The 220,124-nt window shown below is 42.1% G+C and overlaps 10 protein-coding genes across 15 annotated transcripts; 5 read left to right on the forward strand and 5 right to left on the reverse strand.

Annotated features, from left to right (window-relative positions):
• Positions 1-327: 327 nt before the first annotated feature.
• arid5b (AT-rich interaction domain 5B) lies at positions 328-72,920 on the forward strand. Of its 3 annotated transcripts, none has more exons than XM_076075674.1 (10): positions 328-448; positions 775-1,029; positions 11,071-11,305; positions 31,727-31,957; positions 52,474-52,637; positions 54,371-54,650; positions 59,136-59,188; positions 60,270-60,367; positions 68,317-68,527; positions 68,743-72,920. In XM_076075674.1, the coding sequence occupies exons 1-10, from the start codon at positions 428-430 to the stop codon at positions 70,735-70,737; spliced, it is 3,543 nt and encodes a 1,180-aa protein (XP_075931789.1). In that variant the 5' UTR covers positions 328-427; the 3' UTR covers positions 70,738-72,920. The 3 variants fall into 3 exon arrangements, with proteins under 3 accessions (XP_075931789.1, XP_075931790.1, XP_075931791.1); XM_076075675.1 differs by lacking the exon at positions 328-448 and adding an exon at positions 6,294-6,476 and having other exon boundaries at positions 889-1,029; XM_076075676.1 differs by lacking the exon at positions 328-448 and adding an exon at positions 6,299-6,476 and having other exon boundaries at positions 889-1,029.
• Positions 72,921-75,329: 2,409 nt separating this feature from the next.
• rtkn2 (rhotekin 2) lies at positions 75,330-82,110 on the reverse strand. The gene is given in 14 exon segments (XM_076075678.1): positions 75,330-76,404; positions 76,730-76,837; positions 77,074-77,242; positions 77,519-77,650; positions 77,728-77,834; positions 78,365-78,459; positions 79,037-79,237; positions 79,598-79,715; positions 79,805-79,858; positions 80,002-80,054; positions 80,140-80,342; positions 80,849-80,881; positions 80,883-80,939; positions 81,359-82,110. Coding segments are annotated over 14 exon segments (2,166 nt in total). The 5' UTR covers positions 81,497-82,110; the 3' UTR covers positions 75,330-75,706.
• Positions 82,111-83,753: 1,643 nt separating this feature from the next.
• On the forward strand, positions 83,754-122,557 carry cep170aa (centrosomal protein 170Aa). 2 transcript variants are annotated; one of them, XM_076075735.1, is made up of 23 exons: positions 83,754-83,889; positions 92,523-92,582; positions 93,092-93,238; positions 96,807-96,896; positions 98,535-98,613; positions 98,869-98,927; positions 99,076-99,310; positions 100,954-101,091; positions 105,061-105,234; positions 105,693-106,007; positions 110,898-111,245; positions 111,449-111,738; positions 113,438-113,530; positions 114,237-114,354; positions 114,565-116,112; positions 116,380-116,430; positions 117,524-117,797; positions 117,991-118,222; positions 118,629-118,796; positions 118,914-119,002; positions 119,130-119,223; positions 119,324-119,375; positions 119,789-122,557. In XM_076075735.1, the coding sequence occupies exons 3-23, from the start codon at positions 93,134-93,136 to the stop codon at positions 120,118-120,120; spliced, it is 4,884 nt and encodes a 1,627-aa protein (XP_075931850.1). In that variant the 5' UTR covers positions 83,754-83,889; positions 92,523-92,582; positions 93,092-93,133; the 3' UTR covers positions 120,121-122,557. The 2 variants fall into 2 exon arrangements, with proteins under 2 accessions (XP_075931850.1, XP_075931851.1); XM_076075736.1 differs by lacking the exon at positions 116,380-116,430.
• An 891-nt stretch (positions 122,558-123,448) lies between these two features.
• On the reverse strand, positions 123,449-125,472 carry hint1 (histidine triad nucleotide binding protein 1). Its single transcript, XM_076075737.1, has 3 exons — positions 125,324-125,472; positions 123,978-124,082; positions 123,449-123,761 (listed from the first exon to the last, which is right to left on the reverse strand). The coding sequence occupies exons 1-3, from the start codon at positions 125,432-125,434 to the stop codon at positions 123,597-123,599; spliced, it is 381 nt and encodes a 126-aa protein (XP_075931852.1). The 5' UTR covers positions 125,435-125,472; the 3' UTR covers positions 123,449-123,596.
• Positions 125,473-125,557: 85 nt separating this feature from the next.
• lyrm7 (LYR motif containing 7) lies at positions 125,558-127,446 on the forward strand. The gene is made up of 5 exons (XM_076075782.1): positions 125,558-125,601; positions 125,829-125,901; positions 126,048-126,118; positions 126,725-126,806; positions 126,972-127,446. Exons 1-5 carry the CDS (start codon positions 125,584-125,586, stop codon positions 127,040-127,042), a joined length of 315 nt encoding a protein of 104 aa, XP_075931897.1. The 5' UTR covers positions 125,558-125,583; the 3' UTR covers positions 127,043-127,446.
• A 319-nt stretch (positions 127,447-127,765) lies between these two features.
• dync2li1 (dynein, cytoplasmic 2, light intermediate chain 1) lies at positions 127,766-132,867 on the forward strand. 2 transcript variants are annotated; one of them, XM_076075794.1, is made up of 13 exons: positions 127,766-127,892; positions 127,987-128,110; positions 128,229-128,263; positions 128,585-128,654; positions 128,841-128,929; positions 129,020-129,206; positions 129,308-129,376; positions 129,621-129,698; positions 129,896-129,975; positions 130,058-130,128; positions 130,249-130,346; positions 130,767-130,862; positions 132,413-132,867. In XM_076075794.1, exons 1-13 carry the CDS (start codon positions 127,879-127,881, stop codon positions 132,473-132,475), a joined length of 1,074 nt encoding a protein of 357 aa, XP_075931909.1. In that variant the 5' UTR covers positions 127,766-127,878; the 3' UTR covers positions 132,476-132,867. The 2 variants fall into 2 exon arrangements, with proteins under 2 accessions (XP_075931909.1, XP_075931910.1); XM_076075795.1 differs by having other exon boundaries at positions 130,770-130,862.
• Positions 132,868-133,351: 484 nt separating this feature from the next.
• On the reverse strand, positions 133,352-143,192 carry abcg5 (ATP-binding cassette, sub-family G (WHITE), member 5). Its single transcript, XM_076075811.1, has 14 exons — positions 142,230-143,192; positions 141,797-141,918; positions 141,310-141,446; positions 139,984-140,082; positions 139,329-139,461; positions 138,157-138,296; positions 137,388-137,517; positions 137,052-137,265; positions 136,726-136,931; positions 135,029-135,167; positions 134,597-134,670; positions 134,235-134,346; positions 133,967-134,079; positions 133,352-133,536 (listed from the first exon to the last, which is right to left on the reverse strand). Exons 1-14 carry the CDS (start codon positions 142,397-142,399, stop codon positions 133,352-133,354), a joined length of 1,974 nt encoding a protein of 657 aa, XP_075931926.1. The 5' UTR covers positions 142,400-143,192.
• Positions 141,774-149,931, forward strand: abcg8 (ATP-binding cassette, sub-family G (WHITE), member 8). The gene is made up of 14 exons (XM_076075812.1): positions 141,774-141,885; positions 142,242-143,048; positions 144,416-144,517; positions 144,669-144,816; positions 145,149-145,387; positions 145,583-145,715; positions 146,194-146,463; positions 146,710-146,869; positions 147,209-147,310; positions 147,623-147,822; positions 147,957-148,033; positions 148,220-148,487; positions 148,594-148,721; positions 148,935-149,931. The coding sequence occupies exons 2-14, from the start codon at positions 143,004-143,006 to the stop codon at positions 149,070-149,072; spliced, it is 2,010 nt and encodes a 669-aa protein (XP_075931927.1). The 5' UTR covers positions 141,774-141,885; positions 142,242-143,003; the 3' UTR covers positions 149,073-149,931.
• Positions 149,932-152,979: 3,048 nt separating this feature from the next.
• Positions 152,980-199,839, reverse strand: lrpprc (leucine-rich pentatricopeptide repeat containing). 2 transcript variants are annotated; one of them, XM_076075781.1, is made up of 38 exons: positions 199,621-199,839; positions 198,760-198,962; positions 198,448-198,570; positions 197,922-198,043; positions 197,624-197,682; positions 197,380-197,466; positions 197,145-197,271; positions 196,884-197,028; positions 196,602-196,759; positions 196,397-196,502; positions 196,155-196,262; positions 190,285-190,403; positions 189,980-190,070; positions 189,171-189,240; positions 187,232-187,259; positions 186,519-186,576; positions 185,649-185,755; positions 184,828-184,905; positions 184,534-184,605; positions 184,120-184,233; positions 183,872-184,002; positions 183,480-183,565; positions 179,004-179,211; positions 174,694-174,818; positions 172,805-172,911; positions 168,089-168,157; positions 167,907-167,997; positions 167,266-167,408; positions 165,669-165,792; positions 164,888-165,014; positions 162,041-162,129; positions 161,750-161,954; positions 159,931-160,058; positions 159,684-159,799; positions 156,264-156,338; positions 156,059-156,143; positions 154,825-154,967; positions 152,980-153,274 (listed from the first exon to the last, which is right to left on the reverse strand). In XM_076075781.1, exons 1-38 carry the CDS (start codon positions 199,797-199,799, stop codon positions 153,203-153,205), a joined length of 4,278 nt encoding a protein of 1,425 aa, XP_075931896.1. In that variant the 5' UTR covers positions 199,800-199,839; the 3' UTR covers positions 152,980-153,202. The 2 variants fall into 2 exon arrangements, with proteins under 2 accessions (XP_075931896.1, XP_075931895.1); XM_076075780.1 differs by having other exon boundaries at positions 185,649-185,752; positions 199,621-199,832.
• A 905-nt stretch (positions 199,840-200,744) lies between these two features.
• Positions 200,745-202,891, reverse strand: znhit2 (zinc finger, HIT-type containing 2). Its single transcript, XM_076075883.1, has 2 exons — positions 202,828-202,891; positions 200,745-202,573 (listed from the first exon to the last, which is right to left on the reverse strand). The coding sequence occupies exon 2, from the start codon at positions 202,534-202,536 to the stop codon at positions 200,812-200,814; it is 1,725 nt and encodes a 574-aa protein (XP_075931998.1). The 5' UTR covers positions 202,537-202,573; positions 202,828-202,891; the 3' UTR covers positions 200,745-200,811.
• Between the last annotated feature and the right edge of the window lie 17,233 nt (positions 202,892-220,124).

Consider the following 220,124-nt stretch of genomic DNA (forward strand, 5'->3'; position numbering starts at 1 on the left):
TGGAAGACACAAGGTCTCAGAAAAGCCCATAAACGCAGTATATGAGCACAAATTAGGCTTCTATGGGCAGATCATTCCCCCAAAACGGTATTTAGTATTTTAAATACAACTAACATCTACTGATGTTTGAAAATTATTTGTGTGTATGATTATATGTTAATATTTATGTCTGAACACGTGATTACGCGTAATAGAAATTCGCCCCAAATATAATGGCGATATATGTACTTCAATAAATAAATACACATACTTTCACAGTATATCATGCAGTACCTTTACCAGAAAACATATTTTTCTAGCACTCTTAATCGACTTATACACGATGTTTTAAACTCTACAGAAATATGTCCCTTGCAGGACCTTCACGATCCATTCAAGCCAGCAAGTTTGGAGAGCGTGTTGAGTTTAATCAATTCATAACGTCGAGATGGAGCCGAACTCACTGAAGGTAACGTTTGTTATCAACCGTCTATTTATTTTATTTTCGCATTGCGCTAATCACCACTTACTGTAAAATGTACTCACGTGCCTAATCCACAAAAGTTTGCCACATTGCCTTTAGCATGACCACATCTGTGTCATATGTTGAACATTAAAAATAGTTACATGATACTAATTATGTGCAGGAAACTGAGATGTCCTAATGTGATATTTGCCAACCGTGCGTAATTACGCAGGGATGTTTAAAACGTTTGTGTCCACTTAGAAACGATTTGTTTACCAAATGAGTTGATAAGCCATTCATTAATTTCTCTGTTTGTGTTTCCTCTACAGTGGGTGGGCTCGTCTTGCGGTTTACATGGACCATATATATTCTATAAAGCCTTTAAATTTAACCGGGACGGTAAACCGAGGATTCTGTCTCTCGGAGACTTTTTCTTCGTCAGATGTAAACCGGAGGATCCTATTTGCATAGCGGAGCTTCAGCTGCTCTGGGAAGAAAGAACAAGCAAGCAACTTTTATCAAGCTCCAAACTTTATTTTCTACCCGAGGATACTCCCCAGGGACGGACAGGCATTCATGGAGAGGTAGGACTATTAATTCATAATGGATAATTATGAATGATTGGTGTTACAACGTGTTTATTCTCTGTGCGCTCTCTTGTTCGCGAGCATTTTATTAAACATCCTCTTTTCTGCATTAAGAGTTGGCAGTGGATGATTGGTCTCCGGCGGCAGACATTCGCTTAAACGCGTGCATCAATACTGACATTGATGTGCCCGAGCAGCTAAATGATTGACCTACTATTTGTTGTATTTGTTCCATAGTTTTACTTTAACCTATCTGCCTATTGTGGTGTCAACTGCTGAATATGCACTTGTCCAGCTGCGCTCAATAAGGCTGCTGCTGCGCTCTATGGGGTTAATTGTGTTATAAAGGGGAAAATCCGCAAGAATTCTGCGCTTAGGCTCTGTCATTTAATTTCTTGGTAAACCGTGTCAAATACTGACATATGGGCGGAAATTGCGAAACGGTAATGTGCGCATGTGGAGCCGGGTTGCAACCCGGCTCAGATCGTTCGGTAAGATAGTTATTAGATATTTTGTAATGCTGCCTGATGTTGAAAGAGGCAGAGCGAGTCATAAAGCGTGGCGGAGCACACAGCCAGCGCTGACACGTTTTTTAACTACTCCGCGCTTTGCATATTTTTTCCATGTGGACATTTCCATCCTCAACAATGTTGATATTGTCAGCTCACATATGAGGCAGCACTTAAAACGCCTCCGCGTTACATTACGCTGTTGTTGGCACAGAAAGGCAATAGTTATGATTGACTGTGGCCATATGTGGCGCTTGTGATCCGATTACATCGTTGCACTGGATGGCATTACTCAGATATCGAGGGTTCTTCTCATCGGCTGTTAAAACAAATGCTGTGTTGTTTTCCCCTCCGATATTCCTCCAGCAGCGACTACAGCACTTTAATTACTACTCTCTGCTTGTGATCACTTGCGGCTGGATGGAAATTATTCTCTGCTGCTGTTATATTGTTTATAGGGAGGGACAAAGCCGTGTTTGTACTCCACTCTTCCGCTGATGGTTTACTTACATTCTTTCCTCTTGAGTAATAGAGTGGCTATCACATTTCCCTTTCATGAGAAAGGTGGCTATTTATGGGCTGTCGCTTAGACAAGCTATCATCTTTGTGGCAGACTTCTTCTATGAACGGGTATCATCTCCTGAAGCCCCCTCGCTTTAGCCTTTAACACGCTGCAATTATTTAGTAATTACTTTGAGTGCATGCGCCGCCGATTCCAAGGCCACAGTTGCGCAACGACATGTCAGCTCCGCCCCTTACCCAAAGACTTATTTGCATTTCAAAGTGCTTACATTCCAGTCCATTTGGGTTTATCTGGAAAATATTATATGAACTACCAGAAGGGCTGCAGTGCCGATGCGAATCAAATCTCAAAGAGTTCAAGGAAACACAGAAGGATTCAAGAGGAAACGCAGCTGCTGTAGTTTGTGTATTTAATAGCAGAGTACAAGCATAAGAGGAATACAAGCTATCGCCCTGCATGAATTATGCAGCAACTTGCATCACAGCACGCAATCCTGCTTGCACCAGATACACATGCACATGCTTTGAAGTTGCAGTCTTGTAATAGAATAAACCAGACTATGAAATATTATAAATTGAGGATGATATGTTTTGAGTGCAGTGTAGGTGTCTGCCGGCTGATCTCAATTAAAGGGCTTGTCGAGCCTCCTGCTCTCAGCAAATCAGACTACTTACTGTATTACACAGCGGAAATTGCCCTGACAACTTCAAGTCAGTTTATGACCTTCACTGAGCCCATTCAGATTCTCGCTGACTTTGCCCCATAACAGTAATCTGTGCTGTGTGAGTCAGCTAGGAGCGTTTACAGATGCAACCCATAATCCAGAAAACAAACAGGAAGGGTAAACCAGCATCACAGAAAGATGTGACATTAAAACTCATTGGCTGTTAAAATTGCACGCCTGAGTGATGAATGTGTGAAAAGATTATTTGTTTTTTTTTAAACGTAAACACTAGAGAGGAGTTCATGTAGGGAAGTGGAGTTTATAAACCTCACATTAGTCATTTTTCTTCAGGACTCTGGTAGCATATGAAGACAGATTAATGGCTGCGGAGTTACTCTGTGAATCTGTAATTGACTGGCTGAAAACCAAGTTCAAATTATGGCTACTCAGATATGAACTTGATAACATACAGCTCTCAGGAAGTGTGCTATTTTCACAAGGTTTCAGTGCGAAAAGAGCACATCATGAGGTAAAGCCACAACTTGGTGTCATTGAGCCTCATGACATTTATTCTTAGTTTGACTTTTGAATATTTTCACACATAAAAAAGAAGCAGAGTTTAACATTTGACATGCAAACAACCAGGGCAGTGTTTCTCCTTTTCTCTGTGAGCTCAAGTCTCATACGGTATTATCTTAAGCCCGAAGCACAATATCCCACAAATACCCAAAGGCACAACTTTTTCAAAACATCAGAATAGCCTTATATTGAACTAGCTCACTGGAATTGGATTACTGATTCACTTGTGTTCTCAGCGCCGAGGTATGATGTAATTTCCTGGTTGTTTCTCAGGTATTTGTTTGCTCTCAGCCTCTCCTGTGCTGCGTCGCCATGTTTTGCTGTGCTGTGCGGTGACAAGAGGAACCAACCCATGACCTACTGTGCTTGTTTTTCTTCTGTCACAGGGTTGGAGGTCAATTCCTTTTTAAATGTAGCCAGCTTTAAATCCAGTCAGCTTTGGCTGAAAATAGCAATAGTGATTCATTGAATAAACCTGCCACTCCTGGCATGTGTTTGCTGAGTAGTTGGTGAACAGATCCAGAGAAATTGTATAAATCAATCTATTTATTTATTTTATTTGTTATTGTATTTTATTTATTCTGGGTTAATGTGGAGGAAGCTCTATTTTTCATTGCATCTCAGCCTGAGAAGCAGTGTTTACCCCCACCAGTTGAGCTCTGCTTGCTCTTTAAACAGGCTTTGTGTCGAGTTGCTCACCCATTATGACAAACCCTCTTTTGGGGCCTCTGCTCTATTTGTGTGCCTGCAAACTGCCACTGACTAAACAGTCACATGTGTTTTAAAACTCATTGAGTGACACATTACTTCTTCTCACTCCAAGTCGCCTGCCTCTCCTGCTGGTGTGCAATACTTTCTGTTTTTGGACTCCTTATTTCAGGAGAGAGCTGTTGTAGATAACAGCTCGCCGCACACAACACCCACTTATTGTGTTCTCTGCTTCAGGCGGTTAATTACTTATGCTTATCTTTTACTATATATCCCACTTTAGTGCAAATACAGCAAGGCACTCTTAATGGGAATTCACAACTGCTGAGAATATTTCTGGATCATGTTATATTAATGTGCTATTATCATCACCTCTGATTTCATCTGACCTCTCTTCTCCTCTATTCTGTCCCTCTAGCTGACAAGGCTTTGGCACACACACACGCACACACACTCTCACACACACACACACGCACACACACATTCCTACACACACACATACACTGACAGGCTGGGGACTGCAGCACTAGGCCAGTATTGATTGCTGTGGAAAACACTTTGGCATGCGTCCAGAGCCATTTCTTCAGTGCATGGCAGTAGTCCATGCATGTGTTTCAGTGCTTGGAAAGCCAGCTTGTAGGGAAATTAGATTGTATTCATTTGCTGCTTCTTTGATTTTTCCTGAGGGAAAAACCCTGAATGGGTAATTCAGGCATCTGGGATGCTAGTTGAGTTAAGTGTAAGTGGCTTAGATATGCGACCAGCATTTTGATGGATAAGGTCGTTCTGCTGAATGACTCAGGTTTAAATGTGATGTAGTGCACTTTTACAGTGATCTTTTTTAGAACATCCATACTGCCACCATGTCTTGTCCAGTCTGCGCATCATACCAAATCTCCCCATTCACGCAACAATAGCAGGGATTTAGGTGGTTGGGGGGGTCTTTTAGCGTGCATGTGTAGCCTGCGTGCATGTGCCTCCTCCTGCCGCAGAACAAGTCATTAACTCTGAACACTGCCCTCCAGTGAATTCCTCACCATTGCTGAAATAGCATGTAAATTATTGCCAGCTTTTTAGGGTAGTGTAATTTAAAACCTTTAAAACTGAATACCCTGGACTTCAAAGGCTATAAAAAACCCACTAATATTTCCCATTTGGTTAAGGAGTTATCATTCTCATCCTTCACAATCCTTCTGATTCTTCTCACCACACTGTGTTGTGTCTTTGCCGCCTAAGTAATGATATGTTACAGCAGCGGCCAGTTTGTCAAGGGACTTTTGATGCTCTTTAGCCCGGTTTTTTCCACTTTGTCATTGACTAACCACTTGAACAGGCAAACATTTGCCTTGATGCATGACTCCAGTGCCCCCAGCTACAGTGGATCGTTATTATAACCTTTGAGGAGAATACAGCCACAGATGAGAAGCTTTTGCTTAACACTCCAGCCAATATTTCTCTTGTGTGTCTTTCGACAGAAAGACGTGGAAGTATTCAGTCTGTTTTTGTTTTTTTTGTCTTGTGTGTGCATTTGTTAAAATACAAGAGTACAAAGCTGCTGTGATTCAAGGGAGCTGACGCAGCTTTTTCGCGGTGTCACCTTACATGATGGATGCCTCACCCACTTTCGGAAAGCCTTTGAAAACTCCTGTTATCTCTCTCTTTTTCCCTGTCATTAACACCGCGAAAGAATGCTAAGTTCATATATCACCCCAGCTCATGTGAGCGCAATCTCTTAATGGAATCAGTGAATAAAAGATGAGTTCAACACCCCTGCAGATATTACAGCAATGTTTATGCATATGAATAAACTGCATGCATTAAGTGGCAGAACATTATGTACAATGATTCTCACCTTTTTAAGTGTTGTACCTTGAACTCTTTCTAGTCTTGAGGCAGTCTCAAAAAACATATTCTAATTCAATTGTCCCTGGCTCACTCCCCAGAGCTCCCTTTTTAATTCCTAGATAAGTTTGTTTTGGGACACTGAAGCCAAGGTCAGTCACGGGGAGGGGAGATAGATAATGAACTCATATTGTGTTTCATATTCTGGTTCTCTCGCGCTCTCTTTCGTTCCCTCACCTTCTTCTGCTCTGTCTCCTCATTGTCCATGTCACCATGTCCATTACTCAATTACTAATCTCCTTTGGCCTTAGGAATTCCAGTGCTGACCTCTCTGAGGCAGCAGGCTGAAACCTTCCCAGCATGACAGGGGCACTGTGTCTGTGTGTGTGTGTGTGTGTGTGTGTGTGTGTGTGTGTGTGAATGTGTGTACCCACAGTATAGAAAGACACCCACCCACCAGGAGCGTGCACCCCTTGACTCCCGAGCTGAAAGTCCTGTCCGAGCGATGAGACGCTCCGCCGCAGAACGCTGACAGTCAGGAATGTCTCCCTCACTGTTCGCGCACAGTGGCGTGGATTTCTCGCAGGGAATTGTTCAGAGTGATATGGAATATTTAAGGGTGCATTGTTTCTAATTGGATCACCGTATGTACAGAATTGGGAATATCCCTCGCGTGCCGTTTTTCCACCAGTGCACCGCCGCATCCATATAAATTGAATGATATGGATTTTAATTTCAATGAGATTGCTGGAGTCACGGGTTGCTGGAACAGACTTATCTACAGTTTCACAGCAGAAGTCTGTTTTTCTCCACTTTCAGTCCATTATGTGCAGTCATAGCAATAAATTCACTCCGTAATGTTTTTGGAGATATCTTGCTGCTGCGGTAATAACATAAATTATTGATAGAAGGACGGAGACGGAATGTAACATTCAGCTGTTAATGTGTCACCTTGCATTTTAACTCAATCATAAAACAAGCAGTTGGAGAATGTGCACGTTTATTGACGTAGCCGAGGTACAATTCTGGCAACACATTAAGACGTTTAGTGTGTGATTCAATTTCAGAGTGTGTGCGTGTTCTTAATGCATCTGTGTAGGAAGTGCCACTGAAATGACACCAGGCTGTCTGGTATGTTGCTGATGTGGAGTGTCACCTCTTGGCTGGGGGCTTGCAGTCCCGTGACCTATATTATCAAGTGGCCTGCTGGCTGTGTCTGCCGCTTTGCTTAACTATCAGCTTCCTAACTGGAAATGACAGGGCAGTGTGGATGAGCAGCATTTACAGAAGAGCAGGTCTCTAAAGCACGTCTTTGAAACCCCAAAACGGATGAATGCTGCTGGTTTGATTAATCTGTGCAATGTCGTAGTGCTGAAGGAATTAGTCGATTAATTGATTTGACAGAAAATTAATTGACAACAATTATAGTATTAGATGGATCATTTAAGTCATTTGTTGAGCAAAAATGTATGTCTAGAACGATTATTTTGATTATTTACCAGTCTGTCAATAATTAGCTTCCATTTTCTTCAATGTTTGTGCCACAATCATATAGATGAAGCCCAAGTCGATGCCTTTTAAATTTCTTGTTTTGTTACACCAACAGTCCAAAACCCAAAGAAATTCAAATGCTCACACTTGAGAAGTCGCAACCAGAGAATTATTGGCAGTTTTGAGTGAGAAACATACAACTTAAACGATTTATTGACTATCAAAACAGTTGCAGATGAATTGTCTGTCAATTGACTCATTGAATTATAGAATTGTCATTTTATGTGATTGTAAATTGAATAGTTTGAGTTTTGGACTGTTGATTGGACAAAAATAACTAATATGAAGTGTTTTTGGTTAATTTTTCACTGAATCAATAATAGTCATAAGAGATTATACTATAAAGAAAACAATCATTGTTTACAGCCAGTTTGTCTTCTTCTTGTTATTGGTAGAAATTCTTCTGTTTTTTCTTTAATTTTGTAGAGGCAAACCAGGCTGTCGTAATGCTGTTGTTGTGATGGTTTCTCAATAACTGGTTCTGACAAACCCCTTCCATGGAAACACAGCACATTTCCTTATTCAATATCCGCCTTAACATTTCTCAATCACATATCATGACTAACCACAAGCGAGTATGCAGCTTCCTGACTGTACATGCTTCATCACACCCCACAAACTTCAGCCAGTGCAAAGTTTGCGGGTGAAGTAAAAGAAAGCTAATGGACGCGGCCTGTTGCAGCTCCGTTCATAGACTGATTATATTCTGGACTGTGTTGACAGCTGCTGAATTGCTCTCACCTGTTGTGTTTTGCTCTCAAGCTGAACAAGTCCCCAAACAGGATCTGTTGACACTCACACAAGGCAGCATGTCATTCAGCTGATTGATATGGAGGGAATGGCTGTGTGTTTTTACGGTTTGCTGTTGCTGTGTGTATGCTCTGGTGTGCTATTGAATTACTTGGAAGTACTGCTGTTTGACTCATACATCAGCCGCAAAGCATTCAGTACATTATTTTTGTTTCGAATGGACTCAACTGAGATATTTCATGGTTATGTTTCTCTATATGTGCCGTCAGTAGATTGCATCAAACTACAGTGGCACATTCTGTAGAGATACAGTACAATGTGCTTATTGGCTGCGGGCTGAATGCTATTTACTGTTGCTCTACATTATTCAAATGGCCTGCTTCTCTGAAGGTAGAAACAGCAGTCAGTTTTTCATTGCATGGAAAGCCAGTTACAACTACCCGCCACCACTTGACAGCTGAAGACAGCTCATTATAAGAAGACCGAAAACCCATGTTTGATGTTTCTACTTAGTGAGGGAGGCACAGCTATATCAAGCTATCCCTCGCAGGCTTTTCCTTTATAAGGAAATGCTGTCTCCAACTGGTTGGGATTTGATATGCCTGTAGTTGCAGATGATGTGAGAACTGAATATGGGTAATTGTATAGACAGAGCCCTCAGAGAGAATCGGAAACGCTGAAAAGTCATGTGTTCATGTGTTTGTTTTTATAATATGGCGACAAAATGAAAGGAACACTTTGAAATAACTTTTCAAAACACGGGGAACGCAGCTTAAAATGCCAAAAGACCAGAAAAACTTGACATTTTAAGCTTCACATTGGAAGGATTTACTGCCGAGTTGTCCTTTTGGATTTCATTAGATCGTAAAGGTTTAGCTTTTACTGCGTTCCCTCTCTCCTCATTCATGCATACGGTGATTAAACATGTCAATAATGAGTAAATTAATATTATTTTAATGCCAGTAATATACAGGCTCTTTGAGGGGAAATGTGTACAGGCAGACAGATGCGTGGTAAATTGGAGATAACCAAGGTAAACATCAGAGACCTACTCGGAGTGTCTGCATTTCTGCCTGTACACATCTGTCCTCCAGATTTCCCTGTTTCTGTAATAGCCATCTTCCAGCACACTACTCCACTCTGTCGGTAACAAGCACTTCATCCATTAGTCCTTCAAATGGAAACACATTTAAGCATCTCCGCTTCCATGCTTCTCCATCGGACTTGTAGTTCTTCAAGTATGAGAGTTATTAGATGGGGTTGAATCAACCTTAAAAAAAGAAGAAGGTTGAAGCACATACTGAGAGCAAATCTTATTAAGTAAGCCAGCTGAACAGAATAAAGTATGTACACAAACGCACCACAGTTATATTAGGCTTACCTCAGTGTCAGCCATGCACATCACTGCAATAGATTTCCATTTATAGTTTTCTGACAGTGTCATATTCGTTTTATTGTGTGTCAGGGAGACCACTGGCTCACAGCTTTCTCCTGTTCAATCATTACACTCTCACTCTAACAAATTACATTTCCTCTGCTCCTCTACACTGTCAAGGTGTAATCACAGCCGCTGTGTTAAAAGCATAAAAATCTCAACATTCATGGCGAACATCGGCAGCCTGACTTCCTAAATGCTAATCAAAAAGTCTAAAAACATCTACGTCCCCGTTGACATTGATTTAACTGCTGGCATAAATTCAATTCAGCAATCATCCGCATCATCCATATTCATGGCGCAGTAATTTACTTACATTAATGTGCATCCACAGCCGTAATGCTACTCGACTTACGCATCAATTTAGTTGATAAATAAGGACGTCCTGTTCGTCCAGTTACTTCTACTAGCTTCTGATTTTAATCCTGTTATTTTCACCCTGATTGTGTTCATTTTATACTCCCACATTACTTGCCAGTGGTGGAATGTAACAAAGTACATTTACTCAAGAAATGGACTTGTGTATTTTTTCAACTACATACTTGTTCTACTTCTGCATTTTAGAGGGAACTAATGTACTATTTACTACACTGCATTTTTGACACTTATAGTTCCTACTTTGCTGATTAAGATTTTACATGAAACAATATGGTATGATGCAGTAGTATACTATTACTCTAACCAGTAGTATATATAAAGTTAAGTATCAAAAATGTATTCCACATTGACAAACTCTGATTCATTAAAATGTATTCTTTAGTGACAAAAAAAGAACAATATAATATACTAAAATAACACTTGTGAGCCATTCTTCATAATGACTTCTATTTTAAATTCAGAGGAGGTATTTTTAGACACTGGTATTTCTACTTCTAGTTAAGGAAAGGCTCTGCATACTTCTTTCCCCAATGTTACGTACTCAGTGGAAGTATGGAGAAACACACATAAGACAAATACATGTTTTTTACTTCAAAGCAGAGCTATAATTGTAAACAAAACTACTCATTACACATCACCTAACCCACTGTTTATTAAATTAAAGGCTCTAAAATTCAGAGACTTGGTATATTTTAAAATGGCACAAATCAAGACAAGTCAAAAAGAAATACTAAGAAAGTATCCAAAAGTTGTTTATAATGAGAGAAAAGGTACAAATCATTTGAAAGCAATATGTTTAAGTAACAAAGGGTCAAGTCTAATGTAAAAAATCACAGTTTAAATCACAGTTTAATATAGTAGAGAAAGTTCAAAAGTGTATTCTTTTAATCCCAAATTGTTTGTGCAATTATTTACAGAGCGAAATAGATTTCATGCCGATGTGCTGTTTTTGAAATATTTACGTGTCTGTGCAACAAAACTGTTTCAAACAGAGTCGTAAAATTGTGGCAAAATTAAATAATCCATGACCTTGACATAGTTGCATTGAACTCCCTATATGCGCTGATTGTAATTGGGATTCTTCCCCGCTTCCTTTCAGCACGAGGTAATTGCAGTGTCTGAGAAGGTGATTGTGCGGCTGGAGGACTTGGTGAAGTGGACGGTACCAGACTTCTCAGGATGGACCCACTGTCTGAAGGCCGAGCCTCTCAAACCCTCTGTGCTTCGGGAGCTGGGGACCAACGGGAGGCGGGAGGCCCTCCACCGCTACCGGGAGAGCACCCTGACCAGCGGACTCAACTTCAAGGATGTCCAGCGGGAGAGGGCACAGCTTGGTGAGCGTCAGCAGAAACCTCAATTTCTTTTGCCGTTTTTGAGGTTATTTTTTTGTTGTTGCATTTCTTCATTCCAAAAGGTTACTGCAGACTTTTCAATTTCTCTGGGCTGCTGTAATGTTTCTGTATTTGTGTCCCGTTTCCACCATAAATCAGCTTATGTTTATTGTCCTTTGGTTGGTTTAACAAGTGTTGTCTTGACTGCAGTAATTCATCAGTGTGTAGTTGGAATTCCTCCCGATATAATGAGCTGAGAATCACGCTAATAGAGGCAGGATAGAGGTAATGGCAGCGTGTTTGCCAACGCATTATTATCCTACAGCATAACAGCTCTTTTTAGAGTGCGGCAACAACAAAGGCAGCATTGCAAAAATCACATAATTCAGCTGGTAATGTTTTTAAATAATTGAGTCACATCAAACTGCAGTCTACGGCTCCTCCGACGCCGTCTTACACATCAGTTCAGATCGTAATTGGCTGTGTATCTCTGGAGCTTCAAGGATCATTGCTGTTTGTGTCTGAATGGTTGTCTGGCGTATCCATCATGTATACGGTGCCATTAAGTGTTGGTGATTGTTTGATTCCTGCACCGGGCTCTTTGAGTCTCACGTCAGCATTTCCTATGAATCAGGCCCAACATAAAGCTGGATGTCTCTGTGGATGATTCATCCGATGCAAATAGGAAACTCTGGCATTTGAGCCTAATAATCAGAAAGAACATAATGTTCCCCTTGAAGCTGCTTCCCAGTTATTTGCCTCTCTCTCACATGGCTGTGATGTAATGCCTAATACTGATTATAATGGTATAATGTAGCTTAGCAAACATGCTAGAAATATGCTAGAAATCATGTCTTGTCAGATTATATGTATGTATCCTGCTGATTTAAGCCAGAAATGTAGCTTTTTAATCCTCGATTAATTCATTTTTCATAATCATTTTATGCCTAAAGCCTTTGTGGAAGTGAAACTGCTATAGGCTTGAAAACATGAGCCTTTTTTTTTTTTTGCAGAAAAGAGTGGTTTATTGATGAGTCCTGGACTGTTTTCTGCTCCTGATCTTCCAGGAAGAGAAGCTGTGGTGCGTTTCTATGCGATGCTGTAATGCCCTTGATTACTCGATGTTGCTTGAATCTCATACACAAAAAAGGACAAGAGGATCAATAATGGATGCTTTGTTGTTATTCCAGTAATCCATACAGTTTGCTTGTGCTTGCGTGTGTGTGTGTGTGTGTGATTGCTTGCTTTCACAAATAGATGTGTCAGCCTGCTTCTTAAATGATATTATGTTCCATATCAGGGCTTTCTATAAATGTGCTGTTTCGTCCAGCTTTTATAGATTTATCCATTGTCTGTGTAATAACCGGACAATGATGCTATTGCTACTGAGGGGTTGTGTGTGTGTGTGTGTGTGTGTGTGTGTGTGAGTGAATGTGTGCGTGTGTTGCTAATGAGCAGCGCTGCCGTTAATGACTCCATCAGGCTGTTTCTAAATGCACTTGTCACTCCGATGGGACACTCCGCCAGAGAATCTGCCCACTCAGCAGAACGGGCTCAGACTCTGGCAGGGCACCAGAGACACACGCGCGCGCACACACACGTACACACACATGCACACACGCGCACACACACGCAGATGGACACGTGAACACATGCTACACACCGACAATCAGTGGTGTGCACTCACTTATCCATTTGTTTGTTTGTTCACTACCTCTTTGGCGTGGCGGTTGTTGACAGTCTAACAATATGAGCGATGCGGAGAGTTTGGGAGAGAGTGTGAGATATTACTTATTCTTCAAATGCAAATGCACGTTACTCTGAGCAAGGGTTTGCATAGAAATATGAAATATGCCACTGCAATCCTGCTGACTACCGAAATGAAATATTCATGCCCCAGCAGCAGATCAGATATAAAAGTACTCTGAAAGCATCTTGTAGCTGAATGTCTGTAATTCTGTGTAATATTGGCTCATTGACTGAACTGACTTTTTATGATACAGCTATATGCTCTTTTTTTGGATTGTATTTATAAACAGAAGTGGCTGCTCGCTCTTTTTGCTTGAATGATATATTTGCTGATTGTTATTCTCGGGCTGATCTGTAACTATGTCAGAGGAATTGGATTGTTCCCCATAACAGGATACTGCAGCAATACCACAAGCTGCACAGAAAAACATTGTGAGCTAAAGAGCAATAAAGTGTGCCATTGTTATCGAGGGAAACCGTTCTCTTTTTTTTTTTTCAGTGCGTATCCTAACTTTTCCTGGCACGCTGCCAATGTGAATTAAGTTCACTGTTATATATTGTTGTCTCACAGTCAACGTGTGAAAAATACTGAAGACAAATGTGTCTGAAATATCCAAATGACATTTATATTTTCCCTGATCTGCATCGCATACATAGAGCAATATGGTTTGGTAAGTAAACAAAGCTCCATTCTGTCTTCAGAAATGCATAAAGGGTGAAACCAAAGAGGCCCGCACAGAGTAAATTAATTAATTAGAGAAACAAGTGACCTTTGCTGCTGTCCTGCAGCATCGACAGCTGTGACTCTAAAACCTGTGAGGCAGAGAGACGATTGGTATGATAATTCAAATTCCAGCTTTCGCCAGGCTTTGAAATGCAGTGTTTTAAAAGTGCGGCTGACCAGGAATAAGAGGACCTTGAGAATGACGTAATGTTCCCAAACGCCTTTTAAAAACTGAAAGAAAAAAAAAGAATTTGAAAAATTAAAGAAACAAAGCTTCAGTCTGTTCTTGCCGTGATTTAGACAAGAACATTTGGATCACTCTAATGTTTGTACTGCACATATGATGATATTGCCTGCAACCATTTAGCTTAGCTTAGCATGAAGACTGTAAATAGGGGGAAACCGTTAGCTTGGCTCTATCCTATCAAATCTAGAGCTCACAAATTAACATCCTGTTTGTTTAATCTCGAAAAAATGTGGTGGACTATTTCTTGGCAGAGTTCCGTAACGTCTTCCTCTTGTTGTCACTGTGTTGTTGCCACAGAGCCAGGCTAGCTGTTTCCCCCTGTTTCCAGTCTTTGTGCTAGGCTCTTGCTGCAGCCTCATATTTACCTTACAAACATGAGAGTGGTATCATCTAACTCTCGGCAAGATAAAGGATGAAAACGGTTTACAAAATGTTGATTTTAGTATGTATAGTTTTTCAAGGATCTCTATGAGCTAAAAACACACAACAATCTGTCTCCTCGTGGCCTGCATGTAACACAAAGGACATTAATCACATTAAAAACAGTGTAGTTTCCCACATACAGTAAACCAAGCCCAATAATCTTATCACTCGAATAATTCTTCGAGTGCATGAAGAGTGATGTATTGTACTTTGCAGTCTTTACATAATCTGTAATGTGATTCACTTAATCAGGTAAGGCAAACCGTCCACTCAGTTTATCTTGTATTGGACTGAGCATTAGAGCTTCTTTTTACTGTTCAATCCACCAGGGATGACTTGCCAGGGAAGTTTACATTGTGCCCCACTATCTCTCCCCAGAGAACTGGCCTGATTCTTTTTTTTTTTTTTTTTCATTGCTGCCTGCCGAAATTGGTTTCTGCTCGTATACTACGAGGCCGAGCGTCTGCGAGCTGTATCTGCTGATACAGTTTCTTGGCTTTAGCCAGAAGAAACAGAGAGCTGTAGAAGGAAAATAAAAAGGAATAAAATACAAAAAAACAAAAACAAAAGGATTGCTCTTGCTCACAAAATAGCTCAATAGGTTTTCGGTCTTGTCCTTCTTCAATTCAAGCCAGTGAGCAGATAGTGAGTTGAGATGATGTGGAGGATTATACAAGGTCAAAGCTTGTGACTCCTGCATTCAAAGAACATAGATGGTGTTCCTGACTCCTGCCTTCACCTGTAGCATCATCAGTAGCTGGTTCATCCCTCAGCGCTGTGAGGATCAGGGCTGTCTGAGAAAACAACCCGTGTATCCGTGCAGGCGGAGAAAATATACAGTGTATTACCAAAGCAGTCACCCCTCCCCTCGACTTTTAATACTATTTTTGTGCTGCAGCACCTTTTGAAAATTGAAGTAAACGACACCATACAATTACAAACATATTATGATCTGACTTATTACTGTCTGATATTATATGTCTACTGCAGTGCTGCATATTAAAACTGTTAGGGATGGTAGTTAAGGTCAGTTGTTCATTTTTCAAGGAAAGGCATGTTATTCATGCAGCTTCTTTATTCTATGAAATAAGCTGTAAATAGTGAGCTTTGATTGATGATTTCCATCCAATAGGCCCCTTTCACAGCGGCCATTCTGACATGCAGGTTAAACACACAGGTGTAATTGATAAAAGGAATTACGGTCCCATTTTATTCAGTGTGTCACAGCTATTACAGTGAGCCAACAGGCACAGTGGCCCACCTAAATTGAACAGGGACATAATTAATGTTGTTAATAACACCTGTGTTTACCCTGCAATGACAAGTAAAACTGGCTGCTACATCAGTGTCCAGAGTCAAATGTGACGTGATGTATTTGAAGTTGTACTTGAGTTGTATGTATAAAATGAATGACATTATGGCATTTACCTCCTATAATCCTCAATAACTGACCTAACTGACTGTGTCCTAATTCCATACTACATACTGATTCTCTACGGTATATTGTTGAACAATTTTGCAGTTAGCATTTTATGATGGGTGTGATGCGCTACAAGTCAAAGTTCAGCCGGTCTCACCTTTTTTCGGCGCTCCAAAGACGCGTTGAAACGTCAACCAATCACGTGCTTTTGTTTCGCCCCTTACCTTCCACCTAATGAAATTCTGTAAGCCAATTCTCAGTGCTATTTTACGTCATTACTATGTCAACAACCTCTTGAGCTTGGCTGCTTTGTTGCCTTTGACGCTTGTCATGTTAAAATAACATAGCGATGGCTGCTCAGGTGTTTAAAGTTTTGACAGTGAGCGAGCATGCACAATACCAGGAACCTGAAATCAAAGCAGCTAAAAGCAATTCAGCCATCAATTGTATTATTTACACCTTGGCGTTTCCTATTATAACATGTCAAGATGTCTCATGTGAAAAAGGCCTATTTCTTTGTCGAACAATAATGAACATCAACAAAATGAAGCCTCTTTTACGTCCTAATACTTTACTGCCATTTTTTTAGTGTGCACACACTCGGAACGTACTCAGAATAACAGTGTTGTCTGGAATTGGGACGGACTAGTACTTTACTCTATGTGATCTGAGCTAAACGCACATTGATTGAGCTGGAAGGCACAGTAGGCCAGTGAGGCACGGAGGGGATATCACTGCATTTGAAGATTCTACACAGCCTCGCACTGCTCGGGGATAGTACGACTGTATTTCCACCTGATGCCACATCTGATCGGTTTGCCAGGCTTGGCACATATACCTGAGTTGATATCCCGACAATATTTCAGTCGGAACATTTCAATTTGATGTAGAGGGTAGATTCTGTCCCTTTTCAGAGACTGTTGAGAGCGTCACTGAATGTGTTTATGCGGGCAGGAACCCGGCGATAAGGAAACAGACAGATGCTGTCTTCTCATGGTTGATTTGTCTTGGCGACAATACAGAACAATATTTGGCACTTTGAGTCACTATCACACATGAAAATGTTTTATGTTTCGACTGCAACGTGGGAAGGAGTAAAGCGGTTTCTTGGAAAAGATAAAGAAAAAGTGTTGCGGTGTTACAAGAGTAATGGTATGTTGTGACTCCGACAGAGAGAGAGAGAGAGAATGCTTTTGTAAGACACGCCACACTGTGTTCCTCCATTCAGAATATGTGGCAGATTGTATCGTTTGCACTTGTTTGCTTTCCGCCCTTCAAACATATTTGCTTCCCCTTCTGCTTTTTTTCCGCAGAACTAATTCTACAAACTGTCCAAAATCCTTTTTTTAAGTAATTTAATGGAGTGTTTGTATTGATTATGTGCCTCCCTCACCCCTCCCCACTTTCTCTCCTTCTTTGGTATGTTTTTTTTTTTCTCTTCTTTTTGGTGGTGCTGGGAGGGTTTATGGCAGTATCTTCTTCATTATGCTCAGACCTGTAGGAGAGAGAATCACAAGCTGTTTTTCCTCGCTGATGTGCTCATATCATTAATTCACTTCTGACTGGCCGGAAGCCAGAGAATTCTAAATCTGTAAGCAGTAAATTGTGTGCCGGGGTGGAAAAATCTATTAGATGTTTGAGCATGCCTCGAATTTGAATGGGAGAAAGAGAGAGAAAGACACACTGTGAGAAAAAGAGAGAGAGAGAGACCACCCTACATCTCAGCGATATCCTGTTATGGCTCGCACCGTTCTCAAATTCAGCTTCGTCGGATAGCTATATTCATTAATAATTTGTGTTATTTTATTTCTAGAATGTCACATAATGTGTTTTTTTGCTTTGAGCGAGGGAGGGGGCTGAAGGCTGATGTGGATGGTTAAACAATGAGAATGGCCTCAGAGGAAATGAAGAGCTCCGTCTCTCCATTAGCGAGGTCTGAAACAACAGTTGTGTCTCTCTTCTCTCCATCAGTCAGGTCTGGAACAACAGAGATGCTATTGATGTGACCTCTGCCAGGCATCTTAAATAGACAGAAAGGGAGTGAGGTTCTTTCATAACACACTAGCTTATCTCCTTCTAAGACAAATTTTTGTGTGATTATCTTATTAAGAAACGCCATAAAATCACATGAATCAGGAGTTGTTGTTTTTTTATCTCAGGTTGTGTTTTGTTTCTTAAACAAATTGCCTGCTAGTTCCAGTTACACTCTGACTCACACTTAAGTGTTACCCAACCAGCAGGCTTACTGAAGAGATTTCTATATTTGTCTTTGTCGAGATGATGCTCATTTCAAGTATTACTGCAGCATTAATATTTCAGTGCCGAACTGCCTTCTGTACACGTCTCCCTGACATGTTATGTTGACATTCTGCCTTATATGTGGATGATTCTGTGCTGCTCAGTGGGCCTTCTACACATCACAGATTGTACAATTAACAGCTCTGCATATTTTATGAGCATGCCAGTCCATCTGCTTTATGAATGCATGTAAAACTGTCCTGTCCTGTTGTGTGTATTAAAAGGGCTTGAATTTCAAATCCACATTAAGAAAAACACACAAATGGACATAGCATTGTGAAATGAATATGAGCAGTGCTGGAATGTAAATAATTTACTAAATCTCTGTGCAGATTTAAGGTACTTGTACTTTTTATTTTATACATCATACTTCTCCTGCACTACTTTTATTTGTCAGTTTAAGTCACTATACTTTACAGATTCAGATTTTGCAGACACATATGAAACTCCAGAGCTGATGCATCTTTACAGATTAAACTACCCAACCGTGCATAAAATAGTTAAAATTAGCTCCACTCAACAGTGAAATACTACTTATACACTAATGCATCAGTAAGTGTAGAGTATACTCATAGGAACAATGTTGAGGACTGAGTAGGCTCATGCGCACTTTTAATTGTGATACTTATGGTACATTTAGTTAATAACACTTCCATGTTTTTTACTTAACTGACACTTTTACTTAAATACAGGATCTGAATGCTTCTTCCACCGGTGAATATGAACTATTTCAGATTAAGGCACATGAACTCGATTGATATCATTGCATTGTCTCGGATAAGTGAATCTAGAGAGTGTCGGTACATTTCATTTGATACTGGTGTAGGATGATTTTCTATTGTTGTTTCTGTTGGTTCATACAGTTGATCGTGAGTTTCCAATTTAATGTGAGTGTAAAAGATCCGTTGCGAACTTGAATCATGACTCACTTTCAAGCTTTGCGGCTGTATGATTTATAAGACCGATCTGCGCACATTGATAATAATAACTTGTATTCCACAGCATGTGTATGTGTGTGGGAACAAAATACCCATTTAATTCTGCCTTAACATTACAGTGTTAGAAAAACAATTTCAGTCAGACCTGTGCTAAGGTGAAAAATAGCTCTCTCCACTGATTGCAGATCAGCTTTCTCGACATCCACTTAATATCTGTTATAATCTGAAAGGCAGCACTGATGCAAGAGGGTCACATACTGTAATCAGCTGCATGATATATACTGTAGTACACAGTGTGGAAGATAGACTTCTAGCCTTGTAGGAATAACATAGTGTTCATTTCACAGCACAGAGGTAATGCATTTTTCCTGCATTCAAAGGTAATTGCAATGGGGGCTTTGATAGATTCCAGACCTTTGGTCGGAGCTGTGTGTGTGTGTGTGTGTGTGTGTGTGTGTGTGTGTGTGTGTGTATATGCTCACACATACTTGCTTGGATACATAACTGTTCTTAATGCTTTTATTAAGCCAAAGAAAAACAAATGATGTAATTTGTATTTGCAAAATATCTCTGTGCAGATGGTGTAATATATTTTGGTTTCTATTGACTTCCCAGAGGAGTTGGAAGGAGTGCCTGGGCTACAAACAATAGATCATTGATGCCTCTCTGTCCTCTTTTTCAACCTGTCAGTCCATTTCCTTGTTATGTACTAGCCTGAGGAGCACTTGGCAAAATGAGAGGCATTCAGCCAGTCTTGTTTTTCCCCCTGATTTTCCCCTCAGCCATAACTCAGGGAAGCTGTTGTTTCAACCGACGTGTCAGAGGATAATATTTACAGTTAACATTAGCAGAGTCACTGAATCCCTATATACCAATGTAGTATAGGTGTAACCTTTATTGATCTTGCAAATGATGATTATTAAATGGGAGAGAGGACATCTGAGCAAATGGAGCTGACGCTAGATACATAACTATAACCTGATATTTCAGTCTTTGTCAAAAGCAAAAAAAAAGCAGGAAGCAAAAGTGCATTTATCGCTTCATCACTATGACTGGCAAGGTTTTAAACAATAGAAACCGTTGCCAAATAATTGTCATTCTGTGTCTCTTCTCACCGTGTTGTCATACTGTATACAATATACAAAAGACTCACTCATATTGGACCTTTTTTACTTGCGAGGTGTTGCGAAAAACAAACAAACCCCACAGCAATATTACAGAGAGAAATAGAAAAATATGGAGTGACCAGTAAACATAAAGTTGTTATCGGAGCGAGTAGATATTCTCCATTGAAGTTCTTATCTTTCCTGCGAAATATGAGTCAAGCAGCTACAAACACTGTATGTGCTGCATTACACTGATTGCAGCTCTGTTGGTAAAGCGGAGGTTTGCCCCATCAGAAGTCATGTTCTGTAATCTGGAATGAATACGTTTAAAGCCAAGCTGCTCGCAGTTTATCAGAAATTACCTGCTTGTTTAGCCAGATACTGTGTGTTTCACATGAGTAACACGGCAGCCTTGTGAAAACAGTTTGTGCAGGAGCGAGCTGGGGAACTTCAAACTGAGATCATTAGCGGTTGTGGAGAGAAAACAATTGTTAGTGGTTGTTTTCTTTTTTGTGGGGCTGTTAGAGTGTGTAATCACAACTAAGTGCTGGGAGAATTTCCTACAGTTTGCATTTCTGGGATTTGCTTTTGTATCTTCAGTACGCTTTATATCAATGACAGCACATAAACAAGAAATCTGAACAGATGGTGCTGGTTTTTAATGACATATTGCTATCTGTAAAGTCTCTCTCTGAGCCACAGACTAAAACATCTCCCCTTGGGGAGCGCACCGCTCTAGTTGTTATCATCCGATGCTAATGTCACTCTTTTCTTTGTCACATTGTCAAGTCCTCCAGCTAAATAAATGCAATGTAAATTGAGTATTGTGCTGGATGTAATTATTGAAAAGGGTTCCAGTTGGCTTGACTCTACGGGCTCTGTTTATTTAAAGCCCTCCTCCTCTGTACAGATCTGATGATAGAGAGAGAAGGAGAAAGAGAGGTTCTTATATAATGACAGGAATTCACAATAGAGCCATGCTGAATGACAACCCCCCCCCCCCCAAACAAACAACCCCCCTTCTCTTCCTCATTACAGTTTTACTATTGGGAAACCTGCCTGTCTCAAATAGCCACTAGTATTATTCCTTTTCCCCCCTCCTGCTCTTTTTGTTCTTCATTCTTTTACTGAAAACATATTAAATCATGTTTCCTTTTGCACAGTTACACCCTGAGAATAAGCCTGAGTAGATAATGAGAGGCCCTTCTTTGAGGAAATACACACGACAACTTTGATCTAGAATGGCATGTAATTCCTTGCCTGACCCAATTCCCAATCTCCTGATAAGATGCTTTTTTTTGTCTCGCTCTCCCTCCTTTGCGCTAACCTTCCCGCAGAACTCACTCAAATGGGAAGTTGCTGTCCCATTAAAGATACATTTAAAGCCAAACATGTCATCCATTTCATTCTGCAGGAGGAGGATATGTGTGGTTGGAAACGCTGTCCGCTGCAAGCTGAAACTCTCCATGTATCCCTCTTTCTCCCTGTCGGTGACAACCTCCGAGATCTCTGATCACAGCTGCGCAATTGAGTTTGTGTCGGACAGAGCTGCGTGACAAATGAAAGTGGCCGTCATAGTAGATAGAGTATCATCACCTGGGTGTAAAAGCTTTTAAGCTTGCTTGAGGAGAGGGAACGAGACATGGAGAGGGCTTTCAGTTAGTTGTTTGTGTATAAGGCAGCTGTATTGCTGCAACCAAAGATAGTTGATTCAATTTGCTCCCTGTGGTATTTGCACATTTCGGGTTCTTGCAGAGCAGCTTGTTTTTACTCTCAGAATTGACTGCGCCATAAGTGGATTGACCCCCAAAACCCAGCAGTAGTCTTTCATTAGTCAGGATGCAGCCGGGGACCAGACAGCGAACAGTGTTAACGGTCAATCCGTCACTACACAAAAGGGGATCAACATGGCACAAACTTGTCTTCCTCATCTAACCTCGTAGCAATCACGTTTTCAACTTCTCCTCCTCATCACTCGGATAATTCGGAGGGGCCAAAGCTGTACGTATAACTTCATCTACGGCCCAAAAGCAGGCCCTTTAGAGCGTCTGTGATAGCTCATTTGTTACGAGGCCCCCGTTGTTTTTTGATAGTCAAAAGAACCAATTTGGGTTTTTGACAAGGAGCCCCTCTGAATAATTCCTTCATGTATTACAGGACCTATTAAATGCAAACTTTTCAATCTGGCAATCAATAAGGCAGGCAGCTTTTCCTGGCCCCGCGCCAGACACATTAGGGCTGCGAGCGATGGTTGCTAGGGAGCTGAGCCTGCTCAGGGGAAAGAATGTTTAATGTAATAGAATCACATAAATCAACTGGAGGAAAGTGCTTGTGTTGTTTCTTCTCCTCTCTTCTCTTCTCTCTGTTTAACTGAAAACATTTAATATGGGTGTGTGTTTTTTGAAAATCTAGTACAGCCATTTTTTTCTCCCCCCCCTTCTGTCAACCGCAAGAACATCTGGGATGGAATTAAGCTGAGGGAAGTTGAATTTGCTCAGTGTTTACGTGTGTGTACACTTCTTATTATGAGTGTCAGTATGTGTGCACGCGTGTGTGCACACACACTTGATTTTGTACGCATATAGCTGTGTGTCCCCAATCCCTGCGTCTCACACTTGAATAAATTGAGGTGAAAATTATATAAATGTTTCTTCTTCTTTTTTTTCTTTGTCACAGGCCACTGCCCCACCCTGCTGAAACGAATGGGGCACTTTAGTGCTGTACTATAATTAAGAACAGGAGCCAGCATGCATGGAGGGCTCTCTTTCTCTCTCTTTCTATCACTCCCTGTCAGTGTTACTCTCCCTCTCTCTGCCCTCTGTACAGTTTCACTAGAACATTTCCTCTGGGTGTTAGTGCCCTTTTGTGGGAATATGATTATCTTAGAAGAATTAGTGCACAGTCGTGGCTTGTGAATGTAAAAGCCAGATCTCGCTTCAAGTCATACTCCAACCATTGTATCTGATAACGCAGAATCTTTTTAATATCGGATGCAAAAAACTTGTCCAGCAGATGTGATCAGCTTGAATTTGTGACAGGTCCAATTGATTTACCTCCATAGAAACTTCTGAAACCAGTCCTGCAGCATGAACACTAATCCGCTTTCCATTTATTTGTAAGCTCATATTTTCACAGAAATATGACTAAATATAGTGCTAGTGTCCCATGTTTCTGCTCCTGGGTTTACCACTTAAACAGTTACTTTCTCAATAAACACCAGACTCATGACAGCCATGCTTTGCAGAGTTAAAAAGTGTGAAATATTGCTGGTGAAAGTATGAATGTTTGGGCCGGAGTTTACAAATAGACAGCAAAGAAGTGGATTATCCTGCTGGGAAGTCTCTACGGAGAGTTGATTCATCTCCACTCTGAGAGCTCATCAGTGGAATATATTGTAACCATGTGTTGGCAAACAGTTGCATCTTTACACATTCGACAGTCACGTAGCAGCAAAAAAGGGAATAAAACAGTGAAGTTGTGGACTATAAAACCAAAACAATGAGCTGAAAGATGCTGAAACCATCCATAAAGCTGATGGGTAATGCAGTCGGTTGATAATCCATTTAATCCATTGTTAATATACTGTAAAGACATTGGTTAGTGCAGCTGGATCATGATGATATATCAATAAAATAAAAACGCTCAATAATAACAAAGACGTTTCTGTGGGAAATTCACAGAAATGATGATGCTATCATGATATTTATTTCAGCCATATCGCCCCATTTGATCCTCAAAAGATATATTTGAAGTATCCCTCCATAAAGAGCCGTGTGTTGTGTACATTGTGTCTGTTTGTGTGTGAGAGCACAGCTTGCAGCTGATATGATGAGCAGGGGAAAGGCGAGTCAGTGTCTGTGACTGATGTGATGTTGATGACGGACGGCCACCGAGTCATTTGCAAACACAGTATGTTATTCAATACAGATCCATTAAATACATCTGAAATATGATTCCAATTCTTCTCCCTTTGAGCAAAACAGGCTGAGTGTTCGTGACACACTGTGCGATCGCTCTGCTTTGTCTTACACCAATACGGCGATGTATTGATGCCGCATCCTCCGCGTGATTAATGGGATTGTGTTTACAGCACAGACTAGCTTGCAATTATCGAAATGTTCTAGCACATTTTGTTTTATTCAAAATGTAGTAGTCATTCACAGATTGGACAAGCGTTGAATCATGCAAATTCAATGAATTTATTTCATTGTTTCATTTAATTCTCTCTTCGTTGGAACCACAAGTATGTCTCCCTCATCCCCCCCCCTACGCATCCTTTCCATTCGGTGTCACTGACAGATGCTGTTCCCTCTTTATTTGGTCAGGTTTCAATAACATGAAACCAATAGCCAGATCGGGCGCCTGCTGCTGCTTATATGGACCCCTCTCAGTGTCATGTCCCCTCATTGACAAGTGAGAGACAGAGAGAATGCGGATGAATCAGAGATGTGTTATATATTATGAGAATGGGCTAAATGGAAACAGGGCAACCTCAGAGATCAATACAGAGCAGAGAGCCTGCAGAACGGAGTGAGAATACCAAACAAGAACCTCCTCCTCTCACCGTTTCCCTCTTTCTTTTTCTCGTCTCCCTCTTTTCGTCACCAATGTGTTACTTCATGCCTATTTCTTTTAAAGCTTTTAACTTTGCTTTGGTGTTAAAAAAAACAACCCCACATCAGATATGAAAGTGACATTATTGGCTCTGGGTTATACATGCCTTGCCATTTCTCGCCAACCCCACAAAAGCTGCAGGGGGATCCAGTAAATTCCTTGGCCGAGCAGATAATGTGGAAATGTTGACAACAGCACATTTTAGCAGAGTGAGTGATTTAAGAACTACAGCTGGTGACAGCGAGCATGAGAGTAATGGTTTTCAGCTTTTTCCTGCTCCTCTGTGACAAGAGAAATGAGCATACTTGCCTGAAAGATCTTGTCAGAGCTTGTGGGCAGTTTGAATATTTTTAAGCTTGGTTGAATGTAAATGACACAGTTTACGTGAGTCACATTTGGGTTTTAATTAGCCAGCGCGGATCTGCTTTTAACTGGCAGCAGCCCTCATATTACAGCTACTTTCAGTCCCAACTCGCAAAGCCGCTGTAGGAATTCTCCAATAAAAGCAGAGGATCTGAGAGATGCAGCAGTGGATTGCCCTCTTTATTTTTCTGGATTGGAATTCAATGATATAAATGATGTTTCATCTGACATCGCAATGGCTATTCATCCAGCGGAGCAGCTGCTTCAACCACAACTAATGAGTTTCATGTCGTATGCACATTTCTGAAAATCTGATTATGATGAGTAATTTATCATGCTTGTTATGGAAGAGAATCATTTTTTTTCCTTTGGAGTAATTACACAACATATCCTTTAATTCTTTCTGGTATAATGCGACGTCAGAGCTTCTGCTCCTGTCTCTCTCTCGTATACATTGAGGCTGCAGTACTTTACGTTTTTTATCATTTTGTCGTATTTATGAGCAGAATATTGTGCGCATATATTACAGCATGTTACTTTTACTATGTTGGAGTAGATTGAGATCCGTATTTTTCAGTGCAGAGCGCTTCATGACAGCTGTTGTTAATGCCTTTACCAGTCTGCTGTGGACTACAGCACAGCAAGTCAGTTACAGTGTAGTCCAATAGTTGTGTTTTAAAAATTACTATGTTTTCACTTTTGCATGTTTTAGCACATTAATTAACTACGAATGCCCTGGAGTTGACAGCTACACCAACCTGTTTTTAGATGTATTCTCGTCATTATTGTTTCATTCAGGGCTATTCTGTTGATTCATTTTACGATCAATTGAACAATTGTTTTATTTACTCCATGAAATCTTACAAAATAGTATAAAATGCACCTCACAATTTTGACCTCCAGTCAATTCGCCTGCTTTGTCTGGCAAAATGCAACGATATTCAATTGAGGATATTCAATTACGATAAAAGCAGCAAATCCTCCCATTTGAGAAGCTGCAGACAGATGTTTATATTTTGAGTTTCTGCTCAATAAGTCACTTTAAACAAACCTCAAAAATGTCAGTCAGCCTTTTTTTTCAGCACTTGTTTCATTTCATGCCAGCGCAACAAGAAAATCACCTTGCAAAGATCTAAAACCTGGTTTTATTGAAATGCATTTGTGAGTGATTGATTTGTGTGATTTTGAAATACGATGCTGTGTTCAAAGGAAATTCTGTTTCCAAGAAATGAGGACCGTCGGCTGCTGAAAGCATCTAATTCATTAGTAATTTTGAGACTGATGTTGCAAAAAAAAAAAGCATGATTTCGTTTTATCATGTTTTGCTTTAAAAAATTGCCGTCTGGCAGACGGTTCTCAATTTTCCTTGTTTAGCAAATGCATCAAAGAAGAAACATTTATTATAGCATTTATTCTCTGTGATGTATTACTAAATGTATTATTAGCAACATTTAATCCTTTGCAAGTCGATTTGTATTTTGTGAATACAAAACAATGGCTTCCTGGAAGCCAGTAAATCAATACAATCAAATCTAGCAGTATGGTCTTTGACTTTTCTTCTGCTGTACAGTTGTTTTATTTCACGTCTTCAAAGATGTGTAAAAACAAAGTATAAAAACAAAAGCTCTGCAGTGTAACTACTCATTTTGTTCTCTGTTAGTGCTTTGCTCTCAATCTCGGCTTGTAAAGTTTTTGATTAAAAGAGGTGCTGGAAGAAGTATATTGCTGCACCTGAGTGACAGATGTTTGTATGCTTTTGTTTTTTTGTGAAAATCAACAGATATAGATTTCTTTGAGTTCCCTTTCATTTGTGTGGCATCTGTCTTATCCCCTGGGCCGTGATTCATAACAAAGCACAATGCTACAAAGCCACATCAGCAACATACTGTATTGATTCACTGTAGTTTCTTCAATGCCACATTTGGTCAAAAGTGCTAGAATGTTTCTATGAATAAACAAAGAAAATGTTGGTGTGTGTGAAACCTCTATGTAACTATCTGATGGGATCTTCAAGGTCTTGCAGGCCACAAATACGTTTAGCAAACTGTCCCTTTTATATAATTGTCTTTGACATCAGGGGGTGGATGGCTCAAATCTCCAGTAAAAAACATACAATCATTGATCCGGACCCGTTGCACGAGCAGATTTTTTTATTCTCTTTTCAACGGACTCCTGCTTGCATTTTAATTTGCATATTACAAAACTGGTTCAGTCATCTGTCTTTATTTTTGGCAATTTTAGTGAGATCAGCCGCACACCTGTCGTCTCAAGACACTGTGGAACTCATTCATGCCTTTGTCACTTCTTGGTTATGCTGTTGTAATGCGCTTTTCATTTGAGTAACTCAGTCATCCTTGGAGTTTACAGCTTGAACAAAGTTCTGCCACCAGACTCCTAAATATGACTACGCGTATGCAAATATCCCTCCTGCTTTTGTTTCATTCGATCAGTACATTTTAGACTTGATTTTTAAAATTACATTCACGTAAGGCCTTGGTGTGGAAGAGCTGCAACCTACAGTATTTTGCTGTAGCCTGAGAGTAGTAGAAGCTATGAAGACACACTGACAACAGCAACAATAGAAGAAGCAATAACAACAAGACATAACAAAATGGATCAAGGTCTTTCAGCTGTCTGACTAATCAAAAAGAGAGCAAGCTTTCTTTAAACCTCTGGATTTTATGCAGAAAACATTATTAAATTAAGTTAGTGTCCCTTTAATGCTTGTACAGAGCATCAAATGTACAGTATAGTACCACATAATGTACTTAACTTTTAGTATACATTTATCAGTTTACTGTTTGTTGTGTATTGTATTAGAATGTATTGAGTGCTGCGCTGACTGAGGGGTTATAGCTTCAGCTGTCCTGCAGAGCAGTTATGACCCCGACACTATTGTAGTTTATGAGGTCAGGAGCTTTACAGCGTGTTCTGAAAATAATCTGCCACACCACAGCTGTTTGATCAACACGCTGCAGTGAGAGGTCTGACAGACAGACAGACAGACAGACAAAGCAAATAGATCTAGAGAGAGAGAGAGAGCAAACTAATTGCATAATGTTCTCAGTGTCTTCCAGCTCTCCAGTGTTGCAGTCACATCCCCGACCAATTAGAAACCTTACGTAAAGATAAAGACGCCCTTTATTTTGAAAGGTCGGCTGTGAGAACAAAAGGATTTTTTGAAGTGTATATATACTCAATTTACATCACACGCACTAATGCACACGCACTAATGCACACACACACACACGCCGACATGCATACTTTACGTCTTTGTACTGTTATTAATGCCCTGCGGCTCTCTCTCCAAATTGAATCTAATCAAGTGAAATGCTGCGAGGGTCCTCGGGAGAAAGAGCAGGTCTGACGGTGACCGCTTACAATAAAATCCCTGACATTTTGAAACAAGGCTTGCTCTACCTCTGAGCTGTAATTGCATACGACAACAACTGACACAATCTTTGATGAATATGTGTCTGCGGTGTAATATACATGTGCATGTATGCAGGAATATGTGTGTTTATACATCTGTTGGCTTAGCGGCATCTACCTCCGCATGCAGGCTCTCTCTGTGTGTGATTGTGTGCCTGTTGGATGAATGGTTTTAATAATTTCTTTTGAAGTGGTCGTCATATTGGAGTATAGTGGAACAAATTACGCTGATTGTCGGGAATGCAGCTGCTGTTGATATGAATGGTGTCCTTCCTGCCCTGTTTCTGCTGCACATTTGAGCCTCCAGCTTGATACAATAACACCAAAGAGGGAAAATGTATTTCTCCATGCCTGTTTTGTCTTTAGAGTGGCAAGGTGAAAAGCTTGCTAGTTAGCCACCCCTGAAATATTAACTTACCAGCAGAAATTCCCATGAATGTCAAGCCAAGGGCTTTGTAAAAGCAGACAGCACAGTGAATAATTCATGTAGAAACTGTGTTTCAAACTGCCTGACTCTGCTTCATCAACCGTTTGAACCGTGTAGTCGGCTTTGTAAGCTAGAAAAATATTAGCACTCTACTTTCAAACAACACTCTCTGAGAGCAAATGAGTCTACAAAATGTGACATTGACTGGAGCTTTACGGAACAATGCACATGCATAATTTGTCTAAGTATTGTGATTTGGCCAATTTCCCGTCATTGTGCAGTACTGTATTGTGTTGTATCACCTCCGCTGAGGTCACTTTATTATCATATAATCACCATAGTGGAAGATAAGAAACAACACACCGATGAGAGCTTTGGACCAGATGCACCTTATTTTACTATATTGGATTTTGTCATATAAAGACACCTCATATTCATGTATGGTATTATATTAGAGCTCTAACAATTTGTCAATAATCGATTAGCAGATCAACAGAAAATGAATTAGGACATTTTTTTTTAAATAATTCCTTAAACATGTGAGTAATATTAGTAACAACAAATGCCAAAAAGCCAGTGGTTGAAGCTTCTCAAATGTCAATATCTGCAGGTTTTCTTAGTCTTCTATTTTATGGACTGAGCAATTAATCAATTAATCGAGAAAGTATGAAATTATGAAAATAGCCATACATTGCAGACCTATTTTATATTATTTTAAATATCTCTTTGTGTATGATGCTGCATGTCATGTCATTTCCCTTCTGCGTTTATGGTGGGTAATATTTAATCCTGTTTTATGGCAGGAGTGTTAAACATTAAAGGCAGACAAGACTAATGAGACTTAGTTCAACATAGAGCTCCTGAAACGTAACACAAGGGAAACACTGTGTCCAATATCATTTCAAAAAATTGGAAAATGTCTCTTCTAAACGTTCAAATTGGCTCATTAAAGTATTTATTCTCCTAAAGTGTCTTATTCAACCAGTTCCATCTACTGTGGGATACAAAACAATAATTGAGCATGTAGTTATGTATTTATTACTATATTTTTATTACTGCGTGTGGGTGGTAGATGTTCTGTTAAAGTTAATGAATGTCATTTTAATCAGCATCAGTAACATGTGGCCTTCACAGCTAACTCTGTTACTTGTATAACATCCACATCTAGACAACATTGAGAGAGATGTTGAAGAGGCTACATTTATCAACATTTATAGTCTGCTGGTTCTGTATTTGTTATAGAAGTATTATGCCAGGGTAAATGTCATGAACAGATATTGTTAATAAATACAAACGAGACGGTCTTGGTATTTCATGCTATTGTAGATCTCTCCAGAATGCCCTGAAGACACACACAGACTCACAAGGTAAAAATAATACCAGCGTCACTGTCACAGCTGGTAAAAAAACATTCCAGAGCACTTAGTTCTCTGGAACTCATCAATCCTGTAAATGTATTTGGTAGGTGTTACTGGTGGTTTGATATTAACAGTTTGATTTGTCTATCAACATTTCTTCCTGGTTTTTATGAGAGTTCATGACATCAGCTCAGTTTCTACTTCCTGTCCAGAGGTTTCTTTGCCAGTCAGTCAGTCAGTCACAGGTAATAATGCCTCAGTCGATCTTCCATACTTCCATAGGTCAGTGGAATATTAATTACACACACACATCAGAAGCAACACACTCCAATGTGGTGGTAAAGGGAGGTTTCCCTACCACGTAAGTAAAACAGTGAGCCTTGTTATCAACCAATACATTATTACACCAGAGGCCATAGATCTTAAAGCAAGATGGAAAGCTGTAATTATTAATACAAACTTGCCAATCAAAATATCAAGCATCTAGATCTGTTTTTGTATCATTCCTCTTGTCACTCTTATCAGCAACGCATGTCAAGTATTTCAAACATGCAGCCCAACAACATAACTATTTGTACAGTTCACATGTGTCATGTCAGTCTGATGAAATGTGTTATTACCACGAGGAAAGCGTGTGAAACCTTTTAAAGTCACAGCTTTACAGCAAATTCAGGGCATGTTGCGTCCTGAATGTGATGCATTTCCTGAAACACGCAGAGAGATCCTCGTGATGGGATATCAGGTAGCAAGACAAATGAATATATGTTGTATGGGAACTGTTGGAATATCAGGGTAACGCTTGGTACTGGACAAAGCGGCGTTTAGCATAGAGGTATTGCTTCACAACATTTATTGAAAAATCCATGAAAATAAAATAAATGTTTTGGCATCTCTCAAAGCAATATGTACTTGAAAAGTTTCTTTGCTGTTGGATTTTTTAATCACATTCTTTCATACTTACCTTCTTGAGATTTATGTGGTACTTAGCAAACGTGACAGTACAAAAAAACTACTTAGTTTAAGATCTCAAACATTACAGGCAACCTTGAAATTTAAGGCCAATAGTGAGGAGTAAAAAGGATCATTTTTTTAACAGCTCAGTAGATGTGCCAGAGTATAATAGTAGCCAAAGAATGATCTATGAGAGAAAATAAAGTCATAGAATCTGAAGAGAAATAGTAGAGTGAATGTGTCATGTAAAATGAAATGCTGCCATTCTCTACAAATCTTACAGGAGCACTTACATAAATAAAAAAAAGTTCTCTATTTCCCTGCAAATATTTCCTTTATTTAATGTTTCTGTCTGTATTTTGTGTGTTTTTCAGGCCAGGAGGAGGACGGGAGGAAGGTTCTGGTCCTCAGTTACCCACAGTATTGCCGGTTCCGCTCAGTTTTGGCGCGGCTCAGAGAGCAGCCGTCCTCTCTGCTCATAGACCACACGGTGCTAGCGTTGGGCGGCATCGCTGCGTTGGGCGGTAGCACGAGGATCCTGTACTGCCGGGACACCTTCGAACATCCGGCCCTGCTGCAGAACGAGAGCATCTGTGACGAGTTTGGTGAGTTTGGCAGCTGGCGATTTTGATTGTAGCCTTTGGATAGCTATCATATTAGCTCATCTGCAATGCCAACAGCCATTACAGGGGCAGTTTATGGCGTTTGGAGTGTTGCACATTGAGCCCATGAAACATCAAAGTACTCATGTCCTGAGCTCTGGACGTAAGCATGCACTTAAAACTCATTCTCACAGTACGGTTCATCTCAAACTTTCAATTATGTCATTTTGGTTTGCGTGACTATTTGTTGAAGTCTGCTTTTTGTGGAAAATGGAAAGTGTTTGCTTTTCTTGGGCCAAGCAATTTGACAAGAGAAAATGTACTTGATCCCATTTGAAATTCTACTTTGTGTAATGGCTGGCTATCAAAATAAAGACCATCAAAGGGCAAAGAAAACTGCCATTCGAGTTTCAAAGCCAAACACAGCACAGACTGTCCTGTGATAAACATGTAAACAACAAACAGCATTTCATGAACTGGGAGAAACAGCCCTGTTTACAGTTTTCTGTCAATGCAATGAGCACCCGTATCATTTTACACATCACAGTCTGTTCACAGGTCTCGGGGAGTACTCTGTATGGCATGAGCAAAAAGTTGTATGAATCCTTTTTGTGGCTCCAGAAGGAGTTGTGCGAAATCAGATGAATTGCCTTAGGTGAACTTGAGTCAGCATCAGTTATGTGTACGACATGTACTAGAAGTTTGAAAATGAAAACAAAATCTGGAGGGTGTGGAATTAAAAAGAAGTTAGCTCACCAAACTGCAGCTAGCGTATTGAGGCTACATCAGCCGCTACTAGCATTACAAACCTTAATCTCCAACAGAGCTGTTTGTGGTCAACTTGCTTTGTGGGTAATGTAGGCGTAGGCGAATAAAAATACCATATCTGGTTGTGCTGTATCAATTTTTCTACTTTTCTTTGTCTGTTGTGAGTCAGTGTTATAGGAGGGCAAAGCTAAAGCGGCGGTGTATTCTTTTAAATGGTGTATTTAGCTAAAGAAGTACAATGATTTTCCTATTTCATAAAGGAACACGTAATCCTTCAGTTTTCTAAATAAAATCACCAAATTTGTAGATGCGTGTTTTATAGTACTATATGATATCTGTCACTTGGTTTGCCTTGGAATGAAATACATGCAACACAGACAAAAGAGAAATGAACAGAAATTGGTGTTCCTATATTTGTTGTTTATTACTCTCTATGAGGACGTCCATGCTTCATTTTTCATCGCTGTAATTTGGATTTGTGTGTAGATCATACGTTTGTGTGCTGTGGTCTTATTTCACTGGTCAATCCTTTGTTTCTTATAACTTTTCTATATATCCTTTTTGGTCTTTCATTGACCAAATGAATGAAAGCCATTTAACTAAACAAGCTTTTAAATGTTTATTTTAGTTAATTAAGACTCATCATTTGCTCTCAATATGTTCTTCATTTTTCTTTATGTTTACGAACACAAGTGACCGCCATTCTAACACCCTCATAAGTCACACCTAAGAAAAACATTTTGTGGTTCCAGTGAGGAATTTTGAAGTGCTTGAACATGTCTATTGGCCTTTCGCTGTGCTTTCCCTACCGCTCATGAATCCACACATTTTATTAACCCCGAGCTGAGCTAAAACAAAGGAGTAATGTGATTCATCTCTCTTTATATTTCCTCTGCTCGGTAGCACAGTGGAGCTCAGCGGGCTCTTGTGCAGCATCAATTTGACATTCACAGTAACGGCTCCTCTGGTCAAAAGTCATTGTTTTTCTCTTCCTGTAAATTTGCCAGTAGGTAATTGCATTTTAAGAGAGCAGCAGAGGTGAGACCAGAAGGGAAAACGGTTTTAGGCATTGGAAAATAAGTTATGAATAGTAACGCTAACATCCTGTGGCTGCTATTGCTCATTCACTTGGCTGAATAATGCCATTCCTCTGTGAGCCACATTTAAGCTAAAGGTTTATTTTCAGAACCTAAGGGAGTTCTTTTTTCTTTTCTTTTTTTGACTAAGGCAACCAGATTTCATTCAGATTCACATAAAGGTTTACTAGGTTTGGAGCAGGTTTTTATTTCCGCTTGAATTGCTCCTAGGTGATTTGTTTGAAAAACAGCAGAGGTAAGTAATTTCCACCACTCTGCCAAGTGAACTAAGGCCTCAGGGGCGTCTTACTTATTAGGCACAAACACACACATGAATGTTTGCACATATGTGCTTAGAAACATACACAACTGCTGAGCAAAGTTCTCCTGCCATTTACGGGCTGCATATAAAAAGAGCAGCTATAAACGCCATATTAAATCCACCTTTATTACGATAAATACCAGCACTGTGGACGCATAAGAAGCAATACTGTGCAGCTTTGAAATATTAAAAAGTTAAAATCAATCTGGGGAACAATTTTAGCACTTTCTTCTATGCTTCTTTCGATGCTAATTCTGACCTTTTAGATTCAGCCAAATCTGCTGTGGCAGCTCTAATAGCCGTCCGTCTTGTCTAGGCTAATTCATAGAAGTGTGTCAGGGTACCTCAGGGGGTAGAGAAGGCTCAGGGAGAAAAATAAAGTGCTATGGCAGGAATTCACAAAGCCTGTTGGTACAGTATTGTGTGAAATGTAGCCATCAGATGAAAGCCTGCTGGCTTCAGTCTATTTTTGATAGTCTGGTTATGGTTTCAACACAGCACTGCAGTCGGTGTAAATACAGCTTAATCACGTACAGATTATTAAATAAACAGCAGCATATTTTTATTCGAGCATGTGCAGTGTGCGCTTGCTCTGATGTGTTTTTTGGAGGTGAGTAGTGAAACATCAACATGCTCCGGCTCCTGTGTACATAATGACTTTGATATCTTCAGTATTTGTTCTCACTTTACTGGATGATGTAAAGTCGTCCCTGGTATGACAATGACAGTTGAGCTTTATCCAACTCGATCTATATTCATGTGTTTTTTTCGTCCACGCCGTGCTTTTGAACCGGCTGGAGCAAAACTGCGGTTGCGTCAGTTACCAGATCTTAAGTCCTGTGATCCATATTCATGTTCAGCGTCCCCTGTCACCCCTGCAGCTGCTGCCCTCACGGGGAATGACACAGTTTTTGTTTATAATTATCATGCATTCTCTGCCAGCGTGGATTGATTATACCCATGCTACTTCGTGTCCCCAATATAATTTCTTGCCAGCAGGAATTTTACCGCTGCACAATCGCAGAAGAGGAAATGTAAGTTGTACGCAAGACCTCGCTGGCATACAGTGCTTATTGTGTACTGAATGGAAAAACAAGCTCTTATACAAACCGAAGGATAAAGGACTTACATACTGTACTGCACTGTAATAATATTGGCACTACTGAGACTCCTCTGCTGTGAGAAGAAGCCAGAAATAGTTTGAGTGCGCCAGGCCTTTGCCACACTGAATTACAGATGACAAGGTTCAAGGTTTTGTTATTAGCTGTCATGGTTCTGTCGAGTATTTCTCACAGTCATCTGGCATGGATACTAAAAAGCAATAACATAAACATTTGCAAGCTCAACCTAGAGGTGCTGTATATGATATATTTAAACAACAGCTACTCATTTGGGCGTCTGTTAAGGAAAATATTATGACCAACATATTTCCCATTTTCTCTTATTCTAAAGCTATTCTCCGAAACTGCTGACCTTCCTCTCCCCTCCCCCACTCCTCCAGAAACCTAACACTCCTTATGTGCACATTGCTTAAATCAACAGTATTTTGAAAGTTAGTGAGGCAATCAAGTTTGAGGCAAAGCAGTTGAGTGGAGCGCGCCCCCCCCTCTTCCTCTTGCTCTTTTTCATTTGTCCTATATTCCCCAGGTCTCTTACTTGGCACAGAAACTATATATTTCACGCTCAGCTCAGTGTGTTTTGTTTGAAATATCTCTCACTCCGTGCTGGTTTGATTTTTATTAAAAAGAAACATTTCCAGTGCAATCCTTTGGAATCCTTTTTTTTGTACTCCTCCAGGGTAGGAGTACAAAAAAACACAATTCATTGCTTCAGTATATTAACGTTGTCCAGATGTACTAATCATAAACAGAATTATACAGTCTATTTTTGTAATGTGTTGTGCGTGTGTGCTAGTTTGGTACATCTGTGGCTTCTCTGTGTGTATTTACAAGGGTGTTTTCTACATGTCTGAGTTAGTTGCATCTGTGTTTGACAGGAAAATAACGATTTCCTGTTCAGTTACTCGTCCTCAAACTGAAACTGATACTGAAAAATACTTCACTGGCGTAAAAGAGGTGGGGAAAATCTGAAAACCAGTAAACATGCTTAAATTCCAAACCTGTACTTTGAGATACTATCTATAAAAACATGCAGTCCTGCTAGCTTGATTGGGTTGGGTCACCAGATGAACATACAGTATGATGTCATTGTTTCCACAACTTGAACCACTTTCTCACTCGCTCTTTAAACATGAAATCAGATTAGATGTGATATGCATAGGCTAGTATCGTCCCATGACAGCCCCGTCTGTTAATGTAATAGGCAAACTGCTTGCTAAGCTCGTGTTTTCCCATCTCCTCTGCAGATTTGTGTTAACCACCAGCCCATGAATTTTTCATCGGCCATATGTCGATGGTATACAGAGGCCATGGAGGAGAAATTTAGAGGAGAAAAGAGCACACATTGTAGCTGCATAGTCTCATTTCACAATCAGGACGTGGACTCTTTATAACAATAAACTGAAGATCTGGTAAAATTATGGTTTGACACAAAATGAAAGATGCACTATAGGCTGCAGAGCATACAGTTTAACTTAACATGCCATGCTATGTGACGAGCATTAACACACTGTGAGCAGGATGTGTCTTATTTAATGCTCTAATATTCATGGTATGCACCGGCTGAATTGATGCTACAGTGCTATTTTAACTAAAATCATTTTACTTCTATTGCTGCTTATTTATTTTTGGCAAACAGCGCAGAGAGATAAATAAGCATCTGGGTTTTAGGTGAGATTCTTTTTAGAAGTCTGGACCTGTTATTTACAGTGCAAAGGTTTGTCAGTGAAGCAGCGCTGCTTGTCGAGGATAATTGACCAGTAGAGGAAGAAAGAGCATCCAGGTATACTCTTAGTTCAGTTACAGGATCATAACATGTCACCCTATTTCTGTCTACGCCACTTTAACAGTTTCGGTTTTATTTCCTCACTAAAATCGTTCTGAACAGCCTCCCCTGAATGTCCAGCTGTCAAAGTCTAGATGAGAGCAGTGAGGTGTTGATAAACTCAACAAAAACGATTCAATTATATATCGCCACACGCTCACAGCAATAAGCTCAAATGCAGCAGAGAGTAATAATGCGATCTTTAATTGCCCTGGGTTTTGCCTCTCAGGCCACATACATTGTGATATGCAGAGGATGTGCTTGCAGCCTGAGAGGGAGACCGCAGTCACTACTTTAAGCTGAAAATGAAATTCATATTTTTCTAAAAAAAGATGCTGGAATTGAACAATCAAATTTTAAATATTGATAAGACAGAAATGACAGTGTTCTTTATAGTGTGGATTCCCATACAATAGCATGTGATGTTAAGTAGGGATTATGTGTTAATAATACAGTAATTGACACGGCATTTCTATTTTTTTCTTTCATTTTAGACTATATAGTTTTGTGGGAAGCAGGATATTACCAATGCCATGAAAATGTGGTATTTTCTATGTTTATAAAATCATGTCGAGTGCAGGAAATAACATTTACACAAATTTAGTTTAGTCTGAAAACCAAACCTATACGCTCTTGAATATTTATTTATATTGGAGATTTCCTCCTTTTTCAGGCAGACATTTCTTTTCATTTCACTTCAGCATGAAAATCTGTTTTCAGTAACATAAAATCTACTTTATATATAGGTGATCCAGCACAGTGAAACATTTAGTCAGCTTTTTATTGTCACCCTATCATCATATGTTATTGCAGCTGTGAGTGTTTTGAAATCTCTCCCTGTTGCTGCATTTGCAGAAACTCCGACATCCAAGTTTGAGAGTTGTCTGCCAAGTAGGAACCATTTCAAATGAAAGTAACAACTAAATTCACATTATCCTATTTGGTGTGTGGTTTTCTTCAGGGTATAATTTTCTGTCAACACATCGTAGTTAATGAATGCAGTGTTTTGTTTTTGGTGGGAAACTTTTAAACATTGGATGTCGGAGTGTCCTTAAACGCACCACCAAAGAGAGTTTTCAGACTTGTTCCTGCTTGCAACTCTGATACCACAAGATGTTAACATTGACAGAAAATAATAACTGTGTTGAAATGTTGAATGTGAAGGATCATTCATCAAGTACCTTTCATATCGCTGCATGTTGATTTTCGTAGCAAATTAAAATGTCTCAAATGTAGGATATGAATCAAAGAATTTATGTTGTAAAAGTGATTTGGTATGTGAACATAGCTCCCTGAAAATGCACAAAGTGATTAACCACTCTGACTTTGGCATGATGGTTACAAATACTTTGACAGGTCATTATCAGGCTTGGAGATGTATAAAAAAAAGAAAGAGTTGTGTAATTTAAAACTGCAGAGCATGTTACTAATTACTTTACACTTCAGCTGACCAGGCCGGCTTGACCTCATTCATAATGGCTTAGATGATTATTCCATTAATACACTTGTCAAATGTGGAAGAGCCACTGTTGGTGAGCATAGTTTTAAATCAAGCAAGATTATGACTTACATGATAAAAAGATACCGTGGGTTTGTAGCTGGTATAAAGACGACATATTGTGAGTCATATTTTCACAAAATCCCAGATGTGAGTTGTGATACAGCTCCTGAATGTCCCTGATAAAAATGACAGAACAGCATGTTGCAACCTGGAGCGAACACGTCTGACTCATCAGTGTAATTGTAGATGCTGTTTACAAAGTCTGTCTCTGCTTGTGAGGCTGGTGTAGAAACGGCTCACAGGGTTGCTGGGTTAAGTGTCGGGCATCTTTCCCCATGTCTGCAGGTAGAGGCTTGTTGCCGGTTGTTGTTTCGGATTTAGATTTTAAGTGACGTCAAAAATCATTGTTGCACCATTGTGACATGATGACAGCGAGGATTAAACCAGAAGTGATGAATGTGGTTCATGTTTCCAGGTTGTTGTTTTATCCCCAAATATGAAGCAGACATTTCTTGGGTGAAAAGAACGCCTACAGTGTCACTGCTGGCAGCTGCTTTAGAAATGTATTTAATAAAGTTTTCATGAATACTTTCATATTTAAGAACATTTTAAATACCAAGAGCAGGAGAGAGCCTGTGGTGTTGTTTAAATTATTTGTAGATTATTTGAATAAACTGACAAAAATACAATACCAAGAAAAAAAATTAACGAAAGATAAAAGTATCCATTGGCCTATTTTGTTGTGGGAATGATGATTATTTATAATCACCATGGCTTAATGTCGCGTAGCTTTTCAAAAATGATAAAGTCCCCATGATTGGGCTCATTGGCCGACTCAATCCCATCAAGTGTAACTAGAGCGTGATCTATTAGAATACATATGTTTTATTGATGTATGGGCTTCTTGTTTATCCTGGCATTCATTTATTTATAGGTCGATGCTGTGATTTTCCTTTTCCTCCAGTAATGAATAGGATAAGCCTTGAAGCTTATCCACTGCTCCCTTTCATCTCACCCTCTCTCTCTCTCTCTCTCTCTCTCCCCAAAAAGCCAAATTGAAATACTGTATTTTTAAAGCCCCGGTCCCAAAGAGTTGTTGCTGCAGTCTGTCAGTATCAATGATGTGGAAGCGTTTGAAGGTTATCCCGTTTTTAGCAAATCCTCTACATTATGTAACTTTAACTATGTTTTATATTTGGCACTTCCTGAACAACAGGGTGTGTATTATTTGGGACAGTCCCTCTGCGTGCTCTTAACATTTCTGTGCAAAATTAGATTTATTTTTCAATGTCCTCCCCCTGGAACAATAGCCATTAAGAGCTACTTGCCAACACTGAAGTGACATGTTCACTTGTCAGATATTTACAGCCTGTATTCTGTCCTTGTGTATTCGTTTATTTTTGTCCTGACAGCAAAGCTGAGTTGTTACAGATTAAATGCTCACAGAGAGATACTTTGCCTTGGTGGAGTTCAGCCAACACTACCCAGGTTTTTGTCTTGTGTGTGTGTGTGTCTTGAGCTAAATACTGGGTGATGCTCTGAAGTTCTCCAGGGTCAGAGGTCATTGCCTTCCTCAGTGTATGTGTCAGTCAGTGGATCTGGGTTAAGCTTAAACCCAGCCATGTCTCAATGTGATGTGTGTTAATAAGTACTTAACAGGCGGCGCTACCGTCATGAGGCGATCACATGAGGTGGACGGAATGAAAAAAGGAAAGAAATGATTTTCTCCCTATAATTACAGCTTATTTTGACTATAAATTAAGTTAGTAAAAATACTCTTGTAAAACATGTGACACTGTGACTGCGTACCATAATTGTCTATTTACTCTGCAAATGGAAAGTGGGAGTCGACAGCCTTTATGAGTTTGCGCGGTGGTAAAGTACACACATTCACACCCCTGTTGGAACACACATCCCAATGAATCCGATGAGAATGATTTCATAATCCGTCGCAATAATAAACTTCTTTGAACAGTTTAATTGGCTCTTCCTGGAACGGCACGGCTTCGCTTCATTTGATCTGATGAAAGAGTAATGTTGCTTCTCCCCAGGGGGAGAATGCACAACGGCGCACAAATAATGAATTAAGAACACTACCCTTTTTTTTTTCTCTCCTGATGACTGCCATAATAAAGCAGCAAAATTCACACAGCACTTATACCACTTTCCCCCTAAATTGCTTTCATGTTTACTTGCTTATGTATTTAATTTTTAGAGCTTGTTTTAAGTGAAAATAATCCTGATTCCTGGAAGGGTAATGGATTGAGGTCACATGGAAATTGAAAGCGCCATTGTCATCAGACACAATTGGAAACGTTCCAGAAACATTCCCTACATGTGATTCTGTGAAAAGTCATACTCACTGTAAACTGTTCAGGAAACACAACTACTTTGAATAGCCTGTATGGCAAGGAGAGGAATTTGATTTAAGGGCATCTGGTGTATGTAAAAGCGTAACTGAAGTAGTCTATGCAAAGGAGGAAAAGGGGGATATGTAAAATTGAAACTGACAAAGTCATGACAGTTTAGGAGAATGTCCTCTCTCCTCGGCTGAGGAATATTAACAGTGACGGTCTGAATGGAGAGTCTGTGTACAGCAACAGTATGGTCACAGAAATGAGCTCATTACTGGCAAATACATTATGTATGTGCACATACACACATTTAACTTTACTATTGTGGTGAGAGGATGCCATTTACATGCCCATCTGCTAATTGTAAACCCCCGAACATGCTTGAACCTGATGGCATGGAAATCGGTGTAAAACCAAAACCATAACCTCAGCCGAAATTATCCTCAACTCTATCCCTGAAAAATCTCTTTCCCTAGTTGTGCTTGGCAAGAAATCCTTTACACACTCACACACACACACACACACATACACACACACACAGAGAGACATTTTAACAGTGCTCATAGTCGAAGAAACAAGAAGAACGATTAACACAATATTATAATCGCGTGATAAAAATACGGGAGAGTATTTTTAATTTCCTGGTAAACAACACACACTTGCTGAGAAGTGGGCTTGTCTCCATGGCAACGCTAGTCAGAGCGTGCCCGGCCTAGCGTTTTGACAGGTTTCTCCTGATGATGATTGATAATTACTACCTGACTTGTTGTCCCCGTCTCCACAAACATATGGCAGGAGCTGCCCTCCGCCATATATCTGCCAAAATGTCCCCTTTTCTGATAATAGCTTTTTAATGTTGCGTTTTGTTGTGCATGCATAGCAATCACACACACACACACACACACACACACACATGCTCAACCCCACCCCTTTGTAATTACATTTACTGCCGCTCACATAGTTGTTACAGAAAGGAAAGAGAAATAGATAGGAGAAGCAGGCGAGTGGGAGAAAGTCAAAGAAAGAGGCGGAGGAAGGGGGGGTTGAATTGATTTCACTTTGAATTGATGTGTTCCTCCCAGTGCTGCTGGATTTAAATTTGACAAATTGTCAGGATTAACACAAAGAAGCAGCATTTTTTTATTATTTTTTTATTTTTTACAGTATAGTCACATATTAGAATATAAACACCAGATAATAGCGCTGGTGTGGTGGGCTGCAGTTTAAAATGGCAAGCGAGACTGTTTATTCCATATCCATGCGCGCAGTATTATATTATGCGGTGTGTTCGCATGCATAAAGCTCATATTTAGATGCAATTGGAAGCAATCTTGTTATATTCACAGAGGCCATAGAGGAGGACAACAATCTATAAACATGATTTATCTACTGCGCATTATCTACCAAGGCATTAGCATAGTCTCTCTATTGTGGATCTTATTACCTGACTGTATACTGAAACCTCAGACTAAAACTTCAGACCTGACCAGAATTTTAAACATCAACCAAACTCAAATGAAAGATTGAAGTGAATTAGTATTCCTCCTACAGTACAGTACAGTAATACACAGTTAGTATGAGAGTAGATAGTGATTCCTGTGTTTTTTGAGATGCTTCTCAGAATTGGCACGTTTACATTGATTTTATTTACACCCATTCAGTTAATTGGCCTCAATGACCTCCCCTTCCAGGAACAGGAACACTGTCCGCAACCCTCTCACTCATTATGTCTTGGCTTCCGCGAGTTGAATCTAATGAACCAAGTACCTGATTTTACATGTCTGTAGTTCCAGAAGGGCAGGACAACTTGTTCACATACATCCCATTGGTTCATATTAATGCTCGGCGCACCTGCAGCTGCAAAAGCGCGGCGCTCAGTGGAAACCGAAGTCATTTCTAATATTGTGTGATTGAGGTCTGCCACAGGCTACGGCTACAGACAGGCTCTGTGAAGGAGATAATGATGCATGCACACACAGCTGTCAGTCAGCCAGCTAAGGGGAATTGTCTTGAGGAAAATAAAAACAGACTTGCTGATATAATGCAGTATTTGTATAGGAAATGATGGGTTTGGGAAATAGAGGGGAACGGGGTGTCAGAGCTGTTCCAACAAGGAGAGGAGATCTGGTGAGAATCTAACCCACACCAGAAAATCTCACATGGGTTCCTGTCTCTTAGTGTCAAGATATTTATACATTCATACTTAACACATGGGTGCCCATTAGACAAAGGGATTTTAACCAAAGGAGACGGTGTCTTTTTTTCACTTAACACTATTGGTATCGAATCATGCAGATATTCGTGTCTTAATTTGTTCAGAAGTTTTCGTCTCCACCCCCCAAAAATTGAGATAAATGTGATTTAGTTTGTGGTGCTCACAGCCTTGACAATGACATTGAAAGCAACCTTTCTTTCCAGAAACATTGCCCTTGTTTCTCTGAATAATCCACAGATTATTGGGGGGGAGGGGGTCATTTCTTCAGTAGAAAGTAGTTCCAAGGATATGGACACATGTTTGTTGAAAGCTGCTACATACAACTTTACTGTTTCCTTTCAATCTCACCATTCTCATCAACCTTGTTTCAGGCAGCAGCTGTTTTCCTCTTCTTGTTGACCTGTTCAGCACCAAACCGAAGACAGACAAATGTAGCTGGAAGATGGGAGCATTCATCAGATATAGATTCAGATATTTCCCTCAGGAGTTGGTAGAGACCAAAACAGAGTGATAGGGAAGAGTGAATATTGGACTTACCCTGCAACAAATGTGACTCCAAATGAATGCTAATGTTGCTCCACGTCTGCTGTATGTGAAAATTGGCAACTGTTATTTCCTAACAACTGCCCCATAACTATTTTACAAGGTGATAAAAATGCCACTGTTGTGTTTTCAGCTTGTCCCGCTCAAAAATAATCAATTAGTGCAGTTTTAAATATATTTTTTTCAATGCTGCGAGCATCACAAGCGAAATTAAATTAAGCCCCTTTGTAATTGGACATTTCAGACCTCTCAGATATCTCAAAACATGAAAATTCGGTTATGCAAATGAAAAGACTCCAAATGCACTATAATATAGAGGTTGAGAGACAATCAAAGTGCTGTGTGGAGAGACCTGTTTACAAGAAGCTGTTGAGGACTTGCGGATGAGTCGGCTGCACCTCGGGGGACTGTTGTTAGAGCTCTTTTAGTAACAAGCCGGACTAATCCCCGCCTTTCACTCAGGCACATGCTCTAATAGCCATGTGTTACAGTGGGGTTTGTGTCAGTAGTCAGGACGAGAGTTCCTGACACAGGTGCTCTCTCCAAACACAAAACTGATACATTTTTCTCTCGTCTTGGTGGTGTTTGCTGCCTTTTTCCTTCATCTGTCTCTTTCTCTCTCTCTCTCTCTCTCTCTCTGTGTGATTCTGTTACTCCTCTCCCTTCCTCCCTCCCTCCTTCTCTCCGTCTATTTTATTGGAAGGTGAGGTTGTGTTTGTGTAATAGCAGTAACTAGTATCCATTGTCATGCCTAAGATGGAGCCAAATCCTCATTAAATTCAGAATAGCTCTCAGCCACAGCAGTACGAAAATATCTTCTTATGTTGCATTCACGGGCGAAAACAGGCAAGAAAATAACACCAGTGTTGAAAATGTTTCAGTGTTATTGATGGTAAACCCCCTGAGGTTTGCCTAATATGTAACACTGTATTGTTACATTCTGCTGTGAAATGTTGTGCAGTTTATTAACGATGATCTCCCTCTGTATAATTATGAGAAATTAATTAACACTTGTATCATCTATCAACCTACGGAGGTTTTGATGATTAATAAAAAACAGTGTTCTCTGTCCACCCACACACTCTGTCTCACTCTGTGGGCACATTGTGTAATTTTTGATGATTGCAAGGATAGAGATGCTTGAAGTAATACTGTTCATTAAAAGCATTTTGTGCTGTCAGTGTGTCTCCAATGACTGTGTGCGGAAACGTGCCTCGAGCGCAGGAACAGAGGAATAACTCTGCTGTCAGATGTGACAAAGTGAGAATTATGAGCCCGTCAGAAATGCTTGATATTAGTGCGTGAAATGCGACGTTGGCTACAGTCAGTAACAAAATGATCGAGAGGAGGGAGTGCTTGATGCTCACTACTAGTCTGTGGTTGCTCTAGCAGACAAAATTATTTTTTTCAGGTATTTTAAATCCTGCTGTCATTTACATCCATATTTACTAGCTTGTTGTGTTCTTCTTCCCTGCCTTTGTTGACACGTTGATGCATTTCTTGGCACATTGCCGCCACCTGTAGTCACCCGTGTGTATCCGTCTCTGTGTGTGTGTGTGTGTGTGTGTGTGTGTGTGTGTGTGTGTGTGTGTGTGTGTGTGTGTGTGTGTGTGTGTGTGTGTGTGTGTGTGCATGAGATAAACAAAATGGGGAACGACTCATGAAAAAAAAACGTTCCAGAGCACTAATAGAGATCAAAACCTCTCCTTGGAACCTTAACCTGCATTATAACAATAATAATACAACAGCAATAATGTGACCTAAATGTACGTATTATTATTGCAAAAACCTGAAAATCTCTTTCCACCATTTTTGTTGTTGAGATTCGGGAAACTCAACCGGGGGCAAAACAATGTAGATTAGAGCTTGTCTCTGAGTACGACATAAAGTAAATATAAATTAGCCACCTGGCCCAGGGTTCATACGTATGAGGCAAAAACTCTGATTTATGTCAAATTTAGTATTATTTGAAAAGCTTTAAAAGGTTCTGCGGATTGACCCAATATATGTTGTTTCACCTGAATCTCTACAACAGAGGTGGCGAGTGCAACGCTGTTATGACCCATTGTCAGAACCACTAGTGCAGTCTGATAAAATACCATAATTAATATTGCTAGCGCTATGTGGAACTGATTAAAGCCTTGATGAATGAACTCTCCTCTCATATTAGATTTAAATACATGATTATGAATACTCAGCATAATTGACTTATAAACTTCGTTCTGAATTACTACTATATTTTATAGGCAAATCTCCCTAAAAAAATAGTAAGTAAAAATAATTTATATATATATATATATATATATACACACACTAGGAAATGTGCTGTGTACATATGTGCTCAGTTAGAAACTGTTGCTCAGGCATGTTTCTCAATCAAATAGAAACACAGAAACCTAATTTTTCCATCACCTCCTCAAACTGTGGTCAGAAACATGCCGTCCTTGAGCAGAAACACTTGAAATCTCTCCAGCCTTTGAGGTCTTTGATGTAGAGTGAAGACGCGCCGTCGCCTGTCACTGCTGGCTGAGGAATCAGTCATCGCTGCCTTTTTTTATATTCTCTCTGGTACTGTTAACTTGCTGCTTTTGAGCCTCCCTTGTCACATCCCTGTGCCTCCAGTGGAGTTAAAATGTTCCACCAAAGTGTAATATCACTTCACTGATCGCACATTTAATGCTCCGCTGCTCTACAGATTAAAGTCGGTGTCTCAAGAGCTGTATCAGAGGCTGTTTTGTATCATGATTTGTCAGGTTTCATTCATTATTTGTTATGTTTTATTTACTTTGGTTTATTTTTTTTTCACTCTGACAGGTGATGTTATTGTTCCTTATGAATCATATTTTGGAACCCATGACTCATATTCTATTCAATTCTATTTTATTGCAGTCAAGTTTCATTTCAATTACAAAACTCTGCTTCTGTTTTCCATCTAAAAAGTTTTCAGCCGTATTATGGCTTCATTATCAGGATCTTTTTATTTTTACATCCATAAAAATGCATCTGGCCAGTGCTTACAGGGTTTAAGTACTGTCTGTCATGGAGCCTTGTGTTTTATGACTGGCTGTAAATTTCCAAGGAACCACTGTAACCGTGTATGCCAGACCATGAGCAACCTTCTTTGTCTGTGTGTGGGCGTATTCATAGCTACAGTTTCATTTACAAATCCGTCCCAGGAGAGTAATCCTTCTCACCTGCGCAGATTCATATCCGTCCTGAAGCTGTGGTCGTTGTGGTATGCATTCGTCGGATATTTTACCGACGACTTCACGCTGTGTTTGGTTAAAAATGTTTGAAGTCCTCTGCCCCTTCATCATGTGACTCATTAAGGAGTGACTTCAAATTGACTGACTGGATCTCTCTTAGAGAATTCACATCGATAATAACGGAGCTGGAATATAACTCTACTCTATGTCTTTGTGCTGCCTAAATGACTTCAATGGTTAACGTTATATATATTATATATTATTTAATCTAAAGATCTGGTTTGTTTCAACATTTATTAACGGGATGTTTCGTCACTTTACTTGGTATTTATATGCTGCCCTTTTGGTCTTGTCACTCTGATCTCATAAAAGCTTTGTAAACTTAAGACATGACTTGAGACATTACTTGTTCATACAGGAGGTGAATTATGATTAAAAATGGTTCTGTATTGTTTTGTATTCCGTTCTGTCCTGGGGGACACACTGTACTATACAGACAAGGCCGTGTATTGCAACATGAATGTTACCCTTGGCAGAGAGCTATGCTGATAATTGCTGAGTGGGTGTCAGGCCTTTTGTGAATTTGCAACCAAGTGAGATGACAAAATATGCCAAAACATGTTTTTTTTACCTACCACTACTTGCTCTAGTCATGCCTCCCTCGTCCTCCCCCAGCTCCTCCCTCACCTCTGAACTTGGACCTCATTGTTGGGAGAGGAAGTTGAAGTTAAACTGCAGAATTTAAGAGTTCGAGTGAAGACAAGAGTTTAATTTGCAGATTAATAGTTAATTATTCAGTCAGTCACAGTTCATCTGCATGGGGGATGAAAGCTCTTTGATGTAACTATCTCATACTTAATATTCACATAATTATTAAATATTATTTAGTAACCTGATGTTGAGCCAGAGTTGTGTTGTCCATCATTAACTTTTTCACTCTGTACTTTGGTATTTCTCAACGGCTTTTATAAGTGATTTATTTCAACTTGACCTTTATGATCAACATTGATAACAGCCTCATTTCCATTTCCTTAAAATGATTACTGAGAAGATTGCAAAGAAAATCGTTAAATAACGGTTCCTCCACTCCTGGATTCTAGAGTTTAATAAGACTACAAGTCTACAGCCACGCTAGCAGCTCTGGGAGGCTGTAGTTTTTGAGCTAAATGCTAACATCACCATGCTAACATGTAGTGATGTCAACTTTGTATGATGTTTACCATGTTAACTGTCTTTGTTTAGCAAGTTTGCAAGCTAACCTTTGCTAATTAAAGCTAGACACAAATGACAGGAGTTAGTATACCTGCAAAACTATTTTTGTGAAGTTGTGCCAGTCTACCCAATAGTTGCAGAGATAATTCACTTCGGCCCAAAGTCATGTACTGAACAACAGATCAAATTTGCCATCCTTTGACCCCCTAATAAAAGAGGTAACCACTGCACCATTTGTAGTTGTAACAGATTATTTCACTGATTAGTGTTATCCCAAACTGCTAAATGAAGACGTGATTCGGCCGCTAATCTACTTAAATAAATCAAAGTATGTTTTTAATTTCAGTTTGCCAATCAAATACAAAGTAATGTGCCCCATCAGAGTGATAATTTGTCCGTCTGATTTAAAGAGGACTTTTGAAACCACCCTCCTTTAAAGAGGCGATCATTAAGTTAGCACACGTAGATATTGAGCTTTTTTTCTCAGTCAATTTCGTGAGTGTTATCAACCGAGGCCTCCGTCAGTTGAATTCTCCAGCCGGCTTGAAATGTCTCTCCATTCCCAGCAGCCTCTCAATCAATCAGTCCATTTTGTTGTGGTTCCCTGTGGCTCTACTCTGTTGATGCATAGAACTGTCAGAACCCTTCCTGAGCTGTCTCTAATGACTTTTTCATTATCATCGACACCAACTGAATGGCAGTGAAACAGAGGTATTAGGGCTTGTATTTAATTGAATCTGAGGGGGGAGAAATTATCAGAAGAAGACGCGTCGTTGTAAAGCTATGAAGAGCTGAGAGCGTTCGACTGCACCCAGGGGTCAAGTTGTCAGGCTGTGCATCTCACCGCTATAGTCGCTGTGACTTCCATAGCTCAGGGGCTGTGCTCTGTGACAAGACATGATGGATTCACACCCCTGGGAATACCCTTTACCTGTGTGTGTGTATATATGTGTATGTGTGTGTGTGTGTGTGTGTGTGTGTGTGTGTGGGTGGTTGTGGGTTTGTGGAGGACCAGGAAAGAGTCCTCTGGTCACTCGTCTCCAAGTCATGTCAAAGACCCAGATAAGCAGAAAGCCACAGACTGAGAAATAAGTAACTCAGTGGGAAGCAAAAGGGAACTTGGCAGTTTGGTCAGCAGAGATTGTTGGTGTATGACTATAGTGCCCATTTTTGGCTTGTTGAGGAAATTACCATATACTTAAATGCTTTCTTTGGTTTCTAGTACAAAAAGAAAAAAACACTTAATGCCCACAGTGTGGTAAAAATATCACATCTCCCAGGGTGCAGTAAAATCATTACCGTGTGATGTTGGCTCTGTTTTTTGCAGACTATAAATGTCTGTGTTTCCATTCTAGAAAATCAATCTGCACAGAGTCAGTTTGATTTTCTTTGTGTTATTCTAAAGCTGATGACTCCTCCCTTATGCAACTCTGCCACAAGGAGAGCAGATCAGCAGTTCTGCACAACTTCTGCAGCACAGAAAGATCACCTGCACTTGGCCTTGTGTGCCTGTTAGTGTATGTTTACAAAAATACACAATGCACCATTTGACCCCAGTGTACAGTAATATCTGCTTGTGTTGTTTAACTAGTGCTTAGTTTGTCCTTCGTAAGAAAGTCGATAGATTTAAACTCGCTGTCGTATCGCCATCTGTTATGCTGCAGCATTTTCTTACGCAGCAGTATTTGACCTGATGAAATATGTAAACAGACAGGCAGGTTATGTAACTCAGTGTAGGGTGTCGGGGGTTTAGTGATTGGACTAAAAACAGAACCGCACTGAGAGTGTGACCTCACTCAGACCTACGCAACGTTTGTTTAAACTGATGTCACATCTTGAAAAATATATCTCCTAAAAACCTGCAGGAATTAGTCATATGTCACATAATCTTTGTGCTTTGTAAGATCGCATATGTGTTGTTAATGCAGTGTGCATGCCTGGCATGTGATCATCAGATACTTTTCTGAAGGTTTTAGTTGAAAAGCACATTTATTGTGATTTGGCATCTATTTATGCTTTGTGTTTTGCCTCCGCCAGGAGGATCATGCAATCGGTCACGCGTGTGTGTGCATATATGTGTGTGCATAACACTGCAATTGTCTGCCCGTTGACTCGTCACTCACTACTCTTAAGTGGCCCCTGGCCGATAGGGGCCACTCGTGATAACACAGATGAGTGCGCTAACTTTTAATGTTTTAGACGGTGTGTTTGACTAATAGCTAACAGCTAACGTAACTACCAGTACACAAACTGCTGAGTACATCGCCGCCACTCAGTTGCTGCTACGTGGGCAGATAGCTTGGTGAGATTAGTTTTGTTTTTGGCAATAGTATGAAGTGTCTTATACGGCGACATTAGGCCAATTGCCTACATACAATGCAATGCATACAATTGTTTTTGAGTTTCAATGAAGTGTGTTTTTATGGCGCCTTTCTCCCCATTAGTGTCTAGACCGGGGTTTGACAATTGTGGGTTATTCATTCAATCACACAATACAGCAGTTGTCGTTGCAGACACACCTGGCGGAGATCTGCACTCGACTGAGTGTACATTTCTACTTCCATATGGATTTCTTTACAGGGGCTCAAGCATAGCAAATTAGCTCAGGCTATAAACGCTATATGTGGCATTAAGTATGTGTCTTCAGAAATATACACAAGTAAATACGTAACTAATAGCGTTTATGTAATTTCTCAGCATGAGTGAGTAATTGGCAGAATAAAACAGGCAGAGTGAGCTTAAGAATGAAAACACATTGGCGGAAGAAAACACACCCAGTGCTAAGTACTAAGTAAAGATTACAGGGTTGAAAACATGTTTTTTTAGTGCAAAAGGGATGACAAATGCACAACAAATGCCCTTGGAATTTTCCCTGCACTGTTTCTCCACAACGTAGCGATTGTGAAAATAACAACATGGAGTGATAGGATGCTGAGTCGGGATCATTTTACCCTTTCTAATGACTGCCTCTTAGTTTTATTCACCTCCAGTGTTATTTTAACATTTTCATGATGGGAATTTGATCCGACAAAAATAATCACAGAGCCCTTTTGGCAGAGAACAACCTTGGATGTGATTTAATTGTCACTGCAGATGGAAAGAAAGAATGTTGATGCTGTGAAATACGTGACTGAACTTGGATTATTTGAAGTTTCTCTCTTTCTCTCTCCTTTGAGCTTATCTCTGTTTGTGTTGCTGCGTGGAGGCAAGGCACTCTGCCAAGAAGTTACATTACAGTCGCGGGTTGACATAAACGTGGGTGTACAAAGGACTTGGAAGGCTTAAATACTTTATTGTGTGTGTAATGTGAACTGAGCAATTATATCTGCCAGCCTTTCAAACAAAGAGCTCCTATCAGGCAGGTTCATGTGTTTTTAATTAACAGCGTTCAGCTTTAAGACGTGAGCAGGCTAACCAGAGAAATAAAGCCACGATGATCGGTACATCTGCGATGTTTTAGTGTAATGTAATTCTTTATTATGCTGATGGTGATGATGAGATGGCAACTGTGCGAGTCCTGATATCAAAAAAACAAGAACAAAAATATCCACTTTATAGATGTTTTTGTGAGATTTTGTTGCATCTGTATCAAATATTTCTTTCAGCAGAAACTGTTCTTCCCTTTGAGGGTTTACCAAATTTTCCCACTTACAGTATTATACTAAGACTGTTGCGACACCCTCATTTCAATTCCTAAAAATACATTTGTCTGAATTTAAATGTAGTTTCTCTTTCAGGCTGTGAGGGAATTTGAGGATTGTGTTTACTAGCACATTGGAGCAATTTGGCAGCCTGCTACCTCATTCACCACAATGTTGCACTAATCCAGTTTAAAAATAATTAGCTACAGGCTAGCAGGCCAGTAAAATTCCTTTCCCTGATTGTAAATGTTCTTGTCATAGCCTCCTCCTCTTCAGCTAGTTCCCGGAGTGGAAATACATCTAAAAACATTTTCCCATCTCTTTTATTCTTCCTCTCAAAGTTCATTGACGATGGTTTGCAGATAAAAGCATTAGACGTAGCCAAATGTTGAAAATACAAAGTGATTTATAGCCTCTGTAAATTGGTTCCAGTTAAACTGCTCGATTAGACTTCTTCTCAGGACTGTGTGGGCGTGTACAGACTCAGTGAGTGACATCTCCCTGAGTTAGCTTTGTTGAACCTCTTAGAACGGGACAAATCTCACCTTTGCCATTCTTATTGGCAGATGAAGATTTGTGACCTAATAATTCCCGTCAACGCTCCGACCACCTTCAACCCGAGCAGAGGTCTGATCAGCAAGAATAACTGAAAACACCTGTGTGCTTGTTCAAAGGCTTTAACTGCACGCGTTTCCACCTACATGGCTATTCTCACTGTCACCGTTTCCTCTCCCTCAGCTCCTAACCTGAAGGGGCGACCTCGGAAGAAGAAGCTGTCCATCTCTCAGAGGAGGGACTCCCAGAGTCAGGCTCAGGGTCAAGGTTCATCGGGGTCAACCCAGGGGTCAACAGCAGTGGCAGCACAGGACCCCTGCAGCCCAGACAGCAGAACTACTACCAAGGTAAGAGAAGATAACAGAAGATAACATTTGACAAAACAGGACTTTATTGATCCTAGAGGGGAAATGCACATATTCACGTCACACAGCACAACAGGCTGAGAGATAAGAAAAGAGATAAAGAACTCTTTGAATTAAATAAAAAAAATAAGTACAGTCAAATATGAAGTTGAAGAAATTGGAGATGTGACATGAAGAAAGCTTTATACAATATACACATTACATAGACTTATATCATTTATATCTGAATTATACAAGTATATGTGCAAAAGTACATTATATGAAGAGTACTATACAGTAAATAGTAGCTTTAAATCCTCGTTCATGTACTAGCTTTGCAGTAATAACATAAAACTTGTCTGTCATCTCTTTAATGTGAAATTCTTTATGTTTTTACCTTTTTGTTGTTTTATTTTTGTTATTTGTGTTTTTATGTACGCTGCCATCTTGACCAGAGCCCAATTGTAAAAGAGATGCAAAATCTCAATGGGATTATCCTGAAAAAATACAGGTTCAAAAACTGCTTTCCCGATATTCTATATATCTTCAGTGACAAAACAAGGCTGCAACATTTCCCAAACAATTCAATGTGAGAGACACGGCAGCAGTGTAGAGTTACATTCTGTGACGGCCACTCACGTTGAGGGTTGAGCCAATCTTGGACGGCTGTCGGTCCGTCGTCAATGTAGCCTCCGGGGACAACGGGCAATATTTCTGGGGTTCTGGTGTAGCCAGCGGATATCCGGATAACTGCCATTGTGTAGAGTCCGATTAGCAGCTTGAGATGAGACAATGGAGTTGGAGTTGAGAAACAACGTGTACAACTGGATTTCACAAGTAGCCAGTTTGAACTCAGTTACCGGTTTATTTTTTTGCTAATAAAAGCAAAATCATCGTCAGATGATAGCCGGTGGGTGCCGACATTGCATTTCGGCCAATTCCGCCTCTTTGGCTCGTTTACCTGCATGCAACCACATCCTGCTCAAACGTGATTGGTCAATACTACTCAGACTGCAAACGAAAACCAGACCGCTTCCGATACCAAAATCGTTTTCTGAAGAAAACAATAAATAAAATGCTTTGTGTAGGGAGGTGGCGAGAAACTGTAACCATAACTGTATATCTAAAATAATTTAAGAGGCGTTCAAATATTTACACACTATTATCACATGTGTATTATTAACATGATATCAATAACTCCTTTTTTAAAATATCACGTCAAATCTGGTAAATCGCAACACCCCTACAGTGCATTGATATGCAGCTATACATACATATGGAACGCTAGGTCAAACAATATAGTGCTGCAACTAACAATTATTTTCAGTATTGAATAATCTGCCACGTATTTTCTCGCTTAATCGTTCGGTATATAAAATACCAGAATACAGTAAAACAATGTTAGTCTCAGTTTCCTAAAGCCCCAGCGATGTCATGAAATATTTATCTGACTTTGGTTGTACTGTTCAAAGTGAAGGAAATATCTATATAAGCCCCTCAACTGCTGTTATTCTTATGACCTTGGACAGATAAAACAATTCTCTGTCGGAGCTGGAGTTAAACTAATCTGTGATGACAGGAAGATCTGCTCCATTGATAACCAATAAGAGGCTGCCAGTAAAAATATTTATTTGCGCTTCAACCCAAACACATCTCATCCAAACTGTCTGAAATCATTTGTCTAACAGTCTGTTAAGGGTTTCATTTTCATCTAAAGTTACACTCTCTCTTTACAGGTCAAACCTAACTGTAAAATGGTACCCAACGGAAAAATCCCCCCGGCAGCCAAACACAGGGCCTATGGCCTCAGCAAGAGATCCTCAGCTGAGGAGAAGGAGAGAGGGAAGGATAAGGAAAAGGAAAAAGAGGAGAGGAACGAGAGGGAGGAAATGAAAGAGGAGGAAACATCAGAGGAGAGCCAAGCAGAGGAGCAAGCATTCTTAGTAGAGCTCTACAAGTACATGAAAGAAAGAGACACGCCCATAGAGAGGATCCCCTTCCTCGGCTTCAAACAGAGTGAGTAGCACAACTTATTCTCTTATTCCCTCACTGCCAATGTTTAAACCATGGAGTACTCTAGTTTAGACTCAAAGGCCTGATAGTAAAGTTCGTGTGGATACATTACGCGGGTTATTTTGGAGATGTAGGTCATAACATCAACAGTGGGGAAGGTTAATGGGCTGATAAGGGCATCAGAGTAAAAGGCACCTGTAGGAGCAAGCGTTAAAGTACCAAACCTGTTCAAAATGTCCATGCAAGAAAAGAAAAACATGTTATTTCAACTCCAAAAATGTCCTGTGCTTTGAGAAAAGAAACAAAAGTAAGTGTTAGTTTAGATATCAGAGTGAAATTGCACTCTGTAAGTCATACACGATGGTAAGATAAGCAGGAAAAACCCTGTGTGGATTTTAATCAGCATCTGCAACCACGTTACCTATAGTGCCCCCCTGTTGTGATCAGAAGAGAAACCGGTAGCTACTTTTCAGTCAAGTCAAGGGCAGACTGTGTTCTAACTATCCATAATATTAGAGCTTTAGGGGAAAAAGTAAAGATGGCTGCCAACTACTGCAGGCATTACGCCCAAAATCTCTAAATTACACTGCTGTTAAACTATAAAAACACATTCAATCTGCGGTAACAATAAACTGAAGGAATAATTGTCTATGTCGAGAAAAATCACATCGAGTGGTTAGTAAAAGACTCTGGAGACTTCCTGTCAGAGCCCATTTTGGCTTGCTTTTATATAAGGAGAGAATATCTTCTCACAGTTTGTCAAAGGGGTTTCTTGTGAAGGCCAAGAACGTCCTCTAACAATGTTAAAAGAACATCACATTTATGCGAAACACGTCTGCCCAAGATGAAAGATTTTCCAATATAGGTCGGATGCTTAGCTTGCACTCGGTGTGCACGGGACAGAGAGGAGAAACATGCACGTAAACATCACAAAGGGCGCGCTCTGGTCTCTTGAAACTGTTCTCAGCGTTTGTGTTTGTTTTATGTTTCATCTCGATGCAAGACACATGGGAGCGTGGGCTCTCACCTCAAACCGTGGTTTTCAGATGTACTTCTTTCTCGGTCTTTACTCGGGGAAGGAAGTCAAATGAGCTAAGAAAGACGTAGCCACTCACATCGGAACGTAGCATGACAACATCAGCAAATTAACAAGAGGCAGAAGAGGGAGAGAGATGTCTATTGCATTTTACAATGACAGTTTATAGCACAGTAAAACTCATTACTCTAAACTGTTACATGAAGGTAAGCTGCGGTCGCCTCGACTCTGCTAACCCTACCGCGGTATTTTGACAATCCTGTCATCTTGTCTGCCGACATGTTGCTGCTTAAATAGGTCATTGTGGTTGAGGGAGATAGAGAGAGGGAGCGAGGGAGACGCAGCGAGAGACGGAGGGAGAATTACATACCCAACATGCTTTACTTTTAGTTGGCATTTCTCGGTTTGAGCTCAGAATAAAGTCGAGGTCCACGCGCCAACTGTTTTACATACAGTACATGCTTTGAATCTCAAAACCAGACACATCATAAGCAGGGCCCTCATTAAATGGTGAAATCATGCTGTTTAAACTTCGTCCTTGGCAGCGAGCACACATCAGCGCATGTAAAAAGGAGGTAAAAAAGGAAAACACATCATAATTAATACAATAAGCCTTTAGATGTAATCAGGCGGCGTTCTCGTATTCTTCTCTTTAAACTCGCTACAAATGCATTAAAAGATCAAAGAACTCGCTTTCCTGTAATGGAAAGTGAAATTGTGTTATTTTAGTTCCGTTTGAGTAATAATCTTTTTATGAAGTTCTCCGACGTTTCACAAAGCAACAGATGGTTGAATGATTTACCAGAATTACCCATGTTTTGTTGGCTGCGGCAATTTGATTCACCTCCAAAAAACCCGATCTGAATCTGAACATGGACTGGAGTTTCACCTGATGTTTTTTTTTTTTAAGACTGCAATTGTGACTCTTAACAGCCCAGCAGAGAGACATAAACCTCCCAAAATCCAGTCAATCTCTTTACATTGGCTCATAACATATTGTAAACCCAGTCAAATTAATTGTGCCAGTTTAACACAGTTCCCACCTGTTTTCCCGCCTCACTCTCATGCTGAATTTACATTTCACTCCAGGGTTTGTATGCTTAAAACATCTTAGAGCAAAAGTGCAGGTCTGAGACTCCACACCTGTAATAATCAGAAGATATTAAGTTTAATATGTTAAAAAAAAGGAAAACACATCTTGTGCCCTGCGATGAACTGGCGACCTGTCCAGGGTGTACCCTGCCTTCGCCCAATGTCAGCTGGGATCGGCTCCAGCGCCCCGCGACCCTGAACAGGATAAGCGGTTTGGATAATGGATGGATGGATGGATGTTTAAAAAAGGAAAAAGTAGCTAATACCTATTATGAATATTTAGGGCTGCAATTAACAATTATTGTCTTTAATTTGATCAGTTATTGGTTTAGTCTATAAAATGTCAAAAATAATAAAAACATGCCATTCAGTCCAGTTGACATCTTCAAACCTTAGTATAAGGTTCAAATAAGTATAATAATAGTATAATAAGTATAATAATTATTTGATAAAAAAAAAAAATGTTGCAGACATTTGTACTGTATCGATTAATACATCTACAATATGAAATGCCTCAAGATGGCTCGATTCAGCCCCAGAAAAAGCATTATGGAAAAAGGAAAATGTGGCTCTAAATCTCTTCAGTAAACCCATTCATAGGACCCGAATTCACACTTGTCAAAAAATAGTTGGTTTTACATTCAAGGAGCCGTTACAGTTGGAGGGGAAAACTGTTTTGTGCTACAGTTTATTCATGTAAGCTGCTGTCCTTCTATTTTTTATCACTTGGTTAATATTGACTTTGCTCTACAGCTGCTGCCATTGAGGTTGTACTGAGCAGCAGAGGCGCTGAAAGAAATGAGAGAGAAAGAGAGAGAGAGAGTGGATTTAGGAAGAATAAAATAGAAATAGTTGTAGTTACATCGTATATTCTGAATGCCCTTGATCTGTTAGATTAACTAGTAACTGTGCATGTGTGACTATGCCAGACTTGTGTGTGCTTCAATGCTTGGGCATCAGCATGTGATTGTGAACATCAGTTCCAATTTGTCTCCCTCTTTCAGCCTTGTTGTCTAATTGCCGTGCCATCGGTGTGTCATCGAGGCTGCATTGTGTTCCTGTTTTGTCATCCTTATCTCAGTGATAATTGCTCCTGCCAAATAGAGGGGAATTAAGAAAAGAAATTGCTAATGACAAGACATCTAAGAAAAGGCATGTTCTCTCATTTCCTTTATCTGTTCTGTTCCCTCTCAGTCCCGTGTGCTATTGTGGTAATTACTGTCGATGCATAACAAGCTAGTTAAATAGACCATCTTTCTGTTTCTACAGTCAGAGAGCACAATACGCCGGAGTGCTCAGTTCAAACAGAAAAACCTACCCAGCTCCCTTTGTTATTCCACCCGTGCATTGACAACGGTAGCAGAGAGGAGGGAAGGAAAAAAAATCAATGCTGTCAAATGCGGAGATAGGAAAATGTCATTTTGACAAATGCAAGGCTTTGTGTACGCACAGATTGAATTTTGATGGATTTCTCCCCAGGCGAGGCCTCCTTTTCTTATTTATATGCCTTCATATAAAAATGTTAAACAATGATGTTACAGAAAGCAAATATAAATGTCATTGGCACAAAAAAGGGCTCCAATGAACTTGTGGTTCTTTGTTTGCGGGAAACATTTTCTTTCAAAGACAGACAGCCATGTGAAGCCTCTCTGAAAGCTTACATGGCTATTTTTAGGAAAATGTTACACCAGACTTGTATTTTGATATGGCCTGTCATGGAGTATTTGCATGGGGAAATCAATGCAAATGAATTTGCATTAGTTCAAACAGAAGTTTGAGCATATTGCCAAGCGTTTGATGCTTGTAATAGTTTTCATTCATACCTGCAGGCAGCGGCTGAGGGTTAACAAATCTCTTTGTCGGGATGAAGCATATTCTGTATTTTATCACACAGCGGTGATTGTACAAGTACTCAATATTCATTGGCAGCCTTTCAGCTGAAGAACAGTGCTGCTTTGTGTGAAAAGGATAAAAAAAGATGTTTTCATTTACCACTTCTATCTGTGTATCTATCTATTTGTCTGTCTGTCTCAAGTATACTTAAGTATTTGGGTATGACATAAAGTATGTACTTCTACTTAACTGCATTTGAAAAGGAAATATTGTCCTTATTACTTTCCTATATGTATTTCGACACTCTGCATAATGACTACTTTTAAGTATATTTTGTCGATAGTACTTCATAAGTTAAGTATTTTACATGTTGGTATTTATTTAGTACTGCTTTTACTTACCAAAAGGATCTAAATACTTCCTCCAGCACTGTATTTATCTCCCTCTGTCTGGTGTGATGACTGTATGTGACGTCATGTCTTTCAGCTCACTTCCTGACTGCTTTGTTTGTCTTCTATCTTCCACAGTCAACCTTTGGACCATGTTTCAAGCTGCTCAGAAACTAGGAGGATATGAGTTGGTAAGTATTCACATGTGTGGGGATATATTCCCTCTCTTTCGTCCCTCCCTTCTGTCTTCTATCTCCCCCTCTTTCTGTTTCCGTTCTCCTGCTCTCTTGTTATTTATTATCTCCTTCTCTGTCACTTACACCCTACCTACCTCCCTTGCTTCTTCCCTGCCTTGGCTTTTTCTGCCCTCCTTTTGCCCCTTGAGGTCAGTCATTATTTTCCCAAGAAGAAAGTCTTGCTCAGAGCCGCATTTAGCAAAAATGATGCCGTTGTTTCAAAACCCCCTTAGAGTGGAAAACACATGTTCCTCTGCTCTGCCCTGGTCAGAAGGAAATTGGTCAAATCGCTCATTTTTTCCCATGTTGGAGATGAAGTGAAATGCACATACAGTGTGTACTCACATTTACTGCATGCACACACACACACACACACACACACAACCGGAGAACTGAGTATGTATGAGGCACAGGCATTGGCAGCCCCACCTGCCGTTTATTCATTCACTATTCATGTGCGACGTGTTTCCAAAGTGAAGTCAATGTTTGATGTTTAGTCGTCAAGTGTATTGCTCATGCCTGTTTCTTCATTAGCTAGCTGGTTTAATGTCATCAAAACAGACAGCCAGACCAGACCAGACCATAAACAGGATCCTGCTCATATAATTGGGGCTCATAGCCTTTTAAAACCCTCATATCTGCAGCTGATTATCTCATGTTTCATGTCCAGGCTTTGTTGGCTCCGTGGCAGCTTGAAGTTTTGTGTTTTGTGTTGTAGCCCGTCATCTGTTATGGGAAAGGGGGTTATAGCAGGAACAACTGACTGCATGATGTTAACAGAGCTTATTATGTTAGAGAATTGAGTGTTGAGGATTCAATAACTGGAACACCATGACTCAGTAACTCCCCAAGACCTGAAAATGATCTCAACCACTTGTGTTTTTCTCTTTGTTTTCTTTTCTTTTTTTTCCAATTCTTTCCTACTCTCATATTCTTTTCAATTTCCCTCACTCTACATTAATCTCATCGTCGTCCTTTGTCTCTTATTCTTTTTCCTCTTTGTCTTCTCACTTTGTCTTCTCACCCATCCCTCCAGATCACAGTCCGCAGACAGTGGAAGCACGTATATGATGAATTGGGCGGGAACCCAAGCAGCACAAGTGCCGCCACGTGTACACGGAGACACTACGAGAGGTGAATTATCATGTTCGGCGCTAATATATGACACATTATGCATGCACACATGGAACAGTTTGCATCGCCTGAAGTGAGTAAACTCCCTCACAGCTGCATCAGATATGATTTCACAATGCTTTATTCATAACATCAGGGCACTACAAGAGAAGAATTGATCTTATTCAGGGGAAGTCAATGCACTTACACATATGAGAAGAGTAGTCTCTCACTGTTGGGGCATGCAGTTCTAATAGGATTAAGAAATGCTTTCCTTATGGGCCTAAATCAATTCATGATGAGATGAGATTCAGTTCTTTTTCTTAGGATTAATTGATTAGTTGTGTGGCACTGTGGAACCAATTATGCAGTAAACTCCACCCATGCTGCTGTACAAGCAGGCTAAAGAGGATTTAAAAGCTCAAAATGACTGCAAAGTTTTGAATTATTAAGTGACCTACATGGATGCACATATAAAAAGTAACCACCCTCTCCACCACATATGCATTGCAAGCACAGAGAGCTGCAAGATAAAATGAAAACACCAGTTTAATGTATTCCACTAATCATTCAGTCAGATACTGCAGCAGTGTGAACCTCCACATTATAATCACTCAGATGGTATTACCAAACCAAAGCAAGCATATGAATATGATCCTGAGGGAGCTGTGAGGGTATTATTCAGGGCTGCTTGCACACACTCGCACTCCCACGCATGCACAAACATGCACACACGCCCACTTTCCCAAGGTTAAACAAATGCCAAACACGATCTTCCCAACAAGAGATAACCAGTCGCTCATGAGGCAGGTCATTCCTCCGGGCCGGCGACCCTCTCCACATCCCTCCGGCTGCTGCAGGTTCATGCATCAGCACAGCTTAGGCACACACACACACACACACACTCCACCTGTCAGTAATACAGCAATGTAGCAGCAGTACCATATGAGGGAGCCGGGCAGCTTCATATTGTGTCAAGATTGCATGCTGTAAGCGAATTTGCAAGCGCAGGCAGTGGCAACCGGAGAGGCTTTTCCAGGAAATTTGTGAAACCATAGGTGTGAGAGAGTATTGTTCAGTGTGTTGTATTTGTACACATGTTGACACTGTGCCTCTAAATGTTTCAGCTGAGGGTGCTTTCAGTGTTTACGCTGCGTTCCTAGTTCTTCCCCACTGCCTCCAACAGGGGTATGTTTTATTTATACTAATAATAGGTACGACTTTCAAGTGTCAGAGATGATGTTGGTCAAATATTGTTTTGTTTTTTGCGGGTCAGAATATGTGTTTGATCCTTTTTTTTTTTTTGTGAAGTCAGTGCGATGTGTCTCTGCCAAGAAATTACTTTGAAGCCAGATGTGGAGAGCTATATTGTCCTTCAGTTTTTAAGGTGTAAATAGGGTCGTAGGAAGACAGGCGGGGTAGGACGAAGCCACGTGGGACGCGTTGAGGTGTGACTGCTGCTGCGCTGGCCTTTCCTTCTCCAGCCACCGAGAAGCAGCTGAGGGAAAATAATGCTGAATCAATACAAAGCAATAATATCCACACACTGCAGTGAATATCAGGATGACAGGGAGAGAAGGTGTAAAAGGGAGGGGTGGAGGTGATGGGGCGTGTGTGTGTGTGTGAGAGAGAGAGAGAGAGAGAGAGAGAGAGAGAGAGAGAGAGAGAGAGAGAGATCAGCTGAACCTGAGCAAGTTTCCATTCAGGGGAATAATTTTAGCTGAGCCTTGGTGTTTGGGCTGCTTGGAGGGCAATTAGCTTCATTGTATTAACTCAGCAAACACGGCCATTCTCTCTGCATGATGAATGAGGCTGTTTGTGGGCTCGCTGAAGTGTGCGTTTGTCCCCCAGAGGCGTCTTTGTTTCCACCTTTAATCATTAGTCAATGTGCTACAGAAATATAATTCACAGGGACGAATGTACAGTGTACAAAACTGGAACAACACTTATATTTCCCTCTGCTCTCTGAAGGGGCAAAGTACAGTAAAGCAGGGAATGTGAAGCATCACATAGTGGGAAGAAAGGAAACCATATTTCAGGACATAATTGCTTTAAATGAAGTGGATATTCTTGGCCGTCTTGGCATTATTTGGGTTAAAGACTGTGGATATCCACAAGCATTCAGCTCTCATTTTAAATTATACACATTATCCCTTTACAGCCCTAATGGTAAAATCATATGAAATGGTTTCCTAGGAGATGTTATTGTGAAAGACGGAGCCAGGGGCATAATCACTATATTTACGCTGTCCAGGAGCAGTTGGTAATGGAGTTACATGGCTGAAATTGAACAGGAGATAACCTCAGCTAATTGTAATTTTCAAAGTTACTGTTTTTTAGTCGCTAAGCGCCGTTCATTAGTGTGCAGAGAAAAATCAATGCAGAAATGTCCAAGCCAAGGTCTGCCGCTGCGGCTACAGGGAAGCTTTAATGATATTTATTTAAACCGTTTCCCGAGATTAGCTGTCAGGGCCCAGCGCTCTGAATTAAAAATGAGGTCATGAAAAAGATGGCATCAATAACCTTGAAATAGACTGCCTTTTGCTTCTGTGCTGTGCCATTTTCTCTCTCTCTCTCTCTCTCTCTGTGTCTCTCTCACTCCCTGCTTTGCACTTCATGCTGTTTCTTTCATTATACAGGTCAGCGCCTTTTAACAGCTCCTACATATTTAATCCTCCTGGTTTCCTACGTGATCTCTTGTTACAGAAACATCACATTTCAGTATCTCTCTTCATTTCTGCCTGTTACACATTTTTAATACCTCACCATGCCTTGGCACTCTAATGTAATTGCACAACAGGGTTGGTATTGGGGATGTTGGAGGGGGGGGTATCCATGGCAACAGAGAAGCAATTTAGAATAATTTGCTATTTAAAAACTCTTAGGTTTTTTGGGCAACAGCAGAGAGCGCAGATGAGGAGTTTTGGATTCGATCATTTCATCTTCAAAGTATTAGATGTTTGCCAGATGTACTGAGCATGCAGTCTGAGGCTTGTGAGATATTCTCTAATGCAGATATGTGTTTCTTTTAAGACAGATGCACGCCTGTTCCAATTTTAGTCGACTAGATGTTTTATTGATTCAGCCTTCATTCATTCCTCCTGGTATCGATGTTCCTCTGCATTCACTAAAGCTGCTCTCCAGCTATAAAAATACATGTGTTGCCTCATAATTATGAGGAAACCTTGAGCCAGTCTTCACGCTGGGAATTACAATAGAGTTCAGATTTCGGTAAGAGAAAGGAGACCAGGAGTTTTTATATTGTATTCTGCTGGATGCTCAGTATCTTGCACTCGTCAGCATCTGTCTGCATTGTCCTTGCTGTATTGCAGATACATCAAATGTGGCGCATTACACTTTAGCTTGCCTTGTCTAATTCTGTAGCGCAAACACAGATTTCAATTACTCTGGTGTCTAGTTCTAAACCAGAGGGATTACAATAAGAGGTGGTGGGGAGGGAGTATCACCTACGTGTCCTCCCTGCTTTTTATTCCCCAGAGAAACCGGGAGAGAGCGAGAGAGAGAGAGAAAGAATGACAGATTTTGAATGAACAAGCAAAAATGATTCAATATTAGGAAATACAGTACAGGGGAGAAAAAAGGCAGAGAAGTTGCAATGTGAGAACATGGTTGCATATTGTCTGTCAGCATTCCTTAACACTATAAACAATGTCTCAACATGTTGTCCGCATCAAAAGCATGGCCAAATACCTTGCATATGCAGGACTCTCCTCCTGAATCTGGATGTGAGATTCAGTGGGAATGCAGCCAAAGAGCTGCATGTTCTTTACACTGAAATAGCAGGCAGCTATTTTAACCTCTGAGCGCTAGATGGTTTCCAGAAGACAAAACGCTTCATTGAGCATTCAGTGATAAAACCTCTTTTTTTTTTTTTTTTTGCGGCGATCTAACAAATCACAATATTGGATGATTTCTTTATGCGCAGAATTTAATCAGAAGGTCCAAGGTTTCTCTCCCTAGTGGCGAAGAGAAATCACAAATTACGCCACTGACGTGTGACAGGCAATCGACTGTATGAGAATCTATTCAAGTCTACTGAGATTAATAACTAGTTCAGTGTAGCAAATTAAATGAATGACATTCTTGCAGAGATTTCAGTCCACTGTAGGGCAGCGAGAGGGAACATATGCTGTATATTTTTGGAAATTACCACTTGAGTGTGTCTTTATGCAGAATAGCACACATTTATTTTAAACAGTTAGCTCGCTTTGCTCACACCTGCTATGGCGAACATTTACCACGAGCTGCGGCAGCAGCAGCAGCAGCAGCTAATGAGAGCAAACCCCGGGGGAACAGTAGAGGTCATTTTAAATCTGGTATTTTCAGACTTGACAAAGGACTTAAGTTTTTCATACATTCCTGCGCTGCCCTCCTGTTTTAACTGCATGAATGAGGGTCACCTCAAGTGGTTTGGCTTCGAGACAAAAGAGGGGCTTTGAGGCATGAATCCAAAGCAGAGGGACCAGCTACAATGTCTGTTTATCCCTCTGCAGGCATCTTGTCTCTCTTTGTCTCTCTCTTTCTCCACAGCAGTTATTGCTTCCTCATTGCTGTGATGATGTTTAATCATTGCATTTAGATTCGATAAAGATTTGATTTTATCTTTTTTATTTTACTCTCTTTTCCTCACAGGCTTGTAAAAGTAAGTCATTTTCTTTCCTCCACATCTCTCTACAGCCCCCCGGGGCTTGTCCACCAGCTCTTTAAATAGTTTATTTTCCTTTTTTTTTTTACGCGTGAAGCAGCTCTTGTGATCTTAACACAACACCAGTTAAAATTAATTTCAGCACGGATGGGAGGGAAATTGTTGAAATGTAACAGCCCGCAGGCTTTTCCCCCTCTTTATTTGGTGACTTAGGCATTTCTTGGATTCTAGCACACTGCTTGTTCCTGTAACACAAAACTCAGATGAGAGCAGCACATTGCTGGTAAAGTCACCTTGTTTTTGCCAAGTTGTGTTTTTTGGGGGGAGGTGCTTTGTGTGCAATCCATTATTTCAAAGGCACAGACATGCTTAGTTGACAGTTGTGGTTTGAAGTTGTGCTTTAGACTGTTGAAAGATCACACACACACACATTTTATAAAAGAAAAAAAAATATATATATATATATATATATATGTATATGTATATATAATATATATATATGTATATGTATAAATGTATATGTATGGATAAAGTTAAAAAAATATTGCTTCATTTTTATATATATATACCGTATATCAATATTTTAAAACTTAATTACATCTTCTATCTGTGCCTATTCAATGTTTAATCTCTTCGCTGCATATTTTACTTGCTTGTTATCAACATGTAAAATGGCTGCTTAAACAAAAGCCGGGGTGATAAATTGGCATGAGAGGAAGTTAAGTATTTATTGACCTCATAAAAATGTTGCCTCTCCTGCCTTAATGAAATTCCTTCCCGGAATCTCTGAGTGCAGCACACGCCCCCTAGTGGCTGTAATTATTTACTACATCTGGCTCTCTTTCAACTTATGCAGTGGCTGCCAAGCTCACCCCTTCCTCGGAGGAAATTGCTACTTATATAAGTGGTATTGTATTATGAGTGCTATATAACATGATCATGACTAAGTTATATATATATATACACTGCTTGAAATTGCTCCAGTTCACACTGAGGGCTCTATTATGATTTTACACTTCCTTGTTTAACATCGTGGTGAAAGGTGCCCTGTAGCTTCAACCTTATTTGCTTATTCAGCCACCTGTGTAAATTTACATAAAACTGTAAAAAGTGTATCTATTGGAATTGTTTTTATAGGCTACAGTTTTGGTAAATCATCCTATAATTATCAAGCATAACAAAGCCAATTATTCTGATGTAGGGGACTTCCTGAGACTGATTTTTGGTTTCTTAGCCTTTCCATTTGGAACTATTTAAGGCTCCAGTAATTTCCCGGGCTCAGCTCTTACATTATCCGGGCCTGTGACACCCCACCCCCACTCCATATTGACATTCCATAAAGTTGACCCAGGCCAAGGCAGCAGTCTCTTTCCCACAGATCATTGTGATAGTCAACAGTGCACCCTGGTACTCTTACTGGTACTGGTACTGTATACAGTATATATATATACGACACTTTTCTAGCTTTTTGATCATGACATTTGTACACGATGAACACACATTTACAAGCCTGAAGAAATCGAATCCACAGTTTTACAACGGGGAAACATTTAATCTATACCTGCCTTTTCTGGGAAATAATACTTATTTCTAGACAGCCTGAGAACCTCTTCGGTATTTGTAATAAATTACCACCGCTGTATAAAGATTGCATATGTTTGTCTCTGTTCTCCAGGATCCTTCGTTCCTTCATTCAGAATCATTTTTGCTCCTCATTAACATGTCATTATCCCCTCTTTCACTCCCCTTGTTTCCTTTTTCCTTTGCTCTCTTTCCCTCCCTTCTTCTCTTTCATAACCCCTTTGCTCTCCGTCTTTCCAATAAGTCACATTTAATAGTACATTTCCTTTCTTGGCCTGGGGCCTGGTGCCAGACCAGCTGTATGAAATGTAGTTTCACCGCTTTCCCTGCCAGCACTTTTGTTCAGAGGAAAAATAACAAAAAATCCCACAGAGCCTCTTGAACTCTCTGAGGCTTTTTTTTCTTCCTTTTGAAGAGGAGGCGAAACAGCTCTTGATTCATTGTTTGTTTTACCGCCATGTCCCTTAAAAGGAATACTGCAACCGTCTCTTGTCGTTACACGAGAAGACCTTATTTTTCTCATGACTGAGAAAGTCATGTTTCTGTCTGGCTTTTATGGATTGTTATTGTAAAAAAAAAAACTGACAGAGGAGCTGGAGAGATTTTCAGAGGAGCTTATTGAAGTTTGGAGTGTTGTAGTTTTTCAGTTGTCTTGGTTTCCTCTTCCACAACGTTTCTTATTTCTGGTCTAGTGCCAATTTCCATTTTCCTTTTCTGAGCAATAAAAGTCTAAAAGTTTCCCTCACTGGTTTCTTCATGTCATTATTTTACACATGGGTATTGTTATGTTATCCAGATCTTAATGTTCCCATTAGTTATGACATCAGATACGAAAAATTGACTTGAGAACTATTCATGAGAGAAATAACAGAAGTCAAAAATAGTTTCATGTTTTTTTCTTCTACAGGGTTGTCCTTGTCACTTATATGTACTTAATTAAGTTGGAGCAGAGGCAGCTATCCTGCATTTAAATCATGTCAAATGAACAGTGAGCGTAGTGTTACAGCTGAAATATTTTATTACTGTACTACTTCTGTGATTAATCATATTTATATATTAAATTAGATATGATATGATATATGAGATTCCTTTTAAACATTTTATTTCAATTCTCCCAGGCATTTCCCCTCCTTTTCACTCCCAACACATTCACTTCACACACCCTCAAACACAACACACACATATTCTTTGCCTCAAGGATTAACTATTATCAAATGTGATCTGTCTCAGCAGGACATGACTGGTGACTCACATTCTCTCTCTCTCTCTCTCTCTCTCTCTCTCTCTCTCTCTCTCTCTCTCTCTCTCTCTCTCTCTCTCTGTCTCTCTCTCTCTCTCTCTCTCACACACAAACACACACATACTCTGGCACCCATCTGAACCTGGATTTCCCCTAGCCTAATTACAATAGGATTGTTAATGCTTGCCACATATTAAAACAAGGCAGTTTTAAAGCAAGGTATTTGATACTCTGCATGCCTGTGGCAAAGCTTCAGCTCATTCTGTTTTTGCTATTACCAAAACAAAATACTTGTGTTGTTTTATTTTATTCTTTTATTCTTAAGTATGGACACCAAAACAAAACAAGCAAGGTTGTTTGTTTAAAATATACTTCACCTTCCCCACGTTACGGTGCGCAAATTTATAGTTTTGTGTATTTCTTTTTCAATGTAAAATTGCTGTTTGCACTCATCTGCATTCCTTTGCCTGCATTCTTCCTCAGGCTCCTCCTTCCCTATGAGAGGCACGTTAAAGGCGAGCATGACAAGCCCCTCCCCTCGCTCAAACCCAAGAAGCTGGAGGGCGGCCAAGAGAAGGCTTCAGGAGCCAAAGCCAAAGGAGTGGGGCCCAAGAAATTCAAAGGCTCCAACAATCCCAAGCTGGGGAGTAAAAAGGACGGAGGGGAGGCGGTGAAAGACCAAGAACAATCACAGGTCAGTCACAGACCCAATTGCTGCCTCATCAGGATTCCTCCTCGCTCTGAATTCAGTTTAATTTTAATCTCCCTCTGCTTTCTCATCAATGCTTCACCCTCTGTCTTGAATTCATGTTGTCTTTAAAATTGCCCAATAATAAGAAAATATAGGAGTGTCTTATTTATTTTACGTTGAGAGGCAACTGTAACAACTATCATTTTTTCTGCATGCAGGACTCCAAGGAGAAGGAGGAGGATCATGAGCTGCCCACAAGCATAAAACAGGAGGTTTCTCTGAGAGATGAACCAATTGTAATAGAGGAGGAAGAGTTACACGTTACCCTAAAGAAAGAGGAGTCACTGGCAGTGGAGCAGCCATCTTCACTCTGCCCCAAAGAGCCAGACTGCAGAGCCCCACATGCTGGTCTGTCCCTCCACACGGGGCCCGGTCCCCGGCCTGAATGGAGGCAAATCAGCGAGGCCCTCCAAGCGAAACTCTCCTGTGAACAGCAAACTGAAGGGCATTTCATTCCTAAAATCCCTTACCTGCCTCACCGTTGGGATCAGAACAGACCTGCTGGACATGTTGCTCTGCCCGAGCCCTCCTCCAGGGTCAAAGACTCCATAGAAAGTCATGGTGGGAGAGTGGGGAAAGTGTTACCGATGTGTAAGCAGGCAGACAGACAGTGTATAGACTTGAGCACAGATTCCTTCCCAGAGAAAGAAGACTACGTGGCCATTAAGAAGGAGTCAACCCAGAACCCCGCACAGACAGCTGCCTACTGCAAATCCAGCCAGGGGGTCATGTCTCCTTTAGCCAAAAAGAAGCTCCTCTCCCAAGTGTGCGAGTCCAACCCTTTCTCCTTTACGTCTCCTTCTCTTCAGCCGCCACATCCCACAGCGACCTCCTCTCTCCCTGTCATATCAGTACCTGAAAGGGAGAGGGAGAAGAGAAAGGGTGACGAGGAGGTGGTAGGACATAGGCACGGGTGTGTGTCAGACAGCATCCCGGAGGTAGCGCCCATATTCAGGCCATCAGTCATCCAGCATGCCCAGAGCAGCAAGCCTCACCAACAAGCCGCCGGCGGCCCCTCAGAGAGGAGCGCCGCCGGGGAACTCTCCGAGGCGTACAGCTGCCGGACCAGCCGTCACCTCCAGCCTCAAGTCAATCCGCCGTGGCAGCCCTACCTCCCCAATGCCCATGCCCAGGATGCCGTGGAGAACGCCGGGGAGACGCTACTCCAGGGCCCAGCTTCTCAGCCTCGGAGCTACACGGGCGACTGCTACTCCTCCCCTCACCTCCACAGTCTGTACAGGCAAACTGAGAACTGCCTGAGCCAGGAGAGGATGGTTGGTTTTCCCAACGGAGATCGGAGAGAGCGCTACATCAGAGACCATGAAAGCAGCTTTGTCTGTGGCGGCCTGGAGCAAGAGGGCTTGGCCTACAGATCTCACTACGGAGACAGGACTCAAACACACTTAGAGAGGAGAGAGGCAGACGATGAGCCCAGAGACTTTACAATCGCTAAACCTCTCTCTCAAAGGGGGTCGTCCTTCTCGAAGCCCTCTTTCTGCAGTCTCCCTTATCACATCATGCACCAGGGTTTGGATTCCCACCCTAAGGCGTGCAGAGTTCCTCCCATGACCATCTCCCCCCCCAAACAGAACCCAGCAGAGTCATCGCAGCCATTTCCCAGCCCGAAAGCTCCAAACAATTCGTCCCTCGCCAGCCCCATTCGACCCAGTAAGCGAAGCCTCGTGGAACACGACGGTGAGGACGTTCCAGAGAGGAAGGTCCGTGTGGTGACGCCGGTCCACCCGGCCGGCGCAATCCGACGCAGCGACCCAGAAGAGCTGAAACCAGCGGAGCCGGCCCACGCCGTCCACCTCAACAACCATCTCCCTGAGGGCCACCCAACCACTACCTACCCTCCACACCTCTACACTGCCATGTACCCACCCGGCAGCCTGATCTCCCACGGAGACGGGCTGCACCCGGGTCTGCAGTACCTAAAGAGCCAGTCAGCAGTGTCTCCCCTCATGCCCCCGCTAGCCTTCCACTCCATGATGCTTCACAGGCAGCTGCTGGCCGCCAGCCCCAGCCCGCACCACTTCTACAGGCACCCGGGCGGGGCAGCACTATACGGGGACCTGCTGCACCACCTGTACCCTCTCTCCACCCTCCCACCACCTCAGCTGTCCTCGGTACACCCCAGCACCAGACTGTGAGAGGATGAATCACTTCACCCTCTCCTTCTTCATCCTCACAAACTTTTTTTCAGCTTCTCTCTTGTCTTTCTGTCTCTCTTGCTCGGGGATTGTGGCTCAGTCTAAAATAAACACTGATTATAAAACTTATCACAGACTGATAAACGCATCATTCAGACTGAAAATTCCATTCTCTTTTTTATTATTATTTGTGTTTGCCTTTGTTTATATACTTTGCACTGTTCTTTGTTTGTATCACCACTTACTGTATATTTTTTGTTGTTGTTCTCGTTGTATCCTTATTTGCACAATGCTCGTGTGTATGTGCTCACAAATCAGTTTGCCGCTCTCGGTCACCGTGAGTCAGGTTGTTGCTCTGAACGTGTGAAAAGTGGCGGGCAACAGAGAAAAGCCATTTGTTTACTGCATCTGAGGGCTAAACTGTTTTTGCTTAAAAACACTACGCAAGTAACATGATGACGTAAATGAAAATTCTTTACATAACTAGAGGTGCGTTCGCCTTGCAAACAATGTTCAAGAGCTGTTTAGTGCATTATCACACTTTAGGCAGCCAGGGGTGTTGCGTCTGTTTACATGTCTCCACGCTGAAAGCTGATGCCGGCTTGTGCCACAGTAAATCCACCTGGACTCCTTGGCATAGACGTTAACGCTCACTGCGGTGCTGAATATAGCTGTGTCATAACATTCAGAGGTGCTGTGTAAAACATATGTACTGTAGACTCACATTTTACTCGGTTCAGGTCTTTGTTCGTTATATATTTCAGTCCAGATTATACAACACAAAGCAGTTGTCATGTTCAATCTGTTGACAATTCCCGAATGTTTTTTAGTGAGTTAATGAACAGCCGTTTTAATTTTTACTCTCCGAATTGAAAGTAATTTGATCCTAAAGCCCCTTGTGATGAGTAGACTGTAGCAGCTTGTTTTTGTCTGTCGGACCAGCATAATGAAGCAGCCGTCTGCTGTGGAATGCTCACCACAAGAAATCAGCATTTCATCTTTTTGTTCTTGACTTGAAAAGACTCTTTTCTTTATTCAGCACGCTGAAAAGACTCACTGTATGATTTGATAGGAATGTTGTCACTTAGGATATTATTGCTTTGCAAATATCTGTGCCTTTCGCAGTCTTGGATTAGAGTTAGCACTACAGTTGTTAAGGTTTATCTTCTGTAGCAGGGTAGAAATATCAATATTACTGTCACTCTCGTCTGAAATGCAGCGCACAGACACTCATACAAAAACTATATGGCACACTTGGCTTTCAGACACCAGACTTGATAGGTAAGTCACAACATGTTGAGTTTTTGAAAATGTAAACAGCTATGCTTTAACCTTCTGGTTAGTGCTTGTGCTTTAATGACTCTATTTACTTTGCTGAACTGTGTCAGACAGTCAATTATAGCAGAACCTGAAAAGATTTATATATTGACACAGGTCTGGTGTCTGTCATCTGCAGGGCATGTGTGCTTTAGGTGTTTTCTAGCAGTGATGAAAAGCTACCAGACTCCATAAAATATGCCGACCATGCTCCATGGCCTGAGGTGAAACAACAACACCTGCTCTGGCTTTTACAACCACTATAATTGCAATCCAGGATAGTCGAAATACACAGTCAAACATGTCTGGTGTTTCAAAAGAAGAAGAAGAGAAAAAAAGAAGCTGTAACCGTCTCTGTGTAAAGTTTAACTGAATACTTAAAGACATCCATTTCTGATAAAGTACTGTACATTGCTGTGTGTAGGTAAAACTGGCATTAGTGCCGGCTCCTGTACAGAACGTTCATACGGGATCAATTCATGACAACCCCTATCTCTCTTATCTTATTTTCTGTGTAAATAGCACTGTAGATAGTACCGCGCGTGGTTGTTATCATATAAACTGTTATAATCTGTAAATAGTACAAAAACAGTATAAAAGTCGGTTACACAATCTAGCTGGGTCCAAGGTCACCGTGATCATGTTAGATTTAAACACTACAATTTAAGGATTAGGATACTATTTTTATTTCTTGTCGTTTCACTTTTTTTCCTTCACGTTGTTTCCATTAATGTGCATCCTGAAAGTGTTTTTGATACAGTAGCCATCTGTTTACCAATCACCCAGCTGGCAAGCAAGACAAAAAAATAAAGACATTTTGTATGATATGACCTCCTGTATATTTAATTAAAATATTTTACTATCTACTCGTGTTTCCTCAGTTGTGTTCTTTGACTGAAGTGCAGATAAATAGCGAGGGCTGAATAAACTGATATTTAATGCCAGTGTACTAACGTCAATGTGATATTCTTTTCTTTCCCCTGAGTAAATGCAGTGTGAATGGGGTTGTATTATTGTAATACCATTATCTGGCTATGAGATTCCATCTGCCTTAATCTTCACAACAGGCTACCTCTGGGCTCAAAGCCAGAGGAGCCTCTCCAGTATTTGCTGCAGTAGAGAAATGTGCCAGTGCATGTATCTCTATGGGATATGTGTTGGGCTGCAATAAAAGCTATGCTTCGACTTTTATTGCCACCCCCTGGTAAACCTTTACCATGAAAAATATGCAGTAATACCTCCAAGTTCAGCAAAAATAAAGCAGCCTCACCAGGGTAGAATGTAGGCCGTTTTATTGCAGATCAGCAATAAAAAAATAAAAAAAATACAGTTAAGATTCCAAGATAACGGGGAACAGAGTGAGGAGAAAATTGCACTTTTGGAGAAACAAAAATAACAGATTTATTTTTTTTTACATTGCACTATACACAAATTATTCTGCGCTAGGAAGAAGATTAATGTATCCCTGCTTACTAGTACATGACCACAGTGCCACTTAAAGTCTAAATAATTCATATGCTAAAGTAAAATTGAGATGACTTGGCAGTATTATACTATGAAAAGGAATTACAGAACATTTAAATCAAAAACAAGACAAAAAAAACTACAAATTATTGCCGTCATGCGTAATTAATACCTGACAAGACATATAAAAGACAGACATTATAATAAACATTGTAAATTTGGCTCATTAGTTTGGCTCCGATAAAAAAAACATTCAGTCCTTGTTTAGTCATAAAACAGTTGTACATTTACATCACATGCTTTCCCTCAAGCTGAATACCCACAGGGGCAACATTTCCTGCTTTCACTCGGGCTACACAGTTAATATGAAACACTACAGAAATGTTGGCTTTCACTGTAACTGTCAGAAACATTGGCGTGTAATTCAATGTTCCTTAGTCTCTAGCATGCTCACTGCAACTGAAAATAGCCTAAGATTATGATGGACAACACAGGACGTGCAATATAATCACTGTGGTGATTTTAGCTGTTGCAGCCCGAGGTGTAACCACATCAGCATCAGTTAAGACTAATGCTACGAGGTCTGACGCAGGAACCATCCCTTGTTTTTCCAGGTATATACAGTACTACATCAAAGTGACTAATGTGTTGGTAATACACACATCGCTAATATTGAGCAGCATCCTCTTTTGTGCAATCCATTCTCGGGTTCTTTCAAAGCTTAAACTAAACCCTCCTGTAATCCCCCCCCCTCTCCCAATCTACATCTCCCCCTCTTGATTAAACAGAATTTTAGGGGGCGAGATAAAAAAGAAATGGGATTGCAGCTTTCACCACTCTGCTTCATCTGCACAGCCAATTTCAGAGAAAGTAGCTAAACCTAATGTGTTGTACACTGTGTATAATTACGAAGACCGTTCTTCAACATGTGACTGTTAAGTGGTTGAAATGTTTTAGTGGCTGCCAGTATTGGATATGTTCAAAACACAAGGGCATTCATAACTTTAGCCACTCCAAGGACTCATTCATTCGATTATGTTCATGGCATTTACAGGCTGCAGTGTTAGATTATGTTGGACATACTGTGTGGCCACTGAAAACCAAGGTCACTCCATTATTAAGACCTCTGAGAAATGGAGAAGTCACATTAGTGCTTGCAATTGCTCCTAAAAACCCGTTCCCTTAAAATCAGCTATAGTGGTCATAAAGTTGTCACAGTGAGTGGAATAAGTCAATAGTTCCAAAAGGAATGACTCTTTGAGTCGGCCGATGGATCAATTCCAATTTGAGTGCTTTTGCAAAGGCTCTTTTCTCAGCTCTGGAACATGTAGCTGAGAAAAGAGCCTTTCTCTTTTAGTGGGATTGATGATGGCGATGCTCGGGCCAACGTACAGCTTTCAATTTCGTCTATGGGTTAAGCTGCACGTGAAAGAGTTCTTAAATGGAGAGTGGAGATACGATATCGATATTGTGATTGGAGGTGCCGACTGGGATTTGGGTCGCCGTGATGGACATTGTGAGGATCTTTTGTTTTTGAAGAGACCGGGTCACCCACCCGTCCTTAAGGTTGAAGAAATGGGTCGACATTATTGGGAAATACGACGAGAAAGTCGATACCACTCTCTTATCTATCGGTGCAATGTGAAGTCGGAGCCGGTAGATGGTTAGCTTAGCTTAGCATAAAAACTGAAAGCAGGGGGCCTGACTCTGACCAAAGGTAAAGAAAATCTACCAACCAAGACCTTTAAAGCTCACTAATTGATACATTTTATCTTGTTTATTAAATCTTTATAAGAACCAAAGCATTACAATTTTTCAGTTCAGTTTTTGGATTACAAAAAAAACATTTTTCGAGTTTTAGAGGTGCTGGTAGGCAGATGTTACCTTTGGACAGAGCTAGGCTACCCGTTTCCAGTCTTTATGCTAAGCTAAGCTAAGCTAAGCGCCTACAGTTTCATATTTAGTGTACAGATGAGAGTGATATTGTTCTTTTCATCCAATTTGCGACATGAAACACATTTCACAAAATTGAAACTAATCCTTTAAATGTTGACCTATATCAAATATCCAATTATTGCTCTTTAGGAGCATTAAAATATATATTTATATCGGATTCAATCAAGGCTTTCGAGCTCATTTGAAAAGTTGTAACTGCGTTGTAGATATTCATATTAGTGGTAGGTTAGGGTTAGTTATTGTCTTTAAGGTTCATCCTCACTCTGAATGACTTCCTCAGTTTGCTCCTCGCTGCAGGAACAGGACCAGGACCGTGACTTGGTCTGAGGAAGGCATGTTCACCTGCGGCCTCAGAGCTGTGGTTCTGGTGCTCCGGCTGCTGGAGAGGAGGCTGAGGCTGACTTTGTGGTTGTACATCCAGGACGCCCAATGGAGCGTTTTTACGGCCGAGGGCTCCGGCTCCTCCAGCGTTGCCCCGCTGGAGCTGCTGGATGATGGCAGAGAATTTGGCATCCAGAGATGGTCTGCCAGTTTTGGACCTTGTGGCCGGGCGCGAAGTGCAAGTGTTTTCCTTCTCCTGGTATGAGGGAGGAAGAGGAGGATGATGATGAAGAGAGGTGGGGAGGGGAGGTCTGGCAGGGCGGCTGGGAGGAGCATAAGGCTCTCTGTCAGAGGGCGGGGGTGGAGCACGGCGCTTCTTGTTGCCGATGGATGTAGAGCTGGTGTTGGGGCTTGAAGAAGGGGTGGAGGTTTTGCTCTGGGACAGATTACCTCTCTGCACTACCACTGAATGAGACCCTTCAAACAGGGAGGACCAATTAGGCGCTACCTTCTCCTCTTCGTGACCAATCAGAAAGCGGCCGTCTGTCTCCTCTATCTTGTTGTGGATGATGTCTGTGATGCTCTCAAACTTACCAGGTGAATTTATACCTGCACGTCAAAAGATAAACATTGAAGTGAAGTGAAATAGATCAGGCAAAATCTTAAATTAACATTTTTTTTTCTCCATATTTGATTAAAGTGGTTTTATTAAAATGCAGAGAAAAATAATGTAAAAGGGTTTTATTTAAATGCTTCACCGCTTAAATTAAAGCAATTATGCAAGTTTAATATAATAAAGTCATTTCACTGATTTCACTTTTGTTTCGAGCATCACATCTTCTATAAATAGACGTAATATACAAATCCTGAAGCCAGCGAATCATCAACCTCGGTCTAAGTCACTTCACCCACTCGCTCCAATTACTCTACTCACTGAGGTCATTGTAAACAGAGTCAGCCTGCTTGGTGAGGAAGAGTGATGGCTTCCGTGGTGACGCGACCTCAATCTTCATTAGCTGGTTGCAGCATTGCAGCCACTGGCCTGGTTGTAAACAAGGAGAGCACGAGAGAGATAAGAGGTTATACTATCTTTTCTCGCTAAGTTTTGCTAAAAACATGTGCAGCAACTTTTCTTGCCCAAACAGACCGACATACACGCACTCCACCACGAGCCCTTTTTATGAAACATACCTGCTCTGTACACACTGTATGTAACCTATACTTTTTATATACACACTTCTGCTGTATGTTTACACTGAAACACACACACTCACTCACTCTGATCATAGAGGTGCTGGTGGAGGGCGTCCAACCAGTCCTCCAGGTCCTGGCTGGTCTCTGTGGTGAAGACGATGCTCTCAGACCCCTCTGGTGACGGGTTGATGATGGACAGGCTCCTGGATTTCTGGCCTGCTGACTCTTTCTCCATCACGCGGATCCGGGTGTCCTGCAGACACAACACAAACAACTTAGCATAAGGTGACGGTGCTATTGGAGATATGCACCAAACGGTACATCGCTGATATTGCAGAAAACAAATGATTCAGCAGTAAAATGCCAAAGATGCAAGCAGGATCTCAGTGAGTCATGTGGCCTTTTATATGTTATTATTATATATTGTTATTCTGCAAATGTTAAAAGGGATTATTTATCTAATAAATACATTCACACAGAAGAGTCAGTGTAACTTCTTCCCGTACTGTAGCCAGAGATTCGGTCTTACCTTGTTGACGGGTACGCTGAGAGTAGGCTGCACTTTAGCATCAATTTCTTCCGGGGTGAAGTAGCAGAACAAAATGCCAGAACTCAGCACACAGTAAAGACTGCAGCAGCGGTACATCCCCTCCACAGTTTGCTGAAAAATCAAACTAAAGTATGAACCCAGGAACCAGCTATCGAGCTAACGCTAACGATTACAAGCAGTGAACGCACCTTCTGGCTCAGGTAGCCGGTCATCATGCTCTGTGTCATGCAGGCCGGCTGGGCCACCAACCGGCAGCAGAGGTTGCCATAAAGCGGAAGCCAAGAGGACCACTCAGCTGTGTGGATGAAGATAAAACCTACATGTTAATAAAGTACTATATGCTTTAGGCCCTCGTTAAGAACTGTTTCAATCTTAAGTGAAAAGGTAAAAACCCACCACAATTAAACAACTTTCCTTTTTATCATTTATTAAATATTCCTAAACCTTTCAGGTTACAAAGGTGTAGTGTTACACCTCAAACACACATTAGAGAGCTGCTTCTTGTCATATGAGCCTTATCAATAACCCGTAATGTGCACTGTGGATCTAAACACCACATGCTGCAAACTCGTACCAAATGTTTACTCCTGAAATTAAGAGCTAGATCACAAAAACCTGCCTCAGCACTCACATTCTTATCCATTTAATCGCTCACGCAAAGCAAGGAACGTTTTCTGAGGTGAACTTCAATCATAGGGTATTTTGTTTAATTTTAATGGTGTAAAAATACTGGATCATTACCACAGTACTGATTTAAATCAGAGACTAAACAGCTTAATCCCTTTATAACCCCAGATATCACATTTCTGTTCCTTTGCTTCTTACCGTCTTGGAGGACAATGAGGGAGTGAGACTGGAAGCTGCCTTCAGCCTCAGGCAGACACAGTGAAGTGTGGGCCAGCAGGTTGTACTTGGCTCCACTGGTACAGGTAGAAGTACACACAAACACAAACACGGAGTTTAGCGTCCAGTAATAGTTTCCTGCATTGACTTATTTTCATTCCTTGGCTTCCCAGGCTTAACCATAAAAGATTCATGCTCAACTCTAACCCTCATATTAAAGAGACTAACCCTTCAACTCCAACATGTGCACACATACCCAGCAGTTTTTGCTTTGTGTAAATTATCTCTTTGTTCAAAGGCCTAATGATCCCAATGTTTCTTCTCCACTGACAGCTGGTTTATATCACTTACAGATGTTCAGTTTGAGAGATTTAAATGCCGTCGAGTACAAATAAAATACAGCTGGACAGGAACATTAAAAACATGCACTTTTTTCAATAAAATAGTTATTATTGGCACGAAAACACAATCAGTGAATGTCCCTAAGCATGTCAGTATTCAAAACCCGAAAATATTGGTTTACGTGGGTGTACAGTGGGGCTGCACCAGTCGTTCCAGTAAAATGCCATAATTGAGTCTGTTCCCAACTGCAAGAATCTTAAACCTAGGAGCCAGGAGTCTGTAAAGGGTTTTATGGGGAAGCACAATACATACAAGGGGATGGGGTTGTGCTGCAGGAAGGTGTCAGGGTCCGGACTGTCCAGCAGAGGGCTCAGCTTCTTCCCAGCCGTCTTTCCAAAGGAGTGGCGGAGCTTCTTGGCCAGTTTCTTTGGCGTATTTGCCATCGTGAGCTCTTCCTCCAGGGCACAGCTCCACAGCTCCACCCTCAGCTCAAACTGAGGAACTGCTTCTTTACTATGAGAGGACGGAGACGTTTCAATCAGAGCATAAACAATAACATCTATATAAACCATGTTAGAGCAAGATTCAAAAACAACTTAAAACAAAACACTGAAGATGTATAAATAATAAATGTCACTGCACAGTGATTGTGACCTGGAATATTCCAAACAATAGATGTGTCAGTGTTTGTAGAAATAAACTCTGATACATATTCTGATATCGATGATACTAAATAAAGAACACATTTCCAGCAACATACTCAATACAGACATTTTCTTTCCACCACTGCACAGCAGCACCAGAATGGGGCTTCCCAAAAGTAAGTGCAGCTGTTCTAAGCGTATTATACTGCTTATTGGACCAAATACTCACAAGACGGTGACTCCCTCAAAGCAGATATCAGTGACCGATCTGTCCACCACCACCATTTCTGTGTCAAACACCTCCGAGCCAATCTGCATCAGACAGAACACGGCCACCCGACGGGAGCCTAACAAACACGAGAGGGACGTGCAGTGTGTGAAATGACATGAGGCGAAGCTAAACAGAGGGCACGAGAGGAGGCAAAGACAAACTTACTCCCTCTGTTGTTGAAGTAGGCTGAATCCCTCCACATCAAAGGCATGCGCAGCCCTAAATCAGCAGCGGGAACAAGTGAATTAACAAAGAAACATTTTGCAAAAATAAGTCATCTTAGAAAGTATTACTATTATAAGTTATTACGCACCGACACTCTCCAGTGTTAAACTATTCTGAACAGAGGGGAGAGATCTTACCAGACATTGCAATTGTCCCATTACAGGGCACACGATCATCTGGATCTGAACATCTGAAATAAAATTGGAAAAAAATCTTAAAATAACACCAGGATTTGCCACTAAAAACCACCCTCCACACAGCATCCAGCCCCTCACCTCATGACTGCTCCAATCCCGTGCTGCTGCTCCTCTTTCTTCTTCTGCAGCTGTGCGAGATAAGCCCTGATCCTGGCGTTACAGGTCAGCAGGTTCTTGGAGGCGTTGAGAACCTGCTCTCTCTTACTGCAGGCCAGCAGCAGCTTGTACGCACCCTCACGCATTCGCATCTCAAAGTCCAGCTTTTCCTGCATGTCGGTGTTCTTCTCGGACAGAACGCGCAAAAGGAAAAAATGACCAAAAACACACACACACACACATCATGAATGAAAACAAGGGGCAAAGTGGAGTTAAAGTGAAGTTGCCCTTGAATGTTGTTTTCGGCAAGTGTTGTTCCACCACTTAGTGAAGTAACGCACATTAATTATACACACAAACAAGAACCCTTTTAAGACAACATGCCACCTCTTCCAGAGTCAACGGTGCACTTAACCTTGTATTAACCTTGTGTTTTTTGGCAGAGACGAAATAGTGATTTGCAGCACAAAACTTTCTTTCTGGCACAAAGCGGAGCTAAAACTTCCAGGGTTCCTTGCAACAAATGGACCACGACCAAATATCACAAGGCTCTCAGGAAATGTGATTCTTCTTGGCTGCCACGCAGGAGGGCACAGGCACCGCCACAACTACATTTGACAATGATACGTTTGAAAATGTCACACTTGAAGAGCAACTTTTGTGGCAGATCGTGACGGGAAATGATGCGAGCCTTTAGCTTCTTATAAATCTGTGGTATGTACAATCACATTCACTTCCTCTACTGTCTGCAGACTGTCACTCGGAAGATTTGGGCTTTTGGTCTGCAATGACATTAGAGGAGAGCTTTATTCCTGCTCATGCTCAGCAGCATTCAACAATGCACAGTGCGTAGATCTGGTTTCAGGGACCTGAATGACGATAAAAGGGTCAACTCCCGTATTGGATAACAACCGGCCCACCGGGGCTTGCTTGTGTGTATGTGTGTGTGTGTGTGTGTGTGTGTGTGTGTGTGTGTGTGTGTGTGTGTGTGTGTGTGTGTGTGTGTGCGCGCGCGCTTCAGAAAGACAAGTTAGAAAATTAAAGTCGTTATCTACACGTTATTTGATCACAGCCTATCGAATAGTTGTTATTGAATCAGTGTAAACTTAAACAGCTGATTAGCTTGTTTACGTCATTATAAATCGTGTTGACGGCAGAGCACGCGCGACCCCAATCCGTGACGTTATCCGTCTGATCGTACCTCTGTCTGCAGGAACAACGTGCTCTGTCGTATTTTCTTCCGTTTAATCTCCATGGCCACTGCTGAACCGGCCGACAATAACGACGACCCGGAGCTCCCGTTTCGCTTGGTAGTTTGAACGTCCCGCGGATCGTCCATGTTGTTCGTTCATTCGCTGGCAAACAGCACGAGAGGCGCGTTCCTGCTCCAACTGACAACGCCCCTCCAACGGACAGGGGGGGTTCGATTTGGGACACCTCGTCTGCCGTAATGACGATATTGTCAGTTAAACTAAAATTACGTATAACTTCTAATACGGACACCATTTTGTTTTTTTTTAAACACACAAAGGTAAATGCCGGTGTTCCGGATTAAAAGCAAACTGTGGTGAAGTAGCCTACAATAGCTCAAATAAAAAATAAAAAAGTGTACAGGGTCCGTTGTTCGAAAAACAAACAAGCGCTCCGCCCTCGCCAGCCGGTACTTCCAGAGACGTAAATCGAGTGCTTTCACGTCGACAAGGAGGGGGCCTCATTGAGCCAGACAACGTTGTCGATTTTGAAATATTTTTTTTAAAGCAAAAAATATCTAATGTTTTTGGGTGTTATTTCAGAGGAGATGCACATTTCAAATACTTTAAAACTTAAATGAAGTCGTTGGCAGCATATCATATATTTAACTATCACTTTTGCAGCCTGTGCGGATTTCTCTGAGTAGACTGTCCTGATTATTCTTTTATTTTTTAATATATGCAAACAAAACATTTCAGTGAACTCAAAGTGTATTAATTATTCCGCCTATGTTCAGCTGTGAATAGGTTTTAAAGCTTTCAGTCACTATGACAGTATATTGTCACAAGCTAAAATGAAATATCGTTTCAAAATGACTCCAGTAAATGTAATGTCGTTATATTCTTGTTGCAAAATCGTAATTAAATTCGATCGTTTCTGTAGCTGTTTGGTTCCCGGACATCCTTCTTAATTTGAGCTGCGCATTGTGCAGCAGACACATCATGGTAAAGTCACAAAACACCCTGAAACGTGACCAGTGAGTCCAGGAAACCCGCCCTCCCGGTTCTGGCTGACGGTTTCTGGTCGAGTTGGAAGCGTCCATGGTTGGAAGTGTAGACGCAGGCGCTGCTGTGGATGAACTGTGTCAAGCTAGACAGAGACGTACACCTAAACCCCGGAAATTACGACATCTGCTTTCAAAATTAAAAGTTTTTTTTTTCTTTTTCTGAAAATTAAAATGCATTTCTAATCCTCAAATCCAGTGATGTCAGCTACTTTGCCATCTGTAGGGTATTTTTCTTTTTCCATAAGCTGTAAATGTCTGTTGGTGTTATTTCAGCTGCATCTGATTTATTATAGTCCAATCAACATGACCATGTTAAATTAAAAACCACATGAATGCAACAATTAAGCTTCAGTTCTTGTAGCCTACTTCAGTCAAAAACCTTGACCTTTCTCCTATTAAGAAATCAAACTTATTAAACAAGTTATACAAAAAACAATGATATTTTGGGTAACAACAATGCACTATTACAAGACTGCAGACTGTATCACAAGGATAAAGGGTAACAACACCCTTTTTTAAAAATAAATAAGACATATACATCCAATTGAAGATACGTGGTCCACATATCAAAGCCTATCTATTTCTATTTGAATACAGTAATTAAAACACATGCCTTCATTATGATGAAATTGAAAAAGAAGTGATACAATGTTAGAACTGTCTTATTAGTTTCATCTTCTATATGGACATCAAGACAATGTTTTGTCACATTTTTTGAATGAATTGTTTGATTATTGATACATAGCAATCTATATTATAATTTTAGTCGTGGTGGGACTAGGTTGCAAAATAACCTCAGCAAAGCTCTGTGAATTTACATTTAAGGTTTTATATTTCCTTAGTTTAAATTGATCAACAATTAGCTTCATTGTGTACACATACAATAAATTAGACTGTGGTCTTAAGTTGCTCTCAATGTACTTACGGTACACACAGTTCAAAAAACAATTTAGTTAAAATAGACTTACAACTAAAAAAGGATAACAAAGCCAAACAAATAAATATAAATATATAACTATTATGTATGTACAATGAGGTGAAAAAAGATATACGTGTGTATACTGTATATAAATACATATTATCAGAACAATATTGTTTTGTCCCGACTTTTATATCACAGTTTTCTAAGTGCTAATCTCTCCCCACAGATTTAGGGATGTTGAACTACATTTTTCCTTAATCTGTGGTCACATGATTAGTTGTGCATATGGCTGCCTGGTGAGGCTTGACACGTCCCTCACTCACAAAGCGTTGGTCGCTCTGATTTTATTCTGAAAGTTTCCCCCGGAAGTTGTGTGTTTACCATTGCCGCTGACTTGACGCGTCTTTCACAGGATGTCGGTCGGTTCGCGTCTCTCCGCTATTTTGCAGGGAGAGAAGCGTTATCGCTGAGCGACGGAGGGAGAGAAGGCCGACGCACGGAGCCAAGACTGAACACACCTTCAACTGAAACACGCACCAGAGAGGAAAAACGGGTGAGAGGAGCGGAGACTTTACTTTACTTCTCACACTAAAACCTGCATTCAGTTTGCATGCATCAAATGTAATAAGCAAGAATACCATGTTGTGACTGGGTGGCTCCTGGTTTACTGATGGCAGCAGCATGACCAGCCTGCTCCGCCTTTGTAAAGCGACACAGCCTCGACATTTAAAAAAAATAATAAAAAAAACACCGGCCACGTTTGCCCTCTGTGCTATTATTATTTGTTACCGCCTTGTTGGTTATATTAGACGCTCCCTTCTGTAACCGCACGGAGGCTAAGGAGACAGGACGCACATCACAGTGAAGGTCGCTTTGTGTGTTATCTCATTGGAAACACACTAAACTCCGGGGTCCTCCTTTAAGTCTCTTTATATTGTCTGAAGTGTATATTAAGGCACCGTAGGCCTATTCCACTAAGTAATGTCGCTTCAGAGTGTGTTTTCCCCTTAAATCGGACCCTCCTCCTCCTCCTCTCCTCCTGTGAGGAGGCTTTGTTTTCATGGGGCAGATGTAGCTGGCCTACATGCATCCGCTCTCTTTGTGTTGAGTTTGATTCTCGCTGTCATCACCACATGAGATGTAAAAACTTAGGGGGAAAAAGATGTGCCACGACTGCATTACAGTGTCTTTAACACTGATATCTCATCATACATTGACAAAGACCTTTAAGACGTCTTATTTGTATGCGTCTTACATACAAACGTATGCAACATTTTTTAAATTGTGTAATTATTGTCTATGTATCAGGTCACAGAATTAGGGATGGATTTAGTTAAAATGCTAGATGCACGGCAAATACCAAAGTTACACAACTGTTCAAAACATTTGGAAGTAGCAGCTTGATTTTATTGTCATAATCATATCTCTTAATTGTATTTAATGTTATTAAAGGTAGGCCAACCAGTGGAGACAGCATTCTGTCCAGGTCAGGGTTTATAACACTCATACTGGACCGGTGTGTCCCTATAGGCTGCACACCACTGAGTCTTGTTAGTCTCCTCCTCCCTCAGCTGTACGAATTCAAATTCTTTTTTGACTTTGAGCCATAGAATGTGCAGATAATACCATCCAGTCCGGCGTTGCTCCTTTCCTTTTAGACTTTTTCTCTCTGCCTTTTTTCCTGCCTCCTTCCTGCTGTCCTCCCCACAAATGTGGTTTTGCCAGCAGGCTGGTTGTCTCTACAGGCGGTTGCATTTTTTAAAAACTGTGTCAGTGTCACAGGACGGACTCTCAGAGAGGAAGCAGCAGCAGCAGCAATGTCCCAGCTAGACTGAGGCCCAGCCTGCCTTCATACGTGTCCACTTACACAGTTACAGTGGAGGCGATAACGGAGGCAAATATGTGAATGCATAATAGTGCACTCAGACTTTTTATATCTCCACTTGTGTTGGTCTGTTTTTTCTTCTGAAAAACTTACTTTAAATGTGTTTCCGGCTCAGTGTTATGATCAGCAAAGAGCAGAATATACATGTTTGAAATGGTTTCCTTCTATAATGTGAACCTGTTTTCTCCTCTAGTCTATAGTTGGGGTTGAGGACTTGTCTGGCCGGCCCATGGCCATTGTGTATTGAAGGAAGTTTAGGAAGTGAGTTCATTTTTACTTCAGTGGTGAGGTAGTGTTATTTGTGACAAAAATAAACAATCCAGCCTGGAACTCAATATTTTTAATGTATTCTATTCTCTTCAACGTGTTTTTGTACCAGGAAGACTTTGGCTAAAAACAGCAGTGGAACTCACGTCTGTAATCTGCTTTTTTAGAAACTTTAAAAGGGTGATGAGAGTCGGGTATAGCTTCGCCCGGTGATGCTGCGGCTTCTGTGAAGAGTCAGACAAACAAGGGAGGTGACTAGAAACGTGTGTGGAAGAGACAGGAGAGCAGTGAAGCAGTTCACATACACGATCATCAGCCTCTCCCTTGTTATGGAACATGAAGGCCGTGTCTGAGCTTCTTTTTATTTCTGCGTATAACTTCTCAAAATGAATAATAAAACAGAGCGAGCACATCTGTTTTGGGGTGGGACATGCTCCCCTCCGGGTTATTGTGTGCTTCTTTCCACTGCAGATATTGATCTTGTATTTGGGCCGTCTGCATCTCTTCCTCTGGTTGTCCTGTTGTGCCAACGTTGATCGTTCTTTCTCTCTCCTAAGTGCCAGTGTGGATTTCACTATTTCTGTCTGCTGCTGAGGCTGTTGCTGTGGGCAGCATAAATGCTGCTGTCATAATCAACATGGAGGTTTGGCCAAATACTAATGTTCCTCTTAAAGGGCCACGGGTCAGTCATTATCTGCACAGCAGGGGCCACGCAGGGCCATAAAAACACTCACACCAACAGTTAACCTGAAGCACTGTGTGCTCTGGCTCCTGTTGGTGCTTAATACAGTTATTTATTCATATGACAGTATTATTCAATAATATTGCAGAGGGTAAATTCAGATTAACCAGTTGAAATGCCTTTTTGTTTTCAGGAATAGAGTTTTAAGTATGTAAATTCAGGATATACAATACATCTTAACTATTCAACAGATCTAAGTTAAAGATTTTATATACAACTGCGGTCTAACAAAGGGCTGCGACACATTTTTCCTTATGGATTTATCTGCCACTTATCTTTTACAGTAATTGTTTGATCTATAAAAAGGACAGAAATAAGTGAACAAATGTCCATCACGATTTCCTTATGGCCGAGGTGACGTATTAAAATTGTTTGTTTTTTTGTCCGACCAACAGTCCAAAGCCCCAAAATGTTTGACTTGCAGTGACATAAAGCAAAGAAAAGCAGCAAATCTTCACGTTGCAGAAGCTTGAACCAGATAATGTTTTGTGTGATTACTTCAAAAATGTACTTTAGTGTTTAATCAACTCTCAAAATATCTGTTGATGACTAATGCATTAATCAACTGAAATGTTCTGCTCTATTATAATATGTAATGCTCTAACAGTTAGATGGTTAATTCAAGTAAATTAGTTTACTACACATTCTCCTGCTCTTATTGCCAAAGCTGCCTCCAGAAACATCCTCTGAAGAACGTTGTGCACACACGCTTCAGGAGGATGAATTCGATGCACCAAAAATGACTCTGCTGCAGGCCATGTGCTTCATTAATTCTCTTGGATTATTAATAATCTATTTTTTTATTATCTCTTTATCGGCACACGCTTGTTCAGAGCGCTGGGTAACCCTCTCTTAGACTCCACAGGAATAATAACTTCACTTTCTCAGAGAATGGCCGGAAGGCAGGCGGTGCTTTTAATACAGTTAGATAACATCGGTGTAAAGCGAACGTCTAAATGTAGGCCTGTAGGTCACGTGGAGCACAGGGATCACCGAGCATGTGGCGGGTCTGTGTCTTATGGACGGCAGTGAGCTGTTTTGTGTACCGTGATGACAATAGAGCCGGCTGTGCGGATGCTGGCTACATGGAGGTGTTCTGCTTGTTTGTTCCTCTCGCCAACTGCTCATGTGATGCCTGTGGCTGCTTTTCTGCAACATATGGTGTTTTCTGCTGCATGGGACACTTTTTACCCACATGCTGCATTAACACACATAAAGCCACACGTGCACACTCAAGTTTCAGCAGATTTGAGGTGCTATACTGACACCACAGTGATTAATTATCTCCCTGCACGGTGCTGTGGTCCTGTCGTTAGAGATTAATGCTGCTCTTCAGTCTTTATCTGGCTGCATGAATTCAGAAATATTCATAATACATCGTTCAATAGCATTAATTCTTTTTTCTTTGTTGTATTTGTTTCCATTTGTAGTCCCAATACATATAATCTTACTGGTAAATCCACTAAACTACATTCATACATCCAGTTGTAGTTGACTGGTGATTGTTTTGCTTTTGGTCTATTCTTCATTTATGAGGAGAGGTAAAGTAGGCCGACTAGATTCAAACGTCAAATAGAATCAAAGACTTAGAGACTGATACCCCCGGAGCAGCCATGGCGTGCTCCTTTGTGCACTCTCAAATTTTAGGCCGAGAACATTTCATACAGACTGTATTATTTAACTGCTGTCAAACAAAACCTTTTTTTTTGTGATTGACTGGCTGCTCCGTAGAGCTGTATTCACTTGTCATTTAAAGGGCTACACACAATCCATTTGTACAATGGGACATTACAGGACTGGAAGTATCATAACAGTAGTGTGTCAGAGTGTGTTAGGGAAGTGCAATGAACTCCGTGAAACAGTAAAGAGCAGCAACATAATAGCTGATATCGGCCTAGCTGACAACATTGTGTCTGGTCGTTATCTGTATCATATAAGACCAGTTTCTCTTTTTGTTCGAAGTTTAGAGAGGAACAAACGATCGTCTACGTCTCCTGCACTCTTTCATGTCTGTAAATCTACCGTGGAGCCCGTCATTGGGGACCACCAGCCTTCTGTCTGTCTGTCCGTTTGTCCGGAGGTTGCTCCACTGTCTCGTCTTGCGTGGTTTGTTCTTTATACCCCTCAGGGTCTGGGGGGGGGGGCTTCCTTTCTCCCAAAACACCTCCAGGGTTGCAAGACCAATTCAGGCTCCCTTATCTATCACCCATTGATTTACTGACCTGCCATCAGCATTTTCAAAGGAAACAGGCTGCTGCTCTTCTATTGGTCTTGACCTTCAATGTACTTTCCTCCTATTGGTTGTACTCACACCTTAGAGGTGCTGTCTAGCACCACATACCCTCTATTCTCTTTGTTTCCACTGTTGCAAAGCTGCAGTATTGATTCTATTATTCATTGTACTTTAGGTCATGCATAAAGTGTTAATACACAAGAGTCATGTTTTTCAATCTGGCAACATCTTCAGTATTAAGCCGTCTTTACTGTTGTGTTTTTACGCTACACTTTCAAAAAGTCACTTTGCAGTGAGTCGGTATCATAATACCTCCCTCAGATGTTGTTCTCTTTAGAGTTTAATTAGTTTAAATAGACCTCTTTTCTTCGGGCTATCACTGCTCCAGCTCCTCTAACTACAGAGGGCTATTTATATCAGATCCGCTTCTGCTGCTGTTGTAAACATTAAATGCATCACCTCCTATCTCCAGATGATTTCTCCTGGGAAAGACCACCAGACATGGAAGTTTAGAGCGCTAAATGCCTCATACGTTTTCACCTTTTTGGTTTTCTTAATCAGTAAGCAGCAAAATATGACATATGACAATATCTATCTGTTGTCATTATACACTAGGGACCTAGCCAAGCATGGCTTTGACTTTATGAGTGGTTTTATTATGCACTGTAGCTACTGGTACGTTTTAATGTGGCTACACTGAGATAAGGCTACGTGTTCTTCAATGTGGGTCGACAACCGCACCCTGAGGCTAAGTTTGGCTTCCATCATAAGACCACAATGTGGACGTATGAGTCCGTCTCTTTCTCCCCTACTTTATTTCTCACTTTGGTTTGCTTAACAATTGTGTGTTTGTATAAATGTGTTGTGTGTGGAGGCGACACACAGCAGCTGTCACTGTGTGTGTGTGTGATGCGGTCTGAGTCAGCTATTAGGGTTGCTGTGGTGATGTGAAGGCCTGGGAGGGTGAGGCAGATGAGTCGTGGTGTTGCATCATTCTAGGATACGCTCTGGAGCCAGATGCTGTGTGGAGAGCAGCAGCCATGTGTTGCAGCACAGAAACACATTAGGGGACGACGGTAAACAATGTCAATTACATCACTTCCTGTCCCCTTTCAGACATCGTCTGTGATTGGCTCGTTCGGAGTGGAGGGAAAAGATGCGAATTGTTGGAAAGACAAGAAAAATATTTAGCTGGAGAACAGAAACATAGCGATTAGCCACAGCTAATTAATCAGATGATCCAGCAGTGCTTTATAATCACCCCACTGAATATTTAATTATATAATGGATATTAATAGCAGTGCTCGTACTCATTTGCTTCAAATCTGCACCTTTGTTAGTCATCCTCATGACAATGTGATTCAGCTGTGAATGAGCAGCCTCGCTGTAGATGACACATGTTTTTTTTTATGAATGCCAGACAGACAGACAGTTATCAAATCAACATCAGATGCACTGGAAGTGCAAAGCATGCTTCCTGTCTCTTCACTGTCCATCTCGTCTATACAAAGAATTCACAGTCAACTTAGAATAATCCAGCCTTTCATCTTAAAATAATCCAGCCTTTCACTCCTTCATTCTGTCTCTGTCTCTGTGTGTGTGTGTGTGTGTGTGTGTGTGTGTGTGTGTGTGTGTGTGTGTGTGTGTGTGTGTGTGTGTGTGTGTGTGTGTGTGTGTGTGTGTGTGTGTGTGTGTGTGTGTGTGTGTGTGTGTGTGTGTGTGTGTGTGTGTGTGTGTGTGTGTGTGTGTGTGTGTGCCACTATCTCAACATTGAAATGACTGCTTCCCATTTCAGATGATAACAGTTAGCATTTACCGCTGTAGCTGTGTCATTGTAAGTTATTGGAAGCAAACAATGTTCGGCAAAATGGTGGGAATGATTGGTCCATCCAAATTACAAAAAAACATAAACATATTTTGAAATATGTTTTTTGTATTTTCTCTGAACTCACCGCTTACCATCAGGACTGTAAAATGAGCACGTGTAAAGCAGACGACATCCTTCAGACCTACCGCTGCATTCCTCCTGCTGCGCCGTGTCTTTCATGTGTGACAGCAGGAAGGTTTCTTTAATGGCACCACACAGGCTGGTTATGCTTCGTATTCAGGCTCCTCGGCCACATTCTCGTTAACGTTGCATTCTGCAGTGAGTGTGCAGCAGTGGTTATTGACACGGCAAGCCTTCAGATGCCAGTGGGGAGGAGAAACCACACATAATTATAGTGTAATGGCAGTGCTGGTGTTTAATTGTCGGCTTTCTCTGATAGTGTGTTCATAGTGTGGTACTCCAGGGTAAGATCTACACACAATACCTGTTCCATATTCCCAATATACTTGTTCCATGGATAATTGAAGATGCACGCTATTTACATAAGTCTGGTTTGGACACACCAATCCTGTCAATGAGCTTGAGACTGATATGAAAATATGTCCAAAACACACTTAATCTGTGGCAGCATGTTGCAGCAGATTACTTATGCCAGAGTACTTAACAACTGTCTAAAATGTCCTCATCAAACGTTTCACATATCACATCAAATTGTTGGATATTCTGAGCTGTCAGAGACAGCCGTTATGTTCTCAACCGCTCCGTGCGAGGAACTGTCAAGAGGTGTGCAGTTGATTAAAATTGTACCCGTGGGATTATTGAGTTGGTATACCAAGTACTTATGGGGTCAACTGAGCAAAAGCTTAGCTCAATAATCTTTAATTCCCTCTCTGATTGGCTTTTCTTGGCACTTTCTACACACGACAGAGCTCCTGTTATTTTAGCGCCGCTTAAATTTACCGCGAAAAGCTTCTTTTCGCATGTTTGATATTGAAATAAATAATTATGAACCGTATTAAAATTGCCTAAACCTCTGTACGTAATTCAACATTAAGGTGTAACCAAATGCAGCAATATATTTTTTATGTTTTTTTCAAAACTGAGGTAACCGATTCTCCACTTCATTGGAAGAGGCTTCACTCTGTTTTGTTGTCATCTTGTGACAGTGTGAAAAGTTAAATTAGGAAAAAGGTACTTTTGGCTGTTTACAGCCAGTGACAGCCAGAGGTCCCTGCGGCCGATCGACCCGGTCGCGGCTGTTTTCTGTCCTGGCCCCACAGTGGTGGAATGAACTCCCCACTGACGTCAGGACGGCAGAGTCGCTGCCCATCTTTCGGCGCAGGCTGAAAACTCACCTCTTCAAGAAGGCCTACCCTTCCGCTTAGCACTTACCTAGCATCTACTGTATTCATACTAGCTTATTGCACTTATTGTTTTTATATTAGCTTGTGGCACTTATTGCATTCCTTTGTTTCTGCACTGTACGTTGGCTCTGGCTTATGCTCTTAGATGCTTGTTTGAGGAAAGAACATGCACTTATTACTTCTGGTGACTAGTTGTTCTCTCGAAAACCGATGTTGAATACACTTATTGTAAGTCGCTTTGGATAAAAGCGTCTGCTAAATGACTGTAATGTAATGTAATGTAATGTAATGACTCATCCCATAGCCAATCAGTTATTTTAAAAAAAGCAGTTAGTTAGTTCTGCTTAATCTGTTGTTCCTTTAGGCTTTGAGCAGTATGAAAGCTTCTGTTGCTGGCTCTGACCTCCTTTCCTGCTCTTCTGGAAGAGAGCGAGGGGAGGAGGTGGGCAGCAGGGGAAAATAAATGTCCTGCTGGGGAGCCCAGCCAACATTCCTACATCACTTCCTCCTCCAACATCTGGCAATGATCAGGGCGGGCAGAGAGAGAGAAAGAGAGAGAGGACGTATCTCCCTGGTTGGCTGAGTGTTCATTTCCAGGAGTAGACGGAGAGGCATCGCATTGCAAGACCGCCCACTCAACCTCATTCCCCCTCCCAGCGAAACCAAGCAAGATGGAGTGTTCTCATTCTGTGCATCTCCACCAATGTTTACACTTAGTCTATACTACTCTCCGCCCTTATTGTCTCATATATTCTTTCATACATCTCGGCTATTTGTGTCACGTTGCAAAGAAATACATGTTATGTTTTTGCCTGCTTCTGTGAATATAAATGAAAGAAAATCTTTTCCTCTCTTCTCCTTCCTCAGGATGGCCTAGCCGTGTTGTGTTGCCAGCAGTTGATCAGCAGTGACCTACCTGGACCACAGGTGTGTAATAGAACTCGCTACTTTATTTTACAATTTTTACAACAACTTACTTGCATGTACATTGCCTCTAAGATAAGGCAACATGATGGTCTGTAAACCTTAGGGCCATGTTTGCAAATACTAAAAAATGTCTCTTCTAGAAATACTATTATTTAATTGACTTTTGCATATTGCGAGGTTGACTCTGATAATGGACCAACACTGGGATGAGTTATACTCTTTTAACCAGACAATATGCAGACAAATACATGATCTCCTTTTACTTGTTTCAGAAGAGAGACTTCCTTTTATATTTTAATTCCTCCTTATCACAGCACTGTGTGTGTGTTTGGACTTAATTGGTTCAACAAAGCAAGCGGTCCTGCTGTTATTTCATAGGTTATCTTCATCCATTAAACTGTTTCAGTATTTCAGTAGATGTGAGTTTGTTTAGATGATGACAGAGCAATTTGAATTCTGAGCATGAAGATCATTAACAGAACTGTTCAACGCTGTTTATTAAACTGCAGATTAGCTGATTCACTGCTCAGCGGCAGCAGCAGGTTGCAGAGATGAGTGTGACCTCGTGGTTCCTGGTGAGCAGCGGGGGTACTCGCCACCGACTCCCCCGGGAAATGATCTTTGTGGGCCGGGATGACTGCGAGCTCATGCTACAGGTGACAACACTTTATTTCTCGACTGACGGCGGCTTAAATACACCAGAGTGGGCGAAGTGTGTTTGTTGTATTTTCGCTGTAGAAGTTGCTGTCTTTATTAAAGAAGAAACGCAGTCTGATAACAGTTTGAGTCTTAGTAAGTTACTAGGTCCTAAGATAGTATGATAACCAGATAACACACAGAGCCTGACACTCATGTGAGGCGCTCATTTCAGTCATATAAATAACCTGCTGATCTCACAGCAGTCTGTTACATCAGCTAACTGTTTACTCTGAGTACTATTAGCCCTCAATGCTGTTGCTCTTGCAGTAGCAGAAACTGTTTCTATGTTATCATGTGTGTGTGTGTGTGTGTGTGTGTGTGTGTGTGTGTGTGTGTGTGTGTGTGTGTGTGTGTGTGTGTGTGTGTGTGTGTGTGTGTGTGTGTGTGTGTGTGTGTGTGTGTGTGTGTGTGTGTGTGTGTGTGTGTGTGTGTGTGTGTGTGTGTGTGTGTGTGTGTGTGTACTGCGGTGGTGTCTGTGCAGCTGTGTATACATCCAGGGAGACCATGTGTATGCTTGCTCTTGTTTACCTCTGGTCACTGCACTATTAATAGAAAGTGGGGCAGATACCTCCTGAGTTAGATCTTATCTGAGTGAGTGGGTTGTAGTGTGTAGAGGGAGCATCCATGGCAGCGGTCTCTCTTATGACGATATATTTTAGAGACGTTGTCTGTCTCAACGTCTGAGTGTCAAGGAGACATTCAGGACTCTCTCTGATGTGTATTCATTTTTACTGTGTTGGTTGAAATCAGCCTCACTTTTCAGATTGGCCTATCCATCTAATGAAATCACTGTTTTTAATATTACCACATTTAAATTAGAGTTGTTTCTAAGATTCTAGAAACATAAGTATTGTAGAATTATTATAGTAGAATTATTATTAGCTAAAACAAATGATGCTCTATGCCTTCTCGATATAATTAAGTCCTATTGGTGGTATTGATCATTACAGTATCAAATCCAAACTTATAGAATTGTAATTCATTCATGGGGTTTCTGGGTTGTAGAGGCTGAATCATAAAACAGACCTATAAAATCTGTACTTCATTTGTGGATGAACAATAGCTAATGACTGAATAAAGTCATTTTCACTTGAGAAGTTTTTGAGCTTTAAGCTATTCATCGGTAAAACTGAGTTGAGCCTAAAAATAGTCAGTGTGGTCTCTAATTTTTATAAATTTGGATTAAAGTGTAAAGTATTATTTGGTGGTTATAGAGTTTATGTTTTGCTGTTGAATTTTATGAATAGACCGAGACTCTAACTATGAAGGTGAGAGGGTTTTATGTTTTGATGTTCCGGTCTAAATGAGAATTTGACTGGATTTGATTTGAAGTTTTTAAAATATACTGAAACACTACTTCTATGCATTCTACAAATATCACTTAGACGTGTACTTAATACATTAAACTTGAGAAGTACTCTCTGTTCTGCAGCTATTGATTGTGTCAGGAAACCTCCAGTTGTCATAGACTTACAGATGTTCACAAGGTCAAGAATACACTTTCAGTGAGAAATACTAATTTATTTATGAATACATTTCACAGTTATAGACAGCAGCACTGTGTCTTTAGTTGACCTTTCAGTTTTCTGATTGCTCCCTGCTGACCTAAGTCCTCTCACAGTCCAGCTCTGTGATGAGGAAACGTTAAAAGAGAAGTAATAAGACTCATCTACTGAAGCAAGGAGAGTTTTAATGTGTCTCAGTCAACTGCTCCTGCGTGTGTCTGAATGTGTTATTGTATTCAGATCCTTGTGATGTCTTTATAATGATAGAAAGATTTGGGAAATCTTACAAATTGAAGACATTTCTTGGCATTTTTGTGTTTGTGTGCTACTTTGTGTAGCTGATTAGTTGTCCTCCATGTGACTGCTTCACAGAGCCAAGGCCTGATCACATGGCTAAACGTTAGCTTGTGTCATGAACCAAGTAAAACACACACACACACACACACTCACAGACAGAATATCAAATATAAAATGATTGTATGATGACAGAATTATCACTCTGTTACTCACTACAAGCTCTTTCCTCATGATCAGATCTAGATTCTTACTTTATTTATGTATTGAAAAGGGGAAGCAGTGTAATAAATACATGAACACAGTTTCCATGATGTCAGCCTAAATCATATAATAGTCAGTGAGGCTATTAAAGCTCTTTCTGTCTCTCAGAATTATTCCCTCTGGCTCCTATAGCTCAACTCATCTGCAGTGTGTGTGTGTGTGTGTGTGTGTGTGTGTTTCTTCTTTCCTTGATGAATCAGATTCGCCTCATGACTTTATCTCTTCCTCTTCTTGCTATCATTTCATCTCCTTCTCTTTCACTCCATGCGCAAAATGAACACAACTGAGCTACTCCACATCTGTATTCTCAGTTGCTTCGGCACATATTCGCTTGGTCAGCAGTTTATCCGTGCGTAACAGCATGAGTCTGCTCTATCCTGCGGTGTGAGGTACAACAAGCAGCTCAGTCCGTTTCTATCCTGTTTGATCGAGACTAATCTCACTAAGGTGACCTGTTGGAGGGTTGGCTCTTCCCTTTGCTTTACTACAGATGAGATTTTTACTTTAGTGTGAGGGTGCAGTCTGAGAATATATATGAGATCCAGCTCCCAGTCAGAACGGGCTGACTTCAGCACAATAATCTAATTCTTGCAAATGACTAATATTCTGGTTTTCATCTTTTTTTATTTTCACTCCCATGTTGTAAAAAGTGTATTCATGAATAATGAGTGAGTCAAAGTGGCTCAGTTGCACTTCAGCACCGGTAATGGATTTGTGAGATGGACCTTGTGTTAATACATATTTGCATGTTTGTCAGATATTATCACTGTGTTTGGTCACCACTGGGAAAAAAAAAAAAAAGACGGCTGGAATTTTTTGTCACCCCAAATTATGAGCAAATCACAGAGAAATGTTGTACCTTACAGTAAAACATCTGGCAAGCAAACTTTTGAATCAAATATGAAAGCAAACAGTTCCAGGACAAGGTTTCCTTTGTTACTTGTATTTTATGATGTGCCTTATCTGAAGGGCGTTCTAACAGACATTTGGAGACCGCAGCAAATCTTCTCATCAGTCAATGTCAGTGCATACCTGAGAGGGATATTTGCCAAATTCCAGAATATATGTCTATCTGAGTGCTATGGTGCTGTTTGTGTGTGTGTGTGTGTGTACAGCTGTGGAAGTGTCAATATGTTGTGTGCAGTGTCAGAGACATTGAAATACCTTCTGATATGCTTCAAGTTGATATTACAGTAGATATCATGCATAGTGACATTGAGGCTCACTATCATAGATTCTTGGCATTGGCTGCTCATACCTGCATAAAGATGTAACATAGCACAGTCTGCTCCAGTCACACAGCCCTCTAATAGTGTGTGTGTAAGAAACAGATGCTATTCTGCAATTCACAGTCAGGCTTACACTCTTGTAAAGATGTGAAGACATTTTGAAGAAGAGCACTACAGATGAAGAGTTCCCACTGGGTTAATTCTTCATGTTTGTGTATGTTTTCATTTTGTAGTCCCGCAGCGTGGATAAGCAGCATGCAGTCATCAACTTTGAGGCTGGGACAGACGAACACAAGGTCAAGGACCTGGGCAGCCTGAATGGGGTGAGTTCACAGATGGAAATATGCAAAACGGAGAGAGGGAGGGCAGGACAAAGGTAAAAGGACAGGAGAGAACAAAGGGGGAGAGATAAGAGAATGAGCTCAACCAGCTGAAGGAGGAGTAAAGGGGTTTGGAGGGAGACGGAGAAGGACTGCAAAGATAGAAATAAAGAGATACAGAGGAAAACAAAAGAAGACATTCAAGGTAAAAGTAGAGGGAGCTGAGGTCCTGAAGGGTTAGAGGTTAACCTGTTTTGTTTAGCAATCAATAGGACCTTTTATTTTACTGCTGCTAATCAATCTCCCTGTCAATAAAGATTTGTATCAGGACTGAGGTCAATAGGAATCGAATCCTAATTATGCTAATTACAGCATAAGGGCTCAATCTGTGATCCTAATATATACAAAGGGCAATTTAAACTCCATGGCTATCACTCTCATATTTTCTCATGATTTTGGAAAATGTGGTTTCTGCTGATAATTGCAGGAAATAATTTTTAAAAATCAGTGTTAGGATTCAGTGTGTAGAGAAACACACCGTAAAGTCTCTGTTGGCTGCTAAAAGGTATTTTGGAAAACATAGTAAATAACCTTTTTGGGGATAGATGATATAAAACTTGCCACATGCAGTTAGTCATGTGTAGTGATTAACACTCAGCCTCACATCCTCTCCAGCTATCAGACAGGAAGTCAGAGTCAGAGCCACTTCCTGCTGTGTCATGAACCATCCAGCTTCTTTGGCTGGATTCAGAGGAAGTTTTCTTCTGCTGAGTCAGTGGATATATATACAGATTTGCCACAATGCTGATTTAAAAAGCTGTGCTTGGGCAGTGTCACCATTTACTATGTTACTGAAGGTGTCTCACTGCTGCTTTGTAGAGCTGTCATGAACTCATCTCACTAGAGAGGACGCAGGAATGTTTTATTACAACAACAGTGCAAGAATGATAGAATTTCATTTGCAGTTCAGTGAAACCTGATATCTCAGAGCTGCACAGTAGAAGGAGGGGGGGGGGGGGGGGGGGGGGAAGGGGGAGTCGGAGTGGGAGAAAAGAAAGATGGTGAAGAAAACGGTCAGGGAAAGAAATGGATTGTCATACTTAGGCCTTTACTTCTGGCTGTACAGACTGATCTCTTGTTAAGAGATACCAGGATTAGCTGATTCAACTGTTGGCAGAACGCTACTACTACATACATACTACTACATACTATTACTCACAGTAAACTCACGTGTCTGGCAATGAGAATACTGTTATAGCTTCAAAAACCCTAAAACCAGAAAATAATTATCTGAGTAACACATGTTCCAGCTTCTCAAATGTGAGTTTTTTTCTGTTTTTCTTGTCATATATGAGATTAAAGTGATTATCCTTGAGGTTTGGATTGTTGAGAATATCCCTGTGGAAATCTGTTGAAACTATTCTTGGCATTTTTAACAATTTTCTATCTCATAGACAAAACCATCAACTGAGACAATAATTGGCAGATTAATCGTTGTTAGCTGCAACTCTAATTTCCACAGACGCTGCAACGTGTGATTTAACTGTGGACCAGCTTAATCAGATGCCTTTTTGTGGTGTTATCTTCCTTACTGTTGCATTTTATTCACATTAGCATCTTGGTTTTTCCTTCCCTCTGCAGACGTTTGTAAATGATGTCCGCATTCAGGAGCAGATGTACATCACTCTGAAGTTGGAGGACAAGCTGAGGTTTGGATATGATATCCTTTCACTTGTCTGATCTTTTAACCCCTTCAGCCCTCACACATCCACCAGTGGGTTAATCGTTCCACAGAAATATTGAGCAGCAAACCATTTTTCAAGCCTAGATAGTATTATATAAATTATTGCCGAAGATGCCAACTTTTCTCACTGTGTACTATTTGATGATAGTCAATTGTTTCGTGCATTACTGTGTCTAAAGTTTGTGTGTGTGTGCTATTGTGGCCAATATTTCCTTAACACGTCAGTTTCACATACTAACCTGTTCACGGTGGTGAGAGGAGAGCTCACTGTGCCTGAAGAGGCTCTAAAGGTAAGAGCACACGCACACACACACACACACACACACTAACATAGCCTGTGCTCTAACACACTGTACAATATCTATGTTTACAATGATACAGAGTTGTATTATACTACTAAATCGCTTAGTACTTTTTCTTCTCTTCACCTTCTTATAGCATGAAAAGTTCACCAGCGGCCTCCAGCTCAGCAAGAAGCCGTCCAACGGTGAAACCACTACCACCACCACCACCACAAGCAAGTCCCCCGCTAAGACCCCAACAAAGACGCTGAAGTCCCCCAGTGGCAGCAACCCAAGGCCAGGGGAGAGTAGAGCAACAGACGGGGTCACTTCCTCCAAAGAGCCTCCAGCTAAACCTGTGGACCCTCACAAAGCTGAGGAGAAGATACCAGGTGAGAGACAGATCTTGATGAAAATTAAAGCTCAGGGACACTTTGGCACAGGACTCGCAGCAGCCAAGCATTGAACAGAAGATCGACCCTCACCTATCCTATGATAGGAGTCACGGCTGCCCCTAAAATCTTTGGCCAGTACGGGTATCAAACCCGCAACCTTGGCGTTATTAGCACCACGCTCTAACCAACTGAGCTAACCGGCCATTTCTTCCTGTTTATTAGCCTATGGAAACAGTTTAAACAATATACTAAGACCAAGAATTTCAATTTGATGTGTTGTGACTTTCTGCAACTTGAAGAGAACATGTTTCTGTGTCCTGCATCCTTTTACTGTGGGTGTACATTTCACGGTCCACTGTTGTGCAACATTTCAAGTTACATCACATATGTATATATTAAGAGGTGTTTAAGCATTTTAGAAAACACATTTTCAGACAGATTATGATTAAGTGAAACTAAGTGGGGTGGGGTTTTATCTCAGGCCAGTAGGGGGTGGACATAGTCAGCAGGGAGTGGGCTTTAACCACCACACCAGCATGCAGCCAGTCTGTTTCAACATAAAGGCGGTTTAGGTCTGAGGGCGTCCCTAACAATTGACATCACGATCCAGGCTGGGGTGCTAGCAGGGGTCCCGGTTAAGCCCCAGATGTTGAAACAAGGCCACATGGGGTTTGTGTTATTGCACAGATTAAGCAGTAACAGGGTCAGAGGGCCTGCATAATGTAAACCCATATGCCAGCACTACTTTTCTTAAAATGAAGTAACATTCACAGGCACGCATGTACATTTGCAAATTTGTAAAAAATATGCAAACACGCACGTACGGTGTTGCATGTCTTCCCCATCTGCTGCTCATGTTTTTAATGATACCCTCTCTGCGGTTCTATGGATGTAATCTTGCAGTGTTAGTACTGTAGTACCAGGCCTCACCCAGACATTATACCTCATAGTGGGCACACATTCAGTAGCTTTTATAGAGAAGGCCCCCTTCTTACTGAACGCAATTAGGCACACAGCATCTGTAATTATCTGCACATACTGTGCTTGAATGTACATAGCTTAGGATAAGGGATATTAAAGTAAAGGAAGAGAATAGAGCAGGAAGAAGTTAACACATGAGGAGACTTCCTGTGGTATAGCAGTGTAAGCTACAACATAGCTGATTCAAATTGCCTGTCTTTCCCGTCTCTTTCAACTATGTTTCCTGTCACTTCTCTACTCTGGTGTCCAGTTTAAAAAAAAGAAGTTACCGCAGGATGCTTGTCCCTTTTCAGCTTTAATTGTAATTGGGAAAGAGAGACAAACGGAAAGTCCCTCTTTCATTTGAACGACGTGAGTCCGAGAGAGCGAGAGAGCTAGAGCATGATAAAGAGTGTGCACGTGTGTGTGTCCATCCTGCTGGCTAAAGTTCTTAAAATAGGTCAGTGGTGCAAGACTCGACCAGAGGGGAATTAATGCACCAACACACACATACACAAAGAGCAGCTGGGTTCACTTTGTGTCATCCTGATACAATAAACAGCTTATTTTGACACTACCAGAGTATGTACTTAATAAACATGTTTAACATGACAAACCCCAGTTAAAGCTACTTTAAAATGTGCACAGGCTTTGTTAAAATGTGTCTGCATCTGTCTCAGGGGATGCTGCAGCGCTGCCTCGTGGGACCCCGCTGTACGGCCAGCCGTCTTGGTGGGGGGATGGGGATGCAGATGACGAGAACTCCTTCAAACAGGAACTCAAGTCATCCAACAAAAAACACGACAGCTCCGTTTCAGGTAGGAGGTATTCCGAACTTCTAACTACCATCACACACATCATCTCCTCATCACAATAATTCAAACATGCAGTGCAGGAAATGATGGATACAAGGGTTTGAAGTTAATGTTTTAAACGGATATATATTATATTGCCAAAACATCAGTGGTGTAAATGGAAGAAAGCTGATTGATTGTTAAATGATGCTGCTGTATTTGTCACTTTTTACCATTGGTAAGTTAAATGTTTTAAAGAGTTAGACACTGTAAAAAAATACAACAAAATAGTTCCTATATGAATATACCAAACAATTTTGTGTATTTTGTCTTACATGACAGTTCGGGCTGCACAATATATTTTTTTATCGTCATCGCAATGTCAACACACATCGCAAAAACTGCAATGTTGCATTTTCAATATAGTAACAAAGTATTGTATTACATTCTGTCTGTAGGCGCTATGTTATGTGATACAGGCTGTTAAACACTTTGAGCCCTCGCCGTTGGGCATCGTCTGATTGGTCAGAATCTGCACGCATGCGAGTGAGGTTTATCAGAGTAGTGCTGCCACACTACTCTGCATGGTTGAAGGAGGAACGTGTGACAAGATCAGTGCAGACAAAGGTGCCAGAGAGTTGTGATGAATAAGTTGTTTTTAAGTTATTGTTTTGAATGTGTATTGTGAACATCCAGATGCTCTGGCATTTTTTTCAATCAGTTGAAAACTGCACTTAAAATGTAACTACGTATATGTTATTTTGTAATGGTGCATTTTGTGTTCAGTTCAATGTTCTATTTGTTCAATGACAGACTTCTGGATATGTTTTCCCTCATACATATATTTCATACTGAAAGCAGCAGAAAAGCAAAAACGACTTCACTTCTCTCAAGTAATATTGTTATTGTGACAACGTTATTGCGCTCTGCATTTTCCTCATATGATGCAGCCCTTATGACGATGGCCACAAGACACCGATTTCATACAGAATTTGATGTAATTCTGACGTCTTTAATGCTATTGGAGCCATGTATTGTGTGATAAATCAGTAAAAAAAAAAGCACATCAGCACTTCTTTTTATTTGTATTTTCAGCAAAAAGAAAAAATGTAGTTGTGCAGTAGGTATTACTGTACAAACAGGATGCTATTGATAGCCCACAGATGAAATGCAATACTAAATTGAGTCGTGCAGTGCAAATGATTATATCTCAGTGTTGAAACAGTAGCTTGATCTTAATGCCCTCTAGTTCTGTTTACTTGCTCTGTGTTGGGGTAAGGCTTTTTTCAGAGCCTGTATGTATGTATGTATGTCTGTTTGTTCACAATACGTGCCTGTATTGTGACCGTTGGACTGGGGGGGATCCCGTGAACTGCTGCTGGATACTCAGAGTAACAGGATTAGAGGCTACACCAATGTTGAAACAGCTCAGCGATATGAAATCAGTCTGTGCCAGGCTGGTTTAGTGTGGACCAGTGTAGTCAGAAGGAGTGGGGGGGAGGTTAATCAGACACAAACGTTGGAGCAGACTGAAGCGTCCTCAAATCTCTCGCCACATCTGGATGGATAGTCTGGGAGCGTCTTCACCAGCCTATGAAGGAATCCTTCCTTTGATTTAACAATCAGTTAAATCATTTCTGTGCTTCGCCACCCAGATTCTGCTGTGGATTTTACCAAAGTATTTTGCTGTTGGAATAAGATTAGAAAAGACTGTAATTTTGGAGTAAATCTGTGAAAGCGTGGCAGGGTGATTTGAAACCCTAAAAGCTTTCCAAAGAAATTAGGCGAATGGGATTGGCTCCGTCAGCCATGGAAGTGGGTGAGTTGAAGGCACTTTGCCCTCTTGGAACGTTGACTTTTTGACTGAGTGCTGAATAGATGTTTTGACATTGGATTTGTGGCGTGAGGCCAGCAGCACGCTCCCCAGGGGGTGTTGCACAGTGCATTTATGTAGGTTACATGGATCTCAGCATCAAAAGAAGACCTTATCAGTGTGCATGTCTTTAAAAAAGTGTGAGCACGACCTCTGAATGTGCTCTGATAAACTGTTAACACCAGATATACAGTAGCCGTGAAGGGGAAGTGAAAGAGAGGTTTCTGTGGTTTCTGTTTGAGTGTTTTTTGTTTTGTTTCACGCATGTGAATGACAGTGAAGTTTCGTGTGTGTGTGTCCTTTCCTCCTTCCCATTGAATAGGATGTGTTTGCTTGTCAGAGCCCCCTACCCCCTTCCTTGTGTATTGTCACTCAAGCCGTTTGGGTTACGCCATTGCACCAGCTCCCCCATTCCTCTCAACACACAAGCACACTCATGCACATCCACTCTCTCAATCCATACTGCAGCGATCATTAGCTAACCACTCTCTAATTCTCCGGTAAGTATAGCTCTCAATTCCATATGCTTTGGCCAATGGAGCTGGTGGAGGACTGTACATTTTTATCAACTTTTTATTTGTGCGACCGGTTTTGTTACCTGTGGTTTAAAAAATATATATTTTACAGCTCTTTATTTTAGCTGTCTTTAGAATTTGAATGAGAAGTCAGACGTACTGCAGGTTATAAACTGCTTTACCACTGTTAGTGAAAGTCTGACACACTTACCGAATACAAGTCTTTTGTAGGTATGTTGAATGCCCATATATTCCACGGTGTCATTAATCTGTTTTACTGTGTCGTCAGTTTTAATCTTTGTATGAAGTAGACCCTAATGGAAAACTTTAAAGCTGATTCTATAAAGCCTAGGATTTGCATGTTTATGGCCAACAAAAGAGACATTCCGCATCACAGTCAGCAGGAGTTTAAACTGTATGGTCTTTACATGAGTGACATTTAATTCATTCATACAACTCTTAACTTCTCAGAAATGACTAGGTGCTTCCCAGACAAGCCATGTGATTTGTGATGATGTCAATGGAAGCTCTGATAATATTCACACTCATTGACACGTATTACATTTGTGAGACACAGGAAGTGCTCTTCATAATTTCATGAACTGAGCAAATGGATATACGGAACTTACTGTTGTTTTTTCAGTTTAATATGTTTCTTTTTGACTTGTCTATCTTATTTGCGTGGTGTTACATTCTCAGATAAACCGTCGGATCATTTAACATATTTTATCTCAAGATCTTAATATTTGCGCTCAGTTTAAATCCATGTTGTGAATCTTGCCAAAGTTGCAGAGCAGCTTATGCTGGCAACTGCAGTTTTTGTTTCAAAGATGAGTCCAAAGAGATTTTTTTAGTACCATTAAAGTGGAATATAAGCTCTTTAATTCAGAGATTGTGAGAATCATATTTATAGAATATACTATTTATGAGAAATGAGTAATTATATTCTGCAAAGTCAGTTTCCGTATCTTGTTTCTTTTTGCCAATTGCCATATGTTCCTACATTTGCTGCCCAACATGTAGCAGATGGCCCCTCTAATTTCTGAAAGTATCATTTATCATATTCAGATCCCACAGAGGCTCTGTTTGTTAATACGAACAGATGAGAAAATAAGTGCTCCATATTGTGAGCGCCCCAAAGAGCTGTACCAGCACTTCTTATCCGGAGTGACTTATGTTTATGTTTGCATGTAAGTCTATTTGAGAGACAGACAGACATATGTGCATGTCTTTGTAGTATTTGTAGGTTACAGGGCTGCATCCTCCCCCAGAAGGAGACAGTAATTCTGATAAATGGTGAGACACACTTGCTAAAGAGAGGACCATGATTGAATTGGTCCATTTTGGGTTGAGCTTGTCCTTTCACGTTTGACTTTTAATAATGAATCCTAGCATTCATATCTTACTATGACATTGAAGCATTGGGGTGTTATGTTATTAAACTAATAAATGCTCAATATTTAGACAGAAGCTTTGACAGACTGACAACTGCATCCACTCCTGGACTATATCAAAACAGATTTCCCTATGAGGACATCGTAAGACACTTTTTGTCATCTACTGTTCTGTTAACCTGTAACATCTTTATGTGTTTTTCAACCTCAGACAGCAAGGAGGCTCGTCGAGTGGAGAAAGCTAAAGAGGACGGCCTTCCTGCGTCCACCGCCCATGATTCCAGCTACTTTGAGATGCCCACCAAGGAGGGTCACATGGCCAGTAACGGCATACATGAGATTCCCACCAAGGACACAGAGGGCACCGCCGCTCAGATCTCTGCAGGTGAAGTATACATTTTATTTATTCAGATTTATGGTAAATAACACAAGTGTCTTTTAGAGTTTAAAGGGAATGTATGGTTATAGTGTCTGCGTTAACGATCTTTGTAGTTCCTAATTACAGATATTAAAGCACTATTACATTGATTTGTAACATTATTACAATTTCTATATTTATAGTAGCATTTGAGGCCCATCAAGTCGGCATTTGTGATAAATGTTTTATCATCATTTATGGCTCAAAGAAACATTCATTCAATCAACAGAAAACAGGAAGTGGCACTATACTTGTCGAGCACAAACAGCAAAGCAATCATTCTGCAACTGAAGCCATCAGCTGATTTGATCATAGTCGGATAAATATCCCTGTATTGTGTATTTACATAATTGTAAGTGCACCACCCAGCACCTCTATATTTAGTTGTACTTACTGACAACAAACCTGCATCGTCTGCTCCACAGCTCAAGGTCACGCCTCCTTCACCATCGAGTTCGACAGCACTTCTCCAGGGAAAGTCACCATCAAAGACCACGTGTCAAAGACCACACCCGACCAGCACAGATCGCGCTCCAAGAAGAGTGGAGCGGGAAGCGGAGGAGCAGGAGGGAGGGACTTGAGCATGCTGCAAGCTGCTATGATGGCATCGGAGAGCAAGGTAGCCGATTGGCTGGCCCAGAACGACCCCACGCTGGTGCGCGTCGAGTTAACGGAGGACGACAGCAAGAGCATCAAGAGCATCAAGAGCGATGTGCCGGTCTATCTCAAAAGGCTAAAAGGTGGAGGTTGTTTTCTGTTAATATCTATTAATATGTGTGTGGATTGGGTAAAAGTTTTTGTTGTACCCTTTTCCGTTTCTCTACTTCTTCTTCTTCTTGATCATTACACCTTCTCTCCTTTCTCTCACAAAAGATTCTCATGCACTTTCTCAAATTTCTACATGTCTCTTCCTATACAATGTAAAGACTGGGTTATGCTTTGTTGGCAGTAGTAACCAGGCCAGAGGATTAGCAGCTTGTAGACAGAAACATTTAAACCCCATATCTACTGCCCTGACATCCAATGACCAGGCTTAGCATGAATAGCATAGCACGGCCCCCAATACACTTCACTTTTTCACCATTTACAGACATATTATCCAGTGAGGAGCACATACTCTACACATATACTACTTCATGGCATGCCTGACTACAAGAGCTTTAAATGTGGCTTTTGGTTTGACTCTTTTGCCTTGTCAGTGTGGACATCTAAGTTGTCTCTGTTTACCTCTGTTGGCTTGTTGCTATGTATCCTATGGGTAAGGTTTAATATTGCTATGACTGTAAATTGCATGCTTCTCTGCATTTCTTTGTTCTCTTTTACCTGCAAGTAACCAACTGCTGAGTAGGCTCCGGCTGCCAGCGGTTTTGTGAGAACGGGCCAGACTAGGCGAGGCTATGCTAGGCTCTGTACTGAGGCAAGGCTATGGTAGACGACTACATGCTGGTCATGAGTTAATTAAATGGAGGCCAATTTATGATGTTGTTGACATGTGTGGGGGAGGGACCAGCAAACAGGAGCTGATGAAAATGGAAATCTGTGAAGCAGGAGAGGAAGGCAGGAAAGCTAATTCATTAGAAGGAGTTAGTACTACATGCATGTCTACTGGCTGACGGCGTGGTCACATGATGGATGATTATGTCGCGAACTGACTGTCTGGGACTTCTAGGCACTGCAGTGTTTCCAATTGAAGCTGTGGCTGATTGGTACCTGATGAGTTGTATTTCAGTACCTGAGGGAAGAAATTGGAAAATCTGACAAAACCATGAAATGGGACCAAGAATAACTGTAACACAGAGAAAAGAAAGGATGAAACGAGGGAGAGGACAAGGTAACAATGGATAGAGGGCAGGTGGACAGCTGGATGGAAAGCTGTCTGTTGATGCCGGCTGTGGCCATGTGCGGTGTGCAAAACAGGTACAGTGGGAAGATGGGCGAGAGGGTGAGGAAGATCCTCGCTGTTACTCTGAGATCAGCATTTGCAGCAATAACAGCAAAGGTGATTGGACAAAGAAAGGCAGGAAGGAGGGGGGGGGGGGGGGGCTTATTGCCTGGACTGCAGTGAAAGCTGAGAAAGGAGGTGGCAAAAGGAGGAGAGAACTAGATAGTTGTTATAGTAACAGTGATGCAAATGATGACAGGGGAAGAGACAATACAGACATACATTTACAAATATACGACAAAACAAAGTAGCAGCGGACATCTCTTTGTGTCTGTGTGAGTGTGAAGGCTGCAGGAGCGCGTGTGAGAAACGCATTTCAGTGCTGACGGAGGGCGCGTGTGGATTTGTGTGTGTGAAATTCGTCGTGTCTGTGTTTGCTGCGTGTGTGTGTGTTTGAGACATGCTCAGCGCAGATTCTGCAGACAAGCAGTGTAGCATGTGTGAGGAGAGGCATGTGTGATGTGGCTGAGGGTGTGTTACTAGGCAGAGAGAGAGGCAGAGGTTTAGCGAAGGAAATTGAGAGGAGGCAAAGCTTTTGATTTGTAAGCATCAAGGTGAGTGTTTCTGTTCTTGCTCTAAAGAGCAATGTAGAGGATGCATCTTCATACTGTATGTTATCGCTATCAATGTTGGAAACGTGTTTATTGTTGTAACATCTGAAAAACGGGGCATTTTCTGTGCCAAAAAGATGTGAGTCCGATCAGTGTAAAGCTATAAATGTGTGATCTGAAATGTCCTTGAGATTGCATTTTATTGTATTTTATGAGCATTGATATTAATTTGCAGTAGTGGAAAATGCTAAACAGATACACAAGGCTTCAATATTGCGTGTGCATATTATACTTGTTGTACGCTCTTGTACAGCACAACTCTGTATGTTGGGGTTGCATGTTTGCTTGCCTGTGGCTGTGCATGCATGTTAAATAAGTGCATCCTTGTGTTTTGTGTGTGTTTTTTTTGTGTGTGTGTGTGTGTGTGTGTGTGTGTGTGTGCGTGTGTGTGTGTGCGTGTGTGTGTGTGTGTGTGTGTGTGTGTGTGTGTGTGTGTGTGTGTGTGCGTGTGTGTGTGTGCAGCCAGCAGCGGAGACAGAGTTCAGCTCCCCTGTGAGTCATGGCGGGGCGAGCGGGGCCGAGCGCTGGACTCTCACAGATAACTCTGTTCTCCTCTTGCCCGGCAAACAGCTTCTTTGTCCGGGGGACATAGCATGAAAGACCTGCCTCTCTCTGTCAGCTTATCTGCTGATCTGCTCAACCTGCTGTAACGCTCTGCTGCTTTCGTTCCTCATTCCATTTATCCTTTTTTCCCCCATGAAATATATGCTTTATTTAATTTCAAACAGTGATAAAAGACAGGAAAGCCGGAGGAGCTGAGTGGTGGAATGTGACAAATGAGCTGCAGAGTCTGAAATGGGCCCGAGGCCACAGAGCTTTTGGGATACCCCAGTGTAGAAACAGAACTTTATTAAAACAGCAATTTAATATTTTACTTAAATAAATTTGACAGGGTTCTGAGAGACAAAAAAAAGAAAAAAGAAAACAGGAGAGCCTGAGATATCTTGATATGAAAGATTTATATCACGAAATAATATGTTTTCTGGTAGTTCAATAAAGAAATAGTCAATATGAAATAATCACATAATAAAGCCTGACTTTCTGAGAATTTTGAGTCAGTGTGTGTTTGTTATTATCAATTTAGACAACGTTATTGTGTATCACGGCACCTCAATATATGATTTCATCACGATACAATACTAAAGATAAAAGATGATAAACATTGAATTATCACCCAGCAACACCGTATTGTCTGACGTCTTTCAAGCCCCCCCCCCCTTTGTAACACAGGCTTTCTGTTCTAAATGCCAACTTTACAAGGCTGAATCAAGATAACCCTCTGTGACATCTCTGTGACGATGACATCTCTACAAAAGACATTATTCAACTGCTTCACATACTGAGCAGTACTAACTTGACGAGTAAACTATGTGGGCGACTGTGGCTCAGTGGGAAGCGGGTCGTCCTTCAGTCAGAGGATCGGCGGTTCGATCCCTGGCTCTGCAGGTGTCAGGCTGTGCATGCGGTGTATGAATGGGTATGAATGATAACATAGCCCTGATGGGCAGGTGGCACCTTGCGTGGTAGCAGTGTATGAATAGGTGTGAATGGGTGAATGACATGTAGTGTTAAAGCGATTTGAGTGGTCGGAAGAATAGAAAAAGTCCATTTACCACTTACCATTTATTTCTAATTACACCTTGCTGTCATTCCCCAACATGCAATATCTCAATGATTATCCATAATTTGACTTTCAGTGCAGATCACAGTTAAGATGAATCTAGAAAGAAAAGACATCAGACTGATTCAAAGTCACTGTGTGTGGACGGTTATGGTCCAGTCAGCCGTGGAAGCATTGTGTCCTCTGTCCTCGTGGAGAGCAGTCCACCTCTACTACTTGATTTATCTCGAGCACCGTGTAGCTACAGCTTTAAACATCACCACTTGGTTATTTCACTCCAATGATTTTTAAAATATGTATATAATCTCACACTATATAAAATGTAAAGAAATAAATTGATTAAGATAATCTGCTGGTGAGCTGGGGCAGATGTAGTCTCTACATTATGGAGTGATGAATTTATTTTCATACCGTAGTGTTTTGCATTCATTAGTTGGGACATAGCATGAGAAAAAAAATGTCATCCAAACATGTGCGATGAGTGATGAAAGTGGTTTGTGTTTTCCAATGATCATCCACAACAACAGTCGTGTGTGTGTGTTTTTCCACCTCTCTATCTAATACCCTGACTGACTGTTTGCTGGTTAACTGACAGCTGATTGATTGAGTGGTTGTTAACTCTAATGGTAATATACTATAACAACCTGAGCCTTAAGAACCCCCCCTCTCTGTTTGGCTTTTTATTTTCTCCCACTTCATTCAGTTCCTCCACTCTCCCATCCAACCTCTTTTCCTCTTCCCCGTCCTCCTTCCCAGTTAAGCCTCCCCTTTTCTTTCCCAGTCTACTCTCACCTCCCCTCCTCCTCCATCCCCGTAGCCCTTTCTCCCAGCTTCCTTCTCTCCATGTTCTCCTCCTCCCCTCCCCCTTGCCGCCCTCTCACTGGCAGTAGGCAGGGCCAGTAATCGTGTGGGTGGCATGTCTGGATCAGGGTGGCACACTGTCTGCCTTCGCACAAAACTGAGAGCACGTGCTGATTTAACCCAGACTGATCACATTTTAGAAATAGCAGTAATGTGGGAGGTAAACCAGGCATTGAGAACATAGGATCTGTTTTGGATGTGCTTTTAGGAAGATGTGGCTCTGTGCTGCACTCTACTGCTGTGTTGTATCTTTATGGATGCACAACAGCTGTTGTATGTTGCTATAGTACTGTTGTGTACACATGTTAAGATATGGATTTAAGAATAGTAGTTCATGTAACATCCAACAGGTTACCAGGATATGTCTCTAGGTTACAGTATAAGTCAGCGGTTGTAGATACATAAATAGTTTGAACCCAACCCAGGTATGCAAACAGATCTATTTGATTGTGATTGTAATTGGTAGACATATTTATACTGCGTCATGTGGAATACTGTCATAGAAAACTAGTCTATTTTTCCCACCAAGCATTTGTTGTTGAAAAACAAGAATGGTAAAAACTCAACTGTGTTCCCTCTTGTTGTGTCCTGATAGGCAGCAAACATGAGGATGGCACCCAGAGTGACTCAGAGAACGGAGTGGGCCTACGTTTCGCCAACCGCCGCCACGCCCTCGAGGAACGCCTAAAAGCAGCACATTGCCTCGCGGGAACAGGAGCGGGAGGGGGGAACATAACTGCTAGCGGGTCAAGGACGAGTGGCAGCCGCACTTCGTTCATGATCGAGCTCTACGACGAGGAAAACCCTCGCAAGCGCCGATCATATTCGTTTTCCCAGACTGCATCCCTGCATGGGCTAGGAGCTGGTGGAGAGGGACTATTTCCTCAGCCTCCCTCTCACCCCAAGGTGTTCAGCATTTCCACCTCTGCTACTTCAGACTCAGGTAATAAAACTGTTTCATCATGTCTCATGTATATTCTGAGTTTTAAAGAGAGGGAGTAATTCATGAGGTTAAGTTGTGTTTTGTGTGAAAGTATTTATCTTTGCATGACAAAGGAAACAAAAAGTGTTACTACAGCAACTTGTCTCTGTATGTTTATGTTTTTGTAACAGCTTTATTTCTGCTCTACATTGTGTTACCTGTAGGTAAGGTCCCGGCTCCGATATCGGCGACAGTGACTGCAGGAGCCCCTACGGCTGCCCGGGTCCTTCTCAAGCAGAGGTCAGAGGACCAGAGTATCGGTCGCAGCTCGGCCAGTACCGGGCTGGCGACAGGCAGCCCCACCAGCCCCAGCGAGGACACCTCGGTCGTGGGGAGAGGAGCGGGAACTGCTGGAGGGGAGGCAGGGGATGACCACAGCGATAAGGGGACCTACACTATCGAGCTGGAGAACCAGAATGCGGAGGAAGAGGAGGCCAGGCGCATGATAGACAAGGTAGGAGGAGTCATCAGAGATGTTAGCAACTACCTGCTCTATGTAGGATCAGTTCTGTCTTTTTATTATGAATTCATGCCATAAACGCCACCACCAATTTGTGATAAAACAAGAAATTTGCTGCCCATGTCTGCATAATACTGCAACGAAATACACTTCACTTTAAAGCTCATTCCCAGACAGTGAACACATTATTCTACCACACAACACTGCAATATTGTACTATATCTCTGTGGCCACAGCTCTGTTTTCTGTTGCAATCTGTTACTGTTGTACATATTACGACAAGTAAGACTATTACTTATGTCACATAAATGTAATCATGTAGTTTAGATAATTGACGACAGTTGAGTAGACTTAAATAAACTATAAACTGCAGGGACCTGGGCAATTTTTGTGTGATTTGTATTTGCCATCGCTTGTGGTTATTAAATACAATCATCTTGAAAGCCGCTATAGTTTGCCACAAATCAAGGGAGGTTTTCTCTTTTTATGTCTTTTTTACTGTTCGGTCTTAAAGTTCAGATCACTCTCATCACACCAGGAAACATAAACATCCTCCTTAGCGCCTTCTTTGCTTATCTGTGATCGTAAAAGTAGCAAGTGGAATGACAAGAGCATAATTCAAACCTAATCTGCAGTAACTCTAAAGAGAAGAATTTGACCAAGCACAAACAGCCCACAGCACGGTTAATCGTCTCTTTATTAGCTGCTTCGTTGGCACTTTTAAGGGTTAGAAAATCCTTTGAGACTGGTTTGTGTTGGTGCCAGTAAAACAAAGCTATCATCTCCATCCTCTCTGTCCCATCGGTAATCCTAATGCTTCTGTAATAGCCCGTGGAGACTTGCTTCAACAAGCACTGCCTTGTTTTATTAAACGACGCTCCGGGGCGGTTGAAAAAACATAATCTGTTTCTTGCCGCAGCCCCTGTTCTGTGGCACGGCAGTGAAAGGGGCAAAGCAGCACTCTTAGTGAGAGATGATTTAATGGTAGTTTCAGGGTGAAGCTAACATTTCCTTTGACCATCATTACAAGAAAAGTAGGAATTAAAATACTTACAAAAGCAAAGATAGCTAAACCGTTTCAAACTGAAGTTCACTGGTCTTTTTAATTGCCACCTACCAGATTCGGAAGTTGGGATTTATTTTTAGGAAGTTAAGTTGTTGCCAACAAGGCTTTATTACATGGACATAATTTAAACTTTTCTAAATGACATGTTAAAGAAGTGCATGTCCCTTTAAGTGTTGTATACAGGTGTTATCTTAGGGAGAGCACTGATAATAATTAGTGGGGTGTATTTCTAGTCACTGGAAGTGTTGTTATGCTAATTCCTGTAATTAACTGACAACCTAATTGGCACACTACTCACAGTCTGTCCGCTCTCGTTTCCGTCTCCCCCCTTTTGTAAATTGAGTGTGCGTCTGATTTCTGTTTGTTGCCATGGTACTCAACTATCAAGTGCAGATCGTTGCTTTAATTGATAATATTTCCGTAGTGTTTATGTATCATGAGGGTATTTAATTATCATTACAAAGTGTGCTGCAGAACTTATATGCTTCGGAGGCATACAGAAAAAAGATTGGAAAGTATGACGATACATAATGCCATCAGATTTGCATGCATTATACTTCAGCAGGATGTCCATCTTTGACCACATTGTCAGCTCTCGTTCCCTCTTGCTTTTTCAATCATTTGTAGGTGTTTGGTGTGCAGCAGAACCAGGACTCCTCTAGTCTGTCAGACCTGAAAGGAGAAGGAAAAGGAAAGGAGACCGGAAAGACGGGGAAAGAGGTAGAAAACTTTAACCTTTGTGTTTATATGTTCACCTATACAAGAGTGTCCATTACTGCAATATCGATGTTGCTCTCACTCCCAATGTTTCATTATGCCTCTCAGGCCTGTGTGGTATAACAGAGTCATGGCTGAGACTAAGAATCATGGCTGAGTTTCACAATGTGAGTCACAGTCACTCCCATGCTTGACCGCTGTACTCCCCTAGCCTTTTCGTGGGAGTAGGCTAGTCCTCCCGGAGACTGACCTAGATCATACTAAGATATGGTGAGACACGATCTGCCCTCCGGGAGGGGGAGGGGAGAATGTTTATGAGAATTTTCTATCTATTGAAGTCTTTGATGTCATTTATATTTCTCACATTTTCCAAGAAAAGTGATGAGCAACTGTTCAGCTTTACTTAAAACTTTCTTGATCAGATGACGGCGGGGTTTCTTGGGCGTAAAAGCAGCGTATTCAGGCATGTTTAGATTTTTAAGTAAAATACAAATACACGAATTTGTCTTTAATATCACGCCCTTCATTCTCAGAAACCTAATAATTTCCATTATCATGCATTACATTTCAGATGAACAAATACATGCTAATCTCACACATGATCTCTTCTATAAATTCTATGCCGCCACTAATTGCTCTTTTCTTCTGTTCTTCCTCGCTCCTGTGTCCTACTCTCTTGTCACCCCACCCCCCACTCGTGTCCCCTTAGGCTCTTGCTGGCGACTCGAGTTGGGTCTCTCAGTGGGCCAGTCTAGCTGCCAATCACACCAGGACCGACCCAGAGGGCTCAGGAGCAGAAACAGCCGCCTTCCTCCACAAAGAAAGAGGTACATAGTCACTTGACTCTCAGAGAATGAATAGCTGAATGAATGAATAAACAAATGAATACGCTGGAGTAACTTATTTATTTTAATACTAAATATTTTTCTTTACAATCATGTACATTATGCAGCAGCACTTGAAGTCCCTTGAATGTGCTTACAATTCATGTAAAAAAAAATGTAATCTCAGTTAACTCTTTGTCCTTTGTTCTGTAGGAACTGATGCCTTTGAGTCGGGTGCGTCCCTCAGCAGAGGCGAATCCTCTTCCAGTCTAACCGACCGTAAGCGCAGGACCCTCCCCCAGCTCCCTGTGGATGACCCCCGGGCTAAGTCCAGCATCAAAGCTCTTGGACTGAGGTCAGAGATCGGAGAGAAACAGGACACTGAACCCCAGGAAAAAGAGAACAAGGGAGACGGGGAGTCCCCAACTCCCATGAGGGACGGTGAGATGACCAGTAAACGGAAACAAAGCTCCACATCCTCTCCATCCAAGGCTCCTCTCCGGTCCTCAGGCAGCACGGAGCGGAGGAAGAGGTCAGAGGAGAGGAACGGAGGAGGATCAGGAGAAGAGAAGTCGGGAAAGCCTCTTGTACGTCAGGGAAGCTTCACAATTGAGAAGCCCAGCGCTAATGTCCCGACAGAGCTCATCCCACGCATCAACAGAGGCAGCAGTGGGCGTGAACGTAGTGACTCCGTGGGCAGCATGGATACTGCTACGCTCCTGAAGGACACTGAAGCTGTCATGGCATTCCTGGAGGCCAAACTAAGAGATGAAAACAAACTAGACCAGAAAGGTAGTAAAACTGGCGTCCCCCCTCGGCCTGACTCCATCTCTCCTGAGTCGGATGTTGACACGGCCAGCACAGCTAGTCATGTGACTGGGGAGACAGAGAGGAAAGCATCAGCTGGGGGAGAACATAAACGACGCTCCTTCAGCAGCATGCATCGTGAGAAGAGCAACATCAGCACAGCTTCCAAGACCAGCGTCACTAACGCAAGTGCCCGTGATCGCTTGGATAGGAAGTCTAAAACAAGAACTACAGAGGGGACTAGCCGAACTGATGCACGGCGCTCTGTTCAGCCGTCCTCTGCCTCCTCCAGAGCGCGCCAGCCTTCTCAGGATCTCACTGATGATGACCAGACTTCTTCCTTCCCCATCTCCGACATCCTCTCCTCAGACCAGGAGACCTACTCTGGACCCGCGGGGCGCTCGGCACACGGACGTGGCTCAGATGATTTTCTGCATTCCAAACTGGACAGCAGGTCTAAAACTTCTACCAGCGGATCCTCCAAAACCAGGAGCTCTCTCCAGGCAGCCACAACCTCCTCCATCAGCAAGCAGGCCTCACTGCCTCAGCCGCGGCCCACAAGAGCCTCCCTTCTCCGCCGCGCCCGGCTGGGCGATACTTCTGACACGGATCTAGCTGATGCAGACCGGGTGTCTGTGGCTTCTGAGGTGTCCACCACCAGCTCCACCTCCAAGCCGCCATCCGGTCGAAAGGGATTGTCACGACTGGACATGCTGGCTCAGCCGCGTAGGACTCGCCTGGGCTCCATCTCAGCCCGCAGTGACTCAGAGTGCACTATGACACGGAGCTCCACCTCTTCACCCCGTCTGTCAGCCGAGACTGCTCTGCGTCTGGGCCTGCGCTCATCGACACCAACAGAGAGCAGGCTGACACCCAGAATGAGGGCAAACAGCGTGTCGAAACTGAATGAGACCAAGACTAAGACCACTACGTCTGGATACTGCTCTCCCACAGGTGAGCACATCACCTGGATAACTCATTTCCGATTTATTCTGGTTTTCTCATAAATTGTGGGAAAAAGCAAAGAAATGTCTTATTCGATTATTTCTGTTCTAAATTAGTTATTTCTAAAAGCATGGTTCTTTGTAAAAAATAATGTGGCGTAAGAATCAAGTCCACACAGTCTACACACCATTGTATACCTCATTATGTGTAAACATTTTGTCTGTGAACATTTTCACTGTGTTGTGACAAACTTGTGCGTTGGTTGTCATCGTCCAGAGAGCTCTCAGCCCGAACCTGAGGGCGGGGATGCTGAGGAGGAGCTGATGGGTACTGTACCAGAACTGTAGAGCCTTGATTAGTGTGTGTGTGTGTGTGTGTGTGTGTGTGTGTGTGTGTGTGTGTGTGTGTGTGTGTGTGTGTGTGTGTGTGTGTGTGTGTGTGTGTGTGTGTGTGAGGTGCGTGTGTGTGTGTGTCTGGTGTCAGACCTGGGTCACAGCAGATTTGAGATTTGCAATGAAATTCTTAATGTGTTTGGAATTCTTTGCCAGACGTAAATTTGAAAGTGTAGTTTGTGGTGTTACGACAGCACAACAATACATTTCAGTGAGTAAAGTTGGAGTGACCCAGCTCTAGCATATGTTGCCATGTTAACTCTGCATCTCCCCCCCCTGATATTCATCAAGTGTTGCTGTGATGAAGACCCATATGTTCTGTTCTTGGAGCTCAAACTTCAAAACCCATGAGCAAATGGTTTTGGAATAGTGCTCCACCTTGTGGAGATTTGTATTCAGGACACCTCCACTTTGTCCCATTTCACCCTGAGACAGACAGACCATGGTGTTGTCTCATCATGGTGCAGCTACATTAATGCAGCTGGTGTGTGACCGTTTTGAAGCAGCTTAACATATGGCGCTATCAAGATTTGATGTACCTTGCTTTTTGTTGGCTGCCTGGAGCTTTTAGATAAACTCTTATAGAGTTTATTTTTGCTGCTGTTGCTGTTGTTGTCGGTGTGGTTTTATCATCGCTAAAACATAACTATCGAACATAACAACAACTTAACAAACTGAGATACAGAAAGAAAATCAAATGCTTTGCTTCACCAATCTTTATTCTTTACAGCCCCTCATATTTAATTTGGATGTGCAGTATATTGCAGAAACATCTTGTTTTGTATCTTTGTAAAATAAGGTATATCTACATTTATTTAAGTCCATAGTCAAAAAGACCCTCCATGATGTAGTGCTTGCACATTATTTGAATTTTGCCGATCAAAGCAGAATCATCTGGGCGCTGCCTCAGTAACAAAGTCTCTCGTGTTCAAAAGCTAATTTATTAACTTCATGAATAACAAATGTTGTAATGGAATAAATATACCGTAATGCTGACTAAACGTTTTGCCCTTCCATTACCTTCACAGTGTCCAGTAGCAGCAGGTGGAGACGTCTGCCGCCGGAGTACGGCTCCACCTCAGAGGAAGAGTTTGGCTCCAGCCGGAATTCTCCGAAGCACGGAGGACGCTCCCACATGCGTCCTCATCACCTCGCCCCGCACCGCAGCTCAAGACTCGGCACCGCCGGCAGCCCAGGCTCCGCCGTGGTGACGGCTCCGGGTGGAGGGGTGATCAAACACCGCATGAGAGAGCAAGAGGAGTACATCAAGGACTGGACAGCACACAGCGAGGAGATAGCCAGGTATTGATCTGCACTGATATGCATAAGACTGATCTATTAACTGATTCAAATGATTAAGTCTTGCATGAATCTTTGATATGTTTTAATATTGTATTGTAATGTTTGATAAGAGCTGCCCTTAATGGCTTAACTTCTAGGTTGCTTCTACTTCTAGCTTTCTAAAGAACTCCTCCATCTGTCTGATGGTTAACAGGTTATTCCCCTGTGTGCGCAGGATCAGCCAGGACCTGGCTAAGGACTTAGCCATCTTGGCCCGTGAGATCCACGATGTGGCTGGTGAGATCGACTCAGTCAGCTCATCTGGCACGGCACCCAGCACCACCGTCAGCACCGCCGCCACCACCCCGGGATCGGCCATCGACACCCGGGAAGAGGTAGGCCCTGCACGTCCCACGCAGCCGGACATAGAGGAGAGCATGAGAAAGGTGCCCGTTTTTCTTCTTCTAGCGTTGCCTTACTGCGTGTGCTTCCATTGTGCCTTTGCCATCCCTCCTGTGTTGCTTGTATGAAAACTCTTTTTTTGCTTCACAACTTTCATCTGCCGTGAGGTATTCATTTATTAATATCCCATCTGCTCCACTTTCATTCCTGTATTACTTTTGCCATGATAGGATTTACTTATTTTAGCACTAAAGGGTTGAATCTGACTTTTTAACTGGACAATTAAAGCTTTAGAGCTGCTTATCTCTCTTTGACAGAGTTCCTAATTCTTTCATTTCTCTCAAATATTAACTCCATTAAACAAAGCTTGAATAACATTGTGAGAAATCTCTTCAAGTTTTAGATTTTTATGTCTGTCTCCCTTTTACATCTCTCCCTGTCTTTGCTCAGTTGGTGGATCGGGTGTTTGATGAGAGTCTGAACTTCAGGAAGATCCCACCTGTGATTTCGACCAATAAGGCGCCAGAGATCAACGGCAAGCCAGTGGAGCTCCGCCCCCGTGCCCCCGACAGTCTGGAGCCCCGAGCTCTGAGGAGACGCACCTGGAACCGAGAGGAGGTGAGCATCGCACAGAGCATGACATCACAAATATACCAACATGGAGGCTTTCACAAGAACACTTCAGCAATTACCTTCAGGTTGTCAAACTTCTTTTCTTTCGCTCTGTGTTTTCAGGCAGTGTTGGACAGCCTGCTGCTCAATTCAGTTTCTCAGCTGTCCACCAAGATCAGACACTCTATCGACAAAACAGCAGGAAAAATCAGGTAATTATACTTTGCAATATTATAACTGTCTGTATATAACAGTGTATCTATTTAAGATGTATCGATTCCTCGGTGTTGCTTTGAATAGCCACTCTGTGACATGTGTCCTGGTGTTGTTTTTCTCCAGGATATTGTTTAAAGATAAAGACAGGAACTGGGATGAAATTGAGAATAAACTGCGATCGGAGACTGACATACCACTCCTGAAAACCTCCAACAAGGTACAGAAGCCGGTCCGTCTGAGTAACATTTGATGACAAGAAGAGTGCAGTGTTATTGGGAGCTAATACTTTTGTTGTTGTTGTTTCCTCCTCTCTGCAGGAGTTCTCCTCGATTCTGCTCGAACTGAAGCGGGTTGAGAAGCAGCTTCAAGGTAAACCCAAGTATAATCACACTAGTACTGAACTAGAAACACACTTTTGGGGTATTTTTGCTGCAGCATCATTTTATTTGTTTATTTGCATTCCATGATAGAGGAGGCCATGAATATTAATGAGAGAAAGCAGCGAAAGTAGAGAAGGTCTCTGTACAAGTATTTCTCTATAATGTTAAATATTCATGACTACATGTGCAAATAATCAAGTTCAAATAAAACATAATAAGTTATTTCTTATCATGAGTTAACACTCAAAAAATCATTAAGAAACCACTTCATAAAATAGGATTTCAGGGCTTTTAACACAAACAAAGATCCGCATCCCAAGTTTATTTTAGCTGTGATTGTATGTATACATTGAGTTTTAGACATCGCCGTCCACACATTGACTCTCCCTGTTTCTGTCCCAGTGATCAATGTAATGGTGGACCCAGATGGGACTCTGGACGCCCTGGCCAGCCTCGGCCTGACCAGCCCCACCACCCCTACAAAGCCCCAAACCGCCAAAACAACCTCCACTTCTGCCACCAGCCCAATGTCTGCTCCCTTAGCCAAAGAATCCCTGCCGGCGATCCTTCCCGGACCTGCAGGATCAGCAGCCTCCGCCAGGGTTCAAGCTTCCTCTGCCAGCACAGAAGAGACTGCACGAGACCCCGGCGTGAGTCTGGGGTTAACAGGAGTCGGAGGACTGCCCTTCAACCGCATATGGCCGAGCGGAGAGGAGGCCATCGCGCAGAAGTGAACAGAAAGTTTCCCTGAACTCAATGTTAAGTGAATGAACAGGAGTCTGGATTGGAGTGCAGGTGGCTGGTGATCAGTGTTCGCAACAACGAAGCGTCTGCTGACCACACCAGTCTAGGATTATGGGTATAATATAAACACAATTTAGCTGAAGTGTTACCAGATCTGGTCGGTTATGAAGTGCTTCAACTGACCCAAACCCCCAACTGATGCATCATGGATATACCCTCAACGTAAATTCACCCTTGAATGATTTGGATAGAGTCATGTTATGAGTTTTTCAACTTAAACCTGACTTCCTGATGGACAGAAGGCGTCCGGGCTGCTCTCTCGGTGGACAGATCTCTGTGGTTGTACAGTCTCCACTCTTCTCTAGTCTCCTCCTCTTGCCTTCTCCATGTGTCTGGACCCTAACCTACACTAAGGACATGCCTTAAAACACATCCTCGATAGTAGCAGACCTCGTCCCCTCAAATAATATACAGAACAGCTTTTAAGACTTTAATACCGTACTTTCAGACAAACAGAATGCATTGTAAAATAACACTTGGAAAATATGTTCTATTTACACTATGATGAAACACAGGACACTGCAGTGATTTATTAGCTCTTGTTGAGTACAAAGAGTATTTCAGCAGCCTTAAGTAACCACTCTGACAAACCACGCAGTCATACATACATGATTAATGCCTAAAACGGCTCATAAATCAAGCAGAATTTCAGCTGTTTTTCATAACTCTAACCGTCCATTGATGCTTCTCTGAAACTGACTCTGTTGAAAAGGATTTGTAGTGCCTCCCCATCTCTGTGCTCGCCTATTTCTCTGTTACCCATTATGTTTTACTCTCTGCCTCCCTTCCTGTCTCTCCCCAGTAGTTTGGAAAAGTGTTTCACTCCAGTAGCATGTCCAGGACGGAGCTGAGAGCTTTCTTCCTGCAAGTTGGTGTCTGTGTTGATCTTACTAATACTGAATGCTAGTTTTAAACAATAGTTAACAGCCTTTGGGAAACCAATGTTGAGACAAAATATTCACTTACCAAAGTTAACAAGTTTGTTGGTATTGCCATTGTTAAACAGTTGAGCCATTTTGAAAATTCATCTGTTGTGCAAAAGCCTGGGAATCTTTATTTCAAAATGTGGCAGTTCATCTTCGATGCCTCACCCTCTGCAGCCCGCCCGTCTTCTCCGAATGTCAAGACCATTTTTCATTCATTATAATGAAACGCTAGCTTAATCATTGCTGCCATATTGTTTTTGATCCATGTGACATGTGCCCTGAGCTATCTGCTACAGTGCATCCACTCAAGTGTCCTATGATTTCCAATTGGCTTTTTTTATCCTGTTTCCAGTCACGGCCGATGTGACTTTTTTTTTTTTTTAAACAATGAGCGAAGAAAATCTTTGAACTAAATATTTTTTAATATTTAGATACTGGTATTGTAGATATTGTAGACTTACTTGTTGATGCTTTGAATCGCCTCACACTACATTTCATTTCTTGGTCACCAGTTTAAGTACACACAAAACCTGAACATGCAAAAGCTGCTGGAATTGGTTTTAATTAACGTCTCGTTGAAAGGAGCGCGGGCCACCTACAAGGAGGCTTTGTTGTGGTTCAAAATACGTCTTTGAGGAGCGTCAGTAAGTAGACATGTACACATCTTTGAAAATATGCGACTTCATATCAGTGTATCTAGGTGCATTCTTCTATTTCCCCCAAGGAGAGACGTTCCAGCGTACTGATGCTGTAGTACTGCAGAGACCGGATAGTTAACCTATTTCTCATTTACTTCACGGGGACTCACCACTTTCTGAACCTCTCTTCAGCTTATAGTCTGTGTTCTAGAGTAAGACGACTTTAAAGGCAGTATATTAGTACTTAGATGCTAGTGAATTTAGGTACCAGAATACATGTTCATTTCCTTCTCTCTATACTGTACTGTACAATGTTTTTCAATTGCCTCAAAGTGCCCATTTTGTCTATGGACGGGCATCGATTGAAAGAAAAGAAAAAGACATAGTTGTCTTAAAAGATTTCTCTTATTTTGCACATCAGATTGTGGTGTTTTTCATTCAGACGTAGTGAAGAAGCAGTGAAAGGCTGCATCAAATGTCAAATGGTTTGACAGAGCATATCAGCAATGATGGCCTTGCCTCTCTGGAACTATTCTGTCTGTACAAACGAAGCCTCTAATCGTCCTTTTTTTGCTTTTCCTCCCCCTGTTTTATCAAAAGAAATGAAATGAGGGGACTGTGAATGCTAGGTACATGTTTATTTTTAAGTTACATGTGTCATCTGATCAGTGTTCTTTGTCATTTTTGTAAAGAAAAAACAATTTTATTTATTTTTTGTTTTATATTTTGTGGATGTTTCATGCATTTTATATTTGTTCAACTATCTACATTGTTTCTTACTGTTAATAAAACAAAGCCATTCACTTGTTTCTCTATTTTTATTTGACTGGGCGTTAACACTGTTTTTATATTATAATTCCTCCGGTATTCTGTTTAAAAATTAAACTTTGTCTTTATACACAAGCAGCCGATGTCAACACCACTGACAGACAAGGAACCGATATCTATTGATTCAAAAACTGGATTGCATTTTTTCTCCCACAATAACAACTCCCAACAGGGACTTTTTAAATCAAAGAAAAGGCAAAGAGTTCATTCAGATTGAATTTGAATAATTCTTACTGAATAAAAGAGCTGTCTAATCTCTGTGCTATTAATCAGGTCTCAACTGAAAATGCAAATGACTCGGCTACCCTTTTGTGACGCCTGAACTCTGTTAAACATTTGCATGATTAAGTGTTTCTGAGTCTTTTCACACAAATGACAACCATAGACTGGACACGGAGACTATTGATGTGGTATTACATATTTAAGCTCCAATGAGCATATTGAAACTATAGAGTCAGCTAAGTGCTGTGCTTAATACAAAGGATCAATCTTTATTTACTAAGGCGAGTGACTGCATGGCACCTTGGGTAGCACGTGGTAACGGATGACAAAGTGTATCTCACTAATGGAAAACTATAATGTGAGACCTACAGCAGCAGTTCTTTCACTGCGCACAACATACTGTTCACAGACCCACGATTTCTGTCTTCAACCGCAGTGATTCGATTTCTCATCGCAACAGTAGCAGCAGGCCAATTCTGTCTTTCACTGATACGCTTGCAAAAGACACAGCGGGAACGTGAGTAGCGGTGCTTGAAATCCAATATAAACATAATAAAAATATGCCACACATTTGAAGTTTTCTTCATATCTTAAAAAAAAAAGCCTAGTTTGAGGAATTTTAGATAAAGACAAACAAGACTCTCTGTTGTTGTGAGGTGCATTTTATTATCATTGCTGAATTTTCAGGTTTTGCTTGACTCTTATTTCCCATGACAAACTGGTTTAGTGGAAGTTAAACAGTACACATTATCAGACGTGAACACTGACGACAGGATGGGTGGAGACAGGAGGTTAACCGGGGGGCCACTTCATCACGCGTCCACCCAGGACGTGGATGTGGATGTGGTAGACAGACTGGCCTCCGTCCGGCCCATCGTTGACGACAATCCTGTAGCCTTTGGACAGTCCCGCATCTTCAGCACACTTCTTTGCAACTAGCATCATGTGGCCCAACAGCTAAGAGACAGATGTAGAATGAATGAGTGACACTGAAGGTTGAATACATACCTGTGTTTATAAGAATGAGCAGACAACCCCTGATTAACAATGTAGTGTTCACAGACAGCGTTGCATTGTGTAAAGGGTTCCATCTAGTGGTCACTGTTGTTGGACAAATCACTGGAAGTGGGGAGAAATTATTTTATGAAAACGAGGTCATACAATCACACTTACCTCAGCGTCACTATCCTCCGCTTTTGACAGTTGAACAATTGGCTTTTTTGGGACGACGAGGATGTGAGTGGGAGCTTGAGGAGTAATATCGGGGAAGGCCACACACTGAAATATAAATAAAACAAATTAAGAAGTATATAGTGCAATAAATGCTATGCCAAATTGTATTGTGACTTCCTCTTTAGTTGTTTGTGTGGTGGCTGAATATGTTTTGCTGTTGCATTTTGTTACGATGTTTTATTGGACTGTATTCTTTTCAAAGATCTTGCTGATATGTTGTCCACCTCATTTAAAGTATACTTTAAGATCTAGTTTATGGTCAAAGTGCAATTGTTCATTTAAATGCAATGAAATGCATCTTTCCCAGCTCTCTCGGCCCTTAAAACGATATATAATAAGAATAAATAAAAGACAACAACAATTTCTGTAGCTCGACACCAAGACTATGACAGCATGATGGGTAAAAGTGAGAAAGACACGTGGTACAATGTGGTTGCAAAGAAATTAAAAATGGTATCAATGTATGTTCCAGCTGAAGACCTCATGAATTCCTGGTAATCACATATCTCCCAAATAAAATCTAAATGATGTGTCTCAATATTACATTGTTTTTTAAAGCTGCTACTTGCCATTATGGACATCACACACAGTATTTGTGTATCTTTATGTTGCATTTGAGGGCTCAAAGATGCCACATTGTGTAACGCATCGTTTCACCCATTTAGACTCAAATGTGTGGTTAAATCCATTATAAACCAATAGACACAACACATAGCACAACACAAGCAGTGAAACCTTGTTTTTCCACTGTGTGAATTCTCGGTGTTGCCTTCTGCAGCCTTTGGTAACTCAAACACAAGCAGCTTCACATTTTCAGGGTTTTACTCACAAGTTCTGATTTCATTATCCAGACCACAGTAACAATAACACATGCACGCTCACAGTCTGTAGGGTCTATATCATTTAAAGGACCTGCTGGAGCAGCAGGCAGAGTGGACCGTGTCAACCTTTGGTGGAAAGCAAACTATCTGCAGATGCCAAGTGGCAGCAAACGCAACATGAGCAATACTTCACTTGTAAAATGCTGAACCAAAACTAAACCATGGATAGGATTCGTTTAGCCAGTGTAGTCTGAGAGTAAACTGTGTTTACACAACCGGTTTTGGTTTGGTTTTATTCTGTGATAAACTACCTTACATATAATACACGTGTCCAAATTACAGTAAAGTAGCAGTTTCTGCAAAGCTAGCGCAGAGCTAACGTTAGCTGAACGTGTACCTGCAAGGAGCAGTGCGACTTATTGCGGCGAAAAAGTGTGTTTATGAGCGGACATGTTTGGTGCATACCTTGTCATCTTCATAGAGCAGTTCTACGGGGATCTCTTTGCGTATAATCTTTCCAAATATTGTGTCTCCGCCCGGCTGGGCAGCCTGCGCCTTTGCCATTTCATCAGCCATGTTTTGCAGATGAGCCGCCTGTCAGCGCCGCTGTTGGCTTCGTGATACTACAGCGAACGCTCATTGGCTACAAAAAACGCGTCATTTCATAACTCTGTGCTGATTGGACGATGTTAGTTCCAACCCGGAAGTGAGCTAAATAAGTCAAGATGGGGACTCGTTTGAAGGTGAGGACGGGATATGATCATGCTTTATGAAAAATAACATCAGTAAAACAATGTTTCCTCTTCGTTTCTTTTGCTGGTTTGATTATAAGAATACGTGATTGCATGTTTTAGGGGGCCGATCGCTAAAACTGCAGGGAACTGTTAATTAATATCCACAACTACGTGTGTTCAAGAACAACTGTCAAGGTCCTGATGTTGCTAAAAGCTGAATGTCTGTATGATTGCAGGTCTTAAACGCGTTTAAAGCGCTGCACAGAACAAGGAGAACTGTATTCAAAGACGATGCCAAAGCGCTGTCAGGTGAGTTATGTAGTGTGTTGGTTTGATTCCCCGCAGAAGAACGTCGTGTGTTGGGTGATGTTTACCAAATCCTTTACAAACAGTAGATAACTTTGGTGCATGCTCTCCAGTATCAAATGCATTTCTATTTTTTTTTCTCCACAAAGCTGCAAGATTAAAGATCAATGATGAGTTCCGGAAAAACAAAGATGAAACGTCAGAAGAAAACATTGTGAAGGTACAGTGACAGTGCATCAGAAAATGACATGGTGTGTTTATGTATATTGTAATTTAATCAGGCTTTCAGTTATGAATTGAAGTAAATATGTGCATATTCCACTGTAATGCCATCTATTGGCTGGAGTCATGGACAGTAGACGATTCACTCCTAATCCTGATCTAAAACATTTCATATTGAGTATCTGCAGATAATCAGTCCAATTTAATGTGTTTTAATTATATTTTTATTGAATAATTCAGCTATACAGTCAGGGCTGTGGTAAGCATACAGTAAAACAAACAGATTCAACAAAACAGTTGCACTATCTTTGGAATGATAAGACTCTGTTTTGTTGCATGCAAGATAATTACAATAACTATGAATTCCTATAGTATTTTGTATAATATTTGTGGTGAAGAGTGTCAGTGTATATCTGCTGTGGCAGCACTGCAAAGGATTTCAAAAGCATCTCTGGCATGTTCATGTGCAGTTTTCAAGCTCAGCAGTACTTTATATTTATGTTTAACCTGCAAAAGATGCAAAACAAAAGAGGGGCCGCTATATATGAAGAGGGGCCCACTGTCTCATAATCTCCCCACACTCTTTACCCTTCTGCTATTACAGATGATCAAAATGGGCTCAGATGTGGAAGCTGTTCTTCGAGAGGGTGTGCTACAAATGGAACATGTTGGAGATAAGACACTCTGTATGTTGTTGTGTTTTTTTAAATAACATTAGTACCGCGCTAGAAAGTCAAATGTGTATGCAAAGAATATGCAACAGGAATCTTGATTCTCTCTAAATTATCACATTCTAATGATATGTCCTAATGTTATGTCTGCTATTTATTTTCTCTCTTTCTCCGTCTCAGTGCTTCGACCTAGAGAGAGTCTTCTACTAGAAAATGTACCCTATTGTGACCAGCCCAGGAGAAAGTCATGACAGAACATCTCATCGCATCTTTTTCATCAAAAAAGAGACTCGCTATCATCTCATACCATCCGTCTGCATTTTAAAGGATTCAACCCAAAACAACATTTCAACTTGTTCAGGATCTCATGAACAAAGAACATTTAAAAAAATCATCGCTGCATGAAGAAATACCTTGTTTTGATTCACTGAAGATCTCTGCTGTTCTGTTTAAAGAGGTCTCTGCTATAAACTGGATGTTGTAATTTCATGTACAGCATTTTGTCAAATGTAATTGAAATGTGTTTTCATTTAATTTGGGAGTTTTCGGCCTGTTTTGAGCTTGTGATTCAACTGAACTAGTGGGGAAATGTTACTTTTCTGCTACTGAAATGTTTTATTGTGTTCTGATTAAAGGGGAGTGTTCCCAGACTATCTCCGGTTTAACTTATTGTTCAACTCGCTAGAAATGATCGCTCAGGGCGAAGACCTCAACAACCCCTCAGGAAATGCATGGCGTTATACGTTATACAGTTGGTATTTTATAACAGAATTTGCGAGCATGAAAAACAACCAAAAAAATATTATGTTATATGCATGATGTTGATAAACGTGAACTATAATAGCTTAACTTATTTAATTATAGCTATACAAATCTATGCAGCATAAAAGCCTTACTTTCTTCCGATCTTTGCCTTTCTAAAGAATATAACTACTTTTCCCGCGACGCTCATTAAGGAGTAACCATTATTACGTCATCAAACTGCGCCGTTACTCTGGCAACGTTTGGTCGGGTTTCCCTCGGTGGCATCTAAGCTAGCTGTTTGTTAGCTTGTCAAGTTGTCAAACTTGTTTACAAGTCAAATGTGATGCCAAAAATAAGGTGAGGATCCGTTTGTACGCCAGTTTTCTCATTTGTAACATTATCATAGAGATAATAACATGCTTTGTGTCGCTTTTTGTGTTGTGTTTGTCAGCTCAGACACACTATGGGAGCAGGCTGCGGCGGAGGTCCACAGCCGAGAGGCGGAAGGTGGGGAAGAGGACGGAGGAGAGACGGTCAGCGAGAGGACCGTGTTTCTCATGGGGAGCAAGTCTGGGGTATGTTTACAACATAGACCCGATTTATATCATTTATTTACTTCTAATGGAAGCACCCTTGTCTTGTACGCTGTACGTTAGCTAGTAACGCTACGCCCACCTTTTCTTTTTGTTTCAGGGTAAAACGTCCATTCTCCTCAGATGCCTCGACAGGTGAGTGTGTGTGTCGTCTATCTTAAAATTAGCATCTCTAGCCTCACAATAATCCTCTTTGTATTCTGTATGCAGACTAATGTTTAAGACACATGCCAGTTATGAACAATAATGCTTTGATCATATAAAAGCTTTTAGCTTCATCTCACGGTCTTCTTTAACAGAGCCGATCACATGGCACAACAATGACACCTGTGCCAGCTACATTTGATAAACAAAACACAGCAAGATTAGGTTTCAAGCACTGAAAGTGAGTAAATTGATCTTCAAGCTTTTGCTTTGTTGTTTGACAACAATAATACTGTTTTTTTAATCCACCAGGGATGAACCATCCAAACCAACTCTGGCACTGGAGTACACTTTTGGCAGACGGGCTCGAGGACACAACATAGTAAGGAAGCCCTGTTAGTATTGGACACTTTGGGGGGAAAATGGGATAAAAACTGATAGTCCTGATCATTTGTGACCAAACCTACTGGTTTTCTATTACTCCAGTAAATACCTTATTTTTGCAGTAAATGCGAATGTGTGTACAATTGCACATACTGTGTAACTTGAACTTGGTTTCATCTTTCAGCCCAAAGACATAGCCCACCTATGGGAACTGGGAGGAGGGACCTCTTTGTCAGACCTGGTCCAGATCCCCATCACTGCCGTCGGCATCAGGTAGGTCACTATTCCCGAGGTCTTGTTGTCTCCTTTTTTTTATATATATATATCCTGCCAGATCACATGGTCCTTCCTGTCTTTTCCCAGGTCTCTCTCTGTCATCCTCATTCTGGACCTGTCTAAACCCAACGCCCTGTGGGGAACCATGGAAAGGCTGCTGCAGGCAGCACAACATCAGTTGGAGAAAGTCTCTTCCCAGACACAACAAGCACAGAAAGCCAAACACCAGGCGCCTGCTTATTCAGCAGCACGTGTGTTACCTAAAGACTATCCTGTAAGACCTCAGCTCATTACACTCAGTCGATTCATTCTTTTTATACAGTGCAGACATAAGATGGTACATGTGTCCTGTGTTAACTGTGACTTTGTCAACAGGACAGAGAGCTGATCAGTCCCTTTCCTGTCCCTCTGCTGATTATTGGCAGCAAATATGACATCTTTCAGGTAAATCTCATACTTCAATTTAAGTGTTATTTATTGAGGTGGCCTCCTGGTGGCTGAATGACATACATTTTATGATATTTGTTGACTTGTTATTGGTAGAACTTAAACGTTTTTTAGGCAGAGAAGTTGTTAAGAGGTCTGATGTGTTATAGTCACAGCTACATTGTTGTAACTTCTATGATCCTGGTATGATTTATGTAACATATTATAGACGGAGAGCTTTATTTTTCCATATGTGTTGCAGGAATTTGACTCGGACAAGAGGAAAGTGGTTTGTAAAACACTGCGTTTTGTTGCCCACTACTACGCGGCTTCTCTTATTGTAAGTGTGCTTTGATCGTACATGTAACATATTTACATTTAACATAACTTTTGATGAAAACATACTGCAATTTGCACTTTGTAATCTTTTTTTGCTTCATCTCACCATTAAAGTCACCCATTCTATCAACTGTTGCTGCTCCAATTATCTTTTATTTCATCGTTTTTCTCTGTTCCTGTGTCTCATCTTATCATCAGTTCACAAGTATCAAGTCGGAGAACTTAATGTCAAAAACCAAGAGCTTCTTCTCCCACCTGGCTTTCGGTCTGGACAGAGGGTGAGGAGGATACTGATTGTACACCAACCGTTACTGACATGTTATGCTTTGGTTTTAGTTGTATTTTCTATTCTTTGATCAGGAAAACTGTGTCCCTTGACTCCACTAAGCCTCTCCTCATTGCAGCAGGCTCCGACTCCTTCAACCAAATAGGTGAGTACAGCATCACTCGGTGGCCGAAAGCAGTAGTGCATATAGATGTAATTAAAATGCTATTGCACCTTCTGCCTTGATATTTGTGGATTGCTGAAAATAATGCTGGTATTGCTTTAGGTTCCCCTCACTCTACTGATGTGGACATCACATCTCTGCATGCCAAAAACCCAAAGGACCTCTGGAAGAAAGTCTACGAACGTGTCTTCCCCCAAGAGGTAGTTCATTCACCTTTGTCTTAATTAGTAACACAAAGTGCAGCTGATGTTTAAAGGTACAGTGTGTGGTATTTAGGGGGATCTATTGGCAGAAAACTAAGCATGTTTTACGTGGATAGTCACCTGAAAATAAGAATGGCTGTGTTTTCGTTACCTTAACTTTCTCGCATTTTTGTGTTTTATTGTTTTCGTGTTTTTGGTTTAGTTCTCCCAAACGGGAGAAGTTTCAATTGGGTGCAATCTGCAACCTCACCACTAGATGTCGCCAGATCCTACACACTAGACCTTTAAACACCCTCACACTGGACAATCATATTCACAGCATTCCTTCTCATAAATATGCATGTTTACATGAATAAGGACCTTTGTCAACTGTCCATTTATAATATATCTCTGCTCATCTAACTGACTTTGTCTCAGCAGAATACCAGTGAGCAGAGGGAAGTAAAGGATCCAGCCAAAGACCCACAGTACAGTGAGCCTCAGATTGATGCCATGAGAGCCCAGAAAGACCAGGTAGCACATCTTGACCAAACACATGCTTGTGTTGTATTACAGCTGCACACGTATACTACACACACGTATGCTATAGCAAAGCACATCATAAACTACTGCAATCAGTGTCATGACCCCCCATGAGTCTGCAGTTTGATGATCAGTCAGTGTTAACCAGAACGTTCACTTATCTGCGCTTTGTGACCCTGACCTTTGACCTCACGGTGAAGAGGAACAAGTATTGAGGAAGATAACAGATTAATAAACAGATTAAGAGGGAAATGAAGAGGAGTAGTGTCGACGATTCGATTTAATGGGAGTTCAGACAGGGTGACATTTCAGTGCTATAACATTTTCTGTTGAGTACCTTATTTTGGTGAATTGAGGTCCCATAAAAAACACAAATGGATCAACTGTTGCCTTCCACTGCCCAAATTAAGCTGAATTAAATAATAATTCAGACTTTATCAGAGAGACAGGTAGATCTGCTGTTAAACACTGTCTGAACACTGTCTTAATCAAGTTCAACGCTCTCGAGTAACCTTGTGTCTGTCAGCAGTCTGCAGCCGTGTTTCTGTCTCGTTAACAGGCTGTAATATATCCAGGTTATAAACTCAGACATCAGTGGTGTTCTTGTCGACCTGTCGTAGTGCCACTCTGGCACTTGAACTTTAGTAACCTCACAACGCTGTTATCGCTGACTGACTCACCTGATGCTGGTCGAACATGTATAGAGGAAAAGTTAGAAGACCCAGTTGCATGTCAGGGCACCCACCTGCCTGAGGTTGTGTACTTCTAGACCCAGTTTGTGCCTCTTATGTGTCATCATTACATTTACATCCTCAAACACTCTTCTGCCCATCTGGATAACAGAAATATTCACAGCGCATTGTGTGTATCATCGAGGTCTAACAAACGCTGTGAATACATTTCTTTCCCCAGTAAAACATTCTCAAAGCTGATTTTTCTTTGCATCCTGCGTTGTTTACATCCATGTTTATGAGAAAGCAGCTTTTTTTTTTCCTGCCTTTGCTGCATATCTTGGCACATTAGCACATTGGCAGGACTTTATCTACCTTTCTATATTGCACAAGTATGGCTGTATCAAAAACTAACTCAGAAGAACAGAAGCAACTACATATTCCTTTGTTACATTTTAAAATATGACATGAAGTCATTACTGCATTTAATGCAAAATCTCATAAAATGACTAAATCTAAGAGGTTTTCAATATTTCTGTTGAATCTGAGTTCTCCATTACATGAAAGTGTGGACCAACATGGAGAAAATGGCAAAATAGCCCAGTTGATTTGCTCATGATACAGCCTGAAATAAATTAATGTTTGGAGTTCTTGAACTGTTTACATATACTGCAGTGTTCATCTAAATGCATCACATGTTGCTGGTTTTACAAACATAATGTCATCTGTGCCATATATCTACTTTCATATGTCTGTGGAAGAGAACAAAACCTTGTTTACTATTATGAGTTTGCAGGCATTTCTGCATTATAGCGTGTGCACTCTACTTCAAAGATGTCATGTTTTTTCATCTCTCTTTGTGTTTTTCAGGAGTTGGAGCAGTATAAAAGGAATGCAGCTAAGTCCTGGAAAGGACTGGAGCTGGAGACATGAGAGAGAGCCAGCTTTATGGTCTCACACACACACACACACACACACACACACCACATATTGTATCAATGTAAATAGAGTTTACACTTTGCTTTATTTATTTCCTTTTGTGTCATTGTGTCTATTTTAAACATAACAAAACTACTTGTATAATGATGATGAAATGTTTTCTGAAAAAAAATAAACAATTTTACAATAAGCATCACTTCCTATTCCTGAAACATTACAATCACAATATTTAAAAAAGAAAAGAAAATACAAAAGTGACATTTTTGTGATGATACACAGCGGTCCATCATTTCAATCAAACTGGTGATTTATAGTTTACACTTAAGTTTAAACGTACCACTTCATATATACTTTTATATGAAAATAATTAACTTGACATCAGTGCAGATATTTACAGGACCTTATTTTTAATCTGTGCGGCCCGTCTCAGATGTTGTTTGAGCCCATTCAGTGTTATTTGGTGCTTTTTAGTACAAGGACCACTCGGTTATCTAGCTGCATATCAGGTGGTATAATGTCCGTGGATGCTGTACTGTACACTTTGCATCCTGCACTGGTATTGTTTGAGAAAACGTCTAATAGAAGCTCTCTGTATTCATCATTGCTCTGAACTTTATAATACTTCATTCTGTTAAAGTGCTGACCCGGAGATTTCCCTTGAATGTTGGTGGAGGGTGCAGCCACAGATGATACATGTTAGCAGGAGCCACAGTACTTCAGTATTCCTCTTCTCAGACTAACTTAATGCTGTAAATCTGTTTTAGATCTTCTCAACCAAACTCAGTTCATCTTGCTGTTTTAAACAAAAGACCCCCCCCCCCCCCCCCCCCCTCCCCCCACACAGACACACACGAATGTCTGTCTGTGGTTTTAGTGACGTACAAGCTTGTCTCTGATCTTGAAGCTGATGATGCCCAGCAGCACGAGAGCAGGGAGGAAGGAGTAGAGGAGGACAAAGTCTAGTGTGTATCGAGACAGAGCGCCAGGATAACCCTCATCAATAATCTGACTGCCTTGAGTGATCATACAGGCTCCCGGCAAAGGTTTGGAAACATCTGCAACAACACAACACACCGGAGGGAAGATGTTAACAATTTGTCTGGTTTAAAACACGGCTTCAGTTCCCCAAAACAGCCAGTGAGCGTCCTTCAATCTGTCTTGCCATGTGTCCTTGAACACTGAACTCATTCATGACATACAATACTTGTAAAAGCATTGATAGAAGAAGATATTAAAGACGATAGCTGTCAATCACACTAGATTGCAAAATATATTCCCAGTGATGTCAAGGCAGAGTAATATAAATCACTTGCAAAACGTTGTGTTTACATGTTGTTGTTTTAAAGTTCTACTCAAGCTGGTATACTTTGTTTGTGAGCTGTGACTATAACATGTTACGCTTTCATTGATTTATACATTATGGGTCCCGTTTCATTCTCAGGGTCGGTGGAATCAGATGGTCCCATCACGGTAAAAACAACTTACTGCATGTGAAGTTGAGTCCGTGGAACTCTGTGACTATGAGCAGCTCACAGCTGTACTTCTGGAAGGTCAGGTAGCTGAGCCACTGGAAGACCATCGGCATCTGCTGGGTGCCCCTGTTGAGAGGAGGAGGAAGGTGCGTTACTGGCGGCTTTATATCTTCATTCACATTGAAGAGCTAATTGCCTATTAGAGGTCCAAATCACAACAGGCTTGGCTTAAAATTACTTAAACGTACTAATTCAATTTCAAACATATTGAGGTGTCTCACCTGAGGAAGCCAGATCCCACTAAGATTCCTGCAATGTTGAGCAGAGCCACTCCAGTGTTGACCATGTTCGGGTCGTGGACCACTCCCAATAGCACCACAGTTAACAACTCACCTGAGGAAAAGCAACAGATATACTAATACATGCAACTTAAAGCCATTAACAGTGAAAACATGACGTTAAAAGGATCTTTATTTAAGTCAAACACATTTGTACACTTGTGTTTCTAAAACACTGATAGTCTATTCCTGTCAGTGTTGACAGCAAGCTGGTAAAGGATATGAAACATGGAGATAAGCACACTAGCATGTCCCTATAATCCTGTGAAGAAATAGAAGATCACTGTCAAGTAATCTTGTCTCACCTATAATATGTGGCACCAGGACAACAGCAGAATAACACAGGAAGCGCAAGCTGTCAGGGTGCATCCCCACCGTCCTGAGAGGATCATTTATAGAAGTTAGTGTTAGCTGTTAGAGGCTAAGTTTAAAACTCTTTAATGTTCTGCTCAACTGCTCGGTGGAGCACATTATGAGTCACTATATCGTATTGAAGAATGTGTTCAATTCAACTCAATCTGATTGAGTCATTTCTACCTCTTGATTTAGGCTAAGAAATTTGCTGTAACAAAAACACTCCAGACATGAAGCAACGTGTCAACAGTTTGGTAGAGGCTTATAAAAAAGAACCTGCGGTGCTGTTTACCAGGTGGACGTATAGAATATGAGATCTATTAAATCCTTGTGTATGCACATGCTTTAAGATGCCCCATAGCAAACAAATACACACTACCCACCAGTAAAGGAAGGAGGTGAAGATGAAAACACTCAGGATGCTGAAGGGCAGGATGTGGAAGATGTAGGCTAAGAACATTTGCCATTTACTGTACAGACCATCCTGACTCTCCTGATCACTGATGGCTCGCAACGCCGGGACTGTTGGAGATGAGCAGAGAGAGCGAGACAGAGAGAGAGAGAGAGAGAGCAGATAATGTGATGAGTGGAAAAGAGGAGAAACATTACATACTGAAAGCCTGCCTGTACTTTTTTCATTGTCCCATTCAGGATTAGTATTTAATACCGAAAACACTCAAACTTAGTAGATAATAGTGTTCATATTGTGAAATCTTAACTAAAAGTACATGCCTTAACATCCCATGAAGACCGAAGGCAAGCCTGCTCCAACAAGCCAGGTTACTGGTCTTGATGTCTTGGCCGAGTAAAACTCAAAGCTGGCCGTTTGCCATCAGTCCATGTTCCAGACTCGCAGATGTTCTTGGCTTTATTCAGAGGGCTCAGTAAACCCGTTCCTATCAGTCTTTATCTATAAGATTCAAGGTCAGTATGCCATTCCCAAACACCACCTCTGGCTGTTTGGGTGCTTGTGGAGTGCTTTTAATCACCTTTTAACTCTTGTTTGACTTTTGCTCAGCCCGGTGTTTTATCACATCTCTTATCCTCAGTATCTGTGACAGCCAGAGCCCTAAAGCTAAGATTTTACACTCAGCTGACAGCTGAAGAAGACGGAGAAGAGATAATCCTCACATATAGCCAATATCCTTCACTGGTTAGTGTTTGTATCGTCTTTTAACATAAACTCAATTTATATAATTAATGTTCAGACAGATTCTACAAAAGCAACACCTTTAAAGATCCATTTAGCCCTCTTTAACCTGAATTTAACTATTTAAAAAATAAGTGCGTCCAAATATTAAGTTACCAACAATACATATCACAAGATCAGATAAAATAAATAAAGTTTGTGAAACCCTACCATCATACTGGTCCTAAAATAGGCCCTGACCTGTAGTTGTAGTTGTTTCTGTGTGTGTCTATACAGTAAATGTGTAAACGTTTATCTGTATTTGAGGTTACCTTAAGTCACAGCAGCTGTTATAAATACTAAACATGAACACAGAGAGACGCAGATAGACACAGATAATATAGATAGTATGTGTGTGTCGGTCTAAAAGGCATTTGGGTTCAGTGATCTCTAAATGGAGTAAAGTTCATTCTGCCCTGCAGGTAAACTGCAAATGCAAACTGCAACTACTTTGTGAGCATGACCAGCTGCAGTTTTAATCTATAATACTAGTACTATACTTACAACTCATCACTTAATCTTTTACTCTGACCTATGAGAGACACTGAAGTCTCTTTGGGCGCTTCCACAGAGCAACATCTAAGCTAGACTTCACACGTTTCTGCTGAAGGGAACAAAAATACTGCAGGCAGCGGAATCCTTTCACCTACTGAAGGAGAGATAAGCGAGCTTACACTGAGATAAAGACGTTTCAAACACGCTGTTTAACTTATGATAGACCACACACACACACACACACGTCATCCACTTCAGAATTTCCCCAAAGTCATCGTATCCATCTCATGTAGGTATTTGTTCAGTGACACTTGCAGTTTAAAGGCCTTGGACGCTCCACCAAAACGTGAAATGTGTTTTTCCGCTCTATGTGCAGATGTATGGTGTGAAACTCACAGAGAGCTACTGCATTCAGCATGCCAGTGTAGGGCGAAGCCCCGATGCTCTGATAGATGATGCCGATGCGGTCCTGCACAGCACCCTTGTTGACGTCGTTGTCTAAATGCATCACGAAGAAGGCCACGAAGAGACCGTAGATCAGGTTCTGCGACAAACGCATCAGAACACCCATCCTGTCTCGGGACAGGTTTCTTACCGTCCGCCTGCACACAGAACACACATGGAAGTACAGGTAAACACATAGAGAGCCAACAGGACAGATGCGTGATACAGATGATGCCTTTATAGATGACAAGGGGACTGAAGACTCGCTCAGCACTGACCTGAGCAGAACTTCAAGTTTGGCGGCACCGCTGGGCGACTCTTTGCTCTTAAAGGGGATGGCTGGCTTGTCTGCGCGCTGCAGGCTCTGCTCCACTTTTCCCAGCATGCTCTGGTAGATGGCAGAGCTCTGATAGGATGACGTGATCCCATGCATGCGACTGAAGGTGGTTGCCTCCCTCTCACTGCTGCGCGTGTCCACTGAGGTGAAGTCAACTGTTTGACATCACAGCAATTTGAGTATTTTAATGTTCAATACACACATTCATTTATATGTTGTATATTGTCGAGATGAACATATTCTTTATTCGTTATAGCTGGATCATAGCATGCAGTACCATAGATGTCAAAGGGGTTGCAGTAATCTGGACACTCATATCCACATTGGCTGAAGAAGTCCACCATCTCCTCTGGCTGCCCACAGAACACCAGCTCCCCCCGACTCATTATAGCTATCCTGCTAAACACCTGGGAGACACACACACAAATAGTTTAATGTCATCAGCATGCCTATCAACGAATCTAAAACACATGATCTTCTGCCTCGGTACAGAATGGTGAGTTTTTCTGTGTTTAAAGGAAAGATATTTTCCACGTCTGAAAACAACAATCACCTGCCCACATGTACATTGCAATAGTCTTTGATTGCTCTATTTGTTTCCCCTGTCCATCATGACAGAGAAAAGAATGTAATTCTAATGTAAGAGATGGAGGACAAATGAAAATGACTTCTAAAGTTTAGCTGAAGTTAATGAGGCTTCAGCAGACAAAGTGTTTCTATCCCTCCACTGCAGCTTAGCAAGGAAACGTCTGTAGAAACAAAGAGAGGAAATTACATACTTATAAGGTTGTAACGTTTGACGATAACCTCTTGATTTCACTAACAGAAGGAGGACAGTGGATTGTGTCCTCCGTCACTTCCATTGAAATCCCATTATACCGGGATCTCTTCATGACCAGTACTGAGAGCAGGAACAAAAGCTGTTTTGGTGTACATATGGCCGTATGGGTATTGTTTTAAGATAGCCTTGAAATAATGTGTAAATATCATTTAGAGGACGTTCTCTGTCTATTTGTCTATTTTCTTAAGTTTATCTGGAAGCTCACCTTGAAGAGCTCGGAGCGCGGTTGGTGGATGGTTACGATGACGATGCGGTTCCTCTTGGCCAGCTCTGCCAGCAGCACCACAATCTGATTTGCGGTCATGCTGTCCAGGCCAGTGGTCGGCTCGTCCAATAGGATCACTCCTGCAATGACATCACCCCAATGACGCAGGTTTGTCCCACATTGATGCATCCAGAACAAGAGAGAAGGCAGGACAATCACTTTTTTTCTCCTTTTAAGTTGGAAACTTTTAAATGTACTTTTTATTAAGTGGCACATACAGGACTCTCAACGGGGCCAACTTCACTCCTGAAGATAAGTGAGTCCTTTTTTTTTTTTTTTGTTAATTACTCTAATTAGGACAATTAAAAGATTGGCTCTTTGCATTATGAAAGCAGAGTGGAATTAGCAGATGCTTTAATTGTGAGATTAATTCATTTCCTGGTTGATTGGAGAGGCAGCGAATGGGAACTCTTCATTACTCTGTGTGTGACTTTATGTGTGTGTGTGTGTGTCTGTGTGTGTGTTTCCATTGCCAGTCTAATCCTGAATGAGGACTGAGACCTTTCAATCTCCCTGGAGGAATGTAGACCTGATAAACTACACCTGGGATGAGCACAGGCGCGCACACACACACACACACACACTCGCACACACACACAGAGGTGGGTCTCTGCTCATTCCCTTAGTGGTGTGATAACCCAGTCTTTCATTATGCTTCTCGATCTCTCCCTCTGTCCCTTTCTCTGTCCTTTCCTTAGTCCTCTCTTACTTAGATCCCTTTGTTTCTCAGCGTGGACTTCTAAAAATCTTTGGGGAGAGATGGGTTTTGTAGTGAACTTTCTTCTGTTCTCTGGATAGCTCAGTCCTGTTGCTTCCAACAGTATATGTATGAAATATCACATGTTTTACACAATAATCTACTAAACAGAGTGAGCAAAACTTTCTGATATTGTGCCACAGCCCCTTTTGTATAATCCTCGTCCCATGTGTTTCAAAGCTTTAAAAGGATCACCTCTAATGCTTCAGTTTACTCCACACCTCCTCATTTGAGTTATGTAAAGCTTTAAGGATTTAAGAGATACTGGCTTTTACCTTGATACACCTTAAATCAGCAGCAATAGCACACTTTAGTTCATTTGAAACTCATATTTCCCAGCTGCAGAGGTACTCACTTGGGTCCTGAAGTAGCTGGCTGGCGATGGAGACCCTCCTCCTCTCGCCCCCGGAGATCCCTGGGAAAACACGACCCCCAATAACACTTCGGGCCACGTGACTCAGACTCAGCTCGGCCATCACCGCCGACACCTGCACAGGAGTCAGAGGTCGAGGGTCAGCTGAGAATTACTACTAATAAAAAATCAGCCAACAAAGGCTGACTGTAAACAACGGGGCCAGGAGGTTTGCATTTGTTTCAAAACATGATGAGGAAATAATAGAAATTGGAGGAAGTTATACGTTTCCATTTTTAATTTCAAAATCATGAACATAGGCTTGCCAGTTGACATTTTAAGATCTTTTTGCATTGGACTAAAATGGTCAATGCACCACCTGTGTGAGTGTAGGTGCTGACGAACACATTGGTACAATACAGATTCTAGTATACTTAGACGTGTGCATTAGACACAGGAGGAGTTACATGGAATATCAAACTCATTTGACCTTTAAAGAATTGTTTGTATCTAGTTTATATTCTTAGTCATCCTGATGTTCTTTGAAATAACTGTGACTATTTGGCATGGTGAAGATATTTTCTCTAGCCGGGAGAAATGCTTCAGCTGAAGAAATCTGATTGAGTGGACAGAGCAGAGGAGGCTCTCTAAAAGTCACCTTCTTCTTTATAGCTTTGGTCGAGTGTTTCCGCAGGGCCAGCTGAGCCGTGTAGGTCAGAGTCTCCTCCACTGTCAGATAACTCAACAAGTTATCACTCTGTAAAAGAAAGAGACAAAGGGAGAGTAAGAGAATATCAGAAGAAACAAGTAAGAGATGCAGTGAGGCAGACAATATTTATTAAGGATATATTGACAATGTATTGTAAAATAGCTTCCTAAACGACTATGGGTTAACACAGAGAAAAGGTTAAGACACTGCTACTTGTAATTAATCTCCACTAAGAGGCATATATCAGTATTATCTCCTCCGTATTCCTCTTGTCTGTTCATCAATATTCAAACTACAGTATATCATGAAACGTAATGTTGTCTCTGGCATGAACTTTACTGTAAACATCCGTGCTTCACACTATTGGCAACAGAAAAGTGTAGATTTCAGAGTATTATCTAAAGTATCACATCCCTACACACCGAGGTGTACATCCATACAGCAGTACTCTGAATATTTGTATGTTCGTATACGCCGACTGGAACATACCTCTGCCCCAGACACACACACACACACACACACACACACACACACATTTATGCCTTGAACCTGCTGCCTGCCTCAATTAACACATGGCGCCTCCCAATCCCACTTCTCCTCAGTCTCTCATCTGAATGACTTTAATATCAGGAGCTCATATCACCTCCTCATCTACAGCTTAGCGGGGGAAGTTAATGACGAGGCTTAGAGAGCAGAGGAGGGGTGCTATCAGCTAGAAGAGGGAGATGATTTGAAAGGAAGCAAGGCCAGTTTTAAGCCAGTGTTTTTAATTCAAGCTTTGGATACACTTGAGCACCTCTCATTGAGAGATTAAGTGTATGAGGAGGCCAGCAAGGGCCTTTAGTTAATTTCATCCAGAGGCCAGGGCAACCTTTTCAGGAGTTTTTGCAAAATGGTGCGTGTTCATTGAGTTTGTAGTTTGGTATTTATGGTGAATAACCACAGGCAACTTAAATACACACAAACTGTCTGCATGCAGCCACCCACATGTGATACGGGGCAAAGTTTCACTTGATGTCAGTGTGTTATGAGAACTAGGGCAAAGGGAAACCACCGTTTAGCCTCTTAGCAGTTTTATGCTGCTGTTTGGAAGCACAAACAACTGGTTCCAGTCACATTCTACAAACAAATCCAATGTTTGATTGTGTTTCTCTCTTGTTGAGATGTGCTGAAGGCCCAGTTTGAAATGTCCAGAAAAAATGAATTACTTTCTTGAGGTCACAAATAACTGATTGTCTGTGTTTGACCTGTGTGTACTTTATGTCTGTGTGGTACCTGCAGCACATAGGAGAAGCAGTCCTGATACTCTTCTCTCTTCAGTTTCATGCCGTTAACGAAGACCTCCCCCAACAGTGTGCCACAGTTTCCAATCCTCCCTGAGATGGCATCCAACAGCGTGGTCTTTCCTGAGCCTTTACAAGGCAAGATGCGCGCACACACACACACACATGGATATGTATGACGTACAGTAAACAATATAGCCATATAGCTAAGAACATTTTAGATTGGCAATAGACGGATTCTCCATCGACATAAATCCCTGTTTGCTGCAGAGGGACATTTCCCCATTCAATTTGAGCTTTAACCTGAATAAAAAGGTTCTGTTGCATTGCCTTTATTTACCCTAAATTATTTGTCTAAATCACAAAATCTCTCAGAAGAATCCATTGAAAATGTATCTTATTGTATGGTCCTAAAAATATGGGATTATTTTGTTGTTGTGCTTAAACACTTTGCACTTTTGACTGAGCTAAGAGCGAACCTGAATTGCCCAGTATGCCCATAATCTGCCCGCTGTCCACGTGGAAGGAGACATCATTGAGGATCTGACGAGTCCATCGCTTCCTGTAGGTGGGTAAGTCCCACCACGGACCCACACGCTCACTAGAACACACACACACACACACACACACACACACACACACACACACACACACACACACACACACACACACAGAGGCACGATCTTCAATTGATTTATATGTGTTTATCACCAGTCAGCAGTGTGTTTTATTTGACACTACATAGACAAAACTTTGCAACTTCTCATGCATTACATTTATTCTTCTGTCATCATAAAAATGCAGATAATGTGTCCCAAACCTGCCTGTATATGAGCATAATGATATAGTATAATGTCTAATTGATTCTCAGCGTGTTGTTGTCTCTCAGTCATCCTCTTGTACACTCTTTACCTGACTGTGTAGTGGATCTTCCTGACACTGAGACAACAGGAGGGCTCTGATCGCTCCTCTTCAGCGTCCCCACATTCATCCCTCTTCCCCTCCGACACAAACTTGAAGGACTCCCTGACTTTGCTCCCGTTCTCTGGCTCCACCGCCTGCATTGAATACACTTTGTTCATGTCTCCGGCCAGTCTGCTACTCCAAAAAACAACCGTATGTCAAGTCCGTCTCAGATCAGTTTGTTCATATCCACGCGCTCGTAAACAGGAAGTGAAGCTCTAAATTTGAGTTGTCTTAGAGACCCAGACTTTGTTTCTCTGCACCCATTGCCTGTTCAGAGCAGCAGTGCGATAGCAGTGGTGTCTCTCAGGAACCATAAACACACAGTGAACGCTGTGTTATCTCAGAGAACTTTGATCTGGAGCTCTATAAAGAAGACCAAAAAAAAAAAAAAAAGTAGGGATAACTGTCTGACTGTCTCAGTCCTCAAGTTGAGCGCTGGGACCAGAGAAGATACGAGTAACAGGAGCAGATGAAGAACTGACGTGACATGAATTTGGACGCTTTGAGGCAGAAGGCGTTGAGACAAGAGGAGATCTTCAGCTGGACTGGAGTCAAAGATCTAACAGAGAGAAGAAACGGTGAACAGGGGAACAACGGGCGAACAACGAGTAACAAAGGCAGATACCCATAGAGGGAAAAAGAGAGGAACAGAACAGAAGAAGAAAAACGGGGGCGTCGACCTCTTGACCCTACAAACATCAACCAGTAACTTGCGGCGTCATGGACACAGATACTGGACTTAATCATACAAACAGCTCCTCACAGGTCAGTTCATTACATGGGATCCCGAGGCATTGGTTTGAAGTTCCTCTGCTGATATACTGATAAACTTTGGTTAAATCAACCAAAAGTCCTTGATTCCTTTCTTCCCCACCCCCACCAGCCACTGAGCTTCTGAACTCTCTTTGGCTGTGTGCCCAAATCAGATTGAATATAATAATGTGGGTTTGTTGGTCAAGAGTCCAGTTTTAGTGATTATTTCCTAAGACAGAGGACCATAATTTGAGTTTGTTTATTTGGCTTCAACATAAAAAACAATTGCTTTAATATTCCCAGTCAAAACGTTTGATATCTAAGTAGTTTTTATTTATTCTATAGAATATACAATAGTATATATATATTACTATGAATGAATAGGAAGTCATTTTACCATGAATGCTTAAAATGTGTATGATCATCAGGCCATTTATATCTTTGAGAGTCCATCCTTTCTGCTTGTAAGTTTGCAGACTGAATGCAGCTTTAGGTCATTGTGTTGTTTATTTATAATTAATTTGTTCCCCAGTTTTCCCAGAATAAAAATACTTGTGAAGGTTTTACTAACTTTCTAAGTGTCACCTTTTGTAAAACCATGCTGCACTAGGCCGTGACAGTCTATCTAAAAAGATATATACACTATAATGTTTTTAGTTTGATCTCAAGTATGCTTTATTAAGAGCATTGGAGACGTATGCTTTCCACAGGCCTTACTGTATTATTTCAGTTATCACATCTGATAATAACTGGTTAGAAGAGCTGCATGAACAACATTTTGAATGCCTGAACAAGGAACACATTAAGGTGATAAAGAAAACTGTATGTTCATGTCACTAGAAGTCACATCAGCTGTTTTACATGACATCTGCAGTTATTTCAATGTAACCCTGTATAGTGTACATGTGCTGCATTCTGACTTGTTTTTTGGAAACATTTAGGGATTACATAATAGTAATGTTAGTGGCATTGTCAAATGAACTCTGGACCCACAAAAGGTCTCGGGCAACTGTTTGCACACACAAAGATACACTCAAACATGCTCTTGCATGCACACAGTGACCCTTAAATAAATGAGTAATTAAAACCGTACAATAAATCAGTTGATTGAAGTGTAATGTAAGTTGCAGATACTAAAGCACTGTATACTTTTTTTTTTTGACAGACACGGTGAACATGCAAGCAAAAATCAATTCATCAACTATCATTATTCAAACATTTGGCAACTTTAAAACTGCTTTTATTTAAAAAAGAGTTTTAAGACGCTTACTGATCTTTACTTTCAGTTTGTTATTTGTCTCAATATGGATACAGATAAAAATGTCGAATGAGTGCTTGCCCCTCTGAAACTAGTTGACCTGTCTGCTCTTCTTTAACAGCGTCGAGACACCGAGTTGTTCTCGTCTGAAGAAGACAGCAGTCTCTACTTCACCTACAGTGGAGGGTGCAATGAGCTGGAAGTCAACAACCTGCATTATGAGGTAACCGACGGGCAGCCGCTCTGCTCTCATGCACAGTTATATTTAGCCTTTAACTGTTGCATGTTTTACTGCATATGTGCATGTTGCTGTATATGTGTTAATTGTGTCTGCGTGCGTGTGTGTGTGTGTGTGTGTGTGTGTCTGCTCGCAGGTGGACACAGCGGCTCAGATCCCGTGGTACGAGAGGTTATCAGAGTTCAAGTTACCGTGGGAGATAAAAGGGAACAAGCAGACAGCCATCAACAAGCTCAGCCTCCGAGTCCGCAGCGGACAAATGCTGGCAGTCATTGGCAGCTCAGGTGATACACACACACACACACACACACACACACACAGCTGAACCTGTCAAGTCAGCAGCATTACATTACATCCAAAGCCTCAATTACACGAAACATATTACGCAACAGAGAAACAATAAAAACGTCATCTTTCTTTAGATTCCAGAAGCATGAACTAGAAAGAAAGCAAGAAAACATCTGCTATGTTTTGAGACTTATCAATGCCTCAAACTTCTTGTAGTAGGCTACCTGCCTTCCTACGCTGCTCACAGCTTAGTTCATATTTTGACTTGCATAGTGATTCTAGTTTGATGCTTCATTATTGCTTTAAATACATAATAATCTTCTCCCAGGTTGCGGTAAAACATCTTTGCTCGACATAATAACATGTCGCGATGAGGCCGGTGCGATGACATCCGGTCAGGTTCTGATTAACGGGAAGCCCAACACGCCGCAGCTGGTGAAGAAGAGCATCGCTCATGTCCGCCAAGACGACCGCCTTCTTCCTCACCTCACTGTCCGTGAAACTCTGGCCTTTGTTGCCAAACTGAGGCTCCCCACCCACTTCACACAGGCCCAGAGGGACCAGAGGGTAAGATTAAACCAAGCAAAGAATGTACACAACATGAGGACACCTTGTAATACAAACACTGGCCTCATACTTGAGAAGTCACACTCCTATAATAACACGTATATTCTCCATTTGCTGAAAACACTGTTCTGTGTGCTGTGAAAGACAGATTTGATACGTGATCTGTGACAAACGTTGTGCTGTTTTCTGTCACAGGTGGATGATGTCATCGCAGAGCTGCGGCTGCGACAGTGTGCTCACACCAGGGTGGGAAACGACTACGTGAGGGGCGTTTCTGGAGGGGAGCGGAGGAGAGTCAGTATCGCTGTCCAACTTCTGTGGAACCCCGGTGAGAGAAAACAACCTCTTGAAACTCTTGATTTTCCCCTTTACCTTCACCACCTACAGGAGAGGAAAGTAATAGCAGTTTAGACCTGCAGATATGTGTTTATGTTGCCACCTACAGGCAAAGAAAATGATGGCTGCAGCAATGGCAGATTATTTATTATACTATATATTTTATATGACTTTTTTTTATGGCATATTTTTAATAACATATAGCTGCAATTACTTTTTAGAACATTTTTATGACATGCTATACGATGACATTTTTTACATATATACCACTAAGTATTATCCACACATCTCATTGCCTGCCCTGATAAGATTGAATCCCGTTAGATATCACAGGCCCCAGCCATCCCGCATCGCCACAACCCCCTTACCACCACCAGTGGATCGCCAACAACAAGACGGAAGGGGACAATTCAGGCAAGAGAGTCGTGTCTTTTTATGGATTATTGAACTGGTATTCTTTTACATTTCAGGTATTTTGATCCTTGACGAGCCCACGTCAGGTTTGGACAGCTTCACAGCCCACAACCTGGTGATCACACTGTCCCGCCTGGCTCGGGGAAACCGTCTAGTCCTGCTGTCGGTCCACCAGCCTCGGTCTGACATCTTCCAGCTATTCGACCTCGTCGTCCTGCTGTCGTCGGGTTCGGCCGTTTACTGCGGCGCCGCTCGTGACATGGTGCCTTACTTCACTACCCTCGGATACCCCTGCCCACGATACTGCAACCCCTCTGACTTCTATGGTTAGTGTGTGTAGAAAGCTGTCTAAACGGCATCAAGAAGTATTTGTTTTCAGCGCCCAACCATCTCTGACAGCTCATTGGCTTAGAGGACATTTAGCACCAAGAAAGGTGACACCAATGCAGAAAAACTGCTTTAAATTTGTCAAACCTCTATCAGATTAATGATAAATATCTTGAAACATCCTCGGAGTCAACTGTGGCCCATTCTTCTTTATAACACTATTTATTTTAATTTTATGTGTCCAGTTGATCTGATCAGTATAGACCGGCGCAGTCCAGAGCGAGAGGCCGAGTGTTTGGAGCGTTCCACAGTTCTGGCTGAGCGGTTCATGGAAAAGGTCCGAGACACAAACACTCACATGTGGAAACCAGCTGGGACCAACACAGAACCAACCCAAACTGAGAGGTAGCAGTGTGGTTAAGTTTGCCCTCTTTTCTTCACCTTTTCTTTACCCAACCTTTACCTCCCTTCTCCCCAGCAATGAAATAACTTGATATATAAAGGCAGGGTTGGTGTCTCACTTATCGAAGCAGCAGCTACATGGTGTCGTTGGGTTGCTTGAACAACTTGCTACCCAACAACGTAGCTGTGCTTTGAGTGACCCATCTCAGAGGCAAAATGATTTTTGTGTTTTGTAATTGAGTTTTAGCTCTGGACGCAAACAAATGTCTAGATTCATGCTTTAATGTTAATAATGTAACTGGTTCCAGTGTGCTAACACAGACACTGTTTTCCTGCCTGCAGCCCTCAGCAGATGAGCAAAGTTAAAGGAGAGGAAGTAATCACTATTTCCAAGCAGAGTAACGTACTACCCGGCCGACTTCTCCAATTTACGATCCTCATCAGGTGAGAGCAACTCCCAGAGATGTATAACAGCAGTGGTTTACAGACAGACTTAGATATTGACATTTGCTCTCTACTTTTGAACAAGTTCTCTGTTACTTCTATTCATTTTTAATTTCTCTGCTCAGTGTAAACTAGTTTTCATAAACTCCCAATTGCAGCAGGAAGTGTTCAGGTGTTTCAACTGACTCGGGTTGGTGGTAAAGTGTGCAGTCATCTTATTGTAGCTGGTTGTTTATTGGTTATTGTGAGATAAATATCAGCAAATATCACAATAATTCGCAATCCGTATCGTGTGTTTACCTTCTCCCTCAGGCGTCACATGTACAATGACTTCAGAGACCTGGTCACCTTATTCGTCCACGGCTTCGAGGCCCTCCTCATGGCACTGCTGATCGGTTTTCTCTACTACGGGGCAGGAGAAGAGCGTCTGTCCATTCAGGACACAGTCGCCCTCCTCTACATGATCGGAGCGCTCACCCCGTTCGCTGTGGTGCTGGACGTCATAGCTAAATGTGAGTAACTACAGCTGTCAGTCTGCAAATCAGTCGAGCAGTTAACAGTTATGATCAGTTATAATCTTTAAGGCACCCTGATACTAGAGGTCATTATGCTGCAACTCATCAGACTAACTTCATGTTCTCTGCAGGTCACACAGAGAGAGCCATGCTCTACCACGAGCTGGAGGACGGCATGTACTCCGTCACCTCCTACTTCTTTGCCAAGGTAAGCCACAGTGATCTCCAGTAGGGGTCAGCCTCGCCCCATGCTGGAGTCCCTCTTTAGTGTATTGTACAGTACTGTACTGTGGTGTTGGAAAGCATGTCTCCGTGCAGCTAGAATCAAGTGTCCACAATGTGTGAATTTCTCTTAATTTCTGTAGATTTGAACGTATGCATTCCCCACATTCAGATCCTGGGGGAGCTACCAGAGCACTGCGTGTTCACCCTGGTGTACGGCCTGCCCATCTATTGGCTGGCCGGTCTTAACGAGGCTCCGGACCGTTTCCTGCTCAACTTCCTGCTGGTGTGGCTGATGGTTTACTGCAGCCGAGCCATGGCTCTGTTTGTAGCTGCCGCGCTGCCCACCCTGCAGATCTCAGCCTTCATGGGCAACTCCCTTTTCACCGTCTTCTATTTGACCGGAGGCTTCGTCATCAGCCTGGAGAATATGTGGCTTGGTGAGGAGATGAATTCATGTTTTCCTTCAGTGGAAAGATGTGTGAGGATAGAGAACAGCTGGCCAGTCTGTGATGTTTACACCTCTGCATGTTCTTGACTTTTCAGTGGCCTCGTGGCTCTCTCACGCCTCCTTCATGCGTTGGGGTTTTGAGGGCATGCTGCAGGTGCAGTTCAGTGGCAACATGTACCCCGTCACCATCAGAAACTTCACCATCCATGTTGACGGCATACACGTGAGTTAGAAACGAAAACACAAATACCGAAGAACAAACAGATTCACTCTGTCCATTTTCTGAATACTTCTGGTTGTGCAGTTTTGTTAGTCGGAAAACCACAATATTTGGCAATAATTGTACATAACTGAACACAACTATTCAAACCAACGTACTTTACATGGTCAAGTCAACACCCCTCTCATCCTGTAACCCTCTCTGTTTGTCTTTGAGGTGGTGGAGGCCATGAACATGAACCAGTATCCTCTGTACTCGTGCTATCTAGTCCTGCTGGCAGTCTGTCTGGGCTTCATGGCGCTCTATTACGTGTGCCTAAAATTCATCAAGCAGAAGTCCAGTCAGGACTGGTGAACACATCTGGGCCAGTTTCAACAATCAGACCAAACGCTGGCTGAAATCACACAAATGACATCAGAGTCAGGGAGTGTGTGTTTTGTGCAGCAGTGGAAGGAAGTCATTTGGGTTCTAGTTCGACTGGTTCGACACTGAGCCATGCTGTCTTCTGTCATTTAATTGTTCTTATTGGGATGTTTTATAGTGAGTAGTGCTAAATTTAGGGGATAAAAGTAAGATATATCTTTGGAAATACCATTTACCATTGCACCGACTTGTTTTAGTGGTAAAAACGCATGAAATGACCCCCGCATGGCACCTCAGAAGTGCTCTTAAAGTAACCCTGCTTAATATATATTAAGAAGTGCTCTTAAAGTAACCCTGCTTAATATATATTAACAAATCCTCAAAGTGCAGCAACTTTTCTCATCTTTAGTTGAAATAATCTTATCATATATCCAGCGTTAACATGTGAATAATTAGGATTTGGGTAGAAAACCTTGTTTAGGAGAAGCATGTGTTGCAGTACTGCTGTGTGCTGTTGGGTGGCAGCAGAGCACCGCACCAACGGCAAAGTTGAAATGATTCTCTCCCTCTCGGATCCATCTTTGCAAATGATTAGAGCGCCACTTTGGCTGATATCCATCTGCAGCTTTTGCTTGTTCCATTTTCAATCTTCTTTTTTTCTAAAGCTTTATCTCTTTTGTATATGTAAGGTTATTAAGCTTAACAATGTGGGCCAGTATAGGAAGCACTGAAAGAAAAGCCTAGTAGAGATTTAGTAAGTCACACTTGGAAAAAACAGAAAAAAGGAGCTTGTACTTGTGTCCTCATAGATTGAAGATTATGTAAACTGTGTGTTTTTGTACTGTTGCAAAAGCCTGAATAATATTTTACAGACATGGTTTGAGTCCAAATTAGTAAAGTATTAAATCAAATTGCTCCACTTGAGCGTGTTTATTTGTGTCCTCATGCTCTCGGCTATCCTTTGACCTGGTCATTCAGTAACATGGTGTAGTCACTTGGAGCTGAGCAGTTTCATAACAATGAATGGTGTTGATAATGCGATTATTTTCACTGATTATCTTTCACATTCTGGGTTTTTATTTCCACACCACACAAATCCCTTAGAAATGCTTCTTCATATGTCATAAAGGGAATATCAAGTGCATGTAACACCATAGCGATAAGCAGAGAACTGCAAAAAAACAAGCTGTGGTTCATAACAAACGTTCCTGAAGTTACTTCTCCTGCGTCTTGATTTGTATCCCAAATAATCTCCGCTGCCCAGGGCCGACCCTCTGACGTCAACTAGCACACAATCTTCTTGGGAAACCGACCAGTGTGTGTTATCTAAGGCCCGCCTCAGTCGAGGTCAAGAGCAGCTTGTGTTACATGAATCAGGAATATCTGAGGCCGGGATTTGACAACATAAAGGATTCAAAGCCCAGCAGAAGAGGGCTGCAGATGCTGGTCCGGGGACAGAGGAGAGAAGCTGGCATTGAGTCAGACTGCACAAGACAGTATTTCATGAAAATCGATGCTAAGTAAAGAAAAGAAAAATATATATCTTTTGTATACCAAATCCATACAACATTCAAATTCTATGTTCACACCAGAAAAGTGACATAACACAGTATGAAACACTTTGTTTACTATTCTTACACATCGCAATGCACAAAAGGGTGGAAAAAATATTCAGATCCTTTACTTCAGTAAAATAACTAATATCAAAAATGTAAATTTAAAATAATACTTAAATAAAAGAACACTAGTGTTGTTGATAAAATTGACTGTAAGTATCAAAGGTAAAAGTACTCACTATGCACCAGAATGGCTCCTATAAGTATCATAGTACCACATGTAATATTATGTGAATACTATTACTGAAGCTTTCTATTTCTATACGTTTGGGTAATTTGATCTGTAACAATGCATCATATATAATAAAGCGTTCGTAGGTTTGGTGTGTACAATTTTAATCTGTAAAGTAATTAGTAACTAGCAGTCAGATAAATGTAGTGGAGTAAATAGTTCAATATTTCCCTCTGACATGTAGTGAAGTAAACACTAGCAGAAAATGGACATACTCAAGTAAAATAAAAATACTTTATAAAGTACAGTCGTGAGTTACTTTCCACCACTGAGCTGCATGCAAATTGATACTAAAGTGTATTTTGAAACGTGAATACAATGAATAAAACAGTTCCACCTCAGAAAACAAAGAAAAGCCTGTCTGTGAAGTTTAATTTGCAGTAGTGTTCTTAGGTTGAAGCTTGATGTATGTTGATTTCTTGTATACTTACTGCATAAACAGTGCACTATAATGATTCATAATTCACTCACAGGTGTCACTGATAACCGTCCTGCGTTAGTTCTTCTGTGTTTCAGGGCCCTCGCATCGCGCAGACAGACTCATCAGGACACCTCAGTGGAGCTGAGCCACTGTTAACGTAATTAGCTCTCTAGTTGTGCTCGACAGTACCTGCTGCCCTGAAAAAAAAAAGGTTAATTGTACCACTAAAATATATTTTACACCACACAAATACCAATTTATTAGCAGAAATACTTCTGTACATTTCAACCATCAATATTATCAATAGCTCAGCAGACGCAGTGCTCATCATTTCAGCTCGGACAACTTATATAAAAGAGAGAGAGAGAAAGGAGGAGCACATTTGGATTTGGAAGGTCGGATTAGAGGAGGATGAATCTTTATGCCTCAGCTGTCGTCTGGGCTTTAGTGCTCTCTCTTTCAGCTTGTCTGCATGAAACGTAAAGGACTTAAAAATACATTTATGTTCAAACATATACAAAACAAACAGCAATAAATGCTCCTTTGCCACATAGTGAGGCTATACGGTGTATGTGTGTGTGTGTCTCTCTCTATCTTGCCTCTTTCCAAAGGTAGACTACAGTGGCGCCCTCCTGGGTCCGTCTAATGGTTTCCACTCTCCAACCAGGTTGTCTCGTTTCATCTTTAAATCCCCATTAATACTCAAATTAGGGATTTGCAGCACACTCCCCAAACACACACTTTTGCACTCGGCATCTGTTCCTGACTAATTAATCAGTGTTTGGATCCAGACAAAGTGTTGAGGTGGGTGCTTTTTGGAGGGGAGAAGGTGAGAGCTTTCCTGCAGATTACACCGGCTTCTTACATTGTATGTTTGTACATTATTATTACGCTTATGTACTAATTAATACTGCTAAATAGCTGTCTTCACTGTAGAAGGAGAGACAGAAGGTATAAGACTTATTACATACTGTACTATTTATTCATGACATACTGTACTATTACTTTTCTGACTTGATATATTGTACAGTGACTTTTTTAAATCACTTTCGAGTTTTTAAGGCATACTATGATTTTATATTACTTTTATGACATACTATACTATTCAATGACATACTTTACTATGTAATAAAACCTTTTTCACGACAGATTTTTTTCTGACTTTATATGAAATCATATCCAATGACTTTATTTTAAGACATACTACACTGACTTTTTAATGACATACTTTACTTTCATGACATATCATACTCTGACTTTTTTCCCCCTCTGTCACTTTCATGACATACTACATAATACTATGACTTTTTGTGACCTATTGTACTGGTTTTTGTGACATACTTTACTTAGATTTTTTTTCTGACTTTTGTCGACATACTAAACGACTTTTTTATGACATCCTACTTCACTTTTTAAAGACATATATTACTTTTATTCGTCTTTTTCCATTACATATCTTACTATGACTTTTTTCTAACAAACTATATCATGGGATCGTACATGCAGCCTCAATAGGACACCTCAATGGAGCTGAACCATTGTGAATGTAGTGCGTTACACTCCCTGCTGCCCTGAAGAACAGGTTTATTTAACCACCAAATATCTTTTAAACCACACGAAGACTCAGGCTCAGAATGTGACATTTATTAGCATAAATACTTCTGTACATTCTCAACATCATCATCAATAATATTATCAAGAGCACAGTGGACAGAGTAGAACATCCAACCGTTATAACACAATACTCTATACTTCAGCGCGGACACCTTATAAAAAAGAAAGAAAGTGTGATAGGACGAAAAAATTGGGATTTGGAAGGAGGTCAGAGGTCGGAGGAGAGGAGGATGAATCTTTATGCCTCAGCCGTCGTCTGGACTTTGGCTGTTCTCTCTTTCAGCTTGTCTGCATAAAACTTAAAGGACTCCTGGAAAGAAAAATAAAGACAATTTAGCAAACTTTCTTTTTTTAATGACATACCATACTTGACTTTTTTAAATAAAATAAAATCCATGTTAACTCAGATTATGGAATTACACATTTACATTATTTTCCCTCATGAAGTACGGCAGACACTCGTAAATGGAAATTTAAAAAAAAATTGATGAATGTGACAAGTTCTCTTAAAATACTCGTACACGCCACTGAAGAACAAATCTGTTTGTAGATGTTTTGCTGTTGTCATCATGGTGTAGTAACCTCTATGTAGATGGATACGAGGGAGAACAACGAGGACTGATGGGTTTCTACCCGAGATGCGTTTATAGAAACTTCCGAACCCCATAACGGTTCACCTTTCCCTCTCCTTGCAACTCCTCTGGCTCTCTTTTGCTTATAAAACCCAGCAGTCACTTAACTATCCTGACATCCAGTGAATAATGTAGCAGCTTCTCTGCCTTCATCCCTCTCTTTCTCCTTCTATCTTTGCACTGCAGGTGAGTGAAGGTAAGAGGAGGGCTTCGTCCTACACCTGCCTCCAGGGGACAGTGCATTAAAGTGCTGGGGCTGAGAGGTCTCTGTGTGTGTTTGTGTGCGTGAGTCCTCTGCCAAAAATAGAGCTACATCAAGTTACAAAATGTGCAATGTGCTGAAATGCTCAAAAACACTAGGCGCCAGAAACAGAGAGCGGCTATTGCAGTGACACCATCTCGGTTACACAATATATGTACTCTGACCCTCACACACAGACACACACAGTAACAAACACAGGAGGCTAGCTGCAGGCCTGAGCAGGAAGACTGCTCTGTCACATTACTACGGTACTCACAGACCACAGACCACACACACACACACACACACACACACACACACACACACACACACACACACACACACACACACACACACACACACACACACACACACACACACACACACACACACACACACACACACACACACACACACACACACACACACACACACACACAATGGCACGCATTAGAATGCCAGCCGGACAACTGCCAGCACCAGTTTAGGAACTGCGATGAGTGCTGCGTTTGTATTTGAACACAGAGCTGTTCATAATATGTTGTTCATGTCTGCATGGTTATATCAATATGGATAGGCGTGTGTGTGTGTGTGTCTATGTGTGCTTAATCCACTGTGTGCCAGTGTAACGCAGGGTTGGGAGTGAAATCATATCAATACATGATCATGACAAACTTTATTTTACCATTTTCTGGCATTTTACGGACCAAAGCATTGATGGGTATTGAGCAACAAATTGGCAGATTAAGTTTATGATTTCAGCTAAAAGCTTGTTTGAGTCCAGAAGTATTGCTTATAGTAAAACTGTTTTTTGTAGGCTGGCTAAGCACTCATCCATACTTCTCTACTGATGTTCTACTTCCAAAAAAACAGCACGTTCAATTAGTTTCTGTCCAACATCTTTTAACGCTGGGCTCATTCACATTTGCAACTGATTTGTGTAGATCAGCTCCTTCATGTGTGTGTGTGTGTGTGTGTGAGACTCACAGGTGGCTCAGTGAAGGGTGCAGTCTCTCCTTCAGTACGGTAAAGCACAGCAAGTCGTTTGAGTGACAGCTCGTCTATGACCGCCCCCTCCTTCTGCATCTGCTCGTGCAGAGCCTTGGCTGACGATAGGTCCTTATCCAGAACTGTCAGACAAGAGGAGGAGGGGGGGGGAGTTAAGTCAGCAAATGAGACAAAAACCTCTACATTTAGAAAAAATAATTTAATGTTAACATATAAATAATCCAACTTTGTCTATTATCAATAAATTGGCACCAAGAACTGAACTGCACATGCATACTGTCCACAATGTCTTTGTACCTATGCCAGAATAATACATTATTTCTAAGATGCTGCCGGTTGTGCATGTTAAACAAGTAGCAGGTGGAAAAGAACAACTTGTGTGGAGTAATGATTGGACAGAGTAGAATAGAAGAAAAAAAAAGCAAAGTTAAATTGTGCCCAAATTTTGAGTTTCACTGCTTTGAAAGAGTAGAAATCTTAATTTAGAAAAATAATTCACAAGATTATTTCAGAATTATAGATGTTGTAACTTTGTGTATCGCATCTCTTTCCTCAAATTACAACCTGAAATGGTTGAAATGATGTTCTGTCGATGTGAAGCCTCATGAGTGTGTGCGGTAGTGCGCATCAAAGAAACAAAAGTGGAAAGTAAGGTCACTACTAAAAAAAGACAAGAGAAAGTTAAAAAGACAAGAAAAAAAACAGCTAAGGAACGAGCAGAGCAGAGCTAAATGTGTCCCCTATGGCCGCCTTGACCGACCAGCTAGCTGATGCTAATTAAATAGTCATGTCTGCTCATCTCTGGTGTGACAAGGTACGTAAGAGGGGAGACGGGAGGGTGAGAAGGTGAAGAGAAGAGAAGGGGAGGGCATGAGGGGAGGATAGAGGTAAAAGAAAAAAAATTGAGGACAAGATAAGATAATGAGTAAAAAGGTAGAGAGGGCAAGAAAACGATGAGGAGAGGAGGAAAAAAAAGAAAAGTTGAGTGGTGGACTGTGTTGCGATTAGCACGCTAGGCTAGCCAGGACAGCCAACTCATTAGAGGACATGTGTTCTTCTAACCCCTGAATGTCTGCCTACACACTCCTTGATCTGATGCATTGTTAATGTCTCCGCCTGCTGCACCAGACGAGGCCTTGCGTGTGTGTGTGTTTGTGTGTGTGTGTGTGTGTGTGTGTGTGTGTGAGAGAGTGTGTGTGTGTGCGTGTCTTACCATGGCATTTCATCAGGTACGGGTACAGCACCTCCTTCTCAGTGAAGTCTGGAATCAGGCTCAGCAGGGCCTTGATCTTTCCCAACTTTTATACATATGAAAACAATACGTTGATTAACTTGTCTTTGGTCAGTACAATATTATCATTACTAACAGAAATCATGGAAAAAAAAGTACACAAATTATTCTTTAAAACTGGTTTTACCTGTCCGGGACTCTGAGCCTTCTGAGCCAAGAAGGACACCAGCACATCCTTCTGTTCAGCCACGGCGTTACAGCGCTACAGCAAGACAAGAGGGACAAAAGAAACGTGAGACATACAACATGTGTTATTGAGCTATATGAATAAAACTGGCTTGACATATTTAGTACTAAGTGGAAATGCTATAAAAGTAAAGCCTAAGCTTGAGCTGTTCACTGCACGACTATCATAAACAATATTACACACTACAACAGGATCCCTAGAAGATGTGTTTTTTTAAAGAATTGTTACAGGAATATGTACCGTTTGTGACATTTACAGTGCTTTATAAAGAAAGTTTATTTTAATAAAAATAAAAACTCTTATTGTCCAATTATGTTATGGTAATTGTTTTGGCATTTGTCGACAACAAGTATGCGTTACTAGTTAACCTGCACACTAATACGATACATCTGTTAAGTTAATATCGTCCAATATATCAGCATGTGGAGACACTGAACAGTGGAAAGTGTTGCAGAATGATCTCTTTGCATCAATCATCTGACGCTGGTCAGTGATGCTGATTAAATAAAAATTAAAAATTTTTAAAAAAGTAAAAAGTAATTTTGGTGCGCTACATCTAAATAATACAATATATATTATATTTAGTATAAAACATGTTGAAGAAAATCAGAAAGACGTTTAACCTGTGCATGACTGCTTATGATGAAGACATGTGATGCAAGCATACATACAATATACGGAGTGTGTGTCTGCAGGAGGTGCATTAACGCTGCTGAGATCCCAGTGAGTGACTTCATTCTCCTGGCTGAGCAGCAATGAGGTCCGATTACTAGCCAGTCGTAAACTAACGTGTTTCACTACTCCTGCACCTCGTACAGAATTTAAGGCGAGTGGCCTGTAAGGCTTTTAACAGGATGACACACACCCTAACTCCCCCGCACACACACGGAGCAAGTTGCCTTCTTTCGGAGTCACCAAGCGGCAGAATGGCTTGAGTACAATCAGACCAACACTATGCCACTTCGCTCCGTGCTCTCACTCACTCTCTCCTCCGTTAATTTCCACCCCTCGCTACACCAACCTCTCCCAAAGGTGACGCCACAATCGACTTGGCCTCCCGTCTCCACTGCTCCTCACACATACTGCCTAAAAGCTCTGGATACCCAGGGAATGCCTCCTTTACCTCAATGACCCCCCCCTCTCCCCGTCCCAACACACAGAAGCACGTAAGCAGTCGTAGACGAGTCGGTAGAGCTCGTGCCTCACTGCTTCTCTCCGTCACCGTTTCACTTCTTACTGACGAACTTCATCCCTCTCGCTCCCCACCGACCTCACGACCTTCTCTCCCGATAGCCTCGTCATCATTATTGACTGCTCGCCTACTTAAAAGCTTTTCATAGTTTTGGAGGAGCCGGGCCGCTACACGCCAGTGACCCGGGAAGAGCGGCTTCGAGAAGGGGAGTCAGGAAGAAGAAGAAGACGAAGACGAAGGGCCACGATGAAGAAACGAAAAGGAGCGCTCCAGTTTAGCCTGGTGTCACATCAGCGGAGTCCGAAACTTACAAACTTAACACAAGACAAATGGGAGAACACACTTTAGAGGAGTCTTTGTAGTTTCACTATCCGACACCATGAGCATTTGATCCTGGACTTTTGTTTTCTTGTTACACTTGTTTTGCATTTAGTATTTAAATGTTCAGGGTTTAAGAGGCGTGGCATCCTGCCTACTGGTTATTATCAGCGGTTTACATTTGTAATGTCTGTAGAGCACTTTAAACTGTGTCTCAACTCAATATATTATGTTATGTTGGACTGCCAAACCTCTACGGTATAGACATCAATTAGAAAAGTCCAAAAAGAACATCCCACTTCCTCCTTCTGTCTCTACTTGCTCTTCTGATATGAAACCTGATAACAGACATTTTTTAATTGTTTTTCCATCTTGAGCTTCTGTGTCAGAGAGAGAAAGGGTGGAAAAAAAACAAGCCAGGATGCATATCAAGCAAGCATATTATAGCTTTAAAATAATGTAATCCATAGTTTGTGTTTAAATAGTCATGAAGATGAGAGTAGTAAGTAATGTATCTGTTCATTAACATTCATGCCAGTCAGACATCCCTGTTTAAAGATTGAGAGGGATAATCATTGGAGATGTCAGGGAGGAATGAATCCATGTTGGAGTGCGTCTTCAGTGTTTCTTTATTTCTTCCAGATTCCCTCTTTGTTGGTCTGTTTTAGAAGAGTTGTAGTTACTGACCCACTTGGTAGATAAAAGGTAAGAAAACAAAGTCGGGCCTCAGCACAAATGTGGTGAAAATGTGAGCAGCTAAGATTGTGTGACAACAACATAGAATGACGTGAAAAACAGATTCCTTTCGTCCATGTTTAAAAAGTGATGAAGTGTGGTATGTGAGGGCGGTAAGTGATATATCTGTGTTCATTAGTGCCACACATGCAACTGAATGACAGAGGGGTGATCACTCAGCAAGCGAGAGAGAAATAATCGATGTTAGAGAGAGAGCAGCGTCTTCATCTTCGTGGCTCTCTCTGAGTTTCTTGATCTCTTTTGCCTCTTCGTCATCTGCATCCTTCCCCTCGTCTCTCACCCATCTAGCGTATTCATATTCATGTCCCCAGGCTCAATGCAAAGTCATTGAGCTGTAATGTATGAACGGTGTTAAATAAGTGAAGTGGTAGAATGTGGGGAAGAACTTCCTGACATAGATGTGAGGCTGGATGAATAAGTCAACGTCTCCATCATCACTTGGGTCTGACAACCGGACGAAGGCATCACCAGCTCCCTTGTTGATTTGTTTTTTTCAGATTTTAATTACTTTGATGTAGTAATTTAAAATGTAGTCACGAGTGAGACACTCAAATAAAGTAGTGCGCACTGGGACAAAATGCGCCTGATGATTTAAAATTTAGTTTAAGTGGTCACAAAAAGTAAAAAAAAAAAAAAAGGGTTAGGTCCTCATGGTGTGCAGATTCAACCTAAATAAAGACTGGTACCGGCACTTGGCCATCTTCATATGAACGTTACACTCAACTACATGTTCCACTATAGCAGATTGTTATATTTTGGCAACAATTCTACTTCATTCAGAGGCGACCCTCCTCTCCTCTTCACACAAAGACAAAACGGAGAGGAATAAATGCAAGTGTGACGAGAAACAGTCCGACCTGAAAAACATGGATTTCTTCACTTCATGTTTAAATAGTGATGAAGAGAAGTGAGCGACAGCAGCAAGTAATGTATCGTCATGAATTTGCATGACTGCCGGTCAATTTCCCTCCAGTAGAAATGAAAGTGTATCTCAACTCAGCCTCTGTGGAACACGACCAAATACATCTGGAAACACACGCAGGCACACACACACACACACACACACACACACACGCACACACACACATACTCACAGCCAACATGAACTTGGCGTCCTCGACTTTGTCCATATCCAGCAGCTGGAGGAAGAGGTCTGAAGCTGGTCTGTAGCAGGCAAAATGGTTGGCTAGCCGCTCTGCCATCGCACTCACTGCAACACAGCATGAACATTTCAATCAACGGTCAGTGGTTTTATTATGTGTTGTTTTAGGACTGGATTGCATCATTCTTAGTATTTCTATTTCTCTCTACGTACATGTACGCATTGAGTGTGTGTCTTACATTTGTCTAAAGCTTTGTCGTTGTTATCTTCCAACACCTTCCTGAAGACGAAGGACATACTGGGGTTTGTGCTGTTTGGACTCGTGAAGACCGCCTCCAACACCTCCACTGCTGACTCCACGTCGCCACTAAGGAGTGAGAGGGAGGAATGAAGATTTAGTTCGTTAGAGTAGATCAAAACAACACGTGTACATGTTTAATCGTCAAACAGATACAAAGAAAGTGGGCACACTTCTTCCTGTATTGGTGCTGAATACAAGTCCATTTTGGTCTTTTATGCCAGAGATACTGGGCTGGGAGCAAAACAATAAAATCAGTGATCAGCCAAACCCTAATCAACCCCTTTAAGTGTGATTTCACCCTTTGGGGGAAAAACACATGGATACAATATATTATGAGAAACTGATCAGATTAAAGAATAATAAAAAAATACTGGTTTTAGAATTTTGTAATTTTAAAATCTAAAATAGATTTTAAAATCTATTGGTTTGATTTTTTTCCTCCCACCACTAAGTGCAGACTTAGTTCCACTTTCTTCCACTGATGCTCACTCACTCTCACACACACACACACACACACACACACACACACACACAAGGTTTTCTGCTGAGGTTGCCTCAACCAAACAAAGCCTGCACACCAAAGCGCTACAAATCTAAAACAACTCAATCTGGCAACCCCACCTCGCTACTAACACTTTACGCTGCCTGCTCCCTCCCCACCCGTCAGCAGTCGTAATGAATATTTAACATACAGGGTGTGTGTGCGTCTCCGTGTTTGTATACGTGAGAGCGTCCGGCGGTGGGGGAACATATCTACGCTGATTGTTGCGACTGGGACCGTCTGAATAATTCAGCGGGGGGCCCCTCTAAATGTGGCGCTCCGCTTTCCGGGCCTGCTTGCTTTTCCGCCCCGGCTCTTAACCAGTCAGCTTGACTCAGATACAGCGGGGACGCACGTGTCAGAGCCGCTCAGAGAGCAGCTCCTGGAGGTCAGGGTTCAAGCTGACAGGCCCGCGCTGCGATGGCCAATCGGGCGTGAGACCGTCTTGCTGTTCTTCACTTCCTGCTGTCCCTGCGAGATGGCACGGCGACGGCGCCGCTCGAGCTGGGGGACAGCGCTAATGCGGCAAGTAGCGCAATGAAAGTTTGATGCACAATGTGCTTTGTATATTTGTCCTCTGTTGTTTGAGAAGCGACAAAGCAGAAGTGGAGGATGGGCGTTTTTGTGACATTAAAAGGAACCCATGAATAATCCTATTACGCCTGTGCTTCCTATTTGTACTCGACACCCCGCTCGCCCTATAAGCTTTTACTTTAAGAGTGTGTCAACATGGGTCTTGTCACACTCTGCTGCTGGTGTTGCATTAAACAGTTTATCTCTGTGTGCAGCTCAGTAATACCAACAGAGTTACAAAATAGTATAAAAGACTTCACGCTGGATTGGAAATTGCGTCAGACATTTAAATTATTTTGTTTTGTTCGTGCAACATGCAGCCCTGCCCATCTACAGGGATTTGTTTTTCTGTTTGGCGTCTGCATGCTCTCTATTTGACTGTACATACAGAGATAAAGGTGATAAGACGACCACTTTCTCGAAATGTCACAGTTAAGGAAATATCTTAAAAGTCGCATGTGACTTATTCATGACGTAAATCATGAGTTAAAGCCCCTTTGTGTCGACCTGTATGCGAGTAGAGGATGTTTCAAATTACTCTGGTGGCTCACTTTTAGCGTGTACAGAAATAAGACAATCGCAACAGAAATTTAAAAGTCAAAAAACACAAGTTCAGTGATGAAATCGCCATATATGAGCTTACTTCTTGATGTGTGCGAGGGCCGTGTTGTTGACAAACACCATGCTGGACAGGTTGAGATTCGTGCCGAGGCCCTTCATCCGTGACTCCACTTCCTGGATCCCCGCCACGTCGCCATTGCTACCCAGGGCCTGAACCAGTCTGGTGATGGCGAGCTGCGAGGGCACGTGGTTCACCTGCAGCATAGACTTCAGTTTCTCCAGAGCCTCTGTGGAGGAGGGCAAGAGGTGAGTGTCTGTCTGTGAGTGTGAAATAAGCATGCATGTGTGTTTACCCACATGTCTTGCTTCTCACCTTTATACTGGCCTTTCTTGCTGTGTGTGATGATCAGCAGACTGCTGGCGATATCACTCAGCTGGAAGCCGGGCACACGAGACGCAGCACTGAGAGAAACACACAAGTATGTTCTTGGTTTGGTGTCAACGTTCAACTATACACTTCTCATTCAAGACAACCTATTATTTGCACTAAAGTTTTTAATTAAAAGTATTTAATTCACACAAAACAATGTTATTTCATATTGATAATTTATTTATTTATTGAACTACCAGAAAACGTACTATATCGTGATATATGTTGGTATTGAGATATTAAGTGACTGATGAATGATAGAAAGCAGCCGTTCTTTGTGTTTAGAGCTAATTAGCTAACTTTAGCATGCTGAAACACTAAACATCCTCATGGAAACATTGTCCTTGTGAGCGGGTAAGCATGCATTTAGCTGAGAGCAGTGCCGTGTCCAAACACAGAGCTGCCCGAGTGGCTGCTCTCACATGTGCTATTATTGTGTCGAAAGTAATCCCATGTTGGATTGGCCTTTACAATAGTATGATGCAGAAATCCATACATGCGTTTGGTGAAACTTCTGACCCGGATAGACTGTAAACAGCTTTTATAAAGTCCATTATTTCTAACTTCAGAGCTGATACGGTACTCTACCATAAATATCTCTTCTATATCACTTATACGGCATCACATTCAGAAAAGCGTTAGACTTTACACAGACGGAGCGGATAAACACATGAGCTGAAAGACAGAAGACGGACAGAACAATGGGGACAAATGTGATTGACAGCAAGTCTGAGCCTCTTGTAAAGCGCTTGCTGTAAACCAGAAAATAATACAGACATCAAACAGTTGATTACTTCCTGCTGAGCCGCTGCATGTGTGCGTTTGTGTATCGGTCTGTGGATTTATGTGGGAGGATGACGCCAGGACGGAGCTGAATTGAGGCCTCCGACTTTCCCTCCCTCGCTGCGTCCACTCGCTGTCCTTTTCAGCCCTCCTTTTCATTTCGTTGCCACTAAAACCTCAATCAAGCTTGCCTCTCGTCCTTTTTTTCCCCCCTTCTTTAAATTGTTATTATAGCCCTGCAACTAGATTAATCCGTCCGCTCAATTGAGCATCAGGCTGGCAAATCCTTATCACCGCTGTGACACCAGGCCAAGCAGCATCCGGCAGCCGCTGTGACAGGGTCACGGCGGAGATTGGAGCGGTAACAGGGTCGCCGACGGATTGTACGTGGAGTCCCAAGCAGTGGGGTCAGAATTATTCTTATCGGGTGGGAGAAAATCTCGAGAGGCCGTCTCGCACTCACCTTTTCCCCCCACAAACACTCACTCGCCTTCTCCTTCGAGGGGTATTGTGCTTCAGCCAATGAATCCAACATTCACCCCTTCCTCTCTCTCTCTCTCTCATCATCTCACTCTCCCAATCCCTTAATCTCACCATAAGCACCCCGCTGCTCAATTCTGTACAGATTACCCCAAAACAAACACACACACACACACGCATAGAGAGAATTAATGCCAATAGCGTCTTCATTAACCTCGTACCTGATTAAATCTAGCCCTCCTCGCCTCATACGCTCTTTTCATCGCCTTCCTTTCCTCCCCATTTCCATCTTCCCCCGACTTTCCTCTCAGCTCATTTCACTTCTCATTTAGAGTGCAGATAAACTTTTATCCAGGCAGGGATGCCGCGATCCAATTCAAACAGAGACTGGAGATGGGTTATCACTAGTATTGCCTCGCGCTTGTTGAAACAGTGGTCTAAAATGGATACGATTATTTCTCATAACATAAGAGAGCGAACCATGTAGAGAGCAGAAAACAGGGAAGAGACTGATAGTGTAATGGATGTTTTTACATGTTTCTTCCCCCCCCATGTCCCTACAAATTAGTAACTGCATCTCTTCTTTCAGTGTATCATGTCATTATATTATCATCTCCTTTTTTTAACACTTTGTTTCTGTGTTTTTCCTCTGCAGCAAGAAAGTGATGTAAAGACGGGGACAAAAGGACATAAAGAAAAGGAGGAGATTACCTAAAAAGACAAACTGAGAAGATCAGCTCTGCACTAAGCTCAGATCTCTAATACCTGTCTGTCCATCCATTTGTCTCCAGGCTCAAACCCCGATATGGCCCCCGTAACACAACAACACATGATACATTACTAATTGAAAGAAGATTGATGTTTTTGCGCCAAGTCACCCGCTTCCCAGAAAACCAAAATTAATCTGTACATCCGCACGTGTGTGTGTGTGTGTGTGCGTGCGTGCCTGCCTGCCTGCCTGCCTGCCTGCCTGCCTGCGTTCGGGCTTAGTAAGAACCACTGTTCATATCCAGCAGGGCTGAGTGTGTTCGCACACAATCAGTTTATAATCCTCATGTCTGTCTAAGAGATGGAGATTTAGCCTGAGGTGACCCGGAGCCACAGACTGAGGAGACGGGTGAAGTAGCAGAGCATCAACGTAAATACAAGTTGTATTCGTTGTGTTTATAACCAAGATACACTGCTGTGCAGTCTGTCAGCCCTACGGGGGAATATTTCACAATATTTATTCTCATACATTAACTGATAAATGACACTGAAAAGGGGGATGGGACTTGGTATTCAGATGTAGTTGGACATCACAAATTAGAAACCAGGACAAAATGCTAAAATGGGAAGAAATGAGCAAAACGATGGAGAGCAATGGCTCATGTTTTCCCAGACTGCCAAACCTGACAATCATGGTTTAAACTGCTGAAACATACTTGTATATACTGTTTATGACAGTGGAACTTGGAATAAATAGTAATGTGTTTCTGTTTGGCTTTTGTCATTTTTCAGTACAGAATGAGACGTTAAGGCACTCACATGTCCTTGACTGCCATGGCGTCCTCAATGGCTCCCTCGGCCAACAGGGAGCGGATCAGTATATCGTAAGGGGCGGGGCCTAATGCCACACCCTTTTTATCGGCGTCCTTTGCCATCTTATAGGCTTCTGTAGACGGAGAGAACAAGACAAAGAAAAAAACGAGTCAGAGGTTGGACAGGATCTAGAAAAGCGTGGAGGCTTTTAAGGTGTCAGTATTTTTTAACCGGAGGTGCTTGTTAGATGGTCGACACCTTTTCCACCTCGGAACTGGGAGGGGATGTGTCCAACAATTATTTTAACTTTTCAAAACAATCTACGCAGTGTCTGGCGGGTGCGAAGGTGAGAAGCATGCAGGGTTACACTGTAAATAACTTCGAGGAAAGATTGCAATGTGCAGACAGTAAAGAAAATGAGCAACATCTGGAAAGCTAGAGGATACAGATCCAGTGAATTTTCTCCAAAAGACGGGGGGGGGGTAACAGACTTATATTCATCAAATTGCGAGACAAAGGACGCCAACTGGATTCAGATCGACTTTATTATACCACACAAGGAAATTATTTTGGATAACATACAGCCCGTAGTAATTGCTGTATATTTGAATAAGCAGTTGCTAAACAAACAAAGAATATCAGGGGTGTTGGAGTTTTACTGTCCCTTAATGTTCAAAAAGATCTTTATTGAAGCTTCAAATGGAAACTTTACACCTCTCAGACAGGTAAACCTGCTTCTTTTGAGTTTAGTTCAGCTCTGTGTCATGTGTGACCTCCTGCTGCTTACCTTTGGCCTTGCCCTTTTTACAGAGGGCCATCAGACGGGTCTGGAATTCAGGACCACTGTCGGCTGGGGAGAGGGTAGTTGCCGCCTTGACCTGCTGTGTGGTGGCAGCTTGTTGGTACCAGCTCTGGAGATGACACACAAAAGAGAAAACAGTGATGAATCTCAAAATTACAGCTTCATCCAGCGCACACACACACACACACACACACACACACACACACACACACACGTTCAACTGTAGCAATGAGCTGGTGTGTGTATGCGAGTGTATGAATGCAATAATGCTGGGCAGGCAGGGCAGGGTCCCCTAATGCTCAGTCACCCGTGTAGCAGTGAGGGGAGGGGGTTAAGCTGTATTGGCTAGGGGCAAATTAGGTCTGGCACCCGAGGGGCAAAATGAAAAGCGTGTGTGCGTATGAGAGTGTGTGTGTCGAATCGGCGGAGTCAACTTAAGAGCCCCAGGGGGTCACCAAGTTCATCGCTCCAGGCAACAGCAATCACTTCCTGTCTCATCATGCTTCGGGCTGCCGGAGCTCGCTCGCATGCAAAAACAAAGCTGAGGAAAAGTGCAGCGATGCAACACAGTAATATTATATTATTTTAACCCAAACTCCCCTCTTATATGCATATTTTTTTAACACATTCACATCAGGTCCACTTTGTCTCTTTTGGGGCCGAATGCAGTCGAGGCCACGTGCACATATTTAACTAAGAATCCAGCGGCAGCCATATGGTGGCATTTAGCTGCTGGCGAAATTAGTCGGGCATTACAGATTTACAGACAGATCAAGCAGTAATTCCTTTCACCAGCCAGCCGGTCTGATTGACCACACTTCAGATCAGAGCTTCAATCCTGTTTCCTCTGCATGTAATGAACAGAAGCTTAAAGGGGAGCGGGGGGGTGGGGGGGGGGGGGGGGGTGAGGGGCTGTATGGAGCGAGCAGTTGATAAGAGTCTTCTGGGGGTTAGCTCCTATGATCAGAGGTCGGGGTCAGCTTGCTCTTTGGTAAATCTATGCCGTATGAATTTAATTGGAAATGAGACCATTGAATGTCAAATGATGGAGCGCAGCTTCAGTTATTACATGCAATTCCAATGAAGCTCCCGGTCATATCAATAGAGGACGATATAGAGTTTATACTAGAGCCACATTAACTTGTACAGAATACTACATTTAGAGTTTGTTTACTTTAGCTTCTTAATAAGATTTCAGTTATTTATGGCTATATTATTTAATTTCTTAGCTGTTATAGCTCCTCTTTTTGTGTCCTTATGTTGTTTATTTTGAGATTCACATGTGATTTGGCTGCAGTGCAACTTCCCATTGAGATGGAATAAAGTACTCTCTCTATTGGACTTTTTCAGAAATCTACGCACAGCCACCATTGTGATTTGTGTCCAACCATCAGCGCTACATGCTTATGTGTTATGTTTGACCTCAGGCACCTTTAGAGTCCTCCAGAGCTCTTGGGAACCTCTTTTGCTTTTTATCTGCTCCCCTCCCCCCTTAGGAACCTTCTGGCAATTCTTCTTCTGAATAACAGATCCGTCTGACGAGCGTCACTGGGACGCACATATTATAAAGCTGGGGTTTTACCTCAGGCACCTCAAAGGGCACCTCCTGGCCGTTATTCTTCAAGACGTCTGCCAGCATTTGCAGGGTCCTCTCCCTGGGAATGACGTTCTCCTCCTGCATCTTCATCCACACTGCTTCTGCCTTCTCCCAGTTGTTCGTCTCCTCTGCAAACAACAAGAAACAAAGCAGAATTAATTAAAGGCGTGTTCTTATGTAATGTGCTATGAACGCCATGACACACAGACCCATGTGGATGTACAGTCGGTCCATATTGCTTGTAGCTCATCACTCAGCCTGCACCAGAGAGTCATTTCAGACAAAGCGCTCCATGCTGAGAGGGCAATCAAAGCACTAATCTGATCAACTGACTGACCCTCAACTATGCTGTAATTTAGGAAACACACTAGGTGTGTGTGTGTGCAGGGAAGTTGGGGTAATGGGTTGACAATCAGCCATAACACTCCAATCACAACTGTTATCTGCTCTGCTCTCCACTGCAGCAATCACACCATGTCTTGTGCTCTTACTTCCGACTGATCCACACACACACACACACACACACACACACACACACACACACACACACACAGTGAGTGGGAGGTTGCAAACAGAGGAATAAAAGAACACACAAACAGACAAATGAAAGAGAGAAAGAGACTTACTGCAGAGCCGAAGGACGTAACTGTACATCTCATCTCTGTCGCACTCAAACAGCTTAGCGGTCATCTCCACCATCTGCTCCAAGGCCTCCATCTAGACATACAAACATAACAATATATATCATTTATACTTGTTATTTATGTGAATTTCTGAGTGTGTGTGCATGTGTGTTTGGAGGGGTTACCTGGTTGGAAGAAATGCATTTCTCGGCATACCAGTGCAGGCGTCCAGGCCGTGACCTCAACCCAGGGGTCTACAAACAGGGAAACAAACGGATAAGAATTTCTTTGGAAAGAATCCAGAGAATAGATGAATGACAGTTTCTAAAACCAGCACTGAACATCTCCTGGGTGCCACTGGATGAGACCTACGTGGGTGTCATGTGAGATGTGTTGAGTCTCTCAGCCCGAGAGCAATCCAACTTTGTTCCCAGATATCAAGCGATTAACTTATTATTAAGGATAGAAATGACGGCTAAATCCATAAAAATAAGGTCCAAGTTGTGCGTTAAATCCAGCCTGAGCATCTTAAAGCATCAGACCTAAATCACAGTACAATCAATATGAAAAATAAGCTAAGTAACCATTAATGCATTATCCATGGAGTAAATGCCCATTGATCCATAAAACCCATCCAGCCTAAAAGGGATTTTAAATATTGCTATTAGTTGATGTACACCAATTATATTTTAGAATCAATAGATGGATATATCACTGTGTAAATAAATTAACTGTGTCTGCCAAATAAGGGATTGTACTTTTATGTGAGGGCAGAAGACTGATGTATTTTCAGAACATCTTTAACTGTAAAAATAAAATGTGAAATGAATCTTTGTGTGGCCTTTAGTGGACTTACAGTATATAGTACATAAAAGCTGCACCAATACACAGAAAACACAATACACCTGAACGTGTTTAGGGGATACATGCATTTGACATCAGAGCTGCAGAGTAGGGCTGCAACTAAAGATTATTTTCATTTAGTCTCTTGGTTATTTTCCCGCTGAATTTTCCCATTTTCATCCAAACCATCTTTTCCACACACTACACACGCATAAACGCATAATCACCACTGATTTTACTGATAAAAACATCTCATCATTGTCCAAGTTGATTTTGACTCTTTGCTACCATCATCTTGTCAAGGCTTCAGAGCGAGGTCATGACAACAATTATATTAAAAAAGCAGCCTATTCACATATTTTAGATGCTCAAACCAGCAAATATTTGGCATTTTTGACTTGAACAATTAACTGATTATCAAAATTGTACAAAATTGCACGTTAAAAACAGAACATGGGTTTCAAATATACTGACTATAAAGTCCCAACAGTCCTGAATAGTCTTGAAATATTGTGAGATTTGTAGAACATTTAGGCCAACAATGATGTGCAGATAGACAGTGTGAGGGATGTCCAATAAGGGCCGACATAGATTGATCTGCAGGCTCGTGTAGCTGAGATGTAGCCTGATATGTGGAGTGACTAGATGATTATTATCATGGAATAACAGTGATCAGGATTTCATCTGTCTCTTGGGGCTTTGATACAATCTGAATAACACTAGGATTGAGAAATCTTGCTCTTCGTCTCTTGCTGGTAATCCGTAAAAAAAAAAAAAAATGAAAAAAAAGAGGGAAAGGGAGAAAGAGAGAGAGAGATCTGCCAGGAAGTTAATCTGAACGGGGATCAACAGCGCTCAATCCCCGCTGGCCTCTTTGATGGGAGCCCATCATACTGTGAGAGGGTGGGGAGAGTCAAGAAAAGACGGGCTTCATCCCTTTCTCTGACCGTCCCTCACTGCCGTCATCCTTTCCTCTCTCAATCCTCTCAATCCCTCCCTCTTCCTCCAAAGCTCCCCAGCTCCTACTCAGTCCCCCCCCCCCCCCCCCCCCCGCATCCCTCCATCCTGCCCAGGCAAAGGCATTATGTTCTTACCCAACCAGCCAAAGGGACAAATTAAAATGTGTGGCACTCACTCACTCCCTCTCCCTCTCTCTCTCTCTCTGTCTAATCTTCTTAGAGACTAAGGCCCACAGTGCAAGTGCTCCATCTTTTTGCCTCCGATTCTCCTTTACTTGGTAAAGTCTTGCAGGCTCAAAGCAGCCGTCTGCACATCTACTCTCAAACACACACACACACACACACACACACTCTGTGTGTTTGGGATTTTGAATCCGTCAGGACAAATCTCCCTAATCTGGGCAGAAAACAAAATCCTCAGAACTAAGAAGGCACATAACTTACACACGCACGGGTGGATCAAAAGAATACAAAGTAGAAACAAACAACAGCACAGACACTCTCACTTTCAGAAAGAGACAATGGAAAATCAGGTGGGATTATCAGGACATTCCACACACACACACACAAACACACACACACACACCAGAGTGTGTTACAGTCCATCACTCTGCCTCTTTAAAAGTCTTGCGTGACCTTTAGATGCTTCATTCATCATCCCATGTACACAAAAAGAAACGTATAGAGCCGACCTCGTCTCACCTCCACTTAACAAACCCTCTCCATCTCAATTCCTAATGTTCTAATTCCACTAATCACCTGGCCACTTAGTCCACACACACACACACGGCCAAAACCCTCTCCCTAACACAAAAACACGTAATGGCTCACCACTCTTTAGCAATACTACCTAACCTTGACCATCACACACATGCCGCAATAATAGGCCCGGCCACCTGACAATCTTCTACCTAACCGTGACCATTTAGCACAAAATTGGCCACCTTTCTCGATCATTACATTTAATTAGCTGTGATTAATCAGCTGCCAATTATACCAAACACAGCCCAAAGAGAGACACCACTCTGGACCGCTACTTGACGCTCTCTGAGGTAAAAAAAAAAAAATGTATTCGTGTGTTTGAGTGTCTGTGTATGCACATTTGAGTGCTAGATATGATTCTATTGTATTATCTCAGTCATACAAGTATAATGAGTGACAGTTCAGAAGGAAACTTTCTGTTCTAAACAGGTGAGACTTCTGTCTGATTGTCCTCCAAAAGAGAGCAAACCACTAAACTCACAACTCTGAGTCTTGGGGACCAACTGTTGATTAGACTCTAAAGCTGCATCAATCAATATTATTATTTTAACAACGGATAAAATGCCTCCGCTCTACTGAAATAAGAATTTTAGCAAATTTCAGCTTTTTGTTTTGGTTTCCGGCCCCCAACTGTAGAGTTTTGGTTCTCTCTCACCGCTCTCATCGATCTCATTTCCAGACGCAGCAGGCAGTTGTTTTTTGGTAAGAAACCTCAGGTAAACTAAATGTACTCTTCCTCGTCAGCACGAAACAGCAGACAGAGAAAGTTAGCCACTAGCTGGTGAACACAGTGGAGCATTAACCAGATATTTCTCTCAGTGGCTAAAATAAAGGGAGTGAACACGACAACTGATTGCCGACGCACTCTCTGCAACAACTTCAGCCAAGTGGTAACATGCTAATGTTGCTTGCACCAAAGTGGCCAAAACATTTTTTTATAGTAAATGGCCCTCATAGCCTCGGAGTTGTGTGTAAATAGAATGTGTTGTGTTTGCGATATAACACATACAACACAGTTGCGACTGTGTTGTGTTTATGATATTTAAAAGCCAAATAATAATGAAAGAAAATATTTCTTATAAACATTTTTAACATTCTGACATTCCCCACACTAACCAATACAGCTACAGGAAGCCCTCACAGGTAGAAGCGCCTTATAAGGAAATGTGTTTTCTGTTATTGAGGGGGAAAGGAGACATGACAAACTAAAAGCCAACAGATGGGGTTGATGCAGCTGAGCTTTTGTCTCTCTAACCCACATCTCCCACTGACAACATGTACATCTGTGGTCCATTTACAAGGCATCTCCAATCTCACACATCACCGGCATGTAGCCGACTCTGTTATAAGTAGGATAACGGCAATACAATCTAGCAGAGGGGGAATGAGAGCCACTATAACAACATGTCAATAATATTTAAGAGGGTTTGAAAATCCTCAAGAGGGATAAATCCCTCTTTTAGAGCACACCAGGACACGAGAGAAAGCGGAGTCAGAGTGAGGGAGTTAAGGTATTTTTTTGTTCTCATCCTGATCAGACAGCATAATGGCCTTGTTTCCCTTTCATCTGATGTCAGGCTCATCCTCCTATTCGTTTATTCATCATCTTTCTGTCCCGCTATCCAGTCCCCGATCGCCTGTCTAGGTTTTATCCATGTGAAAATCGCTTCTTATCTGCCCATTTGCCCCTCTCTTTTTCTCACACTAATCTACAAGGCTTATAGCGGGACTTAAGACGACAAAGATATAAATATTCATAGCTGCAATAACAATAAAGAGTATGGCTTTTACATAATGCATGTCCACTGTGGCTCATGACAATTGTGCAGATGTTATCCTGTTGTTATTCAAGGTAGCTCCCCGAAGATTGAGAATCTAATTTAATATTTATATTACATATTTTTGTATCTGTTTTTGTGTGAGTTTACCTACTTGTGAAATCAGGCCCTCTTATTGTTTTCATTGTTTACCTTGGAAATCATTATTTCAGTTCATTAAATGATCAGTCATCCTTTTATTCCTTAAATTTGGTCTCGATATCCCAAAGAAACACTATAATAAATGAAGTTTATTATTGGACCATCACTATATGGATACAATACTAAAGGACAGACCTGAACAAAATCTGACTAAGCTTTTGGCGCTTGAGTATTTTTCACACCTTTGGCACTCAAGTGTAGATTTAAAATGTCATGATCTGTTCAAACTACATGGTTTAATAAAAGAGTTTGTTCATTCATTCATTCATTTTTTAACTCTTGATATGTTAGTTCCAGGATCAAGCAGTATCAGAAGACTCAACCCACAGTGTATTTGGTTGTGTGTGTGTGTATTTACCTCAATGATCTTACGAGCCTCCCGGTAGCGGGCCGTCTGCAGGAACGCGAAGAACAGATCATACAACATGGTCATCTCTCCTCGCTCCTGACTCACAAAGTCCATGGCTGAAGGAGAAAGACAGTGAAGCAGACAGACGGACGGGGAAATAGAGCAGAGAAAGGTCGAGAATAAAATGGCCTGCAAGGTGAACAAACACACTTCATCTTTTCCTCCCGATTCCATTATTTGGCACAATGTCCGAGGCACAAAGCAGCCATATCAAGTCTGCTCTCAAACAAACACACAGGTCCCGAATGAAAGCCTAAGCTCTCGTGGTAAACTTGCTAAAGCTCTCTGCTCAGCGTTACGTGCTATCTCTGTCCAGCAGCTTCAGGACAGGTACCACACACACACACACACACACACACACACACACACACACACAATGCAGACTCTCAGTTATCCAAATGGACCTGCATATTCAGCGAAGCAGGGGAAGAGAGAATAATCCCTCGGCCTTTACTTGCCGTCATCTGAGGTCAACAGAAAGAACTTTGATCATGAAGGACTTGATTCACGGTCTAAACCTAATGTAGACGTGTTTGTAGACAAGTTTCAGACCAGCTGGACTACATTTAAGTTGCCTTTTCGGCATTTAAATTCTAATTTCGGGGTTTGGTGGAAGACCGAGCCACATTTGCTCATTGATAGCACTTCTCCTCCTCCACCTCCCAGGTTCCTGTGTAGACTATGGCAGAAACCTCCGGGTTAAACGCACGTATTGTACGATGACCCTTTCTCGTTTCGGAGTAGTTGAGCGGTTGCTATGGTTGCCAGAACCTGACAAAAACCCTTCGTATTATTTTTCTGTTGATGCTTGAACTCAAAGCAAGGTCAGACGTGACGAGGCATCATGTTCTCAGAGTGCTGAAGGCCACTCCTCTTCTGTAGGTCTGCATGTTTTCAGTACATTTCTGCAATTATTTCTGATGGTATATAACGGGCACTTAACATGTACTCGCAATGCCGTCGGGTCGAGTGCGCCTCAAGGTTTGTGTCAAAAAGTCTCCTGCTCTTTGTGATGAAGTGGGAGACGGAATCATTTGTTATTTCAAGATCCAGTTGTGGTGAGCTGGAACTGGTTTACTTGCATCCTTCAGAGAATCATTGTAAAAGGAATTTAGTTTTTGAGGGTGCAGCGACTGACTCTGAGGGTCTGTCACCTTTCGGGGGGGGGGGGCTTAGAGACGAGGGTGGGAGGGCAGGGTGGATGAGGGAAGGAGGTGGAGAGGTGCTCCACTGCACGGTTTCAACCTTTACGCACTCCAAAGCCACTTGCCCCTGCAGCACGTTGAACTTGACCTTTTCACCACGTTGCTGTCAACCTTCAGGGCGACTGTTCAAAACGTGATCGTTGGACGTGCTTCACCGCGGCCCCGGCCTGAACCTTTCTCCCGCTCTGGTCCTCTTACTCACACTCACACACACACACACACACACATCTAATGCAAACACTGCGCGGGCACTTTGGATTCAGCGCTGCCCAACACACAGAAAGGAATAGTTGAAAGTTAGAGTCAACCAGGAGAGATTTGAAAACTATATGTCTGCAAGAAGCAGGGACAGTGTGAACTGCAATTTTGAACTTTAATGAGGCTGACATAATAATCCGATAATAAAGTGTGATGTTTAGCATCCTGGTGGCCTCTGGCTTAAGGTGACCATGAACCATGATGAGCACAGTTCAAATCCAACCGGGGACTTTTGTAGCATGTCATGCACATAGAAACATAAATCCAAATTGTTTTAGAATGACATACATTTTTTTTAAAAACAGCAAATTTAAGAAACTGTTCTTATGATTTACTTAATTGTGATGGATAACAAAAAGATGACAAATGAGTAACCTTTCTGCAGCAGATCGGTGTCTCCTTTCTCCACCAGACCAACAATGATGTCGTGGATGCGAGGCAGGTGGCCGTAGAGCTTCTGACACTCCAGTGCTGCATCTAGAGCTCCGGATAGGTCCTTACTGCGGGAACGTGACCACACACGCACACAAACAGAGAGGGAGAAAGAGAGCAGAGAGCGAGTTAGGTGTCAGGTCCGTCCAGTCAGTCATTTACGGGATTGTGTCGGTAAAGAATAGAGAGTATCGTGGGTTGTTAACCCTGTGACCTCCTATTCAGGCACCGTGACCCTCCGCAACAATGCAGGCCTTTGAATTCATGACAGCACGAACTGTATGTGATGAAGCCTTTTGGCCCCAATACATCATTCTCACACAATCAGGCACGCTCTCACACACCTGTCGGCGAGGGGCTAATGTCTCTCTGGACAGGCTTTTAGAGGGGAAGCAATACAACAGACAAAAAGGCTCAACTGATCTTTACCCTCTCTGCTGTGCTCCTCTTGTGCCTTCCAACTTCTCTCCCTCCTTCTCGTCTTTTGTCCTCTCCAAAGCTCTTTAACCTCCCCTCATTTCCTCGTCTCATTTCCCTTACCTCCTGTTCCTCTCCCTTCTCCTTCATTCTCCCTTTCCCCCTCACCATCTTCCTTTTGATTTCATGCTGTCAGCTCTCACTCCCCATCGGATGACCTCGCCCCCCAGCTGAGCAATTTAGCAGAAATATAGCAACAACATTAGAGCCCCCCCCACCCCCCTCCGCCATACCACCGGCTCGCTCCCTTCATCTCATGTCATCCTTATCTTGCTCAATTTATCCTCCCTCGCTTTGCCCGTCCCTCCCGAGCGGACGAACAAACAAAAGAGCGCGTAGAGGGAGGATGAGTGCGCCTGATGGAGTGATAACAAGAAAAGTAGAGACAGCGATAACGAAAGGAAGCAAGAGAACGAGAAGCTGAGAGACGGGAGAGGGAGACCACTTCAATCCCCTCTATTGTGACAGCGCTGCCATCAATCTGTTGATTGGGTAATTACCATGTCAATCACACAGAGGTTAACGCAGATAGGGCACCTGTGGGGGAGGTAGGGGCAGAGTAAGTGAATGAGAAACAGACGGCTGGACAGAGCGTGAGAGAGATTGAGAGTGAACAGGTATAATTTCTGAAGTGTTTTCTCCTCTAATCAATTAGACAAGTGGATAAGGGAAATATGCCCAAAAAGACCAACAACCCGGAAAAAAAACAACAGGAAATGGTATGACCTTGAGTTCGGCTCCTGTGAGGCAGTGGCAGAAGAGAGAGATGGAGGGAGGAGGAATGGAGTGATTAGGGTTGGAAGGTAAAGAGGTCCGCTAATTGAAATGAAGAGGGACAACATTATTCAGCAGCGCCAGTCAAGAGGCTATTCAACCGCACAACAGTCTGATTGAACAACACAGAAGAGAGAATAAGAGACATTTGAAAATGAGAGAAAGAGTGTGGACATAGAATGAGGCAGAGGAGGGGGGGGGGTACACAATTTACTACAACAATGACACGACAATGAGAGCAGAAAGTTGTTTGTAATTAACGTAATGTGGCATATATGCACAATTAACTAAACACTTTTGTTGTGCTGCACATGGCTTTTTACATTGGAGCCATTTCTACACGTTGTATCCAAGTCATGTTGGTTTGTTTCATCTGTCTGTCCACCTCGTTCTTTCTTTCATCACGCTCCTCCACACACAGCTACTTATAATCCCTCCATCCTAATGAGACATCTTAAAAAAAAAAAAAACATCCCATCACTCGCCTGGCGTTGCAATTAAACCCATCTGCCTTCCTCCCCTCTCCCCCTCTCTCCGCCCACCAATCCACCCCAAAAAAAGAGCTAAGGATGTCGAAAGATGGATAATTTCCCTTAGGTACAATTTAACTGTCACTTTGCGTTGCCATTTACTGCGGCGCACAGCCCTGTTAATGTCCTCAACTTTGCATGTCAGCCACTTTCCAGCCAATTAAGCCCTGAAAAAAAAACAACTGAGCGCTTTGCTGGGTGGAAACCTGAAGGATTAGACAAGGAAGCTCATTTTGCCTCATCTCATCCCCCCCTCCCTATTTTTCTCCCTCTCCATCCCCATCTTTTGTTCGGAGGAGATCGGCTGTCCTTGCGTGGGGGAAGACGAGGTGTCTGTGTCTCGAAACGCAAATGAGACTGCGATCATGACACCACTAGCCCACATGTGTTTAAGAATGGCACTTGCTAATGTTTACGTCAGTACACACGGGTGAATGCTCCCATGATGCAGTTACCTGAAAAAACCTACATGACTGTGTATGCGTCTACAGCTCTTAAAGCTTCATAATGCCAGCTCTTTATTTTGTTGGACATATTAGCATTTCCTGTCGCTAATCACTTCGATAAGGAGTTGGCAATCCAGGCTAGCGTAGCAGCAGGTTAGCCCATACGACACTGAGCGGACGGGCTTGAAGGCTAGCGGGGCGGCGCGTGTGATGGGGCTGTCAAGGGCTAATCTGCCGGAGAAGTGTTCATTAAGTCATTAGCGCTGACGCAGCAATGAGAAGGGGTGCAGGTGGGAGTGATGTCCGCTTTTGTCCTCTTTTATCACTTCCCTCTGTCCCTCCTCCACCCAAACTGTCTGTTTGTCCCTTGACTGACGGAATGAAGAGGTGGAGACGAACAGAGGAAGATGAAAGCTAAAAAAGAGGAGAAGAGCGCGAGGAGATTGATTCAACTGGAGCGCAAAAGTCAAGTGTTGTGGTACTCAAATCTGCCCCGAGGCTCGGCTGAACCGCTGCTTGAACTACACGTTAAATCCACTTTACATTCCTAAACATTTCACACTTTTTAGATTGATGCCAATGAAAAGCAAAAATGCAGTTAGGCTTCATTTAATAACTTGTTGTTATCAACCTCACCCTTTTCAAGGCTGTTCAGTTCCTGGAACCGATGCTAAAGATGTAAAAATGAGCCACTCAGTCATTATCTCACTCCTGCAGAGAGGAATCTGCTAAAATCAAAGTTGGTAAAGAGAGAGAAAATGAGTGGATTGCTGCTGTTTAGTGTTTGAAGAAGCTACACTCTCCAAACAACAATAAACCGTACGCTCTGGTTCCTTCAATTTGTTGACTATTTCCAAGCCTCGACAACCAGCCAGCTAAAATTCCAGCAGTTAGCTTGTTCACTTGTGTTCATTAGTGTGTGTTCACTGCGGTATCATTTGGAGGAAGCACAACTGGCACTTGATTTGTGAACAGGACTGCGGTAAGCTGTCGTGTATGTGTGCATTTGTATTTGTGTTTTGGCGGCTGTTGATGACCCAGGAGTAAATTAGCCTGCTAATCTCACAGAGGCAGTGATTAACGAGTGAACCTGGAAACTCTGTTGTGCCAGAGACCAGACTTACAGCAAAACAAACAGCGGCAGGGGAGAACCTGCGTGTGTGTGTGTGCACGAGCTTCATGTTCAAAAGGTCTCTACCTCTACCGCAGCGTGCACACTAGAGGTAAATAGTGTGTATGAAAACATGTGTGTAGTGGAGGGCCCCTAACGGCGCACTGCGTGGCTGTGGTAAATCCAGCAATTAGTGCTCTGTACATAATTAACATGCTAATGAGTTGATCTACTTAAAAGCTGCTCCGACAAATAGAACACACACATACTGAAGAGAGTTGAGGGGTGGGGCAACACCAGTGACCCCACAGCCAGTGTTTGGTAACGTTCATTTGCATAGTTGCATTATGGGAAGAAGCATTGATCTCTCTCACACACACACACACACACACACACACACACACACACACACACACACACACACACACACACACACACACACACACACACACACACACACACACACACACACACACACACACACACACACACACACACACACACACACACACCTTGGAGTAGAGCAGTGGGTGTTTCAGGAGATCAGGGGTGGGGGCTCATGGGAGAGGTTGCAGCTGGCGAATCCTCTAACAAACAAAATCTGTCTCTAACACCGCACACACACATAAATGAGCAATTTCCACATCCTCTCTCTGTCTGAATCGCTGACCCAGAATGTAACCTCAGCTATGATCATAGGGAGGGATGAGTGACTCATTGAGACACACACACATACACACACACACACCTGGCAACTGGATTTGGCAGACACAAATCCGAAAACATAAGTGAGCTGGTTGTCTGGTTCGTGGAGAACTTCAGCCATACCGTTACCATTACCGTAACACAAATTATTATTATTATTATTATTGTTAAATCTGTGTCTACAAGGGCAACACAGTCCGTTTGTCTTACCTGTCCAGGTAGGCAGTAATCAGGGGCGAGCAGAGATTGGCGGTGGGCTTGGCCAGTCCGAGGGTGAAGATGGTGTCCTGCAGGCGTCGGATGGTGGGGGCGCCGCCCTTGGGCACCACGGCGTTGAGCGTGTGAAAGAGCATGGTGACGTGTGTGTCGTTCAACACCACATCCTTCCCTTTCATCTCCTTCAGGATGTCCACAGCCTCTGTGATGGACGGACAGAGAGATAAAGACGGACGTTGGTAACGTGAGAGAAAGGTTCGCATCAGTAACAACTCAACATGCACGATGCTTCGGTTGAACTCAAAAGAAGTGATGGTGAGAGTGATTTAGAGGTGGAGACGAAAGGACGAATAAAAAGATTAAAAGGCAACGAGAAAGAGAGAATATGCAGCATGATGAGGGAACATGAAGCGAGAGATGGGCCTAGCTCAGCTGGGAGAAAAGTAGGGTGTGTGAATATGATAAAAGGCCCCTTTAGCTAATTCCATGTGGGGAAAACAAACCCATATTAAAACGGCATTTTGCACCCAGCGGGGATGCAAATCCAACCCCGTATAATGCCATCTCTGCGCTAATTGCTGCTTGCCGTTTTCTAAACGAGACTACAATTACCGGACCCCTACAATGGAGGCCGGCTTTTTGCCGTGGCCATGTGGAAAGCACTTGGGGGGCTAAATTATAGGTATGTGGCGACAAGGGCCCGCTGTGGCCCCAGTGAGACCTCGGTAAGCGGGCTGAGGGGTGGATCAGTTTGGTCAAGTCCAACCGGTAATGGAGGGCTTTTTACCGGGCCACGCGCCCATCTGGCCAACACTAGGGGCTAAATGGTGAAAAGGCAGCATGTGTGTGTGTGTGTGTGTGTGTGTGTGTGTATCAGCATAAGGTAATTAAGATGCATTTACTGTCTATTTAGACAGCTGCTAATGGGCTGACAGCGATACAGCCGCTCTCCATCACAGATACTAATCTATACAGCATGACCAAGATGGAGAGATGCAGAGACACAGAATACATTTGAATAATGTGTATTAAAGGCAGTACTCCAACTGCAACATGTGCACTTTGCTTAGAACTCGCCCAACACAAATCTGAATCTGAACAAAATCTTAACAAATGTGGGTCTAATGATACCAACACCTACATAGCTAGTAATATAACAAAACCCCTCAAACAGGATTGTCACTCTCTACTGGGAACACACACACACACACTTATGGGCTGAGGGACGGGGCCACTGGTGAGTGCTTTGGCATCCTAATTTCAGTCTGTCTCTCAGTCTCTCTGTGCCAGTTGTTTTGGCGATGGGAACCAAAAGCCGTCACATATTTAATGGGACAGCGGGAAATAGAGGGAGGACAGGTGGATCGGGGGTCAGTGGCAATGGAGGAGACACTGCTAAATAGGGGGGAGTTAAAGGGAGGACAATGGGCCTCACTCACTGATATGTGCGTAGAGATGTTCTTACATTGCACACATAATAGGTGCATGTTAATATGCGCAAAATTACCATTGGATTCATGACACGTGCGGACCGGCCAATTTTGTTCTTACCATCTCATGTTAGGGAGTCAGACTCATTCTTGAGTCCAGTATTTGCAACAAAGCATAGCCCTTCAAGCAAAAAAACTACTGAAGAAATTGAGAGAATAGTGTCTCGAGGTGGAAGGCACGAAAGGTTTGCTTTGCTTGGGCTGAAACAACAGCGAGGACTTTCACCCAGAGGTCTGACTGACTATACTGACAAACCCCACCACCGTCTGCTCTGCTGTGATCACGGTCACATTATGAGACATAATGCACAGACATGCAACAGGGCCCACCACCTCTACCACATCGGAGCCAGACAGATAGACTTTATAGTTAATTGGGCTCTTTTTCTTGGTGTTCTGTGTCTCTTCGTAGTCGTTACGGATCTCTCTGTGGTCATTTTGTGTCTCTTCGTAGTTGTTCTGCGTCACTCGGTGATGTTCCTTTGGCCTTAATTTAAAACCTCTTTGCGGGGTGCCAAAATATTCTGTATGCCTGAAAAAGCCTGTTCCTGGAGTCAGAAGAGCGTGTGAGTATGTGACTGGAAAACAGAGTGAAGCCGTGTCCGTCACCAAAGCTCTTATTCAGGTGCCATTACAGACTGCTTGCCATATAATTGAGGTCCACTTATATATCAGCCAATAGTGTAAACAGAGATGAGAGACGGACAAACTAAAGTGGATAACAAAAGTATCTCGAGTAACTCAAACAAAAGCACGGGCAACTTAAAAAAAAAACTAAAAAGGGAATGAAAAAAAATCAATCAGATCAGGAGCTGGCATCAACATTAATGGCCCTATAATTAACTGACCTGCAGTGAAGCCTGTGATGTTTATCACTTCATATGAAACTTATTCTCACTCTGTCTCTCTCCATGTCTCCCTCCCTCCTCCTTCTAGCCATACCTCTCTCCATCACTGTCTGACAGACCCGCTAATCACTGAGACCAATGGCTTGGAGTTGATCTGCCCAAATGGAGCTACACTAGCTAACATCCCTCCGTCCTACATCCAAACCCCCATCTCTCCCTTTATCCGTCCGTTTAGCCAGTATGCATATCCATCAGCTCAGCCGAGCATCCTGGCCAGCAAAGCGAGCCAAACCCCACACACACACACATCAAGAGATGGTGAGGCAGACAGGCCAGGTAAACAAACATCACACAGCCCAGTGGTTCATCTAATGTTGCATGACTTGACTGCTGGTGACACACACCACTGAAAACGAGTCCAGGCCCACCTAAAGCCAGTACAAGTTGTGTTTACCAAAGTGGGAGGATGGACAGATGGAGGCAGAGGGGCAAGGGCAGGTCAAAGAGACGCTTATTGATAGAGGAGAGGTGTAGTTAAGAAATGGAGGGAGAGAAGCGAAGGTAGCAGGAGCTAAAGGGGGTGTTCAGGCCCATGTTGATACGTATGGCAGGTTCAACAGGATGCACTCATTCTGGTGTGAGATACGCAAAAGAAGAAGGAAAATATTTAAAGCCAAAGCAACAGTTTACATCCATGCTGTCCAAAATGTCACTTCTTCATTTTGTTCTGTATTTAAGGCGAACATGGAAGATGAAAGTTTAATATACAACAGCGTTGCTATTGTTTCTGCACTCGTAAGAAAAAAAAATAACACAAACAAAGAGATGGAAGGTTAGACAGATGGATGACAGATGTGAAGATTAAAAGGACCATGATGGGGATGTGAGGAGTGAGCAGCAGAGGTTGAAGAGATGGTGGAAGGAAGGCGGCATAAGGATAAAGTCAAAAAGGATGAAGTGAGGTAAAAACAAAAGTTGCCTGGCGAGGTGGGACGGGAGGCTTTGCACCAAGGGCAAAAACAACAAAGCCATTAGAGCTTAGAGGGTGAGAAATAAAGCAAGATGCCAGGAGACATGATCTTCAGCTGGGCCTGGTGTGTGCTAGGAGCCGGGCGGACCAGCGTCTGGGCGGGGACAGGCTAACATCAAGGTTAGCCATGTGTGCTAATGTGGCTGACAAGCGTCCCCTCCATATGCACACTCTGGCTAATGGCAAATGCGTTAGCGCTGCGTATACACACACCCCGGCGAACACACACATGCGGACACACCAACCGTCGTGCCCACCAAATGCCTTTTGCTTGAATTCACATGCAAATTTGCGTGTCGCTCTCTGAGTGTGTGTGTGTGTGTGTGTGTGTGTGTGTGAAATGCTCAAGCACTTCGACGGACATGATCTGCCATTAGCATCAAGGCGGATTTCAATAATTCTGGAAAAATACACACAGTCCTGTAATTTTCCCCTCTCTCATTTCTCACTGATGCAGGTGTGTGTGTGTGTGTGTGTGTGTGTAGGTGTGGGGGGGGGTGGAGAATGAGAGAATGACACGCTTCGAGACGGCGGGGGAGAGAGGGTCAGGAAGAGAGACAGAGACGAAGACGGAGAGAGGGGCGGGGAGGAGAGACGAGGACAGACAAGGGAAACGTTTTGCCTGTCATTGTGTGCAAAAAGCAGAGCGGCAAAACTGATGGTAATTGGGTCTTCGATGGGCTGACGGAAACCCACCGTAGCATTCTGAAAATGGCCGGCTAATGTGGTTTGAGGGAGGGAGAAAGACGGATTGTGACAGAGTTGGTGACACACATGCACACACACACATCTGTGGGCCTTTTGGGGTTCAGGCATGATCTCCTTTGATCCAGCTTACTGTCAGAGAAAACATAGTGAGGAAGTGCTGGTGGGAATAGCCGATTAACCAATAAGTCAATCAACACGAAGTTAAGAGCTTTCTTGGTAATTGATCAATTGTTTTCAATCCTTCAAGAAAAAATGCTTTTGAAGAAGTTCCCTTGGCCCCGAGAACTTTTGTTGTGGTTTGAGGGTTAGGGTTTGAGGCTTTATGACTTAGTAAATTTAAAAAAAGACAGACTGATCAATAACAAAATGTAGTTGCAGCCCTTGGGGAACTTACCCTCCACTTTGCCATTCTTCGAGAGCGTCTTGACCAGTGTGATGTATTTGCTGGGATCCAGCACGACTGACGAGTCCTTGCGGCTCCTAAAGACAGAGACAAAGAGGAGAGACGAGATTAATGATTCCACTTGAAGTAATGCAACTCATCTGTTGTACACTTTCCTGTTAAGACTTCAGTCTGATGAAGTGGGGAGTGAAACAAGGGAGGAAGGGAAGAGTTTCCTCTGTTTTAACAAGTCAACAGAGCGGCTGGACTCTGCATTAATGTCTCCCCTAATACCACTCAAGTTAAACTTTAATGGCCTACTACTGGTAGCAGAGCTACATTATGTGTGTGTGTGTGTGTGTGTGTGTGTGTGTGTGTGTGTGTGTGTGTCCTGCTTCACTCACATTTCCCTCTTCAGGTTGAGCGCCTCCTCCATATTGTCGTGGCGGCAGCACAGGTTGATGAGGATGGCGTAGCCGCCGGCTGTCATCTCCTCCTCGTGCTCCTGCTTCAGCTCAAGGGCGCGCTGCAGGTTCTGATGGGACAACAAAACTCTCAGAAAAGAAACACGGACTAAACTCACAGACGGAGCAACTCGTTTCAAGAAAAAGAAGAGGTTTTGTGAAGACCGAGGCATCCAAACAAACCCTACCTCTTCAGCACAGAGCGTCTGGATGGCTTGTTTGAGAACAACGCCCAAAGGTTTGCTCTCCGCTTTCAGTTCAGACAGTTTCTTCTCAAGTGCAAACACCTTCCCCTCAATTCCCTGATGGAGACAGAGAAGTGTTAAACACATGTACATGACCAAAACATACACACAGGACCTCATGTGTACATGGGTTTGTACCAATAGACACAACAGAGTTCTCTCACAAGATTACACACATTAAAAGGAAACGACGAGGCAAACTGTGCGTTTTATTCCTCTTTTTTTCTTTTGCAAATTCAAATGTGAAGCAAAGTTCAAGCAATACAAATTTCCCAAAAGATAAACATACACATTAACAATGAATTATGTTGCATTTCATAGCATTTTTCACACTAATTTCCACACTGTCCTACTTACAGTGGCACGGGTAAAAGCTGACACAGAGCTACTGGACACTCGGTCTGTGGGGTCCACCAAAGCAACCACATCCTGAAACACAGACACACAGTTAATATTGGACTTCTACATTAGGGCAACTGTACAAAAATACAAGTATTAAAAATACATCATCATATTGTGCCTTTGGCTGTTGAGTTTATCTACTCTACTGAAGCCTTTCTCAAGTGACTCAATAGTCTCAAAGTTCTATGATGACAGTCAGTAATACTGCATTCAGACGTTGTGATCTACATCTCAGATCCGGCTCTGTACCTTGATGAGCTCTGGGAGGTTGTAGGACTCCAGAAGGTTCTTGATGCCTCTGTAGATGTTTCCTGAAATTGTTACGTTCTGAAGAGGAACAAGAGGGAGAAAATCCAACATCATCAAACCATCCATCAGCTCACAAAAAGATTCAATAGGAGCTGAAGCTGTTACATTTGTTGTGCTTGTATACGGTTTAGATACAATTTAACCCAACTTTAATGCTTTTGAGAAAATACAAACATACCAGGAGCGAATTTTAATCCAGACAGTAAAATGATGAAGTTTATTTTGCTAAATTGTGACTCCTGGTTTCCAGCATGTAAACTAATAAATGATTATGGTGTAGTTCTGCTTTCTGGTACTTTAGTGTCTATAAACTCCACATGGTCCTGAGTTAGATGATGAAAGATATAATTTTATGAATGTGCAGGTCAGGATTAGCTCGGCCATATGAAATGTTCACTGGATTGTTTTTTACAACTTGACCTTTCAGTAAATCCACATTGGACCAGGAAATTCCAAACAGCCAGTTAAGACGTGACCTTTAGCCAAAAGTGTAAAACATGATGTCATCTGCCACAACATGTCTGGTTGTCCCAAACAGAAATGGAGCGCGGGGGGGAGGTCATGTGTCTTGTTGTGTGTGTGCGTGTGTGCGTCATGAATAATCAGAGTCTGATTACACACTGCAAATCATCTCAGATCACAGTGAGTAAGCTCCTTTAAAGCAGGACAGTTATGAATGAACTGGATATATAAGCTGTGTATGAATGTGTGTTTGCTTTCAGTAACATATCAGAGTGTGTGGTGTGTGTGTGTGCGTGTACCTGAGCCTGTAGTTGATTGAAGTATTTTCTCAGTTTGTCTTCCTGTGTTTGCACCTCCCCCTCTGACATGCTGTCGATCAGATTGTACATGAAGAAAGATGCCGCTTCTGGAGGAAACGGAAACACACACACACACACACACACACACACACACACACACACACACACACACACACACACACACACACACACACACACACACACACACACACACACACACACACACACACACACACACACACACACACACACACACACACACACACACACACACACACACACAGTGAGCAGTTGTCTTGGGAATAAATTAAATTTGCCACCGTGTCAGTCACTGCATCCATTTATACTATTTTTCTGTAACCTCTGCAGAGTGTGTGTTTGTGTTTCTTTTCTGCTGACAGAGGCTGCTTTTGGGCCGGAGTGTGAGTGAATGTGCGATGGCTGGCACTGACAGCTTCCCCCTACTTCAGCTCTCTACACACACACACACACACACACGCAGATGTCGTCTAATGGGATGTGACATGGATAACAGTCTCCATCGCTCCCACCAGCACAAACACCAGTTCCAGTGCTGGGGACTCTCTGTGACACGCACACTGACACGGAGCGACATTAACGCTACACTCACACACACAGCCAGAGTAGGGACGCTGCTCAGCAGTGACGCACACACACACAAACACTTTTAACCACTCAGCGCTCTGTCAGCAGCAGACAGGCTCTATTTCTTCAGACGGAGAGAGCAGGTCTTTCACACACACCTGGACATAAACTCACACAGGCTTCATGACGAGAAGTGGGACGGTCAGCAGTATTTTGCTACCGAGACTGAACGTGCGCGCACGCACGCACGAAATGTTTGCTTACCTGAAGCCTTGGAGCTTCCTTTGGAGAAACGCTCATCTTTGTACAAGAGCTCAGTAATCTGGGAAAATAAAAAATAAGGTAAATAAATAAACACACACACACAGTGGCACTTTACTTTGACGGTTTTACTTTAAACACTCACACAGGAGAAAAAAAATGAGAAAAGTAGAGTAAGAACACCGCCACCACAGAAAGGGTTGGGGGTTAAATTGTGCGATAGAAAATCTAATCCTAAACATTTCTTTTTTTAATATATCTTTTTTATATTAAGTCTTAAACCACTACATTTTGTAGTAAGTTAAATTCATAGGATGTGTATGAACTAATTGTGTTTTTATGTTTGCAAACCATCTTGCCTAAAACTGAACCCTGAAGGTGAATAAAGTATCTTTAAATCTAAATAACCGTCCTAAACTCTTCTATATTCATACGCTCAGTGTGCCACACGGAGATTTGGATAAAAGGCAGCAGATGGTATTTGTCATATTGTATATTCTTCCTAAATATAACTTGTGTGTAGCAGTTCTGTTGTGAGGAATAAGCCATCATACTGTATAGACCGCTCAAGAGTCATCTAATGCCTTAAACACTGTTGTTTTTTCCATGTAGGCTCTTTTTCTGGATCATTTTTAGCCACTGCTATTCTTATACTCCTGCTGGTTCAATTATGGTTCTCCAGACACTCGAACAATGTGGGCACAATCGCGTCTTACCTTCACCATGCTCTCCACATCAGACGACCTGCAGGGGGCAGTAGAGGACAAGACATGAGCACCCGGTCGACATGCGCCCTCAGCGGGTTAACGAGACCCCAACGTGTCAGGGTAAATGTGCAATTTGCTCATAAGTGAGGGTACGTTTTGCTTTTAGGTCACAAAACATAAAGGGACATCTACATTTCTGAAAGTACATCCACATCCTCCTCTTCCATGTCTTTCTCCATCGTTCTTTCAAGCCAAACAAACTCTGTTTCTGACATTTTTCCCCGATAAACCATCACTCTAAAGTTCTCAAATCACAATATAGCAAAACGTCTCTGGACTGAGCTCTCTTTACTATTGATTGCTTGTACCGTCAATGAACTTTGTACAGTTGGTGAACTACGGATTTAAATCTATATTCTAGTTGCACTTATTTCAATAGGATGTGAATATTAATTCTAAACAGTGAGAATATAACGGGAGTTTAAAAAAATCTATTGTATACAAACACACTTCATAAATATTTGAAATTAATGAGTTTAGTTAATTATCCGACAGATTTTTCAGTTTGACTCTCTCAAGCCAACAGTACAAGAGAGGAGAGACGGCAGTACAAAAGCCTGGGAAGCTTCAAAAGACACACACACACACACACACACACACGCACACGCACACACACACACACACACGCTAAATGATGACAACGTGTTACATTTTTGGCGTTGTCAGCTAGTTGGTGGAGAGGAGAGAGAAGAGGTCTTTAATGATTAAATTATCCCCTGACCTTGTCTTTGACAGGGGCAGGTCCCGCATTGCAATGACACGGCGCGCACGCACACACACACACCCCCCCCCCTCCCCCCCCTCCCCCCAAGTGACAAGCCCAATTATGACCCTGTCAGGCAACCTAACAGTTAGAGGAGTGTGTAGGTGTGTGTACGTGTGTGTTAATGCAATGAGAGCAAAGCAAATAGAGGAAAGGGAGCAGATTCAGACGCAATGAAATAGACGAACAAACTATTTGTGAATACACCGACTTTAAATAAATACATTTTTTAAAACATTTATTTTGGGTTGTGAAATAAGCTAAAACTCAATATGCAATCATGCATTTCCTGTTACTACCCATGTTTTCCTTGAAAAAAAATAATCTTTTCTTTATGCTTAATATTAGATAAATCATCAACATCCACTGAGTTAGTTAACACATCAGTTACAACAAGCGATGTATTGACTGAATGGAAAGTTCAAAGTTAAACTCAAGAGAGGATTTAGGCTTTTTAGTGGAAGAAATAACTTTGGTCCCTGCAGACAACTCAGCGTTTTTCTCTTTGACTCACCTCCAGCATCGCTCAGGGGCCGGAGTGTTTTCGTGTGGGCGTGTAGTGCTAAACTGTAAATATTCATAAACACCCCTTCACCAAAAGCCCACGGGTCAGGTCCTGGTCCTAAGGCTAACTCTCTGTGTGTGTGTGTGTGTGTGTGTGTGTGTGTGTGTGTGTGTGTGTGTGTGTGTGTGTGAGAGAGAGAGAGATATCAGTACGGGGTCCGGGCATCAGGGCCAGTGGTGGGCATCTGCTAATTTACATATCTCCCACGTTGCTTTGGGGCGAGAGCTGAGCGATGACTGCCTCCATATGTATGAGGCAGCCGTGTATGCGTGTGTGTGTGAGAGAGATGGAGTGTTTTTCCCTGCAGCTGCCTGCCAACACACACACACATACATACACACACACACACACTTACACACAGTCAGACAGACAGACGCTGTAGATGGTGTGATAGGCTGCACATGTCATCGTCATAACATATGCCGCAGTGACCTCCATAGTGCTACAGGCCTCCCTGAAATGCCAGTCAGGAGTTATGAGGCAAAATATGGAGAAATATGGAATATCAAATGATGGAGAACACATTAAGATGTAAATAGACGACGGGCTAATTGACTCACTTTCTGAAGCCCAGGATGAGGCTGCCGCGGAAAACACTGAGGTCCATGGAGGGGCAGGAGGGATCAGACACTGGAAACAGAGAGGAGACGGACTGATGAGTGATGAAAGTAAAGAAAGTCTTCATGTGGACTGATCAGGGCTGCCATTCATCATTATTGATTATTCTACTAATTGACTTTTGGACTTGGTAAAAGGGGCAGTGGTGGGAGTCTGATTATTAAATTAAACTTGTAATCTTGTGGAAAATGGCCCTGACCAGTTTCCAGTTCCAAAGGTTTGATTTATGGGACCAAAAGTCAAAAGATTGTTCAATTTACTGTCATATCAACCAGAAAAGGAGCTCGATAAACTTACTTTTTGAGGGTGTGCTGTGTTAATGTCAATAGTGCATAGCGGGAAGAAATATATGAAAACTGTCCTAATGTGAGAGGGGGGGGGGAAATCCATTCGGGACACAGAGGGTTGTCTGTGAAAACGATGTGGATGTTTGAGACTAAAACGAGATGAAAGACAGAAAAAAAAAAAAAACAAGAGTCATCCATTATTTAACAGCCTTCTCTATCCCGTCCTTCTGCCAGTCCAGGCGCCTCTCGCTCTTTACATATTCACACAGACTAATCTCTTAAAAGGCCTGATGAGCACAGAGGAGTAAGTGGGCAAATGTGAGAGAGAAGGAGCAAGTGTGTGTGTGTGTGTGTCCAATTAGCCCGCAGGCAAAGTAGCGATTTTTATGATGATGGGTGCTCAAGATGCAGTAGAGCTTCTTTGGAATGTGTCAGAGTGTGTGTGTGTGTGTATTTAGGCTTACGTATGGTGTAGAGTTCGGCCAGGTTGCTAACAGCCACCGAGCGAACCTCTGAAGACACGAAGCCCTCCGAATCCAAAGAGATGCCTGCATCCTGAACAGATAAAAATCACCTTTAAGTCAGCAAAAACTTCTTAAATGCACATTGGCCACATGTGAACACACACACACACACACACACACACACACACACACACACACACACACACACACACACACACACACACACACACACACACACACACACACACACACACACACACACACACACACACACACACACACACACACACACACACACACACAACCTTGAGGGCCTGTCGAGCTGCTTCCATGCTGGGGAAGACAGGGAGGATGTAGTTGGATAAAGTCTCCACATCAGGACACAGCTCGAGCTCCTGCATGCCCTTCACCACCTCAACTACACCTACGACACACACACGCAAAAAGTAATTAATATCAACTTTTTAAAAGTATGAGATCGGACCGCAATTAATATTCCATCCATATTTTTACATTTCTTGTTTATTAAATGCCAGAAAATAGGAAAAGGTTCCCAGAATCCAAGTTGGTGTCTTTAAACTAGTAGTCCTAAACCAAAGAATACTCAATTTAATATGATATAACAGAGGAAAGCAGCAAAGGTGTGCTTTGGTATTTGTACTAAATGACTGATAATAAATTGAATTGGTGCTTTCATTTTTAGACTTGGACTGAAACTTCTTAATCAGACTAATTGTTTCAGCTTTATTCCATATCATCTTTATGTCCATGATAATGCAAGTTGAATAAGTTTGTGATGTAATAAACAATATTTGGATCAATAGTCAAAACATAACATGAGTGTACGAGATGCATGTGCAGCAAACCTTTTTGTTTGACCGTTTGAATTCAATCCCTGCACATCGCTGCACTTTCACAGATACACAAACACTTTCCTCCACTCGCTCTCATGCACGGGCCTGCAGTTGTGTCGGCACTTTTTAAATGTGGGTCGAAGAAATGAGCTGGCACATACTTTCTCTCACCCCTTCACTTAAATCGGCAGGCATTTACACACACACACACACACACACACTCCATCAACAAAATGCTAATGGCTGCTTCCCTCTCCACCTTGGACTGACGGATACGTGTACATAAACACGCACTCGGCCTGAAGTGGACTCTTGCACCATCACCCTGCTCTCCAGCGGAGCCCCGAGGTCCTGCCCCAGGGAGGGAGGCCAAAACAGCCACATGCATATGGAACAGCCACACATGCGCTCTCCAAATGCCCGCTAGTGTCTGTGTGTTCGCGAGTGTGTGCACATGTGGAGGAGGCACTGCAGCACTTTGCATATGTCTGGGAGCGTGCCCGTGAAGGACATGCATCTAAATGAGGGCATAAGCCAGTCCCCCCCCCCCCCCCCATGTGTGTGTGTTCATTCTCAGTGAGTGTTGCTATGTGCTTTGAGGTGCATCTATATGCTATAAATGACCACATCCAGTGTACCAATACACCTTGTTCCCATGCGGACTTCAGCAAACTACCTTAAAGTGCACACCTCAGGATGCTGTGTGTATTTACTCTCACTCAGGTTCTAAAACACACACACATACATAAACACACATATATATATATATATATAGGGCTCTGTTTTTCTGCGTCCTCTTGGGATGTATGTGTTCACCTGGCAGTCTCTCTCTTTAGCTAAATAAAAGATGAGGCCCGGGCTTTTATATGCCATTAAAACCTGGCTGGAGCTGCATTATCCCAGGTAGGGCTACCTGAACCACTCCATCCATCCATCCATCCATCCAGATCACTCATTCATCTTCCCCTCTCACTATCCATCTACCCTGCTTTCAAGAAAAAAAAGTAAACAGGAGATATTCCTCCTTCTCAATGGAGGATCCATCCGTTTTGCTCTCCATCCGTCCATTCTTACCCCCTAATCGCTTTCATCCGGGCTTGTTTTTTATGAAAGAAGAGTGGGAACTCCTGCTTTCCTCCTGAATAATCCATAATCAATTTCACGGTGAGCCAGACAGACAGAAAACAAGTGAATGGAGAACTGGAGGTAGAAATGCATAAGCCGGCATTTTCTCACTCACGCTTTTTCCGGCTTCCTCGCGTTGAGCTTTCATGAACATCAGCACTTTTCTGTTGTCTAACGAGCATGTTTGTGTGCGTTTTTTTTTTCTGTCAAGTCAATTCTGTGACCAAGGGCTCAGTTCTCACTTTCATTATTTACAGTCGTATGGCAAAGTCTCTGCGTGTTGTAGCTAAGCAGTAATAACGCAGGCTACTAAGAGGTGACGTCAGATTGGCCTGCGAGTGGTGCTGTTCACATTCTAGGACAGCTTTTATGAAAAACTACTGGATGACTGTGATAAATATAAAGCTACCGCTTGCAGCCGCTTATCTTAGCTTAGCACAAAGACTAGAAGCAGCTAGCCTGGCCTCAGAAAATCCTGGATTCCTGACAAAGTCACAGTGACGACAAGAGAAGTCTAGAAAGAGAGAACGAGGAGGTACTGTAGTGACTTGAACCTGTCAATGTGTGGAGGACTACACCAAAATAAGATTTGAGAATAAATGAGAAAAACAGTGAAGAAACTACACAAAATAATATGATATAATGAAGTGTCATTTATACTGTTCTTCCTTTAGGTCTTCTACTTCTCACTCCACAGTCCTCATATGCGAGTAACACTTTTTCCCTTCTCCCCCGTCTGTACAATTTAAATAAAGATTCGGCACAGAGTGGAGGCCATCCAGGGTGGTCAGCATAAAGCCTGACATACCATCCGGGCAAGAAGTATCAAAGTAGTGAGTTAAGCATGGCAGTGGTCACAAGATATCATCATCAGATTCATGTCTTCAGGTTAACTGTCACAGACGAGAAGTGAGGACGGAGGAAAGAGAGGAAAAGAGGAGTGGAGCGAACCGGTCGCTGTCATCTCCTCCCGTCCTTGGACATGAGTACCTGTCACTTCTCCTTTTCTCTCTCCTCCAACACCATCTGTCTCGCCGTCTCTCGCCGTCCATGACTCTCTAAAGGTAGACTTTGTTTGCTGCGAGGCACTGACGGGTTGTTGTTTAAAAACAGAACGGAGTACGAAGACAATTTCCATTTTGGAGGCAAAAAAAACCCTGCAGCATCTTTTCTCTTTCTTCTTTTAATCGAGGTAATGTTTGGCTCTCATGCCACCAATTAACTCAGCTGAGGCTAACATACAGTTCATGGAGGGCTGCATTACAGATTGCTGCGGCAGTGCTTCTTTAATGCAGCCCACTCTACTCGACAGAGCTGCATTAAAGAAGGTTGAAAATGAGGTCACACAAGTCGAGTCAGGTGTGGGTGAGCCTTTACATCTCTCATCACCCAAAAACACACAAGACCAGAAACACTCCCTTCCTCTCCCTCCCTTTCCTGGTTCCCCGTGTCAGAAGTGATAAGAGAGCGCTGCGTCGCTAGGACTGACAAGCGGTGACTAGCTGGCGGCAGGTGGGAAGTATGGCCCAGCATATGCTTCTGCTAAACCCGCCAAATCCACACCTCATCAAAATGCGAAGGGATTTTTTTCCCCTCCCCCGTTTCTCCCCCCCCCGTTGCTCTCCACCAATTCTACGGATCTGGCCTCTCTGCCCGCTAGTGACACCTGTGGACAAAAAGTGACACGGCGCTTAATATTTCATGGGCCGTGCACAGTGGGGCGCGTAATCCAAAGTGAATTCCCTCAGAGCGCTTGCATTTACATGAAATCAAGTCACTCCTCATCAGTCACATCACCTGCACTGCCCCCCCCCCCCCCCTCCCTCCCTCCCTCACAAATGTGGACACACACACACACACACACCTCCTGCAGCCAATGAGTGTGAGAGAGAGCAGGAAGGAAAGAGGGGGGGGAGAGAGGCTGCATCTTTCATGAGGGTTAAGGCTAACACCGTTGGAAACAAGCCACTGTGTTAGAAAAAGAGAAGTTTTCCCACTTCCCTTCCTTCCGTCCTTCTTTCCTGTCTGTGATAACTAAATGGATGCAGTCCGATGTGTTTGAGAGGCTTTGAGACGCGCGGTTGGGGGATTCAAGTCAGAGTGTGTGTCTCCGTGTGTGTGTGTGTGTGTGTGTGTGTGTGTGTGTGTGTGTGTGTGGTTGTGCATGTTTAAACTCATGTCTAGTCCTCTTCTTCATGCTGCCAAGCAAGGCGCTGAGGCATCTCACCATTCAAACTGAGAATGTGTCCGGACCGACGGCCACACTGGTCTAACCAGTTTCTCCTCCCTGCCAGCTCAAATGCTGTCAATTAGCTGACAGGGGAAAAGTACATAATTTATTAATCGTTTTAAAAAACCCAAAGAGAGAGCCGGAGCTCAGCATAAATAAAGCACTTAAAACCCAAGCCCCCGCTGAACGCATTTGACAGGCTACATTCATAAAGGAGCTGCGAATTCTGACAAGTCTTCTAATGCCGGCTATCTGCCACTGAGACGATTTCCTGCACAAAAAAAACAAGGGAAAGAAAATCACCATTTCCTTCAGCAGAGACGGATATTGGAAACAGAAATATTCCACTAAACTGTACACGCTGGCAACTTTAAGACATCAATACCAGTTTTAGCATCCGACACTGAAGGCTCCGTAGAAAAGTACTGCCTCACGTCCATCCACCCACTCAATGAAACCTATGGGATGAGCGATAATCTGCCCAACGTGTACACCAACTGTGAACACCACTGATCACTATCATAAGAGGGGAAAACAAAATGATCTCGATCCTTTGCAGAATATAATTTGCCATTGTTTCTTCTTGTAATACGAGCCATTTTTACAGAAACTAAATAAATGATCTTGTTATGTCCCTTCAGCTTGAGTGATTTATTACTCATGCTACCGATCTTTCAATTTAAAAAATGAGAACAGACTTTATACTACCTGAAAATCTTGTTTTTGTTGAAAAATAAATGGGCAAAGGAAACGAGGGACGGAGGAAGATTTGGGTGAAGAATTGAGCCGAGAAACAAGTTTGGTTTGATAAAGGATTTGAGTACAGCCACCGGAGCAGAATGACCTCTGACCTCTCAGCCTCAGGCCTGTATGTGCATCCATGTATGCGTGTTTGCATGTGCTTCGGGCTTCTCAGCCCCCCAGTGTCCCCAACGAGGAACCATAGGTGCCTCGCAGCTTGGGGCAAAGGTCGACAGATCATCCACCACTTTCTTCTTTCAGCAGCTTCTGCATGGTTGATTCAGAGTCAGCTATGACTTGAACTAAGACATGCCTCTCCTAAAGTCCTTGATCAGGATAAACAGAGATTGGTTGTACTGTGCTTGCAGCTTACTATTATACTCTAGAGTCTGTTTGTGCAGGAAATGCCATAATACTACCGTCAGAAAGTTCCTATTTCCTAGAATGACATGTCCTGTGGCCGTGCACCCAGGAGGCTACAACAGGGCAGAATTTGTAGATCAGGAAGTGGAATAAAAACGATGACATTCATGTCTGAGCGCACTCTTTGAAAGTCAGGGAGTCTTTTGGGCTCGTCTGTTCAGAGTGGCTGACATGGGGAGTTCTAAACTTTGCGATCTATTCCTAGAGCTCTCCGGAGAGACCTGTGTGTGTGTGTGTGTGTGTGTGTGTGTGTGTGTGTGTGTTGTTTCATCTCTTCCTGCTCCAACTCTCTCATGCAGGGATCAGACCTGTTTGCCCTTGACTGCCCCAGCACAGTGAAATCTGTCCCAGTTGGACCACTCTGTAGGGCATTAATATTTGAGGGAAACACTCCTTTAAAAGCTCTTTCTGGTACAGAGGACTGAGGAAGTCATAATCCCCTGTACACCACAAAAATAACACGCGTGCTCATAAACTGCGAATATCATGCTCACCGAAAAACAAAACTCTCCATTTCAGATGGGATGCACAAACAGCTGGTGGGACCTTTTTTGTTTTTCCTACTTGGGGCTCAATGGCACCCATTGAGTTCTCACATACACATGAGATTGTTCACATGAAGTTGGAGTAGTTTTAGGTTGAAACTACAAGCTTCTCACAACAACTCAGCATATTCACTTTCAAAATGTACTGGTCTCTCTGAAGCTACTGCCTTTGCATTGATCTTAAGCACAGCATAGAATAAGCACATATGATATGACTTAAATAATGTGTGTGTGTGTGTGTGTGTGTGTGCGTGTACCAGCTGTGTTGCTGTCTTTCACATGCTGAGTGAGGAGGGGCCAAAAGTAGTGCGGCCTTATGGGTGAGTCCTGCTCCTTCATCATCTTCATCAGCTCTAAAGACATACCTGCAAAATAAATAAAAATAAACTGCAGCAACATGATACAAATATATTATATTCACAATTCACATAGATGAGTGCGTGTATAGAAATAGTAGATGTAGAGAAATATCTTAATGGAAGTTAAGCGTGTGCTGTACCAGTCTTCTTGGCCTCCAGAGCGCAGGACAGAGCGAAGCTGAGTGCAGCAGTGTGCAGGTTTGACTCCTGCAGCTCTTTGCAAAAGCTGGCGATCTTCTCCAGTGACTGTGGTGCGCACACACACAAAGACATCAGAAATGAAATTCAAAGATCAAAATGAATACAGTGTAATAGGTTAGGGGAGCAATGGGTGACATGTCTTACCGTGTCCATGTTGACACAGTGTCTGAGGAAGAAGTTGCCCAGGTTAGCGGCGTCTGAGTTGAAGCTTTCCGACTGCAGTGTGGGGAAAGTCTTGAGGATGTGAAAAGCCGTGTCCTCCTGGCTCTGGGTGATGAGCCTCAGGCACAGGTTCATGGCATCTACAGGAAGAAAAACAAATACTCATTCTGCTCAGCTTCAAACAACTGCAGAGATGATTGCAAATACAGCAGATTAGTCAAGTTCAGCTGCTACAGTGATGTGGAGGTGTGTGTGTGTTTGTACCTGGAACGTAGCCTCTCTCGTGCCTCAAGCGCTCCACCATGTCTGGGATGTGCTGCTGGTGTCCGGCTTTGGCCAGGGTGAAGATGACCTGCATGATGTCCCTGTCCATCAGACTGGAGTCTGCACTCTCTGCTGCCTCCATAGTCTGACACAGAGAGAGACAGAGGAGGATGGAGAGAACAAGGAAAGTGTGAGTTTGGGAAGCATGGGCGGTTATAGAGGATGGGGAGGGGATGAAGAGAAGGAAAAGCACGCACACACCTTTTTCAAACTGTCCAGGTCTCCCTTCTCGGCGTAGGCGTTAAGCAGCGATATATAAGTGTCGGGACCCGGTTCGATTCCTGCTCCCCGCATCACAGACAGGATGTTCTTAGCGCTCTCGATGTCCCTGCACAGCGACAAATGACAGCTGGTTTAGAATCAAATTATTCCAACACCGACACTTATTGTGGGCCATTAAACACAGTGTGCTGGAAGCAGAAGCAGCGACACTCACCCTGCACGAGCATGGCCGGTCACCAGGGAGTTGAAAACGGCCTCTGTGATCGGTAAATCTTTGCTTTTCATGAAACCCAATATGGTGCTGAGAAAGAAAAAAAGAAAGCAATATGTCATCATACTGTTCACACAATATGTTTGACTGAAAGTCAGTTGCTGTTTTGCAACATTCTGTCTAGTAGCAGATGTCAGAGCATGAAGCCTGTTGTTTGGTTCATGAGCAGAACACAACGTTTGCTCACCTCGCTCCCTCGATGTCTCCATTTTGGCAGTATGCTGCTATGAGTCTCTGGTAGGTAACCTGTGCACAAAAATAAAAAGGGAATCAAACAGAGATTATAATCACCTGCTGTATAGAAACAGGTAAAAGGGATTTGAATAATTAATCTGCATAATCAACTACAATACACTGCAGAGGAACTCAAACTCTTCCTAGGGATGTCTGTTTCTCTTCCATTAGCATTGTTGTGGTTGATGGGTTCAAGCAAGCAGAAATCGGGTGTTTTCTCTCAGTGTTGCACTCTGCACTGCAGCGCTTACTCTGTTGGGCTGCACGTTAGCCGCTTCCATCTTGGCCAGGAAGTCGGTGGGGGAGAACTTGAACTCATTCTGCAGGTAAACCTTCAGCAAGGCGTTGTAGTGACTAACATCATACTGTGCACCTGGGAAGGACAATGAGCAAATATATAACTGTAACATCTACAACATACAGTGAGAAAAAAAAAACCAACACCCGCTAGCATGATTGAAAAGCTGGTTTTCTTTAAACAATCGACAAAACGACACAGTTTATCAAAGCAAGAAGCTGTAAAAAACGGCATTATTCTGTGATTTTCATCTTTCAGACGGTCCTTAATAAATACGTGATGAGGATGCACTCTATACAGTTGTCTTTAGTGTAACTTTCCCCTATTCAATCCCAGTCTAATAATACGAGTCAAAGACTCAGCTAACAGTTTAAATACCTGCAATCATGGTTAACATATTTTAAGTTCAGCAGCAGCAAACAGCAATGTAGTACTCTTAATAAGACGGTAGGGTTGTTGCCTTTGGTGCGGCCTCTTACCCAACTCCTGCAGCTTCTCCCACACACGGTGGGCCAGCTCAGTGCGCTCCTCCAGGGGAACCTCGGGCAGCAGCGACCCGCAGCTCCGCAGCAGTAACAAGGCCTGGTTCCCACTGGGATAACCTGCAGACAGACACCAAAGAACCAACAGGTGAGGATGGATGTAGAAAAAGAAAGAAAAAAGGTCTAACAAGAGGAAACATAGAGCACGCTCCGTTCATTGTGCGTTATATTATAGCTTCATGTTGCTCATGTTCATAAGAGGAATCATGAACTGCCTCCGTCTTGCATCACTGTTGAAGCTGCCTATACCTGTCCTGCAGATATCGTGGAAGATGCGGAGCAGCAGGGTCTTGGTGATGCGACCGGTTCTCCTCACGGAGCTGTCCAGCTTGGCCAGAGCCCAGTCGAACTGCTGCGCCTGCTTGGAGCGCACCACGACACTGGCCTCGTCCTTCTGCTCCGTGGCCACGGCATAGTTACGCACACAGCCCGCTGCGTACGGCCACACGCGACTGAGGAGGACCAGATTGTGAAAATGTTTATCAGCACAGGGTGTGTTGGGTGAGGGTGTGTTGGGTCAGGGTGTGTTGGGTGCACAACAATACACGTGTTAAATAAGCAGTAACAGGAATACATCTGTGGATGCTCACCCTGTTTAAACTGTTTTGACCTTGACAGAGAAACAAGCCCCCTGCAGAGTAACCCATGTCTGTTATCTCTCAGCTTTTACATCAGCTGAGTGTCTCAAGGAATTCATGATAAAATGCCAAATTTGACAATTATCTGCATATAATAAGCTGCAGCATGACAAATGTGCCAATGATGGGTCTTTCCTTACAAGCTATAATTTAGCTAATACAAAATATAGCAACAAGCTAACGTATTGCCAGCAGTTACATTAGGATTAAGAACCAAGTGACTGTCATTGGCTTAATTATGAGACAGAGCTTGACTTGGTTACACAACGTCTGATCATCACCTTGTGTAATGCGGGAGCCATGTTTACCTAACAGCTATCCATGCAGCTAACGTATTTATGTATGTATACATTTAATACTGCAGCTCATGCAGGCCTAGTGTGGATACGTCATTGATGTCATTGAGCCTCAATGACATCTCACGCGTGGATTACAGCTAATGACACCGGGCTAACAGACGTGCGCGTGATACCTGGACGCGTGTCCCGACGCGAGGCCGATCTGTCGGGCACAAACTCCGGGACTTGTGCCGTCGAGAGCTCCGCTGTACAGCCGACCGAGCGGCGGCCCGTTCCTCTTGGTCCCTGTGATCTGAAGCAAGCCCGAAGGCGAAAACTTCAGTAGCCGTGCTGATCTCAAGAGCGCAGCCATGTTTTCTCCTGTCGCACTGTGTGGAAGGGCATCCGCACCACGTGACCGGTCAAAAGAAAGCCACGCGAGAGCACGGACGTCACCGTACGTACCAGTGTACAAATTGTCGTAAAAGTATTTGGGGAAAATACAACTATATTTGTATCAAAATATACTTAAAGTACCAAAAGTAAAAGTCCTCATTACTGTGTATATATATGTATACTGTATACATACTGTATATCAGTGGGTTATACATATTGATACATTCATGTGTAAGTGTCAATATAATGTTGCAGCTGGTAAAGGTGGTTCTACAGACTTAATCCATAATAATGCATCATAATAGTTATTTAGTTTAATGTTTTTGGCATTAAAGTAGCTAAAGCTGTCAAACAACCACAGTGGAGTAGAAGTGGCATAATCCGGAAAATATTAAAATTGTACTTACATAATGTACTTTAGTAAATGTACTTATATACATGATACATCATATACAGTATATTGTAATTTTAATATAGCTAACCTTGCAAAAAAGGCCCAAAAAAACAAGAAAACCGGAGGTTTCTGTCAAAATACATTCTTATAATTTAATTTTCTGTAAATTACACAGAAACCCACACAACCCAAAAAAAGGCAGCTTATTAAATGTACATATTATTTTTACATCTCAATCTTATGACCACCCCAAGATGTTAATACCTACATACGCAAATACTCCACTGCTTTTTGTCCATTCATGAATTTATTCACTATTCTTGCTTGTCATAATCCTAAACTCTAGTTGTACAGCCTACTTGTTTGTGCTTTTTCCCCCCAATATACAACACAAGAAATTATGAAATACAAAAAGATGCCTTCTTATATTTTATTGTAGCAAATGTTTTTTGTACCTATTCATAATTTTAAACTTTATTTACATTACTAAACATATAAGGATCCGACCAGTTTCACAGTGATAAAATGTAAGTTATTCATATATTTTTTATTACATCATGAGCTTTTACAAACATCAATATGTTCAAGAAAGATTTCATTGGCTCACTTCTTCGATTAACCGCCCCTTCCCTCTGCTCTTCCCTTTCTTCAAGCTCTCCTCAACAACAGTCTTTTCTCTCTCCATGCTGCTCCTCACACTCTCTCTTTTACCGTGTTCGTTCCACAACTCGATAGCTAGTCTACGAATCCTGTGCGCGTTGTCCAGCACCCAGGCTTGAAAGAACTCGCACTTCTTGCTTGCCAGGAAGTACTTCTGTCTCTTTGCTCCTTCTTCTCCCTCTTTAGAAAGAGCTGTTCTGGCCTTGGAGAACACCGAGCGGAGCTGACTCAGGGCTGCCAGACAGTATCCTGAAGCATCCTTTCTGTCTCGGCCGGTCGTGACGTGAGCCACGGCTTCCGCCGCCCTGGCCGGGGCAAGAGGATCCTCCTTGTCCAGGTAACCTCCGCTCAAAATGAGAGCTTCTCCACAGTCTAAGGCCTCTTGGACGGAGTTGAACGTCCTGCTGGAGTTCAGTGCCTCAGACAAAGCAAGGATCATGTCACAGACCTCAAACATCAGTGAATCGGTGTCGTTGTTAAACAGGCACAGCGTGAAGGTGTAGCCAAAAAGTGCATTGACCAAACCATAGCATACAAGCGGAGATGGATTAGCACATAAGGAAGTCAATTTGGGGATTTTTGCAGATATTTGAGGGACACTGGGAGCTGCTGAACTTCCCTTTCCCTTGCTTGTTTCCTTTATGTTTCCTCCTTTAATCTTCCTCAGCTTTGTAGCTGATTTGCCCCGATTCTTGACCTTATTATCAGCTTCCTGTTCAGCCATAGTTGTTGAATTGTCCCTCTCCAGTTTGCTGACTTCCTCCTCAAGCACCTCCACCAGTGCTCTCCCTCCATCCTCATGCTCCTCCCACCACGGCTTCCACAGGGGAATCAGTCCCCCGAGGGCTCCACCCTTCATCAGACCCATGAACGTTTCTTTCTCTTTGCTATTAAGAACTTCCCACAGCTCCTCCTCGGAAAGTGTGTCAATGTCCAGCCCCGAGAGCCGTTCGGCCAAGTCCAGCTCCCCTTCTGCACCTTCAGCGCCCTCATCCGTGTCTCCGTGCAGCTGCTCCCCTTCTCCAAACTCTGCAAGTTGTCTCAAAATAGCCTCAATCTCTGTTGCGCTCCCTTCCCCTGACTGTTGAAGCTCTGCTAACCTGGACAGGAGCTCCACAACCTGCACTTTCTCCATTGCCTCGCCTTCCCCTTCATCTGCGTCTTCTGACACAATACCAGCGTCCCTTAACAAACTTTCCATCCCCCCATCTGTCTTTTCCGCCTTTTGTCTGAGTCCCACAAGGATCTCCTGCATTTTATTCCTCCCTTCGCTTTCTGTTTTCCCCATATCCTTCAGCTCCTGGAGGACAGACTCCTTGTAAAACTCCTCAGAGCACACGGAGTGATCTGGGCTCTGGTAGCAAGCCAAGCCGCAGTACTGCAGGTTACACCGAGGACAGGTGTAACAAGAGGGCTTACATTTACACAGCATGCAGACTGCACTGCTCCTGGCGTCACTGCCGTCCACTGCTGCGTCCTCTCGGGGCTTGGCTGGCGTGAGAAACTCCTCTTGTCCAGAAGCAGCTCCTCTGGACGGGAGCAGAAGCCCATCTCTGGTCACTGTGTCGGGCTCGGTGTCGGTCCACTCCTCCTTTGGACCGATGTCGGTCAGAAGGCTCCTCACGGACGGAGGAAGTCTCCGTCTAATTAATGGATTCATTTGGAGGCTGTGTGGTCTCAAGTCCAAAAGAGGTAATCTAAGAATTGAAGAAAGTAAAAGTATCGTAGTTAGCTAGCAGTGATGTATGTAATACGTAGTTACGTAAAGTTGATTTGACAGTTTGAGGTGCTAACGTTAGCTTCAAACAAAGTGTGCTATAAGTAGCGTTGCATCTGTAAAACGCTTTAAAATCACTTTAAAAGTCGCCCAAAATGCTCTGCTGACGAGGCTTAGTGTCAATAAAACACGCTTCCATCAGTATTACTATCTTAAAGAACGAAATGGACTTACTTCACAGCATTTGCAGCAACACCAACGTTTCACGTTTGCCGTCCAAATCCAACTACCACGTCGCCTATTGATGACGTGTATTGGTGTACAGCCCTGTTTTTTTTTTTTTGTTTTTTTTCTTCACAGCTAAAGACAGTCCAGTCCGATGTGTTTTACAAATATATTCGTTAGAAATTAAATGAAATGAAATGAAATGAGATAAGATAAGATAAAAGTAAATAAAAATATAGAAAAATTAAATTGAATTTTTTTTTTTAAACACCATATTTGGTGATAAAACATAGCACAAGCTCCATTAAGTAGCTGTTCTGGAGCTTTCAGTCATGTTACATGATCTTCATCAGCAGATGGAGATGACATCTTGCTTCCAAAAAAATTTGGAAAAGAAAATTTAGCAAACTATAACTTCCTGATATCCTGATATGATGTTGCCTAATTTTGAAGCAATACCTTTTTCTACATAATTGAATTTTCTGTTGAACTTGGAAATAACCATTTGGCTAATAATCTACAGATCACATTGAGGAGGATAGATAGATAGATAGATAGATAGATAGATAGATAGATAGATAGATAGATAGATACTTTATTAATCCCGCAAGGGGACATTTTTTTGCTACAGCAGCATGGGTACAGGGAAATTTTAAGACAAAGCAATACAAATAACAGAGTAACAAAATTACACATAAAAATGTACAATAGATACAATAAATCCAGGTGAAAATAACACAACCTTTCAAATCCAATGTCCAATCAGTAAAACAAATGGTTTGCACTGTGTGTAGCTTTCTTTTCTTTACTTTGCGACATAGATTAATTGGTCTTGGGACATTTATTATATTTTTTACCTTGACCATGTAGAGCCGGTCTAAATCTGCTGCCATTGCTTGTTATTGCATCCACTCAGTTGTTTAGAAACCTGAAACAGTTTAAATGCTCACTCACCAATACACAGAAAGTCTTCTCTATGCGAACTGTTGACCTAATGACTGACCAAATCTGTCATAACTGTTTCATAAGGTTTAGCACTGGAGCTGCCCACACACGTGAATGGTTTAGTCCAAATTAAGATGGTTGATTCCAAAGATGAGCTTGTCTGTAGACTAGGCAACTAAATTAATGAACAAACTTGTTAAGTTAGAGCTTCTTCGTTGTGGGAAAGCAGCCAGGCAGATTTGAATGACTCATCACAAGCAATGCATGCATGTCACAGTCTGACTAACTGTCCCTCCATCTAACTTTCTGTCAATCTGTACATCATGCATGTCTGTGTACATGTGCGTCTTCCTGACTGTGCTGTGTGTCTACATCTCCCGTGGGGCTGTTTGCTGTGAGGTGATTGTCTCCTGCAGGGGGTCAAGCATGGTAAAGGTCACGCAGGTGGGGAGTTGTCAGATGGCCGTCCACCCCTCACTGGGCCGAGGGGTTCCCGTGCCGCCTGTCAGAGCCCGTGGGGAAAGGGGGAGGAGGAGGAGGGGGGTCTGAGGTCGACGTGTGCCATGCTGTCTTGGCCCCGCCCCTGGCTGCCGTGCCAGCAGTCCTGGGTGGGCTGCTGCCTCCTCGTGTCTCCTTTGTTCTTCGATGGCATGTCCTGTGACATGTTGGTACCCCCCCCCCCCAACACTGAATCCACAAGCTTACTGACTGTTAGACTGATGGTATGTAGTAAAGCGGAGTCTCATCCAGCCTTTTGTCCTCCTTGCATGAGTTTTGGCACAGGTTTGACATGCTTTCAGTCTATACTCAAAGAGGGAAAAGATGGGTATAATAACCGGATATATGGTGTGGATCACACAGTAACTACTTGGACAACAGGACTTCCTAGTCAAAAACCTACATTTATAGCCTTATGCATTAGTATAATCACGTACTAATTTGATTAATTGTATCATGGTGTCATGTCCTACAAAAAATAACACATACTGTTTCCCTTCAAAAATAATACACATTGTACATCTGCCATTATCCATCACACATGTGGCAGCCCCTATACACACAAACACACATCACCCTGTGGGATCAGTTAACATGCAGATCATTAGTTTGATACAATAAAATCCAACTCATGATGCGTATGAAATATCTCTTCTGATACACAGTGTAGTCCATGTGAAGCTCAGTCCAGTACTAATTGCTGGGGTTATGAAAGTGATCATATTTTAAAATGGGATCGTAGTGCGAGACACTGAGAAAAAAACAGAAAATGCACAGTACAAACACACACACACACAAACACAAACACACACACACACACACACACACACACACACACACATCCTGCTGTCTGCCACCAGCTGATAGGTGACAGGGAACAGGCTCTGCCTTTTGGGCATGTCCAGCCCTGGCATGTCTGTAGCTGTCTACTGTACAGCAGGTGTGTGTGTGTGTGTGTGTGTGTGTGTGTGTGTGTGTGTGTGTATGTGTGTGTGTGTGCAGTAAAAGAGAGTAGACCTATGTTGATGTAGACTGTTCTGTCACCTGTCAGCCCAAAAGGATCTGGCATAGGGCACCCAAAAGGGAGACAATGTGTGTTTGTGTTTGTGTGTTTGTTTGTGTGTGTGTGTGTGTGTGCGCGTGTGTGTGTGTGCATAGGGGGGTGTCTCACAACCAGTTTCTATGTGAGCAGCCGGAAGCCAGTGTTTCAGTTTGACTGACTGACTTTTGCACATGCAATCAAATTTGAAAACATGAGGAATTGAATGTTTACTTTGTAACTCTTAAAATCAAATGGACGTAACCTGACCTTTAGTGCACAGTTTAAAAGATGAAACAAGGTGAGATGCATGTGACTCTATTTAATCATCTATTTAAATATCTCTTATATAGGAGTGCCCTGGTTTGCAGCAGCCAAATAATGTGGAGCACAGAAGTTGCATTACATATACTTATAATAAGAAATATAAAATAGTATCCAGAAAACAGATGCAAACAGAAGGAGAATGATACAATGAATGAAAACAGATGCACAATAAATTCTTAAAAAACAAAAACAGCACCAATGCCTTTGAGTGAGTCAGTGAGTGTGGGGTGGTGGAAGGCATAGCAACAACACCCTTTCTCTCCCTCGCTCTCTCATCCTCCTTTCATATACCTTTTTTCATGAATGAACCCAGGAATGTAAGCTCAGCTCCCCAGCATGAAAGCATCAATGTACTCCTTCAATAATTCATCTCCAGGATCTATTATTTACCTATTATTATAAGGCTCCACTGTGCACACACATACCCCTCATACCCACTCTCTGTCTTCCTTCCTTTAATTGACATCCTTTGCCAGGTCACTTAATTCATACAAACAAATCCCTATTTCCTGTGCAGCTCCTTGATCTGCCTCGACTAGTGGCCTCTCCCTTTGAGTGTGTGTGTGTGTGTGTGTGTGTGTGCAGGGTGCAGTGCGGCGTGTGATGTGCTAAAACACAGGTAGATGGAGCGGTAACCTCTCGGTGACCTAAAGCGGCTGTTGACAGCAGTGACAGTGGAAACGAGCAGGAAGAAGGAAAAAGAAACCTTGCAGCACTCAAGAAGTCAACCTTCTCTCTGTCTCTGTCGCTCTCGACCAAGGCAGGAAATAGAGGGTCCGATGTATCACGGTAGCCTACACCAGTGATTTCATGTACTATTATTTCTTTCTACGCCAGCGATTTTTATGCACTGTTATTTTGCAGCTCTAGACTAGACGTTTTCTTGTGCTTTAGTCAGTCAGCCTCTCTTTCTCTCAATTCAATTCAATTCAATTAGCTTTACTGGCATGAACCAAAACATGTTGTTGCCAACTCTGGTGGTGTTTTATGTTGTTTACTAATCAGAATTAAAACTGCCAACAAATGTAAGACAGTGTAATAGCTAGGCTTATACAGCGCACATTCCCTGCTTAAAAATTAAAAAATGACCATATAGAGAATACTGAATAAGTTATAGAAAAATAAGAGACACAAGCAAGAACTCATCATTGAGAAGATTGGCAGATTTTTCAGTCTCTACCATTTTTATGCCAGTGGGTTAAATTATGTGGAATGTGTTTTTTTTACTATATATGGCACAAAGCAGAGAGGGTGTTGTTCTTTCAGACTGCACTGACGCTTGCACGGTTTTACAATAGCAGGTCGTGGAACAAGCAAAAAGCAATTGGGAATAGTGCTTGCAACATGCCATGTCCTCGTCAGTAGAGTGACAGACGTGACGAAAACATGTGGAGTGATGACATTCAAACCCCTTAACAAGCAGCCACCAGTCAATACAAACTCATGCTGTGCAGCCAAACATAATTCGAACGCACTTGACTTTATTTTGAATGCTAGGGGAGCTCCCAACGTTTCTGAAGATACCAAATATGCCAGGCTGAATTTGAGGATGTATCCAGTGACTTTGACTCCCAAGACATCTATAATATTCTTATTTGATGATTGGTACAGAATATGTAAGAACAATATCATGACATCACCAACAGAATGTTTAAAAATGAATTATGTAGGACTTTTCTATCCTGTTTAGTCTGACCTCTCTTTGTCTTTTCATGGCTATAAAAAATAAAAAGCAGAGTGAGACTTCTATGTTTTTCCCTCTACTCCCCCTTCTCCATCACACCATTCCCGCAGGAGCAAACCTGAGACTGACTTTGTATCGGTGTATCACCCGCCTCCATCTGTCTAACCTCCGGCCCCGCCTCCCTCCATCCCCACGAGAGGGAGCAGCGGATCAAGAAAAAAAGGAGGAATGGAGGAAGGAGCGAGGGAGCGAAAGAGAGAAGTGTGTCTGTGTCCCAAAGGATTGGTGTCTGTCTGTCTATATCAGGAAGTGAGAATGTGATGGCAGGAGAGGCAGAGCAGAGACATCCCTTCAGTGTGTGTGTGTGTGTGTGTGTGTGTGTGTGTGTGTATGGACCTTGTTGAGCTGAGGTGTCATATATGTGAAGATCACAGTTTCAAGCTAGTGGCAACCAGGGATGACGCTCTAAATCACTGAAACGCCAGAGACAACTGTGTTGTGATATGTTGTGTGGGTATGTGTTTGTGTGTATGTTCATGTGTGTGCGTATGTGTGTGTGTGTGTGTGTGTGTGTGTCTTTTGGGACATTTGATGGAGATTACAGGAATACCACTTTTAGAGTCTGAACGTGAAATGTTTTCAAGCATGTCACTGTGGAAAAAAAGAGAGTGACATCTTCTCATCTAGACCCTGATGTACATACACACACACACACACACACACACACACACACACACACACAATCTAGATCATTGTTTTTTTTGTCATTTTCGTCGACATCACCTGTCATGTTCCAAATGTGTTGATTTGAATTGATTTCAAACTGGATGTTATTTTAAATCATTATATAAATAAATAAATAAAATACCATTGAAGTAATGTTTAGGTTGGTGTAGCAGACCATTTATCCTTAATTTACCTTTCAACTAATGTTTTTTAGTCTTTTCCAACAGTTTTTTACATTAAAGTAATAATCTGAAAGATTTGCATTTGAATAAATGTCTGTTAAATCGCTATGTATCGCTTGATGAGGTTACACAATGATGATTGGCAGAATTACGAACTGGTTGTCATGTGGCAAAATTCACGTGAAAGATCACACAAGTGAAACCCAAAATCCTTATCGCCATTGGGCACGTCAAAGAGGACGAAACGGAGATCTTTGAGATTGCATGCAAAAATATTTCAAACATTCATTCGATACATTTAATGCTAGCTATTTCTATTTATCTGCTATTAATTTAGCTGTCCATTTTAACATTTCTTTCCATTCCTTCTAGCTAAATGTTTCAACCATGTATCCATTACTTTTTGCTAACTATTTAAACATTTAGCAACACTTCTAACTACTTCTCTGTTAGCTTGCAAACTAGTTTCACACTCGCAACACATATCCAGCTGTTTATTTCTATTTTATTCAAGCTTAGCTCAGCTACTCGTCATCCTTTCCACGTATAGCGCCTGGTAACTGAAGTCCCCTCTTGGAGTACAAGTACCCCTGGCTGCAACACACTGATCTATATTATGCATCACACACAGTATCCGCGGCATATGTACACACACAAACTGTGTGGATGAATAATTAGATAGACACAGGGCTGTCTCTCTGTTTCCCCTCACACATACAGCTACACGAATGTAGGCCAACTCACTGTCGGCTTCACTTCCCTCTCAGCGCAGTCAAAACAACACACTAGCTCTTGTCTCCTCTTGTTTATCAACCTCTATCCATCTCTTGTTGCTTCCATCTTTAACTCTCTCTTTTATGAGGTGTGAGTCACGAAGAATTGTCTCGGAGATCAACAAAACAACTGTTCCTGTGATCCCACAGCACTCTCACACAGTGACGTTGATATAGTTATAGTCACATCATTATATCCGTATTAACAGGGAGAACCCTTCACGCTCCAACACCTAGATGCCTTCACCGCATGCTATCTCCGCTGTCCGATGTGTGTTCTCACTCATTTACTCTGTCCTTTTTTCTAGCTTGACTGATGAAGCTCGACACACATTCATGGTATGTTCAGCATAATGTTTGCTCAATCTGCTATTCAATATGCAGCACACTGCAGATATTTTCTGGAATAAAGGTGTAAGTTATTGTATAGAGGTGGAGAGCCTTTCCATAATCACAATAAAACATTTGCTGTTTGAGCATTTACTGTAATATTGGACTAAGACTGTGTTCAAAATTGCATACTAACATACTATTCATACTAAGTATGGCATTAAATGGAACATGCGTTCCAACTGCATAATATGTGGATTTTGTTTAGGTGCCATTATGACCTGGACGTATTCAAAACAAATAAAAATATTACTAATTACTAATTACTATATTCAACAACTTTCATTCAACAGTAGCTCGGACTGGTAATGTCATGATCGATACAGTCATGTGATGCAGAGAAGACATCTTGCTTGAGTGTTTAAAAAGTCAGCTGGTAATGCTATACTTAATCATTAATCTACCACAGTATGCAGTACACACAGACTGAGTCTACAGTATTCAGTACGTTAGTATGCAGTACGTAAGTATGCAGAATGTTAGTATCCAGCAAGTTAGTGGTAGTAGGCTAAGTTAGTTTGCAATTTCAAACATAGTCAAGTTCCAGACAACTTGAAAGTAAAAAATGTGCAACCCCCCGTGCCACTCACAGTTGAAGTTCCTGCAAAATCCATCCAGCAAATCCATCGGCCCTGACTTCACGAAGAAGCAGTTATCTGACCTCACACAACAATGGAAGCGCAAATTGTAATCAAAACTATATTCAATTAAAATAATACATACTATCATAATGTAAGCCCCTTTTTGCAGGTTAATTGATGTCAAAATATATCGCTGTGTTATTAGGTAGCTGGAAACAATCTCTGAAAGTTATCGTCTCTGCAACAAAAGTTATTTGGGAAAATGTTAGAAAAGACCCCAAAAAATGTAGAGGCTGCACTGCTTAAAGTTCAATTGTGTGTACACTTGCCAAAGAAACATCAGTTTGTCACGGTCAGCCATAGTTTTTGTTTACGTTTGGCGTTGGTGAACATAGAACAGTTGGAGGTCGGACGTTGGAAATTTCAACAGGAAAAATTCTGACCTCTGAGTCTTCTGGAACGCAGCATCAGATCCTAAAGCTATGTTATCTGTGAGACTGTAGTGCTGTTTAGGCTGACGGGTATGTCATTACTTGAGGTATTTGGGCATAAAGGACGCTACAAACAGGCTTCAAAAAGTGAAGGGAACTCAGAAGACATAACAATTCATCCTGAGGAGAACTTGAATAACTGAACCATATTTCATGGCAAGACATGGCGCTAGCTTAGCCTAAAATCTTCCAACGTATATGAGATTTGGACACAGTTAAATGTAGTCCATATCCTGGTAAATGTCTCTGAATTTACACAGTACTGAATGTACTATGCATTTATGTCAAATTACTTTTGATAATGCGCATTTGTGTTAATTTCTATGGACCATCTGAGCTGCTTTCTGACATCATGCTGCCTTCTTTGTCTTTTTACTCACATAATTTTAATATGATGAAGCTGATCACAAACCCATACTTTGACCATAAGTGAAAGCATGAAACAATCTATACACACCTGCATGTTGCCTGAATGCACATTTGCATCCTTACACAATACAGATTAGACAAAAGTCTAAATATGAGTTAGCAGCTAATTCAAAAGCAAAGATAACACACACTACACACATGCATACCCACTCACACACACTGAACACTGGCTCCTGTTTACCTTGAAGGCAAAGGTAAGGCAGCACAACAGAGGAGCTATCTCAAATATTGAGAAGGGACAATGGAACACTTGGCATTTTGGGCATGCACATAATCACACACTCTTACTGTGTTAGTGTTAGCCGGAAAAGGTTGTACGTTAGTGTGTTTGACAGCTCTCCGACCCAGGCTGCGATGTTGACATTAGTGGACCAGGACACATCACCTCTGCTTCGGGAAAAGGCCTACGGTGAGCCTGCCCTTAAGCACAGCACGGGGTTCTCTGGATGTGTGTGTGTGTGTGTGTGTGTGTGTGGTTTTACTACATATTTACCGTCTTTGTTAAAGTAAAAGCACCACAGACATCTACACTATAGCACCTGCTAATGCCTGAACAGATTTACCTTTCTCAGACGGGCAAAATCAATATTTTCCTTTAAATCTCTTTTTAAGACTCACTTTTAGCAAAGACTTTTTGTGGTATATTGTTGTCTCTATTTGAATGTTTTTATGTTGCTTACATCTCGATCCTATTTACTTTTATCATGTTTTTATTGTAAAAACATGACACTTTGTAACATTGCTGCTGAAAGGTGCTTTATAAACAAAGTTATTATCATTATTACTTTTAGCTCTCCAATGCATGTCTGTGCGTGTGTATTAAAAGCCTCTCGCTGCTCTAATCTTTTATTTCAACCATTTGCGTGATAGCTTTACAGCACAAGGAGCCTCGGGCTCCTCAGAGTGTTGTTGACTTCCTCACGGCTGTCCCGAAATCAAATCCGATCAAGTTTTATATTCCACAAATTGTCACCATACCAACTCTGGAGGATTGAGTGAATGGAGAAGGACGGCGAGACGCAAACAAACAAACAAGCACGTAGATGAATAGCCCAACACCGATGTCAACAACATGTCTGAGCAGACACAGGCCCTCTCAACCGTGACATGCAATTGGTACGCAGGAAAAGAAGAAAAAGGTCAACAAAATGATACAGAGCAAACTAATAGGGAAAGGAATTCATACATCTGAAATCTGCCTCAACCCTAACACTCATTGTTTTTCTCTTGTTGTCTCCTGTGTGTGTGTGTGTGTGTGTGTGTGTGTGTGTGTGTGTGTGTGTGTGTGTGTGTGTGTGTGTGTGTGTGTGTGTGTGTGTTGTGTGTGTGCTTGTGAGCACATATGTATGAAGTCCAGAACTCTCTTTTGATATATGTGGTGTGGAATGTCAGGCATGTCTCGTCGCATTAGGGAACAGTGAGGACACTGCCTGCCATTGCGCTCCGATGAAGGCGCCTCAACAATGGTTACTCCACTCCCACCACTCTTCAACCCCTCCCCAAATCCTTGGCACTTATCAGTTAGAGGGTCTGCGTTCCCCAAAGGGGGGGGGTTGGGGGGAGGTTGCTTGAGAAAAATTTTGCCTGAGGCAATGTGGGAAAGACAACTTTTCGAGAACTGATGAAGGCCGCACAAGGAAGCAGCTTCACGTTGAAGGCGGTGATGATGTGAAGTGTTCTCTGTGGCAGCTTATTGCTTCCATGCTGTTGCTCATTAGTCACACACACATGCAATTTTGCTGTGTTGCAGTTTTGGGATTCAGCTCAATTTACAGCCCATGCTCTAGCCTCAGCATCACCCAGGCTTCTTTTTATTGACAAATATTTCTCCTTCACTTGCTTATTGGTAGACTTTGTCCTCTTTCTGTCTTTCCTAGTTTATCTTTGTATGATTCTCACTCATTCACCCATCACTCTAAGTACCGTTTCTTCCTCCTTTCCTCCCTCTCCTGGCTTCGCTTAGATCTCCCCCTGACCTTTGACATCCATCCATGCATCCACCAGCCCTTTGGTGTCTTGTCCATCTCTGTATCTGTCTCCTGTCTAGCCTCAAGTCACACTCTTAATCCCAATCTCCGTTTTATCCTCAACCCTTCCACCTCTTTATCCTTGGGCCTGTTGGCTGCAGGTGGATGTAGCAGGTCCGTCACAGGGTGGCGAAGCTGTCATTCACTGTGCATGTGTATGGTGTTGTGTGTGCGTATGGTGAGAGGGGTGTGAAGGCAGCTGTCACGCTGTCTCAGGATCATATGCTGGCTGTCAGACATGCTGAAAAGTAACTGACATCCAACCAGCAAAACACACACACACACACAGACACACCATGGAGTCATGTGAGAAGACAGTACCAAAAATCTTTATTTTACACATTCAATGAACTTGGCATTCATGAAAATGCTTAAATTCTAATTCAACTTTGATATTTTTGACACGTATTTGTCTGTCAAACGACTGAGAACGACTCCAGAAAGTATTCACTAACATATAAACATTTTTTTAACAGAAGTCCACGTGTTGAAGCACCAAAAGCTTGTTGTTCCTTTCTCATCAGGGACAGTACGGGGGTCTGGTTCTCAACTAAAACATGTGATGCATCCGATGTGCCAGCTCCAGGGATACTGACCCTGCTCTATAACATCTGTTGACAGAGGTCAAGTGAAGAGAGGAGTTCCCTCAAGGATCAGTAAAATGTTGTTTTATTTGTATTCATTATTCATGCCTGTCCCACCAAGCAGAGTCTTCATATGTCAACAATACCAGTTCATACGCATTGTGTTTTTGTCGGATTGGAGGGAAAAGATTAGCCGAGCCGACGATCACCGCACCAAACCTCACTTTTCAGCTCCTCTCCAGCCGGCTGCGTGTTGTATTTTTTCTGTCGTTTTCTTTACAGTATTTGCATGTATGGGAATGTGTACGTGCGCTTCTCTGTGGACATACGTGTAAATGAATGCATGTAATGTCTGCATGTAAGTGTGTGTGTGTGTGTGTGTGTGTGTGTGTGTGTGTGTGTGTGTGTGTGTGTGTGTGTGTGTGTGTGTTGGGGGATTTCTCAGGAGAAGGTGAATCTCTCGTCTCTTTCGGTCCCCGGCCTGTTCAGGTAAATAACACATTCACACACCACTGGGCACACCATCGATCCCCCTCAACACACACACACACACACACACACACACACACACACACACACACACACACACACACACAGACACACCACATCACCTCCTTCTCTTGTACAGCATTGATCCTTCTCCTCTCCTCTCCTCTCCTCTCCTCTCCTCTCCTCTCCTCTCTTCATTTGGAAATGCCTGCACAGCTAGTTGGTGGTGTGTATGTGTGTGTGTATCTTTCTGATGTCCGGTGAGACAGGGGAGGCGGGCAGGTCTCCATCGGCCACAGCACAGCTGTCGTTTCAGGTTAGTGCAGGCGAGAGGTGGCTGAGGAGGAGGTGGAGAGGGATGAATAAGTGAAGAGGCTGCAGACTGGACTCATGTTAAATGTAGAAAGGCTAACGGACCAGACTGCTGTTGAGCTCTGTGTGTGTGTGTGTGTGTGTGTGTGTGTGTGTGTGCGTGTGTGTGTGTGTGTGTGTGTGTGTGTGTGTGTGTGTGTGTGTGTGACAGAGACAGAGAGACAGAGAGAGAGCGAATGTGTATGATTCTACATGTGCACTACTGAGGACCTGCTGCCTGTCCCGCTGAGCTTCCAATTAGCACACACCACTAGAGCAAGACACACACACACAGACACACACAGACACAAACACACACTGAGGACCCTAGAGAGAGGCCTCAAACCTGCCTGTCAGCTGCTGTTAGCTCACACTGCACTGGGCCGACACCACAACACACACAGAGATACACACACACACACACGCAAACACACACACAAACTTGAATGCAAATTTATACTGGGATTAAGATTGATAAAAGGTACTTATGCATACATATGTGTATGCGTGTGTGTGTGTTTCTCTTTGTGTGTTGTGGTGTGTATAGAAATACAACCAATGCAAGTTGAGAAAAGTTTCTCAAATTTCTCTGTAACCATCTGATCGAATGCATCTGGAAGACATCTGAAGGTCCACGTGTAGCACACACACACACACACACACACACACACACATACACACATACACACACACGTTTACACAGAGCATTATCACTCAGAACCCTCCACAGCATTGCCTATTTTGTCCTTGTGCATATTTGAATGACATCATCAATAATGGACATGTACCCATTCTGTGGTAGGGCAAGCTAGGATCTCACAGTGCTAACACACACACACACAATATGTGGGCCAGACTGGTTTACTTCGGATCTTTAATTAACAATCTCTGGTTTGGCTGGTTTGTTAGTGTGTCCATTAGGGTGCTGTTTGCCAGTGAGCCCCATTCTCTGATTGGCAGAGACTCTGCAGTGTTTCTGCTACTTAACTTTAACATGAGGTCTGAACAGAGGGCCAAACTGACTGAGCTGAGCTTTACCCGATACTTCCAATAAGTCACTTAGTTTCAACTTCAGCACAAGTTCCTGATGGTTACTTAATGACGTACAAAAAACAGCAATATGCAATCTGTGAGATGTTTTTGTGATCCATAAGAAGTTTGCTCCCTGAAGGATATTGCAGCGTTGGATCAGAAACGTAATGCTTGCTGATGTTAAATGTTATCTGCAAGTTGCTCTGTGATGTAATGAGTAAAGAGTAAATACAAATAAAGTTACTGTATCCCAACCTCTGCGTACACTGTGTTTATGTTGAACTCCATTTGATTTATTGCTGCTGAAAGCAAGCAGCAAAGTCATCAGAGACTTGGGCTGAGAAAGGGTACAGATTTAGTGTCTCACAAGGACACTTCAGCGGGGGGGAATGCTTCCTGAGATGAGGCGCAGAGATGACACACACAGGTCATCTACAAAAAGTAAAAGATTGTTTCCCCCTCTGAGCTGTGATGTCAACACCTCGATACTCTTACTCGTCTGCTTCATGCATCGTTTCCTTATTTTACAATTCACCTCCCCCTTTCCCTGAACCCTCCATCTCAAGAGCATCTTTCCACAGAGCCAAAACAAATCTACTGTACCTTGTGTGTGTTCCCTTGGGTGAGATCGACGTGACACCACAAACTCATGGCCAATGCAGAAATGCAGGCAGAGAAAGAGCTGGGACGGACTATGAAGACGAGGTAGATGCAAGAAACCGAGGCGGTGGCCTTCTCTCTGCCCGCTCAGGGGGAAGATTGTCCTTGCTTTGTTAAACGATTTCTTCCAGCTGAACTCTTCTTCCAATATCACTCAAAGAGAGATCACTGAGAGATCTCAGGACGAAAATGAAGATTGCATGTATACCCAGAGTTCTCAGGGTCACCTTGGCATACAGCTCACTCAAGAAATCTATCCGTTTACTGCCATTTCAATAGCCGTCGAGGCTGTTTTTGTCACTCTGTGCTGTGCGCTGACCAAGAAGCAGTCAGACGCCCACAGAGTATGCTTGATATTTTTCTAGATGTGACCGCAACGGCAAAAGGAACAGGTTGAATGCCGCTTCAATGCAGAGGGAGAAAATAAATGATTAAAGCTAATCATATAGAACGCAGTTACAGATGCACAGAACATGAATTGTGAATACCACACTTAGTGAATTAGAGGAGGTTTAGTCCCATTCCAACTGGAGAAACACTTTAAGGGACAAAATGGTGTGTGGGCAAAGCCTACAGTAAATTGTCTTCAATACATGTACATCAAGAAAGTACCTGAACCTCTGACTGAACATAGAGAAATTAAAAGTTCTAAGATAAAATCAAAAATGTCTTACCGTATGCTTATTACCAGTAAAACAAATGTAAGAATAAACCTTTTTGTCAGACATTTTGAGGGCATTGATTTAGCAAACAGTTGGTATAAGAACCATGACTTTCAGTGTTTGTTACCGTTACTATCTTCCTCTCTGTCCCTTTTCATCTTCTTCCCTCCCTGTTTCTCCTGCGTTTGGCAGCAGTACCTCTCTCTCCCAGTAGATGGGGGTGTGATACTACTGATCCACAGCAGCCATTCATCTCTCACCCTGCACAGTGGGCGCACTTAGCCCGGGCTCTAATTTACCAACTCAGGCCAACCTTCTATAGCAGGGCATTTCAACAGCACTGTAATTACACTTAAACTGCATGGGGTTCTATATCCTCTCAGGCCTTTCAGCCACTGTGGCCTGAAGTTGTCGGTTAGACTGGCAGGATAAATCTGGGCTGGAGAAGTGAATCAGTGGCTTGATGTTCCTTCATCACCTCCTGTTAAGGTGCCCTTTGGGCAAGGCATTAATGTCTAACTACTGTAGTGGAGCTGCCCAGTGGTTCTAGCTGTGTGGAAGCTTAAAATCATCAACTTCGGCTCCAAATAAAGTGTTACGAGCATTAAGTCTTCAAATATGCGATTGATGTAGGAGAGACATCAATCGAGTTTACCAAAAGAATAAAATGATCAGGGAGTATTTCATTATCATAGGTATAAAAATGTAAATGCAGTGACATTGATAATGCAAGCCCTGATATTATTATAGCTGCAAAAGTCCAGCACGTCATTCATTTACTTTCCCCGTGACAATATTCATCTCATCTCTTTTTTCAAAGTAGAGCTGGTCCCACAATGTCACTTTCTGATGACTGGCGATATATGGCCACCCTGACTCTAATATACAGACCATGTGCACACATGTTCCCGTGGCAGCATATGTCTGCTACTGGACATTACATGTGCTCAGAACACTCTGTTCATGTGTGTGCATGCGTGAGTGCATGCATGTGTGAGATATATTCATAGTGTGACATATGCTTGGAAAATACATGTGTCAGCAAGTGTTGGCCATGCATGTCAATGAAATATGTCCTCACATAGCCCACTATGTCTACATGCACTGTTTTTTAGTGCATGTGCATGTGTGTGTGTGAATTTGTACATCGAGCGCAAGCCTGTGTGTGTGATAGTAATCCGGATTGGGCAGCTGCGCTCATTTGTATTCGGCCCTAAGGCACTTCTAGGCCGTCTCGCTGATTAGGGATCAGAGACAGAGAGAGAAAAAGGAGGGAGAGAAGTGGTAAAGAGTGAGGAAAAGAGAGAGAGAGAGAGAGAGAGAGAGTGAGAGACAAAGAGTGAGAGTTGGAAACAAAAAAAAGAGAGAGAGAGGTCCTCTCCCATTAAGTAAACAGTTGGTTAATGACTGTAATCCCATTAAGCAGGGGGCGCAGCTTGCCCCCTCACATAACGTGCATTAATGGGCCAATGTATATGTAAGTGGTTGTGGTGTACATTCTCTTTATATCACACACACAAACACACACACAAACACACACACACAGCATAAACACTCTATACATTATATCAAGGAAATGAAACTGATTTGCCCTCACAAACATTCAATAAAGCCCTGATGTAACATAAGGAGGCTTGAAGAGAAGACTTATGAAAATGACATGTAAATCAAATGAGCATTGTATATTTTCAGGCACGGTTTGCCAACAATTATTGTTTTGACCCGGCTCCTCAGTTTACAAAAGAAACCTGCTCCCTCTGAGGAGCAGGAAATCAGCTTTTCAAGTGCTCTCGTGTTTGAAGAGTGGAGGGCAAGGCAAGGCGTGATTGTCGCACTCTGCAGAGAAGATCAGACGTGGGGTGATTTCATACAAGCAGAGAAAAAGCAGCGGAGGCACTTAACTCAGTGTTTACTCTGCTAACTTGTGCTGATCTGCAGAGAAAAATAATAGTAAAGAAACATCTCTTTCGTATGTTAAGCAGCTGATAAAAATACAATTCAACATTCCAGCTTGTGGCCTCCTTCAACACAAAGCGTGTGTGTGTTTCACCTCATTTATATAATGTGGCAGAATAAACAAGTGGCTGGTGCAGAAGTTGTTAACCCAACAGTAAATTAATCCATCATCATGAATGCATGAATATGCATGGGTATACAGGGGCGTCAATATGCAGGAACAAGTGGTACACAGGTGAAGAGCGTGATTCTGCCAGGCTTATTTTGTTCAAACTATAGGACACTTTGAACAAAATTCTTCCAAGGGGCATGAATTTCATGCTGTGGATAAGCTGCAGCCACAGCATTGTGTCCTGGGACGGAAGGTGGGCAATGCTGAGCAATTACTTCTGAAGCCTACAGAGCCCAGAGAGAAGCAGGAAATATAAAGCAGCGTACTGTGTTTATAATGTACTCGGGCTGTGGTCTATGCGCCTTAAGACAGGCTCCTTCAGAGACACATTCCCTTTTTTAACCTTCATAATCTTTCCTGTGAGGTTTTGGTAACTTTGCAATGCAAATAGTTTCTGCTTCTTGTACAGTGCAGTTTGCTTTTGACTTCTTGTGTTTTAATAAATACATTCTACAGCTTTTGGCTGATCTACCAAAAAATACTCCATCTGGATGAAATCAAGTACATTAAACATAAATATTTCAGGACAATTTTCTATGTAACATTTCTGAACCTGTGAACACGAACAGCTGAAAGACTTCTCATGGTGTCATTATGCAACACAGGGGTGCACAACGAAATGCAGTTGTAGCCTATTTTCAACACAAGGAAAACATGACAAACAAAAAAAAAAACAGGAGTGTACAGTCTGTACCAACAATATCAGAATCAGCATTTAAATAAAACAACAAGCAGACAAAATGACTGATTCAATCTAATGTCTGTGTTTTTTTATTGTTGTTTATTATCATTTCTAAACTTCCCTCAGGAATGATATATATTTATTAACTGTCATGGGAATGCCCCCCCTACTGAAAACCTTCCCCCTGGCCCAGAAGCACCATGGGCTCAATGGAAAACACTAAACCGCCTCAGAACGAGAACGGGACGATCAAAAGCTGCTCTGGTCAGATGGGGCTACAAGACTGGCCCAACCACCTGTGAATGTGGAGAAGCAGACCATACTATGGAGCACTGCCTTGTCTGCCCTCTACTACCCAACCCTTGCAACTCAAAGGTCCTTGCAGTGTTCAATAAAAATGCAAAGGACTGTGTAAAGAAATGGGAAAGTGTCATATAACCATCACGCTTCAGTGAAACAAGAAGATTGACTTTTTAGATTGGTTTCCAGTGTGATATTAATGACTTTATATAGTGACTTTGCTGACAATTCGGTTCAGAATTTATTTGTTTTTAAAATTGTATATGTGCTTTTAAAGACAAATATTTAGTCATGAAAAAGAACAGAGTATTGATACGAGTAGCTCC

The sequence above is a fragment of the Anarhichas minor genome, unplaced genomic scaffold (assembly GCF_050575085.1).
Source record: "Anarhichas minor isolate MPS153535 unplaced genomic scaffold, ASM5057508v1 ptg000054l, whole genome shotgun sequence".
Taxonomy (NCBI): Eukaryota; Metazoa; Chordata; class Actinopteri; order Perciformes; family Anarhichadidae; genus Anarhichas; species Anarhichas minor.

What these genes read in the sequence shown, in the direction of transcription:
- lrpprc (XM_076075781.1), bottom strand. Translation starts at nt 199,799, where the DNA reads ATGGCTGCGCTCTTGAGATCAGCACGGCTACTGAAGTTTTCGCCTTCG. An exon ending in GAAAGACAGCAACACAGCTG is followed by an intron (nt 190,404 to 196,154) that starts GTACACGCACAC and finishes TGTGTGTCGTAG; the next exon opens with GTGTAGTTGAGGTGGTGAAG. An exon ending in TTACGTCCTTCGGCTCTGCA is followed by an intron (nt 167,409 to 167,906) that starts GTAAGTCTCTTT and finishes TGTTGTTTGCAG; the next exon opens with AGGAGACGAACAACTGGGAG.
- dync2li1 (XM_076075794.1), top strand. An exon ending in TGTTACCTAAAGACTATCCT is followed by an intron (nt 129,207 to 129,307) that starts GTAAGACCTCAG and finishes CTTTGTCAACAG; the next exon opens with GACAGAGAGCTGATCAGTCC. An exon ending in TGAGAGCCCAGAAAGACCAG is followed by an intron (nt 130,863 to 132,412) that starts GTAGCACATCTT and finishes TGTGTTTTTCAG; the next exon opens with GAGTTGGAGCAGTATAAAAG.
- lyrm7 (XM_076075782.1), top strand. An exon ending in CGATGCCAAAGCGCTGTCAG is followed by an intron (nt 125,902 to 126,047) that starts GTGAGTTATGTA and finishes TTCTCCACAAAG; the next exon opens with CTGCAAGATTAAAGATCAAT. An exon ending in TGTTGGAGATAAGACACTCT is followed by an intron (nt 126,807 to 126,971) that starts GTATGTTGTTGT and finishes TCTCCGTCTCAG; the next exon opens with TGCTTCGACCTAGAGAGAGT.
- hint1 (XM_076075737.1), bottom strand. Translation starts at nt 125,434, where the DNA reads ATGGCTGATGAAATGGCAAAGGCGCAGGCTGCCCAGCCGGGCGGAGAC. An exon ending in TGCTCTATGAAGATGACAAG is followed by an intron (nt 124,083 to 125,323) that starts GTATGCACCAAA and finishes TTTATATTTCAG; the next exon opens with TGTGTGGCCTTCCCCGATAT. An exon ending in CGGAGGATAGTGACGCTGAG is followed by an intron (nt 123,762 to 123,977) that starts GTAAGTGTGATT and finishes TCTGTCTCTTAG; the next exon opens with CTGTTGGGCCACATGATGCT.
- znhit2 (XM_076075883.1), bottom strand. Translation starts at nt 202,536, where the DNA reads ATGAATCCATTAATTAGACGGAGACTTCCTCCGTCCGTGAGGAGCCTT.
- abcg8 (XM_076075812.1), top strand. Translation starts at nt 143,004, where the DNA reads ATGGACACAGATACTGGACTTAATCATACAAACAGCTCCTCACAG. An exon ending in GGCAGTCATTGGCAGCTCAG is followed by an intron (nt 144,817 to 145,148) that starts GTGATACACACA and finishes ATCTTCTCCCAG; the next exon opens with GTTGCGGTAAAACATCTTTG. An exon ending in CCTGGAGAATATGTGGCTTG is followed by an intron (nt 148,488 to 148,593) that starts GTGAGGAGATGA and finishes TTGACTTTTCAG; the next exon opens with TGGCCTCGTGGCTCTCTCAC.
- arid5b (XM_076075674.1), top strand. Translation starts at nt 428, where the DNA reads ATGGAGCCGAACTCACTGAAG. An exon ending in TGGAGCCGAACTCACTGAAG is followed by an intron (nt 449 to 774) that starts GTAACGTTTGTT and finishes TTTCCTCTACAG; the next exon opens with TGGGTGGGCTCGTCTTGCGG. An exon ending in GCGGGAGAGGGCACAGCTTG is followed by an intron (nt 11,306 to 31,726) that starts GTGAGCGTCAGC and finishes TGTGTTTTTCAG; the next exon opens with GCCAGGAGGAGGACGGGAGG.
- cep170aa (XM_076075735.1), top strand. Translation starts at nt 93,134, where the DNA reads ATGAGTGTGACCTCGTGGTTCCTGGTGAGCAGCGGGGGTACTCGCCAC. An exon ending in ACTGCGAGCTCATGCTACAG is followed by an intron (nt 93,239 to 96,806) that starts GTGACAACACTT and finishes TTCATTTTGTAG; the next exon opens with TCCCGCAGCGTGGATAAGCA. An exon ending in TCCTGAAAACCTCCAACAAG is followed by an intron (nt 119,224 to 119,323) that starts GTACAGAAGCCG and finishes TCCTCTCTGCAG; the next exon opens with GAGTTCTCCTCGATTCTGCT.
- abcg5 (XM_076075811.1), bottom strand. Translation starts at nt 142,399, where the DNA reads ATGAACAAAGTGTATTCAATGCAGGCGGTGGAGCCAGAGAACGGGAGC. An exon ending in CCAGCTACTTCAGGACCCAA is followed by an intron (nt 138,297 to 139,328) that starts GTGAGTACCTCT and finishes ATGTCATTGCAG; the next exon opens with GAGTGATCCTATTGGACGAG. An exon ending in AAACTTGAAGTTCTGCTCAG is followed by an intron (nt 136,932 to 137,051) that starts GTCAGTGCTGAG and finishes TTCTGTGTGCAG; the next exon opens with GCGGACGGTAAGAAACCTGT.